At 53.5% G+C, this 276,883-nt stretch overlaps 9 protein-coding genes and 3 long non-coding RNA genes across 40 annotated transcripts in view; 7 read left to right on the forward strand and 5 right to left on the reverse strand.

Annotated features, from left to right (window-relative positions):
- The first annotated feature begins 4,181 nt into the window (after nt 1–4,181).
- CAPN12 (calpain 12) lies at nt 4,182–17,079 on the forward strand. Its single transcript, XM_072778956.1, has 21 exons — nt 4,182–4,698; nt 5,181–5,250; nt 5,385–5,503; nt 5,695–5,828; nt 6,728–6,896; nt 8,062–8,136; nt 8,208–8,293; nt 8,374–8,448; nt 9,057–9,220; nt 9,305–9,534; nt 9,872–9,883; nt 10,359–10,567; nt 10,675–10,717; nt 10,816–10,875; nt 11,299–11,356; nt 11,656–11,744; nt 11,833–11,895; nt 12,586–12,664; nt 15,240–15,356; nt 15,435–15,493; nt 15,585–17,079. The coding sequence occupies exons 1-21, from the start codon at nt 4,462–4,464 to the stop codon at nt 15,609–15,611; spliced, it is 2,175 nt and encodes a 724-aa protein (XP_072635057.1). The 5' UTR covers nt 4,182–4,461; the 3' UTR covers nt 15,612–17,079.
- Nucleotides 16,122–89,153, reverse strand: ACTN4 (actinin alpha 4). Of its 6 annotated transcripts, none has more exons than XM_072778905.1 (22): nt 88,865–89,153; nt 43,454–43,568; nt 43,099–43,218; nt 39,747–39,833; nt 38,680–38,767; nt 37,945–38,023; nt 36,691–36,772; nt 34,811–34,896; nt 31,499–31,591; nt 29,669–29,899; nt 28,928–29,075; nt 25,065–25,215; nt 22,588–22,696; nt 22,235–22,375; nt 21,975–22,157; nt 21,739–21,873; nt 20,595–20,774; nt 19,652–19,798; nt 18,714–18,794; nt 18,346–18,411; nt 17,599–17,757; nt 16,122–17,467 (listed from the first exon to the last, which is right to left on the reverse strand). In XM_072778905.1, the coding sequence occupies exons 1-22, from the start codon at nt 89,024–89,026 to the stop codon at nt 17,309–17,311; spliced, it is 2,802 nt and encodes a 933-aa protein (XP_072635006.1). In that variant the 5' UTR covers nt 89,027–89,153; the 3' UTR covers nt 16,122–17,308. The 6 variants fall into 6 exon arrangements, with proteins under 6 accessions (XP_072635006.1, XP_072634995.1, XP_072635044.1 ...); XM_072778894.1 differs by lacking the exon at nt 34,811–34,896 and adding an exon at nt 35,879–35,964; XM_072778943.1 differs by lacking the exon at nt 18,714–18,794.
- Nucleotides 18,330–37,058, forward strand: LOC140606088 (uncharacterized). Its single transcript, XR_012008511.1, has 2 exons — nt 18,330–25,957; nt 27,020–37,058. It is a non-coding gene; the product is annotated as an uncharacterized lncRNA (long non-coding RNA).
- On the forward strand, nt 56,776–84,340 carry LOC140606063 (uncharacterized). The gene is made up of 5 exons (XR_012008504.1): nt 56,776–56,920; nt 57,157–57,423; nt 68,442–68,474; nt 68,600–68,737; nt 70,550–84,340. It is a non-coding gene; the product is annotated as an uncharacterized lncRNA (long non-coding RNA).
- A 5,546-nt stretch (nt 89,154–94,699) lies between the features above and the next one.
- On the reverse strand, nt 94,700–104,949 carry EIF3K (eukaryotic translation initiation factor 3 subunit K). Its single transcript, XM_072778980.1, has 8 exons — nt 104,717–104,949; nt 103,610–103,708; nt 102,285–102,405; nt 100,737–100,811; nt 98,351–98,417; nt 98,174–98,251; nt 96,175–96,300; nt 94,700–94,765 (listed from the first exon to the last, which is right to left on the reverse strand). Exons 1-8 carry the CDS (start codon nt 104,773–104,775, stop codon nt 94,734–94,736), a joined length of 657 nt encoding a protein of 218 aa, XP_072635081.1. The 5' UTR covers nt 104,776–104,949; the 3' UTR covers nt 94,700–94,733.
- A 1,022-nt stretch (nt 104,950–105,971) lies between these two features.
- On the forward strand, nt 105,972–122,140 carry MAP4K1 (mitogen-activated protein kinase kinase kinase kinase 1). 2 transcript variants are annotated; one of them, XM_072778994.1, is made up of 31 exons: nt 105,977–106,197; nt 106,368–106,425; nt 106,541–106,631; nt 107,334–107,398; nt 108,896–108,951; nt 109,038–109,085; nt 109,257–109,299; nt 109,385–109,457; nt 110,026–110,157; nt 110,586–110,648; nt 110,747–110,828; nt 111,230–111,346; nt 111,583–111,661; nt 112,205–112,263; nt 112,340–112,383; nt 112,464–112,508; nt 113,283–113,325; nt 113,772–113,937; nt 114,032–114,114; nt 114,509–114,593; nt 115,606–115,682; nt 115,762–115,822; nt 116,583–116,691; nt 116,778–116,836; nt 117,048–117,151; nt 117,687–117,861; nt 118,096–118,158; nt 118,966–119,055; nt 119,142–119,212; nt 120,118–120,173; nt 121,952–122,140. In XM_072778994.1, exons 1-31 carry the CDS (start codon nt 106,099–106,101, stop codon nt 122,019–122,021), a joined length of 2,466 nt encoding a protein of 821 aa, XP_072635095.1. In that variant the 5' UTR covers nt 105,977–106,098; the 3' UTR covers nt 122,022–122,140. The 2 variants fall into 2 exon arrangements, with proteins under 2 accessions (XP_072635104.1, XP_072635095.1); XM_072779003.1 differs by lacking the exon at nt 118,096–118,158 and having other exon boundaries at nt 105,972–106,197.
- Nucleotides 122,141–122,235: 95 nt separating this feature from the next.
- Nucleotides 122,236–239,855, reverse strand: RYR1 (ryanodine receptor 1). Its single transcript, XM_072779013.1, has 105 exons — nt 239,741–239,855; nt 233,820–233,939; nt 232,770–232,874; nt 231,615–231,689; nt 231,451–231,529; nt 231,029–231,141; nt 230,615–230,708; nt 229,442–229,535; nt 229,213–229,287; nt 228,280–228,436; nt 227,978–228,142; nt 226,148–226,269; nt 225,483–225,678; nt 222,560–222,695; nt 222,383–222,478; nt 222,181–222,299; nt 221,377–221,510; nt 220,088–220,329; nt 219,334–219,526; nt 218,123–218,339; nt 216,690–216,794; nt 216,371–216,474; nt 215,902–215,985; nt 214,788–215,095; nt 213,967–214,169; nt 212,592–212,766; nt 212,213–212,421; nt 209,278–209,672; nt 208,159–208,291; nt 207,158–207,318; nt 206,551–206,716; nt 204,470–204,556; nt 204,083–204,309; nt 201,993–202,605; nt 199,453–199,716; nt 198,920–199,120; nt 198,437–198,548; nt 196,443–196,589; nt 194,670–194,943; nt 193,794–193,908; nt 193,575–193,707; nt 193,082–193,176; nt 191,684–191,819; nt 191,278–191,464; nt 191,083–191,191; nt 190,573–190,693; nt 190,307–190,476; nt 188,399–188,619; nt 187,901–187,991; nt 186,855–186,995; nt 186,307–186,470; nt 186,112–186,190; nt 185,769–185,858; nt 185,154–185,294; nt 184,706–184,780; nt 184,529–184,604; nt 184,088–184,211; nt 183,381–183,496; nt 181,817–181,884; nt 181,595–181,716; nt 181,075–181,124; nt 180,601–180,661; nt 180,263–180,501; nt 177,048–177,129; nt 176,217–176,347; nt 175,769–176,101; nt 174,661–174,901; nt 172,746–172,833; nt 172,574–172,666; nt 170,369–170,539; nt 168,768–168,827; nt 168,370–168,507; nt 167,563–167,675; nt 167,298–167,394; nt 166,966–167,072; nt 165,197–165,248; nt 164,998–165,066; nt 163,759–163,858; nt 163,397–163,476; nt 163,230–163,306; nt 162,610–162,683; nt 161,954–161,971; nt 160,775–160,855; nt 156,939–157,027; nt 156,710–156,838; nt 156,509–156,613; nt 154,349–154,430; nt 152,940–153,127; nt 139,040–139,381; nt 135,897–136,703; nt 135,154–135,224; nt 134,441–134,594; nt 133,375–133,461; nt 132,090–132,341; nt 130,993–131,123; nt 127,973–128,015; nt 126,479–126,609; nt 126,324–126,384; nt 125,741–125,887; nt 125,385–125,519; nt 123,475–123,631; nt 123,015–123,079; nt 122,819–122,919; nt 122,613–122,664; nt 122,236–122,471 (listed from the first exon to the last, which is right to left on the reverse strand). The coding sequence occupies exons 1-105, from the start codon at nt 239,786–239,788 to the stop codon at nt 122,376–122,378; spliced, it is 15,102 nt and encodes a 5,033-aa protein (XP_072635114.1). The 5' UTR covers nt 239,789–239,855; the 3' UTR covers nt 122,236–122,375.
- A 5,205-nt stretch (nt 239,856–245,060) lies between these two features.
- Nucleotides 245,061–259,185, forward strand: RASGRP4 (RAS guanyl releasing protein 4). Of its 4 annotated transcripts, none has more exons than XM_072779168.1 (17): nt 245,061–245,224; nt 248,192–248,376; nt 248,797–248,902; nt 249,030–249,092; nt 249,592–249,825; nt 249,924–250,077; nt 251,289–251,462; nt 252,858–252,974; nt 253,757–254,032; nt 255,290–255,370; nt 255,450–255,554; nt 255,691–255,809; nt 255,924–256,068; nt 256,871–256,907; nt 257,015–257,149; nt 257,268–257,380; nt 257,827–259,185. In XM_072779168.1, the coding sequence occupies exons 1-17, from the start codon at nt 245,202–245,204 to the stop codon at nt 257,881–257,883; spliced, it is 2,124 nt and encodes a 707-aa protein (XP_072635269.1). In that variant the 5' UTR covers nt 245,061–245,201; the 3' UTR covers nt 257,884–259,185. The 4 variants fall into 4 exon arrangements, with proteins under 4 accessions (XP_072635269.1, XP_072635287.1, XP_072635260.1 ...); XM_072779186.1 differs by having other exon boundaries at nt 249,694–249,825; XM_072779159.1 differs by having other exon boundaries at nt 257,268–259,185.
- Nucleotides 259,156–262,675, reverse strand: FAM98C (family with sequence similarity 98 member C). 6 transcript variants are annotated; one of them, XM_072779309.1, is made up of 8 exons: nt 262,542–262,675; nt 262,278–262,426; nt 261,991–262,197; nt 261,279–261,484; nt 260,322–260,423; nt 260,113–260,229; nt 259,641–259,808; nt 259,156–259,530 (listed from the first exon to the last, which is right to left on the reverse strand). In XM_072779309.1, the coding sequence occupies exons 1-8, from the start codon at nt 262,604–262,606 to the stop codon at nt 259,387–259,389; spliced, it is 1,158 nt and encodes a 385-aa protein (XP_072635410.1). In that variant the 5' UTR covers nt 262,607–262,675; the 3' UTR covers nt 259,156–259,386. The 6 variants fall into 6 exon arrangements, with proteins under 6 accessions (XP_072635410.1, XP_072635430.1, XP_072635421.1 ...); XM_072779329.1 differs by having other exon boundaries at nt 262,063–262,197; nt 262,542–262,674; XM_072779320.1 differs by having other exon boundaries at nt 260,322–260,399; nt 262,542–262,674.
- On the forward strand, nt 261,837–263,672 carry LOC140606245 (uncharacterized). The gene is made up of 2 exons (XR_012008601.1): nt 261,837–262,464; nt 262,935–263,672. It is a non-coding gene; the product is annotated as an uncharacterized lncRNA (long non-coding RNA).
- Nucleotides 263,673–264,598: 926 nt separating this feature from the next.
- The window catches only part of SPRED3 (sprouty related EVH1 domain containing 3), a 13,063-nt gene continuing 778 nt past the window's right edge, over nt 264,599–276,883 (reverse strand). The window contains exons 1-6 of one of the 12 annotated variants that reach the window (XM_072779215.1): nt 274,265–276,883; nt 272,591–272,771; nt 271,311–271,479; nt 271,136–271,212; nt 268,790–268,933; nt 264,599–268,040 (exon numbers count right to left, since the gene is read on the reverse strand). The exon at nt 274,265–276,883 is cut by the window's right edge and continues 759 nt beyond it. In XM_072779215.1, coding sequence (XP_072635316.1) covers nt 267,375–268,040; nt 268,790–268,933; nt 271,136–271,212; nt 271,311–271,479; nt 272,591–272,767 — 1,233 coding nt within the window. In that variant the 5' untranslated portion in view covers nt 272,768–272,771; nt 274,265–276,883 and the 3' untranslated portion in view covers nt 264,599–267,374. Of the gene's footprint in view, nt 268,041–268,789; nt 268,934–271,135; nt 271,213–271,310; nt 272,546–272,590; nt 272,776–272,923; nt 273,564–274,264 lie in introns of those variants that run through there. The other 11 variants (XM_072779205.1, XM_072779242.1, XM_072779231.1 and 8 more) reach the window with 11 other exon arrangements.
- Nucleotides 275,076–276,883, forward strand: part of GGN (gametogenetin) — a 4,199-nt gene continuing 2,391 nt past the window's right edge. For 2 of the 4 annotated variants that reach the window (XM_072779129.1, XM_072779150.1), the window contains exons 1-2: nt 275,354–275,538; nt 276,132–276,883. The exon at nt 276,132–276,883 is cut by the window's right edge. In XM_072779129.1, the coding sequence (XP_072635230.1) occupies nt 276,151–276,883 (733 nt within the window). In that variant the 5' untranslated portion in view covers nt 275,354–275,538; nt 276,132–276,150. The other 2 variants (XM_072779139.1, XM_072779147.1) reach the window with 2 other exon arrangements.

A 276,883-nucleotide genomic window follows, 5' to 3' on the forward strand; every position in this document is an offset into this window, starting at 1 on the left:
AGTCGCTGTGTCATGGGGTAGGCATTTACCGAGGAAAGCCAGTTCGTCTTCTCACGTGTACCAAGTTGCAAGTATCAGCGTGTCTGTTGCTCCACATCCCTGTTGACAATTAGTATTTTCTGGCTTCCCTTTTGTTTGTTTTTTTTTTTTAAAGATTTTGTTTATTTATTTGAGAGAAAGTGCGTGAGAGCACCCACAAGGGGGAAGGCAGGAGAAGAGGGAGAAGTAGACTCTCTGCAGGGAGCCTGACGCGGGGCTCCATCCCAGGACCCTGAGATCAGGACCCGAGCCAAAGGCAGATGGTTGACTGAGCCACCCAGGCGCCCCCATTTTCTGGGTTCTTAACTTTCTTCCTAGTGTAGTGGGTGTGATGGAATTTCAGATGGTCTTAATTAGCAGCATGTTTTCACATGCTTATTGGACACTGATTCTGTGATTGCTTATTCACGTCTTTTGCCCATTTTCTATGGAGTCAATTGCGGTTTGTTTATTGGAGCTCTTTATATATTCTGAATACTAATCTTTTGAGAGACGATATAGTAGAGTCAGTAAGCCAGACCATCAGATTCAAATCCTGATTCTATAACCGTGAGAGCACAGGAAAAGCACCGCGCTCCTCTAGGCCTCAGCTCTCTCATCTGTAAACCTTACCACTGGCCAATCTCAGCTGACATGCTCCCAAATCAACTGCTGGTTATGAACTGGTTAGTCAAAGAGAAATCACCCCTCACCATCCCATTCTGTCCCCTCTAAACATTAGCCACTCTTAAAGTAGCACCTTAGAGCGAATGAATGAATGAATCATAGGTGATTTTTCCTGTATCTACAATTATGTCAGATTTGACTCTCATCATTGAAAGAAAACCACTCTTTGGAGTAAACCCCCTTGGACTGACACTGCTGATTATAGGAGATGCTGCGAAGGCCTCCTCTGGGTTCCAAGAGCAGTGCTAACAGAGGAAGGGCTGCTGGGGGCTGGCACGTGCCACAGCCTACAGCTTCGAGACCACTGGTGGGTCCCTGGCATCAGTCTCCAGCCACTCAGTGAGGATCTGATTCAACTCGGTGGGCTTCTCCATCTGTGTCCAGTGTCCACAATCCTTAATGTGTCCCCTTTTCAGGTAGGGAATCCAGTCTTCCATATGCTTGGACATCTCAGGAACAAGTACCTTGTCCTTCTCCGCGGTTACCATTAGGGCCGGAATCAGGATCTTCCGCCCCACACCCTGACTATGTTTGTGTCCCAATGTTTTATTTTTGTAAAGATTTATTTATTAGGGGACGCCTGGGTGGCTCAGCAGTTGAGCATCTGCCTTTGTTTTTTTTTTGTTTTTGTTTTTTTTGAGCAACTGACTTTGGCTCAGGATGTGATTACACAGTCCCAGGATGGAGTCCCACATCAGGCCCCCGCATGGAGTCTCCTTCTCCCTCTGCCTGTGTCTCTGCCTCTCTTTCTGTGTGTGTGTCTCTCATGAATAAATAAATAAAATCTTAAAAAAAAAGAAAAAAAGAAGATTTATTTATTGGGGCGGGGGGGAGAGAGCGCATGAGCAGGGGGAGGGGCAGAGGGAGCAGCAGAGAAGTAGACTCCCCACGGAGCCTGACCTGATGAGAGGCTCAATCCCACAACCGAGAGGCTCAATCCCACAAGGTGACCTGAGCTGAAATCAAGAAGCTGCTACTCAGGGATCCCTGGGTGGCGCAGCGGTTTGGTGCCTGCCTTTGGCCCAGGGCGCGATCCTGGAGACCCGGGATCGAATCCCACGTCGGGCTCCCGGTACATGGAGCCTGCTTCTCCCTCTGCCTATGTCTCTGCCTCTCTCTCTCTCTCTCTGTGTGACTATCATAAATAAATAAAAATTAAAAAAAAAAAAAAGCTGCTACTCAGCCACAAAAAGTGCCCCTCGTGATAGTGTTTTAAGCAGATTTGTTGTTGTTGTTGTAGTGGCTCAGGTGCAGCCTCGGTGAAGCAGGAACACTGCACACTGTGCGGGTTAGATGAGGGGGCAGGCGTAGACACAGTGTAAACTGGCACCTGATCCCTTACTCCGTGGCTGTGGGGGAGCTCTCACCCCATAGGGATGTCGGGACATTCCGGCTGGTGCATGGGTGCAGGTATCATTCATGCCAACCAAATCGGGAAGGGTTTTTTCGGTTGCTAGTGATAAAAAAAAAAAAAAAATTAAATTGAAATTAAAACTGGGAAGAGAGGAGCAGAACTGATTGGCTCCTTCCATGTAGAAGTCTGGCTTCCGGCGCCCGGATCGAGGGGCGCGGCTCACGGCTTGGCGCCGCTTCCTCAGCGCTGCCCTCCTCCTCGGGCCGGGTCCCCGACCGGGTGGCGGGGGTTCAGGGATGACATCCGACGGCTCAGGGGTCCCAGGGACAGAGAAGCCCCGCCCCGAGTCCCGGGCACGGAGGGGCGTGGCCAGGGCTGCGCTCCTCTGATTGGCTGGAGTGTCCTCCGGAGCGAGGGGGCGGGGCCAGCCCTCGCGGCGCCGCGGGGCTTGAGGCTAAGGACCCGAGGATCCCCAAAACCATGGGGGTGCTGATTCTAGAAAAGGAGGTAGGGGGTGCTGGGCTCACAAAGCAACGGACGCCCACCACACTGGCTTCAATGCGCTTTTCTTAGGTTGGCCCCGGAGGCATATTTGGGATCCTGGATGTGAGGCGGGAGGCGGGGAGGGATAATCGAGGGGGTCCTGTTTGTGGGGTGTGAGCAGAACCTTGCAGCGAGGCAGGCCGGGAGGAGCAGCAGCCCGCGGGGACCTGAAGACGGAGGCGGGGAAGGGCCGGGGTCACAGGTAGTTGTTTCCTGCCCACTGCAGGCTGTCAGGCCGGTGTCATTCCTCGCGTCCTCGTGCAGTGCCTCGGGGACAAATACGGGGGAGGGCTGTGACCCGGCCAGGAGGGACTGCGGGGAGCGCGGTGGCAGATGCGGCTGTGCAAGCGACGGCAGCCGGAGGTGACAAGTGGCTATGGACGGGGCCTCAGACGTCGTCCCAGCCCTGATGTGGACGGGGCACCTCCTGGGTGTCAGGCGCTGCTCTGACCGTGCCCCACCTACCAGCTCCGTCCCTCGGGTCCGCCGTCCTACGACTGCCCCCACTGTAGAGCTGAGGAAACTGAGGCACAGAGAGGCTAAGCGACTTGCACAAGACACACAGTGCTAAGTGGCAGAGGCTGGATTTGAATCCCGGCCTTTTGGCCCCTACCCTGGCAGGTGCTCCAGACCACTGTCACCTGTCGCCTGCCTCACACCGCAGGGGCGGGGGGGGGGGGGTGGCGGGGGGGGGGGTGGCCTTGGCAATTCTACAGGAAGGCATCTTGTTTACAACCCCTTTTTGGTGGCCACACAGCAGGGGGGCCCAGACAAGATCTGTTGGTCCATTTGGAGGGAAGGCCGTGGGAGGACTCAGGGACTCAGGGACGTCTGTCGCAGAGGTGACAAGGTTCGGCCAGTGCAAGAGGCCCCGCTCCTGGGGTGGAAGTCTGCTGGGACCCAACCCGGTGAGTCTCTGGCCTCACAGAACCTACTTCTGTCATTGCTTCCAGGGGCTCTGGCTTCCCCTGGGGGCCCCAACCCTGCAAGGGGGTCGGATCAGGTGTCAAGGTCACTGGAGAGTGTGGCTCCCAGCCCAGGGGGTGTAGGGCGGACCCTACAGTCAGCGCTGTGCTGGTGAGCAGGTCGCTGTCTGTCCAGGAAGAGGGGGCAGGGTCCTGGCGGCTCAGGACGAGGGAGGCAGGGTGGGCCCCCCCCAGCTGCAGTGGGGGGCTGGGGGATGGAGTAGCCACAGGGCAGAGAAAAGGGTGCAGAGGGGCAGACGGGGGGGGGGGTGCACAAGAGAGAAGGTGCGGGAGAGACAGCCACACAGATATATGGAGAGAGGGACAGAGACACGGGGAGGGACGTAGTTACACCGACAAAACCCAAAACACACACAGAAGAAAACCCCAAAACACAGCAGAGGAAGACATGAAGAGACAAGAGAGATGGACAGAGAGAGACAGAGACAGAAGAGAGACACGATGGCAGATAGAGAAACTGTCAGATGGAGAGACAGAGATACAGTGTAAAGGCACCGCCCCCCTGCCACCCCCCCCCCCCCCCGGTCCCCCAGAGAGAGAGGCAGGGACCAGAGGGCAGGAACACACCCCCACACTGACCTCCTTCCAGGGGCAGCCGGTCCTCCCTCAGCTCTGCCCGCCTTCCCTCTTGCTGTGGGCCAAGCCCATTAAGCTGCTGCCCCGGCCACAACTGAAGGCCCCACGCCCTGGGGAGGAAACCGCCATCGAGGCGTCCCTTGCTCCGTGGCTCCCCAAACCATCAATTAGTATTTATAAAGGAAGGCTCCTGGCTGCCTAAAGACCCCCATCAGGGCTCAGATGGAGGGGAAGCCCCACCCCCGTGACTCAGGAGGTTAAAGAGCCTGGGGCCGCCCGGGAGCCCAGAGTGTCCGGATGGCGTGTGGCAGCGGGAGGGTCACCATCCAGCTGGTGGACGAAGAGGCAGGGCCTGGAACCAGAGGCCCGAAGCCCTTTCGGGGCCAGAGATACGAGGCAATCCGAGCAGCCTGCCTGGATGAGGGGATCCTGTTCCGAGACCCCTACTTCCCTGCTGGCCCCGACGCCCTTGGCTACGACGAGCTGGGGCCCGACTCGGAGAAGGCCAAAGGGGTGGAATGGATGAGGCCCCACGTAATGTGTGGTGGGGGGGGTGCTGGGCCCCTGGGTCTGAGGGAGGAGGGGCTGTGGGTGCTGGGCCCCTGGGTGTGAGGGAGGAGGGGCTGGGGGGAAGGGCCCTGGGTCTGAGGGAGGAGGGGCTGGGGGGCTGGGCCCCTGGGTCTGAGGGAGGAGGGGCTGGGGGTGCTGGGCCCCTGGGTGTGAGGGAGGAGGGGCTGGGGGGCTGGGAGGCTGGGCCCCTGGGTCTGAGGGAGGGGGGACTGGGGGTGCTGGGCCCCTGGGTGTGAGGGAGGAGGGCCTGGGGGGCTGGACATGAGCAGGAAGGCTGGGAGTTCCCCGCTGGGTGTGGAGAGGCCCAGGGAGGCCGGGTGCCTCCCGAAGGCTCTGCCAGAGTCTCCTGGGGGGGCAGCGAGGGCCGGGGGCCCAGGCTGGGGACCTCTCGGTGGCCCCTTCCCTCCCTTCCCTGGCTGAGGCCTGGAATCCCCCGTCGCCCCCAGGAGTTTTGCGCGGAGCCCCAGTTCATCTGCGAGGACATGAGCCGAACAGACGTGTGTCAGGGGCGCCTCGGTACGACCACGGAGCCATCTGGCCCCCCGATCCGGCAGGTGGTGGCTGGGACCCTGCGGCTCCCCCCCTGGGTGCCCCCTCGGCCTCTCCCTGCACCTCAATGTCCCTCTTCCCATCCTCGCCTCTCCTCCCAGGTAACTGCTGGTTCCTTGCGGCCGCTGCCTCCCTCACTCTGTACCCCCGACTCCTGAGCCGGGTGGTCCCCCCTGGTCAAGGCTTCCAAGATGGCTATGCAGGTGTCTTCCACTTCCAGGTAAAGCCCAGTTCCTTTGCTCGTGCCTCAGTCTCCCCCCTGGTGACACGGATTTCAGAGTTGACGTTGTCCCCTTGGGGCTGTCATTCTTGGACGGGCACAGCAGGGCGAGGGGGCGGAGGATGGGGTCCGGCGCGGTTGGAGGCTGGTGGCCGAAGCCGGGGCCCGCCCTCACCCCCCTGCCCCCCCAGCTCTGGCAGTTTGGCCGCTGGGTGGACGTGGTGGTGGACGACAGGCTGCCGGTGCGTGAGGGGAAGCTGATGTTCGTGCGCTCGGATCAGCGGAACGAGTTCTGGGCCCCGCTCCTGGAAAAGGCCTACGCCAAGTAAGGACCCGGGCGCACCTCCCCCGCCAGCAGGCCCCAAGCCCCAAGGGAACCCCAGAGACCCCCCAACTTCTGCGATCCTCTAGACACCCTGCCAAGGGTCCTCCCAAACCAAGTCACAGCGCCCAGGATGTCACACCGTCTGATGTCACCATTCCCTGAGGGCCTCCAAATCATAAATACCTCCCTCTATGGACATTTCACGCAGAACATTCCTTAGGGCCCCGCCGACACCCACAATCCCTAAGGAGCCTGAAATCTCATCTATCAGACCCAGGAACCACTACATCTAAGATGTACCCCCTTGGGGGACCTCTAACCTCAGAAGATCTCTCTTGCTCCATTGAGAAACCCAAAACACCTGCCATTTTTTTTTTGAAGATTTTATTTAAAGAGAGAGAAAGAGAACGAGCGGGGGGGGGGGGGAGGTTGTTGGAACAGGGAGAAGCAGACTCTGTGCTGAGCAGGGAGCCAACACGGGGCTCGACCCCAGGACCCCGGGATCATGACCTGAGCCAAAGGCAGCCGCTTAGCCGCCTGAGCCCCCCGGGCGCCCCACGCCTCCCAAATATGGAGTGTAATCCCCGGGACCCTCAATCTCTGCTTTCCTCCATCCTGTGGCTCTGAAATCCCTGACAAGCCCCATAGAAATCACCCCCAAAGCAGACATCTCCCGGAGACTCGGAGTTTCAGACATAGCCCCCTGGGTGCCCCCAATTCTGACACAGCTCCCCTGGGATCCCCCAAATGCCACAGTCCTGGAGGCCCGGGGACCGCAGGCCCGATATCCGAGGGCTTCCCGAGTGTGCCACGGCCCACCTCAGGGGCCCCCGGGTCCCAGGGGGCGTGGGAGCTGCCCGCACACGCCTCACGCGCGCCCCCGACACCCGCTCCCACAGGCTCCACGGCTCCTATGAGGTGATGCGAGGCGGCCACATGAACGAGGCTTTCGTGGACTTCACAGGCGGCGTGGGCGAGGTGCTCTACCTGAGGCAGGACACCCCGGGCCTCTTCTCTGCCCTGCGCCATGCCCTGGCCAAGGAGTCGCTCGTGGGCGCCACCGCCCTGGTGAGACAGCCCCCGCCAGGACCAGAGCCCAGCCAGGGCTGGGGTGGGGGGCCGCGTCCTCCTCTGTGTTCCCCGTTGGCTGGTCTGCCCCCGCCCCCTCAGTCAACCTCGAGCAAGTCAAAAGGCGATGTATGTGCTCTCATAGCTACACAAGCTTCAGGCACAGCTGAATCCAGGTGCTTAGCGCACGCGGAGAATGTGGTTTTCTATTCCTGGTTCCGGCTTAGCTTCACCCTGGGGCAGGCATTCCCCTCATGGGCACCAAAGGGGCCCCCACAGCTGCAGGGCCCTCCCATCACCCCAGTGGGTCAAAAAAAAAAAAAAAAAAAAAAAAGAAAGTAAAGGCAAAGCCTCTTTCTGAGAATTTCAGCAAAAGGCCTAGGATCGATTCCCATGGGCTCAGCCGGAGTCATGCGTTCATCGGCGGTGACCCAGTCACACGCCCCGTCGTTCACGAGTTGATCTAATTCCTGCTCTCGTTCTTTGCTTAATCCCGTGCTCATTTGCGGGCTGTCTGTCCTTTGGGTTTCTTTCTGCCCATGTCTCTGTCCTCCCCGTGTATTTTTTTTTTTTTTTAAGATTTTATTTATTGGGCAGCTCGGGTGGCGCAGCGGTTTAGCGCCGCCTTCAGCCCAGGGCGTGACCCTGGAGACCCGGGATCGAGTCCCACATCGGGCTCCCTGCGTGGAGCCTGCTTCTCCCTCTCTTGTGTCTCTGCCTCTGTGTGTGTGTGATAATAATTAATTAATTATTAATTTAATAATTTATTAAAATAAATTTTATTTATTTATTCATGAGAGACACACAGAGAGAGAGACAGAGAGAGAGGAGAGAGAGGCAGAGGCACAGGCAGAGGGTGGAGCAGGCTCCCTGCGGGCAGCCTGATGCGGGACTCGATCCCAGGACCCCGGGATCACGCCCTGAGCCAAAGGCAGACGCTCAACCTCTGAGCCACCCAGGCCCCCTCCCCACGTATTTTGTCCTGTGTCCGTCTCCCTCTCTGGCCTTCCGTCACCCATCCGATGCCCTCTTGGAGCCCTGTGTCATTCAGCTGGGTGCCCTGGTTGACTCCTGCTTTGGTGGCAGGAGTCTGGGGGGGGACAGAGAGGAGCAGCCCCCCGCTGGTTCCCCACTGTGGCCTCACCGTCCCCTGTCCTCTGCCCAGAGCGATAGGGGCGAGTACCGCACAGAAGACGGGCTGGTGAAGGGACACGCGTACTCAGTCACGGGCACGTACAAGGTGAGTGGCCCCCCATGAGTGGGCTGCTGGGGTGTCCCGGCGCCACCCCCCACTGACAATGCTGCCTCCAGGTGACCCTGGGCTTCACCAAGGTGCGGCTGCTGCGGCTTCGGAACCCATGGGGCCGTGTGGAGTGGACGGGGGCCTGGAGCGACAGGTGGGATGGAGGTGGGGTGGGGGTGGGGGGGCCCGGCGCCACCTGCTCAGCCCTCACACCCCCACCCCACGTCTCCCTAGCTGCCCCCGCTGGGATGCGCTCCCCACCGAGTGGCGAGATGCCCTGCTGGTGAAAAAGGAGGATGGCGAGTTCTGGTGAGCGGCCCAGGGTCCCAGCCCTGCCTCTGCGCTGGTGCCAGGCCACAGGGGCGCGGGGAGGGCCGATGCCTGCCTGCGGGAACGTGGGACAAGTGCATTGCGAGAAGCTGTCCGTAAGGCGGCAGCTTTGGGGTTTGGGGTTGCGGTCTGTTCGGGGGAGTCGAGGAACAATCAGCAGTAATAGGGGAACTGGGAGCCACAGGCATGTTGGGAGGGTCGAGGGGGCATGGGTAACAGGTAATATTTAGGACAACTGTGGGAGGCTTGGTGACATCAGGGACATTTCTTCAGATCTGGTAATATTGGGGGGCTGAAGGATACTTGTTGGCCATTGAGAGTCTGAGGGTCTTGATATTTGGCAGCTGAAGGCAATTTGATGATAGGTGGGGGCAGTGCGTGGATCTTGGCTATTTGTGGGGCATTTCTGGGGACTTGGAGCAATCTGGGGGAGCTGGAGGGCTCAGTGATCGGGGGTCATTTACGGAGACGCGGTACTATGTGGTGGACCGACGGGTGCCTGGCAGTGTCTAAGGACTGGCGGGGTTGTGATCTGGGGTGAGATCTTCGGGAGCGCGGCCCGGTCCTGACCGCCGGCCGCCGCGCAGGATGGAGCTGAAGGACTTCCTCCGCCACTTCAACACCGTGCAGATCTGCTCGCTGAGCCCCGAGGTGCTGGGCCCCAGCCCGGCGGGAGGCGGCTGGCACATCCACACCTTCCAGGGCCGCTGGGTGCGCGGCTTCAACTCTGGCGGGAGCCAGCCTGGCACCGGTGAGGCCTCGGAGGGCGCCCCGAGAGGTGAGCAAGGGGGTGCCCCCCGCAGGCCGGGTAACCCCGTCTTTTTCTTTCCTCTAGAAACCTTCTGGACCAACCCCCAGTTCCGACTGACGCTGCTGGAGCCTGACGAGGAGGATGATGATGAGGAGGGGCCCTGGGGGGGCTGGGGGGCAGCAGGAGCGTGGGGCCCGGCGAGGGGGGGGCGCATCCCCAAGTGCACTGTCCTTCTGTCACTCATCCAGCGCAACCGGCGGCGCCTGAGGGCCCAGGGCCTCACCTACCTCACCGTGGGCTTCCATGTGTTCCAGGTGGTCCCGGCTTAGAGGGGGTGGGGGAGGCCTGGGGGGGTCAGAGACGGGAGATTGCCGGGGAGAGGGTCAGGGAGAGACTGAGGTGGGGAGGGCGCCCGGGGGCGGGGGCCAGTCCCCACGGAGGGGACCAGGGGTCAGAAGAGAGTCATAGGCTTGGAGGATCAGGGAGGGGACACGAAGCAGAGAAGGGCCTTGAGGGCACAGACGGGAGGGGCCGGGAGGGGCGTGGCCGGTCAGAGACAGGGGTGTGGGGGCTTAAGGAGGGGGGTGGGTGGGGGGCTCTGAAGGGTGGCCCGCTGTGGGCTCTGACTCGCCCTGCTCCCCCTTCTTACAGATCCCAGAGGAGGTGGGTGTCGGCGGGGACCCGGGATTGCAGGTCTATCCTGGGGGTTCGGACAGGCTGGGGGGGGGCGGGGGCGGGCAGCCCTGACAGTTGCAGGCGGTGGAAGCCGGGGTTCGGGGGTCAGACGGCTGTGGGCAGGAGGAGCCTGGGGTGACCAGGGGGCTGCGGGCGGCGGGGGGGGGCTGGGGTGACCTGACCGGGTGGCTGCTGGCGGGGGTGGCCCGGGGTGACTGGGGAGGCTGCGGGCTCAGGGGGCCTGGGGTGACGGGGGGCTGCGGGCTCAGGGGGCCTGGGGTGACGGGGGGGCTGCGGGCGGGGGTGACTGGGGGGCTGCGAGCTCAGGGGTCCTGGGGTGACGGGGGGCTGCGGGCTCAGGGGGCCTGGGGTGACCGGGGGGGCTGCGGGCAGGGGTGGCCCGGGGTGACGGGGGGCTGCGGGCGGGGGCGGCCTGGGGTGACCTCAGCCGCCCGGGCCGCAGCTGCTGGGCCTGTGGGACTCCCCGCGCAGCCGCGCGCTCCTGCCGGGCCTGCTGCGCGCCGACCGCTCGCCCTTCTGCGCCCGCCGCGACGTGAGCCGCCGCTGCCGCCTGCGCCCCGGCCACTACCTGGTGGTGCCCAGCGCCGCCCGCGCCGGCGACGAGGCCGACTTCACGCTGCGCGTCTTCTCCGAGCGCCGCCACGCGGCCGTGTGAGCCGGGGCACCCGCCCCCTCCCCTCGGGGTCCCCGGGCCGCCCCCTCCCCGCGGGGATCGGCCCGGCCGCACCCCGACTCCCCGCCTCCCGTGTCCTTGGCAGGGAGATCGACGACGTCATCAGCGCCGACCTGCACGCGCTCCTGGTGCGGGGCGGCCGGGGGGGGGGGGGGGGGGGGCGGGGCGGGCTGGGGGGCCTCTCGCACCCCCCCCGCACTGAGCCCCCGCCCCCCCCCCCCCACAGGTCCCCTACGTCCCCCTGGAGCTGGGCTTGGAGCAGCTGTTCCAGGAGCTGGCAGGAGAGGTGAGGGCTCGGCCGCCCCCTCCCCGGGATCCGAGTCTCATTTTGCTTCAGTTTCTCCCTCTCGGTGCCTAAATCTCCTGACTCCCCTCGCAGTGCTCACAGCTCGTCCCTGCCTCAGGCCCTTTGCCCTGTCTGCACCTCTGCCTGGCGCGCCTGCTCTCCCCTCGCGTCCCTTGTCCTGCCTAAGGCCTCATCTTTCTCATATGCCTCCCCCTGGAAGCCCTCCCGGATTCTCCCCCAGGCTGGTCAGCGGCCTCCCACTGTGGACTCCCGGACTCCCACAGCTGGGTGCTTCCCTGCTGCCGCCCGTCGCCCTGGGGACAGGTCCCCCCCCCCCACCACCAAGCTGTCTCCGCTGTGTCCCCAGCACAGCCCGGAGGCTGCCGGGCCAATGGCCTCACAACTGACTCTCTCCTTGACCAGGAGGAAGCACTCAGTGCCGCTCAGCTCCAGACCTTATTAAGCATTGCCCTGGAGCCTGGTGAGTTGGGGACCGAGGTGGACCCACGGAGCCCCAACTCACCAGGCCCTGGGTGTGTTAACCCACCAGGCCACTGCCACTCATAAGCCCCCCTCTTCCCCTAAGGGAGGCGGGGAGTGTAGCTGCCATGAGGGGGCTCGGAACCCCCTCGCCTGGGTTCAGACCCCTGCTCTGCTGGCCACCAGCTGTCACGTGGCTCTCTGTACCTCCATTCCGACAGTGGGGACAGTGATAATCCCCAGCACTTACAGCGGTGGCCAGCACACAGGAAGCCCCCCGGGGTTTTTTGTTTCCTGTAGCCAGGGCCCGCACACAGACCCCTCGAGACACTCGGACCCCTCGAGAGATCGGGCTCAGGACCTGCGAGCAGTTGCTGCGGTGTTTTGGGGTACATGAGGGGACAGTGCCTGGGTGGGGATGTTGGGGTCTCTGTCCCCCTTCTGGGGATAGATTTTAACCAGACGTCCCATCCCCAGAACGGACAAAGCCTCACCCTGCACCACTTCCAGCAGCTCTGGGGCCATCTCCTGGAGTGGCAGGTAAGGTCGGGGCTTTGCTGGGGCCTTCTCCTCCCGGAGGGTGAGGCACCTTTACTACTAAGGACCTAGGTGCCCTGTGGGCTAGCAGGGCCCCGGGGGCAGGAGAAGGTGGGCCACATCATACCTTGGAGGGACAGCCTGGAGGGATCGGCTGGGATGTCTTTGCCCCATCTACCCTTCTGTGGTCTCTCTCGGGCCCTAAATAGCTCAGGGATGGAAAGCACAGGCTCTGGTCCTCGGGTGAAATCCCGGCCTCCGATTCAGCCCCTTTATGGCTGTGTGGCCTTAGGCAAGTCGTCTCCCCTCTGAGGGGCCTTTGCTTGTCTACCAGTGGGAGGCATTAATCCCCACTACTCTGGATCCCCGTGAGGAAATGGTCTGAGGCCCCCCTATACTCGTGAGCGGTGAGCCACTGTTTGCTGAGCCCTCACCAAGCCCCCTGTGGCTAGGATCCCGACTTGTCCTCACCGCCCTATTCCAGCTGTTTCGATTATTCCCACTTTACAGACTGCAGAACAGGCTCAGAAAGGTGAAGCTGCGCGCCCAGGGAACCAAGCCAGGAAGAAGGGAGCTGGGGTGGGAACCCTGGCTGACTGGCCTCTGAGGCCCCCTCTCAGCCCTCTTTAGGGTGAACGGGGGTGGGTGAGTGGGGGGGGGGTAGGTGGGACTGACCTATACCTCCCGGCCCAGGCCACATTTGATAAGTTTGACGAGGACGCCTCTGGAACCATGAACTCCTATGAGCTGAGGCTGGCGCTGAATGCAGCAGGTACGCTGGGGAGGTGTCATGGGGACCTGCCCCGCCCCACACACCTGCCATACTCTTGCAGGCCTGGCTGTCGGGACTGGATACCCTTGGGAGAGGGAGCCGGGCCTCCTGGAGGGAGGAAGATGGGGAGAGTCTGGGAGCTGGTGTGAGAGGCCCGGGCCCCCAGGGCACTGTGGTAAAATGGCCTGGATTCCCAGGAGCCTGGGTTGGATCCTGCTCCTCGGGACTTACTCCCTGGGGGGCCCGGGCCTTCGAGTCCACCTCCTGGAGCCTCAGTGTAAAATGGCCACTCCTCGGGGTGGCTGGGAGGGGCCTGCAGGATGGGCCGGGGGGGGGGGGGGGGGGGGGGCGTTACTGCAGGAGGAGTGCCCGGGCGAAGGTTTCGGAAAGGCTTCCAGGAGAGGTAAAACAGCCCCATCCCTCTGTGTAGCACAAAGCCCTACCCGAGGGAGGGACGAGGGACAGGGACGAGGGACAGAGCCAAGGAGCAAAGCTTCTCCCGGGCTCTGGGGCAAGTCAAGGAAGTTCCCGAGTGGAGGGCTGGGACCGGAAGGGAACTCCCACATCCCCACCCCCCACCCCGGGGCTCCAAGGCTGAGACAAGGGGAGGCGGGAGGCTGCCCCCTGGCTCTGACCCAGTCTGGGAGGCAGGGAGGCCCCAGGGAGGCGCTGCAGTGTCCAGAGATGTGCACGGAAAGAACCCAAGCCAGGGGGGTTGAGGAGTCAGAGTAGAATGCTGGGAGGTGGGAGGTGGGGCACGCAGACAGAACGGAGTCCCGAGCGCACAGAGCAGAGGCCAGAGAGGGAGGACGGAAGGTTTGCCCCGACTCATCGATGTCACTGGGCACCTGGTGTACATTCTTGGTGTTATTCTAGCCAGACGACTGAGATCGTGCTGGGTTGAGAGGGGTGGGGAGCTTATGTACTGCGGGTGCACACAGAACGTCTGGGTCACATGGTAATACATGCTGCGACAGGAAGAGAAAGCAGGTGTGTACGTGTGGGAGGAGGTGCCTTGAGACACAGTGGTCAGGGAAGGTCGGAGGTGCTGTTTGAGCAGACCTGGAGGAGGGGGCCTAAGCCTTGGGGACACGGGGGCAGGTGCAGTCTAGAGAGAAGGAACAGCCAGCACAAAGGCCCTGAGGTGAGCATGAGCCCTGCCGGACCAGCTTCAAGGGCAAGGAAATGCAGAGGAGGACGGCGGCGGTCAGAGATGAGACGTCAGTGCAGGGAGTCAGTAAAGCCCCATGAGGCCTCATGAATACCTGGGGCCTTAAAAAAATTTTTTAAAAAAATGTATGAGAGGGAGGAGGGTGAGGCAAGTCCAGCTGGTGGGGGAGAGGGGGACTACAGCTGACAGCAAAGGAAAGGTCACGCTTGTGTATGGAGGGAGTACCAGGGAGTGGGCCAGCAGGAAGCAAGTTCCAGAGACCCTGGAAACGGGCAGGATCAGGACAGGGGGATTAGCAAGAAAAGCAACGTGCTGCAACTCAGCCGCGCTCTGCTCTGCGGCACCAGTGTCCCCCAAACACTGCCTCTGCTCCTAGCTGTGCCTTTGAGGCTGGGGACTCTGGGCATTTGGCAGTGGCCAGAAACCCTTCCCTTCCTCCGCCCACGGCTTCCGTGCCAGAGCCACCCATGATGGTGACAGCTCAGAGGGGTCAGGGTGGGGACAGGGTTGGCACAGGGAGCCCCAGGAGGTGTCCCATGCGGCAGGTGGGAAGAGCAGGGGGCCCACGTGAGGAGTAGGAATGTTCTGGGCCAAGGGAGGACCGGGCGTTCTGGGCAGAAGGAACATCACAGGCAAGGGAGGCAAGACAGCACCGAGTCCAACTGCAGGAGGGGAGGAGGGGAGGAGGGGTAGGTGAGGCGTGGTCTGCGAAGGCCACCAGCACCTAGTACCCCAGGGGAGGGCTTTCCTGGGCAGGACCCTGCAGCAGGGGGCATACCAGAGGGACCAGAGGAAGCTGACAGTGTGCACGAAGGCTGACAGGAATTTGAGGGGGCAGCTGAGGGGCCCCCCTAAGGTGGGTGAAGCTGGAGGGACTGCGGGAGGTCACTGTGCCAGTGTGGGGCTGTCCATGGCACCAGTCAGAGATCTGCTCGATGAACAGGGGCACAGAGGGGCTCCAGGGCCAGGGGCAGTCCAGGAAATCAGCCTCAGAACCGTGTTTATCTGCACACGTGGGGGAAGGAGGAGCCATGGTTTTCGGCTTTCAAAAGCCTATGGAGATTTCTAAAGTTTAGACCTTGTCTCCTGTGAAGAAACTGATGCCATGTAGGGCTAACAAAAAGGCTCTCAACTGCACAGAAATCTCCTCCGTGCCCATGTGCAGAAACTGGCCAGAATCTAGAGGCGTAAGAAAGCAGGCACCGTCGTTACGTGCCAGACGCCGTTCTAGGCTCTCCATCTAACAGCGTCCCACAACCTATGGGGTCAGGGCCGACCCAGGAGAGAAAACAGCGCAGTGAAGGGAGCTGCGGGTGGTCGCACAGCTGGGATCAGAGAGGTGGCAGCAGGCCCCTGGGGTGGGGCTCACAGGGACTGCCTCGGCTCAGAGGTGGCCTGCCCTAGGCTTCCACCTGAACAACCAGCTGACCCAGGCCCTCACTAGCCGCTACCGGGACAGTCGTCTGCGGGTGGACTTCGAGCGCTTTGTGTCTTGTGCAGCCCAGCTCACCTGTATCTTCCGTGAGTGCTGCCCCTGCATGGGTGGGGTGGGGTCCCCCATGGGCCACCGTGGGCGCTCAACTGGCCCACTCTGCACAGGCCACTGCAGCCAGCACCTGGATGGAGGTGAGGGGGTCATCTGCCTGACCCGGAGACAGGTGAGCCAGGCTGGGGACTGGGGGCACGCAGGTGGCCAAGCAGGAGCCGTTGGAGACCTCTACCTCAGGCCGGCGGTCTTCTCTCCCGCAGTGGATGGAGGTGGCCACCTTCTCCTAGGATCTCCGCGCAGAGCACCTGTGGCTGGAGGCGGGAGAGCTGCCAGGAGCCCTGCCTTTTCTCCTCTCCCAGCCTGGACTGGGGTTTATTCCACAGGGAGGGGGCCTGAGCAGAACCGACCCCTCTGCCTCTCTGCCTGGCACGTGGGGCTGATGCTCTGATGCTGAGCAGCCGTTCAGAGCACCGCCCTGGGAGCCAGCCAGCCTGGGGGGTTTCTGGCCCCACCACTCAGCAGCAGGGTGAGCTCCCTGCACTTCTCTGTGCTTTGCCCTCCTCACCTATAAACAAGGACGGTCGGTTACAGCGCTTCTCTCGCGCAGGCTACACCAGTTAGCACTCGGAACAGGACCTGGCTTAGCGCGGGCCCCCCAGGAGACCCTCATGTTTACACACTCATGGGGACAGGGATCTCCCACGCCCAGCCCTGCTCAGGGAAGAGGTTCTCCTGCGGCTCTCCTAAGAAGTAGAGAACAGACACAGGAGAGAGATAAAGAGAGAACACTGTAGGAATCCTTCTTAAAAATATTACATGTTTTATTATCCTGTCCCCAGAAGGGTGGTTTATCCAGAAACCGAGAAAAAAAATAATCAATCAGAATAAACTCAAAAAAAGGGGGGGAGGGGAAGGGAGCAAAACCCATCAACTAACAGGCAGCCAGGCCAGCAGCCCACCCTCCACCTCAGGAGGGTCCCCAGAGACCCATGCCCAACGACAGACAACAGAGAGAAATCAGTAAGGGGCTGGCAGGAGGGCAGCAAATCAGCTATGTCTTCATTATGAGCAAGAGGCGGCGAGGATATGTTGCTAGGTGAATATATATTTATATAATAAATCCGTAAGTTAATAAAGTAAATAGTAATTCTCTGAAAGTTTTTAATTCCTTTTTTTATAGATTTTTTTGTGTATTTTTTGTTTTTGTTGTTTTATGGTTTTTTTGTTTGTTTTTTGTTTTTGTTTTTGTTTTGTGGTCCTTAGAAAATCTGCGAGATACACGTGTCTGGACAAAGCAAGGTGGGGGCTCGCAGGGGGTGGGGGTGAGAGGCTGGTCTGCCCAACCCTACTCCTCTGTGGCAGAAAAGGGGGGGTGTTGAGTTGCACCCCCTCACCTCCTGGCAATCGCCAAGTGGGGGAAGAAGGGAAGAAGGGAGGGGCGGGGTCCTCTTTCCTGTCGGGCAGCTGTGTCGCCCTCTGCTGGGCCCACTGTGGGGCCCACGCAGGCCCGGGCAGCTCCTGGACAAGGCACGTAGGGCTTTGGCCTGGATGTGGGAGGCCTTGAAGGGACCTCGTAGGGGGAGAGGGGAGGGCAGGCAAAGGAGGGATGAGGTGGGGAGGGCATTCCTAGGGCCTGAAGGGACCTGTTTTGCTGTGGGAATCCACTGTCCCCTCCACATAGTTAAAAAACAAAACAACACATCATATATATTTACCAGACCAGAAGCGCTGACGCCTTGTGTCTCCCTCACCCCTCTCCAGGGGGAGGGGCCGACTGACAAAGAGAGAGGAGAGAGCCTGCCCCAGCCCCTCCCTGCCCACCCCCCCCCCCCAAAAGACTGACAGAGTGCTTTGCATAGATACAGAGTCAGAGGAACAGGACCTGGGCGGCCCCCACAGCGGGGAGGAGGGCAGAGGGCTCCCCCAGCCCCTCCTGGAGGCTGTGAGGAGGGGGCGTTCGGTCAGGGTTTCTCCAGCGGGGGCCTCACAGGTCACTCTCCCCGTACAGGGCTGTGGAGAAGGACTTGTAGTCGAGGGCGCCGGGCACAGCGTCAGGGCCCTGGTATGGAGCCATGCGAGCGATGCAGTACTCGGCCTGGTCCGGGGGCAGCTCTCTCCGCAGCTCCTCAGCCGTGATGAAGTTCTGGAGGTGGCAGGGTGGGACTCTGGGCCACCCACACCCACACCCATCCTGCCCAGCCCCTCACGACCAGTCCTGGCTGCAAGGGCTCCTCCGCACCAACCCCCGGGGTGCCTCCAAGGTATCCTACTTACCTTGTCCCCTGCCAGAACCTTGAAGGAGGCAATGACCTGGTCAGCTGTGTCTGTGTCGGTGGTCTCCCTTGACATGAAATCAATGAAGGCTTGGAAGGTCACGAGGCCACTGTGGTTGGGGTCAACCACGCTCATGATGCGGTTGAACTCGGCATCACCCTGCGAGGGGGAGTGGAGTGGAGGACAGGTAGCATTTGAGCGGGGCAGGACTGCCAGGCCTGGCCCGGTGGATGCTCTCCCCATGGAACGGAGCCAGGAGAGCAGGGCCCGGCGCCGGAGGACAAACCACCTGTTGTCAGTCTGCCTCCAGGGGTTTTGGCTTCCCCAGGCCAAGGGCCCCACTCGTCCAGACTGGGGATGTGCTCCCTCTGCTCCTCCCCACCCACGTTTTTGGGAAGTGGGGGAGTTGGGGAATGGATCAAACAGGTCTACTGCTTCTCAGCCCTAGGCTCACGATTTAGCTCTGGAGGGTGGGGAAGAGAGAAAGAGAGAAAGAGAAAGAAAAAGGGGAGAGAGCCAGAGGCCTGACCTCCTCTCTCGGGAGACTTCCAGGGAAGGAGGTGGGTGGCTCAGGGAGTCATCGGAGAGACCCCAGCCCAGCAGAAGCAGCACAGGTAGAGGAGGAGGAGGAGGAGGAGGAGGCAAGGCTGCGCTGCTCTGGTGGGGGAGTGTCCCCGAGGAGGCGGTGAGGAGGAGAGGGAGGAGGAGGAGAGGCAGAGCAGCGAGGGGGAGGCAGAGGCTGCATACCAGGCTGTATCCTGTGGAGATAAGCAGAGCCCTGAAGTCATCGGAGTCCATGCTGCCTGTCTGCTTCTGCTCGAGGACGCAGGGACAGCAGAGGAGGCCAGGCCCAGAGTAGGCAAGAGGGGCCGCCCCATGTGCACAGCAGGGAAACAGGACAGTGGCGGGAGCCAGGGAGACAGAGGCGGCCCCGAGAGACCAGGTAAGGGGGCAGGTGTCCAGAGAGACACAGGGCAGGGAGGAGGCAAGAGAGCCGGTGAAATGGCACACACATGGCAAGGGGTGGAATGGCGAGAGGGAGGGAAGACAGAGAGAAGGAGAGAGAAAGAAGAGCAGTTAATGCCACAGTCCTCTGGGGCCCAGGGAACGCGTACCTGCCGGTCATTCTCCACGTCGTAGCCCAGGCTGATGAGGCAGGCCTTGAACTCCTCCGGCCCCAGCGCCCCGCCGTGGTCCTGCCGGGCGTCCGAAGGCAGGAGTGTGCGAGGGGCGGTGTGGAGACCAGGCCGGCACAGAGACGCGGGGAGAGGGGCCAGGGTCACATGCAGGACAGGGGAAGGGGAACACATCGGGGGAAAACACAGAGTTAGAGGTGACGTGGACAAGGTGATGGCTAGGGACAGTGGAGCAGGGGGATGGGCATGGCGGCCTGGAAGGCGGTCGGAGGCCGGCCGGCCGCCTCAGCCAGAGCAGGCATGGGGCTGAGTGGTGCAGAACAGAAGACTGAGGCCCAGGGCTCTTGGGAGGGAACAGGGAACTCTCCTTGCCTCCAGGATTTGGGATGGGAGGAGCTGACACTGTCCTATCTGGGACACCAGGGTCCCTGCCTGACACGGTGGAGCTGAGCGTGCACCCACAGAGGGGAGGTGGATAGCACACTGGGCCCAGCAGGGCGGGTGGGACCACAGCAAACTCAGGAGCTCAGGGCCTTCCTAGTGGGCCTGCCAGACGAGATCCAGCCTTCTGAATCTTTAGAATGTTCTGCGTACACGTGGACTAGACACATAGGTCACAAATCTTGGGTGCCCTGGGACCCCAGGGTCTCATTGGCAGGTTGCTGAGGACACACGGCCTCAGAGGCAGGACTTGGGACCCCCACCCCACTTTCTCCTCCTGAGGAAACGTGCCCAGGCCATGGGTCAAGGTAATGCACTTCTGCACCCGGTTCAGTGGTGGGGAGCCTGCTGGGCCCTGTGAGTGGTGGCTGATACTCAGCACTGTGAGGTGAATGGACAGATGCAAAGACGGAGGGGGCAGGATGGGACACTGACAGTGGGGAGGGAAGACGCCAGGGGCAGAGGGAGCTGCTCACCTTGTCAAAGTGATTGAAGGATGCCCGGAACTCCTGCATCTGCTCCTGGCTGATGCCCTTGGCATCACGGGTAAGGATCTGGTTCTCGACCTCGTTGATCGTGCGGGCGATGGTGGTGAGCAGCTGCTCCCAGCCCACACGGATGTGCTGTGGGCGGAGCAAGGGTGTGAGTGTGGGCTGGGCAGCTGCTGGCACCACCACAGCCATAGCCGACGGGGGCGGCGAGGAGGCTTTGAACTTGGCTCTCCCTGCGCTCCAGGCCCTGACTCTCTCCCAAATGCCAACCCAGCCCCACACTCTCCTGTGCACCTCCTCTGCACACAGGGAACAGGCACGGCACCCTATCCACTGCCTCTGCCAAGCAGCAGGGTCACATCATGTTGTGTATGTCTGGTGCTGGAAGCAGCTGAGGGCCAGGGCCCAACATGTGCAGCATGCATGCGGAAACTACACAAGTAGAGTGGGCAACGTTTAACCAGCTTCCAGGAGAAAAAAACCAGGTTTCTCTGTGGTATCAGTGCACTTGCACGGTGCAAAGTGTCACCGTGAACAAGTTCAGGCTGCCCAAAGGGTGACAACCAGCCCTGACACTTCAACCTGGCCATGGCGAGAGGATGCACACACTGGCTGGCTCTGGGTCCTCGAGTGAGGGTGACACAGCTGAGGCCACAATGGGGCAAATGCTGCCCTCCCAGCTCCTCCCCACCCCCCCAGGAGTGGGTCCTTGACACTGTGTCATCACAGCGATGGAAAAAATGATAGGAAAAGTGTGATTTTTAAAAAATGTGTAAACACTTAATCTAGTTTTTTCAGTCTGAGGCAACAGCAGACACCTTTCCTGCTGGGCAAAACCCGTTTGGGTTAGAGAGGCCCGGCCTGTGCCAGCTGCATAAACCTCCCTTAGTGCTGGCAGGAGGGGAGAAGGGGCGCCTGGCGCGTGTACCTCCATGGTGTAGTTGGTGTGCTTGTTGTCGAAGATGAGGGCCTCCTGGATGAGCTGGTGCTGCTGCTCAAGCAGATCCAGGTTCGGCTTGTAGTCCACGATGCTGCGCTCGTACCGTTTCAGATGGTTCAGCTGGTCCTCCAGGGTCCCGTTCATCTCGATGGAGATGCGCCCAATCTCCTGCACAGAAGGCAGGTGCTACTGCATGCAGGAGGTGGCCGGATGCTCGGCCATGACCAGCCGCGCGGACGAGGCCTGTTGCTAGCATCCCCTCACTCTCAGATTTGCTGACTGTCCCCTCCAGTCCCACTCTCCACTATACAAGCAGCTGTGGGGGAGTTTCTGGACTGAGGCTGCCAGGCCTAACCTCAGTGCACCCTGGACTCCCTGGGAGGCCTGGAAACTGAGGCCCAAAGAGAGCAACTCTTCACAGTGAGAGGCAGGGCCAGGATCGGGACCCAGGCCTGGCCAGCTTCAGCATCTGTGCTCCTGAAGCATGAGTACCCGAAGCGTGGGATCCCACCGTGGCCAGGTGGCACAGCCAGCATGGGGTCCAACACCCTCCCCAGTGCCACCCCCCCATCCAGCTTGGTGCCTGGCAGGTAGTGAGCACTCTCTAAGGCGTGCCCAGAGCTGCCATCAGCCTCCTGACACACCTTCCAGGGCTGGGTGCCAAAGGTCACTGGTGAGCCTGCCAGAAGGGTCTGTACTCGGACCACCCTGGTCCCAGCTACACCGTGCTTGTAATGAGGCTGCCACAGAGCAGGGCCCAAAGCATTTGCTGAGGCAATGAAAGGACTGTTTCCAACCCCTCTGGCAGATGAGAAAGCTCAGGGCAGAAGTTCTATTGTACCTGACCTCCTGGTCAGCGGGCATGGCAAACTCGAGACTCGAACCCTCCCCTACCTGACTCCTCTGCCAAGTTTCCCTCTGGAGGGTGCTGCCATTTCCATCAACAACCACTGACCCTTTCCAATCTTATGAGGCTGTCATCGCTCCCAGAGCAGGGACCCAGGTAGATCTACCAAGGAGTATTGAGGACCTGGCGCAAGGGGTGCGCGGCCTCCTGCTCACAGTGACTCCTTCTTTATTCTCCCCTGAGAGACCCACCTAGATCTTCTAGGCTGGGGCAACGGGCCCTCACCTCCATCTTAGTCTGGATCCAGGGCCCCACGATGTTGGCCTGGCTGGCAAACTGGCGGCGGAGGTGCTCATTGGACTGCTGCTTGCTCTGTTCCTCCAGGAGGGCGTGGTCCCGCTTGGGCACCAGCTGCTGCACCTGGGGGACAGTGGGGGGAGGGAGGAGCAAGCAACAGTGGTCAGAGTGGCAGCTCCTCACTTGGCCAGCCCCGGCCCAGCCCCAGCAACAAGCCCACCCACCTTCTCCCACTTAGAGTTGATGATCTGCGGGGTGACGGTGGTGTAGGGGTTACTGCCCGACAGTTTGATGTGGTTGCTCTCGGCGATCCTCTGGGCCTCCTTGTGGATGGCCAGGATGGCCTCCCGCTCCCTGTCGGCATCTGGCAGTGTCGACTTGAACTGGTCGTGGGCTGAAATCAGGCCCTGGAAGGAGGAGAAGAGGAGTGAAGGGGCAGCCCAGTCTCACAGAGGTCCCAAGAGAAAAGCGGGTGGGAGCAGACCTCAATCTCCTCGATGGTGTGGACAATGAACATGTCCTGGAGGTCCTCCATGGCACTCTCCATCCAGTTGTTGAAGGGGGCTGCCCGCTTGGCATATTCCAAGTGTAGCTGGTCGATGGTCTCCAGCTGCTTCTCCGTTTTCTGGTGTGTGTCGGCAGGGACAAGGACAGAGAAGGGATGGTGGTCAGTGAGCAGGTGGTTGGCCTGCCCTTGGTCCAGGGCACCAAGGGCTCAGAAAGCGTCCCCTCGGGTTGGGTCAGGAGAAGCTCGGGAGTCTGGGCATCATCCACACAACCCCAGCAGCCCTGAGAGCCACAGGGGCAAAGAGCTCCATGGGTGACGTCGTCCCTCACCTCCAGGGCTTCCCTGCGACTGTGGGTCAGGGAGCCGAGAGCATCCCACTGGTCACAGATCTTCTGGCACCGGGTGTTGACATTGTGGGAGTCATAGTAGTCCAGCTCACTGTGGGTGGGCACATGGCGGTGAGACCCGGCAGGCAGCAGGCAACATTCAAGGTCATCCATTCTCCATCACCCCCCCTCAGTGCCTCCCCTCCACCCCAGACAGGAGGAATGTAGAGGGGAGGGGGGACAAAGCGGGGCAGGTGTGGGGGGAGGCTCCTGCTCACTTACTTTAGACTTGCTGTCATGACACATTAACGCAGGGGCCCCCAGAGTGTGGCCCTCAACCACACCTGTATTGGGACTGATTTTGTCACTCAGAAGTCTAGCAGAGCATACTGGTTAAAGAATGGACTCCTGGGACAAGTTCCCTAGGTCTGAATCCAGGCTCTAATTTTGTACTTGTGTGATCCCAGGGGCGTGAACTCCCTATTCCGGAGAGCTCAAGCTCAGTTTTCTCATCTGCGAAATGGGCATGGGGTCACTGTGGAGATGCAGTTACTGAGTGCACGTGAAGTGCTGACAGCAGTCCTTGGTACTCAGCAGGTAAATGTAGCAACACAAATTAAAAGGATTTATTTTAATGAACACTAAAAAACTGAGTAACGAGCCTGCAACGTCATTCTTAGCAATTAATAATACATCTAAGAAAGAAGTGGGTGACATAACAGTTCCTGGCCCCTCTGCCACCAGCATGCCTCCTGCCCCTACTTTCTTCCCATCTGTTCCAAGATTTCTTCCTCCTGGGCTCTAGACTCTGGATATTCTCAGAAGGAGGTTCCCAGGGAGTCGATGTACAGGCAAAATCTTGGGGGCCTGGTGTAAGGGATGGGGAGCAGCAAACGAGTCTGGAAGGAACGGGACGTGGGGGCCAGGGACCACCTGTGATTCCACCAGGCAGGTGGGACGCAAGGACTGGGAGAAGGCACAAGGCTGTGCTCCAGAGAGGGGCCAGGCACCCTGAACTCTGTTCCCGTCTCAACTACGCCCCAGCAGTGTCACCTTGAGCAAGCCTCTCGGCCTCTCCGTGCCTCAGCTCCCCTTCCATAACATGGGGTTGCTGGGCCATTAAAGGAGTGTGTGGAACACAGGGCGCTCTGGGTTTTTGAGCTCTGGTGTTCTTCACCAATGCTCAGCTGGTCTGTTTATTCAGGCTCACTCTGGCCAGCACTTGGCCCTCTGACTCAACCTTGGGGGAACAGACAGCACCCCCAAACAGCCCTTTCCTCCTCCAGGGCTGTTGTCCAGAAAAACTACCTCAGCGGTCGCCTGCTGCCTCACTCTGGAGAGTGGGTGCCACACATCTGTTCTCTGTGCCTGGGAGGTAGGCTGGCCGAGCACTTACCCCAGCCGGCTTCCTGTCTGCCTCCAGGGGCTCACCAGTCCATGGCAGAACATGCCCACACCCCACCTCCCATTGCCCCTATGGACATCTGCATGTGTGACCTCTCCTTCACCCGGGGAGGCCGGGCACAGAGGCTCAACCCTACAAGAGGCTGCGAGACCCCAAGGAAGGCCCTTAACAGTGACCAATAGAGACATTGTCTTCCCACTACCGTGAAGGCCCCGTGGGTGAGCAGTTGAGCACTTCTGCCTCTGGCTGAAAGAACGGGGCAACCCCCAAAGCAACTGGGCGGTGCAGAGGGGGTGAGTCAGGGAAGAAACTGGTCTTGCCTGGCATGGGGGTCCACCAGGCACTGCAGCTGGGCCCCAGCCTCGTAGAAATAAGCAGAACTTTAGGGATGACGGGTGTGTGTGGGGGGGGTGTCTGTGGAAAGGGCAGCTCCAGCCAAGCATCCTATTTTTGAGCAGACAGCTATTTTGGGAGCCTTGCCGCCCCTCCAAGGCCTGTGGATTTTCCATGAAGTAATGGCCTAGGCTTCCCACTCCCTCGGCCCTCCCTGCTGCTGGCCGCTGCGCTGGTAGAATAAGGCCCTATTCACTGGCTCTGGAGGTTCAGTGTACTAATTGTGTGCACAAGTTTATCTGACTGGGGCGGGGAAGGGGGAGCCAAGAACCCGGCTGCCTGGAAGCTCGTACAATAAATGTATTCTGAGCGAGCAAGGGAAGGGGCTGGGCAGAACAATGGGCTTTCTGTGCGGCCCGATTCCCCCAGGGAGGGGCGGGTGGGAGCAGCGGGGGCTAGGAGGGCTCTCCTTGGTGTGGCAGGCAAAAGGTAGAGCCCAGAGACCCCGACAGCTTAGGGCATCAGAGACCTCTCTTCGGCCTGAGAATATAGATTCTGCTATGTTTCTCATTTAGGGGTTAAGACCAAGAGGGCAAAAGACATCATTCCATAAGGCCCCTCCCTGGCCCCTGAAAGGAGATGGGGGTGAGGGGCAGGACATCCCCCACTCAGGCCGTGAAGCAGGCTGCGCCTCGGGATGCTGCCCTCCCACTGGGCAGGGGCACCGCGAGACCACACATACTTGAGCTCCTGAGCAATTGCTGCGATTTGCTCCACGCGGTCCTGGTGGGCGGCCAGGTCACTCTCAAAGGCCTCGTGCTTGCGAATGAGAGCTTTAATATCCGACAGGGTGGCCGTCTCATAGTCCCGCTGCTTCAGCATGGCTTCCTTCCCTGGGGGCAGGCAGAGGGCAGGAGGTGTTTAGACAACAGGGCCGCGGGAGTTCAGAGGGCTGTCCAGCCCCAGAAAACGGGGTACAGACTCCACATCCTGCCTCACGAGGATGGTGCTGTGAAGACTAGAAACCCCCAGAACTGTTTTCCTTGCCTTTTCAAGGGATCTCTAAACCCAACTCTCACCTGGATGGAGCTGGGAGACATTGTGGGGCTGGGGGGCCTGAGACAGATACCCCAATTCAACCTGCGTGTTCTTAACTTGGGGCTCTTTATCAGTAGACTGTAGGAACTAAACTGTGCCACCACTGCTGGAAAGGTAGACACCCATCTGTGGAGGATCAGCATTTGGACAAGCCATTGGGGTTGCAGCCCATGCCCCAGTGGTGTGGGGGCAAGGGGGAGTGTTCTGGTCAGAGCTCTCCATGGGCCCAACCCCTTGTGGCTGCCTCCTGGCACGTGGGGGCCAGGTTCCCTCGGGGTGGGGCCCTATCACAAACCTCTGTGTCCTCTGCCACCCTACGGGCCTTCTACACACAGTGAGGTGGGGCCCATTGTCAGGCCCTTTGAAGGGAGAGAGGAACACTATTATTAGTCCTGGAGCCTGGCTAATTATATACCCCAGGACAGAAGCTCAAGTAGGCCCTGGAAGTATGTGGTGGTATTGAAGAGAACGGGACGAGAAAAGGCCAGTCTGTGAAGGTAGCTGGGAACCCTGGCACCCAAAGGTGCTCTGCTTCAGGTAAGCTCCCTTGGGGGCTACCCCTGGAGTGGCAGCTCAGAGACCTACTGCTCAGCTTGGCATCGGAGCCCATAACCAACAGCTGCCTGCCTGGCCTAGCAACTCCGAGTGGTGGGATGGCACGCAGCCTTTCCCCACCTGTTCCCTCATCTGTAAAATGGGGCCTACACCAGTGCCCAGTCTCAAGTCTCAATAAGGTGGTGTTTGAGAAGGGCAGGCATGGAGCTGGTACCATCCGCATCTGAGCCATGCTGAGGATGGGGCTGGCACTGGTGGGCAGGAGGCGGCAGAGAGTGACTCCACTGGCCCTGCCGCCCCAGCCCTGGGGCAGGAGGCTTAACCACAAAGGCAAGCTTGCAATTCCCTTCACCAAATTGCTTTCTCCCAAGGGTGGGAACCAGAAATAGTAGGTTACTGCTTCTCTGCCTCAGCAGAGTTTTAGTAAGGGAGCTGGCAAGGGGTGCAATGGGGAGAGTCAGGAGGACTGGCCCGTGGCCATGGATGCTGTGGATTTAGGCCAAGGGGCAGCCACAGTAGGGATACAGAGGCTCGTTTTTTATTTTTTAACCCAGACGATCCAAAACCCTCTGCACAGCCTCCACACGGACCCTTGCCCCTGCAGGCTGTGGGGGATGGTAAAGGAGGCACAGAATGATGGTAGCTCAACCCAGGCTCTGGGGCCACCCCTCCAGAGAAAGGAGGCTGCTAGTGTGGGATCCTAGGAGTGTAAAGGAGGCCAAGAGTCAGTCTGTCCTCCTGCATTGCAGAACTAGGTGGTTCAGAAGACAGAAGCTTTAGGTCTTGGGAACGAGAGTGGGCAAGCCTGCCTGGGGGCTCCAGGCTGACGTGAGGGGCAGGGCCAGATGCCAAAGTGCCTGCAGGGAGGCAGGGGTGGGGCAGGGGCGTGTGGAGGCCTCTGAACCAGTTGGGCTCTGGCTATAGACTGAATCAACCTCTCCTAAACGCCTTTTGGGTGAAGTCCAACCCTAGTCATTCCCAGGAGAGGAACTCTGGTGGGCCATCATATCCACACCCCTCAGCCTCAGGACACCATCTTGCCAGGACCTCCTACAGCTCCAGGTGGGGGCTGAAGAGCTGATCACATGGGCCATGAGGCCCGAGAAAGGAAGTGCATGGGGATGGTGCCCAGAGCCCATGGAAGGACAGTGGAGAAGCAGGACATGGATGATGAAAGGAGGAAGACAGCGGAGTCCAGGAATGGAGCACGGATGCTATAAAACCCACTTACACGCCCCAGGACCCTCTGACAAGAGAAAAGCCAGAGTCTGTGGGGTTGTGAGTTCCCCGGGCAGGGGCCTCGCCCCCCCCTGGGAAAGTACTGGGCTCAAGAAGAGCCGAATGAAAAAATAAATGAACAAATGCACCAAAGGGCATGGACAGGCTGCTTGCTGCAAGATGGAAAGTGGCCCCCACCCCTGGCCCCAGTGGACTCTTGAGCCAACTCTTCATTACCTGGTCCACATGTTTTCCCCAGCAGATGGATTAGGGTATCGCTCTGGGGCTGGCAGCTGCTGCCAGAAAACAGTAGCCTGCACAATGTGACGAGGGCATTGGCTGAACTGCAGCCAGGGGTGTGTGGGACATGGGTCCTGGCTCTGCAGATCTTGCAGGCTTGTGTGTTCTTGGGCCGGCAGGGCTGGGGCAGGGTCTGTACGGGGGCATCTAGGTAGATCTCAGCCTCTGGCCTGTGCTGGGGCTGCCTGCCCAACAGCTAGAGGAGCTCTCAGAGGCACAATGAGGACCTCATGGGAGACTGTGGGGTGGGAGGACGTCACACTAAACCACATAAAGAGTGTGACCAGCGAGGCAGAGTGGGGGCAGCAGGACACACCCGGGAAGGAGGCGGCCAGCAGTGGAAGGACAGGCGTCCTGGCTCGTGGCTTTCCCAGGCACTGGCCGAATTCTAAAGGCTTTCAGACCCCTGGGACTTGGAATCTCAGCCACTGTGTGGGTCCTGACCGAGGGCCAGGGACATGATGGAATTCCACATCTAGAGCCAAGGGAACAGGCAGCTGCAGAGCTTCTGAGAAACAGGCACCACTGGCCACCCTTTTGGGAGAAGCCATTCTTCAGGGGGCCTGGGCCTCGGAAGGGGAGAAAGAGCTCCTGGGTGGGTGTTGCGGGTCAGTGTTCACCAGCTGCAGGCCAGGCAGCCAAACCAGGAGGCAGCTCCCTGGCCTTGCCCATAAGGACTGTGCTCAGGCACACGGGCTCTTCTGTGTGAAGTCCATGGTCACAAAGTGTGCAGGCGTGGGGAGGTAGGCAGAAAGTCCCCCTCTCCCCCTTAGCCTGGCAGCGGCACCATCCTCAGGGAAGGCAGAGTGGAGGGACAAGGGTTCCCTTCTCGATGGAGCCGGGACAAGGTTGGCCAGTGTTCCTGGATGACAGCCTCCGACCACCTAGAAGGGGCCCACCTGTAAACACTCTCTGATGCCAGAGCAGACTAGGCAACTCTGCTCTGAAGCGTTCCTTCTCCCTGGGGCTGGGTGAGCCCAAAGCAACATTTCTGACAGCCACATCCCCAAGCAGCAGGAAAGGGGGCCTGACAAAAAGATCCAACGACACAAAAATAAATAAATAAATAAATAAATAAATAAATAAATAAATAAACAAACAAACAAATAAATTAAATTAAATTAAATTAAAAAAAAAAAAAAAAAAAGGGATCCCTGGGTGGCGCAGCGGTTTGGCGCCTGCCTTTGGCCCAGGGCGCGATCCTGGAGACCCGGGATCGAATCCCACGTCGGGCTCCCGGTGCATGGAGCCTGCTTCTCCCTCTGCCTGTGTCTTTGCACCTCTCTCTCTCTCTCTCTCTCTCTGTGACTATCATAAATAAATAAAAAAAAAAAAAAAAAAAAAAAAAAAGATCCAACGACACAGAAGGGGCTGTGTGCACACATGTGTGCGTGTGTGAGAGACAGGAATGCTGAGGGAGCTAGAGGACCGTACCGTCGGTCCAGGCCTCGTGGATGGAGGCCTTCTGCCGGAACTTCTCTGCCAGGTGGTCGAGCCGCTCCAGCCTGCGGATCTCATTCAGCAGCCACTCCTCATAGCCCTTCTCGGCCTGCTCCAGGTGCTGCCAGCCGTTGTTGATGTCCTGTGGGGACACGAGAGATCAGGGCTCACAAAGGGGAGCTGGGGCGCCCTGCAGGGCAACACTTTCCTGAGGGATGCTGATGGCAAGGCAGGCAGCAGAGATGGGCTGGGTTACATCTAGCCTCTGCTTTGCTATATCCACAAGCCTAGACAGGGCCCCTGCACATGCCGGGTACAATTCATTTTTTGCATTAAATGAGTAAGTGACAATGAAGGAATGCCATGGCCGGAGCTATGGGAGCCAGGTGACTGTGCAGTGAATACCATCCCTCTTCTGAAAAGGGGCCTTGAGCACGTGGCCGTCCTGGAATCATGGCCAACTACGGTTCAAATTCAAACAATGACACACAAAATAAGGTGTGGTTTGGGGATGAGTATAAAATTCCAGGAAGTGATGAGGGGAGGAGGAACGTGGTAAAGAGTCAAGCAACCCCCTACCACACCCTTGCACCCCAGAGGCTACGCCTTCCAGTTAAGAAAGCCTACGTTGGCCAAACAGTAAGCCTGGCGGTGGCGTGGAGCTGCCCCTCTGTAGCTGGCTGGGGCATTGGGCCACACTTCCTGGGCCCGGGCCGGCCAGCCCCAGGCACTCACCGACACCATCTTGCCCTCGGAGGGCATGAAGGCGGGCCGGTTGCTGAGGCGCAGCTTGGTCTGCAGTGTGTTGAAGTTGATCTCCAGCTGGCACTTCTCCTGCACCTTGGGCGGCTTATGGACGCGCCGGTAGTCCCGGAAGTCCTCCAGCTTCTGCTGCATCTCCTGGATGGTCTTCTGCGGCACGCGGTCCTCCAGCCACGGGATGGTGCGCCGGATCCACTCCAGGAGCTGTGGGCCCATGAGACGTCTCAGAGTGCTGGAGGGGTCTGGCCCCATTCACAGGCACCAGGGATGTGGATTTTCAAGGGCCTCGCCTTGGGGATCATCCCTGGTCCCCAGCCTGACTTCTCCAGGATTCCCGCTGGGATTCTATGGCTGTGTGCCCCCTCTGAACCAGCGCGCTATTCTCTGGTCACTTCTTATTCATGTGTTTGCTCTTGGGCTTCCTATTCCACAGATCTAAGCAAAGTGGCCTCATTCAAGTGCCCCTCCCACCACACGGGCCCGCTGCTGTCATGCTTGCTGAACTCAGCACTGAAAGAGACATCTCACTGCTTCTTGTTCAGGGGTTATAAGCGCCTCCAGGGCAGGGCCCACAGCATGCTGGGCTCACTTGAAGGTGACCAGCATACACTGCAAGGGCCTAGGATGTAAAAAATTCAACAGTAAAATCGGGGGGATAAAAGTGACACGTATTTTTATGAGCCACTCATACAGTGAGGCCAAGGTACAAACAAGCAAACAAACTAGACATTCCAGAACAATCCTAAGAGAGGAAAATCAGTTCTTGCCCAGTATAGATATGCTTGAAGAAGTGGTTCCCAAATGTCAAGCTCTGACAAAATGAGAAAACCAAGGAGAGGGGTATCTAGGTCTTTACATCTTGATGCATGGTGCCAGCTGCCCTTTCTTAGGAAGCAATGGGAATCCAAGATAGAATCTTAACTTTTCCATGGTGTTAGAATGGTGGTTAACAGATGGTAGCTTTTTCTTTTAATTTTTAAAAAATTTTAAGTAATCTCTGCCCCAAAATAGGACTTGAACTCATAACCCCAAGATCAAGAGTCCGCTGCCCTACCGACAGCCAGCTAGGTGCCCTGCTAGCTTTTTCCCCCAGTCTCAAAGAACAGTCAAACCACTGCCCTCGAGGAGCTTCAGAATCCAGAAGAGAGGTACTCAACAACCTACATTCCCAACTGAGTTTCTAGGTTCAGGCTCTGGAGTGGAGCTGCCTGGGTTTGAACCCAGCTCTTTCCTCTACTGTTAGCTGCGTGCCTGGTCCCTGACCCTCTGGGTCCTAGATCCCCCCTCGGGAAAGGGGTAACACGAGTTCCCTCCTTCTGGGGCTGCTATGGAGACAACAGATCCTATTCTAGAAGTGCTGGCACATGGCCCACTATGACAAACCACAGTCCTGTCACCCTATCAGCTCCGGAGTCTTACTCCATCCTACAGAATTGATCATTGCAGAGTGAGGGCATGGGAAGCTTTTTAAGACCTCCCCCAGTACTTCTGAGGTGGTGGGGTGTTCAGCAAACTCTGTCCTTGAGTACCTCTGCAGGAACCCAAGCTCAGGACTGCAGGAGCCAGGGAACATGGTGACACACCGCCCTGACCCCTTAGCCTTGTGAGACTCGCCTGAGAGGTCACATACTGGTTTGGCCACAGGCCAGTCTGGAACCTTACGCCCTTATCTAGAAAAGTGTCACTGCCGTACCTGCTCAACCCTCTGCAAGTGTCACATGACCTTTGGCCAAGGGTAACAAGAGGCAACCCAATTCTCCTGCTCTGGTGGGGCCACCGGTGTGGAGTGAGTAGCAGACTTACGTCACTGGCCAGCCTCTCATAATCTTCCATGAGGTGTTCATTCTCCTGGTTGACAGCCAGCACCTTGCAGATCCGGTTGGCAGCGGTCTCGGCCTGGGGCAGGGGAAGCACCACAGTCAGGGTTGCCTGGGAGCTAGTGACCCTCCCTCCTGCCAGGCTCATCCCCTGTAAGCTGGCTCATCCATAGCCCACACAGCACTCCCCAAGGAAGGAAGGAGAGAAGCACAGCTCCAGCAAGATGGCACCCTGAGTAGCTGTGTCCTGATGGGTTCTGCCGATGTCCCCAGAGCTTACGGCTAAGGCACACCCCCCGCCCCCCAGATAGTTGGGCCCCTTGGATCCCTTGGCCCAGACCCTGGAGGGGCTGAAGGGGGCCAGGGAGCCCCTCACACTATGACAAAAATGGATTAACAGGCCCACAGAGAGGAAGGCTGAGTAGTGACGCTAGGTGGGGTCCTCAGCTAGGCCAAGCCCTGAAGGAGTCTCCCCCTGGGTGGAAGGTCTACTGCAGAGAGGCCAGCACCAGAGAGCTGTGGCAGAGGAGGTGCTGGTGCCCCCAAGAAGTCTGTGCATAGGCAAAGTACACGTGTCCCCTTCCTAATCCTCCCCTCAGAGGTGGGTGTTGATGGCTCACTGGGGAGAAGTCACAATCCAGGGGGCAGAAGGGAGCCAGGGCTTTGGAGAGCAGGAGCAGTGAAGACTGTGACCAGTCTCTGCTCAGAACTACAGGACTATATGCTGCCTTGTCCTGCTGTGGGGGTGGAAATTCAAGGAGTGGAGAAGAAGGAGAGCGAGGGGGTGCCACACGGGGAGAGAAGAGACTAGGTACCTTTCAGGAAGCACAGAAAGAGTCCAAGAGGAGAAGTTGAAACGGCAACAGAACAGGAACAGAAATAGTGAGGAGGGTCTACAGAGCGGTGGGGAAGGAAAAGAGAGGCTTGGGGATGGCTCCAGACCCGCTGGCTGCGGGCACTGACGCCCAGCCTCTCCCATCAACACGCTGCTTCTGGGATGGACGGGGAGGTGAGTGGGGGCCAGCCGAGATCAGGTGCGTACACATGTGCACACACATGCACACATTGTGCATCATGCTGCAGGACACACATCAATGGCCCCAGGCAGTGCTCCTCAAAGACGAGGTTCAGGAGGGCCTCGGCTGATGAATACCCAGCCCCAGTAAGTGCAGGAAACAGAACTAAGGTCACAGCTTGTGAGGGCATCATGGAGGTCAGTCCCTGAGCCCTGACTTCAGAGAGACAAGGGGCACCCCAGCGCTCAAATCCACCCTGCTGGGCAGACCCATGAAGGTGCGAGCTGCTAATCACCGGTGCTCTGCTTCACCACTGAATTCCTGGCACCCAGCTCAGGGCTGGGGATGTTTTAGGTACTCAGCACTGATGAATGAGTGAACAAAGGAATAAGGAGCAAATGCTTAGTGACCAGAAATAAACTCTCAGGAGAGAATGGGCATGCTTCATGCTAGGTCTGGAGTTCGCCTTGTGCTCATAAAACAAAACAAATGCCAGAGAGCACTCTTCTAAGAGACAGGATTGAGTCTCTGAGGACAAAAAGCAGCAATAATAGAAGCATCGCATGGCTGTCTTGAGAAGTAAACACAGGCTGGGGGAAGCCGCACCCACAGTTGGAGAAGCCCAAGTGCTGCACGTCCCTTGGTGAGCCGCCGGCTCCCAACAGCCTGGCCTTTACTTCCTCTCTCACAAGAGGGGCCCAGCTGCCTCCAAAACCCCCGAATGCTCTGGCCTGAGCTTTCCTGCCAGTATCCGCTCCCACAAATCCCTCAAGGCCTCCCAGCCCCCACCACAGCAGAGTCCAGTGCTCAGCCCAGGAAGGCAGTTTGGTGAAGTGGTAGGCAGTGAGGCTGGCCTGAGCCTGCAGAGTGGTGAGTTCCACGGCAAACGTGCTGTTAGTTGGGTTGGGTGTGAGTCCAGGAATCCCAGCACTGCCCACCCTCGCTCCCCTTGCCTGTGCCCCCCAGCAGAACACTCCAAACATAAGCTCCAACCACACACACCAGATAGATAGTGAGAGGCCACGAAACTCACTCTGTGGCCACGGGGCTAGAGGGATGATGGTAGACAGGGGCAAGCCCCACAGGCTGCTGACCACTAGCTCACTGACGGAGTACTCATGGGGCTGGGTGCTATTCTAAACTAAACCCTTTAGCAACCTGAGGTCATTTCATCCTCAGGACAATCTTAAGACAGGGAATGGGATGATCCCTGTCTTACAGATGGGGAAGGTGAGGGGAAGGGACTCATTCGAGGTCGTATTGCTAAGAGGTACCAGAGCAGACCGCCCACAGAAGGCCCCCACTGGGCCTGGGGCCCTGGAGAAGGTGGTCTGGACAAGATAGGTAGTCTAGTCCCTGTCCTGTGACTGCAGGAATGGCTCCTTACCTCCCTGAACTCTGGCTTCCTCCTTTGTTAAATGAAGGTAACAGCACCCACCCGCCCTGGGGTGTGCACAGAACTTGACTAGAAACTGTACGGGCAGAGTCGTTGGAGGACTGCCTAGCATGTAGTAAGTGCTCAATTAGTGAGAGCTAGTTTCTCCTCCTCCGCCCTGCCCAGTTTTAATTGGTGACACAAGTATCAAGTCACTGGGAGTACACTGCTGCTGCCCAAGACCAGAGACTAGAAGGCAGATGAAGGGGACAAAGGTGCCCAGGCCTCTCTCCCCAGGGGCAGCCAGGCACCTTCTTGTGGAAGAGGACAGCTGCTATTGGGAACAGACACTTCCAACTGCTCTGCCCGTGTCAGCAGCCCTGCTGGAGAATGGAGCCCGACAGGCTGGGTTGGCAGAGGCGGACCAAGAGAGGATTTAACCTGCAAATGCCAAGCCTTTCCCGGGGCATTTGAGAGGGGGAAGGAGCTGTGAAGAGAGCCAGAATGGTCAATGCTCCCCTGTGAAAGAGCACAGCCAGGGCAACAGGAAAGTGGCCAGTGTGGACTACATAAAAGAAGGGTAGGGTGACTAAGGGGTCAGGAGCACGGGTGCAAACTGAGGCTCTGGTGGGACTCAACCACCCTGAGACACTGGGATGCCACCACCCCACAGGGTGGGCTGTGTCCATAGAGAATATCCATGGCGTGTCAGCACCGGATCAGCACTGGCTCAGTGGTAGCGCTGGCTCAGTGGTGTCACTGGGGGCCCACGGTCACGAGAACCCTTCCTATCTGGGCCTGTCCTCTGGCCAGGGCTCCAACCACAAATGGGTGGTGGGGACATAAGGGGGACAGCAAGGGCGAGTCTCCAGCCACAGCAGCGAGGGGTGCTCCCGCCCCAGCTCACCTTTTGAGCCCCCGAGAAAGCGTGGTAGAAGCAGGACACGTAAGTCATGATGGCTTTCTCATCTGGCCTCAGAGTGCCTACAATATCTGCGCAGAGAGAGAGAGAGAGAGAGAAAGAGAGGCAGGAGAGAGTGAAAGCTGCAGGGAGGGCGGCCGGGGCCGGACCCTAGGCTCATGCGGGAGGAATAGCGCTTGCTCTGGACTGGAAGCCAAACCCCGGCTCCGGCGGTGTGGGCATGTTTCGTTAAGGTTTTGTAGAGGGCGAGAGGGAAGTCCAAATAGGAGGATTCCTTTCCTAACCAGAGCTGGCTTTGTGACACGAGCTACTGGCTTTAGAAAGGAAGACTTGTTTAGGGCCAGAGGGGTCAAAGGCTAACCAATCTTTCTGCAAACATCAGTGAGATCATGTCTTATATAACCACCTACCACCCCAGAATAGATTGCCAAGTGGTCTCCTGGGGCCCTTAGAATAAAACTCCTGATCCCGGGCTACTGTGATTCTAACGTCTTGGCCGTTACCATCTCCAACCTCATTTTTCTCCTCTCAGCTATTCCTTGAATTAGCCCAGCTCATTTCTGCCTCAGAACCTTTGCATTTGCTCTACCCTCGGCCTGAGATGCTTTTCCTGCTGATCTTCATCCGGTAGCTCCTGCCCATAAATCCCAAGCACCCTTCAGAAGCTTTCCGGCGTGGCCCCCAGCTGAAATAGCCATCCTGCTCCATGTTCTCCACTGTGCTCATCAGCACATGAAAGGACTTTATCTGTGGACATGCCTGCCCCCTGTCTTGCCCACCAGAATATAAGCTCCGTGACACCAGGGATCCCACCTGACACAGTCACTACCGTGTCCTCGGTGCCTGGAACAGAGTCTGTTACATATCAGGCACTCAATAGATAGCATGAGAAAAGACTAAATGGGCAGTGATGCCTGGAGTCGGGGGGGTGGCTTCCAGTCGGAGAGAGGCCACTGCCGTCTGCAAGAGAAATGAGGTGAGCGTGGGAGGCGAGAGGCAGCAGCGGCATTGGGCAGTGGCGGCGAGGTGGGCCGGCCTGGCCCTGCCCGGTACCTTCTGCGCTCCCGAAAAGGCATGGTAGAAGCTGGACACATAGGTCATTATGGCCTTCTCGTCGGGCCGGGCCGTGTTCACGATGTCTGTAAGTGAACGACAAGGGTTAAACTGCCCAAGTAGGGGCGGGGGGTGGGTGGTCGCTCACTGGGATCCAAAGTCTCCCAAGACCACAGGCATCCCAGGAGAAGGACCCTCAGAATGGGTTCAGTGACCCCTGGTGACTCCAGTGGGCTTGTCCACACCCTCAGCCCCTCTATCCCCCGTGGTCTCTAGAAAGGCCAAGGCTGTGGGAACTGGATTAAAATGAGGCCACTTCCTCTCTCTGAGAATGGCCTCCAGGGGCTGCCGGACAGTCAAACCCAGGGGCCACCAGAGGCCACAGCCATGGGTCCTGGCTGGGGGTGGTGCGCGGCTGGGAAATGGAGCAAAGCCGGAAAAGGAAAAAACAAACACTCCACTTTGATGGGCTCCGGACTTGGTTGTCTGCAGGAGCCAGCCCTCCGGGGCCACCTGGCTTGCCCATTCCAGGGGAGCAGCAGGACTCAGGCAGGGCTCTGTTCAGAGATGCAGCCCCCAGAACTCGTCCTCTTCAAGATTCTCCTTTCCCTCACTCCCCCAGTCCTCCCCCAGCCCTACCCGAGCCTGTCTGGTCTGCTTGGGCTGCTCCCGCTCTGGCTCCCAGGCAGCACCCTGTCCCTGGCTTGACCAGCTTCATTCAGCCTTTCTCACTGGCACTGCCAGCTAACCTCAAGTTACTGCAAGACATGCTCACGGAACAGGGTGGTGACTGAACAAAGGGATGTGCTTACCCTCCGCATCCAACATCTTGGGAATGTCCAGGTATTTCTCGGCCACTTCGAAGGCATTGTTCAGGTTGGTGACAGGGTCGTCCTGGCGGGAGGGAGGTGAAGGAAGGAGGCAGAACTCTGTCAGGGGCAGGGTGTAGAAGCACAGGGCCAAGGCTGGCCCGGAAGGGAAGCATTTTGGGAAGGGGTAGGACTAAAAGCATTCTTTAGGCAGTTCTTAGCTCCCTGTGCTGATGTGGGGGCTAGAGGGGGATACCCAGGTACAGTCAACTCCCACTCAAAGGAACGCCTCTGGAAATCTTTGTGGGGCAAACTGTCGACCTCTTCTCCAGAGAAAATGCAGGTGTGCTCTTTTATTAAACTTTCCAACCCTCCAGACTCCAGATTAAGACTTCTGTCCTGCAACTTGAGAAAATCTGTGCTCCACACCCAAGAGAGCACTGGGGGGCGGCGGGGAGGGAGTAAACTGAGAGCTTCCAAGGTCCAGCCTTCCTGAAGCATCCTTCACGCTGTCTCCCCACTATCCACAGAATTAAAGATCTTCCCTCACGTGCCTTAGTCAATATCCAGCTAGAGCTCAATCGGGTTACTCGGCAGAGCATGAACAGGCCAAGTGCAGGCTTATACCCCTACCCCCAGTGAGTATGTCCCCTCCTCCAGGGGCCCTTGCCTGACCATGCCAGCTCAGATGTGTCATCCTTCCTCCGCAGCACTTGTCTGGTCCTATTCCCTTCCTGCCCCCATTCAGCCTGAGCACATGTACAGGACCTTGTGGGGCTGGTCTGTTCTGGACACATTATCCTGCTTTCTCCACTGGCTGGGAGCTCCTACAGGGCAGGGCTTTGGTCTTACAGGATCACAAGCCTTGTACAGGCAAATCAGAACAGGACCCTACATGGGAAACACCTGCCAGCAGTGACGGTTTGAAATTCCTTACCACTCTTCTCCGTTAGGCAAAGAGAAAATGCTTCCAGAATCTAAAAGGTTAAGGGAGGGGGAGCTAGATGGCACGGCTGGCCAGGCCCTAAAATAACTGTGGGCAGCCGCAATGGCCATAAAGGGAGAAGGAGATAGTCCCCCAGGGGAGCAAGGGAGGTAAGAATCAGAGCCTGAGGTCTGGTGATAGCTGGCACAGGCTCTCCCAGCCCATCTGAGCACAGAATCCAGCTACAGATGCCAGCAATGGATGGGCTAGGGGAAGGCGTCCCAGGGTCAGGGTCAGACTCAATGTATCTCTGGGCCATGCAAGAAGCAAACCTTTCTCAGCTTGTCATATTCGATCAGCTCTGGTCTGTGCCGGTGGATCAGTGCATTGAAGGCAAGACCGTCCTTCCAGCTGGGGATGGAAAGGTAAAGGTTAAAAAGAGGCCCTCTCACCATCACACAAGCACTGATGGCCCAGGAAATTCATAGGAATGGTTAATTCCCATTTATTGAGGTAGAGTGTGTGTGCGTGTGTGTGTGTGTGTGTGCACGTGCGCCAGGCACTGCCCAGAGACAGAATGGTAGAGAAGCCGTGAGCGTGACTGCTGGTGCTGGATGGTCTGGGGTGAAATCTCAGTTCTCACTTACTGTCAGTGCAACCGTGGGCCAGTTTCATAATCTCCTGCTCTCTCAGTTTCCATGTCTGTAAAATGGGGTAGTAACAGCACCTACATGCCACTGGATTGTTGTGAGGATTAAGGAGTAAATACATGTAAACACTTACACCAGCCTCTGATGTGTGACCAGTACTTTATGAGCAAGTGCTTGCCACTGGGACAGCATAACCTGCTGAACACTGTGCTGCAAGATTCCCCTGAATGGACAGTCCACTGTGGAGGGAGATGGCCCACTGTGGGAGACCAGTGCCTGTGCTACGTGACTTCCTGCCTTGGTGGCCCTGACCCATGGGGCAGAACCAGGAAAACAGAGTAGGTGGCAGAATAGATCTCCATCCTAGGGAGCAGCGAGGGAAGGAAATGGGCTGGGATGCTCTGGCTGGGTGCTTACCTGATGTGGAAATTCTGCACGTTGACGTTCTTATATGGCGCCGTCTTCCTCTGGCACCACAGGAGCAGCCCTTCCTTGGCAGAGGTCTCTGAGGAACACACAAGGACAGTGAGCACTGGCTCAAATACTTTCGAAGGATACTTTCAGATCAAGGACAGGAGTCAGACGGAATACGAGCACAGCCAGTAGTAAGAACTCCTCCTGTTCCTAGCACTGGCAGGCCTCTGCTGGTCCTAACCACCAACCTGCACCCAGAACCCTGAGCAGTCACTTGCCCAGGAAGTGGCAGTGACAGGAGAGCACCAGGGCCTGAAACTGTGCCATGTTTCTGACCACAAAGCCTGTGCCTTTATCTGCCAGAACATGGTGCCAAACAAGCCTCTGATGCTGGCTTTGCCCACTCAGGGTCTCCCAGATGTGGCTGCTTCAGAGAAGTGGAGTGGGAGGGGGCCAGGTCGTTTGTTCCCCACGCATGGCTCTGTGCTCGACAGACTGGGAGTGCTGGGGACAGGGTACACTTCTGTCCTGGTCACCACTGTGGCCTGCTGCAGGAGCTCCCTCCACGCACTGGCTAGGAGAACTTTTCTCATGCTGTGGTACACACAAGTGCTCGGAGGGAAGTTAAGCAGCTCATTCCTGGCTGGCCTGGCCCTAGGTTCACAGAGGCAAAGGTCTGAGGGTGGGGGTGTCAAACAGAAACACGAAGGTGCTGATGTGAGGGGAGGACCAGGCCAGGCCTGACTCCATCACTAGTTTGCTCTGTGTCTCAGATTCCACCACTGTAAAATGGGACCAATCATGCCCCTTTGACGAGGACTGTGTGAGGGTCCACTGAGACGGAGACCTCAGGAGCCAAAGGGTTCTGCGTGGGTACCCCTCCCCTGCAGCCGGGGCCAGCATCTCACTAACCACTCTTGTACAGGGCAGGGGCCCTGTGAGGGACTCTGGGGAAACAGGGCAGGGCCTCAAGCAGGAAAACAAAACCCCAACACTGTCATCTAACTCGCCCCAACCTAGAAGCAGGGCAGGGCAAAAAGGCTGTACTCTGCCAATCCGTGGGCTCTCACCTTCCACAGAGATGTCTTGGATGGCGAACCTGAGGATGATGGTCCAGATCATTCCCAGGGTCATCTTTGCATTGCCGTCCACAATCTCTGCAAGCAGGGAAGGGGGCAGACGGTGAGAAGGTTGTTAAAGCCAGAGGGAACTCCTTCTGCCTCTATGTAGATCAGCTCTGATTAGCCTCTGCACATGTGCTGTGGGCCACACAAGCCTCTTCCTACCTGGCCAGCTTGTTCTCTCACCCAGCTCACGACTGCTCCTCCCTGAGGCTTATCCTAGGTGCCAGGCTGGCACCCCCAGCTGTCTGTCAGCCTCTCCCTCATGCTGTTACAGGCACATCTCTCCACTGGCAGGTGCGTGCTGGACTAGTACTACTGTCTGTTGAGAATCTCTCCACGTCCTTTCACCTTTGTCCAGGCCACTGTGGTCTCACCCAGAGCTCGACACGCTGCCTCCTAAGTGCCTTGTGTAACCCACCACCACGCAAGCAGTCAGGGAGATCACGTTAAAAGGTGCGGGGTGGCGGGGAGCGGGGGTGAGGGGGTGGGGAATGCCTGGGTGGCTCAGGTGGTTAAGCATCTGCCTTCAGCTCGGGTCATGATCCCAGAGTCCTGGGATTGAGGACTCCCTGTTCCGTGAGGAGTCTGCTTCTCCCTCTCCCTCTGCCCCTTCCCATTTGTGTTCTCTCACTCACTTTAGAGATAAAAATCTTTAAATATATATATGTATATGTACGTGTGTGTGTGTGTATATATACACACACACACACACACAATAAATGAAAAAAAAAAGCACATCGGATTTGTGTTGCTCACCTGCTTAATGCTCTACCACATCTAAAATGAAGCCTGTGCTCCTGAATCCCACTTACAAACCCTGCCCGGGGTGACCCAGCCCCTTGCTCCCCGGCATACTCGGGCTGTGTCCTTTCGGAAAGCCAGGTCTTTCCTGCTCGAAAGAGCGCACACTTCTTGCCCACCCACGAAGTGCACCCCTGGACTCTCTAATCAGATGGCCTTCCCACCCTCTGAGCCTCTGCCGTCACCTCCCCGAAACAGCTTCTCCAACCATCAATCAGAAGGTGCAAGCCCAGGGCCTCCCCCCAGCAGCCTGCCCTCCCCCTCACACACTGACCATCATTTATAAAACTGTGGGTTTGTGGGTTAACTTGTTCTCTGCCTGCCTTCGTGAGCACTACTGTCTGCTGTACCAGTACCCTACCCTTGTGGAAGATGATGCAGGACCGGGAGAGCGGGGACACAGGCCCAGCTGGGAAGGGACATGCTTTCTTAACAGAAAACCAACTATACTCTCAAACTTCCGGGAGTGAGAGAAAAGGGTCTGTATCACATGTTCTTCAGCTTCAGGGGCTTAGAGAGAAGTTACCTCTGTAACACTCAGGGGCACCATGTGTTTAGGGCTGGGTAGGAGAACTGCATGCAAGTGGCCTCATCCCTCAGTCTGCCAGCCGGACGGGCCATGGTGGTCCCCTGAATGCCTTCTGCCCACCCCATCCCCCTGACATCTCAGCACAGCAGGTGCAGGGAGACAGACCCTGTCCACTAACCCTGGAGAACAGAAACCTCTGGGATGGGCTCAATGTAGAGCCATCACCTATAGGATGAGGCCCAGCCTTCCCCAAGGGCACACTGGAGAAGGAAGGGAGGGGCTCGTGAGCCATAATAAAGATACTCTCCACAGCAAAGCCACCGGCTAATGGCAGAGGGCAGCTTTCCGCTGTAGAGTTTTGGGATTAGGAGACATGCGTAGCCTGTTGGCTGGAGCAGGGGAAGGACACAATGTCTGTGGGGCCCCTTCCCAGGGCTCAGAACCCCAGACCCGGAAACCAGGCAGTCTTCTCAGCCTAGGGCAAGGGCGGCAACCCAGTCAAGAAATCTACACTGTGTACTCCCCACAAGTGCTGGGCACTGCAGAGCAGGAGGACGGACACCAGCTGGAGAAGAGGCCACAGCTCCCTCATCGGGCAAGTCACGCAGGGAGAGACCGTGGGGGCGGGGGGGTTGGAGGAAGGGAACACCTCTTCTCTGGTGACACATGCACCAGCTGCGCCCCTATAAGGAAGCCATGTTTCTGCTCCAGCCTAGACTGCATGGAGGGGCAGGGGGCAGGGCAGGGGCTAGGCTCTCAAGTATTTTGGAGCCCTTGGGGCGCCTCCAGTGGGCTGCCTTCCAGCTTTGTCTCAGGGCCCAGCAGTCACAGGGACTGGGAGTGAACCAATTTGGGCAGGAACAGAGAACATTTTTCGACGGAGTTTTTCTTCAAATGAAAACTGATGAGTGCCACCAGGTCTCTCCTCTAACCCCTACTTGTATTTACAGGCTAGCATTTGAGCAAAATAAATGCAGCTGTGAGAAGCAGAAGGCTGGAGCGGAGCCAGAAGGAAAGATCCATGTTAAGGACAGAAAATCTGAGGGCCCAACTGATTTTTTGGGTTTCGATTTTTTTTTTTTAAACAAACACCAACTACCTCGACATGGCATGTGACACTTGGCACCCCTCCCCAAGAGGTCCCAGGCAAGGGCAGAGCCTTGGAACTCAGCATACACACTCTGGCCTAGAGTCTTCGCCAAACTCTCAGAGCCCTGTCATTAATGGCAATTAGTTTTCTTTGTTTTTCTAAAAGCTGGGACAACATGGATGTCAGGGTGTAGGAAATCCTGCTCTAATGAGCTGAACTGTGAGTGCAAGCTGATGGTGAGCTTCTGGGCTCCATCAGGCCTCACCTCATCTCCAAAAGCGCCTGTGAGCTCAAGACAAGCTGGCTGCTGGAGGGGACAGCATGTTGTTGCTCTAGCGGGAGGGTCTAGAATGAAGGATCGCAGTCCTGGGTGTCCCCACGGGGCACAGTGTCCTGGGTAACTCTCAGGTCATGAAGCCAGGAAAGTCTACTTACTGACCTTTGGACTTGCACCTCCCCACCCTAGAGCCCTGACACTGGGCCTTAAGTGTCCCCCTCTTCTCTGTTCCCTCCTGCCCACAGATAGCAGGCAGGGCCAAAGGGCAAAGGTGTTCTAGGCACACAGAGATGCCAGGTCACATGTCTGTCAGTGTCTCCCCGGCTCAGCACAAGCAGGGTGATGAGGGTGTCCAGGGTTCAAGTCAAAGCCATTCCCCCCACCACCCCGCAGGAGATTATTCTGCAAGTGGAGGGGCAGAGGAGGTTGTGGGCTCAGTGATCACACTGAGGGTAGTCACTGTGGTCTCTGCTGGATATATATTGGTGCTTTGCACACCCCCAAGTGTTCTCTCTACCACCCACACGGCTTCTGTTCAGAACACAGAACTTGAGGCTCAGAGCCTACAGGTCAGGAACTGAGCTGCCTCATCCGAGCTCACCTTCTGCCCCGATGGAGACCAGCTTGACTCCTTTGCTGGCGATGAAGTCCAGGGCTTTGTTCACATTGTTGATTTTGTGCACTCTCATCTTGCCCCGCTCCGGCTTAGGTAACCGCTCTCCTGAGAGCCACACACCGAAAAAAAGGGAGGGAAAGGGAAGCTTTAGTGTCCCCACCACTCTCCAGAACCAGCCACCATGGCACTCTAGTCCACCCCACCACAGCAGTGCCTGGACACGCTGCAGCCCTTTGTGCGTCACCCTCCTCTCTAGCAAGCCCAGGACGGTAGGTCCTGGGATCTGCTACAGGGTACCTGTCCCAGGTGTGGGCTGAGCTGTGGTGGAAAGGAGCCTCACCTGAAATGACCTCCAGGAGAAGCATGAGCTTGAGCCCATCTCGAAAGTCCTCGTCGATGTTCTCTATCTGTGTGCCAGCCTTCCTCAGGTGGGAGTTGCACCAGGCTGTGAATGTCTGGGGAAACGTGACAGAGAGGCTTGGAGGATCAGCACAGCTGTTAGGGCTTCCTAGCAAAAGGGCTAGGCCACAGCCCTGACCCTGGGACAACGTGGGCACTACTATTTCTGATCTTTAAGCGACCCAGGGAAGTTGATCTGAGGAAACTGAGGCTTAGGGTAGTTGATAGACCCACCACATGATCAGCCAGGTAGTGAGTTGCAGAGCGCGGACTAGAGCCCAGTCATGCAAACGTGACTGAGCGCCCCCCCCCCCCCCACCAACACTGAGTATGGAAATGAGATGCCTTGTCCCTATTCTCATGGACCTTACATTCTCTTGGATAGACACACTGAGCCCTTCTTCCCTGAGAGCAAGTGGATGAGACCACAGGGCCCCTCTGGCACTGGCTTCCTTGCCCCTCAGGGGTTTGGGGCAAGCACAGAGATGACATGGGGCAGGAAAGCAGTTGGAAAATAAAAGCTGTCTATAAATTCAAGGTTTCCTCAATCGGTCTCTCTTGGAGCTTTGGCTGGCTTGGCAGCAAACACCTACCCTAAAAGGCCAGGAGCCCAGATCCTTGGAGCCCTCTGCAAGCCTAGTTTGTTTCCTAGCAGGCCAGACATCCTCTGTTCCCTGGAGAACATTCCATATCCCACTCTTCCAAATCTTAAGGGGGCTGGAAGGCAAGTGGGAGGCAGGGACCCACCTCCCACCTGGGTTAGGCAGTTGTCTCTGAGGAAGTTTCCGTAAAACACAGAGAATGCAGATGCTGAGAGATGAAAACATGCTTTTGGGTAGAAAGGGCCACAAACAAGAAGCCCAAGTCCCAAACCCAAACACAGAATATTGAGCATAGGGCCTCCATCACTCAGCCCGCCACTGGCTGGGCATGTCACCAGACATCAGCTCCAGGAAGCACGTCACATCAGTTAAAGATGGACGTGTCCAGACACCTTCTGGGGAAACCGGCCCACTTAGCGTCCCACAGCAGGGTCTGGGAAAAATGCCACACTTCTGTTTCTCATGGAGCCCCTGTGCCCCGCCCTGCCCCCTCAATCTACAGGGGCCAGCATGGATGTGGGCAGAGGGCCAGGAGCACACAAGAGCACACTCCATGCCCAGGCACAGGCAGAGGCCAGGTGGGGGGCAAGGGGCTTCCAAGGAGCCTCTGGCGGGGCACCATGTGTTTTCATAGCTGTCACCACTCCTGCTCATTCAGAGACTCAACACAAGGCCCCTCCCAGACAAAGAAGCCGCCTAATTAACATGCTGTGCCACAGCAAGGATGGGCACAGGGTTGCCTTCCAGACCCAAATCTGAAGGGTAGACTGTGGGTGGGCCAGGGGTCCCCACCCCACCTATCGTCACTCTGCATGGGGGACACAGACGTGTGGGGCTGTCCCCTCAGTTAAGGGTGCCTGGGCCCTGCTTCCACCTTTCCTAAGTTGGCACCTACTGATCCCTCAAAATCAGCTTCAAGTGCAGCTCCCTGGGGACACCCACACGGACTTGCTTGCCTCAACCCGATTCTGACACAGATGTTCTGAACCTCCTCTGGGCAGCTCTCATCACGGCACCTTTCCCTCTGGGCTCTTACAGTTAAGTGTCATCCTCTGCCTCCCCATATGTATGAGCTCTGGACACCAAGCAGGTGCTCACTGAGGAACACAGGAATGCGCCTTCCTACCTCATTTCCCAGCTTCCCCTTCCACAACTCTCGATTCAGACAAACCAGGGCTAGACTGCTGCTTATGCCACCCATGTGGACACATCTGCCTCCTCATCTGCAACACAGCGGTGAGGACAGAACTCAAGTCATAGTCTGTGTGACAATTCGCGATGGTGATGTCTGTAGAGCACATGGCAGGTGCTCAGTCAATAGCAGGTCCCTGGTCATCGTCGCTGGGCCTTTACAGACCTCCTCCTCTCCCGAAATTCTGCCACCTCTTCCAGAGTGCCTTCTCAGTCCCCTGCCTGCGCTGGCCACCACGAAACCCCTGCAGCTCTCAGCAGCATTCTCCAGTTATTCTGTCTTACTGGATGTTGCCTGCATGTGTGCACGCTCTGAGGGGGCAGGAGTCAGGTCTCACATCTCACGTGCCATTACGCCTAAGGCACAGCCGACCGCAGTGGTGGGCAGTGAGCAGGTAGGCAATTCAACCATCCTACAAAGCCACGGGCAGCAGCGGGCCGGGAATGCCAGGCCTCTGCTTATGCATGTATCTGAGAGAGTACATGCTGGTGAGTAGCAAAGTGACCAATCCCATCCTCCCCTAGGGCTCTGGTGCTGTTGGGGCCAAGATCTAGGCCCCTGATCTGCAGGCAGGGACTGCAGATCGGTCTAACGGCAGCCCTCATCAGCTTGGCCTGCCTGGGTTATGCCCACATGCTCTCAAAGGGCAGAGGTCTGGGTTTGAATGCCAGCTCCTTGACCTCCTTATACCTGTTTCCTTCTCTGTAGGATGGTCTTATCAGAACCTACCTCCTGTAACTGCTGTAAGGATTAAGAGATGGACATGCTTTAAAGCATCCGACACAGTGCCTGGCATCAAGTAAATGCTAGATGAATTATCTGCGTGCACAGTGGCTGCTTCCCTCTGCAGAGGCCCTTACCCTCCCAGAGGCCCTCCCAACCATGGTGGGAGTGGAAAGGAAATTGCAGGAGACCCTCTTTCTGTGGAGGCTGTGAACAAATCTTACCTTGTCGGGTTCAGGCTATCCATCCTCACAAGGTCACTGCACTATCTGCCCTCCAAATACATACACCATCCTTTGCTCATATTCTCTGGAGACCACACAAGAGCTCTGGGGCTTGGGACTCACACAGATCCGGATTCAAATCTTGCCTCTGCCAGTGAGGCAACCTGCCAGCAGGATAACCCTGGGCAAGCAATGAGACTCAGATTCTTCACTGATGAAATAGGGACAGTAACCTCTCCTCTTAAATGAAGATTAAACAAAGTAATTCAAGTAAGTCACTTAGGACTGTGCCTGGCACAGATTAAGTAAGCACTCAGTATTATACATATGTCAAGGAAAAGAGGTATTACAGATAAACGGTATCTCTGCACTGGGCACTGCTGTCTCCCTAGCTGGAAGCAGGCACAGTCCTAAGCAGAACACAGAATATTCACTTGCCTGGCCTAGGGGTGAGAAGGAAGGATTCCCTCCTGGATCTGCCACAGATAGAATGAAAACCCCACTGACAGGCCTCCCACCCTTCCACTCCATGCCCTGCTCAGCTCTGTTTTCTCCTTCTGGAAGATGAGGGGCAGGTACTGACACCAGAGGCTCGTGGACAAGGAGAATAGGACCTCATGAGGCCATTCTCAGGGAACAAGTCAACCAGAGACTGCCACTTCTTCACACAGTGACTGGTGAGTAGGAGCTGGAATCTGAACACGATATTAAAGATTCAGTTTTTTCTAGCTGGGTATGAGAATAACTCTCTACTTATACACTTCCCCTCCCTACCCAGTTTAGACTAAGATGTGTGAGGTGGAGAGTGTGGAGGGGTGGTTTCAAAAGAAAGAGGCCGTGTGTGCCCACCACACCACCTTCTGCTATGCAAAATTCTCAGAGCATGCAATACAGAGCCCAAGCACCAACAGGCCCCACCGTTCCACAATGCCCCAGGTCCATGGGGTTGGAACACATCCATTCCCTTGACAAGCATTTGCTGGGTGTCAACCCCAGGCCAGGTCCTAGGTTGACTACCCAGGCGTGAACAACACTGCACACAGCTTGTACACTCATGGACTGCCCAGTCTGAACAGGGAGAGGGTCTCATCAATCAACTACTCAACTACAGAGATAACACCCGCAGGGGAAATGGTAAGAGTTACAACTGGCATAGACACTTCCAACAGAGCTCACTGTGTGCTGGACACCGTGTCACGTATTAGCTTCTCTCATCTTCACAAGTATCTTGTGGGGTAGTTGCCACCACTGCCCCATTTTACAGAAGAAACCAAGGGTCTGAGAGGTGTTGACATCCCACCCACCCCACCCCACCCCCTAGGAATCATGCATCTGGAAAGTTACAGAGCTGGACTTAAATCCCAGAGGCCCCACTCTGAGGTGGCAGGTATGTGCCCTCCTCCCTGCTGCCCTCAGAAAGGGAGCTGAAGACTGTTCAGCATGCTAGCTCCTGATCCAGTGGTTAGGGGCGGACACGGGGAAGTTTCCCTAACAAGGTGATCCCCAGACTCTGATACAACCAAGAAAGAGTTAAGACAAAAATACAGGAGACTTTCCAGATAACAGGAACAGCCTGTGCAAAGGCCCTCCAGCAGGTTGGAGCAGGAAGAAGGGAGCAAGCTGTGCCAGGAGGCTGGCAAGGCCTACCTCCCTGGGCCTTGGGAAGGTCACCCCAGCTGCTGTGTAAGGGGAGAGCTGAAGGGGACGAGGGTCGAAGCTGGACCACCAGGAAGAAGAGAGAATGAAGAGCCTTTGAGAGAACCTTGCGGAAGGAAGGTAGAAGAGCCAGGTTCGAGATATGGACTGCCGTGCCTGAGAAAGGCAAGCTCAAGGTTTCCATTTCACTTCGGGGGGTGAGGCGAGAGGTGTCCAGAGCTACTGGCAGGCACTCTGTGGGAGGAGGAAAAGGCACAAGGCATCTCGCTCTGTTGGGCTTTACTGTTAAGGTCATTTTCAGGGTAAGCACTGACTCTGAGCAATGGCCATGTCCCTGGGCGCTCAGTGCATTCACCTGGCCAATAAATCCCAAATCCTGACTTGGAACCCCTATTAGATACTGGGCATGGGAAGAAGCAAAACAGAATTTACATGTGGGGGGGAGGGGCATGCCAAAGGTAATTATGCAAGAACTGCTAATTACTAGTTCTTACTCTTTATACATAGTAACTCTTTAAAACCACCAACCTCGTCATTATGTAAATTATCATCTCCACTTTATAAATAAAGAAACTGAGGCAGGGAGAGGTGAAGTGACTTGCCCAAGGTCACAGAGCCTGTCAACACAAACACAGGGCAGCCGAGCATCCACAATGTCCGAGTGGGATGTCAGGTCCTGGCAGAGCCAGCAGGATGGGGTCAAGAAGGGTCCCAGCCTCAGCCCAGCCCCCGAGCTGGGGGGGAGCTCACAGAGTGAAGCAGGCAGAGCTGTGCCTCCCGAAGCTCGCCTGCTTCTTAAAGGGTGGCCAGGACCCAGTGCAAGGCAGGCAAAACAACACCAGTGGTGGCTCTGCAGCTTCCCGCCTGTCCTTGCCATTCTGAGAAGGGAGTCTGCACCCAGCCCTTGACCTATCTAGGGAGGAAGGAAGGATGTGGACTTGTCTTTGAGAATACATGTGAAGAAAACCACAGAGAAGAGGCTTTAGAACCTGCCTCTGCACACTGGCAGCCTGTTCAAGATTCTTCTCTGGTTGTTAAAATAGCACAGGGTGTGAGTGGGGGAGAGGAAGGGGTAGAAGGAGAAAGATGGGCTTGTTGGTTCTGCTGGGATCCAGTCACCACTCCCAGTGCTGTGGTGCACCAGGGAAGGCAGGCTTCAGAGGGGCCCCTGGGCTGTTTCTGCTTTGTCACTCTGTGTGTGGGGGGAGGGAGAGGAGGTCTAGCATGCTGGTCATAAAGTCCTTCCTGTGTCACAGGGACCCCTCCCAGTGGCCAGGATGTCGGGGCGGCAGGGGGAATGAATGATGGATATTGTTTGGGAGGTGACCTAAGCAGCCAGGAATGTGGCGGGGTGGGGGCGGGGAGCCTTTAATGAGCCATTCATCGATGACTCCCTCCCCCAACCCAAAGAGTTAAACTCTACTTGGGGGCAGTCACTAAATAAGAAACAAACATTTGAAGACCCAGGGCAACCAAGTGGTATTCCAGCGGGCAGAGTGATGGTGAGTGCAAGAAAGGGTTCTGGCGGGATGCGGCTGACCCAGCTGGAAAAACTTTGCTTCCCTCTTTCTCTCAACGACTTCCTGTTACAAAACAAGGTCTCTGTTACAAAACATGGTGGTAATACTGAAGGGGGTGGTATGGAGGGAAGTATCTGTTGGAAACTGGAATTCCACTAAACCCAGAATAAAGGGAGTCTCCTGCAAAGTCAGTCTGGGCCTACAAACAGGCTCGGCCAAGCGCCTTGGCTGGGGCAAGCACGCTGGCTTTGATGATCAGCCCTGGCAAGGAGGGCTCCTGGACCAGGGTCGGAGGCTGCAGTATTCCTACTCACGCAGCAGATCCTCACATGTGGATTCCATTGACACCACGTTTCACAGAATTTTAGGAAAAACTCTCTGCTGCTTCATGCGGCATCCCCCGCCTTCTGCTGTGTGTGCTGCCCACCCCCTTAGCAGCATATCGCAGGCCAACAGCCTGACCTATAAGGACCAGCTGCATCTTTTCCCCAGGCCCAGGACTGACTGGAAGTGGCCATAGCAAACTCCCCCAGGGTACACGGAGGCAAGACAGGGCTCCCTACGGTGCTGGGAGTTTTCAAACCTCGGCTCTGCAATACCGTGTTGGGTTTGCAGCTCCGCTGGGGCATCAGCTGCCTTGAGGGGGAGGGCGCCGTCCCACCTCCTGAACTCCCACCTTGCCTGGTGTGGCCTCTGATGCTGCCCATGGTTCCTGCTTCCACGGGTCCTCAGGAAGGGTGTCTGGGGCTTGGACACAAGGGAGGGACAGCTATTTATCCCAAGGATAGGCATCCACCCTTCTTATCACCTATCTGCCTGGCTACTGCCAGGCTTCTGACGAGGCCTGGCCCCAGTGGGGCATCTTTTCATTTCCTGAAAGCAGAAACTGCTCTCCTGGCCTCTGGGCTTCATCCACCAACTATAAAGGCCCTTTCAGGGCCCGATGCCTCAGCCTACTGGAATCTGGGTTGCCAGCAGCCCAGCAAAAAGGCAATCACCCTGGCAACAGCTGTATGGATTGTCCAGGGAATCTGTGAGCCTCTGAACAGTTCTGAGACTGTACACATAAGTACTGTTTTGAAGACCCACTGCCTTTAACCACAGCCGAAGGGGACAGAAACCAGGGAGCAGGCTGAGAAAAGAAGATGAACCACTCATGATAACAGGGCTACCATGTAGACAGATGCAGGCCAGCCAGAGGGGGGAAATTAAGGCTGGTGGTTTTGTAGCATGGGGGACACAATGAGCTGCCCACCCAGAACCCAATTCCACAGCTAGCCAAGGGCAAAGCGGGCATGCTGCATGTGCCTGCCCCATGATGACATAACCTAATTTGAAAGCAATTACAGAGAAATATGGAATGCTTCTTAGGTCCTGGCCTGACGTTGCCTTATTCGGAGTTTTCTCAGCCTACATGAAAAAGCTCTGACTTCCCAGTTGAAGGAGAGGTATAAATACCACAGAGCGGAGTAGTGAGCATTCCAGAGGTCCTGCGTGTCTCTCCAGAAACCATCTCTCCCCCACGCCCCCTCCCCAGTAGCCAACGTTCCGCCCCAGCCAATCACCCTGTGAAGCTCTCGGAAACACATGTGCTGCTGCTACTGCAACAGGCTGATTCTGGAGTGCAGTCCCTACCTCATGAGAAGCACTGGTCTAAAACTTTCCTGCAGCTCCTCACAGGGCTGGCTATTGCTCATCAGTCAGGACTTTCCTCAGATAACATCATCTCAAAAAGCCTTCTCCGATCTTGATATCTGCACCCTACAATCACTTAACTCTGTTACGTCGTATTTGCTGTACTTGTTACTTTCAGAAATTATGTCCTCTGTCCGTAACCAGTGTCCCTCCCAAGTGTACCATAATCTCCGTGAGAGCCGAGTCCTGTTGGCTGCAGGGCCCCACCGCATTGCACAGCTGGTGCTCAGTAAACCTTAGAACCAACAGAATGGTTTGGGGGCTTCTCATGTCCAGTCACGGATGACTTCGTGGTTTCTAATCCCATTTTATACTGGTGAGAGTCCCAACTTAGGGATAAAACTGCTTGCTTTCAACAGTTCACAAAAATAAATCCTGGAACTGTACATATTCCAAAAATGAGTCAGGGAAGACATGCTCTTGGCCTGCCACTCCAATGGAAGGGGAACGGGAGTCTTCAGGTGCCTTGTTTGCCCAGGCATTGGGGCCACTGGACTTGCTGAGACCTAGGTTCAAGGGCTGGGCCGGGACACTGTAGCAATGAGCGGACTAGGAGGCAGGCCAAGGAGAGGACAAAGTGGCACGGTGCTCCAGAGCAAGAGCCCTCAAAGCTCAAACATGGGTTCAAACCTTCACTTCGCCACTTGTGTGTGGCCATAGAAAACAAAGTCTCCTCTCTCAGCTCCCACTCCCTCCTTTGTTTTTTTTTTGTTTTGTTTTGTTTTCCACTCCCTCCTTTGTAAAATGAGGATAACAGACAATGATGTGAACGTTTAACAACAGGGCTATACACACATAGTGTGCAGTAAGTGATCAGTTGATGCTCTATTCATCACTGCATCCTTTCTATTCCAAAAGGTGCTACCCACGGCAACAGTGCTGCAGCTGGTGAAGCCAGCTCCCCCAACCCCCGCCCCTAGGATTCACCACGTTGCTGGTTGTACACTAGTGGCTGACACCACATACTTTTCCCCAAACCTCCCTTCCTTTAGCCTGGCTATCTGACTACCAAATGAGTAAAGGTATTCCTTTACTATATGATCAGACCTAGTTCTTCATGCTTCCAGAGACCCTTTAAGCCCAGAGGTTTTTGCCTCTGGCTGTATATTAGAATTACTCTTAAGCTCTTCTGGTGTTTTTTTCTCTCAATTTTTACGATAACAAATACTGTTTGAAGCCACTAAGCTTTGAGGGAATTTGTTAGCCAACAGCAGAGGACTAATGCAACACAGAGGCAAAGTTGCTGGATCCTAGGTGTGCACGTACTTCTTTTTAACGAGGTGCATAGTTTGGAGAACCATTTTTTTTTAAATTGAGTTAGAATTCACATACCATACAACTCACCCTTTTAAAGTATAAAAAATCAGAGTAAAAAAAAATCGGTGAGTTTTAGGTTTTAGGTTATTTATGAGGCTATACAGTTATCACTATCTAATCTCAGAATATTTTCACCAAACTGTGAGCACTCTGTCCCCCCAACGCCCAGCTCCTGGCAACTGCTAGTCTACCTTCTGTCTCCGTGCATTTGCCTTTTATGGACATTTCATATAAATGGAATAACGTGGTATGTGGCCTTTGTGTCTGGCTTCTTTCATTCAGAGTGTTCTAAAGGTTCATCCACGTTATACTGGGTGTCCATGCTCTGTTACTTTTTGTCCAAGTACTATTCTATTGTATGGATGTGTAAGATTTTATTTACCCATTCAGTCATAAGTTGATGGACGTTTGGGTCATTTCTACCTATGCTACTGTGAATAAGGCTGCTACAAACATTCATGTGTAAGTTTGAGTGGATGTGCATTTCCAGCGCCCCTGGGTATACACCTAGGAGTATAACTGCCGGGACATACAGCAACTCTATGTTCAATCATTTAACGAACGACCAGACTGTTTTCCAAAGAGGCTTTACCATTTTACATTCCCATCAGCAATGTATGAGGGTTCTGATTTCTCCACATCCTTGCCAACACTTATTATTGAACGCTTCGATTACAGTCATCCTGGTGGTTGTGAGGTGTCATCTCATTTTGGTTTTGTTTGTTTGTTTTTAAAGATTTTATTTATTCATGAGAGAGAGAGAGAGAGAGATTGGCAGAGACACAGGCAGAGGGAGAAGCAGGTTTGATGCAGGGAGCCCGATGTGGGACTCGATCCCGGGTCTCCAGGATCATGCCCTGGGCCGAAGGCAGACGCTAAACGGCTGAGCCACCCAGGGATCCCCTCACTGTGGTTTTAATTTGCATTTCCCTAATGACTAATGATGTTGAGCATCTTTTCATGTACTTATGGACTATTTGTATTAACCTCTTTGGAAAAGGTTTCTAATCCTTCGCCCATTTTTTCTTCTTTTTTTAGATTTTATTTATTTATTCATGAGAGACACAGAGAAAGAGAGGAAGAGGCAGAGACACAGGCAGAAGGAGAAGCAGGCTCCATGCAGGGCGCCCGATGTGGGACTCGATCCCAGGACTCCAGGATCCTGGGTTGAAGGCAGGTGCTAAACCGCTGAGCCACCCAGGGATCCCCCCTTCACCCATTTTTTAATTGGCTATTTGTCTTTTCATTGTTGTATGTAGGCATTTTTTAAATTTTTTATTTATTTATGATAGTCACACAGAGAGAGAGAGGCAGAGACACAGGCAGAGGGAGAAGCAGGCTCCATGCACCGGGAGCCCGACGTGGGATTCGATCCCGGGTCTCCAGGATCACGCCCTGGGCCAAAGGCAGGCGCCAAACCGCTGCGCCACCCAGGGATCCCATGTAGGCATTCTTTATATATTCTGGACACTACACCCTTATCAGATACATGATTTGCAAGTATTCTCTCCCATTCTGAGGGCTTTTTACTTTCACTTTCTGAGTGTCCTTTGAAGCAAAAAAAAAAAAAGTTTTTAATTTTCACTCAGTCTAAGATAACTATTTTTCTTTGTTATGTGTGTTTTTGGTGTCCTAATAAACCACTGCCAATCCAAGGTCATGAAGACTTATGTCTCCATTTTCTTCTAAGTTTTATAGTTTTAGTTCTTACATTCAGGTGTTTGATCCAGCTGGAATTATTCTGTATATGGTGTGAGGTAGGGGTCCAACTCCATTATCTGCATGTGCATATGCAATTGTCTCAGCACTATTTATTGAAAAGATGACTCTTTTGGGGTGCCTGGTGGCTCAGTCGGTTAAGGGTCTGCCTTCGGCTCAAGTGGTCTTGGGATCAAGCTCCAGATACTTCTCCCTGCTAAGCGGGGAGTCTGCTTCTCCCTCTCTGTCCCTCCTCTGCTTGTGTGTGTGCTCTCTAATAAATAATAAAATCTTAAAAAAAAAAAAAAAAAAAAACTGAAAGAAAACTCTCCCTGTTTAGTATGTCTTTCACCCTTAATGGAGATCAACTGACAATAAATACATGGGACCTAGGAGTTTCATAAAAATGTCTACTTCACCCCAGGTCAAATGAATCAGATTCCCTGGAGATGGGTCTTGAATAATGAAATTCAAGAAGCTTACCAAGTTGAGTCTAACATGTTGCCAGGGTTAAGAACCACCACTTTAATTTAACTCCCTCATTCTGTAAGTGAGGAATCCAAGGCCCAGTGAGAACTAAGGAGCCCCTGGATTTGTCGAACTGAACTGGACCATGGAGCTAAAAGAAACCCCCCAGAAAAGCAGGGGGAGGCAACCCAGGGTAGGGGAGGGGGTCCTCCAGTCTAAACTTGTTTCTGTTCTTAAATGGACCTTTTCCGGAGCTATCCCACACACGGAAAACCAACCAACCAACCAACCAGCCAACCCAAAGCTACTCAGATTACACTCAAAAGAAATGAGTCCTCCCCAAGGGGGAAGACGCTGCCCTCTCCACAGAGCACACAGGGAGATAAGGGTCTCAACTAAAGGTAGTTGGGGCCCATAGGGTTGAGGTAGAGGCAGCACTCAGCTCTCAAAAGAAAGCTTTTCAGCAGGAAGAAGAGATGGGTGAGGCCTACCTGAAATAGCTACCTTTAAAAGAGAAAACTTCCACTCCCAAAAGGCAGTTTTTAAATTAGGGCAGCAGCAGAGACTGGGGACATGCCCTCCGCCTCCTCTCGCCCAACCTGGCATTTTGCTGTGAAACCATCAGGCACAGGGGCGCTTCACCTGAAGAACAGGGAGTCTGAACTACAAAAACCCCATTTACTTTCAATGGCTTACAGCTGAGCTCAGGTTTCGGGGTAGGAAGAGAGATTAAAGATCGTCTGGTTTAAACTTTGATCCTTCAGAAAGATAGCCAAGTGAGCCAATTCTGGCCCTGAGACTGTGCAGCTTGGAATCCTAACAGGTGCCTAAGAAACAAGTCTTTAGATTTATCATTTCAGCGTGGACAATCCACCCATGGACTTGCTTACCTAGGTAACAGGCATTTGGTACTGGGGGAGAAAAAGCAAGAGGGGGCATTGAGCAGACTCCAGTCTCATTCAGGCAAGTGCTACTTCTGCCCTGAGCCACCAAGGCCCAGCCCAGAAACTCCCGACAGAACTGAGAAGTGAAAAGGCAGGTGGCATGTGGAGGCAGGGCAAATACCACCATTTCTCCCTCTGTTCATCCTCTAGCAGACAGCCTGATTCCTGCTGGAACTTACATGATCCACAAACTGGGCTGTGGTAGGGGAAGGGTAATTATGCCAGGCCTACAAGCGATTTCTAACAGTGGGGCAGATTTTGCTTTTGACAACTACAACTCCTCCTTGGTGATTCTTTCCTTTTTCTTGTTTTGGGACATTCTGATTTAATGGTCCACCAATCAGGTCAGAAACCTTTTCCTACTCCAGTGAAAGCTGGGAGGGGTGTCTGGGGACGGGTGACATGACTAGGGCAGAACTTAGTTGGTCTAGAAATCTGTGCTCTTGACGACTAGAGCCTGGGGCAACACTCAAGACATAAATTTGTTTCAGATGTACTCTGTCCCACTGGCTTCCCACTCAGAGCCCGGGAGTAAGATGATCCCTTCGAGAAGAAGGGTGAGTTCAGAGGCCAAGAGAATATAGGGCATTTATCTGCATGATCAATTCCTCTCATCCCTGAGTGGACCAGCACTGGCAGGGGGCCCAAGGAGGTGCTGAGTACTCATCAGCCTGCCCACCCTCTGCTGAGGCTCAGTGCAACTCCTCTTTGGAGCTGGCACCGAGCAGGGGCTCAGTGAATACTGGGTGAGGGAGTGAATGAATCCATCGTCAATCTGGGAGGTGCCTCAGACCCAACATTCCTGGCTTAGAGTTCGGAGTTTGCCAAGAGGTAATTGGTGGTGTTCAGAGTTATCCACTCTAGCCCTTAGCCTCGTGTAAGCAGGCTCTGGGGGTCTTTTTCCTTTGCTATTTTCACTCTGTCTTAGATCCCTTGAACACAAAAGGACAGTATCAACAGTGTCTTGAAAGGATTTAAAAAAAAAAAGAAAAACCAAAATAACGTTCTATAGCCAAAGGGTAATTACAGGATTGGGAGGAACCAGTCGAGAGAGAGAGAGAGAGAGAGAGAGAGAGAGAGAGAGTGAAACCTCTGACTCATAATCGCTCCATTAAAAATGGTGAAACCGTCTGCCCTGGCAGAGTGACAGGGCTAGGCTCCCACTCCGGCTCGCCCCACCTACAGGCCTTCCTGGGGCTGGTACTAAGGCCTGGCCAAACCACAGAGCAGTCATAAGGGGCAACTGTCTCCAGGAGCAGTGTGACGTCAGCGAAGGAGGAGGCCCCTGCTGCTCTCAGGGGTAGATCTGACTCCTGGCCCAGTCAGGACAGAGGAGTGGCTTTGTGCGTGTGTGTTGGGAAGCGCAGAGGTAATGGACCGCCGTCGTGAAGGTGTGGGGTCAAGTCTTCCAGGGAGGACTCAAGTGCTCCAGCTCTCTCTGACCCATTAGTGCTGCTATGGAGCTGAGTTTTCAAAGAGAGCAAGAGGTGTTTTTATGACTGGGTGGGGTATGAGGTTTCCCCTAATCTAACTGTACAAATGACTCACATTTATTGAACACTTAATGCTTACCAGAATTTGTTCTGAGTGCTCTATATTTTACAGATAAGGCTCCAAAAGCTGAAGCAATCTGCCCATGGTCACACAGCTGGAAGGTGTCAGAGCTGGGATCCACACGTCTCCTAATCAACCTCAAGTCTGACCAAGACTGCTTTGTTTGTGGATCTTGCTGTCAGACACCACGTAAGGTGCCTCCTGTAGTTTTTCTCACCTGACCCATTCTAAGGAAGACACAAAACCAAGTGCAGTCCCAGAGGCCCTTGGCCAATTCCATCCACCATAAGCACCGCAGGCCTCGCGCTGGGCTGCAGGGTGAGTCATGGGAGAGGGAGGGCAAGTCAGGTGACCCAACGAGAATCAGAGCTATGCTGAGGTGGCCTGGTTACCTTGACATTCCTGTGATTCTGCCAAGGTAAAAAGTAACCTGAGGAGTTTGCCTTATATGGGCACAATGACAGATTTCAACACAATGTGTTAACTGACCCTGCATCAAATCTGTTCCCGGATTGCACAGGAGAGGCTTGATAAAGCTCTGAAAGTATAGGAAATAACAATTTATGACAGGCTATCACTGGTGACTCATAAAACAAAGGTGCAGCCCAACTGCCATTGTGTGCCCTTTAGAGAAGTGGGGGAAGGTTGGTGGCTCCCAGGCCAAGTGGCTCTATCACTCTCCTTCTCACACGTGGCAGGGGAGGCCTGGCTTAGACCCCTCCCTCTGTTCACAGGGCCTGGTTCAGCGCAGGGCCTGGAGGAAATTGATTTCAGGCTGGAGCAGAACAGCCAGTCCTCTATGGGTTCAGAGAGCCCCAACCACCTGCTCTGTCTCAGAGGAGTTCAAAAAGGAGAAACAGGAGCTGTACTGGGAGGCACAGCCTTTCAGGTCCACAGAGAACAAAATGGCTAGGTGTCAGTTCCCTGACACTGCCTGAGAACCAAAGAAGGTGACTGACTAGGCCTTCCAGGATTCCAGAGTCATTCATTCCAGGCTGGACCCAAAATGCTGGTATCAGACAACCCCCCTCCTGGGCAGCCCCTAGCCCCTACCCCCCCACCCCCCAAGAAGAAGACACTGCTCTGAGCCCCAACCAAACTGCAATCATTCATTCTAATTTTCAAATTATTGGGCATCTATGACACACCACCTACTATTCTGAGCACTGGGATTAAACAAGGCCAACAAGAGTGGAGAAGTGGACAAGGAGTGATTTTCAAACAGCTATCCCAAAAGAGCTCTGCCTTGAGGGGTGCCAGTGATGAGGGCAGGTGCCCCCTACTCAAATTAACCCTCAGCAGCTCTTTTTGTCTATTTTATAAAAATGGCAGATACACAAGACTCAACTTGAAACACAGTTGTGCTGCTGAAAAATACCATGGCGTTAAGTCTCAAATCCTCCATGTGAAATCTATTCCAAGTGGCTGTGGCCCTTCCACGGTAGCCGCTACATCCCACCGGATCGAGTATGAGTGTAAGACAGGGCTCTGTGGAGCTCTGGAAGGGGAAAGGGGGGTTTCTGGTGCCACTGACGTGAATTCCCTTCCCTTCCCTGCTAAAGCCTTTGATCCTCTCTGCTCCGTGGGTGGCAGGCGGCTGGAGAAGGCAGACACCACATGTGCTGCCATTCCAGTCTGAGATGGTGGAAGCCTGCTCCCTTCTGTAAGGTGGAGCAACAAACAAAGGGAAGATAAGAAGGCCTAGATCCCAAAGTTCCCTCAATGTCTGGCCTGGTGCCCACAGATAGAATTTGACGGGGAGGACGAGAGAAAGGCAGCCTGAATCCACAGCAGAGTTGCCGGAGCTGGCAGCCATTCTTCCTGGGGGGAGCAAACCCTTGCCGTGAATTCTAACTTCCACAGCATACTCTCCTCTCGAACAAGAAAACTACAGGCAGGGCAGCCCCGGTGGCTCAGCGGTTTAGCGCCACCTTCGGCCCAGGACCTGGTCCTGGAGATTGAGTCCCACGTCGGGCTCCCTGCGGGCTCCCTGCGTGGAGCCCGTTTCTCCCTCTGCCTGTGTCTTGGCCTCTCTCTCTGTGTCTCTCATGAATAAATAAATACAATCTTTAAAAAAAAGGAAGGAAGGAAGGAAGGAAGGGAGGAAGGAAGGAAGAGAGAGAGAGAGAGAGAGAGAGAGAGAGAGAGAGAGAGAAAGAAAGAAAGAAAGAAAGAAAGAAAGAAAGAAAGAAAGAAAGAAAGAAAGAAAGAAGAAAGAAAAAGAAAACGACAGGCAGAGGGGATGAAAAATCCTCAAGTTTCTTTCACTAAACAACTACTAAGGTAAAACTGGCCTGCAGGTTACTTTCCCATCTCCTGGAAGAGCTGAGATTCAGGACAAGTAAAGAGAATCACAAGCAAGAGTCTGGGGAGACCTACAGAACCTGACAGCTCTACCCCTCAAGGAGTGTGCGGTCGGGCTGGAGAGGGACACTATAGGCTGGGCAGTGTGATCGGAGTACAGTAGAGGTCAGGCGACACCCAATCCAGGCTGTGAAAGAGGAGCAGTGTTCTGATAGGGGATGACCTGGGAAGAAGGTCATTCCATGTGGTGGAAACATCAAGAGCGTAAAAAACAATGGGCAGATGTCCAGGGACCCCTGAGAAGTGGGAGGAGATGGGGCCAGAAGGCAGAGAGGTTGAAGAACTCCAAAATTATTCTTTGGGCCATGAGGGGCAGGTTTCTTTGTGACCTGATTAGATATGAGTCTCAGAAAGATAACGTTCACAGGGCTAACACGCGATGAAGCAGGGGCCTGGAGTGAAGACAGCTGGGAGACTGCTGAGGAGACTTGGGCACACAAGCATTAACTCACGGAGGTCTCACAACAGCCCCTGGACGCAGGCACTATCCTCACAGAGGGGTTAAGGCATTTCACCGGAGCCACACAGTGAATGGCAGCACTGCAGCCGCACCCAGACAGTCTGACTGGAATGTGCACCCTGAAGCAGCCCATGTGTGGACCCGAGCTAGGGCACCAGTAGTAGCAAAGGAAAGGAGGAAGGTGAGCATCTGCAGAGATACTTGAGAGACAGAAATGAGCAAACCTGGATGCCCCTCCAGGCAGGGTGAGAAGTCACAAGATGACTCCCAGGCTTCTGAGCTGGATGTGACCCACGGGCAGGGCAATGGCCAACCCGGGCAGAAAAGCCCCAGAGGGAAGGGCCTGCAGATCGAGCGCGGTCTAGGCTATGCTGAAAGTGAATTATGTGCTGCACAAGCAGCCAGCACTCAGAAACTGAAGTCTAAAACTTGGCAGAAGGGTCACGTTTTCCCTTGGTCACTCATTTAAACATCTCCTGAGCTGCTCCCATGGCCGGGAGTGGTACTGGTGCCCAGCATTCAGGGAGAGGTAAGGCCACATTCCTCCATGAAAGACCTCAGAGCCTAACAGGTGACAGTGATACGTGAGCAAACCATTGCATGGGAGAATAATGTGTATGTTGGGACTTGAGACACGGGAGTCCTGCACAGGGCGGTAAGACCAGAGGCCAGGGAGGATAAATTCCTCCAGGGAGGGGAGCCTGGGTGGCTCAGTAGGTTAAGTGTCTGCCTTCAGCTCAGGTTGGGATCCTCAGGTCCTGAGATCAAGCCCCAAGTCAGGCTTCCTGCTCAGCGGGGAGCCTGCTTCTCCCTCTGCCCCTGCCCCTGCCTGTGCTCTCTCTCTCTCTAATAAATAAATAAAATCTTAAAAATCCTCCAGGGAAAAGGACACACATTTAAGAGGTGGGTAGAGGGAAAGGAGCCAGAGACGAGGATGAGAGGAAGTCAAGAAATAGAGAGACAGTAATGTCAAGGAAGGCAAAGGGGAGGAGTTTCTGGTTTTTTCTTAAGGCAATGTCAGAAGCATCAAGTGTGACAGGGTGTGGTGTGGTTATACTGAAAACATACATCCGTATCAGTTAAACATAAGGCGCATTTATGGGTGATGTCTGGAGTTGTCTTTAAAATACTCTAAAGTGGAGTGTTGGACGGTGCTGAAAACAAGTTTGGCAAAATGATAATTGCTCCTGCTGGGTGATGGGTACATACGGATTCTGTTTGCAAATGTTCCTGTGTGTGTGTGTGTGTGTGTGTGTGTGTGTGTATTGAAAGGATCATGCACTGCATAGATGTTGAGAAAGGAGGGCAGCCACCACCACCTGTATCCCCAGCACTTAACACAGTGCCTGGTGCAGGGGAAGCGCCAAATCCATCCCCTCTTGGGGGTAGAAATTAGCCAGTCTCTAGAGATTGCCAAGAGAGCAGCCGAGGCCCAGAAATGTATATGGGAAGTGAGAAAACAGAATCAGCAAGCAAAGGCTTACACATTTTTAAAATCACCAAGGCCAATATCCAAGCCCACTTCTTTTTCCCAGGACAGAACCATCCAGCACCATTCTATTTTCCTATGAGAGAGACACAGAGTCCACTGCCCCCAGCTTTGGTTTCCCACTAAGTTCCCTGGGCTCCTCTCCTCTCACTATACCCAGCAAAGGCTGCTGGGGCAAATGGGCCCTTTTCAGAGGCATATCAGAGCACACCTCACTATCGTCAAACGAACAATCTCTTTTCTCCTCTCCTGCAGAACAAAGTTGTATTTAGAAGGAAAAACAGTCTCAGGTTTTGTGTCCCAAACAGAGAGAAGGTCCCAGGGGCACAGACTCGGAACAGAGAGTGGCTGCTCCCCCAGCATCGCTCTCGTGGACAGTGAGGGAGGTGTGGAGGGATGAGGCAGACAAAGCCCAAGGCCAGGCCTGACAGCAGACACAGGGCAGACTGTCATTCTGAGTCCCATGGCCTGGAGAGCAACGAGGAGCTATCGAATTCTGCTCAACCACACCATGTAGCCTATCTTTCTCTAGATTTTCCGTGGTTTGGGCTTCTCTGCCAATGCCCCATAAATAACAATGGCCACCAAAGATAGCCCGACTGAGCTTCCTTTCCTGGTCCTGCATGTCTCCAGGCTCAGCTCAGGATGTGGAGATGAGTGGGCTGCCCCAGACCACGGTACAATAACGAGCTGGGTTTCAGGAAGGTGGACAGCCTGCTAAAACATGGGCTACGTTTTGATTTTTCCAGCTATCCCTAGAAACAAGACACTTCGCTCTCTTACCATATGAGTTAATTTGACTTATAGGTAGCAATTTCTGTATAAAAGGATGAAGTTTAAATAAAGAAAAAAAAAAAAAAAAGACAGGTCTTCCTGCATTTAGCCACCTGTGTCATTTTGAAGGCAGGGGCCTTCCTCTTGTCCTAATCACCGTTGTGTCCCGCTGCTGAGACCCGTGCCTGGCACACAACGTGTGGACATCTAACTTGTTAAATATTTGCACAGAATAGGATTCTGTTCTAACTATGATTTCCCTCCTTTCCCCACTCGAAAAGCATCCTATTTGTGCCTCATCACTACAGGCATTGATGTACAACTCTGTGAGGACAGCTGGCTACCCTACTGGGGCTGGAAGTGACCCAAGGGAGGACTTCTTAGGACGTTCCAGAGCGCAGAGCTTAACAGAGAGGCCGCGTTTAGATGGGATTCAACTGGCCTGCAGAGACGGCCTGGTTCTGGAGAGTGACAGTGCCTTCTCAGAGGAGGGCCTGTGGACACTCAATCTCTACTCTTAACATCAAGGAGAGACACACAAGTGATGGATGGAGAAGTGGCAGGTCCATTCTACCTGCTTGATTGGCTATTTCTGCATTCATCCAATAAATATTTATTTACGGAACACTTGTATCTGCCAGACATGTGATGGCATCACGCTAAGGACACAGCCATGGACAGAACGGATTCAGTTTCTGTTCTCAAGGCCTTCACAGTCTCATGGTGAGCAGAGAAAGCAAAGGATGGTTCCAATTAAAAGGAGAAATAGAGATGACAGACATGCCCCTAAGAAAGGTACTGAACCTTAGGCTAGAGGGGTCAGGTAGGATTTCTCTGCAAAGAAGAGTATAAACTCAGATCTAATGAATGAGCAGGAGCTGGGATTGCTAGGGATTTGGCAGCAGGAGGGGATGGAAAGGATTCCACAAATAGGAAAGAGCATGGAGCAGAGGCAGCTGGTGTGCCTGGAGCACAGTGATAGGATGGGAAGGGGTGAGAAGATCCTGCAGGGCCCAGGGGACTTCCAGATTTGATCCCAAGGGCAAGGGTTATCAATCAAGATTTCAAGCAGAATATTCTCTGGCTCCCAAGTAGAGAAAATGGAGGGGAGAGGGCCCAGGGTTGCTGCTCAAACTTCAGCATCGGCACCTGGCCATGCTGGTGCCACAGAAGCTGGGGCACCTGGTTATGCTCCTGCAAAGGGACAATGAGGCTGCTTCAGGAGAGCCAGGCGGACCTCAGGGCTTCCTGAGATGAAAAGCTACAGCTCGGGCCTTTCCGGGCCTGTCTGTAGTAAAGAGCAGAAGGGCTGCCTGTTTACCTTCCACATCCGGCCACAGTTGCCCTGCCTGGGTGGAAGGCTTCCCAGAGGGAAGGACGCATGTGGTGCTCTGTAGGACACATAATACCTCATCTAGCTTCCTCAGAGCCCTGGGGGGGCCCACCTGCCTCCCTCAGAAAAGTCTACAGCCCCCTCACAGGACACTGCTATACAAAGCGCTCATTCTCTCCCGCCTTGGTTTTCTCACCCAGCAATACTGAGTCTGCCCCTGAGCCACAGAGGCTCCATCCACCATGCCAGGTCTGAGATAATCAGAATGAATAATAGATTGGTACCTCTTTCTGGGAATCTCACTTCCGCTTCAATGAAGACCCCTTCAATGCTTAATGCTGACATCTAGCAACTGAACTTTCTAGAACTCAAGTGCAATCTTCAAAGAGGAGCTGGCTTCAAGTTTAGACCTAAGACAGCACTCTTGCCTGCAGTTCCCTAGTTGAACAGTTCCCAACCTCCTACCTCCAAAGGATCCTCCGTATCCAACAGGATGAGACCTCAGAAAGACTCCATCCCAACCCCCAAACCAGGAGACTGAGCAGTTATTAAAAGAGCCACCATGTACTGAACTCTACAATGTGCCAGACAAGTCCCACACCATCCCTCACTGGACTATTACAACCAGGACATAGATATGTTATTGAACCCATTCTATAGATGAGGAAGTTGACGCTTCCTTCCCCAAGGTGCCCTGGGCAGTAAGTACTGGGTGAGGACCAGACTGGAGCCTCTCTGGCTTCACAGCCTATGTTCATGCTACAGCCTCCAAGGCAAGAGAAAGCCTGAGAAGACACCAGGCCCAGCTTCAGCCTCTGTTTGGCACCGCTGTGGACCCTGGGAGCGCCCAATGTCCAGGGCCTGCTTTCACTTTGCTACAAGGCCTCTCAGCTAGGTGATATAGAGTTGGGCCAATCCAGCTGACCTATCATCAGGAAAGTCCATGATAGCAGCTGAAACATCTGCTCAGCACCCCATCAGCCAAGGGGCACATGAACATAAGATGGACTTGAACCCTTCATGGCTGCAGGCCTCACTGTTAGCCACTGTCAGCCATAAGGAACCTGGCTTAAGATGTTCGCAAAAGTCCTTTCTCTTGAGACATAGTTTTAGACTTATTAAAAACCAACAAAGCTGAAAAGGCAACACCCAAGTCAGGTTGGCTATAGTCTCACCATATGCTTTTCAGACCAGGATTAATTCTTTGGCTGGTTTTAGACCTTCAATTTCAAAAATATCTAGTTTGTGCTTGCCTGCAAAGGAATGTAGCTGGGCACCTCCCACCAGCAACACAGAAAACAACTCCTATTGCCATCACCTGGTTTGGCCAGAGAGCTAAGTCAACTCTTCAACATCACACCACCGTTTCAACAGTCCTGCTCTGTCAAATGCTTGTCTCCAATCTAAGGTGCTGAGGTGAAGGTGACATGCTCACAGACTCGCAGAACTCTAGGCTACTGAAGCAGGGCCATCACCAACTCTCTCCTCTCCCATTCCCCAGGACCCAAATCGTAGGTGCTCTGATGCCAACACATGCCTGAAGTCCATGAAGGATCACCAAGAGCACTTGAGTCTTACTCCTAGGCATATGAAGTCACAGAGAAGAGAACCAATCGCTCAGCCCTGACATGGGAGAAATAATCAGAAAGAGAAGAGCACGGTTTGATTCTTGGTTCTGCTGCTTATTGGCTGAGTGCCCGTGGGCAAGTACATAACCTCTGCAAATCTGTTCCCTCATCTGTAAGGTGGAAATAAAAACACAAGGCTGAAACCCTACATTTTTTGCAACATTATCGGTAACTGCCAACATTGGAAGCAACTCAAGTATTCATCAATAAATGAATGAATAAAGAAGATATGGTATATTTACACACATACATGCAGACAATGGAATGTTAGCCATAAAAAAGAGTAAGATCTTGTCATTTGTGATAACATGGATGAACCTAAAAGGGCCGATGCTAAGTGAAATAAGTCAGACTGAGAAAGACAAATATCCATTTATACAGGGAATCTAAAAAACTAAACAAATGAATAAACAGCAGAAACACACAAATGGTGGGAACTGAGGTTGTCAGAGGGGAGGTGTAGGAGGACAGGCAAAATGGTGAAGGGGAGTGGGTGATACAGGCTTCCAGTTAGGGAATGAATAAGTTATGGGGATAAAAGGTATAGCATAAGGAATATACTAAATGGTCCTGTAATAGTGTTGTGTGAGGACAGATGGTAGATAGACTTGTGGTGAGCACAGCATCATAATATACAGACTTGCCAATCACTACTGCTGTACACCTGAAACTAATGTAATATTGTGCATCAACTATACTTCTATTAAAAAACACAAACAGAGATCCCTGGGTGGCTCAGCGGTTTGGAGCCTGCCTTCGGCCCAGGGCTTGATCCTGTAGTCCCAGGAACGAGCCCCACGTTGGGCTCTCTGCCTGCTTCTCCCTCTGCCTGTGTCTCTGCCCCTTCTGTCTCTGTCTCTCATGAATAAATAAAATCTTTTAAAAAAAAGGGGGGGGGGATCTCTGGTGGCTCAGCAGTTTAGCGCCTGCCTTCAGACCAGGGTGTGATCTGGAGTCCTGGGATTCAGTCCCACGTTGGGTTCCACGCATGGAGCCTGCTTCTCTCTCTGCCTGTGTCTCTGCCTCTCTCTCTCTCTGCATCTCTCATGAATAAATAAATAAAATCCTTTTTAAAAAAACAAACAAACCCACAAACAAGGGCACCTGGGTGGCTCAGTTGGTTAAGCACCTGACTCTTGGTTTCAGCTCAGGTCGTGATCTCAGGGTAGTGACTAGGGTCGTGACTGGGGGGGGGGGGGTCCACACTCAGCAGGGAGTCGGCTGTCCCTCTCCTTCCCCATCTGCCCCTCCCTCCCACTGCACCTCTGCTTGTGTGCGTGTGTGCACGTGTGTGTGTGCTCATGTGTGCATGCTCACCTGCATGCACACTCTCTCTCAAGTAAATAAGTAACTAAAATCTTAACAAAACAAAACATGCAGGGGTGTCTGGCTGGCTGGCTCAGTCAGAGGAACATGCGACTCTTGATCTTGGAGTTGTTAGTTCAAGCCCCATTTTGGTGTAGAGATTACTTAAAATCTTTAAAAAAAAAAAAAAAACCCACACAAAAAATACACAAGGCTGATGTGACAATAAAACTAAGGAATAGATGGAAAAGTGCCATATGCTTTATGAGGTGTCATGGGATCTGTCCCAGCATCAAAAAAGGACATGTTTCCATGGTGTTCCACTTGACTGGGAGCCCTATGAGGGCAGGGCTGGTTCTGTTGGGGTTTTTCACAGCTGTATACTCAGAGCCCCCAAACAGTGACTGGCATGAAATATGTATTTATAGAATCAATGCTTTCTGATTGCATTTAGAATCAAACCCAAGATCCTGACCAGATGCACATCCAGGCCGCTGTCAACTTTCTGACCTCCTTTTGTACTCCCTTCCCCACTGGGCCCCAGCCACCCCAGTCCCATTCTCTCTCTTCCCACACTCTGCTCCCAGGCTGACTCCTGCGCACCATCCAAGTCTCCTTTCCCTGTCACCATCCCCTAATGACAGCGAATTCCCCCCTGCACCCTCTTAAAGGGATCTGCTTTTTCTTTATAAACGTGATCACATTTTGGAACACTAAGTATTTGGGATTTTTGTTGCTGCTTTGAAAGCCTATCTTCCCTACTGGGCTGTAAGCCTGATGAGGACAGGAAGGAATAGCTCATTTTACTCTTGCTTCTGGCACATACCGAATAAATGCTCAGCCTACGGTGAATGCGTAGACCACCTCATCTCCTTCATCAACCACAGTGGGATCAATTATCTAAAATGGGTGAGGAGGCTTCACTTTCTCTCTTTTTTTTTTCCCCAATGCATTGCTCTACCTCTCCTTTCTCCATAATTCATTTCCTTCCTCCTCTATTCATCCCAAATCCACCAAAAGGGACAGACAGAGATAAGAAAAACAAACACCCATGTATGGTCCAAATGGCTGGCAGCGGAACCCACTTAGAACTCCTACTTGGTCTCTAACCTCATGAACCTTGGCCTGACGATCTGTGGAGAGCTAGAACGTTATCACCCTCCTTGCTGTGGTAGTGTGAGAACCCCGCTGGACTGATGTGACGGGCCTACAAGGGTGACGAAGTCTCCTCCACCCAGCTGTTTTTCTGGGTGGAAAGTGCTTTCCCTCTCAGAGAGACTTTCCATCCATGGAGAGGCAGTGAGCAATGCAAAGCATTACAACCATTTTTCCTCCAGCTATTTCTAGGCACACAAATAACATGTAAGGACTCAAGGCCAGCTTGAGAAAACAATTGAGCCAGGAAATACTCAAGCCAGTGCGGAGGCAACAGAGCCCAAAAAAGTTAAGTTGAGGGCGATGGCTTTCTGGAGAGTTTCCTGGCTCTTCCCAGACAGAAGGTCCAAATTCAAAGTTCAACAAGGATCCTTTTCTGTGGGACCATTCATACAATTAACAGGAGCCTCGATTGGAGCTTAGAAAAAATTATGTGAATTTTTCAGGAATCCGCGTCAAAAAAATTTTTTCAAGTTAACAAATTTATTGCACACCAAGTACATCCCATTTTTCTGAAATCCATCAACCCTCATCAGTAATTAGTGCTGCATTGTGGTTTTTCTAAGAAAAGATCTTAGAATTGGTCTCTTTCACAAAATCTGGATTGCCAATATCTTCCAGAAGTCAAATTAAAGGGATCGTTCCTAAATGAGTATTTCTGTACACCTGCCACTTGGGTGCAAATTTTGAACTGGCAGCTAATTTTGAACGTTGGCATTGTTCACCAGGTTATTGTGTGTGCAAGAATAGCTGCCTTTGTATGTAAGTGTGGTTAGGGACCTTCTAAAACAAAAACAATAAAAACCTTTCTGCTATTTTTGTTCACAGAAACATGGAGCCAGATCCTAAAACATGTACATGGTGAGAATTTTGAGGAGCCAACTATTTGTTAGCTATGGTAAGGGGGGGGGGGTGTCCCAAAGATGGAACACCACAGATAAGGCAACCCGCTTTCACTGCCATTCATTTCAACCACCTTTTATCAGAGCTGTCAACAAGGAGCAAAAGAAAATGGATTTTCTCCTTCCTGGTAAGAGGATTAAGCAGTAGAAATCCAGTCAAGAGGAAAGAAGGAACTTCTGAAGGAAACTGCAGAGAGGATCAAGAGCATGCAAATGTTCAAGGTCAGAGGTCATAAATGGGTAGCTCTAGGGGCCATAAAGGCCCCATTTTGTTCAGCTTGCTAGTTGTTGTATTTTATTTATTTTATTTTATTTTATTTTATTTTAATTATTTTATTTTATTTTATTTATTTTATTTTATTTTATTTTATTTTATTTTATTTTATTTATTTTTTAAGTTGAATTAATCGCCTCTTAAAACTCCATTCCAAATTTTTGGAACATGAAATCCCAGACACTCATTCCCACCTGGCCACAATCAGATGAAGCTGAACAGTGTCTGCCACAGCCCTACCCAGGCTACTTCACTGGTTTTTGTCACCTGCCTTATGGAATCCAGGACCACAGTCCCTCAGCTCCAGAAGAAAACCAGAAGCACTCACATCCATTCCCCTCACAATGGCCCAAGTGACAGGACTGCCCACCCAGGGTGACAAAACCACCCCCACTCAGCTTCCAGCTTCCTTTGGCCACCATCCCACTGCGCTATGCTCCCACAGACCCAGAGACAACCTGAAATCCCAGGTGGGAATGGAGGGTGTTCTGTGGTCCCCAAACTCCAGAATGGAAACATCAAATTCCCTGGGGGACCTCGAAGCCATTCTTTCCAGGCATTCTGACCAAATGGTGGGGCTGGGAGGCTGACATGGGGCAAAGGTATGGTCAGGAAAATGTTAGAAACAGGATATACTGGCTTTATGGGGCCCAAGAGGAATGACACCCCCCTCGGCTGCCCACACTTTCCAATTGGTGCTAAGAGTGAACAGCTATTTCCACTAAAGATCAGAAAAGTGCTAAAGTTTCCATACATTGAAGATCAAGCCTTGAGATTTTTGGCTGGGCTGCAACTGCCTCTCTCTCCTTCCCTCAACTCTTGCTTCCACCTAATTAGCAAGTGAGCTAGCATTCCAAGGGATGATTTCCAAAGTGTTCCCAAAGAACAAAATCCCAGGACTACAACCATGAGGATGTCAGCCCTGGGACTGCTACGAGCCCATCAAAAAGTGGTGCTAACCTCACCAACTTCCTGAGGCCACAAGGGACTCAGCTTCCTGGTGGTTACCACAAAAAAACATGGCTCCTGATGCCCAAGGCAGATCTAGAATCAAGCAGCAGCTCGAACAAATCCAAGGGCAGCCATCTTCTCAGGCACTGGCTGTGGTTTTTGCCACCACCCCACCATGATCTCCACCAGTTCCCCAGCTGACACACACACACAATGTAAATAAAAACAGCAGTCTTATGGCTTCTAGACTCCTCCACCCATTCACTTAAGACCAGACTGAGGAGGCACTGAAGTTTCTCCCACATACAAAGTCTAGATGCCACTGATGGTGGACAACTGCAACTCTGGCTTCCTTGGCCAGAGAAGCATCCTTTTTGCCCACATCCTTCTCTTTCCAGCAGTGTGTCTCAAGCCAGGACAGTTCTAAGAAAAGCTGGATCCCACAGTGATCCCTCAGCCTTGGGGAACTTATGAACCCACACAGCAGGAACCAAATGCTCAGGACTCACCCGGAGGTCAATTTATGAGAGAGTAGTAAACCAAAAGTCACATTCATAAGTACACGTCACCTTAACATCCAATTCACTTTTGCCATTAATTTCATTGATCATTTTCCCCTCCAGAATGTAAATGCTCTGAGGAGAGGAGGTAGGTTAGTTTTCTTTGCTATCTCTCCACCCTAACATGGTGTCTGGGTAAATATCAGTTGGGGGGCGGGGGAGGGGACGGGAATACTAACAGATCACAGGATATGAACCTCAGGAAACTTACATGGCTCTTATATTTAATCCTCAAACTTCCTTTTAAAGCTGTGAGGATGTTTTCTAAGGAGAGGAAGGTGCAGGGGGCACTCCAAACTGTATCCTGATCCTGCATTAGCATTTCAGAGCTTTCATCAAGAGACCAGACTGTGCAAACATGAAAGGAGACCCCGCATTAGAACCTCCTCCGAGTAAATCATCCATGGTTTATTTGGAATTCTGGGTAACAAGCACCTCAAAAGACATAACTCTCCTTAACCAGGCCTGGATCTTCTTATGACTGCCTTCTGCCGTATAAATAGCAAGCCAGCTTGCATATTTTGCATTAATGTCTTCATGCAGGGCTGGTTTGAGTTTATTTTTGTTGCTTTCATTTTAAGACTGTGTTTATGCCTCTCTGTTAGACTTCCAGCCAGAAGAAAAATGACAAGATGCTAAGCTTGTCCTTTTTTCAGAGATGCTCCAGACGGTTCCTGGAGGCACATGGGAAGATTAACAACTTACAGGTGCCAACTCATGGCATGGGTGGTTTTCCAAAATGTTTTTTGTGGAAAAAACAGACACACGAAACTAGGCCTGTGTCTCAGTTTCCACACTTCACAACGGAGCCTCTCGTTCTTAGAGGAGTGGCAGCGTTCACCTAGTGCTGAACTTAGCACCCTGCCTTGTGGGCCACAAATCCCACTATAGAGAAAAGCACTAAATGCGGAATGGCTCAGAAAAGGCTGTCTCTTAAAAAGGCAGCAGCATTTTGAGGAGCAAAAATAGCAAGAGAGAATTTTTTAAACTTGGAGAAGTTGAACCCAGCTAAGAATATTTCAAAGACCCCCCACTTATGATTTCCCTCCCCGCCCTGCTTTTCAATTGACTTGCCTCTTCTGAGGACAGCTAAACACACACACATTCACAAACTCCTTTTTCAATCCCACCAACCCTCCTCCCCCAAAGCCAGGCTCGCAATGACAGCTCCGAACAATGACATCACCCCAGGTTTGCCTCTTTGGCAGGGTCACCAATATTGTTTGCAGTGGATTTCCTGTAAAGGTTCTTAAGGCAGGAAACTAGTCCTGTGCCTTGAGTCCTCCGCCTGTTTTGAACCATCCTGTCAAGTCGAAACAAAGGCTTTTTGTGTTTTTTCCTTTAAAAAAAAAAAACAAAACTTCCCTGCACTTTTAATGAGCACCTTAATTACAGCTAAAGTATTAGATATATTTACGGATGACCTCATGCCTGCTGATAATTAGCAATTTGAAAGACCTGGCACATCTTTAGCGCTGGTTCCTTCTCCTTCACCCCCTCCCAGAAGCGTTCAGGTTAATTACTAAGCTTGACCTTCCAAAACAAAGTAGGTCTGGCCCAGTCAGCCCCCCTCCACCTGGGCTCCCAGGCGGAGAGGGGCCCTTCCTCCTTCTGAGTGGAGAATGGAAACTGCGTCAGAGAGGGTTGATTCGCCTGGGATAATGATGTAGGAGGGGTGACAGGTTTCTGGGGGGCCCTACTCTAAGTGCCGACAAGTTTTAATTAACGCCCGGGCTAATTCAACCCTGGCACAGTCAAGGGGAAGAAAACTGCTCATCTCGGAGAACGTGTTTCGATTTGTGAGTCCCAGTAGTGACGGAGGAGTGCCCCTCCAAGGGGGCTCTCACCGAGGACTCTTCCTGTCTATGTATGCTTCAGGTTCTCCTGGCCCGTGAATCCCAAAAGGAGGTACGGCTGACTCAGGCTGTTCCTTTCCATACACTTCTCTGTGCGAGAGGGGTGTGTGGGCCAGATTTGGAAAGCGCAAACCGGGTGGCCCTCCAGCAGGGTCCGCCTGCACCCCCACTACTCCCCCAATCGTCAGTTGTCCCTCCATTGTAACATTTTCCAATTTCCAAATTTGCTGCGGCCTGCGCCCTGTTAGGGGAGAGGCTGGGAGGCGGACATTCTCCTCATTCTTTTGCCTTATTAGGTTATGGATTTGATTGCTTTTGGGGGGGATAGGGGCTAAGTTGAGGAATGGCATCAGGAAGTGACCTCGGGAAGGGGGGGCTCCCCCGGAGGAAGGCAGTACAGAGGATGGAAGAGCAAGCAGTGAGAAGCACTGGGGAAGGAACCCTGGAAGAAGCATGGCTCTGTGAAGCGCTCTAGAAGGTCCCATGTTCCAGGTCAATGACTGGAACACCTCTACACCCTGTGATAGCATTTCTGCAAGTTATTTTTGGGGTTATCAGTGAGAAGCTCTTCCTCTTTCTACATCATTACCAGTTGAGGGATAGCAGCATGACCTGAGGCTGTGGGTTGTTTCTAACTTGAGTGGATAAAGATTTTTTTTTTCTTTCTTTAGAGGGAAGAGGACAGGGCAAGAAGGGGATCTAGGGAAAGAGCCCCTGGGCTGATCCCAAACTTAATAATAAGCTGTCTTATTCATGAAAAAGCCTTGCCAGCACTACCTATGGCTCATCCAGACATGAAACTGTTCAGGATTTGCAACTCTGAAATAAGCTACCTCCCTAGGTAATGAGGCCCAGATACTTGACAAAGAATTGGCCTTTGAAGGTGCTGGCTAGGTTTCAGAGTTCAGAGCTCCCTAGGAGAAGACTGAGGAAAGTGGGTACATGTTCTGGGTTTTCACTGAGCTGCACAATTCAGCAGACCTCTTCAATTCCTTTAAAGAGAAGATGCGGGATGCTTGGGTGGCTCAGCTGGTAAAGCATCTGCCTTTGGCTCAGGTCATGATCCCAGGGTTCTGGGATGGAGCCCACATCGGGGCTCCCAGCTCAGTGAGGTGTCTCCTTCCCCCTCTTTCTCTTCCTGCCGTTCCCTACTTGTGCTTGTGCACTCTCTGTCAAATAAATAAATAAAATCTTTAAAAGAGAGAGAGAGAGAGAGAGAGAGAGGACATAAGCAGCTGAGCCCACCTGGATGCAGGCTGGTGAGCCGCTGAAATAATTCTGAGAAGCGTGCCAGGCACTGTGCCAGATGCTTTATATATACACTATTTCACTGAATCCTGGAATCATCTTGTGAGGTAGGATGATGACCCCTTCCAAAGGAGGACACTGAGGCTTAACCTCTATCACTTGCCCAGGGTCACACAGCCAGTGGGTGGAAGGAATGTGTGCAGAAGCTAGGTCTGTCTCCCTCTAAAGGCTGTGCTCTGACCCTCTTCCCACCACACACCTTCCACCACCCCCCAGTTCTGTTGCCAGAACCAAGCCTGGAGATGGCAGTGCAGGAACACCTCCCACAGGAGCTTCAGCACTCTCAACACCCCCTCCAGGCTTGCAGCTGCTTGGACCAAGAGACAGCCTGAATCCCAGTGACATCTGAGCTGCCTTCTCTGGTCTGGTGGGTAGGCTGGGTGCTATCGGTTAACCCACTAGCTGAGCAGGCATCTCTTCTCAGAGCCTGGGATCGTGCAAGAAATTTTGTGACCCTGTATATTCTGCAACTTCTCCCTGAGAAAGCTCTCCCAAAACATGGGTAGAGCAAGCATTCTCCCACTACAACCAATGAACCCCAGGTTCTCTCCACCAAGAAAGCCCACCTCCCTAACATCACAGCCTTTCAGAAGTGGGAGGAGAAAGCATCTCAACGATTATGAGGCAGAGTCTGCCTCAAAGCCATAACAAGCTAGAAAAGGAAACCGGCTAATGCTAAGTCTGCAGCACTTTCTCCCTAACAGCACAAGCAGTGCTCTGGTGCCCAAGCTACAAAGTCTGGCTCGCTCCAGGTAACACTTCCCACCTTCACCACCCCCACCAATCTTTCCACAGCAAACCTACTGGTCCCCTGCCCCCAGCAGTCTAAAAGATGGAAGCCAAAAAAAAAGGGGGGGGCGGAATCTCTGGGTGGCTCAGCGGTTTGGAGCCTGCCTTTGGCCCAGGGGGTGATCCTGGAGTCCCGGGATCGAGTCCCATGTCAGGCTTCCGGCATGGAGCCTACTTTTCCCTCCTCCTGTCCCTCTCTCTCTCTCTCTCTCTCTCCCCCTCTCATGAATAAATAAATAAATCTTTAAAATAAATGAATGAATGAATGAATGAATGAATGAATGATGGAAGCCAGCTTCTGCTGGATGATTGCAGCCGCTACTTTACTTTCATGAGTTGACCTATGTCACAGGTCTCAAGCATCATCTAAAGGGAGAAAAACCCAACCTGAAACCACACAAAGAAAGAGGCATGGGCCAGCTACCCGAACCTTATCTTGCAGTGGGGCCAGAGTGCAACTCAAGTATGTCAATTTTGGAAAAGCATATCAAGGGCACTGTACTATCTGAGTCACACATTTGGCCATGAGCACCTGAATGAATTTTTTTTTTTTTTTAAACACACTGGAGTATTTCCGGGGATGGGAACTCTTAAGTTCCACAAGCCAGCTCTAAGGCATTTATTTAAAGAATAGCACCTGTAAGCTGAGCTTGGCAGGCAAGAATAAACTTTCAAGGAAGAACACTTCCAGGCTACCCTCATTCTAGGGATGGCATGTTAACTGTGGCACACCAAGCCAACCAGGCTGTCAGGAGTCAACCCCATTCATTTGGGCAATCTCAATACAGAACTGCCTCTTCCAGCTTGGAGTGCTCATCTGGACTACGCAGCAGCACACACCCGGAGAGGCTGTAAGGCACAAGGCTTGGAGAGACTCTTAGATCTAAGAACCAAGTCTCTCTGTTCCTTTTCCTAAAGTCTGCGCTTATTCTGAAGGGACCACCACCAAGCTGAAAGCAAATGCCCTCTTAAAGAGTACTCAGGGCAGACTCCCACATGAGGGGTCCAGCCTGCCTACAATAGTTCTGAAAGTGACAGGACCTGCCAATGGCTATGGATTCAGACCCTGGGGTCTGGCTACTCAGAGCTTCCAAGGTATAGTTAAGATATACCAAACATGGTACCTCAAATGTGAAACTCCCCACAAGACAGTGCTCATCAGGGGAAGGAACAGGCAGGACTGCTCAGAAGAGACATCTAAGGAATACTGTTCAATTGCACACAAGACCCCCTAACGCTTCTCCCAGAAACCTGCACACCACTGGGGCAAAGGCCCACCCCTCCTGCACACTCACCTCCTTTATGAAAGTTTCCATGACTGACCCCACCTGCCCTTATTCACCCCTTTCCTCTCCCAGGACACAGCTAGAGTGCTGTAGGCCTTTCGGTGTGCCGCTTAGTGTCCTCCTGACGTCTCATGTGGCTTTGCTTTCTCCCCAATTACACAGTGAGCTCCTTGAGAGCATGGGTTGGGTCTCCGGTTTCTTTCATACCCCCAAAGGCTCGGCGCAGAGCTCTGCTCTGCAGAGGGGCCCAGTGAGGGTTGTTGTCTGGCCCTGGCGGTCATGTTTCTACCTGAGTGCTGGACTCCAGGGCCCATGAAGCCCCAACTCATGTTACACAACATGCTGGTTGGCTATAAAATGCAGACACACTTTGGTCAGCAGCCCCCAATTCTGCTACCCAAGTGACAGCTGCTGAAGTCTCTCAAAAGACCTTCCTCCAAGTCTTTATAGTGCGATGGAAAGAGGCAGCTTCCCCCACACACACCCCACACCCCTCCCCCGCTTCACCCCAAGAAAGCCTTTTCTATCTGCAGGAACAGCCTGGAGCAGGTTCAGCTCAGCATAAATGCATAATAAGCCACCCACCGTGGAAACTTACAGCTGTATCCCAAACGTGGAGTAGGACTCAATATAATCGGCCACGTTTTCCATTTTCCATACACTTTCTTCCCACTCTGAACTGGTTTTATAAAGGGGAGGTTTTATGTTTGTATTTAAGAGGATAAAGATAAACACACACTTATCTCCCCTCCTATACAGCTACTTAAAAGATTTAACAAGTTCACATGGGTATGCTGCCAGGAGAATGGAAACCTCACCATCTTCTTTCCAGCTGAAGCAGCTGGGCTGGCCATGCTACCACAGGACACCTTCATACTCATTCACTCCTTTATATTGTCAACAGGGATGATTTCTGCAGCCGAGTTGCATTAAGGGCAGGGCGAGAGAATTCCAGCCTACATTCACGATGGACACCTTATGATCTGTGAACTTAGCTTCTTGCTGAGTGCTGTGTATACAGTCAGGAGTGTCTATGGATAGCCCAGAGCTGTTGCTGTTCCTCCCTGAGTAAAAGCCACATAACTAGTCTGACAAGGTGTGCCTTCAGATGGGGAACCATGGGCCAAATGAAATCCAATGTCACTGGATTGGCTTCCAGTGGGGTATGGAAGGCTGAACGCCTCAATCAGCCTGCATGTATGTCTCTCTGAATTAGAACCATGCTAGCTATAACTCAACCTGACCAAGAGAAACAAGGGGGAAATATTGAGTAAATGGAAGAGGGATTTACAGAGAAAGGGAGGTCCTAGGAAAAGAGCCAGTTAAAAAAATCAGGCTTCCTGGCTTCCCACTTCAAAGAGGGAACCACATTTTACCAAAGATGCTTTATAAATCAAGCAGCCTCTTGATGGGACTGAAGGGGACTGGAATTTGTTCAGAGGGTAAGAGTTGAGTTCTGTAAGAGAGACACTACAAAGCCACATGAGCCCGCAGTGCTGTAAAACTCCAGATTCAAAAGTTACCAGCGCTTTAATCAAACACAGGTGTCTACTGCAGCAATGAGCAGAGGGATAATTGAAGCTTTTGTTCAGTTTAATGCTCCATCGTCCCAGGGTTCCCACTTTAGAAGTCAGTTCTGGTTTGGCCAGTCCAGAGACTCTGAGAGAAAAGGGTTACAGGGCCAGAGTTCTGGAAGTAGGAGATTCCTGGCCTAATGGGAGTCCAAGAGGCACTGAATCTGCAGATTCTAGGCCTCATCACCGTTTCCAACAAAAAAGCTCTAAGAGATCTGGCTGGGACCATCCTTTCTACATGCCCTGCTCTGGCCACTCTGGCCTTCTTTCTGCTCCTCATGGCCTCCACACTTTCTTCCCCCCTGCTTGAAAGAGCCTCCCTGTAGTGTTCTCTTGGCTCCCTCTTTCCCATCCCTTAGGGAACAGCCAACATGTTCTGTCTTCCAGGATCTTCCTCTTGGAGGTACCTGGGTGGCTCAGGTCATGATCTCAGGGTTCTGGGATTGAGCCCTGCATTGGGCTCTCTCCTCAGCAAGGTAGAGAGCTCTCTCTCTCTGTTCTTCCTCTCCTCTCAAATAAGTAAATAAAACAGAAAGAAAGAGGGACGCCTGGGAGGCTCAATGGCTGGGCATCTGCCTTCAGCTCAGGATGTGATCCTGGAATCCCGCATCGGGCTTCCTGCGTGGAACCTGCTTCTCCCTCAGCCTCTCTCTCTCTCTGTGTCTCTCATGAATAAATGAATAAGATCTTAAAAAAAAAAAAAAAGAAAATCAAAAGAAAGAAAGAAATCTTCCTCTTGATCTAAAGTACCTGCACTGCACCCTACTCCCCTCACCCACCTCCCCCCAAGCCATTCCCAATCACTAGATTAGTGTTTGTAGATATGAGAGCACAGGCTTGAAGGCCAGACCTTCGAGGTTCAAGCCCTGGCACTGTTGTCTAGACAACTGACTTAAACTTTCATGGCTCCATTTTTACACCTGTCCTGTAAAGGTAATACTACCTACCTCACAGGATTACACAAGTGAGTCCAGGTAAAGCACTCAGAATAGAGTTGAGCACAGGGTAACACACTAGCGATTATTAATTAGTATTTAATTCACACTACAACACACAATCCTATCTGAAATTGCCTTGTTTTATTTACATGCTTGCTCTCTGTCTTCCCCACCAGCCTATAAATAGACCAAGAACATACAGAAATGAGATGGAAGATGGTTTGCATTTGGTCATCTGATTTCCTGGGTGACCACTGGCCAATCCCAAAATGGGGAGCAAGCTCCCCAAACTGCCCACATTCTGACATAACTGAACCCACAAAGCCTGAACTGCTACTTAGAAGTCTCATGTTTAAACAATGCTTGGAATGTTTGATAGGAACATGCACTTATTTTTAGGCAAGAAAGTTGTCTCCTAAGCTAACCCTGTGGCCCTGGAGCAGGCCGTATTTGGCAAGAATTGCTTTGTGGTTGTTTATTAAAGAGGCCCAGAACTTTCCCAAGTCTAAGGTAGCTGCAAAGAGAACTGAATGCACTTTGAGTCTTCTGTTTTTAAGATCAAAGCTTGTTGCCTCTGAATCTCTAAGCTGTTTCTGGGCAGCAGGTAAGAGCTGAGTGCCACTCCTTGATGCAGCTTTGGGCCAGGATCCCTTAACCCACCATCCCTAAAATGGATTGCAGCTCTCAATGGATCAAATTCTTTTCTGCGGATCGTCTTTGTGTGAGTTAAAGAAAATTACAAAAAGTTTCCAAAATGGTCAAGAAGGCCCCCCAAACCCGTCTAGGTATTTCCTCCTACTGTACCCAGCAGACACAGCTCTGGATGACTACAGGCCTGACATCTTTGAAAAAGACATCTTGATACAGACCTTTCTGTTTTACAGAAAGCCAAATCCTACCAGGCTTGGCAGCATAGCTCAAATGACTCCCCACATCCACCCCCCCCCCCGAAAAGAAAAGAAAAAAGAAGAGAAGAGAAGAAGAAAGAAAAGAAAAGAAAAGAAAAGAAAAGAAAAGAAAAGAAAAGAAAAGAAAAGAAAAGAAAAGAAAAGAAAAGAAAAGCCTCACAATCCCGGTGATGTTTACTGTCTGGATACCTTCCAGGACTGGTTAGCAGACCCCGCCTGTAAGAAGGGTTGATTCATCAATCAGACTGCCCTTGAACCAGCCTGGAAAACCAGCTGCTTCCAGACATTTTGAATTTTGAAGCTGATTTTATATCATAAGCCAGAACTAGATCATACAGACCAATAAAATTATTTTTTTAAGATTTTACTGATTCATGAGAGAGACACAGAGAGAGGCAGAGACATAGGCAGAGGGAGAAGCAGGCTTCCTGCGGGGTGCCTGATGTGGCACTCGATCCCAGGACCCGGGATCACAACCTGGGTCAAAGGCAGATGCTCAACCACTGAGCCACCCAGGTGCCCACTAACCAATAAAACTAAAAAAATAAAAATAAAATATATATATTTTTTAAACCAAAAGCAAAGACAACCTGACACTTCCAAACACAATCTATGGCGGTGGCAGGAGCCAAATAAGCACTTTGTAAAAAATGTTTAAAATTTTCATCAGACTCAGAGTTTACTGTAAAGATATTCAATTCCTTAAAGGAAAGAGGGGGAAGCAACAGGGAGAAAAAAGTTTATTTACTGTCGGAGCTGGGGTAGGAAGGATGTGGATTTTTTTTTTTTTTTTTAATGTTATCATGGAATGAACCGCACTTGGGATTTGCTGGAAACTTTAGAGTTCTTTTTAATTTGTCAGTGTTTGTGAAAGCAGGCAAAAGATGCAGGCACATTCTGCCCTGCTATTAAGAAGTCACATAGCTGAAATTCCAACTCTAAATGCCTAGAGAAAAAGCACACGTCCCAGCCACAAAGCCAACAGGGGCTTTCATGCTGTAAGCTTTTCCTTCTTTCTCCTGCACAAACACACACCTCCACCCCTCATCCATAAGAGGGACCAGACTGGTCGGTGTGATTCCTGTGATTCCTGCACAACAGAGGCTCCTCGTCCACCTACCCAGCATGGCCACCATGCCCCTGGATATTTTCCTAGGAAATCAGTTGGCATCATATTTCTGCCCAAGAGCCCAACATTCCAACATTAGTGCTGCCTCTGGTGTGGAGGCACTCCCCAAAACAATAAATAGGCGACTCAGTTCCCATGGTGATATCAACTAAATACCTTTTACTCACACCCAGATGTAGACAGATCATAGGGCACTCATATGCTATTATACACACACACACATACACACACACACGGACTAGGACAATGACCCTGACAGAAGGAGGCTTCCAGCACTGCCTTGGCACTTGGTGAAAGAAGGCCTATCATTTCAATAACACAAGCTGAAGACCCACCAAGCCTCCTAGAGTGACAGTCCCTCAAACAACCTCCCAGCAAGGCTGGCTGTTGAATCACCTTCAAGCTTCCACCCGTGACATTTCTTCTACTCGCAAATTGGCCTTCTTGGCCATCGAAATGAAATACGTATTTAAAAAAGAAAAGAAATGCACTCATACTACTTCCTGTTGTGCCTCCAGCCTGGATGGCTGATGATTAAGACATTTTTAAATCAGTCATTATTGTTCAGGAGGTATGACATGAAAACTCTTAATCTTAGGGTTTTTGGAGATTAAAAAACCAGACTGTTCTCACACATGGAGAACAAGGAGCAAAGCCGACTGCCTGCCTTCCGCACTGCCTCCCATCCACCTAGAATGTGGCTTCCACCCACTGTCAACAGCCATCGGGGAGGGGGAGAAGATGAAAAGAAAAACCCACTAGAAAGCCAGTGACAGACATCACTCAGACCCACACCTTTGGGGGGGAAACTTTAAAAAGCATAAAACAAACCACAATGTCTTCTTTATTCCTGCCCGAAGCTGAAGACACAAATGCTATTGTATTGCTGGTGTTCTAGCATCCCTTTCAATCATTTCAACACCGTCAACGATATTTCCCAAGATGACTTCATTGTGCTGGGCGAGTAGTAACTGCCACTTTCAACTACTCTTGCCCTGTGTGGATGGTTCCACTGGAAAACAAAGAATCTGTTCTGCTCTGATATTTGGAAGAAAAACATTTAAATAAGCCTTTCTTAACGGCAGGAGGGCACTGCTTTCCTCTCAGGATCTCAGATTCAAATACCCAAACAGCATAGCACTGTATTCATGGGGGGGCAGCCAAACTTCCAGAGTGTATGTGTACGAAAACTGGAGTCTTAAAAAGAACAAACAAACAAACAAAACCTAACAGTTGAAAGCAAAGATAGGGCATCTGGGTGGCTCAGTCAGTTAAGCATCTATCTACCTTTTACCTTTGGTCCTGGGATTGAACCCTGCATTGGGCTCCCTGCTCAGTGAGCAGTTTGCTTCTCTCTCTCCCTGCTGCTCCCCCTGCTTGTGTGCATGAGAGCTCTCTCTCTCCCTAATACATAAATAAAATCATTTTTTTATTTAAAAAAAAGAAAAAAGAAAGCAAAGATATATCCAGAGTCATCCAATTTTGAGTGATATGTGGGACATAGGGCAAGCAGGATAGGCAGTGTGTTCCTGGGTAAGTCACTCTGCTCTGACTCTCATGGAATCTTTCCAGGGTCAAATGAGATAGTTTTTTCCAAGAGTGGCAGGCACATATGGGAGATTTTAAGGGTTATTCATATCCTACATTAATCCTCAAATCACTGTGAGGTTATTCCTTTGATTCTCTTGTAAACCTTCTAATTACTTCAAAGAGAAAGTCTCTGCTTGGCACTGTGGGTCTTTAGCACTTCACTAATACTTGCCAAATTCTCTTTTTAACAAACGGAGCAGAGCTCAGGCCCAGAGCCTTCAGCAGGAATAACACCTAGCTGGAATTTAACGACATCAGTTTTGTTTTCAGCATGTTTATTTTCCCAGTTTCCTTCTATTTATGGCCAGGGAGGCTGACTTTTTCATTTATCATACTTATATAACTTTTCCTTTTAAAACTGAAGACAAATTAACTTTATAAAAGTAAAAATGGGCATGGAAAAGTCACAAATGGCTGAAGTTTAGGAAACAGGGAGATAAATCACAGAAGCAAGGATTTTGAGGGATGAGGGGGAATGCTGCTCTGGATGGGGAACCACTGTCTTTTCCGGAAATTCAGGATGGGCCTTCACTATTGGGGAGATGGGGCTCATCCCAGGAAGGCAGGAGCCAGCACAGAAATAGGTGGCAAATATCAAATCTCCAATAAACTCAATCCACTGGCTTTCCAATAACTCTTCAATAAATTATGCCCAAGAAAAAGACCAATGGCTTCTCCCAGAGTAACTGCAGCTCCGACTAAAGAGAAGGCAACCAAGTTACACCAACCAGCTTTTCAAAACTTTCCCTGGACATTCCAAGTTAATGCATCGATTGTTTACAAAGGAAGGGGGAGGGGGAAGGGACGTGAAAGAACACCACAACCAAAAAAGGCACAACACCAAGGCGAATGTCTCAGAGATTTTTATAATCCCAGGCAGACTGCTACTTGGATAAAACTTTCCCAGCACTGATGTAAAGACACCCGTGCCCATTGAAAGATTTCACTTTCTGGGGGATGCAAGATCCTTCTCCTCCTACCGACCCCCCCCCCCGCACCCAAATAAGATCTTTTTTTTTTTTTTTTTTTTATGATAGGCACACAGTGAGAGAGAGAGAGGCAGAGACATAGGCAGAGGGAGAAGCAGGCTCCATGCACCGGGAGCCCGACGTGGGATTCGATCCCGGGTCTCCAGGATCGCGCCCTGGGCCAAAGGCAGGTGCTAAACGGCTGCACCACCCAGGGATCCCCAATAAGATCGTTCTTTACAGAGTCCGGAATTTAATATGATTGTTTCTTTTGATTCACTGACCCTTACATACTCCTTGATACCTGGAACACTGACTAAAATGTAACTCATAAACCTTCTTGAAACAAAGCAAGTGCTAGTGTGCCACTTTCAGACACTTTATAACAAATTCTGGCGCCTTGACTGCCAACACTGTAAAACTAAGTTTCCTTGTAACTGTGCTTTGATGTTTTAAACTTTAAACTCATCCTAAAGGAGACTGTCTTGAGCTCTCACACCACCCATGATATAAAGACGTCTTTCAAACCTCCATGGATGACAAAATTTGCATCCGCTCAAGTAGAAACTTCCGTCTGCCTACCTTTCTTTCCCTTTCGTAGGTGTTTCAATTACCACAGTCACTGAATGACCAACCAGCTGTCGCTTGCCTTCCATTTCCATGAAAAAAGAAAAGGGGAGGAGAGGAATTTGAACCTGGTAACAGGAGTGTTTTGTTATTCTGTAAAATAAATCCATAAATAAAGGCAGTGGAAGGGAATCTGGGGGAAGGGACCTGAACCTGACTGATGAGATGAGATGAGATGAGATGAGATGAGATGAGATGAGACCTTGGACATCACTAAGCGAAGGAAACAGGGACAAAGCTGAGCAAGACACTGGTCTAGAATATACTACATGCCAGAGAAGAGAGAAACATGTCGATATTTTGGCTATTCAGAAAACCTGAGCAAGTGATCCTGGGACAAACAGGTGTTCGCTAATTATTTTTGCCCTTCTCCTTTCCTCCCCTCCCCCAAAAAAAACAGAAGCAGCAGGGAATCCTTGTTTTAAGAAGCCTTAAGATCTGGTCAAAGGTTTGTACAATTCCTAGCACACTACAAATCAATACAGCACAAGCTGAAGGTGTCCACCTCAACAGTCTTAGAAATTCCTTCAGCCTTCTCAAATCAATTCTTTTTTTATTCCATTCTCTCTTCTGTCATCTGCTAGACAGCACTGCCAGGTAACTTGTACTATCACTCAGGGTAACTCTGAAAAACAGTGCTGTCTGGCCAAAGTCCACCAGGACTGCAGTCTACATTTAGAGATTTTATCTATTTATTTATTTATTCGAGAGAGATCATGAGCAGGTGGAAGGGCAGAGGCAGAAGGAAGAGCAGGCTGCCCGCTGAGCAGGAAGCCTATGGAGGGGCTCCATCTCAGGACCCCAGGATAATGACCTGAGCTGAAGGCAGCCCCTTCACTAACAGAGCCACCCAGGTGCCCCAAATGAAGTCTACATTTAAATGACAAAAGTCGGGACGCCTGGGTGGCTCAGCGGCTGAGCATCTGCCTTTGGCCCCGGGCGTGATCCTGGAGACCTGGGATCAAGTCCCACACAGGGCTCCCTCCCTGCATACAGCCTGCTTCTCCCTCTGCCTATGTGTGTCTCTCTCTTTCTCTGAATAAATAAAATTCTAAAAAAAAAAAAAAGGGGGGGGGGTTAAATAAATAAATAAATAAATGACAGAAGTCCCCATCCCAGAGTTTAAATAAATAAATAAATGACAGAAGTCCCCATCCCAGAGGCTTAACACTAGAATCCACACTTGTCCCTTCCACACTTGTCCCTGTTGTCCTGAAATCTGATTAAGAAGACTTTTTGAGAGTGCCATCCTGTGTCTTAATTGATCTCCCTGGCAGCAAGGGCATTCGCCAGGATACTATAGCACTGCCCTTCATTTCCTGGGTTGTTTCCTCCAACGTGCTCACCAAACTTTCGCCACAATGAAGCCCAATTGAGGCCAGGCAATCAGCTGCCCTTAAATAAAACCATCTACCACCAGTTCCAACCCAAGAATGAGTCAGCTCCCTGCCGCCAGGTAGCTTAGCTAACTAGCCTCCTTGTTGGTCTTGGAAGCCGGAACCAGGGAGGGTGTTTCAAAACGCAGAGGGCAATTCTGGGTTGCCGCCCGGGACCGCCTAGGATTAGATGAAACAACAGGCACCGCTCCCATTTCATGGTACCAACTCTCAACAGAACAAGTGTGAATGGCTACAAGGGGTGCAGTTACTCCCAGGCCACCCTCCCAGACCTCACCTCTTTGGCAGTCACCAGGAAAGAAAGCCATGTTCTAAGACACGTTTTCAGGGATTGGGGAGGGAATAGTGCTAGTAGCCAAGTAGCTTTCTCTATCCCTCTCCTGAGTATAGCTGTCCCCCTCTCATATTTATAGTCTTACTTCTAGATGATAATTAAGTTTGATGGGGTTTTTAAAAATTACTATTAATTTTTTTTAGGTATATTATTTAATTTTGAAAGCCGCTAAGGACCTGTCAATCTTAGCCAGAACCCAAGAGGAAAGCAATTACAGTAATGGAACAAAATAACAGATGGCTACTTTGAGGCCCCTATTGTCAGGCTTTAAAAAAAAAAAAAAAAAAACCTGGAGAAAAATGAACCATCAGAACTTTCAAATAATTAACTCACCCTTGATAGAGCCCAAGCTAAAGGTCAGGGATCTAACCTTAGGCCCTGCAAACAGTGATGTTTCAAGGAACAAGCAAGCTTAGCGAAGGAGGCGATCGATCCTTCTTGCTATGTTGAGAGGGGATCCATCTGAAGGAGCTAAGAAGAGACAGCTCCTGTCCAGGAGAGCAAGGAATAATACCAAGGCTACCCAGGACCTTCTCAGACGCTGGGAAAAGGAACTGTGGCAGAGAACTGTACTTGCTGGAGCATTTACTCAAAACCCAGGCCAGTCCTTCTCCTATCTCCCAGGAGGACACTCAGGGCCTTCCACGTCAGAACTGTTCTATAACCTACTTAGCAGGTTGGTTACAAGGGTCCCTAGAAGTCAGAGCAAATGGCTTCAGGTCAAAGTGAGAACCATCAGATGCTACATACACCCTGACTCAAACCAACCCTGGCCTAATTCCTGGAACTTGGAATACAACTCCAAGCACTTTACGGGACTGCAGTGATCCTGGAAACAGATTTTCAGGATAAGTGAGTGTGCACAAGATACTCACAGGACTACCACTCACTCTCCGTGTACCAATGGCTCAGCAAGGCAAGAAGGACAACCTGTCATTCACTTAAGCGACACTGTAATGCAGAAAAACTCACCCAAACTGTTTGAGGGGTGGGGGGAGTTCTTCTTAGAAGGAAAAGAACAGTACAAATTTGTGTACATGTTCCTTTCCACCATTCCTTCCCCCATTTCATAAAGGATCCCTATTCCATAATAGGAAAGTGCACAGCGGTGAAGCAATATTTTCCCCCAAAGAACAGCAATGTGTAAATATTTGCTGCGGTAGGTATAAAGCAGGACATGCTAGAATCTGACCCTTATTGAGAACTGAAAGCGGCTTGTATTAGAGAACACTGTGAGCCACCCTTTCCCTCAACCTTGCCTGGTCCTTGAGGAAGGGAAGAGGGAAAAATAATACACAGCAGGCAGGGCCTTGGGGTTCTGGTAAGTCCTCGTTCCCACCCAGGGCCTGAATGGTGCTCTGGCCTCACCCTGTGCGTAAGGGAGACTTAACCACGAAGGAGCACACACCCTAACTCCCAGAAGGGAGTGGAAATGAGCTAGCAAAAGGAGTCACCTGGGGAGGCGTAGAAGACAGGAAGGGAGGGAAAAGGAAGGTTTCCCCCCTCTTCCCACCACCTGACAGAAAAAGCCTCATTCTCCCAAGCACTTGGAGCTGGAGAAGTCAGATCCCAAAAATACTCAACAACAACCCCATGGCCCCCTGTTCCCCTCCCAACTTTCCAAGTGTCTTGGCAACTCTTAACCTTTGCCACCCTGGCAAGGCCTCAGGCAACAAATTCTTGTTGGGACTACAGTCTAGATCTTCTCCCCTCAAAAAGCATTTTCACATCAGATCATCTCAACCTGGCGACCCTGAGATAGGTGGAGATAAGGAGAAGGACACCACCACCAACCTGCCACTCCCCCACTCCTGATGAGGAAATTCAAGCAGAGCTTGGGAATTTACCAAAGGTCCTGCCAGGCCCCACCCCAGGCCGCCCTGGAACAGCTGCCCCTTTCACCCTTCCCCTCCGCACTGGGCACTCTGCACTTGGGCCCCCAGGGTACCAATTCATACCCTTAAGAGGCTTCCAGTCACACTCCTGCTCTCACTCAAACCCCTTGAGTCTGCCCCATGTTCCTGAGAAAGTTCCACCAAATCCGCCCTCCCTAAGTCCCAATACCATACACATCCACTTCTGTAGGCCTCGAAGAAGGGTCTCCTTCCACACCCCCCACCCTCATTTTACAGATGACAGACCTGTACTAAGAGAGGAAGGCAGGGTCTTGCCCCAGGACCACAAAACTGATTAGTGACAAATCTGGGAAGAAAATTCAGATCTCCTGAACGTATTAAAAGCTTCTAACTTCGAGTACCTCCCACTCTCTTCACACACTTTAAACCACCTCCCCAAACACACACATCCACTCAACACGCTCCTTTCTTTAGCTCTTTCTGCACACAAACCCTCTCTTCTATCACTGGAGAGCCCCCCCCACACACACACCTTCTCTGGGCCTCCCACTCCTCTTGGTCTCCTTTTTCACTGCTGTGGTTCCCCTGCTAAGCAGCTTCCACACCCCAACATGCCACCTGAGAACAGACCCTGCTTTCAGGGTCCATTCACCCCCCACCCCACCAAAGACACAATTCTTGGGATCCCTGGGTGGCGCAGCGGTTTGGCGCCTGCCTTTGGCTCAGGGCGTGATCCTGGAGACCCGGGATCGAATCCCACATCGGGCTTCTGGTGCATGGAGCCTGCTTCTCCCTCTGCCTGTGTCTCTGCCTCTCTCTCTCTCTCTCTGTGACTATCATAAATAAATAAAAATTAAAAAAAAAAAAAAAGACACAATTCTTCCCTGACCCTCTCCCTGTCCCCCACCCCCAAACACACTCTGTAGTCCTGCGACTGTACCTCTAGAAGCCCTCCCCCCCAGATTCCTTTCTCAGTCCATCCATCACACACTGCCTTCCCAACGACTTTCATTTTCCTAATCTCCCTCATTACCCGCCATTCCGCCGCTCCCATTCTTTCTCTCCAGGATGCTCACCTTTTCCACACTACCTTTTCCTTAGGCTCCTCCAAACCCTTGGCTGAGCTTTTCAACCGTCCATCAGTTCTTCAGAATCCCCTCTTCAAAACTCTCCAGGTTCCCTCTGCATCCCTCCATCAATTCCTCTTACTCCTCCCGCCTCCCACTCAGAACAGGACACCCCAAATAAATCTCTTCAAACACTTCTTACGACTCCGTAACTTCTTTCATTTGCACCCCTGCCCCCCCTCGCCCCCCACACCCCAGTCTCACACCCACTTCTTTCCTCTGCCCCTCTCCTTTTCCAAGTCTCCCAGGTCCCCCCACTACTCGTCAGACTCCACATCCCTTTCTTAGTACCCCCCTACTCCATCCTCAGACTTCTCCACCCCCTTTAGAACTCCCCCCAACCCCAAGGTTCTTCAGAGCTTTCTGCACTCCAAATAACCCCCTCCACCTCTCAGCCCCTCCTCAGGCTCCCCCAAACATCAATTCCATCCTGGCCCATAAATTCCAGACTCCTCCGTTCGTCTCCGCACCCCCAACCATCCTCTGACCCTTCCATCCCGCCTCAGACCCCAATTCCATTTTAGAGTCTCCAAGCATCTCGGTTTCCCCCAGTTCCCCGCCCAGGCCCTCCAATTCCTCCATCGGGCTGATTTCGTTTTTTGGTTTTGGGGTTTTTTTTTTGTTGTCGTTGTTTTTGACTTCCATATTCCCTACTCGGCCGCCAATTATTTTTTTCAGACTCCCAATTCCTTGCTCAAGTTCTACAGTTTCTTCTCAGGACTACAAACCCCTTCCCGGTCCCGCCAATTCCTTCTCCTGACCCCCGATTCCCATCACGGACCCTCCAATTCCCTCTCGAGACCTCCAACCCCCTTCCAGCGCCCCAACCTCCCTGGGAAGCCCCCCCTTGGGCCCGTCCGGCCCGCGGGCCGCGCACCTTGCGCTGCTGCTTCTCCCAGGCCGGGTCCAGCAGCAGGTCCCGGTCCCAGTCGTCTTCCTGGGCCATGTAGTCGCCCATGCTTCCCCCGCCGCCGGCGCCATTGCCCCCGCTGCTGGGGCCGTACTGGTACGACTGGTTCGCCGCGTGGTAGTCCACCATTCCGCCGCCTCTCGCTCGCCCACCAGCCCGTCCGCTCCCGCCTCAGCTCCCGCCCCTCTGCCCGAGCCTCCGCCGCCGCCGCCGCCGCCGCTTCAGCTGCCTCAGCCCGCCCTCCCCCAGCGCCTGCGCACTGCCTGCCGCGCCTGCGCACTGCGCCGCCGCCGCCGCCCTCTCGCGCGCGCGCGCACCTCCTAACCAGAAATCGCTGAGACCCGCGTCGGGGAGTTCGGCGCCTGCGCAGAGCCCACTTCCCCTGCCGCGCCTTCAGCTCAGGTACGCGCCGCGTCCTCTCTCCCGCGTGAGCGCGCGCGTCCTCTGCGTGTGGGCGGGGCCAGGTCATGAATGATTCATAAGGCGGGGTCTCGCCTTCAAGCCTTAACCTGCTCGGGCCTGGAACGTGTCTTCCCGGTCAGCAACACAAATTCAGCAAGTATTTATTAAACGCCTACTGTGTGCCAGATCATGTTTTATTACCCATTGGCACTAAACAAGATAGGCAAAAATTCCTGCCCGCTTGGAACTACCTTCTGGTGAAGGAAGGTAACAGAGTCGTAGGAAGTACGTATGCCAGGGTGGTAAGTGTTATGGAGAAAAATTAAGCATAAAAAAGAAAAAAAGAAAAATTAAGCATGAGCTGGAATGTCAAACAGTAGTCAGGGTAGGCTTTGAAGAAAAGGAGGACATTTGAATCCAGACCTGGAGGATTCACAAAATGCACATGAGAGTTAGGTAGATTGGAATTGATACTGGCTGACCTGGAAGATAAAAGAATTTGGGGACTTGTCAATCTTCATTCATTCAACAAACACTTATTGAGCATCTGTGGTGTGCCGGAATTGCTCTTGGATGCTGGCAATACAGTGCTGAGCGTGATAAGCAGGATTGGTTCTCAAATGGCTCACATGGTGGGGGGATGACAATAAGTAAACAAATAAATACAGATAAGTGATGTTGCCGTATTTTTTTGAAGATTTTATTTATTTATTCACGAGAGACACAGAGAGAGAGGCAGAGACATAGGCAGAGGGAGAAGCGGACTCGATCCCAGGACCCGAGATTCCTCCCTGAGCCAAAGGCAGACGCTCAGCCTCTGAGCCACCCAGGTGTCCCATGATGTTGCCATATTAACAGGCCTCTCAAATTTAAATATCCAAACCTAAGCTTCTGATCTTCCTAAACCTGATTGCCCCCACAGTCATCCCCATTTCAATTAATGGCACCTCCATCCTTCCAGCTGTGTGGGCAAATAGGTCAATCCTTGCCTCCTCTTTGTCTTCACACCCCACATCCAGTTTAGGAAATTCTGTTAGTTCCATCTTAAAAATATAAATGGGGGCTGCCTGGGTGGCGCAGTTGGTTAAGTGCTGGACTCTTGGTTTCTGCTCAGATCATGATCTCAGAGTCATGAGATCCAACCCCATGTGGAGCCTGCTTAAGCCTAGTATGCTTAAGACTCTCCCTCTTGCTCTGCCTCCTCCCCCACTGTGTGTGCTTTTTCTTTTTCTCCCAAATAAATAAATCTTTTAAAAAGTATATACAGGGATCCCTGGGTGGCGCAGCGGTTTGGCGCCTGCCTTTGGCCCAGGGCATGATCCTGGAGACCCGGGATCGAATCCCACGTCGGGCTCCCGGTGCATGGAGCCTGCTTCTCCCTCTGCCTGTGTCTCTGCCTCTCTCTCTCTCTGTGACTATCATAAAAAAAAAAAAAAAATTTAAAAGTATATACAGACCAGCCATTTTCTCCTGCTGCCACGCCCCACTCTAGCTCTGTCCACCCTTGCCTTGTCTCTGCTTGGATCACCACAGTAGGCTCCTTATCATCTCCCTGCTTCCTTTCCCATTCCTCCACCCCATTCTCTTTCCCACAAGAAGCCCCAGGGAGCCTGTGAACACCTGAGTCAAATCTCTGATCTAAGTCTCTCCCTCCTCTGCTCAGAATCCCTCCTTGGTGGGGCACCTGGACGGCTCAGTGGTTGAGGGTCTGCCTTGAGCTCAGATCGTGATCCCAGGGTCCCAGGATCGAGTCCCACATCAGGCTCCTGCAAGGAGTCTGCTTCTCCCGCTGTCTATGTTTCTGTCAGGGAGCCCGACGTGGGACTTGATCCCCACACCAGGGATCACAATCTGAGCTCAAGGCAGACCCTCAACCACTGAGCCACCCAGGCATCCCCCAGCCTTGCTTTTGAAACAAGACACTCCTGGGTCTTCAGCCAGACCCCCAAGGTCCTTCCCCGTCCTGTCCCCATCTCCTCTCCCAGGTCACAGCCCTCTCTCCCTCTCAGTCTCTGAGGTTCTGCAACACTGCCGACTTCTCTGCTGGTCCTCAAATGCACCAGGCACTTCCCAGCCTCAGGGCCTTTGTACTGTGTGATGCCTTGTTACCACTGCCTGGAATGCTTTCCCCACATACTGGAAGCCCAGGGCTTCAACAGCCTCCTCACCCACAGGTCTGCAGAAATATCACCCCTTCAGTGAGACCTTCCCAGACCACCTTAGTTAAAATAGCATCCTACACCTTCCGTCCTTGGCTTTATTTTTTCCAGCATACTGGCTACCTGATTGGCTTATTTACCATGTTTATCTGTCTCCTCCTCCAAGAGTGTCAGCCCGTGAAAATGGGGATCTTTGGTCACTGCTGTTTCCCTGGTCTCTGAAGCAGTGTCTGGCACAAGATTGAAGCTTAATATATCTTAGGTGAATGAATAGATAGACTTAAGGCCATGATGAGTTTGAATTTTATTGAAAATGCAATGGGGAAAAAAGGGGGTGGGGGGCAGCCCGGGTGGCTCAGCGGTTTAGCGCCTGCCTTTGGCCCAGGGCCTGATCCTGGAGACCCCGAATGAGCCCCGCGTCAGGCTCCCTGCATGGAGCCTACTTCTCCCTCTGCCTGTGTCTCTGCCTGTGTGTGTGTGTGTGTCTGTGTGTGTGTGTGTGTGTCTCATGGATAGATAAATATTTTTAAAAAAAGAAAAGAAAATGCAATGGGAAATTCAGGGAGGACCCTAAGCAGGGCAGGGCTGGGATCCAATGCAACTGTTCCTAGGATCCAGTGGCCACAGGAAGGGAACAGACTGTAGGTAGAGGGAGGGCAAGGAGACCAGCCAGGGAGTGGCCACAGTGGTTCCGATGTATGTGGTCAGGACCAAGATCCTGGAAGAGGAGACAGCCATGGAGGATGGGCAGTGGAAGGATTTGGAAAAGTGGAGCTGACCGGACTTACTGTCATGGATTGGATGGGGGGAGAGGGTGGCCAGGAGAATGAAGAATCCAGACTCAAGATGGCTCCCAAGGTTTGGACCTGGGCGACAGGAAGGTGAAATTGACTGGTCAGGAAAGGTAGGAAGGTTAAGGGTTTGAGTTAGAGTAGAGCAGGAATTGGCCCACAGTATGAACAAAGGAGATTGTGTCAGAGTCAACTACTGGGGATGGAGATGAGAAGACATGGCTCCTCCAGGTATAGGAACTCATGGATTTCTCCCCACCTCTCTCAAAGGCACTGGAAGAGATCCACTGGCATGCAAAGGAAGGGGACAAGGCCTGGGCAGAGCTCAATTTCCCAGGGGATGCCAGGACCTGGCCAAAGATCCAGGAATGTTAGCTGTGACCTGGAGAACAAACCCAGGACTTCTGTGCTGGGCCTAGTTGGCAGAGAGCGCCACTAGGGCTATGGGTCATTGACTCCACCCTGACTGCTCCCAGTGGACACTGAAATACCTCCCAGACAAAGGGCTGAGATAAGTGGATGGCTTGTCAGGGAGGTTTAAATTAAAAGCTCCCTTCATTTCTGACATGTTATTAAGTAAATTCTATGCCCAATGTGGGGCTTGAATTCATGACCCCAAGATGAAGAGTCGCATGTTCTACTGGCTGAGCCAGCCAGGTGCCCCTGTTGTATTCCACTGTTAATTCTAGTTAGTGAACAAAAAAGGGCTGTGTCCTCTTAGGGTGGGACATGAACAGACACTGGGGTGCTAAGAGACTATGGAAGCAACTAAATACACCCAAGTCCACGTGAACAAGACAAGCACCAAGCGTATTCTCTTACTAAACGGCAAACTGTTCTCAACTCTTTGGATGCATGAACTCACAGCAACTACTGAAGTGGGTACTCTCCCTGGCTGTAAAATTGAGGCACAAGGTTAACTAATTTGCCAACAGGTTGGTAGGCTGAGGTTTGAACTGTCTTACACCAGAGCCAAGTCTCTTAGCTGCTCAAAGGATCCACCTAGAGCAAAAGCAGGCTAAGTGGGAAAAGATGTGGTGCTGAGCAGCCACGATTAGTTGTGCAGGTTGTATTCTACACAAAGGCACCTGCTGTGTAGGTGAGTGGGAGTTGTACTCACATGGGGTGGCAGGCAGGTGCCTTTTCCTTAATTTACACAATCAAACAGCGTCCCAGTATTGTCCTACGCCCCTCTCCCCTCCTTTAGAGCTGGCTCCCAAGTTGTGAGCTAGAGACACCTTTTGCCCCCAGGGCTTGGGTACATCTTGCTTCCTGGCTCCTGCTCAGGTCTAGAACTCAGGGCAAAGGGTATCCTGCCCTGCCCTGCCTGTCAGTGTCCTCAAAAGAATGATGGGTGTGAATGCAAACACATGAGGGAGGGCCAAGGGGGTACAGCTCAGACACTGTCACTGCCCTCTTCGTAGGCAAAGTTCATGTGTAAAGGCTTACAGAAATGTAACACTCCCTCATTTTACATTGAGGGCTGGACATCTCTGATGGTTTGTCTTTTCTTCTATTTTTCCCCAAAGGCAGTCACTGTGGTCTCTACCCCTTCTTCCTGCAGACAGCAGGATCAGAGGTGAAGACACTTGACCAAAGTCACCCTGCCAGACTCTGGAATACCTACATGTAAGACAGAGAAGCAACCCAGCTGCAGATTAAGGAACATCAGCTAGGCCTCCTGGCCACTGTAGGCTGCAACTTGGGGATGGGGAAGGGACAGGGGAATGGCCTGGCTGAAAGTCCTGATTTTTCGGTAAAGTCTCCCCAAGCAGAATGGTGAGGACTCGTTTGTAACTTGAGCTAGGCTCTAATGAGGGGCCTAGCTGGAAGGAGGTCATGGAATCCCCCACAACTGACAAGGGTGTGTCATCCCCCTTTCACAGGTGAAGAAACTGAGACGGAGGCAGTCACCAAGCCAAGGACACACAGCTTGGTGGGCTGAGCAGTAGCCAGGGTAAGAGGCAGGCTGAATCCCACCACCCCTCCCATTCACTCCTCCGCCCACTGTGGGGCCACTAGCACCCCCATCTGAGGCCAAGGGGCAAAGGTTGTGCCTCCCCTTACCAGGAACCCACTCCTGTCCACCTAGGTGTTCCAGAGGACAGAAGAGATAGGGCCGCACCCAGGGGCAGGGCTGGACTCCTACATCCTAGTCACATCCTCCTCCTTGCTGATTCACACAGCCAGCTCCCTACTGGTGACCCGGTGGGTCAGGAAGGTGGGGGTGGAAGGTCGGTTGCTGGAAAGGGGCAGGAAAGGGGCAGGAAGTAGGAGGGAAGAAAGGAGCCAAAAGCCAAGCCCTACTGTGTGTGTGTGTGTGTGTGTGTGTGTGTGTGTAACGCAGAATGGAGGTGGCTCCCGCACAGAGTGGGCTGAGGCCTTCTCCCGGGCTCCCTCTAGTGGGCGAAGGGCAGAGGCAAAAAGCTAAGGAATGGGAGACAAAAAAATAAATCAACAAATCTTTATTAAACACCTGCCAGGTTACTGGGAGGAGGCCATAATGCTGGACACACCTGTTGAGAAGAGAAGAGGGGAGCAGGTCAACGTGGGAAGACTGGGAGACCAGCCTCCAACCACCAACCATGGCACTCAGAATTCTTCAAGGGTGGCATATCACAAACCCCCTTCTGGACCCTGGTCACCTTCACAAAGGCAGTTTGGTTTCTTTTTCTTTCTTTCTTTCTTTTTTTTTTTTTAAGATTTTATTTATTCATGAGAGACACACAGAAAGAGAGGCAGAGGTATAACATAGAGGGAAAAGCTGGCTCCCTGCAGGGAGCTAAATGCAGTACTAATCTCGGATCCCGGGATCACACCCTGAGCTGAAGGCAGATGCTCAACCACTGAGCCACCCAAGCGTCCCTGGTTTCTTTTTAAAGTAATCTCTGTGCCTAACACGGGGCCTGAACTCCCGACCCTGAGAATAAGAGTCACGCTCTCCTGAGCAGCCAGGTGCCCCACTTGGGGCAGTAGTTTATAAAAAAAGCTCGACTCTGGGGGCACCTGGGTGGCTCTGTGGTTGAGAATCCACCTTCGACTCAGGTCGTGATCCCAGGGTCCTGGGACTGAGTCCCACACTGGGCTCCCCAGAAGGAGCCTGATGCTCCCTCTGCCTATGTCTCACATGAATAAATGAAATCTTAAAAAAAAAAATTCTTTTAAATAAAAAGTAAGAATTTCGACTCTGGAGCAAGGAGTCCTGCGTCCGAATCACAGCTCTGCCTCCTCCCAGGTGGGTGGCCTCAGGTAAGTTCATTAACACCAGCTCCTCCATCTGCAAGAAGCATCTACCCCACATAGTCCCAGGATTAAGTGACATGCTCATAACAATGCCTGGCACAATTCTTTGCTCTTCTCACCACCATCACAGTAACATTTACTACGTGCCATTTGCAAGACACTCTAAACACTGGATTTCCATCTTCTCCTGTAGAGCCTTTTGCCACAGTGACTTCTCACCCAAAACCTCAACAAAGGTCCACAGGCCCCATGCACAGAGATGATTGCCCACTGAGTCCTGATCCCCAGATCAGTACCAAATTAGCTGGTTTGGACCAGGAAGCCACGCTGTACCAAGACATTCTAAGACCCCAGAATCACTCAAGAGATGGAGAGGAGACCCCGGTTGTATGGGAGCAGCCTACCCCCCGGCTCTGGGTTCTCACTCACTTTACGACAGAGGTCCTGGGACCAGTAAGGGTATGGAGACACCCTGCAAGGCCTGTCCAAGCCCTGTGGGGTCCTGGGGAAGGACACCCATCATTCCACTGTCATTCAGCCTCTGCAGGCAGCCCTGTGAGAGAAGTCAATGGACTCTGGCAGATGCAGATTTCCTGGCCCTGAACCAGACTGTATCTACGAAAGTTCCTGTCAACAGGCACCTCCTTAGTCCCACAGCCAGAAGCTTGGGGCCACCACTCACTGTCAAAGTCGATCTTCTCCACGATGTTCTTGGGCTTGATGCTCTCCTCTTGGCTACAGATGAAGATCTGGCCTGACTCATCTGCGCTCCAGCCGTACTTGCTCATCCACACTTTTAGCTGGCTGTCTGTGGGTGACACAGGCCGTGCAGGGGCTCAGTCACCCCAATCCCCCAGCACCAGGCAGCCGAAGACCAGGGTGCCTTCCCCACCCAACTGCTTCAGGGGCCACCAGGAGCTCCAGCTGCCAGGCTTGCATTTCTGCAATTCATTCTCCAAACAGCAGCCAGAGGGAGCCTGCCAGCTTTCCCAGTTATGTAGCAGGGCTTTTGTCGCCACGTCTTTGAATTTTCTGTCCCTTTGCTCTCCCAGCACAAGTCTTGTTTCCAGCAGCTCCCTTCTCTGCTTTGCCACACAACGTTGAGATGGTTTTAAAATTATGCCATCACTAACATAAGCCCAAAGCATCAGTTGAGAATTTATTTGCAGGCCGTTTTGCTCTTAAAAAACATGCCAGTAAGAAGGTACAGCCAAAAAATATCCTACTACTTGAAGTCACTCTTTTGTGTGACCCTGAGCAATTTGATAAATTCATCTCCCTCTCTTCTGATTCAAGTCTAAGGGTTGTTTCACTCCTTTTCAACTTAATTTCACTTTTCAGGATATAAAACATCTACCTGATGTAAAGCACTTAACACAGCCTGATACAAAGTGTCCAATAAAAGTTAGCTTCTGCTAAAAAATTGTGCCTGGTGACACAAACTACTGGATCAAAAGCAAACCTATCCAAATAAGGTACTTAGACAAATCTCACCCCCTACCCACAGCTCTCTCTCCCTGTGCTCATCCCCAACCTCCCAGGGAGTAACCATTCTCCTTAGTTTTATTATTCTTCCTGTGTATCTTTTCCAAAAATGAATAAATACACAAACATGCTTCTCTTTCTTTTCTTCTTTCTTTCTGGAAGGATCTTTTATTTTTTTACTTATTATATTTATTATTATTAAAGATTTATTTATTCATTTATTTATGATAGACATAGAGAGAGGCAGAGACACAGGAGGAGAGAGAAGCAGGCTCCATGCTGGGAGCCCGACATGGGACTCGATCCCTCGATCCCGGGGCTCCAGAATCTCGCCCTGGGCCAAAGGCAGGCGCTAAACCGCTGAGCCACCCAAGGATCCCCACTTATTATATTTAAAGTAGGCTCCATGCCCAGCATGGAGCTCAACACAGGGCCTGAACTCACAACTCTGAGATCAAAACCTAAGTTGAGATCAAGAGTTGGACGATTAACTCCGCTGGGCCACCTAGGTGCCCCTGGAAGAATCTTTTAAAAACACAAATCTGATCATTTCCCTCCCTGCTCAGAACCTCCCTGCGGCTCCAGCTCACTCAGGACAAAGGACTAAGTCCTCAGGAGGCCCCATGGTATCTGAAGATCTCCCTCCTACCACCACTACTCCACCCTCAGCTCTGCCCCTCCCTCATTGTGCTCCCACCAGGTACCCTGGAGGCTCTTTAAACAAGATAGACACTCCCCTGCCTCAGCATTCTCTGGTTTGCTCAGCTCTCAGGCTGCCTGCCTGACTCCTCCAAAACATCTATTCACCTCAGCCCCTTGAGCTGTCTTGCATGACTTGACACTAGACTTATACATCTCATTTTGTTATGTTTTGCTACTTCTGTGAGAACAAATCTGAGCCATTGTTCCATTCACCGCTGTATCCCTAAGGCCTAGAACAGTCTGGTACACAGAAGGCATTCAAATAACTTATGTAGAATAAAATAAATGAATGCCATGGCATCTCCCCCCAAGGAAGGGTACTTTTTTTTTTTAAGGATATGTTTTATACTAGTTTCTTACTCCCTCAATAACAAGCTGGGCTGGATCTTCAATGACTTGTTGAGGCAGGGATGAGTCCATCTGAGGAGCTGACCGAGGCCCACGGCCCCTGACCAGCCTCCTCGATTGGCACCAGAGACCCAGAGAGGCCTTACCTGTTAGATCCCCGAGCATCTCAGCCAGCAGCCAGCGATCAATGTGCTGATAAGTGATGCCCACAACGTGGCAGATAACTGCAGAGATAAGGAACGAAGATGGTGGTCATCCCTGGGACCTTGCTGCCACTCCCTACCCCTTCCCCCTGGGGAGCCCAGGCTCCGAGAGGGACTTACATTTTCGGACAGAGTCTTCGAAGCCGGTTATACCTTCCAGGAGGTCCATGTTTTCATCCAGGGCTTGCTGGAGGGCAATGATAATGTTAGTAACATCAAGATTATTACAGTTAACAAAATTAGCAATAGAAGCTGACACGTGGGCATTCACCCCACGTGCCAGCTTTTTTTCTCTATGCAACCCTATGATGTAAGGTACTATTTTTGTCCACTTTTAGAGACGAAAAAAGTAAGGCTCAGAGCAGCAAAGTGACTTGCCCCAAACCTCAGAGCTGGTGTTTGAAATCAGGCAGGCAGAAACCACACACCCAAAGAGGGAACAGAGACAGATTAGCTAACTGCACTCACCTACCTCCTCCTGCTCCTATCTCACTCAGAGAAAAGGCCAAGTGTCCCACCTTGGCCTACAAGGCCTCACAGGATCTGCCCGTCACCTCACTCTCCTCAGCCCTTTGCTCCAGCCATGGGGGACTCCTCGCTGCTCCTCATCAGACACACCATGCACACGCCCACTTTAAGGTCACCCTCCCAGCAAGAGCTCCCTCCAACAATACTGCAGGAAATGAAGAACCTACAAGGACAATGAAGGGGAGCAGCCAGTGAGACAGAAGGATATATAGGAGAGTAATTGTCATGAGGGCCAGATGATAAAAGGATTTGAGAGAACAGTGTGGCACCCCCATCAGAGGAGGCCAACAGGGCAGACAGTATGGGTATCATGGTGCATGCGTGCTCATGTTTACGCTGGAGACTGGGGGAAAGAAGGCTGACCACAAAAGCCTGAATGAAGTGAGTGCAGTGGGTTCAAGTGAGCAAGGAGAAGAGAGACAGCACAGGCAACCCCTCCTGCGAGCACGAGTAACCAACAGTCCCCCTCCACCCAACCCCTGAGGGGTTTCCTGGGATGGGATACTTTCTGCTCAACGGGGAACAGAGAAAGAGAGCAAGAGACAAAGGTGAACGTGGAGGTTCAGGGAGAGTTCTCTTTTTGTAGGGTAGAACTAACTATACAGCAGGAGTGGTCTGATGACAGAAACAATCAGGGAAGGCCAAATTTGCTGCCCTGTGAGAGTAGGGAGAGGTGCTGGTGTTATGCTGCTGAGTGGGCGAGAGGCAAGGGGAACTGTGCACCAGTTGAGGGGTGGCCTGAGATGAGGAGTGCCAATTCACCCTCCCAAACAGAAAAGTGTTCAGTCAGCTACCGGTCAATGTCCAGGCCAAGAGCAGTAATGCGTGGGAGTTCTGCTTTGGCTGCTTCTCTTTTCCCACAAAACAAGGCAGAGGAGCTCAAATTGAGATTGAGAAGGGAGGGAGGAGAGGGGATGAAGAGTGTGAAGAGATGGGAGCGAGCTAGACACTAGGCCAGGAGATGAGGAGCACAGTGGATCTGACAGGCCTTCCTCCAGCCTCTCTCTCTCTCATGGTCTCAGGTACAGATTTATGCTGGAGGAGGAAGCCCAACAGAGGACCAGGGCCGCTGGTCAGGCCCAAGAACACCAGGCTGGAGACCTCACAGGGGTGAGCCGGAAAGTTAGGAGGAAGTGGTCAGAGGGTGGATTATGTTTGACATTCGTGGGCAGAGAAGGGAGCAATCACTGCTGAAGACAGGAACTGGGTAGTGGCTCCCCATGTTCCCTGGGCATCAGAAACACTGGGGGTAACTGCTTAATATCCCAACACCTAGACCACATTCAGACCAATTATATCAGACTCTGAGGCTCGGAATCAACTATCAACTATCAATTTGTTTAACTCCTCAGGGATCCAATGCACTGAGAGTTGCTCTAGGGCATGACCGGGAGAGGGCCAAGGTCACAAGGAGGACAGACGCTAAGGTCGGGGAGGTGGAAGGATCACTGGTGTGGCTTTGCAAGCATCTAAAAATGACAAGAGGAGTGGCAAGTGGCAGTGAGTTGGAACTGTTATTCATGAAAGGAAGAGCGGTCGTCAGGGGGCTCAAACCAACAAGGTGGAGCAGGAAGTGCCAATATCAAGCTTCAGGACTGCAGGGTTTCAGTGGGAGAGAGATGGGTCTGGGAACGACAGGAGAGAAGGACCCTTGGCATCCCACTGGGAAAAAGTACAGAAGTGGAGGGTGGGACTCCAGTTTGAGCAAGAAAGGGAGGGAGCATCCAGAGGATGGAGGACTTCAACAGGAAGGACAGACAGGGTTCATGCATGTGTGCCCTTGGAACAGGGGCACAAAGGACAACATGGGAATCCTGGCTCAGTGCGAGGATGACAAGTCCATGTGGTCATACTTGTAAAGACTGAGCATGGGACTGCTCACAGTTATGCAGGCAGATGACAAATGTGCGTTCTTGTGCAGCTCAGCAGCCTGCCCCACTCAGCCCAGCCACCCACCCTGCCCCTGGAGCCAAATTACCCAGAAGGCCTGGAAGTGGCAGGTCTCCAGCAGGTCTCCGAGGTATAAAATCTGCCGGATTGGCCGTTCTTCTTGCTAAGGGGAAAGTGTTAAGGGAAAACAGCCCTGAACCTTAGGAGGCTGCCGCTGGGCCCCACGCCACCTCCTGCCGCCCACCTTCAGTTCATCGCAACACGGCTGCTAAAGGCAATAGACAATCCAGCGATGGAGACATTAAACCAACGACTGGCCCATCCACACACTGGATCAAGGCAACTCTCAGAGAACCAACGTGGAGACTCGACAAGACACGCTGGGATACGAAAAAGCAAGATGCAGACCAACATGCATAAGAGCCCACCATCTGGGTGGGGATGGACACACATGTGTATGTGAACACACACTACTTGTGTGACTCTAGGGTTATCTGTGGAAACGTACCCAAGAACTGCAAGCATCTGTTGCCTCCTGGAAGGGGAATAGGGTGGCTATGAGACAGGGGAGGGATGAAGCCTTGTCATTTTTCCACTGTATACTTCTCCACACTTCTAACAGTGTACTGCATGCTTTTTGTTTGGTTTTGTTTTGTTTTTGAAAAGCCACCAGAAAAGACCCCTGGGGAAGGTAGACAATCTCTCAGAAGGTAGGTACTCCTACGGACCCACTTTGGCAGAGCAGGTTCAAAGAGGAAGCCATCATTTCTCAACTCAGATATCAATGGGCAGGTTAAGTGTGATGGCGTTGGGACTGCGAGTGCTAGAAGACAGGGCCTGGCATGGAGGGAGACTCTGCCAAGCTTGTCAGGTAATCACAGGACAGTGGGAGGATCACCTGGCCAAGTGGTGGACAAGTTACCAAACAGCAGACCAGAGCAAAGTGGGGCGAGGTGGCGGGAGGGAGCCAGTTTATTTTCACTCAACCTTTATTCACTGAAGGCCAGCACTGAGCCAGACACAGAAGATACACACAATGAAGCTCAGCTAACGATCCAGCTCTTCCTGCCCACTGCCTCTTGCCTGGTGGCCTTCACTCAGCTACAACCATCACAGGAATCCTCTCAAAGCATAAATCTACCCATCTTACTGCGCGGTTTCAAAGCCTTCTATGGCTTCCCAGTGCCCTTCAAATTGCATTTTGAAATCTGTGCTGAGGCTACACCAAACTTCCTCTACTGCCTCTGAAAGAGCACTGACCTCTTCTTTTTTCTCCAGGCCTCCTTACATATTTATTCCCTCTGCCCAGATCACCCTTCCTTAACTGACATTCCCTCCTTTCAGAGGTTCCCTCCTCCAAGAAGCCTTTCCTAACAGGTGCCTCCCCTGGCTTCCCTAAACCCCAACCCCTGACTACTGCAGGCTGTCACTGACAGAGGACTCATCTCTGCTACTGGACTGTGAGCCCTGTGAGGGCAGGGGCCAGGTCTGTTGCAGCCACCAAAATGTCCCACCCAGTACTGCACCAAATCCAGGAGTTTGTGGCTGAACCCACAGACCACTTCCCGGGGAGTTCATCTACCTTGCCCCCACCCCGTCCTACACACCCGGCCGGACGGATAAGCTGGAAGGATACATGTGCCTGATCGATCATGCACTTGCACAGTGTGAAGTCGGTGTGGGGCAGATTGGTGAGGGCCTTTAGCAGGATCTGGGCGGTGACCGTAGTTTGAAAGAAGGCTGGGTTGAACTGGTACCTGAGAAGGGGAACAAGAGACAGAGCAAGAGGCCCAGACCTCTTCAGGTCCCTGGGCCTCACCAGATACCCAGTGCTGTGTGGCTCAGAGCTCAGGAATTGGCACGTGCCTGGGCTCCAACCCCGAACACAGCACTCTGGCTCTGTGACCTTAACCTCCCTGACCCACTTTCCTGCTTGTGGATGGGAACAGTTAATCCTCTCAACCATTCTGTAAGGCAGATGCTGTTAAGTGGTCACAAACAAACCAATACCTACGTATAGTCTAAAGCAGTGGTTGAGGTTCTGGAGCCAGACTGCTTGGGTTCAAACTTCCCTGACAAGTGACCTTGAACTAGTTCTTTTAAATTCTCTGTGTATCAGTCCCCTCCTAGAAGGGACAACAACAACCGTATCTACTTCACAAAGACAGTACGACATCTGAGTTAATACATACAAAGCTTACAGCGCAGTAGCTACCACAGATGAGTGCTCATTAAGCAGCAGTTACACCAGTAACAATCTTAACAACCTCACAAATACAAAGTGTTCTTATCTCTCCTTTACAGACACCAAAACTGAGACAATGTATAAAAATTACCTAACTGCTGTGAGGAAAGGATGCAAATGCCCATCAGCAGGAGAAAGGGTAATTAAAACACAGTGAAGCACTATACTAAAATGATGACAAATTGCAGCTGCAGGAAAAAATGGATCCATCTCACAACCCTGGTGCTAAGCAGAAGATGCCAGATGCAGAAAAGCTCACATCACATACTATTTATGTCATATCCAACACAGGCAAACCTAAGCCAAGTTAATCAGGATGAATGCTTGTGTGGTCAACTCACATGAAGCCAGATCATGAGAGCATAAAAGTGGTTACCAGGGCAGGGGTGAGGTGGCTGGCAGAAAGCACACAAGGCAAAGAGCCTGGGAACCTGACAACACTCAATTTTGTAATAAGTGTGATGTCCACATAGGTTTGCACTTATACTTATTTAGCCATATTTTTGTGTTTTGTACCAACCTATTCGTGCAACCTGCAATTAATTTTTTAAAAAACTACCTCTCCTTCTGCCCCAACTGTCTTGGCTTCCTTGTCTTACACACCAAGAGAAGTCACATCCTGAAGACTACCCCCCAACTCTGGCCTCATCCAATGTTGAGAGTGGCATGCTGCGGGCTACGCTGTCACGCAGGTGGGGATGAAGGCAGAGACTCACAGCTTCAGGACAGCCAGGTTGGCTTCCAGATCGTAGGCATTCTCCTTGGCCTGTGTTTCCACATACCGCTCCAGGGTGGCCAGATTCTCAGGATTGTACCTACAGAAGAATCAAGATGGGTGAGCAGAGAAGAAACAGGAGCTGAGGCCAGTCACTCTGGGTAGAGAGGAGAAGGCCACTGTAACCTGCAACTGTATCAAAGTCTTTTTTTTTTAAAGATTTATTTATTCATTCATTCATTCATTCATTCAGAGAGAGAGAGAGAGAGGCAGAGACACAGGCAGAGGGAGAAGCGGGCTCCATGCAGGAAGCCCGATGCGGGACTCGATCCGGGGTCTCCGGGATCACGCCCTGGGCTACAGGCGGCGCTAAACCGCTGCGCCACCGGGGCTGCCCCTGTATCAAAGTCTTGAATCAGCTCCATAACCTCTAATAACACTTATCCACATTACACACCTAAGCTGAGCTCTGACCTCCATCAGAGCCCTGGGTCTTTCCCAGATGTCCTCCCGATCCCTCCACCAATCAGTAATCACAACCTGTACACCAGGCCTCCTGGACATCTCTGCCACTCATCCCCTTCCCCCCTCCTCAGGCCCCTATCCTGGTTTATCCCCATCCTCTCCTGCTCGGCTTCCCCAACCCCAGCCCCGATGATTGCTGACTATCACTGCCTATTGCCCGGTTAGTATGGACTCTGAACTGGGAACCCCCATGAAAGCATGGCCCGGGGCTGTCTTGGTCACCTCTGGTTCCCCAGCACTGCCCAGCGCTGATGGAATAGATTTCAGTGCCGTGTGCTGAAGCAATGGCATGAGAGGTAAGAAAAAAGGAGATGAAAAGGCATGACACACGCAGTGAGAGGCTGAGGAGCAGAGTGCGGAGAAGCAGAGGGAGACCTTAAAGCAATGAAAAAGCCGAGGACTGCGAGGTAGGCAGGGCCGTCTCCTGCCCGTAGGCCCCTGTGGGGCCGTTTCCTCACACTCCTCCAGAAGCGGGAAAGCCTCCCCCGGGCCAAGTTAGGACCCGACCACCCCTTGCGGTCTCTACAAAATCCCGCCCACCACGCCGCGCGGCCGCAAGCGCTCCCTCCGGCCGGGCTCAGACCTGTCGATACCCTTGAGCAACTTGCCCACGTTCGCTCTCATCTGCTCAAACATCGCCATGACGAACGTCGCCTCCCACACCCGGGCGGGAGCAGGAGACCCAGCCGGTACGGCGTCCTCGAGGACCGGAAGAGGAAGAGGTGGCGGAAACGGAAACTACGTTGTTGTCTCCTCCGCGGCGCCTGCGGCGGCCGCCACGTGACTTTCTTCCCGGCGGGCGCATTTGGCGCGTGCGCACAAGCGCCCCCCGAGCTGGACCGACAGCGTGAGAAAAGGCTTAATGTAGCCCAGTGCGCAGGCGCCGTCTCCGGGCGAGGAGGCGGGGCGAGGCTTTTCCCGGGCCCCGCGCGCCGAGCTCTAGCCCCCGGGACGTGAGCGCGAGCTCGCCCGCGGGGACACGGCTCCCTAACGTCCTGCACGCGGCGTGTTGCGCGCGGTCGTGAACTCACAAAAATGTGCCGATATGCGCGCCGTATCTCTTCGTTTGGGCCCTGGCCAGATTCCCCAGGGAGGTGCTCTCTGAGGTCCCCTTTGCCCCAGGCCTCGGCCTCTTGGGCAAGATCCTGAGCTCTGGAGCCCTGAACCTCTCCCCGACCTCCGCCCCAGCCCCAGAGGTGGGCACCCCGAAAGCTGTGGTGCCCTGCCGTGCAGGGGCTGAGGTGAAGGGCTCCTGGACCCTGCCGCAGGGCGCTCAGGCCCCTTTAGGTTCCAGTCTTGCAGAAGGGGAGAGACCCCTGTGTGTGCTCTCATGAGTTACATGTGTACCATTCTGCACACTTTAGGCGTGAATGCACAAGCATGTGTCACATCCGTGGGGGTATGTGCTCTGGGTACAACCGCATGTATGCACACGGCTTTCCAGGCATGTGTCCGGCTACTGGTCTGTGCACAGTGGGTACACAGGTGGGTGTGTACATGTACCCCGGAGAACGGGCACGTACACTGCATGGCCACTCCTGTGCAGGCCTTCCATCTCCGGATGGTGGCCAAACCCTCAAGCACTCAGCAGAGTTTCAACTGTGGTTTTTAGCCACCGCCCAGAACGCGGGAGGGGGTGCCAGAGCAACCCCCCCAGATCATAAGATAGTTTGCATCTGGTTTACATTCAGCCCCGGGTCCTGGAGGTGGGGGGGGGGGTCCCCTGGGTCCCAAGGCAAGCTACCCCTCACAGGCTCTCAGGGCCCAGGGGATAGGGGGTGGAGCCGGCTGCACAGCCCTGTGCTGGGGCAGGAAGCGAGAGTGGGGAGGGGGGAGGCCACAGCCAGCGGAGGCAAGGCTAGGCGGGTGCAGGGCGCAGGACGTGTGGGGAGGGAGGGAGGTGCCACACTCGAGCCCTGAGGCCCTGCTGGCCCCTGGGCGCAGGCCCAGCTCCAGCGCCCAGGGATGGACCTCGTGGACCCCGACATTTTTAATCGAGACCCCCGGGACCACTATGACCTCCTGCAGCGGCTGGGTGGCGGCACCTATGGAGAAGTCTTCAAGGTGAGGACACCCCTCCTTCTCCATCACCCTCAAACCAGCGAGCCATTGGGATGGGGCCCAAGAAAGGAAGGGGATGATAGAGGATCCCAGTCCCTGGCTTTGGCTCAGGGATGCTGAGGAGGAACTCAGGCGAATGGAGCCTGCCTGACTGCCAACTTCCCCTTTACAAGGCTCGAGACAAGGTGACGGGGGACCTGGTGGCAGTGAAGATGGTGAAGATGGAGCCTGGTGAGGACACAGGAGCTCCTTCCCCTCACCCCTATGCCTCCTCTCCGGACACTGGGATCGCCTCCCCCACACTCCCTTCCCACAGTGGCCTTTTCTTTCCTGTTCCTCCTCACAGACGATGATGTTTCCACACTTCAGAAGGAAATCCTCATCTTGAAAACTTGCCGGCATGCCAACATCGTGGCCTACCACGGGAGTTATCTCTGGTGATGAGCCCCAAACCTGCCAAGGGACCCTGCCCAGCCCCTGGTCCAGAACCCCCATTCCTGACCTCCAGTCCTGGAGCCCCATTTTAAACTGGGGCCCCCTGCCCAACTCGATCCCCAGTCTGAAGTCCCAGCTTTCTGACCAGAGTATTCTCTGATGTGATCTGCAATCCAGGACTCCCATTTCTGGGCAGTCCCTTCGTAGTAACCAAACCTGAAAGCAAGTCCCCTAAAACTAATCTTTCCTCATCCTGCCCTTCAGGTCCCCCATTCTACTCTCTGCTCTTTTAATTCTCTAAATCTCTGGACCCCTAAATTAATATCCCAGGTGTCCCAGTAATGACCTCTGTCCCCCAGACCTGGAACCCTGGGCCCCTTTGCACCCCCTCTACCTGCCCAACCTGGGAGATGTCTCCTCTGTCTTCTGGGTTAGTGCAGGATAGCAGAGTTCAGAGTCCCCCTGATCAAGAGTCCTAAGACCCGGGTTCGAGTTTGGTTGACCCTGAACATACATTTCCTCTCTGAGCCTCACTTCCCCACCTGTAAAATGGACATGGTGATCTCGCTCTGATGGACAAGGGGAGGAGGATGACAGCTGTTACATTCAAGTCCTTGTTGAACTGGGACAAGACAGATGGTGAGCCGGGGCTGTCCCCCAAGTGATGATTTCTTACTGCTGTTATCACTACTCTTGAATTGTAGGCTTCAGAAGTTCTGGATATGCATGGAGTTCTGTGGGGCTGGTTCTCTCCAAGACATCTACCAAGGTGAGAGGAAGGCAAGGGGATCCGGATACCTCCCCGCCTCCCATCCACCCCCACTGTCTCTCTGGGGTTGTGTCTTCTTGGAACCGTCTTTCCTGCAACAAGCTTCTCTCTGGGCCCAGGCCTGGCCTGGTTGCTGCTGGGAACACTGTGGTGATGGAGTGGGCCCTGGGCCAGGACTTGATGATCCGGCCCCAATCCCTCTGCACACAGTGATCCCCTCCCAACTCCCTGTGTCTGCATTTTCTCACCAATGTGTCTGTTCAGGTATTTGAATATCTCTATACTTTTGGCCCATAAGCCGGGTCCCCATTTTCGTTGACCGAGTGAATGAGTGCCTGCCTCTCTCTCTCTCTCTCTCTCTCTACCTACTTTTTTTTTTTTTTGAAAAATGTGAGGGTGGGGATGAAGGGGGGCCTCTGATCACCTCTCAGTTTCTGATGGCCACCTCTGCCTTTGACCATCTCTCTGTGTCCTTGAACTCAAGACCTCAGAGGTGAAACCAGGAAGACATTCATTATAAATGAACATGGGGAGAAACTGAGGCCCTCGGAGGAAGTGGCTCACACAGCCAGGCTGCCCGACCTGGTCTCTGACCACTTCTGTGTGTGTGTGTGTGTGTGTGTGTGTGTGGTCTCTCCATCGTTCCCCCTCCATCTCTGCGTCTCTGTCTTTCTCAGTTTGTCTTTCTTTGTGCCTTTGGGTCTCAGTTTGAATCTGTTCCCGTTTCTCTCTCTCATTATCTGTGTGTGTGTGTGTGTGTGTGTGTCGGTGTCTGTGACCCCCAACTTTTCCTCATTTGGCCAAGTCCCATTGCCCCCTGCCCAGAACAGTCCTGTGGCTTCCATTTCCCTCCAAAGACAAGCCCGAGCTCCCCAGTGCGGACCCCACTTGCACCCCAGCTGACAGACTTCACCTCCTTCCACTTTCTCCCCCACCCCCACTCCTCTCCACCCACTTCGCTGCTTTCCAAACCCACCAGGCCGTCTCCACCTCTGGGCCTTTGCACTGGCTCTTCTGTTCCCCTCCAGGCCAGACTCATTACATCTTCTTGCTGCTGCCTTCTCCGAGTAGAGTAGACTTCACCGACCACCCTATAAAATGTCATACCCCTTCCCACACATATTTCCTGTTGTTGTTTCTTGCTGTTTTAGTTCTTACTATTTATTAGCATCTTATGCCCTCTGCTTTAGTTGTCTTGTTTACCGTCTGTTGCCCCGACTGGAATGTTCTCTCCATGCGGGCAGAGACCGCTGTCTCTTGTCCACGGCTACCTCCCCAGTGCCCACAGCAGTGCCTGGCACCCAGTAGACACTGTGAATATCTGTTGAGTGAATCTGTCTCCCTCTGGTACCCTGCCTTGGTCGCTGACTGTCCCTCCATCTCCCCCTTGCACTTGTCCCATCTGTTCCCTGTCCCCGTGTGGCACCTTCTCAGCCTGTGTGTGGGGGAGCCAGGTTGCCTGTTTCCCACCCAACACTACTGCTGTGATCTTTGCAGTGACAGGCCCCCTGTCAGAGCTCCAGATTAGCTATGTCTGCCGGGAAGTGCTCCAGGTGAGGCGAGACCCGGTGGGCCTGGGGCGGGGTCCTGCTCCAGCCCCTGGGGACTCACAGCACCCCATGTCCACCCTCTCCCCTAGGGACTTGCCTATCTGCACTCACAGAAGAAGATACATCGGGACATCAAGGTGGTCTGGGGCAGCAAAGTGGCTTTGTTGGGGGGGGGGCAGGAGGTGGAAGTAGTGTTTGCAGGATTCAGGGTGGTGTTGAGCTGTGGGGTTGGGAAGGGCCAGGGTGTGGAGGCAGCGTCAGGCTGGGGGTGTCTCTGACAAGCTTCTGATTTCCCCCTCTTTCTCCAGGGAGCCAACATCCTCATCAATGATGCTGGGGAGGTCAGACTGGGTAAGTGTGATGGGGGGTGGGAGGGGACTGGCTGGGGGCCAAGGGGGTGGGGGCCCCAGGTCACTATATCTCTCTCTGCCTCTAGCCGACTTTGGTATCTCGGCCCAGATTGGGGCAACGCTGGCTCGACGCCTCTCTTTCATCGGGACGCCCTACTGGTGAGGGATGCCCGGTGGGCAGCTAGGGGTGCATGGGGGCAGTGGCCGTCCCCACCTGGGTCACCAGGACTCTCCTTCCCAGCTCCTTTCCCTGTGTCTGCCTCTCTGTTGAATATTCTGCTCACTTTTTGGCTCTCTCTCAAGTATTACATTTACCGAGGTCTCTTTGTGTTGGTTTTTATTCTGATTTTCTGTCTCTTGACCTCTGTGTGTCTTTTTTAAAAATTTTATTTATTTATTCATGAGAAATACAGAGGGGGGGGCAGAGACACCGGCGGAGGGAGAAGCAGGCTACCTGTGGGGAGCCCAATCCGGGACTCGATCCCCAAACCGGGGATCACACCCTGAGCCAAAGGCAGCTGCTCAACCACGGAGCCACCCAGGCGTCCCCGTGTGTCTGTCCTTATTGCTGTCTCTCTCTTCACCTTGATGTTTCTCTCAGCATCTGGTTCGCTCTCTGTCCCCTCCTCCTCTCTCTCTCTCCCTCCTGCCCCCACCTGCACGCCAAGGAGTCGCCCCCTTCCCCTCCTTGTGTCACCTCTGGCTCGCTGAGGGTCTCTGTCCCCAGGATGGCTCCAGAAGTGGCGGCTGTGGCCTTGAAGGGGGGATACAACGAGCTGTGTGACATCTGGTCCCTGGGCATCACGGCCATTGAACTAGCGGAGCTACAACCACCGCTCTTTGACGTGCACCCTCTCAGGTAGGCGGGCCTGACGAGCCCCCCCCGCTGGGCCCAGAGACCTGCCCAGCCCTGACCCAGAGCACCCCCTGCCCCCACCTGCTTCCCTCACTTCGAGGCCCCCTCCAGGAGACACCCCGTCCTCACAGCGAAATCTGAGACCCTCCCTGCAAAGAACCTCTCAACCCAGAAAGCCTTTTCTTCAGGCCCCCCCAGTGGGAACCCCCAAGGCAGGATTCCTGATCTGGAGCCTCCCGTGGAGGTTGCTGCAGCTCTGTTGTGTGCTCCCCAGAAGTGGCATCCCAGGGCCTTGTAAAACCTAAACCTCATTCTTGTTCTGTCCCTTGCTTGGCTCTCTGCTGACCTCAGTGCTATTGGGGACCCCTCAAGCCGTGAGGTCTGACCCCTGTTGGGAGTCTGAACACCATGTTCTCTCCTTACTCTTCTAGAGTTCTCTTCCTCATGACGAAGAGTGGCTACCAGCCTCCCAGGCTAAAAGAAAAAGGCAAATGGTAGGACAGGGCAAGGGAGGGCAGAGCCAGGATGGAGGGTCTGTCTGCTGGGAGAGTTTCTGGTCTCCTCACCTAGGATTTGGCTTCTTCCTCCCAAGGTCGGCTGCCTTCCACAACTTTGTCAAAGTCACCCTCACTAAGAACCCCAAGAAACGACCCTGTGCCACCAAGATGCTCAGTGTAAACCTCCCCTCCTTTCCCTGAAAGGCCCTTCCCAAACTCCCCGCCCTCTGCCCAGAATTCCCCAGGAACTCCCCAAGACTCTCCAAATTGTACCCCAGACCTTTGGCCAAGATACCCCGAGCTGTTAAAACTCAAAAATTTCCCAGGGTCTCCAGACCCATTCCTGGGTATGCTCTGAAATCCTGGGGAAGCCCCGTCTCCTCTAAGACACCTCAAAGTTCTCCATTTGCCCTTGCTGGGAACCCCAGATTCTTCTAATCCGTTCCAACCCCTTAAAATCCCCTAGTTTCCATTCCCCAGAGTTCCCTGCCTCTCCGTCAGTGGGCATCTTCCCCACCAGGTCCTTGAGCCCCTGTCCCAGCCTCTCCCCAACACCAGCCCCCTCCTCTCCTCTCTAGCATCAGCTGGTATCCCAGCCCAGGCTACATAGAGGCCTGATCCTAGATCTTCTTGACAAACTGAGGAATCCAGGGAAGGGGGCCTCTGTGGTCGAGATTGAAGATGAGGAGCCTGAGGTGAGGGTGCCCTGGCCGAGAAGGCGGGGGAACCTCCCAGCCCCTGCTCAAGCTGTAACCGCCCGCCCCCCCCCCCCCCCGCCACCGCCTGGAGTGCTTTCCTGCTGCTTCTCTTAAAAGGAAAAAGGGGAGGGGTGTAGGGGGGCTTGGCACAGGGCTACGGGCTCCCAGCTGGGCCCACAGGGTGGTAGGGGTGCCAGGGGGCCGTGGCCTGATGCCGCTGCTGCTCTGCCCAGGTGCCCCCTGCCGTCCCCCGGCGAATTCGGTCCACCCACCGATCCAGCTCTCTAGGGATCCCAGATGCCGATTGCTGTCGTGAGTAGAGATTCCTTAAGCTTGGAGATCCTTGACCATAAACTAGATCCAAGAGACGCACTCCACCCCCAGTGATTCTCCCAGAGACGCTCAGCACCATCTGATCTCACGATAGAGCCCCGAGACCCGCGTCACTTCCACACAGACCCTCAGAGACCCTTGTCACTCACTATCTGACCCTGCAAGAGACTCCAGAAAACCTCATCCTCACCTGAACTTCAAAATGGCTATAGAGAACCCCCCCCACTTCTCTGACCTGCAAACAGACCCCGTGAGACTTCCCATAACACCAGGACCCCCAAAGAGATCTCAGAAATCTCTGTCACACCCCCAGGATGGAACCATGAAGACAAACACTATGTAACTTTGAGCCCCCACCTCCCTGATCCCAAACCCTGACCCCCAGATGAGACCCCTGCAAACCAAGATCCTTCCCCCTGGGGGACAGCCTCGGTCCTAAGATCCTGACCCCGGGCCCCCCAAAGGCTCCTCTTTTCCCAGACCCATTGCCTCTGCTCACTGCGTCACCCTCCTCCCTTCCAGGGCGGCACATGGAGTTCCGGAAGCTCAGAGCAATGGAGTCCAGACCCATAACCCACACGGTGAGGTGCCTCCCTCTGCTGGCCCCAGATGCCCTCCCCTCCCCTTGGGCACTGCTGACCCTTTGCTATCCTGCAGGCCCACTTACAGCCCCCCGGAGACTTCCGGAGCAGCAGTCCCAGGTCAGGGACCCTCGGTGTGGCGGGGAGGGGTCTGGGTTTTGTGGGGGGAACCACCGATGGTCATGGGTGTCACTCTTCAGGAGGCACCTGTCGGAATCTGACGATGACTACGACGACGTGGACATGTAAGAGAGGCGTGGCCCCCAGCCCCGCTGGCCCTCATCCCCCCCCCCACCTTCCTACAACCACCGTCCCCTTCCATCCCGACCCCAACCTCAGCTCCTGTTTTCCCCTTGCCGCTCATCCCGGACCCCTGACTAGACCCTACAGCCTCCCCCTGCCCCCTCAACAGTCTTTCACCCCTCCCTGGCCCAGCCACTATTATCCCCCCAAACCAACACCCCAGTTCCATCCCATCTGACCTCCGAACCCCCCACTACATCTCAGGCCCCCCACCACTCCCAGATGTTGCTCGGACCCCCAGACTTCCACTGCACCCCTAACCAGCAAAGCCCAGCCTTCATCCGCATCTTTCCCCCTGAGAACTTCCCCCATGCCAGACCCTCCACCGGAGACCCCACCTTGGCCCCAGCAGTCAGCCCCACCCCCAGGCCTGCATCAGCCTCACGCCCACCTGTTGGGTCTACACATCCAGCTGCAGTAGGCTCACAGGCCCTGCCCAGCACCAAGTGAGAACCTGCCCCGCCCCGGGGGAGCCCATGTGACCCGCATCACTAGGTGGCCACGACAGTTCAGGCCCGGCGTATTGTCCACACTTGATATCCAGCGCAGCTGTTGCCAGTATCATGAGTGCTCTAATCCTCAGCTCCAGCCCAGACCCAGTCACCCCCGATCCTCTTGACCTCAGACCTCCAGTCCCAAACCATCCCATCTGCCTCCCCGGCCTTGTTACCCACCCCCCCACCCCCGCCCCTGCTCACCTCATCTTTGTGTTCCAGCCCCACCCCTGCAGAGGATACACCTCCTCCACTGCCTCCCAAGGTAAGGCCCTGGGCCCTACTGGAGCTGGGGGCTGGAGGCCAGGAGGCCAGGGTCCTTAGATGCTGGAATACTGGACACTTTAACCCTGGAATCTGGGACACCAGGTCCCTTGAAGTCTGGGAGACCGGATGATGAGCATGTGGGGATCTGGGAGCAGCCTCCTTGAACCTAGGGGAGGGATTCAAAGTCTTAGCCAGGTGGGCCTTGGTCTTGGGGACCCCAGCTCTAAGATATCTGGCATTAATCCTTTAATTGCTGGACTATGATGATGGCATGGGGTGGGCAGAGGGAGGTCAGGGTTGATGCCTGGAGTGGTAATAGGGCACTGTGGGGAGGGTCAGAAACATGACCAATGTCAGGCCTGGTGGAGGCAGGGCTGGGACTGCTGGGCGCCCTCTCTGAGATATTCTAACGTACTTTCCTCTGCTCCTCCTCCATCTCCTTAGCCCAAGTTCCGTTCTCCATCAGACGAGGGGCCCACTGGGGGCACTGGGGATGAGGGACAGCTGAGCCCGGGGGTGCTGGTCCGGTGTGCCAGTGGGCCTCCCCCACGAACCCCCCACCTCGGGCTTCCCCCCGCCACCCGAAGCCCCCACCTAACTGCCCATTCAGGTAATGGGGCGGGCTGGGACAGGAGGCAGGCAGGAATGTGGGTGGGCAGGGGAGGGGGGCCTTTGAAGGCTGACTTTCCCTCACCCTGTCTCAGAACCCTCACTCTGGAACCCACCCCCTCGGCAGCCTGATCAGCCCCCACTGTTACCCCCCAAGAAAGTAAAGATGAAGAGAAAGGTGAGCCCGGCTGTGCTGAGGATTCACACCCCCGGAGGGGGGGTGGTGGCTGGGATGCCTGGGGCTGGGATGGGCTGTGGGGAGGGGCAGAGTGATAGTGATGAGAGGTGACACTTGGTGAGCAGTGCCTTTGCACCAGACACTGCCCTCATGTCTTTATGGGGTGTAAGCCTTCATGGGGGGTAATATCACAGAGATAGACATTATTCCCATGTCACAGATGGGGAGACAGAGGCAGAGAGGGATCCATAGCTTGCCAAGGTGATAAACCTTTGAGGAAGTGGAGGGCAGGGTTTGAGGGCTGGTAGTCTTGGGACAGAGTCTTGACCCTGCACCTTCCCATCCCCTCCTTCCTTTCCTTGGATCTGCTGCTCTGCCCCCGGGGCCTGCCCAGGGATGTGCCCTGCTCGTGAAGTTGTTCAATGGCTGCCCGCTCCGGATCCACAGCACGGCTGCCTGGACGCACCCCTCCACCAAGGGTGGGTATTCAGAGGGTCTCCGAGAGCAACAGGGTGGGTGGGCAGGGCCTTAGTGGAGGCACAGAGGCAGAAACAGGGGAGGGTCTTCATAAGAGGGGGATGGGCAGAGCTGAGGCAGGACCTGAGCCCAGGGTTGGGGTTTGGGGATCACATACAGGTAGGATGGAGATGAATTTGAGGGTGGAAACTAGGAAAATAAGAGTCTAGGAGCCATGGGTGTCAGATATAACAGAAAGGTCAGAGTTTGAGATCTAAGGTGGGGGTAGTTGCAACCCTCTAACCTCAGTTAGAGGTTAATGGTAGAGAGGCTGGGGTCAGCATTTGGGGTCAGGAGTTTGGGGGTGGGAATGCAGAAAGGGAAGAGTTCGAGGGTGAAAGATGTGGAGACAAGGTCAGTGAGGGGTAAATGTTAAAGAAATGGCATCAGGGGCGCCTGGCTGGCTCAGTCGGTGGAGCATGCGACCCTTGATCTCAGGGTTATAAATTCGAGCCCCATTGTTGGGTGTAGAGACTACTTGAAAATAAAATCTTAAAAAAATTACTAAAATTTATTTAAAAAAAAAAACAGCATTAGAATGTACAGGGGATGCATTGGACAGAAAAAAACACATTTCAAAGGGCCCAAGTTTGAGGATCCCTGTTGAGACAAGATTAGCATTTGGAGGCCAGAACTGGGAAGACATATGGACAGAACAGAACGTAGAGGGCTATTTAGGGAAGCAGGACTGATGTTTGGGTCAAAGGTCGTGGGGTGGGGGCGTCAGGATTTGTAGGATTTGTGGGTGCAAGCCCAAGAAGTAGGTGAGAATGAGACCAGCTCAGGGAACTGGGTCAGGGTTTGAGTTCACATTTGGGGAAACAGGAGCTGGGGATGTCAGGTGTGGGAGTAAGAGAGAATTGAGGGTCAGGGATGGGGAACAGACTACCAGTGTTTGGGGTCAGTCATGTGGGGGTCTGGGAGGCCTCCTCCAAGATGACATAGGTCCTAGTGTCCTTGTGTCTGTCTCCACAGACCAGCACCTGCTCCTGGGGGCAGAGGAAGGCATTTTCATCTTGAACCGGAATGATCAAGAGGCCACGCTGGAAATGGTGAGGCCAGAGCCTGGTGGGGGGCTGGCATTGGGGGTTCCCAGGGTCTTATGGGAGCCATCTCCTCCATTCTCTGCAGCTCTTCCCTAGCCGGACCACCTGGGTGTATTCCATCAACAATGTCCTCATGTCTCTCTCAGGTCTGGCTGTGGATTGGGTGGGAGGAGTGGGGTCAGAAGCTAAAGGGTTGAGAGTCCGGGGGTTGGGAGATACATGGGCACAGCTGGGGGAGAAAAAGTAGGCTCCCCCTTTACAGAGCCCACAGTTAAAATCTCAGTCCTCTTTTTGAGGTGGAACTCTATCTGTGTTTCCCTATCTGTAAATGTGATTCACAATAGTCCCACCTCAAGTCAGTTTTGAGGTAAGATCCACAGTAAGTCTTGACATTTCCTCGATGTATAGATGCCAATGAGAACTTATTCCACACGTTACTGAAATGGGGTTATAAATTAAAATTTTGTGTTTCTGTTTTAGAAACATTTGGTGTAAAAGAACTTCTAATGTATAGGAGAAACACCAAGCAAATGGGCTTCTTGAGTTAGTTATCATGTCTGTGACGACAAATCTTAGGAGAATTTCTAGATAGGTTTCTCCTTAAACTTAATAACGTGCATAACTTCATCTGACTGGTTAAATGTCCATAGGTTCTCACGTGGCTGAGCAAGCACGGGAAGATAGGGAACACCTTTATCTTACTCATTAGTCACCAGAGCCAAGCACAGTGCCTGGCCTACAGCGGGCATTTAAAATACGCTGAGCGAGAAATGAACAAATAAAAGTGCTGAGACTTGAAGCCTTGGGAGTTTCAAAGGGATGGGGCCAAGTGAAGGGCCAGGGAAAGGTGGGAGTGTCTGGTGTCCTATAACTGCCTGCTTCCCCCTACACACACACACACTGCAGGAAAGACCCCCCACCTGTATTCTCATAGCATCCTGGGCCTGCTGGAACGGAAGGAGACCAGAGCAGGAAGCCCCATCGCTCACATTAGCCCCCACCGGCTACTGGCAAGGTACCAGCCCCCAGGGGCACCGCAGACCCCTGTAATTCCCCCTTCCTGCCGTCCCTCTGCATTTATGCACCTACTTTCTTCTGCAGGAAGAACATGGTCTCCACCAAGATCCAGGACACCAAAGGGTGCCGAGCTTGCTGCGTGGGTGAGAGAGAATCCCTACTGGGTGGACCTGAAGCGGGGGAGGGTGTGCTGGTCCGGGGGCAGGCTCGGGCTGCAGTGACTGGAGAGGATGGTGGGGTGAAGGCAGGCTGTCCAGAGTCTGGGGAAAGATGTGTGCCCTTTGGGGGGGGTGAGGAGCGGGTCAGGGAAGGGGAGAGAGGACTGACCCTAACCCATCCCTCCCCACCCCACAGCGGAGGGTGCGAGCTCGGGGGGCCCGTTCCTGTGCGGGGCATTGGAGACGTCCGTGGTCCTGCTTCAGTGGTACCAGCCCATGAACAAGTTCCTGCTGGTCCGGGTAGGGGGTCTGTAGAGGCTGGGGATTCTGAGGTTCAGTGGCCAGGGGCTTGCACTCCTTACTACGCTTCTGCTGAGAGCTTCGGGAAGCCCGGCTTCCACCCAGGCCCCGCCCACCTGCGGCAGGTGCCCGGAGGCTCCCCCTCCTGAGGGCCTCTGGAGCCTTAAACTCCTCCTCTCACCCAGCCTAATTATTTTGCGGGCCCTACGTCCCACCCCCATCCCACCCCCGGGTCTCCAAGGAGACCCCACTCAGACCCTTTGAGTCTAAGGAGACTTTGTTGCCTTTAAAGGGGGCACGACCCCAACAGAAGCCAAGCCAACTCTCATTGCTAAGGAGGCGTCACCGCACTCCTCTGGGCTCTCACCCCCTGAAGTTTCTAGACCGCATCCCTCCAAACCGAGGGCCCGGGGGAAATACTCGCGAAGACCCCCGCGGGCTCTCCGCGTTCAAGCCCCGCCCCTCGGGCCCGCCCACCCAGGCCCCTCCCCTCGGGCCCGCCCCCTGAGCCCGCCCCTCTCCGTGCGGCCTGCAGCAGGTGCTGTTCCCGCTGCCGACGCCCCTTCCGGTGTTCGCGCTGCTGACCGGGCCAGGCTCCGAGCTGCCCGCCGTCTGCATCGGCGTGAGCCCCGGGCAGCCGGCGAAGTCCGTGCTCTTCCACACCGTGCGCTTCGGCGCGCTCTCCTGCTGGCTGGGCGAGATGAGCACAGGTGAGGGGGCGGGGCTGGCGGCGGGGCGGGCTCTAGCCTGCGGTGGATTGCGAAAGGGGTTGAACCCGGGGCGGGGGCAGAGGTGGAATTCATACACCTGCTGAGGTTGTCCGCGCGTCGGGCCGCGGTGATAGGCGGCTTTGGCCCGCGGGCTGGGGAGTGGAGAGGGCGCCTAGCGGGGGAAGGCAGGATCGGCGGGACTGGCTTTCGAACCTCCCTCCTCTTGTCAAATAGAGCACAGGGGACCGGTACAGGTGACCCAGGTGGAGGAAGACAAGGTGATGGTGTTGATGGACGGTAAGGACCCCCCTTTCCTCCACTGTTCTTGGATATCTGCCTCGCAGACCCTGTGCTGCTCAGGAATGCTGAACCCCTCCAGGCCTTGCCCGGGTCCTGCTTTGCTTCTCAATGAATTTATTCTCTATCCTTCTGACCCTCACTCTTTTTTTTTTTCTTTTAAGATTTTATTTATTTATTCATGATAGACATAGGGGGAGAAAGAGGCAGAGACACAGGCAGAGGGAGAAGCAGGCTTCATGCAGGGAGCCTGACGTGGGACTTGATCCCGGGACTCCAGGATCGCGCCCTGGGCCAAAGGCAGGCGCTAAACCGCTGAGCCACCCAGGGATCCCCTCTGACCCTCACTCTTAAAGCCCTCTCTCGGGGCGCCCGAGGGGCTCAGTCGTTAAGTGTCTGCCTTCGGCTCAGGTCATGATCCTGGGGTTCTGGGATCAAGCCCCACATCAGGCTCCCTGCTCAGCGGGGAGTCTACTTCTCTCTCTCCCTCCCTGCCGCTCTGCCTGCATGTGCGCTCTATTTCTCTCAAATAAATAAATAAATAAAATCTTTTTAAAAAAACAACAAAAGTTGGGCAGCCCGGGTAGCTCAGCGGTTTAGCGCCACCTTCGGCCCAGGGCATGATCCTGGGGACCCAGGATGGAGTCCCACGTCTGGCTCCCTGCATGGAGCCTGCTCCTCCCTCTGCCTGTGTCTCTGCCTCTCTCTCTCTCTCTGCGTGCGTCAAAAATAAATAAAAAATCTTTTAAAAAATAAAAAAAAATAAAAAACAAAACTCTCTCTCTCTCCCTCTCTCTCCTCTTCTAGGATCTTTGAAGCTGGTGACCCCAGAGGGAGCCCCAGTCCCAGGGCTTCGAACTCCGGAGATCCCCATGACTGAAGCGGTGGAAGCCGTGGGTATGTGCAGGGCTGGGAGGCACCCCCCCGGCCCAGAGGGGAGGCTTAGTGATACCCAAGGGTAATGGGCACTGCTTTCCTCCCAGCTATGGTCGGGGGTCGGCTCCAGGCCTTTTGGAAGCACGGAGTACAGGTGTGGGCTCCAGGCTCAGACCAGGTAAGCTTCTCCATCTGACCACCCCCAACCCTGCCCCTCCCCTGTGGGTCTTCTGGTTCCGTAGATGGAGCAGAAGTATTGAGTCAGGGTGTGGAGCCCTGACAAGAAGCTTCCTCTAGTCTCAGTTCAGACAGGTCCTCTTCTTTTTAATTTTTTTTTTTGTATTTTTTTAAAGATTTTATTTATTTGAGAGAGAGAGTGAGTGCATGATCCAGGGGGAGGGGCAGAGAGAGAGAGGGAGACACAGACTCCCCGCGGAGCAGGGAGGCCTACATAGGGCTCAATCCCAGGACCCCAGGATTATGACCTGACCAAAGGAAGACATTTAACCCACTGAGCCAACCATGCATCCTTGGCCAGGTCCTTGTCTATACCCCAGGGTCTCTTGGGTCCAGAGGTCATTACAGGCCACTGTGTGATCTTGTGCAAGAGATTTTGCTTCTCTCTGAGCCTCAGTCTCCAACTATCAAAGGGGGGGAGTCACTAAAGAGCTACGTGGGTGGTTAAGAGCATGCACAGACTGCCTGGGTTGGAATCCGGCTGATTGACCTTAAGCAAATGACTTAACTTTCCCATGCCTTACTTTCCTCATCTGGAAAATGGAGTGAAAAATGCTCCTTAGCTCATAGAACACTATGTTTCAGACAGATGCTGCCCCTATATGTTTGTATTTTATTTAATCTCCACAATCACCTATCAGGAAGGTCCTGTGATTTCACAGGTTAGTAATCTGAGGCACAGAGAAGTAACTTGCTTGGGGTCACACAGCTGGTGAATGGTGTTAGCAAGAATGATTATTTCTGGACCTAGGACTAGAAGTTCAGAGACCCCCCCTCTACACCCCATTCTCTTTAAGGGAGAGGGGAAGAGTCTTCTAGATACTGACACACACACCTTTTCCCCAGCTGTTGCAGGAGCTGAGAGACCCTACCCTCACCTTCCGTCTGCTTGGCTCCCCCAGGTATGGACTTGGGGAAAGGAACACAGAGCCTGGGAGGGGGGCTTCTGATGTGGAGAGGTGTCTTGCGATGTCTCCAGCCACCTGTATCTTTGGCCTGGACATTCTCTCTCCTGGTCTCCCTGCTTCTATCTCTGCCCCTTATAGTCTATTCTCCACAGTGCAGCCCAGGGGGCATTTTTGTTTCTTAATTTTTATTTTCACTTTTTATTTTGGCATAACTTTTGACTCACAGAGAAGGTGCAAAAATAAATGTAAAAATTCTTAAATCTTTGTATCCCCTTCATTCATCCAGATTCCCCAGATATTAACATTTTGACTGTTTTGGGGGTATTTTGTGTGTTTTGTTTTTGCCATGTTTGATTTGTCTTCCTCTTTCATATGTATATGATTTTTTTCTGACCATTTGGGTGTGAAACAAAGACCTACTCCTGCAGACCACAACACAGCTGTCAAAATTAAGAAAATGGCACTAAGACTTCTCACTGCCTTCTAATCCACATGCCCAAGTCTCACCAGTTGGCCCAATGATACTCTTTATAACCAAATAACAGTACTTTTTTGGGGGGTCCAGGAGTCAATCCAGGATGATGGGATGCATGTAGGAGTCAGGTTTCTTTCATCTTCAGCCTGGAACAATTTTTCAGGCTTTCTTTGGTTTTCAGGACCTTGATACTTTTGAGGAGTACAGGAAAGTTGTTTTCCAGAATATTCCTCAGTTGGGTTTGAGGTTTGAGGTTAAGCATTCGGGGTAGGAATACTCCCAGAAGTGATGGCTTGTCTTTCTCATGCGTCCTATTAACACATGTCTGTTTGTCCCATTATGGGTGATGTTCTCTTTGAGCATTGGGTAGGGTGCAGGTTTTACAGCAGAAAAACCTGCTGTAAAGCTACTCTTTGTATTAATAAGTATCTTTTGGGGTGATTTGTTGTGAATGTGTAAATATACTCTTTCTCATCAGACTTTCACCCACTGGTTTTAGCATCTATTAATGATTTCTGCCTGAATATATTATGAGGAGAGTTACTAAATGGTGAATTTCTATTTCTGCACTTATTAGTTGGCATGCTCCTGTGGAGGAGCTTGTCCCTTCTCCGCCGTGTGTGTGTGTGTGTGTGTGTGTGTGTGTAATTTCAGCACAGCCTCATGGATTTCCATTTTATTCTGGGGGTTAAAATCTATTCCTACCATTCTTTACTTTGAGATGCAAGAACTCCCACATTTAACCAGTGAGAACCCCTTCAGGGATCTCTCATGACCTCTTGACATGCCAGAGAGGTCTTTTAAAATCTCAGTCCCATTATGTCACTCACCCTCCCAACCCCCATTTAAAACTACTGTGGCCTCAAGATAAATACCCAGTCCTGGCCACAGTGCACAAGACTTTGACTTCTGCAACCAAGTCCCAAACTCTCTCCCATCTCAAGGCCTTTCCCTAGGCTGTTCTTTGCCCAGAACACCCTTCTCTGACCTTTCACCAAGTTCCCTCCTGAGCCTCTTGGAGGCTCCACCGTCTATTCTTTGGGCCACCTCGGCTGACCCTTCAGGATAGGTTTCCACGCAGTACGCCCCGTGCTGTTTTGCACTCCTGTAATTCACTAATTCATATTGGTCTCCCATTCTAGATTGAGCTCCTCAAGGGCAGAGACCCTGTCTGCTCATTACCGTGATAGCCCAGCACTGTGCTGGCACAGCCTCTGTTAACTCCTTTGTGAATGAATGAATGAATGAATGAATGAACAGATGAATGCATAAACTGACTTCTCTCCTCCTTTCCCAGGCCTGTGGTGGTGGAGACACGCCCAGCAGATGATCCTACTGCCCCCAGCAACCTCTACATCCAGGAATGAGCCCAGGATGGGAAGGGGTGGCGGTGTCAGGAACTGGTCCCGCAGCCCCATCCCCAACAGACATACACATTAGTGGTCATGACATGAACTTGTCTTCCAATAAACATGACTCCAGCCTCTGCTGTCATCTTGTTCTTCTGGACAGGGAAAGGGGAGGGCAGAGTTCCCGGATGCCCACCCACACCCCAAATATCAAGAATCCAACACAATGATGTCAGGGGTATAGCACGGACTTTTATTTCTCCAGTACATGGTCACCTGTCCCCCAGCTGCCTTTGGGGGCGGGTTTGGGGGCTAAGGGACTTGGAAGAGTAAGGCACTTGAGGTGGGGGTGAAGGGCCAGCTGGGGGTGTCTCAGCTAAGCTGGTCCTCGTACTGCTTGCGGAAACAGTCGCCAGCTGGGAAGAAGTCCCAACATCTCTCTTGGTACATCTTCCAGACATAAGACTCCTAGGGTTGGGGCGTGGGGAAGAATGGTCACATCCTCCAACGCTCAGGCTGACACGAGCTTTTTACTGCCACCTGCTGCTTGACCTTAAATTTAAACTCTTCAGGACCCTGCCCACTGTCCTCCCATTAAGACCCCGTTACCTGGCCCGTGTGTTCCGTCTCGTCCTTATTTATCAGATACATCAGGAAAAACCTGGGGATGGGAGAGCGGCGGAGATAGGTCAGGACTACCCTACTCCTTCTGATTGGCCGGTTGGGAATCCACCCACCTGGAGACCACACCTAACTGGCCAAGGCTCAGTGACCCACGCCCCCACCCCCTGATTGGCCAGCGGGCCCATGCTCACATGTAATTGGCCAGGTTGTGCTCCTCTAGCGTGTGCGTCTCGAACCCGTGCGGTGTCGTATCGAAGTAATCGCTGCCGATGCCGCAGATGAAGCACTTGGTCTGTGGGTGACGGGGGACATCAGAATCCAGGCCCATTCACACCCTACCCCCCACTATCCCGAATTCCCTCGGGGTCGCCCCCAGACTTGATCTACCTCCATATCTTCCTTCACTTGCTCTTGTTGGTCTCGGAGCTCGCCAAAAGCGTCAATGATCAGACCTGTGGTGGCAGGTGCAAGTCAGCGCCCACCCTCTGACCCAACTCAGACTCCTCCCTCTTCCGGCTACCTCCCTCTGAGCCTTGCCTCCCGTCCCCCATCTCCCCCATCTCACCTTGCTTCCCAGAGATAATAACACTTAGCCTTTACTGAGCACTTGCTATGAGCAAAACACCTAGGAAGTGACTTCTCACCATAACCCTGCGAGGTTTTAGGATCGTTAATTTCTTCATTTGCAGATGGAGAAACTGAGACCCAGAGAGGTCACTTGCCTCAAGTCTCACAGTAGGAAGAGGCAGAGCCAGGATATGAGTCCAGGCAGTCTGCACTCTTAAAAGGAGCTAGTGTGCCTCTGGGCACTGGGCCCCCCACTGTCACAGCCGTGACCAGCACTGACCCTGAATGATGGCCAGCAGGATGACGATGACGAAGAAGAAGAAGGTGATGTCGAAGACCACCCGGTACAGCTCATATTCATCGCCCGCTGGGTCCTCAATCTCATCCCCGATGCCGCCACCAGCTCGGACACCCACGTACATGTGGAACAGGTAACACTGTGGGGGAGGGTGAGAAGCATACTGGTCATGCGTTCTGTGACTTGACATTCACCAAGCAGGGGACAGGGGACATAGCAATGGACTGAGACGGCTCTGCACCCCACCCTCTCAGGGTTCACGAACATGGCATCAGATAGTGACAGTCCAGAAATGATCAAAGCTGTGATAGGGAGAACACAGGCTGAGGGACAGAGCCAGGGTGGGGGAAGCGCAGGAAGCTCTGAAGCTTTGAAGGCCTGCCTCAGTCAGGGGGACCAGGCAAGATTTCCCTAGAAGAGGGGACACGTGGGAGCTGGAACTTGAAGGAGGTGTTAGGTGGGAGAAAGTGTTCCAGGCAGAGGAAACCACATGTGTTCTGTCACCACTGGGGAGCGAAGAAGACATTTTGCTCCCCGGAGGAACTGAAAGAGCTTCAGCGAGGCTAGAAATGAGAGCTCCTTGAGCAAGAGCAGGGAGAAAAATGAGGCCCGCCAATGGTCAGGGAGGGCTTTCTGTAGGAGGCAGCACTGGAGTTGAAAGGTGACGTGTCAATGAAAGAGAGGCGTGGACCTGGGGCCTGTGGTGGCGGAGGGAGAGAATGTCAGATGCAAAGGGCCTGGGTGGGAGGAAACACATGGTCTTAGGGGAACTGAAAGAAGACGGGCAGCCAGAGAGCAGAAAGCAAGAGAGCCTGTGGTTAGACTCAGGCAAAGCTGGCTGTTCCCTGGCCTTGTAAGCCACAGTGAGGGATTCGATTTTATCACACAGCACTGGAGAGGTACGAGAAGGTTCTGAGCAGGGAGGGGGGCAAGGTCTTCCTGGCCTTTGGGAAAAACTTTATGCTTATTCTCTCTGCATCCCCAGGAAGTGAGAGGACCCCTCGTCTTGGTTAAGAGCCAAGGCTGGTGACTGGTGGGAACAGGGCTATATGCAAGACTAGGTCTGGCGGGGCCTCAGATGTCACGCTGAGGAGCTGAACTGGGTCCTGAGAACATGGCACCAGGGTACCGGACATCTCGTGAGATCACCCGGAGATAAATTCTTCTCCACTGTGACCTATGCCTCCAGTTGAGCCAGCTCCATCTGGGTTAGGACCACCACAGTTGGAGTAAAAGAGAAAGTGTAAACAAGCATGGCATGCTGATACTTTGGGTGAAATTTATATGTATATATATATATATATATATTTTTTTTTTTAAGTAATCTCTATCCTTGATGTGGGACTTTGGACTTACAACCCTGAGATCAAGAGTCGCATACTTGCTCTACCTACGGAGCCCACGGGGCACCCCTGGGTGAAACTTTTATAGCTAACGATGAGAGCAGCTACACCTATGCAATCTTAATTCATGCCAGTACCATTCTATGACTTTTAAGGGAGCTCCATTGAGTCCTAAAACCAGCTGTAGGCTGTAGGCACTGTTATTACACAGCCATTTTGCAGGGCAGGACACCAGAGCACCGGGAGGTTGAGAGGACCACCCAAGGTCTCATGGCATGTGAGTGACAGGTGCGCCATGCCTGAGCACCTTCCCATAATAGTTTCATACCAGCTTTAAAGGCTCAAGTAGCATTCCAGCGGCGGCTGACGCTTACTGAGCACCGGTTAGGAGCCTGGCGCTCTTCAACAAAGTCCCTCACGAGTCTCAGCTCGCGGAACCCTCGCGATAAGTCTACGGGGTGGGTACCACCATTAACCCCCTTTACAGATGGGAGCACTGAGGGTCGGATGGTCAGTGACCGGCCCGAGAGTGCCAGGGGAGGGGCTCACCGTCATCATGTCATCACACTTCATGTCGGGCTCGTCCTCGTCCTCGCTCTTGTTGTAGAACTTGCGGAAGAAGTTGAAGGCCACCACGGTGTACAGGTAGACCACCACCGCCAGGAGGCCCACGGTCATCACCAGCTGGGGGGCGCGCATAGCCGTCAGCTCCGTGCTGGGCCTCCCCGGCCCTCACTGTCAGTGTGGCCCTCCCTCCAGGGTCTCACGACCCACACCCACCCTGGCTCAGCCCGCCCAGCCTCGCCCCTCCTCGAGGGACCTGCCCAACCCTCCCCCCCCACCCGGCTCAGACCGCCGGCTCCTCCCTGCCAGGCTCACAGCCCACAGTCAGGTCCTCTCCACACCTGCTTCCCATTATGCGTGACAGAGGAGAGGATGGTGCGCAGCGTCTTGACACCCATGGCAATGTCCAGGAGGTGGGCAGCAAAGAAGAAGTTGTTGTAGTGTCCCAGGAGGGACATCACCATGTACCAGCCCAGATATAGGAAAGACTGTGGGCACACAGGGTCAGGAGTCAGGAAGCACATGGGGGACTCATGGGGAGCACTCAGGGTTCAGGGAGGGTTCATGAGGGTCAAGGAGCATTGGGGGGGTTAGGGAGCACTCTGGGAACACGGATCCAGCGCTCTGGGGTCGGGGTGCCATCTCAGAGTATTTAGAGGATCGGGAGCACTCTGCAGTAATGGAGCACTCTGGGGGCAAAGCCATCCTGGGGGTAGCTGGGGAACCCTCTGCTGAAGGACACGGTCTGAGAATTTAAGAGCACCTGAGGGACAGGGGGCCTTGGGGGGCAGCAGGTCTCATAGGACCAGGGGTGCACAGGGGCTCAGGAGTCAGTCCCTGGTCAGACACACCTGGGAGTGGAGCCCCCAGCCCCCCAAAGGCCCTTCTCCTGCAGGTCATCCCCCACCGATGGCCCCTCCTCACATTGTCTGTGAAGATGACCCCGAACTTCCAGATCTGGTACTTGACGTCAATGGACATGAGCCTGTGTGGGGTGGGAGGAAGGGGATGCCTGAGGCTCAGGCCCTGGCCACCTTCCCTGGCCACCCCGGGGCTGTGCAGGGCAGTCCCTGACTCACCAGGTGAGCAGCCCGGGGGGTGGTTCAGGCTTACGCTCGTTGTGGGCCGTGATCTCCAGCGTGGCCAGATCCATGCCCAGCAGCTCCGCGATCCGCTCCCGCCCGTAGATGTCGCCGTGCTTGTCCAGGACCTGCACAGGGGAGCATGTGGCCGTGGGGATGCAGCTGGAGTGGGGGAGGGCCCCAGCCTCCGTGTGTGTGTGGGGTGGTTTCTGGAGACACTCTCAACTTGGTGTGAGAAATTAGGGGTGCATTTTTTCCTGGAGAGAAGGGCCAGTTTTCTTCAGATCCTCAGGGGGAGGGTCCAAACGTGATAAAGATTCAGTTGATTCATTGGCCACATTAATAGGGATAATTTATTATTATTAGATTGGTAGTCGAGGAACCCTCTATAATCGGGCCGCTGTCATCTGTGAACTTTTCCCACTCACCTCCCTCATTCACTCTGCTTCCGCCATACAGACCCGCAGACCTCCTCACAGTTCCTCAAATATACCAGACATTTCTGCCTCAGGGGGTTTGCACTGGCTGTTGCCCCTGCCTAGGACACTTCCCCCAGATTTCTTTCTTTTTAAAAAAATATTTTTATTTATTTATTCATGAGAGGCACAGAGAGAGGGGAAGAGACACAGGCAGAGGGAGAAGCAGGCTCCATGCAGGGAGCCCGATGGGGGACTGGATCCCAGGACCCCGGGTTCACCACCTGAGCCGAAGACAGACGCTCAACCACTGAGCCACCCAGGCTTCCCTTCCCCCAGATTTCTACCTGATTCACCCCTTCACCTCATTAACTAGTGTGTCCTTTCCTGCCTCCTCCTGGCCAACACACACACTCATGCACACGCACACGCACACGCTCCCCTCTTCACTGCTTTTTCTTCTTGTAGCACATTATCATCACCTAACCCCCTATGAATGTGCTCATCATCTGTCTTGCCAGCTCCGGTGTCGTGCTTGCCGCTGGATTCCAGCTCCCTAAAGTGATTCCTGGCACACAGCAGGTGTTTGATAAATGCTTGTTGAGCGAATGATCTGGTTTTCCTACGTGCTAGATACTGCCCATGCAGTGGGCCATATAATCTTTGCAACAGCTTCGTGGGGTCAGCCCTCTTACAACCTTACTTTGAATCTGAGGGAAACTGAGGCACAGAAAGCCTGACACAGGGAGAGGTAAAAGCAGGCCATTCAGCTCGAGAGTCTGTGCGCTCCGAACGGCCCACTTCACCTCCCCCTCTTCCCTCTTCACTGGTACTCACTGGTACTCGCTCTGCGCCAGGCTCTATGCTACGCCCGTTGCACGTATCACATCAAGTAAGTGTGACTACTGCGCCCATTTCCAGATGGGCAAACTGAGGTGCTGCCCAGGGAGCCACAGCCCCTTGCCCAAGGTCGCACACAACACGAGCCCTTGTGGGGCTGGGATGGCCAGGTGGCACAGCAGGGGACCCAGCCCGGGAGGCCCTTCCACCCTCCCACCCACGTTGTCACCCTCACCTTCCGCTTGACAAACTTGTCCCAGTAGTTGCTGGGGAAAGACCTGCGGGGGGCGGGGAGAGAGAGAGAGAGAGAGAGAGACCGAGATGTTAGGGCAGGAAGGGCAGGAGTCGCCAGCCAGGCCAGGGTGTCGCAGTTCCCATGGCTTTCTCATGGGGGACCCCGCACAGTACGGTTGTATCTCACTTGGATTCGGGCTTTAAAGAACGCTTGCTATTACTCAGCCATTAGAAACGACAAATACCTGCCATTTGCTTCGACGTGGATGTAACTGGAGGGTATTATGCTGAATGAAATACGTCAATCGGAGAAGGACAAACATTACATGGTCTCATTCATTTGGGGAATATAAAAAATAGTGAAAGGGAATAAAAGGGAAAGGAGAAAAAATAAGTGGGAAACATCAGAAAGGGAGACAGAACATGAGAGACTCCTAACTCTGGGAAACGAACTAGGGGTGGTAGAAAGGGAGGTGGGCGGGGGTTGGGGGTGAGTGGGTGACGGGCACTGAGGGGGACACGTGATGGGATGAGCACTGGGTGTTATTCTATATGTGGGCAAATTGAACACCAATAAAAAATAAAAATAAATAAATAAATAAATAAACAAATAAAAAAATAAGGGGGGAAAAAAAAAACCTCTTGCAAGGTCAAGTTTGCCCCAGGTCAACCATTGCCCCCACCGCCATCTTTGGAGGAGCCCGCCATTTTGGGGAGCCCCCCACGTTGGAGGGCAGCCTGCTGTGTTTGGGGGAGGATGCCATATTGGGGGAGGCCGCCATGTTGGGGGCAGCCTGCCGTGTGGAGTGTGTGTGTACACCATGTTTGGGGGAGGCCGCCGTGTTTGGGCAGCCTGTCGTGTTTGGGGGAGGATGCCGTGTTTGGAGGCAGTCTGCCCTGTTTGGGGAGGCCGCCATGTTGGGGGCAGCCTGCAGTGTTTGGGGAGGCCGCCATGTTGGGAGAGGCCGCGGGTGTGCCTTCAGGGCCAGGATGTGCGGAAGACCCCACACGGCCCTCCCGTGGGGCAGCTGTTGCGTGGGAAGGGCAGGGAGGGCTCCCAGCCAGCAGCCTGTCTTGCTCCGGAGCACTGCTGTGCTTTCTCACACCATTTTGTGGAAGCTTACTGGATGATTCTGGCCCACAAGTGGAGGCCCTCAAATCCTGCAGGGTGGCCAGTGGGTTTTGTGGGGTTTGGAGTGGAGAGTTATCAAGGATCCACGGGTTCAGGCGTGTTTGATGTGTTTGGATTCGCGGCTCCTCACTGTCCCCTGGTTTGTCCAGCGGGAGCCGCTTCCACGGGCAGGGGGTCCTTTCAGCAGGTCCTCGCGCTGTCCTCTCTGACACAGGGTGACCTCGGCGATGGCACCTCCCTGCCCCAGCCCTGAAATCTTCTCCAAGGAGCTTGGCTCCTTTTTGTGGGAAATGGTATTTAGAAGTCACGGTCTTGGGCAAACACAACCTTAAACGGATGTTTCTGGAGCACCCTGGCAGCTCAGCTGGTTAAGCCACCAGCTCTTGGTTTCCCCTCAGGTCATGTTTCCGGTCCCGGGATGGAGCCCTGTGTCTGGAGTCTGCTCCTCCCTCCCCCCTCAAATAAATAAACACAATGTTAAAAATTTTTTTAAAAATAAACATGTTTCTCCTTGACTCTGTTAAGCACGTGTACTTGAATGTGTAGAAGTTAGATGTGCCTCAGACGGTGACAGAGCACAGGATGTCCTTGGTGTGGCCTCTGTCCCTCCTCACATCACTTCTCCTGGGCAGGACCGCATCATAAAATAACTTCCAATGCTCATTTAGGACTCACTGTGGCCCAGAAACTACATGAGCTCATTTCATTGTTACAAGAGCCTTGGTGCTCGGGTCGCCTGGGTGGCTCAGGGGTTGAGCATCTCTGCCTTGGGCTCCCGGCTTGATCCCAGTCTAGGGATTGAGTCCCGCATCAGGGAGCCTGCTTCTCCCTCTGCCTATGTTTCTGCCTCTCTCTGTGTCTCTCATGAATAATAAAAAAAAAAAGATCCTTGGTGCTATTACTGTCACAGATTAGGAAACTGAGGCACAGAGAGGCTGTGACTTGACCAAGAATTCCCAGGCTTTGAACTTGATCTGGTGTTCTTATTCCAGAAATGAGGAGGCCCCACTGTATGAACACATGAAATGGGACTTGATGGGGGGGGCGGGGACAGAATGGGCTGGGAGAGCAGTTTGAGAGTCCAGAATCCCACCCCATTGCTCTCACACACCCTCGTTCCCTCTCTGGGGTCAATTTATTTTATTTATTTTTTTTAAATTTTTATTTATTATTTATGATTGTCACAGAGAGAGAGAGAGGCAGAGACATAGGCAGAGGGAGAAGCAGGCTCCATGCACCGGGAGCCCGACGTGGGATTCGATCCCGGGTCTCCAGGATCACGCCCTGGGCCAAAGGCAGGTGCCAAACCGCTGCGCCACCCAGGGATCCTCTGGGGTCAATTTAAAAACCCAATGATTTCCTATTGCTTACTCATGGCAGCTGGGTAGGAATCACATGTAGGGGTGGGGTTTATTATTATTTTTTAAAGATTTTATCCATTTATCAATGAGAGACAGAGAGAGAGAGAGAGAGGCAGAGACACAGGCAGAGGGAGAAGCAGGCTCCATGCAGGGAGCCTGATGTGGGACTCGATCCTAGGACTCCAGGATCACACTCCCGACCAAAGGCAGGCGCTAAACCACTGAGCCACCCAGGGATCCCCAGGGGTGGAGTTTAAATGCAGGTTCCTGGGCCCCACCCCAGACTCACTGAACCAGAATCTCCAGGGTCTGGGCCCCAGGGATCCCCGTGTGTCACCAGCACCCCCACAGGTACTTTAACACACTAGAAGTTTGTCTGCATTATGGAGAGGAAGACTGAGGCTTGGGGACATTGAGTCAGGGCCTCCAGTGATAGGGAACCTCAGTCTTCTGATGCCTAGGCCTGGCCTGGAGTAGAACCCCAGTTCTGTGCCCCCACCCGCCCTGAGGTGGGGGGCCAGTCCTTACGGTGTGTTGAGCACCAGTCGGTCCCATTGCCCCTTCACGTCATCATCCTCAGGCTGTTCCGTGATGTAGAGGCCGTCAAACTCCAGCTTTCGGGCCAGCTCCTTTTCCCGTTTAAAGATCACCAGGGGCACCTGGATTGTGCAGGGAGGTACAGAGGTGGGCGTCAGGCACCTGAGGAGACCAAAGCCTCAGCGGGAACCATGAGATCTTGCCAGAGCCAGTGTGAGACCCCAGGTCAGAGGAGCTTCCCCAAAGCAATCAGGGTGGCAATGGGGAAAGGTAGGCCGATGGATCAGGGCTGGGGTGGGAGAAAGTCAGGAGAGCCCAGAAGTGGTGTCTGATGCACTCTGGGGCTTCCCAAGGGAGGGGGATGAATAAAACAGAGCCAGGTAAAAGGATCTGAAAGTAAGGCAAAGCATTCCGGGCAGAGGGAACAGCAGATGCAAAAGTCCTAAGTCAAAAGAACTCTATTCATCCCATAGCAAAGTATCAAGATTTGCTGAAATTTAGGAACACCTCGGTGGCTCAGACAGTTAAGTGTCTGCTTTTGGCTCAGGTCCTGACCTCAGGGTTCTGGGATTGAGCCCCATATCGGGATCCCTGCTCAGTGGGGAGCCTGCTTCTCCCTCTCCCTCTGCTCCTCCCCCTGCTTGTGGTGTCTCTCTATTAAATGAGTAAAATCTTTAAAAAAAATATTTGCTGAAATAGACCCCATGGACCCCAAACTGAAGCTCTCGGGGGCATCACAAACCTCAGGCATCGTTGTGTCAGAATCCACTTCCCCCCTGTTAGCACCCATGTTATGTCTGAGACCCCACAGACACCCACGGGCCTCCATTCACCAACTGATCAGCGTACAGAAAGTAATATTTGCAATGACAGATTTGGCCTCTTGATCCACAAATTACCATAGTCACAAGACCTGGCTCCTCCACTGTGACCCCCATTCGTTCCCAGTTTGAACGCTGTCCTTGCTGAAGACCCCAGTCCTGTACCCAGATCCCTGGCCCTGACTCTGGCTCCAGGTCCCCTGTCCCAACCACCAGAGGAGACCCCACCCACCCAGCCCCTGCCCCAGAACCATGGTCATGACCCACCTTGAGGCAGTTGTAGCCGATGATGCAAAGAAAGGCCACCAGGGTATGGAGGAGACTCAAGCAACGCAGGGCGGGCTCCATGTAGCCCGTGCTCTCCTCCAGGAAGTAGTAGACCATGTTCTCATCCTCGTCGCCCTCTGCTTCCTCGCCGGCCCCCGAGCCCCAGCCTGAGCCGCCACCAGACCCTGCACCTGACAGGTCCCCAGCTGCTGAGCCCTCCATGTCGTCCTCCCCTGGTGGAGAGTCTGAGACCTGCAGGGGGGCAGAGGTGGGTCAGGATGGGGACCCTGGCGTCCTGGCCCCTGGTCTGTCTCACCCGGAACCCACGATCAAAATTAATAGCCTCCACACCTGAGGTTGGTCTGGGGGCCCCTGTCAGATACAATCTCAATGAGACTGTCAATCAAGATGAAGGGTGGGCCTGGAACCCTAGCTAGCCAATCAGGCTCTGACCTGGGAATTTGACTATTGAACTGATGGAATTACTAAGTTCCAGCTGATTCAACTGGACACTGGAGCCTTAAAGAGACTGACCACCACTATTAACGTGAATCCTAAAATTCGTCACAGCTAACACTTCCACAGCACTTTCCATATGCCAAGTACTGTCCTAAGTGCTTTACACATGCTGCTCCTCTTTTAATTCCTACAGCTCTCCGGGGTAGACACTGTCATTGTCCCATTTTGCAGATGAGGAAATTGAGGCATGGTGAGGTTAAGTCCCTTGTCTAATATCATACAGCCAGTGGGTGTTAGAGCCAGGATTCGACCCCACAGAAGCCCCTGAACTGCTTCTCTGTCCTGGTATCTAGATCTCTGGCAAGACCGCACGGGGCGCTGTGTCTTTCAGGAGGCCTGGTTCTTAGCCCTTTCCTTCCATTCCATGAGCTGCCCGTTTTCCTCCTCCCTACAAATGTTAGCTTATGCGAAAGCAAATATGCTTAATTGACTCAGTGTGTGTTGCGGGGGGGGGGTGCGGGGGGGGGCAAAGGCCTGCACCCAGGGACACAGGGCTGGCGAGTGGCAGAGCTGGGCATGGAAGCCTGAACTGGTTCCCTGCTGTAACTCCTGCACCCAGGCAGGCATCCGCCCAGATGCACCCAGATACCCACACAGACTCCTTTGGGGGCCCCAAGATCCAGGTGTCCAGCCAGTATCCTCCCTAGGAACCCCTAATCCAACGCCCTGTCCAACTGTGAGGGCCCGGAGAACCTGGTAGGGGGTGAGCTGCCCCTCCCCCAGCCCGGATAAGCGCCGGATCCTCCTGGCCCCTGGTGACCAGCACCTTATAAAACAGCAGGATGAAGTTGATGGCAAATGCCAAGAAGAGGGCAAGGAATCGCAGGGTGTAGAAGTTCCGAGAGAGGTAGTTCTAAGATGAGGAGAGAAAGAGAAAGAACTCACAGTCCACCTTCTTCCCTGGGGAATTCACCCCATCGTCCACCCGACAGTCCACAATCTGGTCCCACAACCTCGTGGTTATTGAGTGCTTACTGTATACCAAGATCTACGAACTTGTGTGGCTCTCACCGCATCCCTATGAAGCGGGCACGGTCCATATGCTCATTTTACAGATGAGAACACCACGGCTCAGGGAGGTGAGAGGCCTTGCTCAAGGCCACACAGCCAAGAAGTGGGAGACCAGAGGTTTGAGGCCAGCCACTCAACCTCCAGAGTCCACGCTCCCGACCACCCTGCTATGCTGCTTCCTGTGTGAGGCTGCCCCGTCCGCGGTACCCCAGGCAGAGGACACCTACTTCCATCTCTCGCTCCCTCTCTCTCTCTCCAGCGCTCTCCCTGCCCCTCGTTCTTCCCACGCGTCCTCGCTGGACCACCTTCCTCCCAACATGTTTCCTTCAGCCCCTCATGTCAGGCTGGGCCTGGACAGGAGGCAGGACAGGTGGAGCCCTGAACCCTAAACTCCCTCCCTTCTTCCTGGCTTGGATGAGGAGAGGAGTTCTCCCCTCAAGCTCGAACAGGAGGGGCTGGGACTGGTGTGGTGGCTCTGACCCAAAGGCTGAGAGAGCCAAGAGACAGGCCTCGGCTGGGTTTAGCACTGGAGAGTGGATGGGGGTGGGAAGCCTGGGCAGGTGGCCCCAAGTGAGCAAAGGTATGGAGGCTGGAATAAGGGTCTTGAGCAGGAGAGGCTGAGGAGCCAAGCGGGGGACCACCCAAAATGCTGCCCTGTGACCAGGTCCTGACTCCGTCTGGGGACATCTCTGCCCTCAGGCCTGAGAGATTAGCCTGGCATGGGTGAGCTCACACGGAGGGTGCAGAGAAGAGGTGGTGTGAGTGCCCCGAGGGGTCTCCCTGGGACAGGAAGTGTCAGCAAGCCCTTGCTTGGTCCTCACCAAGAACTTCACCCTCTGCACTTCCAGTTCTCCCCAGAATTCCAAGCCTGCGCCTCCAGCCTCCTCCTTCTTTGGAGGGGGTGGAGGAGGTGCTGTCTTCTTGGGGGGCTCTGGTGGGGGCTCGGGGACTTCTTCCTTCTCCCCATTCTCAGCACTGCAGGGCAAGACATGGAAAATGAGGAGGTGCCCGGGGCAATCCCTTCAATCACTCAGAGCTATGTGCCGGGGGCCTACCCCATCCTTGGCCCAGGTCTAGATGGTGTCGGGAACATGGTGAGGAGTCACTGCCTTCATGGGGCTCAGTCCAATGGTCACCAGGCAGCACAGCCCAGAGAGGTCCGGGCTGGGATGGGGGAAGCTCAGGGGTGTGTGAGGGCCCAGAAACACCTCTTCGACTTGGTGGCTGGTGTGTGTGTGTGTGTGTGTGTGTGTGTGAAGGTAAGCTTCCTGGAGAAGGAGACAGTGAGCCAAAACAGGAAAGAGGAAGACTGAGATGAACATGGGAGAAAGCATTCTGGGCAGAGGAACAGCCCCCAGGAGGGCTTGGGGGTAAGAGAGGAGCCTTCATTTCTCCTCTCCCTTTGACAGAGCCCATCCTCTGGGCCCCGTCCCCGTCTGGGTGACGCTGAGGGCACAGGTGACCTCAAGAGGCTCCCAGTCCAGGAGGGAGGCAATGAGAGGGGCCGGGCCCCTTGGACTCCAAGGCTACTCACTCAGCTTTCTCGGGCTCGGGCTCCGGCTCGGGCTCCGGCTCCGGGGGCAGCTCCTCTTCCTCTCCATCCACCTGGCAGCAGGGCAAGCATCAGGGGGGAGCCCCCACTCCCAGCGCCTCTCAGAGCTGATCTGCCTGTCTCTCTCTCGGGGTCCCTTCCTGGTCATTTCCCCCTGCGTTTTCCTCTCCTCCCATCAGAAGAGGGATTATAAGACTCGTTTCACAGAGGGGAAACTGAGGCTCGGAAAGGTGGAGCGCCTTGCCAAAGCCCTGTGCAGGGGCAGGCGGATTCCAATGCAGTTCTTGTTCCCCGGGGCTTCCCGTCGCCTTGACACCCCGGGGCACCCCCAGGGGCACGGAGGGCCCAAGGAGGTGGGCTACTGATTCCCCACAACATGTGCCTCTGTGAGGGGGGCTCCCCCAGCTCCCTGACTCCATCCCGGGCTGTTCTCGGTGCTGGCCCCGTTTCCCCGTCTAGTTTGGTTTCGGGGTCTCTCCTCTCTCTTTACCTCTCTCTCCCAGCAATACTCCCTGTTTCACCGCCGCTGGCGGGGCTCCATCTCGGGGTGCACTGCTCCGCGGCTCCCCACCGCCGGTCCCTGTCTGTGTCTCTGGGTTGTCTCTGCGGGCCTATGTCTCAGGCTCTCCGTCTGGGCCTCCCTCCCCGTCGGAGCTCCCGTCCTCCCTCCTACGCCCCCGGTCTCCGAGCCCCCGTCCCCCCGCCCCGCCCCGGGGGCCGCTCACCCCCAGCTTCCTCTTGATGATGGGGGAGCCCTCGGGCGTGGGCGGCTCCGCCGGCGTCGTGTCGCCCATGTCCCCGAGGCCGCCCGCCCCCTCGGGCCGGAACGGGCCGCCCTCGGCCACCGCCACCGCCCCGTCGGGGCCTCCGGGGCCGGCCTCGTGCGCCGCCGCCTCCTCGTCGCCCGCGCCCTCGGCCTCGCCGTCCGCGCCCTCGCCCGCGCCCTCGCCGTCCGCGTCGCCGCCGGGCCCCGCCGGCTGCTCGCCGTGCACCTCGTCGCCCGTGGGGTCGGGCATGCCGGCCAGGAGCTCGGTCACCGTCACCTTCTTGGCGCCCTCCACCAGGCCGCCGCCGAAGAGCGAGCCCCAGAGCAGGCGCAGCGCGCCCGCCGCCGCCCCCGCGCCCGCGCCCGCCGCGCGCGCCACCGCCGCCCAGAGCAGCGCCGCCACCGCCGCGGCCGCCTCGCGCGCCGTCAGCCGCCGCAGCCGCCGCACGCGCCGCCGCAGGCTCCGGTAGCTGAGGCCGCGCAGGGCCCGGGCCGCCGCGGCCGCCGCGCGCGCCGTCACGCCCGCCGCCGCCGGCCCCGCCGCGCCCTCGGGCCCCGCCGCGCCCTCCTCGGCGCCCTCGACGCCCGCCTCGGCCGCGCCGTCGTCGTCGTCCGCCTCGGGCTCGCCCTCGGGCTCGGAGATCTGCGCGGCGATCTGCATCTCGAAGATGGTGTCCTCGCAGAAGCTCACGAACAGCTCCATCTTCTCGGACTCGCCGCCCTCGTTCACCACGTCGAAGATGAACTGGCGCTTGGACTCCTTCACCTGCGCGCGGCGCGGGGGGGCACCGGGGTGAGCGTGGGCCGCGGGCCCCGCACCGAGCGTGCACAAGCATTCCTGGGCGCCGGGCTCTGATCCCCATTTCGCAGCTGGGGAAACCGGGGCCTTCGCAAGGCACGTCCCCGGGGGGCCGAGGCCCAGGGGTGGCAGACGGGGGGGGGGGGGGGGAGATTCGAATTCCCCGCAAGCTGGCTCCGGAATCGATGCTGTTCGCTCCTTCGAGAGATGGAGCGTGGAGGGCAAAGGCCCTGCAGCCAGCCCGCCCGTCTGGGTTCCAACCCCGATGCTGCCACGGAGTCGCTGGGTGATTCAGACGTAACCCTCGGGGCCTCCGTTTCCCCCTCCACAACTGGGGGATAATAGTGGGACCTCAGTTATAGGGTTGGTGTGCGGATTCAATGGGTTCATAGATGCCCAGGGATTAGAACAGCGCCTGGTGCCTAATAAATGCCACACAGTGCGCGCTGTTCCGTGGCTGCAGAGCGGGGGAGGTGCACTCCGCATGCGTGGACTTGACCAGAAGGAGAAAGTGGGAATGGGAGGGGGCAAGCAGGCAGCGGCGGGTGTCTGGAGGAAGGACACTAAGAAAGAGCGTGCATGTGGGGAGCACGTGAGAGGTGGGGACCGGGAGGAGGTGGGTGGAGCTCCCACGGCAGGAGCCAGAGGGTGAAGGGCGGGTGGTGAGCCGGGGCTTCCTGTAGATGAAGGGACGTGGGAGACATCCTGAGTGCCAGGATGGTGATGGTGGGGAGTATGCAATCGGGCCCCAGGGGGCACAGGGGAATGTGCAAAGTCTGGAGGGATCCTGGGAGTATGTGAGGGGGCTGACGTGCAAGAGCCTTGTGAGAGGGCACCAGGGACTAAGGGAGGAATTGGGTGGCAATACAGAAGGATCTGGGAAATATGTGGCCGTGTGGGGCTTAAGTGTACACGGTGGACATGGGCACACAGGGCAGCTATGCAGGGGGCCTGGGGCCCAAACCAGAGAGTAGTGTTAGTGTGGGAGGGGCCTACGATTCCTAGCATCAGTGCATGTGAGGCAAGCATGAGTGTGCAAGGGGGACTCAGGAGCCAGTGCAGTAAGACCCAGAATATGAGGACAGGGTTCAGTGTGGTACATAAGCCCGAGTGTGCTTGAACCAGGTGTCACCGAGGAGACATGAGCAGCCCAGTTGTTGAAGAGGTGATGGGAGTGAAAGCCTCATGGGCTACAAGTGTGAGATGGGAAGCAGTGTGCAAGAGCATGTGGAGGAATGTGCAGGTGAGGAACAAATGGGAAGTGTGGGTGTAAGGGGCATGCAGTGTGTGTGAGCAGGAGGGCCACCAGGGCAACAGAGTCAGGGCTAGAGGCTGAGTGTGTGAGGGGCACCTGAGAGTCCCAGAGAATAGGGAATAGGAGCTATGAGCAAGCCAAGTGTGAGGTGGGCTGGGGGCCTGCCACGGCTACATGAGCATACTCTTGGGGCAAGCGAGTGTGTAAGAGGCATTCAGACATTAGTGGGCGGGCATGAGATGGGCTGAGTTAGCACATATCAGGCTGAGGAGTAGGCCTGGCCGCCAACGACACTCAGGTGCTCTTGTGGGTGAGCAGGAGGGTGGTCCAAGTGTGCACAGGTGATCATGGGCATGCCAGAGAGGGCATGTGGGGGAGGAGTGAATCAGTGAGGGGTGGACAACCATGTGGTGTGCCAGGACTGTATCTTCAGGGTGAGTGTACAAGGGATGTACACCCACGAGTGAACCCCAAAGAAGTGGATGTCATGTGCCAGGACCTTAGAGAGCATTTGCAGGCCCATGTGCTGACTGGTGAGGGGCAGGCCAGCATAGCAAGGCACCCCGGAGCCCCCAAGGTGAGTGTACAGAAGAGAGGGCATGGGTAGGCCACAGCCAAGAGAGGGCACACCAGGAGCTGCTGGGCGGATGAGCAAGGGGTGTATAACCAAGTATAACCAATGTGTTCCAGTATGTGACGGTGTGGGTGTGGTTGCAACAGAACTGTAAGGACATGCTAGAGCTCCCAGAGTGGGTGTGCAAGTGGCAGGCATGGTGTTCAAGCAGCCAGTGAGGGCACAGCGATGCTGCTGCATGAGCGAAGGGTAAATCTGCAAGAGGTGGGGAGACCCGGGGACGTGCAAGGGCACAGTAGGGCCCATAACATGTGTGCAAGGGGCGGGCCTGGGCTTGCATGGGCGGAGCGAGGGCCCCCCCAGGGCCCGCACAGCGGGTGCACAAAGCGGGCACCCACGACGCGGGGCCCAGGCGTGCGAGGAGCGTGCGCCGAAGCGGGGGAGGCGAGCATGCACGTGCGCAGGCCCGCCCACCTGGGGCATCTCCCACTGGGTGCGGTTGGTCTCCGAGATCTCGAAGTAGATCCGCTCGATGCGGCGCGAGGCGCCCATGATCTCGATGCGGCCCAGGTAGGGCCGGAAGTACTCCAGGATGCTCTCGGCCAGCTCCAGGAAGTTGCGCAGGCGCGGGTCGTGCGGCACGTGCTCCGACAGGTTGGTCAGCAGCACCGCCACGTTGAAGCCGATGTCGCGGGCGGGCTCCTGGAAGCGGTTGGCGAACTCCTCGCAGTTGATCATCTCGTTCTCATCGGCCTCGGAGCAGGAAAGCAGGAACTGGATCTCTGGGCCTGTGAACTGCTTCTGGCTGTCCATAGCCTGGGGCGGGCGGGGTGAGCGGGAGAGGTCACGGGGGTTCTTCTCGAAACAGTTGTGGACTTTTTTTTTTTTTTTAAGATTTTATTTATTTACTCATAGAGACACAGAGAGAGAATGAGAGGCAGAGACACAAGCAGAGAGAGAAGCAGGCTCCATGCACCAGGAGCCCGATGTGGGACTCGATCCAGGGTCTCCAGGATCACGCCCTGGGCTGCAGGCGGCGCTAAACCGCTGCGCCACCGGGGCTGCCCCAGTTGTGGACTTTTCATAACGACAGAAAATTCCAGAATCATAAGCAGCACCCAAGGCCGACACCCGGAAGGTTGGCACAGATGGGGCTGTCCCACTAATTAAAATACCAGGAGGCTAAAATAAAATAAAATAAAATAAAATAAAATAAAATAAAATAAAATAGATACCAGGAGGCTGTATTTCCACAAAGCTGAGCCACCGTCTCCTGTAAGACACATTCCTTTTTCAGAGATGGCAAGATGTGAACTGAGGAGACTCAGCACTTGTGTAGTAATTGGTAAAGAAATGCTGCCCCCGGGACGCCTGAGTGTGTGGTCTGAGAGATGACCTTAGTGATCACTTGAATATCCAAAGGGCAGCACAGAGCCCAGGAGTCAAGCTATAGGACTGTTCCTGGCAAGAGAGATTCAGTTTCCTGGGAGAGGTTTCATGTGAAGGATCCCCAAAAGGGGGGCTTCACAGTGGTTGGCTTTGGCTCAGGTCGCCATCCTGGGTCCTGGGATCGAGTCCCGCATCGGGCTCCCTGCATGGAGCCTGCTTCTCCCTCTGCCTATGTCTCTGCCTCTCTCTCTGTATGTCATAAATAATAAGTAAATAAATAAATAAATAAGTAAATAAATAAATAAATAAATAAATAAATAAATAAAATGTAAAAAGAAATGCTGCCCCTAGGCTCTCCGTGTGCCATGCAGGCCTGCTGTCTACCCTCCCTGCTTGATGGCACCCATGGGCTGCCCCACAGGCTCTCTGGGACCCTGAGAGTGTAGGCAGGGTCTATCCAGTTGGGGTCAGGGAACAGGAAGAGAATGGAGCTGTGGCATCTCTTTCCCTCACTTCCTCCCTGAGCTGGTCCTGTGTCTCCCTCAAAGTCAGTCCTGCAGCCCTGCCCGCACAGCTGCTTCTATCTCCAAGTTAGGTAACTCCTCTCTTCTGCAGGCCAGGCCCTTGAGGCTAGGGCCCTGACTGATACACACGTCACTTCCCACCCCAAACCTTCCCCGAAGCCCTTTTGTGCTACCCCCACCCTCTTCCAGCAAGTACATAATTGACACTTGACACCAGGGAGAGCTCTGAATTTCAACTGGAAATAGCCATATGCTCATCACCCCAGATTTAAATGCTCATGCTGATACATTTTTTTTAATGCTATATATTTAAGAGCTAAAACATTGCAGGTATGATTGGAGCCTTCTGTGTATTTTTGGTCCGTTCCCCTCCTGGCCACCCCCACCCTCTCCCAAAGTAACCACGATCCTGGAGTTGATAATATCCTTCCAAACCTGTGTCAGTACTTCTACTACCTATATCCTGGCATTTTTGTCACAAAAATACATAGTATCCTGTGCATTTTTTTAAAGAATTGCTATCATAATCATATAATTTGAAACTTGCTTTTTTCACTTGATTGTAGGTTTTCAATATCTATCCATGTTGATATATATATCAAATGAATTTATTTTAACTGCTGTATAGTATTTTTTATAGATCTAACACTATATATCTTTCTGATACTGGACATTTAGGTTGTTTCCAGTTTTTGGTTTTGTGGGGGGGTTTTTTGTTGTTGTTGTTGTTGTTGTTGTTTTTTACAGACAACACTTTCATTGAACAGTCTTGTATTGCTCTCCCATGTACTTTTTACAAGAAGTTCCCTTGAGCAGTTTTTCAAATGTTTTGACTGCACTCACAGTAAGAATGCATTTTATGGTGTGACTCAAAAGAAGGGGGCTCATGAGACAATTCTGACTTTCACTATGCAACACATTCTGCAGTGTTCTAGTCTATTTTATTTTTAAGGATGCTGGTCATGACTTAATTAATTTTGTGGCCCACAGATGAATGGCAGCATGCAGTTTGTGAAATGCTGCTCTGAGGTATGAACAGAAGCGAAATCTTCTGGCTCGAAAAAGTGCTTTGTAGCCAAGAACTTTGCAAAATGCTTTCTAAATGAGTAACATGCTTTGCAAATCATGAAGGGCTCTAGAAACCACAGAATGTGGAGACATAATCACACAGGAACTCTTCACCATCTACCCTCAGTGCACCGACCTGCCTCCTCCCCTTATGATGCAGTGTGACACTGCCCCTTCTTAAAAGACCCTCTCCCTAGGGGGAAGCCTGGGACTCCATCCCCTCCATTCAGTCTTGGACTCTGCTCTTGTGATTTGTGGCTCTCTTTTTGTCATCGTCCATATGCCCACTCCCCCTTGTTCTCTGCCTGCTATCAGTTCCCTATGCTGGAGTCCTCCTTTATTCCAGAATTTTAATGGTTGGGTGCACCAGGCCTGGAATCTGCACCCCTTTCTTGAGACATACACTCTCCATGGAGATATCATTGAGGCCAAAGGCTCTATGGACATTATCCCACACCAATGATTGTCCAGTTTACACCTCACCCTAACTTCTCCCCAAAATAAAGACACTTAACAGCTGAAGCCCCTACCCAACTTTTTTTTTTTTTTTTTTTTTTTTTTTTTTTTTTTTTGTGGATCTATACCCCAAACTGGAAATGGTTCAAACTGAACTTTTGATTTCAAAACCTCTCCTCCCACTGTCTTACCCATCTCAGGAATAGCATTGCTACCCACCCAGCTGCTTAAGCTAAAACCTTTGAGTCATCCTTGATTCCTCTTTTTTAATCTCACCGCCCACACCTGATTCATCAGCAAATCTGTCAGCTCTGCTTTCACAGATCAAGAACCCACACACATCTGCCCCCTCTCTGGCCCCACCCTGATTTTGTCCCATGCTGTTTCCCACTGGACTTTCATAGCAACCTCTTCCCTGTTGTCCCTGGTCCCCCTTGGCCCGCCCCCCCAGTCTGTTCCCCCACACAGGGCCAGGGGGACCCTATAAACATCTAAGGACATAACCCCTCCCTGCTCAGAATCGTCCCTTGGCTCCATCTCATTCAGGTTAAAAATTTGAGTGTTCCCCACAGTCAACCTGGCACTGCATGCCTGCTGCCTCCCTCCCGTCTTGCACTTTACCTCTCCCATTGTCCCCATCAACAGCCCTCACCAGTCATGCTGGCCCTCTTGCCGTCCCTCTGGTTCCCACCTTTCAGCATTTAGACTTGCTGTCCCTTTGTCTGGGATGCCACACCCTCCCCCACCTCCACGTGGCACATTTCAGCTCTCAGCTTCAATGTCCTTTTCTCAAAGGCCTTCACCAACCACCCAGTTTACTGGGCTTATTCTACCCATGCTCTCTCGCATGCCACCCTGCTTATTTCCTTCAGACTGCAAATTCCTTTCAGAACTGAAATTATTTTGTTCAGTTCTTTTATTTTTTAAAGAGCGGGAGGGGGAGGAGCAGAGAGAGAATCTTAAGCAGGTTCTATGCCCAGAGCTGCGGGGCTGGACCTTACAACCCTGATCATGGGCCAAGCTGAAATCAAGAGTTGGATGCTTAACCCACTGAGCGGAGCCAGGAGGCCCTCTTTAGTTATTTTCACCCCCCACTGGGCTGTCTGCTCTGATGGTGGGGACTCTGTTTTACTTGCTGTTACACATGGTAGATGCTCAGGACACATTTATCAAGTGAATTAAGCATCTTGAAATCAGAGAAGAGTCTGTCCCTTTATTATAATTTTTGAAAATTAAAAAGTCCTTTTAAAAATCCTGAACTTGAGGCACTTGGGTGGCTCAGTGGTGGAGCATCTGCCTTCAGCTCAGGGCCTGATCCCAGGTCTGGAGACTGAGTCCTGCATCGGGCTCCCTGTGGGGAACCTTCTTCTCCCTCTCCCTATGTCTCTGTCTCTCTGTGTCTCTCATGAATAAATAAATAAAATCTTTAAAAAAATTTAAATCCTGAATTTGCCTTTTAAACCATAAAGATGGGTTGCTTGGGTGGCTCAGCAGTTGAGTGTCTGCCTTTGGCTCAGGGAGTGATCCTCGAGTCCCAGGATCGAGTCCCACATTGGACTCTCTTCATGGAGCCTGCTTCTCCCTCTTCCTGTGTCTCTGCCTCTCTCTCTCTCTCTCTCTCTCTCTCTGTGTCTCTCATGAATAAATAAATTAAGTCTTTTTAAAAAATTAATAAACCATAAAGAAACCAAAAAGCATGTTGTGAAACACATATTTGTAAAGCATTTGGGAATCCTATGAAGCTTTGTGTTTACAAAACCATGCAATGCTTGGTAAATGGTCAAACACTTAGAAATGAGAATTTTTTTTAAAAAAGAGAGAGGGAGGGATAGCTCAGCGGTGGCTGAGCGGTGTAGCGCCGCCTTTGGTCCAGGGCGTGATCCTGGAGACCCAGGATCGAGTCCCACGTCGGGCTCCCTGCTTGGAGCCTGCTTCTCCCTCTGCCTGTGTCTCTGCCTCTTCTCTCTCTCTCCATTTCTCATGAATAAATAAAGTCTTATAAAAAGATTTAAAAATAAAAATAAAAAAGAGAGAGGGAGAGAATATTGTCATTTTGTGATCTCTAGTACACTAATGTGTCTGGGTATTGAACATGGGTAGCTGCTGACCAAACCAAAGGCGAAATAACAGGAAAAGATTTGCCTCCTGTTGAATGTATGCATCTCCACAGAGGATGTGCCGACAAAACAAACCAACCTGCATCTGATGGGCTTCTAAGTCTCAGTTTACAGGAAACAGAGGGGAAGAAGGAGCACGTTAAGTGACACTACAAGTTTATCTAGGCCAGATAGAAACTGTGGGAAACTCTACAAACAGGACAGGCACTTTCCAATGAGAGCCAAGGGCCACTTGCAGCTGCTAAGTCCTTGAATGGAGGCTGGAGCAAATTGAGATTTGCATCCTGGATTTCAAAGACTTAGCATGAAAAAAAGAATGTAAGATGTTGAATAGGTTTTTTAATTAATTTATTTTTTAAAAAAGATTTTATTTATTTATTTATTCATGAGAGACACACACAGAGAGGCAGAGACACAGGCAGAGGGAGAAGCAGGCTCCTGCAGGGAGCCCGATGTGGGACTCAATCCCAGGACCCCGGGATCACGACCTGAGCCGAAGACAGATGCTCAACTACTGAGCCACCCAGGTGCCCCTGCATTTCTAGTTTTTTAAAAGTAAACTCTATCCCCAAGGTGGGGCTGAAACTCAGAATCCTGAGATCAAGGGCTGTAGGTTCTACCAACTGAGCCCTCCAGGCACCCTGCTCACATTGTATTTCTATCAGAGAGTGCTTCTCTATTGCAGCCAAAAACCTGGGTCTCCAGCAGATCAACTACAAAGTAAAGGAAAAGTGCTAGAGGGGAAGCAGTTGATACAAGGAGGTTTGAAGAGATATCAGCCAATTGCAATGGGTGGACCCTGTTTGGATCTTGGTTCGGAAAACATTTTTTATTTTTTAAGATTTATTTATTTTTAAAAAGATATTTATTCATTTATTTACTTGAGAGAGAGTGAGAGCCAGAGGAGGAGCAGAGAGAGAGGAACAAGCATATTCCATGGAGTATGGAGTGTGGAGACTCACATTGGGCTCCATCCCAGGACCCTGAGATCATGACCTGAGTCGAAATCAAGAGTTGACTGCTTAACAGACTGAGCCACCCAGGTGCCCCTATTTACTGGAGAGTAGGGTCGGGGGGAACAGGGAGGAAGAGGGAGAGGGAGAGAGAAACTTAAGCAGGCTCCATTCCCATGGCAGAGTCTGGCTCAGGGCTCGATCTCACTACCCTGAGACCATGACCTGAGCTGAAACCAAGAGTAGACTCTCAACCAACTGAGCCACCCAGATGCCCTGAGAAAATATTTTTTAAATTATAAGCGAAATATCTGAGATTTGTAAATGTGAACATTGACTAAATATTTGGTGATTTAAAGAACTTGTGGATACTTTCAGTTTTGTTTTTATTCCCTTTTTGGTTAGGAGTGATAATGACATTGTGATTTGTTATTACAAAAGGAAAAGTAATTTTCCTTATAAAAGAAAAGCCTTTTGAAGATCATCTATTAGACAATTCCATTTATACAAAGTGTCCAGAATAGGCAAATCTATAGAGGCAGAAAGTAGATTAGCAGTTGCCAGGGCCCTGGATGGGGGAAATGGGAAGTGACTGCTGAAGGGCACAGGGTTTCTTTTTTGGGGTGATTAAAATGTTCTAAAATTAGATTGTAGTTATAGTTGCACAATTCTGTGGATATGCCTAAAAAACCCTGCCATTGAATTATACATTTTAGATGGATGACCTTTCAAGATACATACAAAAATATTTGCAGTCTGAAAAAAAGAGGGGAGATCCTCAGATCCTCTGACCAAGAATAAGTGAATAGCCTGAAATGTGTCTTCAGCCACCAAAGAGGGCTTCTAAACTGTAGTAGATATTTTAGGATCTGCAAAGCACTTTTTAATGAAGATATGCTTTGCAAAGTGTAAACTCTGTCTACCATGACGGACTTGGGGAAACCATAAAACAATGCTATATATATATATATATATATAGATAGATAGATAGATAGATAGAGAGAGAGAGAGAGATCCCTATATATGTGTATGGCATATGTATATATAGGTGATATATATATATATATATATATCATTGTTTAAAATATATATATAGCATTGTTTTTATGGTTTATATGCTATATATATATCACCCCCACCCAGGTGCCCCAAACAATGCTATATTTTCAAAATGCAGATCTATCTATGGACAGAAATGCTGAAATAAACATCTGGAGGGACATCTGGGTGGCTCAGTGGTTGAACATCCGCCTTCAGCTCAGATCATGATCCCAGGGTCCTGGGATCAAGTCTCACATCGGGCTCCCTGAGGGACCCTGCTTCTCCCTCTGCCTGTGTCTCTGCCTCTCTCTCATGAATAAATAACATCTTTGTTTTTTAAAAGATGTTATTTATTTATTTATTTATTTATTTATTTATTTATTTATTTAGGGGAGAGAGAGAGAGAGAGAGAGAGGCAGAGACACAGGAGGAGGGAGAAGCAGGCTCCATGCCGGGAGCCCAATGCAGGACTCAATCCCAGGACTCCAGGATCGTGCCCCGGGCCAAAGGCAGGCGCTAAACCGCTGAGCCACCCAGGGATCCCCTAAATAACATATTTTTAAAAAAGAAAAGAAATAAACATCTGGATAGATGTACACCAAAGTGGATGACAGTGGCAGTCTTTGGAAAGGTGGGATGAGAACAGGATTGGGAGTGGGCCAAAAGTGACCTCAACCATAGTGATAAGTTCTGAGTTTCTTTACAAGAAGAATGTACTCTTGTATTACCTATTTCATTAAAAATAAATTAAATATTTTAAATGACTTTCTACATGAAAATCAAAGTATTCCACATAGTCAAAAATATATTATAACACCATAAACAAAGTCAAAAGACAAAAAATGAACTAGGAAACCTAGGTGCAACTCCTATCACTAACAAAGTTATAATCATCCGAATACATAAAGAGCTCTTAAAAGTCAAGAAGAAAAATACCAACAGCCCAATAGAAAAAGAAGCCAAGGACATGGTCAGTTCACTGAACAGGTAATATGAAAGAAATAACATAAAAGATGCTTCACTGCGCCCATACCAGGAGGAATGTGAATTTAAGCTGCACAGCAATATTGTTTTTCACCTATCAGATTGGCAAAGGTCCAAATATTTGACAGTGCGGTCTGGTGGCAAGGCTGTGGGGAAACAGGTACTCTCACATGCTGCTAATGAGGGAAAAACAGAGGGCAGAATTTTTCCAAACGACAAATGCATTTGCTCTTTAACCCAGAAATCCCGCTTTTGGAAGTGTCTTCTTAGATAAAACTGCACATAAAGAATGATATATGTGTAAGGGTATTTGTTGTAGCCAGCATTGCTAGTGGTCCAAATGGAGCCTTCCTCAGCACACTTACTCCCACCTGCTGGAAATCTGCAGCACAAAGTTACAATATCTGTGCTAAAAACTGTACCTCTGTACAATGCACAACTTGCACAACTATCCATGAGTTGTAAAACCAAAAGACTAGGAATGAAGCAAGTGTCTGTCAGAAAGGAATCATCAAAGAAATCATAATATATACTGAAAATGGAAAGCTGGGCACCTGCACAAAAAGAATGAGGTCACTCCCTGATCTCCAGAATATATTATTATTTTTTAAAAGATTTTATTTATTTATTCATGAGAGACACAGAGAGACAGAGACATAGGCAGAAGGAGAAGCAGGCTCCCTATGATGAGCCCAATGTGGGACTCGATCCCAAGACCCCGGGATCATGACCTGAGCCAAAGGCAGATACTCAACCACTGAGCCACCCAGTTGTCCCTCTCCAGAATATATTAAGTGATATAGACCAGTGTATGTAGTTCACTGCCTGTTATGCAAGAGAGGAGGAAAATAAAATCTGGAGGAAAAAAAAAAAACCCAAAACGATGCAAGGATACGAAGGAAATTAATGCTACTCACAGCAGTGGGGAGGGAGGGGGAGTGGGCTGAGAAAGCAGTGGGAGTGAGACTCTGCACTTCGTACCTTGTTACATTTTGCTTTTTAAATCATGTGGTTGTATTATTTATTACAAAATAAAACAGCACTTTTCAAGTTACAGATTGTAACTTTGTGAAACAGAGATATTGAGCTACAAACCGTTGTGCATGTGACATCAAATCTTGTTATGTGTGAAGCTCTGAACAGTCGGGAGGGATCTCTACCCATTTCATTTTTTCAATTCATCTTATAACTCAGCATTTACCAACCTCACCCTATCTCTCCACCCCCGAGCCCTTCACGCCACTCACTTTTCTATTCTCTGTTTCTACCAGTTCGACTTTTTTTTTTTTTTTGAAGATTCCACATGTAAGTGATGGTGTGCGGTATTTGTCTTTCTGTTTCTGGCTTATTTCACTTAGCATAATGCCCTCCCGGTTCATCCGTGTTGTTGCAAGAGACAAGATTTCCGTCTTTTCAAAGGCAGAATGATATTCTATTATATATCACATTCATAGGTTATTTCCATACCCCGGCTACGGTCAATAATGCTGTAATGATATGGGAGCACAGACAGCTCTTTGAGATAATGGTTTTGTTTCCTCTGGATATATACCTAGAAGTGGCACCACTGGATCCTATGTCAGTTCTATTTTTAATTTCTTGAGGATCCTTCCATACTGTTCTCCTTAGTGGCTGCACCAATTTACATTCTCACCAGGGTGCACAAGGGTTCCTTTCTCTCTAGATCTTTGCCCACACTTGTTATCTCTTGTCTATCTCTGTGAGGACAGGTGTGCAGTAGTATCTCATTGTGGGTGTGATTTGCATCTCCCTGATGATGAATGATGTCGAGGCACCCTTTATTTATTTTTTTTTAAAGATTTTATTTATTTATTTATTCATGAGAGATACACAGAGAGAGGCAGAGACACAGGCAGAGGGAGAAGCAGGCTCCCTGCAGGGAGCCTGATGTGGGACTCGATCCCAGGACTCCAGGATCACGATCTGAGCTGAAGGCATCCACTGAGCCACCCAGGTGCCCCTATTTATTTTTTAAGAAGGCTCCATGCCCAGTGTGGAGCCCAATGTGGGGCTCGAACTCACAACCCTAAGATTGAGACCTGATCTGATACCAACAGACACTTAAACGACTGTGCCACCCGGGCGCCCCTCAAGCACCTCTTCATGTACCTGTTGGCCATTTGTACATCTCCTGAAAAATATCTATTCAGGTCCTCTGTTCATTTAAAAGTTAGATTATGGGCACGTGGGTGGCTCAATGGTTGAGTGTCTCCCTTTGGCTCAGGTTGTGATCCTGGGTCCTGGGATTGAGTCCCACATCAGCCTCCCCTTGGGAAGCCTGCTTCTCCCTCTGCCTATGTCTCTGTGTGTCTGTCATGAATAAATAAATAAAATCTTAAAAAAATAAAAGTTAGGTTATTGGGTTTTTTTTTGCTATTGTGTATTCCTTGCATGTTCTAGATATTAGCCCCTTATCATAGCTGTGGTTTGCAAATATTTTCTCCCATTCCATAAATTGCCTTTTAATTTTGTTGATAGTTTCCCTTTCTGGGAAGAATCATTGAAAAATTATGAATTATGTGTCTTTTAGTTCCTGTGTGTTGCTTTTCGGCTCCCCAGCTGACTGAGATTCTCTCCCTAAACCTGCCAATCTCGAGAGTAGGGCTGGGACTTTCAGCCAGGGTCTGGGACCCAGGTAATGTTCACCGACAATTTATTGGACTAGGTCAATGGTTGAATCTGGAGTCAGGCTGTCCAAGTTCTTTTTTTTTTTTTTTAAGAGTTTATTTATTCATTCATGAGAGAGAGAGAGAGAGAGAGAGAGAGAGAGAGAGGCAGAGACACAGGCAGAGGAGAAGCAGGCTCCATGGAGGGAGCCCGATGTAGGACTGATCCTGGGACTCCAGGATTACGCCTTGGTCTGAAGGCAGACACCAAACCCCTGAGCCACCCAGGGATCCCCTACTGTCCAAGTTCTAATCCCAGCTTTGTCACTTATTAGCTGTGTGACCCTGAGCATGTCACTTCACCTCCCCGTGCCTCAGTTTCCACTTCTATAAATGAGAATAAAAAATAGTTCTTACCACTTAGGGTTGCTGTTAAGGACTACATGACCTAATTTATTTGCACATGGGACCTGGCACAGTGTGAGAACATGATCAAGATCAGCTCTTCTTCTGGCAGGTGGAGGGCTAAGGAGCAGCAACAATGAAGAGACCAGGAGAGGCTGGCAGGGAAGGTGGGGGGGTCCCATGAGGGCATGACACAGACACCCAGGGAAGCAGACATTGCAGAGGGGAGGAAATGACAGACAGTGGCAAATGATATTAAGACAACAGAGGAGAGGGTTCAGGGGTGAAGAGGTCACTGACCTCCTTGGTCAGGGTAGTTTCAGGAGAGTGACAGAGACTCCAAACCAGCAAGCTCTGAGTCAGGGACAGGGTGGGAGGTGAGAAAGGAGTGAGCAGAGGTACTCAGCCCTCAGAAGGCATGGCTGAGAAGAGGGAGAGACACAGGGAGGGGAGGCTCTTGGGACACCTGGAAGGTTGGGGACACCTTATTTTTAACTCAGGAGACCCTGAACTTATTTAAATGACTTCTTAAATGGGCAGCAGCAGTTGCAACTCCTAGATTAAAATAAGAAGGCTTAAAAAAATAAGGCATGAGTCTATATTCATACATAAAAATAAATGGATGGACAAATATAGCAAAATGGTACCTAATAAAGGTAAAGGGTATGGTGAAGTTGGGAAACCACCACCTGTTGGGGCACCCGGGTGGCTCAGTCAGTTAAGCATTGCACTCTTGTTTTTGGCTCAGGTCATGATCTCAGGGTCATGGGATGGAGCCCCATGTTGGGCTCTGTGCTGGGCATGGAGTCTGTTTAGGATTCTCTCTCTCCCCCCTACCCTTCTCCCCTCCTTTTCTCTCTAAAAAAGAAAAAAAAGTTTAAAAAATTAGAAAAGAGGGATGCCTGGGTGGCTCAGTGGTTGAGCATCTGCTTTTGGCTCAGGGCATGATCCTGGAGTCCCAGGATCAAGTTCCATGTCAGGCTCCCTGCATGGAGCCTGCTTCTCCCTCTGCCTCTCTCTCTCTGTCTCTCATGAATAAATAAATAAAATCCCTAAAAAATGTTAAAAAGAGGGGTACCTGGGTGGCTCAGTCAGTTGAGTATCTGCCTTCAGCTCGGGTCATGATGCCAGGGTCCTGGGATTGAGCCTCGTGCCAGGCTCCCTGCTCAGCAGGGAGTCTAGTTCTCCCTCTGCGCGCCGCCCCCCCCGCCCCCGGCTCCTGTGCTCTCTGTCTCTCTCAAATAAATAAATAAATAAATAAATAAATAAATAAATAAATAAATAAATAAATAAAATCTTTTAAAAAGTTAGAAAAGAATAAAAAAGGAAAAAAATAAGAATCCCACCATCTGTCAACTACCACAGTATTCATTGTTTCAGGAAGAATCACCAATGGACGCCACCCAGGTACCAGGGACATGGCAATGCCCTAGAGGGGGAGCAGGATATTTACATTGTCTCAAAGCACATCCTACAGGATATTAAAGGGAATGATGCCACCTCTGCAGCGGAGACCCTGCAAAACACCACCTGAACCAAGCGAGCCAAGCTAAAGCCAACAGCGATGGAAGACCCAACACGGCATGCCACCTGATAGGACGCACTGAGGACACATCACTTCCGTGATACTCCTGCCAAAGACGTACAACCTGAATGGAGCCATGGGGAAAACTCAGGCAAACCCACAGTCTGAAACCGCCTCGAGAAAACTGGTCTCTATTCTTCAAAAATGTCAAAGTCATGAAAGAGGAGGACAGATCGAGGAAAGGCTCGGGATTGAAGGAGGCTAAAGAGACATGGTGTCTAAAGGTGGTCCCTGACCCTGGATCGGGTCCCTTAGCAGAGAAAACAATGTCTTCACTGAGTGGAAACTCAATTAAGATCTGGAGAGAGCAGAGTCATACTGATGCTAAGCTCTTGACTTGCATAGTTGTTCTGAGGTTACGGGAGGGAATGAACTTGTTCTCGGGAGAAACACACTGAAGAAGAAAGGGAGAATCATGGTAGAGCAAATGTGGGAAAAAGTGCACATCTGGGCCATCTGGGTGAAAAGGTGATCAGAGAGTCTATGTATTGCTCTCGCAGCTTCTATATAGGCCATGAGTTATTTTAAAAAAGAAAAACCAGTTAACAAAATGGTAAGGGGGGGGGATCCGGCAGGAATGATAGTAGGGAGCATGTCTTGAGTGCTCCTGTGTCCCAGGCACTGTCCACACACTGTCCGCCTCACAGCAGTCCTGGGAGACAGTTAATGTTACTATCCTAGTCCCACTTCTTAGAGGGGTAAACTGAGGCACAGAGCAGATGAGTGACTCACCCTGGGTGCTGTAGGGACTGAGGGCAGAGCTGGGCTGGGAGGATTGACAGAGGCAGATGAGGGGGCTCCTGCATAAAGCCGGTTCCTGCACTTCCCTCCTAAAAGCCTCATTATTTGACCTATAGTGGTCATCAGTAGCTGCCTCCCCCGTTAGACTATAAGCCCCATGAAGTCAGGGCTGTGTCTGTCTCGGTCATTGCCATGTCCCTGGTACCAGCAGAGGGCTCAGCAGAGAGGAGAAATCCAGCAAATGTTTATCAGCTGAATAACTGTTATCTGTAACGATGATAATACTATGACTATGAATAATGATAATAGAAATAAAGGTTCTCACCTGTGTTAATGCATTTCACCTTCAAGACAACCCCAAAGATGGTGTTATCCCCATTTTACGTGTAAAGAAGCTGAGACTCACAGAGAAGTCTTGCCCAAGGCAGGCAGCCAGGCAGGGCAGGACTGCCACCTGCACCCCACCTTGCCTTCCAGCACTCACCTTCTGGAAGTCCTTCTTGGAGATGAGGCCACGGGGATCAGTGACGTAGTCCTGGAAGGCCTCAGAGCCCACGATGTCCTTGAGTTTTAGGAACATGTCGAAGAACTTGAGGATCATCTCCACGTTGGACGAGGATTCCACGAGCATGTCCACCATCTGCCGGGCAATCATGCCATTCACCACGTTCCCTGTGGGCAGGGGCCTGGTCAGTGTGGCCTGGCAAAGCCTCCTTTCTGGAGCCCCACCTCGTTTGCCTCCTTCTCCGGCTCGGGAGCCCCCAGGATCCACTGTGCTGGTGGAAGCTTCCCTGGCCAGCTCCCACGCCTCCCATCCAAGGACACGGCTCGTTTCCTGACCTGCATCAGCATCAGGTGTGAACCTGGCTGGTCCACCTGGTCCACCTCCCTGAGAGCTGGGGGTGGGGGGGCATCAATAAAGATAACACTGCCAGAAGCTACCAGCAGGTCCCAGAGGCTGTGCCCAGGGCTGTGCCCTCACTCTAGCAGGGGAGGGGTGTTACTGTCCGTGTGTGCAGATGAAGAGGCTGTGACTCAGAGAAGGTCACACGCTCAGGGTTACTGAGCCAGCAAGAGGGTGAGGAGGTTGAAGCCAGAGATGCATGACCTCAGATCTCACACACCCAAGCCTTCCGCTAGTCCTCTGAAGCCAAGCAGGTCCAGAGGTGAGCCAGGTAGGGCCAAAGTAAAGACAGCAGGGAGAAGTGGAGACTGTGGTAAAGTGGGATCCCACCCCAGTCTACAGCAAACTGGCTCCAGCTTCTTTTTGTACCCTTCAATTTTATATATTTATATAGATTTTATTTTATTTTTAAAAATATTTCTTTATATATTTTGGGGGAGAGGGGCAGTGGGAGAAGGGAAGAGAGAGAGAGAGAGACTCTCCAGGACTCTCCCCGCTGAGCGTGGAGCCCCACACTGGGTTCTATCCTACAACCCTGAGATCATGACCTGAGCTGAAATCAAGAGCTGGATGCTTAACCGACTGACCCACTCAGGTGCCCCAAATTGTCTTATTAATTGGCAATAACTTATGGCTGTTTTAAATCACTTAAATCACTAAGCTTTGAGGACACTCATTAGGCAGCAAAAACTGACCCACTGAACAAATAAATACATCAATAACTATTAGGTATATAAACCTTAAAAAGCATCGGGGCCACCCACCTTATTAGGATTTCTCTTGGGATTCAATAAACTAAGGTACATACAGGCAGGGCCTGGCATATAGTAAGTGCTCAATACATTTTTGCTGAGCTTGTTACTGTGACCCCTTCACCAACCCGTTTGACTCTGACACGATGTCAGATGAAGTTGAAGGTTAGGGTCTCCTGGGTCTGAGGGCCATTCCCTGCTTGTCTTTACCCTGCCTCCCACCTGCTGGGTGTTTACCTTCTAGTAGTGACAGCAGCATCACCACCATGTCCTTCTGTAGATCCAGCAGCTCCTTCAGCAGCTCGATCTGGCTGGAGTCCTAGAGACCCCACACCCCGGTTATGTGATGACTGGTCTCTGTAGAGATGCCTCCCCCACCTCCAGCTGTTTCCACCCCTCCCGACCCACCCTGCAGGACCTGAGACCCCTTCTTACTCTCCTCTTACCTCCGAGGGGACCCGAGTCCAGACATGTTCCTCGGAAGCAGGGGAAGGGGCAGAGAGACAAGATTGTGGGGGTGGGGTTGGCACTTTGGGGAAGCGGGCTCAACAAGTGATATGTGGGAGCAAGAGCTGGCAGAGGAGGGGGCTGGGAAAGCAGAAGCGTGGGTGGTGGGTGCTTGACACATGTTTGTTGAATGAATGTGCAATGGAAAAAGCTGGATGCTGGGTTCAGAAGAAAGACTGAAGGACTTGGCCAGGTGGCTTTCAGTAAACAACCTGGGGAGAAGGTGGGGGCTCACTGCCTCCCCTGTCACAGTGCTTCATGTAGGGCCTACAGAAGCTTCCTACATGGTCAGAGACCTGCCTCACGTTCCCTATTTGTATTAGGTTGATCTACGTAAAACTTGTCAACATGCAAGCATTTTTGACCACCGAGTGGTCATTTCATCTGGTTCTACCTAATATAATGGAGAAGGGGGAAGGATACCAGACAAAGGGCATGTAAAGCTCCTCTACCCCAGTGATGCTCCTTCTGGGGGTGCTGATTCTAATTCTTACACAGCTCCAAACTCGGCATTCTGACCCTAAGATCCCAATATACCAGAATCTCAAGATCCTAATCTGGGTGGGTGCCTGTGGTGTGTGTCTGCAGGTGATGCCTGAGCCAGCACCCTGCTTCGCGTGACAATCACACATGCAGGGCTAACCCCACTTTCCTGGTTTGGGGGTGGAGGGGGTAGATGACCAGATCTGGCCAATCAGAGCTCTTTCCCCTGGCCACGGTGATTGGCTCAGGGGTGAGCATGTGACCCCAACAGTCCACTCTGAGAATCGCAGGTCCGAAGTCTCATAAAAGAGGGGTTCTCTGCCCTCCGGATTTGTTAGTGGGGTGCACAGACCCGTGGGGCACCATTTTTCCAGCCAGCATGAGAGCCTGCTTGAGAATGAAGCCAGAGAGAAGACAGGCGTTTGTGCTGACATCATTCTAGGGCCTGGATCTCTGCTGTGAACTGATAAATTCTTCCCCTCCCGCCCCCACCTCAAGCCACCACTTTGCATTGGATTTCGCCCACGCACCCCAGCCCTAGTCCTTGGCCAATGAATTAACACTGCAGGATTGGAAACTCTACACTAAAATACCAATATTCTCTAGACTTTTAAGGTCACACCACCGACACAACTTCGAATGCACTGACACTGCGGAGTGGCATTCCAAGTTGCACTCCAGAGGACACCGGACCGGATTCCTGCCAGCCCCGGTGGCAGCTCTGAGTAGCTAGAAAGAGGCTCCCTCCTTCCTCCAGACGCTTCCTGCTGGGCAATTAGAGTTCAGTATGCAGGGTAGCGCCATCTGCTGGGGAGCTGCGGCACCTATGACGTTCAGGATGTGGACGGTGCAGCCTTGGATGTGTAGACCAGACAGAAGCAGAGCAAACGGACAAGGCGAGACACCGACCAGGCTGCACAGGGGCCGGGGGTTGGGGAAAGGGGAGCACAGGATTCTAGAAATGGGAGGACTCGACAGGGACCTTACATCATGGATGCCCGAGATGGGCGTCATCTGCCGCGGGCCGAATCAAGAAACAGAACACTCCTTCAGCCCCAGCCCCTGGTCTAGAAAGCGGCCCGCTTTCTACCCCCGGGGCGTCGGATTCCGAGAGCGCCTCTTCCCGGAGAAAAGAACACCGACCAATCATAGAGGGGCTCCGGCCGGAGGGGGCGGGGCCTACACATCGGACCAATGGAAGTGTGGACGGGAAGCCAGCCGATTGGTGGTGGCAGAGGAGGAGGCGGGGCCATGCAGAGAGCCAATCCAGAGGGAAGGATGGATTTGGCCACCGCGAGGGAACTGGTCTGGAACATGCCGCGAGGACTTGGGTGCGAAAGTGAGTCGGGAACCGGCCACTTGGGGGATGCCCCGAAACAGCTGGAGGGAGAGCGGAGGGGCCCGCACCTGAGCGAGCTTCATCATCATGTGGGCAAACACGTGCAGGAATCCCACCACGGCGTCCCAGAGGCGGCTGTGCGCCAGGCTCTGCTGGTTCCCGGTGCAGGGGCCCTGAGGGGGGGGGGTGGACAGAGGGCTTCGGTGAGATCCAGGTGGGCTGCGGGGTGTGGGGGGGCCGCCTTGCCCGCCCCAGCCGGCGGACCGTACCTGGATGTACTCAGTGAGGCTGTTGAACACCTGCTTAGCGACCGACATGGCCTTGGAAAAGTTCCTCTTGCCCTGCTCCTCAATGACATCCTTGCCGGAGTAGTACCAGTAGAAGTCGCTGATGGACTCCTGGGGTGCGGGGTGGGGCAACAGGGGGTGAAGGGGTGCTGGGGCCGACCAGGGCCCCACAGTCCCCCACCAGGTCACACCTGACGGCTCACATCCTCACCTGCAGCCGCAGGAGGTAGTCTACCGTGCAGATGATGATGTTAATAGTGGTCGTGTTCCCTGTTTGTGTCCGTAGGTAGTTTTGGAAATCTGGGGAGATGAAAAGTCATTCGTTCATTGAGAGTCTACAGTGGTGTTAGGGGAGGTGGACAGCGGGTCATTTACTCATTTATGCGATGAGTGTTTATTGAGTGCCTGTTGTATGCCAAAGGCATATCATCATCATCGTTATTTATTTAGTCTTTATCCAGTACCTACTGTGTGTCAGAGGAAGGTGAGGATCATTTATTCATTTATATAGTAACAATTTATTGAGGGCCTAATACATGCTGGATATGGTGGAGGGCCAGTCATTTATTCATTCTCTTCCCCCCAAAATCTGTCTCTTGAGTACCTACAGTATAGCACGGGAAAATGGAGATTCAGTCTTCCATTTGTTTTCAAAACTTTTTTTTTTTTTTTTTGTTTTCAAAACTTTTTATTGAATGTCTATTATGTGCTGGGGAAGACTGAAGATTGGTTATTCATTCATTCATTTATCCAACAAATACTTATTGAGCACCTGCCCAAAACCAGAAGAAATAAGCATCTGTCATTTCTTTTGTTCATTTGTTCAATATTTATTTACTGAGCATATACTATATGCTAATGTGAGATGAAGATTGGACACTTACTCTTTGGTACTACAAGTTTATTGAGCATTCACCATGTGGCAGGCACTGTTCTAGGCCCCGGGAATACAGCAGGAAAAGAAAATAAAGTCCCTGCGCTAGGGAGGTTTATATTCTTGAGTAGTAACTTCTCAATCTTTTCTAACAGCAAATTACAGCAAGGAATCCATTTTACATTGAGACCTAGTGCCCCTGTTTAACCTGAAATTATATCCACATATACCTGAAACAAGTTTCACATATGTACCGTATATTCTGGTACTTTCTGTCCTGTGCTAGTCTAGTTAGCTACAAAAGAATTCTGATTTCAACCCACTACAGTTGTAGTCTTCATCTTCTCAACCTCGGCTGAAGATTAAAATCGCCTGGAGACTTTTAAAAAATCCCCAGGCTCAAGCCTCACCCCACACCAATTAAATTAGAATCTCTGAGCTTGAACACTGGGCTTCAGAGTATTTAAAAAATATGCTCCGTGGACATATCAGTGGAATTAAGATGTGAGCCTCTGCAATTCACTGATTCATGAGCCATTGGTGAATTGGTTCCCACTAGTTTAAAAATGTTCTATGGCAAAAAGCCGATAACTGTTACAGCTGAGTGATGGGTACATGGAGACTTATTAGACCATCCTTTCTATTTTGGTGTGTGGCTGAGAAGTTTATAATAATAATAATTTTTAAAACCCCACTGTTTGGTAGGGGTGGTGGTGAAGAATACTGGGCAGAATGATTAGGGTTGTGAGGTGGGACACCCAGGGGGCTGGAGTTGCCCAGAGGAGGAGATGCCTGACTCAGCTGAGGTAGCCAGGGAAAGCTCCCTGGAGGAGGGGACCTCTGAACTGAGACAGGAAAGGTAAGTAGGGTTGGGCTGTATGGATTCCCAGCTGTGTGACCTTGGTCAAGTTGTTAAATCTTTGTGTGGCACAGACTGTGCCTCAGTTCCCCCATATGTAATTTGGTGGTCACAAGAGACCCTACTTTTTTTTTTTTTAATTTTTATTTATTTATGATAGTCACACAGAGAGAAAGAGAGGCAGAGACACAGGCAGAGGGAGAAGCAGGCTCCATGCACCAGGAGCCCGATGTGGGATTCGATCCCGGGTCTCCAGGATCGCGCCCTGGGCCAAAGGCAGGCGCCAAACCGCTGCGCCACCCAGGGATCCCCAAGAGACCCTACTTTATGGAGCTCTTGGGAGTTCTTAATGCCTTGGCATGCATAAGAATTTAGGACAGCTATCTGGTATGTAGTGTTCAATAAACGTTAGCTGTTCTTAAAGGGTCTTTAAGAGTGGGTTGAGCTGCACTTTGGAGCAGTGATTCTCAAAGTGTGGGCCCCAGACCAGCAGCGGCAGCATCTCCTGGAAACCTTTCAAAAATACAAATTCCTGGACTCTACCCCAGAACTACTAAATCAGAATCCTAGGGATGGGGCCAGAAGTCTGTATTTTAACAAGGCCTCCAGGTGATTCTGTGGCACGCTTAAGTTTGAGAACCACCCTTTGGCAAATGACTGAATCATCAAATTATCAAGGCAACAAAAACAGGCTTCTGCTAAGTCCTTTTAACGTTTATGGCAATGTCATGTTGCACATGACGGGCTTTACCCGTCCTAGAAAGGTTCCCCCCTACCAAAGTTTTACTGTCCATCTAATTTCTATGTCACAATCACTGCATCAGGCTGAATGCCCATTTTGCCTGGTTGTACATTACAGATGAAGATTACACTCAAATTTTATAAGCAAATGTACACAATTCTTCTCAACTCTCATTTCTAACTCCTTTGTGTTAATTCAGATTGGCCCACATGCCTAAATGGGTACATATACAGCCCCCCTCTCCTGTAAAGAGAGAGAACTGAGAACTGTCAGCTGAGAACATGGACATAGACAAGTACAAGAAACAAACCTTTTGTCTACTTTGAATGGTACCAAATACTCAAGACATGCAAGGCATCTGAGATTTGAAAGCTATTTCAAATATTTCTTTGATTGGGCTAGTAAATGAACCCACGCATTTATGCAGAGGACTGGATTGCAAATTTGGTAGGGGAGAGGAATTAAACCCGTTAGAACATTCTCGTTTCCAAGAAATCAGAGATCCAGGGAATAAAACTCATTCAAAACCCCAAAGACTGATTCTACCTCAGTTAAAAATTAAAGAGAGAAAATCCTAGTCCCATGGCACAAAGGTATTTCATAAACCTTGAAGGAAAACCAGCTGTGGACATAAGAGCTTTTGAGAGTGCAAAGCAATGGATCACACTTTATCCGTTGTGGAACAGAGGAGGGTGAAGATGAAAGGAATTTACAAATGAGTTCACCTAATGAACACCAGCCAAACGAGGTGCAAGCTGTGTGGAAGTTAGATTTACAATTACTTCCATTCTAGTGCTAAAGGTTAGTTTCTGGGCAGTCTGTGGTTTCACAATCATCTGCTATGTGTCATAACCTCAACCTTGAGACTGTGCATATTTGTTATAGGAAACAGCCTTGGGTAGAATGTTTGTTGTGCATTATTTAATGTTGTGAGCTATGTGTGCAACACGGGTGGTTATATTTTCTCATCAGTGATGTGTTTCCTTAGCTTTCTGTGTCATCCTTGGCACATCCTCTGCCTGCACCAGAAGGAAAGTTGGGGAAACTCTTGTTTAGTTTGGGAAAGGATCTCTAAGGCCTTCCTCTTGGCAAAGTATTTTATAAGCAAAATTAAGAAGTGATTCTGATAAATTCATTTTAAAATGCCATGCGGTTTTTGCCCCCTTTGCAGAACCAAAGTATGGAAATCTACCACATTTACTTAACTTTTTGGTCTGCTGCTACAAAACGCCTGTGGTGGAAAAAAAGGCATGTGGCTAATTGCTCATCTGCTCAAACTGATTGGGGGCAGGGGGTGGGGGGCAAACTGGTTTTGGGCGGATTGCTTTTGGGGGATTTGGCCTGGCCAGAAGAGGGGCAAGTGAAGCAAAGTGGCTAGATTGCAGAAATTAGAAAAGCATTTAGGAAGGGGGGTGGACAGGGCTTGATAAAGGCTGAAAAGGAAGGATGAAGGACAGTCGGGCCAAGCGTGGGTGGTGAGGCCACTACTGATAAGGGGTGCAGGGCTTGGTGATGAACTCAGGCAACCCGGGCCTCCTCTCCCCCCTCCCCCCGCCACTCCTTCTTCCTCACCATTATTGTGCCCCTCACACAGCAGTTGCAGGAATCGAAACAGGTCTTGGGTGAATTCATCATCTGCCATGACCTTCTCTCCTGGTGGGGAAGAGGGGGACAGCGCCCAGAAGGGGTCAGACGCGCCAGGACAGAGCACACGCATGCACAGGGCCCTTGCACACTGCACACGCATGCACAAAGCGCAGGGAGGAGCAGCCGCCACTTCAAAGACGCTGTGAGGGCCCCGTGCATCCACGACACCAGGGAGGCCCGGCTTCAGAGTCATCGGGAGATGAAGACCCGAGGGCCCTGGGTCATGAAGGTGGGGCCTCAAGCGTCTTTCTAAACATCAGGGTCCCACTGACGTCACCACTTGTGAGCTGTCAGGGCATGTCTGCCAACCCCGCAGAGGTTCAGGCTGCTGGGGTCTCCCTTAGCCCCCATCCAGGGCCTGGGGGGTGGGTGGGAGTGGGGGTTAATGGATTAAGGGGATCGGAGTCACTTTCACGCAAAGGCTCGGAGCGGGAGGGGATTGGGCAGGGAGTGGGGTCGCAGCCAGCCAATTGGCTCAGATGCCTTGAAAGCAGCCAATCCGGGGGATGCGAGGGGAAGGCGTGCAAACTTGGGCCAATCCGAATGGGCATCTGAAAGCAGCCAATCACCGCGGGCTCTAGGGGCGGGCAGAGAGAGAGCGGGCCGCTGGACAGGGACGGGCCAATCAGAGCAGGCGCGGGGGAGGCACGCACACCAATCGGAGTGGGCGCTGGGGGCAGCCAATCCGGTTGGCGGATGGGAACCGCAGCCTTGACCAATCTGGGGTCGCGGGCGCAGAGAGCAGACGGGGGGGGGGGGGGGGGGCGAGGGGCGTGGGGACGACCCCACCCCGGGACTGCGAATCTGGGTCTGGAAGTCTGAGAACAGGTAGCCGGAAAGGGATCTCTGCCATCTCCTCTAGCTTCTTCTTTACACAGTGAGAAACAGGCTTATTTATAGAAGGTAAGAGACTTGCGCATAGTCTCCCATGTTGTTGGTGGCTAACCTGGGACCCGAATCTCGGGCTCCGGCTCAAGACCTTGCGCGGGCCTGGCGCCCTGGATGTCCCAGATCCTCAGCCCCCAGGTGGAGGGGGTGCTTGGGGGGGTTAGAAGGGAGGGGGGCGCGGTAGCACAGCAAGGGGGAATGGGCTGGGGGAATTACCGTTCTGGCGGTTGATGACTGGGGCAGCCAACAGGATGGGAGGAGGAAGCAGGAGAAGAGGGAAAAAGAGAGACAGGAAGGAGACAGAGAGACAGACACGGAAAAACAGTGACACAGTCAGGGACGAAGACATCAACACGGAGAGAACAATCACAGAGAATCAGAGCGATGAGGAGACGGACGGAACCGAGGAAGAGTAGGAAATGGGGATCAAAGCGGAGGGAGAGAAAGAAGAAGGAAGAGAAAGATGGGCAGGTAGAGGTGGAGAGGCAGGAGGCGGGGTCGGGGCAGAAAAGTTAGACACGTCACAACACGGCAAAGAGGAGACTCAATTAACCCGGATTAGGGACATTAATGAGAACAGCAACCAGGGTGGGAGACGCGGGGCATGTGGAGGGCGGGGTCCGTGTGGTGATGGGGGGCGCAGGGTGGGGTTGGAGAACACAGGACGGAGGGACAGCTGGGGGTGGGGACCCTGAAGAGGGAGGCTCTGGAGGAATGTGCAGGCAGGATTGGGGACCACCACACAGGGGGGACCTTGGGGATGGCCGCGGGAGGGGGTGTCTGGGAGGAAGGGAGCTCTGGGCAGTGTGGGCGAGGGGGCGATCCGGAAGGAAGAGGACGTCCCAGGAGAGAAGCCCAAGAGAGGGCCTCACCAGTTCCATCCTCGTTCACCATGCCCAGCCCCTCTGCCTTGTTCTGTCTCTCGAAGGCGTTGAGATCCAGGACGCTGGGAGAAAGAAAGGAAAGATAGGGAAGATGGGCTAAGGCCTCTGGCCGGCTCTTCCAGAACCTTCAGGACCCCCTCCCCTCCCCCGGATCAGGTGGAGCGCCACAGTAAACCATGCATGAGCTGAAATCAAGAGGAAGTGGAAACAGAATTGGGAGAAGCCACGTGGTGGCAGCTGTCAAGTGACATGGGGCTGGGATGAAATATGCACAAGCTGGAATCAGGAGGAAACAGAAACCCTCAATCAGCAAAAGGCAGAGGGGGAGAGAAAGTCTGTTGACAGAAGAGAAGAAAGGCGGACGGTAGTGGTCACATGAGCGGGGTCATCAGAGCCCCAGTTCCCTGCTGCCTGAGAGCCCCTTGAATTCTCTACCACCTTCTGGTTCCAGCTGCCCATTTTTAAAGCCTCTTATTATTGTTATAATCACCTCCTCGGTATCTGAGCTCTTGAGCTCGTTTGAGGAGGTCTCTGTTCCTGGAAGTCGTACGGGGGCGAGGCCACAGCCACACCAAGTGGCTTAACTGTGACATGTCCACTAGACCCACCTGCACGTTTGCATCAGCGCCTGGATACTCTGGAAGAAGCCCACTTCCTTCTTGTCCTTCAGATAATCCAGCATTTTCTACAGACGGGGCGGGAGGGGAGGGGGAACTGGGAGTCACATGGGAGCCTCCCACCCCTCTTAGCCCAACTCCCAAGTCCCATCTGTCACCTGTTGCACATCTGCATTGCCTCCATTGAGGATGGAGATGCCCAGCTTCAGGGTGGAGGACACCATGGCACCCGTCTCTCCTGGAGGGGGTGGGGGGCAAAAGATGGCCCGCTCAGTTTGGGGGCTGTGTTTTCCACCCACCAGAAGACCGCGGCCCCAGGGTGTGGGGAGAAGGGAGTGACGTAGCACCAGGGGGAAGGAAGAGTGAGAAATTGCAAGGCAAGTGGAACGTGCGAGGGCTAGCGTGAGAAGCACAGGTGTGCAGGGTGGGAGCATGCGCCACGAGGTCCACAGGAGATGGTGGCCTAGGGGCAGTGGGGACAGGGCGCGTGTGCTCGGGAGGAGTGCCTGTGTGAAGGCACCTTTGCAGGCACTGATCATCTGGAGCACCATCTCCGCGGCTCCTCGGTTGTGCAGTCGTGACTGCTGGTACAGGAGCCTCTGCTTCTCCATCTCTTTCTCCTGCAGCAGAGCCAGGCCCGCAGGGCCCAGTGAGTCCCGGCTCACCAGCCCGGCCTTGTCCCCTCACAGCCTCATCCCTCACCCCTCCTCACCCCTCCCGTCCTTTCCCCTCCCCAACCACGCCCACTGGCTCATTCCTTTAATTGTGAGCTCCCTCTATTCCCTGGCACTGAAGTCCATGGTTTGTCTCTTGTGCTCAGTGCAGGGCCAGGCATGGAGCAATCTTAACCTGGGCCCATGGACCTCCAAGGGGTCAGAAGATAAAATCTAGGAGGTCAGAGGTCTGTGAACTTAGGTAGGAGGGGGAATAACATGTATATGTTTATCGCCCTCTGACTGCAACATAGCATTTCCTTCCATCGTGGACGAGGACATAAATCATAGCAATATTAGCAGAACCCGTGGTGGGTCATCAGTTAGAACCACAGATGTTTCCATACCACATTATTTTTGCAGCCATCTTAAAATATTGCTTATGTTCATCATTATTACTCATCAATTACTGTAGCTACTGGATCCACTGTGAGATTGTATCATTTGATGGATGGATAAAGAAGGGCAGGTATTGCTGTTAACCAGGAATGGATGGGTTAACTATGGCTTACCAGCTCTTTCTCACTGCCTGGCCTTTGCATACGCTGTCCCCCACCCCCCCAACCTGGAACACCTTTCTCCTTTTCTTCATCCAGCACACTCCCTCTATCCTCCTGCTCAGACATCCCCTCCTCCGAGAAATCCCCCTGACACCCTTCCCTCCACCCTTTCCTCCACCCTTCCCTGACACCCTCCCCAGGGAGGGAGGGACCTTGCTTGGGCTTCCAGAGCCCCCTGAACTCCCCCCTCATGTCCCCCTGAGCTGCTCTGTGTTCCCCAGCCCTGACCCCTCTGCCCATGCCTCCCCCATCCTGCCCTGCCCACTTTGTCTGGGCTCTCCTTATCACCATCGTGATTACTCTGCTGTTGTCTGGCTGGTGTATCTGTCTCCCCAATGGACTGACAGCCACTGCTGTGTCCCCAGCATCACCCAGCACAGGACTGGGCCCAGAGCACTACTCTGTGGACACACAATGAATAAATAGGGCAAGATGGAAGCCAGGGTCCCTAATCCCATTCCTCAGGGACCTCCTGACCCCACCTACCTCAAAGGAAACCTCAACTTCCTCCTCTTGGGCTTCACCATTTTCCCCTCCTTCCTCCAGGTGGCAGCTCTGGGGATGGGACATCAGTTAGGGATGAGGTCAGTGCACAGAGGAGATACCCCAGTCCACCCCCAGCCCTTGCAGTGGCCAGGCATTGCTGGGAAGAAGGGAACCTGCCCTGGATGGGGCAGGGTCTCACCTTTGCCATGATATCGGCATACGCCATATACAGGTAATCCTCGACCAGTTTGCTAAAGAAATAAGGGGGGAGATAGTCAGGGCCCAGTGGAAAGGACCCCCAACCTATAACCGCTTCCGGTATTCCTTTGGAGAGCCACCCCTCCCCACACTCAGGCTGTGTGGTTCAGGTGGGGTAGACTGTCCACTGCCAGAGTGGGCGGGTGATGGAGGCTCAGCCAATCACTACTTTCAATCTGCTTGGCCACAGCAATAGGTACGAGATGGTCATGGGCTTCATGCTGGTCCCCTGGAATTCATTCTGGAAGTTTTGCTGGAGCTGTTGGTAGAGGTGCTTCCTTTCCACGGGGGTTGCTAAAATAGTGTGATGGACGCCTGGAGCTTCCAGGGCCATCTTGTCACGTGTTGGCTCATTTGACACCTTTGATCAACCACTTTCTTGGGTGTCCTTAGTAGCAATAATGATAATGATAATAATAACGGAAGGAGTGGCCAATGCCTACTGTTGAATCTAGATTAGTCACTATTCTAAGTGCTTTATATGTCTTAACAAATTAAGGATTTATAATCCTTAATAGGATCACATAGGTAGATTAGATAGTTAGCCTCATTTTACAGATAAGTAAACTGAAGCACAGAGATCTTCTTGGCCAAGCCACACAGCTTGTACTGTGATTGGAACCTGCATAATCTGGGACGCCTGGGTGGCTCAGCAGTTGAGTGTCTGCCTTTGGCTCAGGGCATGATTCCAGGATCGAGTCCCACATCAGGCTCCATGCAGGAGGCCTACTTCTCCCCTGCCTGTGTCTCTGCCCCTCTCTCTCTCTGTGTCTCTCATGAATAAATAAATAAATCTTAAAAAAAAAAAAAAAAGAAACCTGCATAATCTAACACCAGAGTCCTTGATTTCCAAAGGATAGAAAACAGGACACTCTGCATCCCAGTCTCTCTTGTAGCTCATGGTGGCCTGATGTCAGGATTCTAGCCAATGAGCTCTGTGCAGAGGCCTGGCAAGGAGAGTTGCCCCTTCTTGGATAAAAACGATCTTGATCTTGATTAGAGAGGGGGGTGAAAAAAGTCTTTCTCCTTCTTTCTGCCCGGCCTGTGGTCCTGTCTGGAAGATCCACAGTCCATCTTAGGACCACAAGACAAAAGCTCAGAATGTCAGGGCAGAAAGCCCAAGTGAGCCCAGGGCCCCGTCCGTCACTGTTCCCTGGACTTTCTATCTCCTGACTTCACATGTGTGAGGATCATAAGTCCCTAGGCTTCCATATCCTCATCCACAAAAAGGAGTTGATATTAGTATCTATCGCGTAGTGTGAAGAAGATTAAGTGAAAGAACAGATATGTCCAGTGCCTAGCACGGTGCCGGACACAGAATAAGCACTTGATAAATGTTGCCTGTTATCCTTCCCAGCAGTATCCTTCTTCTTTCTATTCATTCCCAAGCCTGTCATTAGCCTACATGAAACCTTTGATTACATTCAGAAAAGCCTCCTCCTTTCTTCCATCTATTGGAAATTTGTTATAACATGTTGATTTTTTTCTCATGGTTTACTGATTTGTTCAAGCAAGACCCTTTCATCCAGAATAGCTTCAATCAATATTGCCTATGATGCGAACCCTACAAAAGAGCGAGCCTTGCCGAGTGCTCAGCCTGCAAAATTGTCCCTGGTGGCCTTGCCTGTTTGGGGAAAGTGACACTGAAGGATCAGCTGTGGGGCCGGGAGGATGCAGATTCCTTCCCCAGGACATAGGAAGTGTCCTTACCTCTTTTCAGTTAGAGCCGTGCGGCTGAAGTGCAGGACCAGCTGATGCAGGGGGTCTGGCTTCTTCTCCTCCACTTCTTCCTCCTCCTCTTCCTGCTCCCCAGCTTTCTGGGGGAGGTGTGGGGCTTTGGAAAGGGATTTCTAGAGTCCCCTCGCCCATAGCCCTGATGGGCTAGATTTTTTTTCATCAGCCCTCACATGTTGCACCTCCCCTTACCCCTCAATGTGAAAGGTGACCCCTGGAAGTGTGCAACCAGCAGCCAAGGCAGCTCGCCCAACCCCCTACCCCTATCCAGCCCCGCCCCCTACACTCGCAGACAGGCCCCAGCTCACTGAAAGGTCATCTATCATGCGGTCTTCAAAACTGTGGTCTTCAGTCAGGATCCACGCGGCCTTATAGCTCTCCAGGAACATGTTACACGCCCGGTGCCTGCAGGGGAGCGGTGCGTGGCGTCACCGAGACCTTTCCCGCTCCAGGCCTCCCCGTGCTCCCACACCTCTACCTTCCCCAGCCATCCCCCAGACCCTCCTCCCGCCTCCTCAGCCGCCCCTTCCCCACCGGCCCTCAAGCCTCCCTGTTGGGGGTGGGGGGGCTCACGTGGGCAGGTTGTACAGGGGGGTCATGCGGAAGCAGGCCACGACCGCCCTCCGGCGCTGCTTGGACAAGAGCTTGTGCCACACGGCTTTCTTGGATTTGTAAGGGTGCTCGATCTGGGGGAGGGGGCAATCTGTCATGTCCCCAAACCCTGCCCCTGACCTGATTCCCACTCCCAGTCCCGGGGCGAAACTGTCGGTCTACATCCAGGCTCTGCGCCAACAGAGTCAACGTTCTGACCTGGGCTTTCCTTCCAGACCAAATTGTCTCTCTCCTAGGCCGCGTCCACGGGTCCAGGGTCATAATCCAGGCCCGCCCCCCCCATCCCAAGACCCACCCAAGGCCCTGGCCAGAGTCAAGGTGTCTTCACCAGGCCCCACCCTAGACCCCTCAATTCTGTCCCTGGCCCGACCCCTAGGTCCAAGATTTAAGCACCAAGTCCTGCCCCAGATCCAAGTTTCCATTCCAAGCCTCCAGTTCTTCCAGGCTCCACCACCCCAGGCCACCGAAGGTTCACTCTCAGACCCCGCCCACAGCGTCAAGGCCCGCCCCTGCCCCGCCCAGAGGCCTGCGGTTCAGCCTCAGGCCCCGCCCACAGCCTCAAGGCCCGCCCCTGCCCCGCCCAGAGGCCTACGGTTCAGCCTCAGGCCCCGCCCTCAGCCTCAAACCCCGCCCCTGCCCCGCCCAGAGGCCTACGGTTCAGCCTCAGGCCCCGCCCTCAGCCTCAAGCCCCGCCCCTGCCCCGCCCCTTGCCCGCCCCGAGACCCAAGCTTCGCCGGCTCCCGGTAAGACCCCAGCAGCCCCAGCCACCTGCTCCAGGTGGTAGAGCACCGCGGACACTTCCTGGACTCTGCGCACGATTTTCTCGGGGTCGTCGGCGTCCTCCTCGCGGCCCGGGAGGCCCCGGTACAAGGCCATCTGCCAGCGCAAAGAAGGGGAGCCTTCGACCTGAGGGAGGAAGGACAGGTGGCGGACGTGAGGGCCCCTCTCCGACCGGTTCCCCGCTCCCAGCCGGGCTCGTCTGAGGCCCCTCTGCCGCGGGTGGGCTTCTGTGGCTGCCCCCCGCCCCCCTTTCGGTGCTGCGACGATTCAGTGGGTGAAGACAAGTTAAGGTCCCTCAGAATGCCTGGTACACAGTAAGTGCCCTTGGCTGGCATTGTCGCTCTGGTCCTAACATGCCCAATCCGTTTGCCGGTTAAGGAAGTTACCTTTCCCTGAAGGTGAAGGTTGTTTTGCAGATATTCCCGGACCTCTTCGTCTGTGTCTTTCTGGGGAGACATGGCCAGGCTGGGTCACTGTGATGTCCCAGCGTCCTCCTTAACCCTCACCCCTTTCCCTTCCAGGCTATCACCCCAGCAGCTGGCGGGGGGCTACATGGGGTGGATTCTGGGAGAAACGGAAAGGGTCCAAAGGCCAGGAATGATCAGAAGGGAGTTCTGGAGGCCACAGTCACACCCTGAAGGGACAGTGAGGATTAGAGGGGCCTTGGGGTGTGAGAAGAGGTAGGGGATGATGAGAGAATGTTCTCGAAGGTCAAGTAAGGCCACCGATGGGTGATTGGGGGTCAGAGGAGAGTCAAAGCAGGGCTGGGGGATGGGCAGGGAGTTTTTGAAGATCAGAGGAGGTGAGGGGGTTATAAGGGAGAGGCCAGATCAGCAGGTCATGAGGGATTGGGCAGCTCAAGTCACTGGTGGGATTTCCATGGAGGCCAAAGGAGGGGTCAGTAGGGGAGATTTCTTAGAAGAGTCCCAGGAGACTGGGACCCTCAAAAACCAAGCTGAGGGGTGAGAGGGGGCCTGGAGGGCTCTTTGGGTTCTTGGTAAGACTCAACAGGTCCTGGGAGGAGCTTGGGGTTTTGAGGGAAAGTGTCTTTAGGGTTCCAGGAAAGGGAGTGTTTGTGATACCAGGGGGAACCAGTGATCGTCAAGGTCCCAGAAGGGTTAATCGGTTGTCAGGGAGTTTAGCAGGTCCTGGGGGGGAGGGATTCTTAGGATCCCTCTATGGGGATCCATGGCTGACAAGGATGGGGATTTTTATCCCTTAAAAGGTAAGCGGGATCCTGGGAGGCCTCCTTGGAGTCTCAGGGGGCTTAAGAGGGTTGGGGATGGTGGGATCAGTTGGTCTTAGGAATCTTGATGCATCAGAGGCTTGGGTGTTGTTCTGGGAAAGGGACCATTAGGATCCTGGGGGGCTACATAGGATCACAGAGCACTCACTGAGAGTCTTTGGGGCCTCTGTTGGGTCTTAACAGAGTCAGGAGGGTGGGGCCGGCAGGGCCCTGGGGGAAAGAGGTGGTGAGTTAGAGGGCTCAGGGGACCTCCAGGGTTCAGGGGAGAGCCAGTGGATCATGGGGGACTTGATGGGTCCCAAGGATTTTGAGGAGGTCCTGGTGGAGGACTCAGAGGAGTCTTGGGAGGGACATGGTGTCTTGGCGCGGCCCTCAGGGTCCTAATAAGTTAGGCATGGTCCTGAGGGAGAGGGGCGGTGTTCAGTAGGGTCCTCGAAGGCTCAGTATGGTCCGCTGGTCCCAGGGATCTTAATGGTATTCCTGGGTTTCAGTTGGGTTCCAGTTAGAGTCCTTAGGTCTCAGGGTTCTGGGAGTATCCTGAGGCGAGTCCTCAGAATCCTGGGGTGGGGAGTGCTCAGGACATCCTAGGGACCCCTTGAGTCCTCAGGGTCCTGGAGAACCTCAGGGTCCTGGAGAATTCATTAGGCTCCTAAGAGAGGGCTGCCAGTGGGGTTCTGGGGGTTAGGGAGGGCCTCAGGGGCTGGTGGGTGCTGGTTCCCACAATGGGGGCTGTGCAGGCACCAGGGCATAGCGGTTCTTGGCCTGCGTGATGAGTTCCTGGTCCGTGGGTGCACACATGTTCAGGCCAATGGGCAGCATCTTCTTGAGCGTGGCCACAATCAGGGATGTCTGCACAGAGTACCGGTCCCCTCGGCGCTTCTTCTTCCTGCGTTCCTGGTCCGACCCACCTGACTGTGGGGACAGGGGGCTCAGCACCAGCCCAACTCCCAACCCAGCCCCAGGACCCAGCCCCAACCTCCGCTGTTGTCCACACTCCAGCCCAACACCTGGGTGCCAGGCATCCCTTCCCCATCTCAGAGCCTGCATCAGTTTCCAACCTGGACCTTGCTGATCTGACCTCAGGCCCCCGGCCCTCACCCTAGATCCTCCCAGACCCCAGCCTCTATCTCAAATTCCCAACCTCTATCCCAAACCCTCCCAGATTTCCCCAAATTCCAGGCTTTTCTCTGGTAGTCTTCTCCCTGGAACCCCTAATGACTTTAGTCCAACACCTCCCTTCCCCTAACTATGCACAACCCTATACTTTGTATCCCAAGAGTGAGTTCCCAAGAATGAAATAAAGATGCAGAGCCATAAAGAGTCTCAAGACACAAAAGAAGTCGGAAGAAAAAGAGAGACACCGAGAGACTGAGACAGATGAGGAGACAGGAAGACAGAGAATGGAAGAGAGATCCAGAAAGATCTGGAAGCAGAAACACGGGGCACAGAGCCCCACAGCCGTGTTCTGGAGCCTTGGGTGCAGGCCCGTGGCCAAGGCCACCCCAGTCATGCCAAAGAGAAGCCCCAGTGACAAGCTTTGGCCAGAGCCACATCCACTCCGGCTCAGGGCGTGGAGCACGGCCCACGTATGTGCCAGACACCGCCGAGGCCACACATGCAGCATCCCACTGGGTCCTCGCGGAGCCTCAGGGCCTGGGGCCGCCGCCCAGCTGCCGTCCAAGGTTCAAAAAATAAGACGCCTGACTAAGATCGCGCAGCCAACTGCCAAGAGTCAGGATCCGAACCCAAGTCTATCTGGTTCCAGAGCCCAGGCCTTAAACCCAACCATGCACGTGCTTTCCCACCCCATTCCTGTTTCCTGTGACCTCAGACCACAATGCTTTGATGCTTTGAGGAAAGCTCAGGGGTGGTTTTTTTTGTTTTTGTTTTTTTTTTTAAACAAAAGTTAAAAAAAAAAGTTAAATTGCCATAAGCTGAGTGTTGGGAAGGGCATGGATGGTTGGGGGCAGGGATCAGGGAGAGAAATAGGCTGGGGGTTGGGAGCCAAGGATGGGGGTTGGGGAACAGGGGCGGGGTGTTCTGGAGGGGACGCAGAAGCTGGGCTGAGGGGGAGGACAGGGTATTAAGCCAAGAGGCATGCGGAGGTCCCAGACGTGGGGCTGACCTGTACATCTCCCGCCTGCTTCATCAGGTTGCAGACAGAGACAAGAAGGGTTACCCTCGTCCCTCAGAGAACCCCAGGCCCGACTCCAAGTGGGTCCTACCCCAGCTCCCTTGCCCCAGCCCGACACACGTCTCCTAGCTGGGCACTCCAGACCCCGATTCAGGACAGGGAGGGGTGGGGGAGTTGTTCTTTAGGACCCTGAAGAGGGCAGTTCTGAGAAGCATAAGGGGAGAGGAGCTGTGGGGTATGGGATAATGGGGATACAAGGAAAGATATGGGTAGAGGAGGACATCGGGGTGGAAGAGGGAAATGGAGGAGGGGAAAGGAGGGAAAAGAGGGAAATGAGGAGGAGATCTCAGGGAGGAGGGAGATGGGGAGGAGGGAGAGGAGGAGGAGATGGGGAAGAGGGAGAGGAAGGAGATGGGAAAGAGGGAGATGAAGGAGATGGGGAGGAGGGAGAGGAAGGAGATGGGGAAGAGGGAGAGGTAGGAGATGGGGAAGAGGGAGAGGAGGGAGATGGGGAAAAGGGAGAGAAGGGAGATGGGGAAGAGGGAGAGGAAGGAGATGGGGAGGGACCTGGAAAGAGGGTGATGGGGACAAGAAGGTATATGGGGAGGACGGAGGAGATGGGGGCAGAAGGGGGAAATGGAAGGAAAAGGAGGAGGAGGGAGATGGGGAGGCAGGAGGAGGGAGAGGGGGCACTATGACAGCTGCAGGGAATGTGACTGGGACAGGGCAGGCTGGTTGGTGAAGGGGTCAGGTAGGAAGTCCTGGAGGGTGCTCCCCCTCCCCGCCAAGTCCTCTCAGAGCAAAGCACCCACCTTGGCCATTTTGCTCTTGTTGTCGGCAGTCAGAAATGACATGTTGTTGATCTCGTTCTGGACCACGAAGTTCTGCTCCTCTCGCTTAAAGTTCTGGTGGGGGAGGCAGTGTCGGGATCAGACCGGGTGGCGAGGGTCACAGCAAGGAGGGGCGGAGTGGACAGGAACTCACGTGGGACTTGGACCAGTAGATGAAGATCTCGCCCACCATCCTGAACAGCTCCTCGGCGCTGGGATTGGGCTCCGTCAGCCAGTGCGCCCTGGGTGGGCACGGAGGGGGCCGGTGAGCCATGGGGGCAGGGACCCGCACAGGGAGCTCCCAGGGGAGGGGACCACCCAGTTGGGGGGTGGGGGGTTCTGGGACAATCTGGCCATTCAGGTGATCTGAAAATCTTAACCATTCCTTTAAAATAAGGGATCCTTTTTTCTATCTCTACCCTTTTCCTTGAAGGGTAACAAAGTGTCAACTTGGCGAACAAGCACAAAATGCACACACTTGTGCAACCGCCACCCAAGTCAAGAAATAGAACACTTTGGGGATCCCTGGGTGGTTCAGTGGTTTGACGCCTGCCTTCAGCCCAGGGTGTGATCCTGGAGACCCAGGATCGAGTGCCGCATCGGGCTCCCTGCCTGGAGCCTACTTCTCTCTGCCTGTGTCTCTACCTCTCTCTCTCTCTCTCTCTCTCTCTCTCTGTGTGTGTCTCTCATGAATAAATATATACAATCTTAAAAAAAAAAAAAGCTTAAAAAAAAAAGAAATAGAACACTTCTAGAACCCAGAGGTATCTTCGCCGCCCCTCCCAGCCACTCTTCTTTCCCTCCTCTCAGGTGACCTTTATCCTGCACGTGTGTTATTTTTGTCTGTTCTCGAATGTTACAGAAATAGATGGTGGAATATGTATTCCATTTTTAATTTTCCGGGCTTTTTTCAAGATTCACCCATGTTGCTGTGTGTTGCCAGGGTTGGCTCATTTTCGTCGCCATGTAGTATTCCACTGTGTGAAGGCACCCCAGTTTACTTGACCCCAACTCTTTGACCCAGGGCTCCGACTCCTGGGAACCTGTCCTATGGCAATACCCGCTCATGAGTGCAGGATGGGTGGGCCCGGGTGGGTGGGCGGCAGGAGGAGGGAGAGGGGGCACTATGACAGTTGCAGGGAATGTGACTGGGACAGGGCAGGCTGGTTGGGTGAAGGGGTCAGTTCGGTTGGGTGGAGGATGGGTGGGCCCGGATGTCCGCAGCACTCGTACCACGGCTTCCCATGTCTGCTCCGACAGACATAGCTAACCAATCCGAGCCCCCTTTCTTCCACAGCCCTGATTGACGCAACCTTAAAACCTTTCAACCGGGCAGCCCGGGTGGCTCAGTGGTTTAGCACCGCCTTCAGCCCAGGGCCTGATCCTGGAGACCCGGGATCGAGTCCCACATCCGGCTCCCTGAGTGGAGCCTGATCCTCCCTCTGCCTGTGTCTCTGCCTCTGTGTGTGTGTGTCTCTCATGAATAAATTTTAAGAAATATTTTTTAAAATTAAATAAAAAAAAAATCTTTCAACCAGGATGGAACCTGGAGTTGAAATTTATTCACGATCCCTGGATTAGGCTGCCCCTAGGAGTTAATAATTCTCTAAATGGTGCTTCTGATTTAAGGGGGCTGTTAACAGTTGGCTGATAGCTGCTCCGGCTTTTATTAAAGACCCGTTTCTGAGGAGAAGCAGGCTGGCCAGACCTCTCGGTGATGGAAGAAGGCCTGACCTTTGGGCTTCACCGCGAAGATCAGACCGCCCCATCCACCCGAGCCTGGAGACAGTGCTGGAGGGGAAAGCGGGGCTCCTTAGAGCCAACACGGTAGCCTCACACTGGCTTCGACTCAGGAGGCATAAAGGAGCAGAGGGGGGCAGACACCAGCGGGCTGGGTTTTGTGGGGCCAGAAGCAGTGGTCAGTAGGGGATGTGGTCAGAAGGCTGGGTGAGATCAGGTGAGAAGTTGAAAAAGTTAATAGTAACTCAAACGGTGGGGGGGCCAGGTGGTGTTCAGGGAATCGGGAGGTCAGGCTGACTGCGGATGGGGACGCCTGGGGACATGCTGACCTGTTGTTGTCCACGTAGCGGATGAGCAGTGGGTAGAGGGCATACAGGTCCCGGCAGAGCACCGAGAACTCGTCCCGCACCAGGAGCTCGCCCTCCTCCGCTTCGGCCTTGGCCTCCAGACGCAGCTGCTCTTCCTCGGCCACCACCTTCCCCGCCCGCTTGCGCAGCCGCCCGATGGTGGGGATGAAGTGTGAGTGCAGGAGCTCAGGCCGGGCCCGGCTCACAATGGGCTGGGCGAACACTGCAGGGGCACAACGGGTGGCCGGGGACTTGCTGCTAGCTGGCCTCTGACCTGTGACCCTTGATCCCACTCCTGACCTCCGCTCCCAGCCCATGATGCCTGACCTGGACCTGTGACCCAGCAGTGATCACTGACCCCAGCCTGACCCTGCCTTCTGACCTCAGCTTCTACCTCTGATCCCATTCCTAATCTCAGGCCCTGACCTCTGATCCAGCCCCTGAGCCTTGGGCCCAACCATATCCCTTGAGCTGAACCTGTGATGCCGGCCTCAGAGCCGCCCCTGACCTCTGACCCCAACAACTGAATCATAACCTAATACCTACCCTAGCCCATGACCTCTCACCCTAGTCTTTAACCTCTGACCTAGCCCATACCTAGACCCCTACCTCATTCTGTGACCCCTGGTTTCTTACTCCAGCCTCTGACCTCTGGCCCTGGCCCCCAATCTCTATCTTGAGCCAACGCCTGACACAGAACTTCTGAGCCAGGAATCCCAGTCCTTTAAAGACTCATTTCTTGACCTCTGACCTACAGCCCCCTCCATAGCAGGGACCCTGATGCTTGACCTGGTTCTCTGACCCTTTGTGTAAGGAACCTGTGTCTGACACAGCTCCTCACCCTCTCCAAGGCTCCAGATATTCACAATCCAGCCTGGAGGACCCCTAGGGCCCATCCATCCACCTATGAGCCTGAGATTCTGACCCCTTGTGATGACCCCTGGCCTTCTGACCCTGAGAAAATCTAGACTCTCCCCAACTCCCACAAAACCATGGACCCTGGAATCTCCTTCTTGGACCATCAGATCAAGGGCCCGAGCCCCAGGACCCTAGTGCCCAGCCCTCAGGGGCCTGGTGCCCCCAGACCCACCTGCGAGGCGCTTCATCCATGAGGCCTCGTCAATGCCCAGGTTGTTGACGATGATTCGCAGGATGTTACCCAGCAGGGAGTTGAGGTGGTCGGAGGTGACAGCTGTGCAGGGTGGGGGGGCCCCAGCGGGCAGGGCAGGCGGAGGGGCCTCGGGCCCGCGCTCCCACCAGCGGGGCAGGTAGCTGCACAGCATGGGCAGCGTGATCTCGATGACGTGTGGCATCTCTGTATAGCGGGCCCCCGACTCAGCCAGCCCCCCGATGTCTGCCATGAGCCGCTCCAGCACCGGGATGTCAGGACACATCTCCTCCACGCTGTTGGGGAGCCCCAGGACTGGGGTGCGGGGAGGAGTCAGGCACCCCGACCCATCACCCCCAGACCTCAGTGTCCACAACCCCACCCCAGGGCCCCCCACAAGCTCTGGAGTCCCCCGCCGCGCACAACTTACTGGCCCGCTCCCGGGGAGACTTGGTAGTGTACACCGAGCAGGCGTTGTACTCGTTCAGCTGGGGCTCCAGGAAGGCCACGGGCATGGCCGCTGCCAGGCGGGCCAGGCACTCCCCCAGGGCCGGGCGCAGCCTGGAAGAGGGGGCGACTTAGCTCCCATCACCGCCCCCGCCTGCTGCCTGGTCCTGGGTCCCAGCCTCTGTCCCCACGGAAGTGCCTCTCCCCAGAACTCTTGGGAGCAGAGCTGCAGTCGCAGAGGGCACAGGCGTGGCCTTGTTCCTGGGTTGTTGTTGTTGTTGTTGTTTCTCCATGAAAGGCACACACAGAGAGAGAGAGGCAGGGACGCAGGCAGAGGGAGAGGCAGGCTCCACGCAGGGAGCCCGATGCGGGACTCGATCCCGGGATCACGCCTGAGCCGAAGGCCAACGCTCAGCCGCTGAGCCACCCCGGGCGGCCCGTCCCTGGGCTTAAGTGCCCTCTTGCTCCAACCGGTGATCGCAGCCCAGGAGAGCCCTTCCCGGTGCCCCGAGCTTGCTGTGGCTCCCACGTGCCACCCCCATTCCTGTGTGCCCCCTGCCAGGGCAAGCTCGGCCCCCAGGGAGGCGCAACCTGGCATCCCGCGGGCCTGGTGCCCATCCGGCCTCCGAGCCCGAGGCCTCCACTTCCTTCGCTGGCCTTCCCCTGAGCGCCCTCACGTGGCCGCCTCCGTGAACTGCAGCTGCCGCCAAGCAGGTCTGTGGACTTCGAACTCCCCCCATCGTCTCTTGCTCCCCCCTGTCCCTGAGCCCCCACGGCACACACCCCAGCCCCAGATATGGCTCTTTCTCCTTACTTTTCCACGTAAGGGTTTTTGGTGGTTCCCAGGGAGTAGATACTGCACAGCGTTCGGTAGCAAGAGACCTGGACGTCGTCCACTGAGGGAGAGAGGAAGAGTGAGGGTGGGGGATGCAGCCGCTATCCCAGTTCTCCCCGCCCTCCTCCCCCCTCTCCGGATATTGGGTAAGAAGAGCAGGGCTCTAAGCCGGCCTGTTGTTTACCACTTTGTCATTTGAGCAAGTACTAACACTTTCTTGGCCTCAGTTTCCCTGTCTGTAAAATGGGCATAATTATAGTATCTTCCTCGTGGGGTGGTTTTGAGGATCAAAAGAGTTAATGCTGGCGGCCCGGGTGGCTCAGCGGTTAGTGCCACCTTCAGCCCAGGGTCTGGTCCTGGAGACCCGGCATAGAGTCCCACGTCAGGCTCCCTGCATGGAGCCTGCTTCTTCTTCTCCCTGTGTCTCTGCCTCTCTCTGTCCCTCATGAATAAATAAATAAAATATTTTTTATAAAAGAGTTAATGAAAAAAAATAATAAAATAAAAATTTAAAAAAAGAGTTAATGGTTGGAAACCAACTGGAACATGGCACACAGCAGGCACTCAACAAAAGCTAGTTGTTCCTTCCTGAGAGAGGAGTCATGGATCTCTTTAATGACATGATGGGCACTCTTTCCGGAAAAATGCAAGCAAACATCCAATCCTGACTATAATTTTAGGTCATCCACTGTCGTCCACCACCCGCCCCGCTGCGGGAAGACTAGGTTACGAACCTCAACAACTTCACAAATGTCATGAGGCAAAAAGAGGGCAAGGGGCAGGTTCTAGATTGAAGAGACTATATGGACATAACTGCCTCCGCAATGAGAGAAACTTGACTGGATTCTAATTTAAAAAAAAAAAAAAAAGAAGAAAAGAAAAGGCATTTTGAGGGTAATGGGGGAAATTTAAGTAGTCAGGCTACGTGGTGATAATGATATTGCAATTAAATGAGAAAAGGTGCTCATTCCAGAAGATGCAGACTCAGTACTTAGGGATGAGGTGTTACCGTGTGTGCAACTCACGTTCAAAAGTTTGAGAAAATGGTTTATAAACACTTTCACCCAGAAAGTGAAAGGCTAAGCATATGGGGCAAATTATTAACAATTCTCTTTCTTTGACTTTCCTGGATACATTAAAATTTTCTAAAGAGGGGCACCGGGGGTGGCTCAGTGATTGAGCGTCTGCCTTTGGCTCAGGTCATGATCCCAGGGTCCTGGATCCAGTCCTGCATTGAGCTCCCCACGGGGAGCCTGCTTCTCCCTCTGCCTGTGTCTCTGCCTCTCTCTGTGTGTCTCTTATGAACAAATAAATAAAATCTTTTTTTAAGTTTTTTTTTTAATTTTTATTTATTTATGATAGTCACAGAGAGAAAGAGAGAGAGGCAGAGATATAGGCAGAGGGAGAAGCAGGCTCCATGCACCAGGAGCCCGACGTGGGATTCGATCCGGGGTCTCCAGGATCACGCCCTGGGCCAAAGGCAGGCACTAAACCGCTGCGCCACCCAGGGATCCCTTTTTTTAAGTTTTTAAAAAAGATTTTATTATTTATCCACGAGACACACACATGGGGGGGAGGGGAGCAGAGACACAGGCAGAGGGAGAAGCAGGCTTCATACAGAAGCTAGACATGGGACTCGATCCTGAGTCTCCAGGATCAGGCCCTGGGCCCAAGGCGGCGCTAAACCGCTGAGCCACCTGGGCTGCCCAAAATAAAATCTTTTTTTTTTTTAGGTTTTTTTTTTTAAGAAATAAAATAAAATGTTCTAAATAGGGGCACCTGGGTGGTTCAGTGATTGAGCGTCTGCCTTTGGCTCAGGTCATGATCCCAGGGTCCTGGGATGGAGCCCCAGGTTGGGCTCCCTGCTCAGTGAGGAGTCTGATTCTCCCTCTCACTCTTCCTCTGTTTTCTCTCTTTCTCTCTCTCTCTATCTCAAATAACTAAAATCTTTAAGAAAAATAAATAAAAATTTCTAAATAAAATGTAGGAGTGGGGGAAGTACCCGACCCAAGCACAACTTTTCTTACTTTTATCAAGAGGTTCTACTTTCAAATAAACTGTGAGCTGACACATGGCCCCACTCTCTGCCAGTTCCCACTGCCCATGGGGCCTCCAGCCCATCCTGGACACTTTCCAGGGTATTCCCTGGGTCCCTCGCAACCACCAAGTCTCGAACTGACCTCAGCATCTCCCCCAAACTGGTTACTTCTTCCACCCCCTGTCCCCTGGCAGCCCCACTGTCCGCAGGGCCCGGGCCAGGGCCGTGGGCTCCACTCTGCCTGCCTCCCCTCCACAGCCCACCCCTTCGGCCTCCTGAGCATCTCTCCCACCTCCTCCTGTCCTTCCCCCCTGCTCCACCATAGTCCAGCCCACGTCTCATAAGCCTCTTTGTTCTGAGTACCCGACACTGCCCCGGGTGTAACACCTTGTCTGTGTCTCATTAGCAAAGGCATGTTGCACCCTGTGTGCCATGTGTCCCAAGACCCCAGGGTCTGGGTCTCGCACCATACGTGCCGTTTGGTAGCATAAACAGGGTACACGCTGCTAACGGACTCCCAGTACCTGCTCTTAACGTTTTTCTGCTCTTTTCTTCTTCCTACTAACAGACCTCAGATATTTAGCTGGACACACGACCTCCCAGAATAAAGGCCACTTTCCCAGCCTCCCTTGCAGTGACACGTGGCCACGTGCTAAATTGAGCCAATGAGACGGAGGTAAGCAGGAGTGATGCAGAAGGCTTCTGGGTCGTTCCTTCAGAAGAACTGCAATGCCCTCCTCTTTGCTTCTTCTCTTCTCCTTCAGGCTAGACTGAGGATGCAATGGCGTGCCATCCTGGACCCCACAGATAGAGGCAGTCTTTCCGAGATGGCAGGGTAGCAAGGTGGGGGGCACCTGGGCTTCTGACATCATTATTATAATGAGCCACTTATAACTAGACATAACATGAGAAAGAAATATATGTTCTTCTTGCTTAAGCTGCAGTGGTTTAGGGACTTTTCGTTAGAGCAGCAGCTGAACTCCTATCCTCATGAACTCATTCGGTTACTTCCAGCTCACTGAGTGCACACTTGGCTTCGAGCCCTGAATCCACACTCGCAAACACCTGGGGTTAGGCACGCGAGGACGGCTGGCATTGGCCCAATTGGCCCCCCGACCCGCCCCCCCCCCGCCGCCTCAGGGCCAGGGGTCCTTACGGATGACATCATCTCCGAACTGGTGCTGGGCGATGTGCTGGAAGAGCGTGGTGAGGACGGGCAGCAGGGCCACGGTGGTGTAGGTGAGGTTCTGGCCCACACCCTTCACCTGCGTGCGCGCCTGGGACACCTTGCCGAGGCGCAGGTTCTCCACCATCTTCTCGATGTCCTCCGATGCGCTCTCGAAGAAGGAGCGGAGGCCGGCCTTCACGATCTCGGGGCCTGACTTCATCACCGTCCTAGGAGGGAAGCCGGGGTGCACCCGTTCTAGAATCTGAGGTTCTAGATTTCAGAAAAGCGAGGGGAACAGGGGTGGGAGTGGGCGCCGTGCCCCGTACCTGGCATCCAGGGAGCGGGCCAGGATGTGAAGACAGTTGACCACAGCTGGAGCATCTGTCCCTGGGAAAGGAGGACAGGCCAGGGTAAAGGAAGGGCTGGAGGGCAGTGCCTTCCTCTACATCTATCTCGTCCCGAACCCCACCTCCACCTGGACCCCCATAGGCCCCTGTCCTTCCCCAAACCCACTGTGCCTCCCCCATCCCAGCCCTGACCCCTTGGGCCATCAGTGCCCAGCCTAGGGGCTCTGTGAGGTCAGGGCCCGCTGCTGTCCCAGTCCCAGCCCTGTACCCAGGATGACCCAGCCCATGCCCAGGTGCACCCAGGTGCGCCCAGGTGTGGAAGAAGAACACAGTGAGGGTTGTGCCAATCGAGGCAGGAACCAGGAACCAGGAATGCTTTAGGGTGAGCTTGGTGGGTGATTGCAGGGAAAGAGGAAAGACAGGGAGAAGAGCTCGGGGAACAGAGCTACTTACCAAAGAGAGACACTCGGTGGCGGACAAGAGCGGCAAGCTTGCAGAAGAGGCTGAAGAAAGAGGGACAGGAGGACAGAGGAAAGAGTGAGGACACCAAGAGACCAGGACAGCAGTGGTGCAATTAGAGGGACAGAGGGACAGGAAGCAGAGCCGGGAGGGTGTCAAGTGGTTGGGAAGAAAACCAAAGAGAGGAAGGGTGAGGAGGGGCCGGGGAGATGAGCAGGTTTGAGAGTCAGGGGCAGAAACCAGAACCGGGGAGGCTGGGGGCTGGGGAGACTGGTCTGTCTTTCTGACCAGGCAGCCAATCCATCCATGAAAGTCCCATGTCCTGGGAAAACCCTTGGGCCCGGGCACAACAGGACAATTGGTCAACCTCAGCCTTCAGTTCCCTCTGCAGGTGGAGTGGTCGGTGCCCAACACCCAGGACAGAGCCCCTAAGGTCCAGAGTTGGGCAGCAAGGGTCCAGGATCACAATCCTGTGAGGTCAGGAGGCTGGGTCAGAGGTCAAAGCAGAGCCCACCTGGTGATCATTTCCTTCTCCTTGTTGGAGGCATGGCCGCCACTGCCCAGTACTTTGGCCGGTGTGGACAGGAAATAGAGGCAGTGGTTGGTGAAGTACTGGTTGATCAAAGGGAGCAGGATCTGGGGGATGGGGAGAGGAAGAGATGAGGGGGACTGGGTGAAGGGTGGGGGAGGCCACCCGGTCCCCAGCCCCCTCCAGCTTTCTGAGCCCACCTCTCACCTTAGCAAAGAATTTAATCTCCTGTTCGTGTGGAGACTTTTCCACTCGTCCACTGCTGACCACAGCCTCTGGTGGGGGAGGGAAAACAGGGGTCATGGTGGGTTCAAGGCTGGGGAACTCAGGGTGTTCCATTGGAGAGAGGGGACACCAGGGTAAAGGTAGGAAAAGATGAGAGATTAACTCTTGGTATAAAGTCCCCTCTGTTGGCTTTGAGGTGAACCTCTCTCCCCGATATCTATCATCTAATCCCCTAACTCCTTGATCAAACCCTTCCTGAGGCTGAAAATGGGGAGGAGGATAAACTCAGATAGGGTAAGGCCATGGGACATCCCCTTCCTCACAAGCCCTTTTCTTCCTGAACTTTGATACTTGACACTGAATCAATTTGGAATGAATAAACGAATGAATAAAACAAGAAGTCACTGCAGACAGATTAGAATTGCTTTTAGAGCGGAAATCAATTTCAGAAAATAATACCAGTGACAGTAATAATTACTACTACTAAAATACAACTAAAATAATAATGCTGGCTCCCATTGTCAAACATTTGCAACATCCCTGGCAAATGTGAGAAATGTGCTTGCACAATCTCTTCCCAACTTGGAGGTCTGTATAGTGGGTCCCTCTTCTTCATTTTACAGATGAGAGAACTGAGGTGAAATAACTCAGCCTGGGTCACCCAACAAGAAAGGGACAGAACTGTGGCCAGTTATGATGGACAGATGGAGAAACTGAGGCACAGAGCGGCGAGGTGCTCAGCACAGTCAGCACGTGGGACCCAAGGCGAGATGTGTGAGTGAGTCCTGCTGTGCCACTCATGAGGGGCTCCATGGGTGGCTCTCAGGGACATGCTGGGATCTCTGGGGGAAGCTGGGAGGGATAGGAGGGCGAGCTGTGATTCTTAGTAGGATGTAAGAGACATGTGCGGGGAATACCAACAGCCTCAAAAGAGTTCCAGAATCTGCCCAGTCCTCACCCTCTTGGCCCCTACGTCCAGATGCCATCTCCAGTGCAGCCAAGGGGAGTCTGTGAACACCTGAGGCAGGTCAGGGCCCTCTCTGGCTCAGAACCCTCCTGTGTGTCATTCCCCTCAGGGCACTCCCCACGCCTGCAGAGCTCTATGTGATCTGCCTCCAACACCTGGAGGCCTGGGATCGAGAGTCTCTCTCGCATTAAGTTCCCCGCAGGGAGCCTGCTTCTCCCACTGCTTATGTCTCTGCCTCTATGATTCTCATGAATAAATAAAATCTTTTTAAAAAATTTTAACCAGTTCCACTTTCATCCCACTCCTATTTTCCTTAGCTGACTCTAGTGTATTCTTGTTCTCAAAACACTAACTGTCTTCTAAAAACCTAAGTTATCCGATGTTAATTGTCTGAATGCACCACAGGAATGTCAATGCAGGAGGACAGGGACTTTGGTCTCACCCGCTGCTATGTTCTCAACACCTTTGGACCAGTGTCTGGCACAATAATGAGATACGGGGAGGGAAGGACAAATGCATGAACTGGGGCCTGAGGTGAAACCGCGGGTACGGCCGGCTGACGGAGGGACTCCTCCGTACCCAGGTGGGCGATAAACTCCTGGGAAATGTCCATCCAGCGCAGCAACTGCTGCAGGAAGCCAAAGGCGAATCGCTTCTCAATGGAAGACGTGTCCAGCTCCATGTCCTTAAGGCCTCTGCGTGGACAGGCAGAGGGGGTCAGCCCGGAGGGACGGCCACCCTGTTTCCCAATCCTCTCCAGCTCCCCTTTTGCTCCCCTAGGCCCAGCCTCCACAGGCTTCGGCCCCACCCCAAGACCCCCTCAAGTTCCTGGATGTTCCTTGACTCCGCCCCCACTCCAGACACCCCTCCTAGCTCCTCCCCACCCCGGCCCCTTCCTCCTTTGGCCCCGCTTCTTGAGCCCTCCCCTATCTGGCCCCAAGCTCCACCCCTCGTGGCCTTCTCCCCTCCCCAGGCCCCGCCCATTTAGCCCCTCCCCCCTGGCCGCGCCCCTCTCCTCAGGCCCCACCCCTCTGGGCTTCTCTCTGGCCCCTCCCTCACCCTCCAGGCCCCGCCCCCTTAGTGTCCTTCCCACCCCGCCCCCTCAGGCCCCACCCCTCTGGGCTTCCTCTCCTCTCTGGCCCCTCCCTCACCCTCCAGGCCCCGCCCTCGCAGCCTCCTCCCTTCTCGGGCCCAGCTTCGCCCCAGCCCAGCTTCTCCGGGCTTCTGCCTCCCTGGTTCCTCCCACATTCCCCGCCCCTCCCCGGCCAGACTCGCAGCCCACGTGCCTGGTGACAGCGTAGCCGTTCATCTGCAGGAACTTTAGCAGCTCCTGGGCCTTCTCTCGATCTCGTGCCTTCTCCTTGGCTGTGAGTGTGTCGTAGGGGACCAGCAGGGGGTGGGTCCCACCACCTGGAGCAGCAAAGGCCAGAAATCAGAGGACTGGGGAGACCCAGGCCACGCTCATGTTGCTGGCTCCTGCAGCTGCTGGCATGCGTAATTATAGTAACAAAAACAGATAAGAATAACAAAAACATGGCTTTCGGATGATCTTCATAGTCTCAGCAAAACCCTAGGGTAGTCGATGGTGTTGTTATTGGGGGGGGGCGGAGTGAAAGCAATTGTTCAAAGTGACACAACTCTAATCTAGACCCCTATGACTCTGGAGCCTATGCCTAGAGGACTTCGGTGAAGAGGGGTCTGTGCGGGGATGCGATGGGCGCCCTCACCCTTGGCCTCGAGCTCCTGCTTCTTCTTCCGCCCCCACGTGTTGTGGTAATTTTCTGCCAGTTGTTCCGCCATGGCCTGGGAGTGGGTGAGAGAGTCAGGGGATGTCCTCCCCAACCCCAACAAACACCTCCATGCCTAGGAGGCATACCTCCTAGATGAAGGGTCAGGGGTCTCACCTGCAGCTCCCGGGACAGGGTAACTCCGCTGAGGTCGGGCGGCTGGGGGTTGTAGCCTTCTCGCGGATCGTAGGTCTGGGAGGACGAGGGAGGGACCGGAGGGCTTGATGGGCTGGCAGGAAGCCCGGGCCCCAACACAGGCCACCCCCTCCACCTGGCCCTGGGCCCCCGCTCTGCGCCCTCTCCCTAAGGCCTTGTCTCTAAGCCGTGCCCTCCTCTGCCCTTTGCGGTTCTGCAGACCCAGTCGCCCCGCCTTCCCAGGTCGCTCAGCCTGGTCCAGCACCCCGCTCCCGGCCCCCCCATTCCGCTGACTCCACCTTCTTCCCTGTGCGCGGCTCCTCTCTCAAACCCCACCTTTGGTCTGGCCACACCCCCTCATGGCCACGCCCCCTCCCCTAGCGGCTCACCACCCTGTGACCCCGTCCTCTGCCCAGGCCCCTCCCCTGACCTGGGCACTTTGGGATATCTTCCGCGTTTTCTTCTTCTCCGTCTTCTCCTCCTCACCCTCCCTGGCCTTCTCTATCGTCCATTCCCAGGCAATCATGGCCTTCAAAGATTCCTTGATGGGCCAGCGGTAAATCTCTTTGTCCTGGGGTGGACAGGAAGCCGGGGAGTTGGTGGGATGGGATGAGATGGGAGGGAGGCGGAGGTAGGAGCCTTACTGCCTGGCCTCCAGGGTCCTAAGAAGGGGAAAGCCTCGACCACAGGGCTAGGAGGAAGTGTCCAGCTTGGATTCGAACCCAGGTCTCTTAACTTGCTTTGTAACAGAGCCTCCCAAACAAACTCATCCCAATATCCCACTTTACACATGAGACTCAGAGAAGTTAAGTTGTAGGCCCAAGGAATAAAACCCCGTATCTGTGACTCTAAGAAGGAACCTAGGGAGTTCGGGGTGTAGGGGAGGCAACTATGTTTTGAGAGAAGGCGAAGTCCATGGATGAGGAGCCCTAACCTGCAGTTCCAGCTAGATCCAAGCTGATGAAGCGGCCTCCCTCCTCCTTGAATGCCCAAATTTGGAGGTTACATATTGGAACCCTAGCACTGGGCCCCAAGACTTGCTCACCTTCTCTGAAAAAGTCTTATAGGGCCTCAGCATGGGATGGGTTTTCAGTTCCTCATCTATGTTCTCCCCATATGACCAGTTGTTCTGGATCTGGAGGTGGAGAGGGGACCGGTAAGGGTAGTGCCACTATGGAGCTGAGAGCAGGGGGCAGCATGAGGGGTAGACAGCAGCCTGGAGCACACACAAGGGAAACCCTGGAGGGACTGAGGGTTCCAGGGGAGACTTTAGGTCCCAGGAACAGTTGGGGGTCTCAGGGAAATCCAGGGCCACAGGGAAAAGCTGGGCTCTTGAGAAAGGCCAGCAGGAATGAGGGTCGCTGGGGAGGGGGGACCCTGGCACCAACCTTGTCGAAGGCCCACTTCTCATGTGTGTACTCAGCAAACTTGTTAATGAAGGAATCCAGCTTCTCTGGGATGATCACACTATTAGGGGGATAGGGTGGGCAGATGTTGGGGCTGGCCCCTCCTTCCATGTCTGAAACCTTCTTCTCCTTCTCCTAGCCCCCATCCCCCACCCCACTCCTGCCCCCAGGCCTCACTTGAGGGTTTCCACAGGCCGAGGATCGAAGTTGCCTTCAGCGTCCACCGTGGCCTTTTTCTCAGCTTTGGATGAGTATGAGGCGTCCACGTAGTCAGGGGGCAGGGCCCCTGCGATGGCGCACAGACAAGGCATAGCCATGCGGTACAGCTCTGCATCATACTTCTGGGGACGCCAGGGGTGGGGGTCACTGCAGGCCTGGCTGCACCTTCAAATCTTGGAGCCCTGGGACTTCAAACTCACCCCTCCTCCCTTGGTCCCCAGACATCAATTATCGTCTCTCTCCTTGAAACCCAAACCTCAGCCCACCTGGACCCTCAAACTACCCTCTATCACCCCTCCCTAAACCCCCAAACTAGAGGCCCATCCCCTCTTGCACTACAACCAAACCAGAGACCAAACTCATAGATTCTACTGGTTCTAAAGCTGTACAACTGGCTCCCTCTCTGAACCCCCAAATTTGGGAATTTCATTGTGCATTCCCCAAATTTGGGCCCCAAACCCTCCAATCAGGTTCCTTTCAGCCCCTCGTCCACCACGTGCCCAGACCTTATGGGCCAGCGAGTCAAAGATGCCCCAGAAGAGTTTACGAGTGAGGTGCAGCTCTTCCTCTGAGGTGACTCCGAAGTTAGCCCAGCCCGTGGGGAGGCAGTAGTACTTCCAGCAGCGCTCATAGTGATTGGTGAGGAGCTGGGTGGGAGAAGGAGGGGGACACATAAATGAGAGGCACATAGTAGGTGGCGGGCAAAAGAAAAGCCAAGAAGGCCAGGGGTGTCAGGGCTTTTATATTACGAAGGCGATGCAGATTTTGCAAATGATGCTAATGAAAGAAAATGGTATGCTTATTGGAAAGTGGTCTGGGCCCATTTACTATGCAAATTTAGCATTCCAATTTAGAGTCAGGATGGGTATTCAACTGGAGCTGGATTTGTCTGGTGTCGCTTTACACAAGTAAGTGTGCTAATATTAATCCACGAGTAGGACTGTGTGCAAAGTGCGAATGGCCATATGGACGGAGTAGTCTGCGCTCCCATGAATGACCATGGCACACAAATATAAGCAGAACCCCATGCAAATATATGGTAATTGGGAAGCGGGCCTCCATATCCACTACACAAATTTGAAACAGGGGCTGATTTAGATGTATTATGTAAAACAGTCGATATCTGAGTTGGAGGTATCTCCTTATGCAAACCAGCAGGCAAATAAAAAAAAATTATAGGAGACGCTGTGCAAATATGCAGAATAGCTGTGGTGCTATTTATTGAAATAAATGCACTCATTTGCAAAGAGTAAGGCTGGTGGTCTGGGCAGACGAGTAAGCATGCTAATTAGGAAAAGCAGTGTACTCCATGCAAATATGTGCTAATTCAGGTGAGGCCTGGCTCTGTTAGGCAAATCAGGCGCTAATGAGGGAGCGTCAGAGGCACCAATGCCGCCCAGCGACCGCCCTGGAAATCCCAGTGTGCCCTTGAGAAGGCCAGAGAGGTTTCCATGGGGACGCCGCCCTCGGGTTTGCAGGCTAACTGGGCGGGGCGGTACCGACGAGCCCGGGGGCCCGGGGGCGCCGCGCGCCGGAGGGGGCTCGCCCTCACCTTGAGCGGCATCTTGGCGAACTCGTTCAGGATGGGCACGTCGAACACCAGCCGCCGCAGCAGGTGCTGCAGCATGGACGGGCGGATGTACCTGCGGAGGCAAGCACCGCGCCGCGCGGTCTCAGCCGGAGGCCGGCCGCCCCCCGCCCCCCGCCCCCCGCCCCTCGCCCCCCGCCCCGGCGCCCCCGCCCCGGCGCCCCCGCCCGCGCCGCACTGCAGAGCCCCCCCGCCCCGGCGCCCCAGCCCGCGCCGCACCTGCAGAGCCCCCCGCCCCGGCGCCCCAGCCAGCGCCGCACTGCAGAGCCCCCCCGCCCCGGCGCCCCCGACCCCCCGCACCTGCAGAGCCCCCCCCGCCCGCGCCACACCTGCAGAGCCCCCCGCCCCCCCGCACCTGCGGAGACCCCGCCCCGGCGCCCCCGCCCGCGCCGCACCTGCAGAGCCCCCCGCCCCCCCGCCCCTGCAGGGCCCCCCGCCCCGGCGCCCCCGCCCGCGCCGCACCTGCAGAGCGCCATGAGACAGTCCTCGATGACGTCGCGCTGCGCCTTGGTGAGCGAGCGGCCGCGGGACAGGCGGTACACCGTGTGAAGCATGGAGTCCACCATGATGGCGCGGTGCTCGGTCCCCGCGAAGAGCGGCGCGCACTTGGTGATGAGCGGCAGCACCGCCAGGCACAGGTAGCGGTTCAGCGCCAGCGCCATCTCCGTGGTGCTGAACGTGGCCTGGGGCGCAGAGCGGGGGCATCAGGCCCGCTTCGCGCTCCCGGGGTGGCCGTGGTCGCACCTCCCGCCAACACTGTCCCCCGCCCCGTCTCTATCACCGCTGTGAACCGTGCAAAATCTCAAGCATACAGAAGTCGAGGAACCAAAGAACGAGCCCTCGTTATCCAGAGTAGAGTCTTCTGTAGATACCCTTGTGCTGCTTATTTCCTCTCCAAGCTCCCCTTTTTTCCTGTAATATTTTTACGCAACCCCAGCCCTAGACGGCTTCACCCATGGAAATTTGAATATGTATCTCCATCCGGACTAATGCTTCTGTTCAACATCCCGGGCCGCCACTTTCACACCCAACAGAATTAACAAGTGCGTAAAATTCATGATCAGCTTTCCCAGTTGTCTCAAAAATTGCTGTATATTTAGCTGGGATTGTTTGGATCAGGGCGCCGGGAAGGCCCCCAAACCATATGTATCTGGCTGCTGGATCTCAGGTCCTTTCATCTGTAATGGTCTCCTTTCCTATTCTTTTAAATGCTATTTATTTGCTGGAAAAACTGGATCAGGGGATCCCTGGGTGGCTCAGTGGTTTGGCGCCTGCCTTTGGCCCCGGGCGCGATCCTGGAGCCCCGGGATCGAGTCCCGCGTCGGGCTCCCGGCATGGAGCCTGCCTCTCCCTCTCCCTCTGCCTGTGTCTCTGCCTCCCTCTCTCTCTCTCTGTCTTTCATAAATAAATAAAATCTTTAAAAAAAAAAACTGGATCAACTTATCCAGTGGAGTTGCCTACATTTTGATTTTGGTCCTGGTGGTGTCCTTGAACTTGTTCTTCTGCCTTCAGTCTGTCTTTCTTTCTTTCTTTCTCTCTCTCTCTTCTTAAGATTTTTTAAATTTTTACATAATCTCTACACCCAGCGCTGGGTTCGAACTCACAATCCCAAGATCAAAAGTCGCACTCCCCACCAACTGGGCCAGCCAGGCGCCCCTGCCCTCAGTATTTCTGATAAACTGGTATTTACAGAATCAAGTTGCCATGTTCAAGTAGCAAGTACTAGCAAGTACTAGCAAGTTCAAGTGTGCAAGTAGCCAACAGTTATTTCTCTCATCTCGAGAAGAGTCTTTTCCCGGACAAGGTCACCTGTCCAGCGTATCCATCATTCCTCTGCCTCCTCTGTCACCAACTTGTGTAAAGACTTGTTGACACTCGCCGTCTCCAATACCTCACCTGCCAGACCCTCGTAAACCCCCTCCAGTATGGCTCTTCCCCCACCACTTCACTGAAAGTGCTTAGCAAGTCACCAGTGGCCTCCATGTGGCCACACCAGCGGTCAGTTCTGTCCTCATCTTACGTGACTTTGTCCCCTACTGCAATCTAACTGTGTAGCTATTATATGTCTATATAAGTATTATTGTTGCTGTTGTGCGCAGGTCTGTCTCCTTGGTGCCGAGCCATCATTGAGAATGATTATTTCTTAAATAAGAATGAGGAGATGTTGGAGATTTCCACCCACCCTCTCCCAGAACTCAGAGTTTATCTTGGTTTTGTTTTCTATCTTGACAGGGGTGAGGGGGGTGGGGAGGGAGGATTATGATATGTACACAAGCCCAGAACAAACAGAAGCCCGGCTGCTATGCCCACGCCCCATCCCGCATCCTCTCTGGAGGCAGGGACGGTGGCTAGGCGGGGCGGGCTGCTCACCGTGTCCAGCGAAGCGGCCGCCCGCATGTCAGGCAGGAACCCCACGTCCAGCACATGCAGCAAGAAGTCTTGGTTCTCAATGCCATACACTCGGTCCAGGAAGAGCACCATGGATGCCTTGTGGTCCGGCACGAAAGATGCTGACATCTTTGGCTGTACCAGAGCCCCATCTGTGGGCCAGGAGGGCAGGGGGTCAGGGATGCCCTTCGGACCCATCCGCTCCCTCCTCAGCCTCCCTGCCTTGCTGAGTCCGGCCCCCTCCGCACCTTTGCCCAGGGTGGGGATCTGCAGTGGGAGGCTGATGATGCCCACAAGGTCATCCAGGGGCACGAGGGAGCGCAGGATGGCGCGGATCCGCAGTGCCTCTCCCTTGCCAGCTTGGATTAGCTGGAAGAAGGAAGTGTGGGCCACATCATCAGGCACCTTGAGCCCCATTTGCTCGATACCCCATCCATCCTTTCCTGACCTACTGGCAGGTAGACCAGGACTCCTCGCAGGGCAAACTCTAGAATCCCCAGCCCTGACTCCTCGGCCTGTGCTTCTCCACTGCAGCCCTGGCCACCCCGGCCCACCTTGCTTGGTCTCCCCCACTGGTCCGGGAGCTCCGTGAGAGCTGGGCCTGGGGCTGTCTTGGTCACCAGTGTGTCTGTCCTCAGAACTGCCTCTCCTAAGACCACCCGCAGAGTGAGAGCTATCAGTGCTGTCCAGTGCCTGACTGAGGAGGCTCAAGGGTGGCCCTGTGTGCCCCTCCCCATCCCTGGACTTCTGGGTCTCACATGCATCTCTGGTGCACAGCGTCCTAGCAGGTCAATCAAGGCGGCATAGAAGGACATGATGGCGTGTCCCAGGTGCACCCGGTTCTCCTCCGGGGGCTCCTCACCGAAGCTGCAGAGGAAAGTGGGCGGTGTGGGGGAGGCAGCCAGGGGCACCGGGATGGGGGGCCGGTTCTGCCGAGGTGGTGGGAGACTCACTGCTCACGCCGCCGGTCCCTGCGGACGCCTGGGCCATCGCGCGCCGGGTCCTCAGAGATGCGAATGGCCTCTTCGATGGCAGCCAGCAGCCCGGAGCCGCCCTCACCCCGCAGGGCGGGCCCGAAGCACTCGGGCTTGCGGATGAGCAGCCGCACCACCACGTTGGCGTTCTCCTCCACGCTCTCACCTGGCGGCTCCGGCGGTCAGGAGGCCTCGTGAGCCGCGGCCCAGGGACCCCGCCCCTCAAGGGTTAAGGCCAGGCCCCCACTGGCTTCTGCGTGCTGCCCCAGCCCACCAGGAGGAATCCCGGGCTAGGCCAGTGGCCCAAGGTGTGGCCCACACCCCGAGGGAGGCTTTGGTCAGTGGCCCCAGCCCCCTGTCCTGCCACCACCAGCTCCTGACTCACCGTTGACAAAGACAGCAAAGCGCAAGAAGTCCAGGTAGCGCTCGCCGCCACACGGGTTCCAGCCGATGTCTGGGTACCCTTTGGCCAGGAGCATGGGGCAGCTCTGAAGGCCACAACCCGCCAGGTAGGACACCACCTGGGGGCGGAGGGGGCTCAGCCAGAGGCAGACCCGCACCACCTCCTCCCCAAGGCTCATGTCCCTGCCCATCCCTGGAGCTCTGCAACCTGATTCATTTCTGGATCTCTCAGCAAACAATAATCGTCATCCTCCACCCTCCTCTCCCACCTGGACCATGCCAGGGGCTTCCTTCCTGGGCTCCCTGCTCCTTCGGTCTATTCCTCCTACACAGAAGCATCCTTCCCTGCTTGGAACCTTCCTGCGGCACCATCTCACTTAGGGTAAGACCCAGAGCCCTCACAGTGGTCCACTAAGACCCTCTGCACAATCTTCCCTGCCACCTGCTGACCTTACTTCCCACCGCTAACTTCTCACTCCCTCTGCTCCAACCATACTGGTCTCTTTGCTGTTCCTCAAACTCATGAGGTTCACTTCTGTCTCAGGGCCTTTGCATTGGCTGTTCCCCTGCCTGGAATGCTCTTCCCCCTGATGTCCATATGGTCCCTCTCTTCCTTCAGAGCTTTCCCCGAATGTCACTTTCTCAGTGAGGCATTCTCTGATCACACTTATCTAAACTTGGACACCCTCCTGGCACATGATATTTCTCTCCCCTGTTCACTTTTTTCATCTTTAACACTTGTCACTAGCTAATACACTATGTATTTTACTTATTCATCTTGTTTATTGTCCATCTTCCCAACCATGTCAGCTTCATGTGGACAAGGATTTTCTGATTGTCTCAGTCACTGTCACACCCCTACTGTCTTGGACAAGTTCCTGGCGCATAGTAGGTGCTCGGTAAATATTTGTTGAATGAGTAATACTATAGTAGCAGATAATGCTTGCTGTATTATAAATGCTTTCATGGATTAAGTCATTTCATCTTGAGAATAACCCTATTCTATTATTATCTTCATTCTGCAGGTGAGGAGACAGGCCTGGAGAATTTAAGTCACTTGTCCAAGGCTACACAACAAGAGAGCACCATCTCACTTAGGTTCAGCCTAAGTTGCTGAACTCCAGAGCCCATGCCCTTTGACACTAGTACAGAAGCAGAGGAGGGAGGGGGGCACAGAGGGTCAAGAAATGTGCCAAGGACATGCAGCTGCAGGAGGGTGAGGTATGGATTATTTGCACTCGGCCCCATGTGACTGGCTCCTGTTCTTTTCCCTGCAAATTATTCCCCTTCTGATTTAATCCTGGACCATCCCATAGAGTGGGTCCCAAAGCAGCAGGGGCCCCAAGGGGCCAGGTAGGGGCCAGGCCTCCTCCTTCCCCACCTTCTCCAGGTCCTGCTCTTGCAATGCCAAGGCCAGCTCGTTGTTGTCAATGACGGAGGCAGCTGCCACATCCAGAGGCGTGGAGCCCTGCATGCCTGTGAGGGCGAGAGGCAGTGAGAATGCTCTTCAGAGGTATATAGTTGACAGTCTCACTGCTGCTCATCTCACCTCCTCTCGGAAGCCCTCCTTGACCACCCCCTTTTACAGCCTAGGTCAAGTGCCTCCTCTGGTCTGTGCTTCCCCATCCCAGGCCTGACCACTCTGGGCTGTCACTGTCTATCTGCCATGCTGCACCGTGAGTTCTGTGAGGGCCAGGGCCAGGGCTGTCTGGGTATCCCCAGGACTGCTCATCACAGGGCTACAGCCAGGGTGGGTTGAGAATAAGTGTTTGTTGAATGTTGAATGACTGAATGAGTAGAGATGGATGCCTGGATGGACCGCCAAGAGTGGGTCGTGAGGGACAGGCCGCCACCCCGGGCTCAGGGGTTCTCACCCAGGCCAATGCCACTGTTCTCCAGCAGGTAGCTCAGGTGGTCAAACATGGAGCGCTGGTTCTGCCGGCTGATACGACAGAAGTAGCAGAGGAAGCGGCAGCAGCTTGTCACCATTTTGGGGAAGCGGATCTCCTAGGGAGGCAGAGTGGGCCTGTGGTCAACGCCTGCCCCTCCATGGCCCCCTGCCCTGAGCTCCCTAGCCCACACAGACCCCTTACCTTGGATTCGCCACCCCCGAGGACATTCACCATGACCTCCATGACTGTCTCATGCATGCCCAGTGCCCGCATCAGGTTCGGGTGCTGGTAGAAGACTTTGTTGTTCATGATGTTCCTGTGAAGAGGTAAAGAACGTGAGGTCACCAGGGGCCCGGTGGAGCCCCAGTCCAGGGACAGCCCCAGGCCCTTGGGAGAGTTGTCACCACCACTGTAATAACAGTCAACATTTACTGAGTTCTTCCTTCATGCCTGGCACCACGCCCCTTAACAGATCTGAATTCATTCAATCTTTATCTCCACTCTAGAAGCCAAGAACTATAGTTATCCCTATTTTACAGAAAAAAGAAACTGAGGCATGGATCCCCTAGGGTGGAGATCCTTACCATGCTGCATGTGGTATCCCCAAGTGTCTAGAAAGGGCCTGGCACAAACTAGGTGCTCAATAAATGCTTGCTGAGTGAATGAATGAGACACTCTTGACACTTAGTGAGTGTTTAGTACTATCATTACCATTACCAATATCATTACGATGTGCAAAAGCCCTTGGAAGCCTTGCCATGACTGTATGAGGTAGGCATGGCTCTTCCTGTTTAGAGATGAACACTGAAGCTCAAAGAGGGTAACTATTGTGCCAAGAGGTGAGTAAGAGCTGTTATCCCAGGGTCTGGATGGAGAGGTGAGAGGAGGGGTCATTAGCCAGGGAGATGGGCTAGCTATTAGGAGAAGTATATATCACCACAAGGATGAAGCAGAAGTGGAGGAAGGAGACATTATTGCATCCAGGGGACATGAGCCCAGGGGACAAGCTGGAGCTTGTGGGGGCTCCCCTCCTTCCCGGGGGGATGTGCAAAGTCAGGGGAGGGGGAAGGGCCTCACCCAATGCTCTGGATCATGAGGTTTTCCTCCTGGGGACCCATTTGCACAATAAGCAGCGATCGGATCTGGCCCAGGCACTCAAGCAAGCTCATGGTGTCCTCCATGGATGACGGTGAGATGGTGTATGCCCGGGGCAGGGCACGCAGCAGCTCCCCGAGCCCATCGTACTGCCGGTGGAGGAGGCTGAACATGGCCCGAACGAGCTCAGGGCTCTGCACGAAGTCCTCTTGAGCCCACCGCACCACTGTGTGGGACACCAGCTCCTGCAATGACTCTGGGAAGGGGACATGAGTGTCAGAACACTCCCAGGTTGAGGCCTGGAGCCAAAACAATGCAGAAAGGGCCCCTCTTCCCAGAGGGCTTCTCAGTTACTAACTGCCCTGACCCTCTACCTGCCAGGAGTAGGCAGATTCTGGAAGATTTCGTTTTATTGCCTTAAGAGCTCCCCTGTTCTCTTCACCCTAACACCCAAACAGTGAGGGCTCCCTAAAGGTTTCAAGAGGAAAAAAGAACTTGTATCACTTCAAAATACCAGAGTACATTATAAACACCTTTGAAATATATAATGTACCTTTGAAAGCACAAGTCACAATTCCACTTGTTCTATAAAAACACTGTTGATTTTTCATCAAGAGAGACAACAGACACCGAGAATACCTGGTGGACTTTGGCATCATTTGAAAATGATGTCAAAATTAACTGTTTTATTTTCCCTGTCCATCTCCCTGGGACTCATCTCTCCTACATCCAGCATCCATTTCTCTCTGTGTCTCTCTTTCTCTCCCAACACTTTTCATTCCCAGGATTTTGGGAGAAAAGAGATGTCTCATGTTCTCAGGTTAGGAGAAACCTCCATGCACTGGCACTAAATGATGGTGTCAATTCATGACCTTCTAGCGCTATGCAATCTGGCCCTGTCACTTCAGACCTCATCTCCTGCCCCCCTCCCCTTGCTCACTCTGCTCCAGCTACACTGGCTTCTAAATACCCCATGCATGTTCCTGCCTCAGGGCCTTTGCATTGGCTATTCCCTTTGTAACAATCATCTTCCCCAGATCTTTGCACACCTCACTCCCCTACTCTGACCCCTCCATCTTTATCCCTCTCTCTCCTATTACTCAGCTTGATTTTTTTCCTTAGCCACCCATGGCCACCTGACATTATGGTATATGTATATGTGCATCTGTTATAATATTCTAAACTCTTGGAGGGTAGGGATTTTTACTCCTTCTCCCCACAGCATTCTCCAGCCCTGCCAACAGTTCCTGGCTCAGAGCTGGCCCAATAGCAATTTCTTGAATGTTGTAGAATAAACTCTGTACCAACTTCAGGGACCTGTCTTTGTTGGTTGGAGATAAAATATATTTTGCATAATGGCCCATTGGACCAACATTTATCATAACTGTTTTTCTAATCCCTCATCATAGTAATCATTTCACCAAAAAAAGAAGAGAAAAACAAAGAAAAGCCATGAGGACACAGAAGCTGTGGTGGTGGTACAGGAGCTGCCACCATCCCAAGGTGGGATGTATATCTCTGTGCTGGCAGGCCATACAGCATGCTGGTCCAACACACATACTGTAGAGCCACCACATTTGGGCCACACTTCCAACATGCCTCTTCTCTCACCCCACCCCCTATTCCTCCTCTCTCATCAATCTACCCCTCCCTTGCTTACTCCTCATGGTCTGGCCTATTTTGGACCTACTGGCTCCTCAAGCACATGGCTGCCTGCCCCATCCCTGTCCCCTCCCTAAAGACCCCAGTCCTCACGGGGTTTGCTCTCTTCAGCAGGGGATTCCTCTTCAGGTTTCTCCTCCTTCTTCTTCACCAGCCGGACTTTCTCCAACAGGCTCATCAGGCGGCTGCCCAGGGTGGCCTCTTCCTCTGGTTCCTCCTCCTCCCCCTCCAGCTGAATTCCTGGAGTTGGTCAAGAAGGAAGAGGGTGTCATTCATCTGTGTGCTTCTTCATCTATTCAGTCATTCACTTCTTTTTTAAAAAACTATTTTATTTACTTATTTGAGAGAGAGAACACAAGAGAGTGAGCAATTGAGCACGAGCAAGGATGGGAGGAAGGGGCAGAGGGAGAGAGAGAAGCAGGCAGTCCCAATGTGGGACTTGATTCCAGGACCCTGGGATAATGACCTGAGCCAAAGGCAGACACTTAACCAACTAAGCAACCCAGGTGCTCTAGTCATTCACTTCTTTACTCATTCATTGGTTCATTCATTCCTCATTCTTGTGTACATTCTTGTTTTTTTTCATTTATTTCTCCATATATTCACATATTTATTCATTTATTCATTCTTTGAAGCATGTTAAATGTCTTTTAAACTATTATAGGGACACCTGGGTGGCTCAGTGGTTGAGTGTCTGCCTTTAGCTCAGGGTGTGATCCTGGTGTCTGGGATCAAGTCCCACATTGGGCTCCTTGCAGGGAGCCTACTTCTCCCTCTGCCTATGTCTCTGCCTCGCTCTCTCTCCGTCTCTCATGAATAAATAAATAAAATATTTTTAAAAATAAGCTATTGTAAGTAGGTTCAAAGAACAAAGGAAGCCATGTAGAAAGTATTAAAGATAAGTATGATGCCAATGTCTCCTCAAATAGAGAATATTAATAATGAGGTAGACCACATAAAAGATAACCAGATAGAAATTCTGGGGCTGAAAAGTACAATAACTGAAATTTAAAACTCACTAGAGAGGTAACAGCATATTTGAGCTGGTGGGAGAAAGAATCAGTGAACTTGAGGGTTGGACAATAGAGGTTATCGGTTTGAAGAGTAAAAAAAGAATGAAGAAAAAAAAGAATGAAGAAAAGCTAACAGAGCCTCAGAGCCTGTGGGATATCATCAAGTATATCAATATATGCATAATGGGAGTCCCATAAAGAGTGATGAGAAATGGCAGAAAAATATTTAGAGAAATAATAGCCCAAAAGTCCCAAATTTGATGCAAAATATTAATCTACACATCAAGAAATTTAATAAACTTCAAGTAGGATAAAATCAGAGTGCCACACCTAGATACATTATACCCAACTGTTTCAAAGCAAAGGCAAACAGAAAACTTGAAAGGCAGCCAGAGAAAAACCACTCGTCACATATAAAAGAATCTCAGTAAGATTATTAGCTGCCTAGGGCACCTGGGTGGCTCAGTGATTGAGCATCTGCCTTTGGCTTAGGTCCTGATCCTGGGGTCCTGGGATGGAGTCCCTTATCAGGCTCCCCGCAGGGAGCCTGCTTTTCCCTCTGCTTATGTCTCTGCCTCTCTCTGTGTCTCTCATGAACAAATAAATAAAATCTTAAAAAAAGATTACTAGCTGCCTTATTATCAGAAACAATGGAGATTATCCATTGGATAATCCAAACAATGGAGGATTATCCATCCTCCAGCCACCCAACCATCTCTCCATCCAATTTTCAATTATCCATCTACCCATCCATCTAACCATCATCCTTCTCTTTATCCATCCATGCACCCAGCCATCTACTCATCCATTTCTTTATTCATTCATCTCTCTATCTACCAATTTACACTCACCATTCACTTGCCTATAGACATCCATCCATGTATAATATACTCAAATGCCAGTACAAATATCCCTCCACTCATTCTTTATCTGTTCACTAATATGTTTGCTCATTCATTCAACCAAAAATTACATTGCACCAATACTGTAAATATTTAAGATCAGGAAATCTTAGGGAAACTTCAGGAGAGGTCTCAAGAGAAAATTCGGGAGATGGGTTCTCTGATCTCTTACCACAATGTGCCAGCAAGTCTTGATGAAATTCGAGCAAATCCTGTCGAACCTCTTCAGGGAGAGGACAATCTTCCTCATCTTCACCATCTTTGAAGTGCAATAGCATGTTTATCTAGAGGAAGGTCAAAAGTTATTAGAATGAGGGTCAGAGACCCAAGGCAGAAACTCTGAGGTCAAGGATCAAAGATTCAATTGTAAAAAAAAAATAAAAATAAAGATTCAATTGTGAGACCCTGTCTAAGGTCATGAGTTGATGCAGACCGTCTGAAGACTAGAGTTTTGAATGGAGTCAGTGTCAGTCTGAGGTGACTAAGAGGACAAATTGGTTCGGAGACAAGTAGAAGAGTAAGAGATAATTATTTCAATAGGGTCAGATGTCAAGCATGAGTTTAGAGATTTAACACCATCAGTGATCAGTGTAGGGGGAGAGGTTAAAGTTGGGATTTAGACAGTAATGCTAGCTGGGGTCAGGGGTCAGAGTACCTGCTCCTGGGGTGGGGAGCGGAACTCGCGAGTACGTCGGGCAGTCTCAGCAGCAGACATGGTGAAGGCTTTCATGAGGAGGCCATAGCGGTCCCGCTGGTTGGCCTGGAGCTTGTCCACATAGCGCTCCGCAAAGGCTGCTAGGGATTCCACACGGTGCTGCAACTCTTGGTCACAGAAATACTCCAGCAGGTGGCACATCTATGGGAGGACAACCATGCAGTAGGAATGATGGTGCTGAGACCATCCTTGAAACTTTTCTTGCTTCCTCCCTCCTCTTCATGGCCCTGCCCTATCTGCCACCATCATTTCCTGCCTGGATCCTTATGCCAGCCTTCTCAATGGTCTCATCCCTCCAATCTACCTGCTACATGGCAACCAGAGAGATCACTTGAAGCCAGCAGCACTCCAATCATCTGTGGCACTTCCACAGCTCCCCACTTCCTTGGAACAAAGTCCAGACTCATGCTGCACCAGATCCTGTCTCTCAGCCCAGATAGATGGTGGCTGGAGAACAGGAAGAATGAGCCCACCTGTAACTTCACAGATTCTGGCAACTTCATCTGGAGCAGCCCTTCCTCTAAGTCTTCTTCTTTTTCCCCTTCTGCTGTCTCCTCTTCCTCTTTTTCCTCATCTTCTTTCTCCTGTGCTTCTTCCTCCTCATCCTCCTCCTTCTCCTCCTCATCCTCCTCCTCTTCCTCCTCCTCTTCCTCTTCCTCTTCTTCCTCAGTGAATACTTCAGGCTCAATCATCTTCAAGATCTGTTTCACATCCTCATCAGCAAAGATGCCCATCACCTATAGGACAAAACCTGGGTACTTCACTGTGGCCCTTGAGACCTCCAAATCAAGTCCCAGCCTCACTCCCCAGACCTGCTTCTCCTGCACATGTCAGATTCACTCCTGCATGGGCTAGATATGATTCCTCCTACACAAAGAAATGGCACCCCCTTGCCCTGCCACCCATTTTCCTTAACATCCCCTCAGGTCCATACCTGTGTCCCACCTAACCTGGCCCAGACCATGTAGCCAAACATTAGCATCTTTCCCTTGACTAGTAAATGTCCTTTCTCCTAAGCTTGAGCATATGTGACTCTGGAGCAGGACACCCCTTACTCTGATAGATGCCCTCATAGCTCCCAGTATATGCTAGCACTCAATAAACATAATGAAGATGCTGACAGATGGAGGGAAAGGAGATAGATGAAAGGGAAAAACAATGAGGAAAGAGAGATGGATAAGTGGAGGGAGCACTGGGTGGCTGAATCAATAGATGGAATAGTAGAGGTTTGAAGGGGAGAGAAATTGATGGGCAGATGGTAGATAGAGAGGTGAAGGTAAAGGCTGAGGGAGAGATGGGTAGATAGATGACAGGATATATAATGTATGAATAGGTGGGTAGGTTGATGGATGATTTGATAGGTGCATGAGTATGTAAATGAATGAATGGGTAAATAGATAAATAGGCAAAGAAGTAGGGGGTAGGGTGGGATGGTTGGATGATGGACGGGTGGGTAGGTTTGTGCATGAAAATTTGGATGGATGGCTATGTGGGTGAGTCATTAGATGAGTATGTGAATAAAGGGTACATGCAGTAAAGGATGAAGAATGAGTGGATGGTGGGTGGATGAATGGGTGTAGATGGTTGGATAGATTTGTGGGTAGGTGGATGAATGTATATATATATGAACTGAGACATGCATTGGTGGACAGATAGGTAGGCGGAAGATGAAGGAACAGATGAATCTGTAGATGGGTGGGTGGATGGATGTGTGGATGAATGAATGCACAGGTGCAAGGAGGATGATAACTGGATGTATGAAAGGAGAGATAGCTTAATAAATAAATGAATAGGTGGATAAATGAATAGATGGAACAGAGGATGTACTCGAGTATGAGTAAATGGAAGGATGAATGGACAACTAGATTGAAAATTGGATAGATGGAGGGGGAAACCTGGGTGGCTCAGTGGCTGAGCATTTGCCTTTGGCTCAGGTCGAAATCCCGGGGTCCTGGGGTCAAGGCCCGCTCCCCTTAGGGAGCCTGCTTCTCCCTCTGCCTGTGTCTCTGCCTCTCTCTGTGTCTCTCGTGAATAAATCTTTTTTTTTTTTAATTTTTATTTATTTATGATAGTCACAGAGAGAGAGGCGCAGAGACACAGGCAGAGGGAGAAGCAGGCTCCATGCACCGGGAGCCCGACGTGGGATTCGATCCCGGGTCTCCAGGATCACGCCCTGGGCCAAAGGCAGGCGCCAAACCGCTGCGCCACCCAGGGGTCCCTCTCGTGAATAAATAAATAAAATATGGGACGCCTGGGTGACTCAGCGGTTGAGCGCCTGCCTTCAGCCAGGTTCCCTGCATGGAACCTGCCTCTCTCTCTGCCTATGTCTCTGCCTCTCTATCTCTCTCTCTGTTTCTCATGAATAAATAAATAAAATATTTATATAAATAAATAAAATCTAAAGAAAAGAAAATTGGATACATGGATGGATGGATAGATACATGGGCAGAGAATGGAAATATAAGTAAATGGGTGGACTTGTGGATGGGAAGATGGGGGTATCTGAATGAATAGATGGGTGGATGGGGGATCCCTGGGTGGCGCAGCGGTTTGGCGCCTGCCTTTGGCCCAGGGCGCGATCCTGGAGACCCGGGATCGAATCCCACGTCGGGCTCCCGGTGCATGGAGCCTGCTTCTCCCTCTGCCTATGTCTCTGCCTCTCTCTCTCTCTCTCTCTCTGTGACTATCATAAATAAATAAAAAAAAATTTAGATGGGTGGATGGGAAGGTGGGTGGAGGATGGATGGATTGATAAACGAATGATGGTTGGTTGTCTAGATGAATGTAAAGGAGGGAGAAAAGATTAACAAACAGATTAATAGAAGACAGATGAATGGATGGGAGGAAAAGTGAATGAAGGATGAGTAGACGATAGAAGGATAAACTGAAAGGTAGAGGATGGAGAGACAGATGGGTGGTTAGATACACAAATGAGAGGGGGACAGACAGATGGATAGAGGATTTGGAATGCGGAAGAAGAAAGGGACAGAGGGAAGCAGGAGGAAACCATTACCAGCAGGGTGGACACAAGCTTGAGCACGGGCACAAACTGGAACTCCACAGAGCCCCCGACGGGGTCGCGTGCGTGCTGCCCCCCATCTCGCACGGCCTCCCCCAGCATCCTCAGTGCTTTATCCCGCAGGGCCTCCAGAGGGATGCTGGGGCTGAGGCGGGCCGGAGCTTCCGTCACCCCAGCAGCCGGCAGGGCAGCCACGAAACAGGGCGGCGAGAAGTGGTGTGGGGGCCGCAGGGAGGTGGTGACGCCAACGCCAGGCAGGCCGTGGCGGCGGGGGCCGTTTTCCGCGCTTTTCCCGGGTGGGAAGAGAGTGATGGCGCGGGTCTCCTGCGTGAGGGGCACGATGTACTCGGAGAGCATGGAGCGGCGGCTGCGGCAGGCACTTTCGAGGTGGATGCTGATGAGGAGGTCGTAGTAGCCCGCCCGCAGCGGGCCCGGCAGGTGCGCGTCCTCCAGCGCGTGCAGCAGCTGCGCCTGGTCCACGTGGCTGCACAGAGCATGCGCCACGCGGTTGTTGCCCAGCGCGCACACCGCGCGGTAGAGGCAGAGGGTGTGAGAGTGGAACCGCTGCAGGTCCAGGCGCTCCGACAGCTCCAGGATGTCCATGCACCTGCGGCGGAGGGGGGCCACGGACAGGCACAGAGCCCACAGAGGAGGAGGGAGACGGGCACAGACCACAGACAGGCAAAGAAATGCTAAGGTGAGCGTCGGCCGCCCCAGCAGGGAATCCCAGTGTGCTGCTGGGCAAGGTTCTGTGAGGTCTGCGCAGCTGGGTCTAGGAATCTTTTAATAGTTCTGGAAGTCCCTAAGTGGTCTGGGAGCTACTTGGGATGTATCTGGGATCCTTGGGATGGTCTGATACTCTGGGGTATCTGAGAGCCTGTGGAGGAGATCTGGTGACCGGAAGATATGTCTGGGATCCCCAGATTGGGATTGAACCTCCCTCTGGCAGGCTTGAGTAACCTGGCTATGTTTGAATAGGACTAAAATGTAATCCCACCAGTGTAGGACATTTCTGCCTTTTGTTTTTTTTTGTTTGTTTGTTTTTGTTTTTGTTTTTTTTGCTATATCCCCATCACCTAAACAGGACTTAGCATAGTAAGTGCTCAATAAATACTAGACAGATGATAGATAGATAGATAGATAGATAGATAGATAGATAGATAGAATGAGTGAGTGCATCTGGGATTCCCCAGGGATGGTCTGAGTCCTCTCGGACACGTCTGAGCCCCTGAGTTATATGTGGGCATCGCTAGAATGTCCGTTCACAAGGGTTTGGTGTTTCCCGCCTAGAATGCTGCTGGTTGGGACGCTTGGGTGACTTAGCGGTTGCGCGTCTGCCTTTTGATCAGGGCATGATCCTGGGATCCAGGATTGAGTCCCACATGAGGCTCCTTGCAGGGAGACTGCTTCTCTCTCTGCCTGTGTCTCTGCCTCTCTGGATCTCATGAATAAATAAATTAGAATCTTAAAAAAAATAGAATGCTGCTGGTCACACAGGAAGAGCCCAGAGCTATCTGTTAAACGAATGAATAAAGGACAGATGAAGCATATCAGAGCCTCCTGGTTTGTCTGGGATTGGAGTCTGTTCAGGGTACCTAAGAGCATTCATGCCATACACATGAACCCATCTGTACCCTGATTGTGTCTGGGTCCCCTGGACGGGGTTTGAGATCCCCAAGGGATACATTCAGTCTCCCGGGGTGTGCCCAAGACACCCTGGGGTGCATTCAGGCCTCTCTGAGTAATGTCCGTGTCCTTCTGAGGTGTAGTTGAGGCTCCTAGAGTCTGTGTGGCTTCTCGTGGATCTGGGCTCCTTGAGATGGGCTTGGAGCCCTGTGGGTTAGGTCTGGGGTCCCTGGAGGTCCCAAAGACAGACCCAAGGCCTTCTGGGTGGGTCTGGAGTCCCCTGGATTCTTATCTGGGGATGCCCGAGCTGAGTCAGGGTTCCCTGAGGTAGGTCTGGGGCCCACTGGGGTGCTGTCTGGAGCCTTGGGGTACTGATGGAGGGGGGCACTGAATGGGTTCCAGACCCCAGAAGACTTGCAACACCCATCCCACCCCCATGAGCCCGGGCTGGCCCTGACCGGTTCTCCTCAGGGATGTGCAAAGCCATCATGGTCAGTGGCTCCTGGCACTGCACGGCCCAGCCGAGCCGCTCGCCCGCACGTCGTGTCTCCACCTGCAGGAAGTGGTTGGGCATACGGCTCCAGGAGACGGGCATCAGCATCTGCACCTCCAGCCGAGGCGGGCACTGTGGGGCCGGGTTCTTGCGCTCACTCAGAAACATGGCAGCTGACAGCGGCATGATGTTCTGGGGGCACGGAGGTGTGCACGGGTCAGGATTCCCAGCCCTCTCTGTCCTGCCACTCTGCTTCCAGGGAGACCTCCCGGATTGCCCCACTTTTCAGCCACTCTGCCAGCCTGACCCCCCACGCCTACTGCCTCAGCCTGCCCCATCACTGTACTCCTACCTTCTGCTTCCCCAACTCAAACTGGATGACATTCTGGTGGGTGGGCAGGACGAAGACAGCAGGAAACAGCTTGGTGTTGGGCTCCACCTGGCAAGGGAGAAGAGGCCAGGGTGAGGAAGAGGGTGAACTGGAGGTGATGATGACTCTGGCTCCTGAACTCTGGGGTCGATTGCCCCAGCCTGATCCTCCTGGTGTCTACAGATCCAAAGTCAGGCACCGAGGTTGCTCGTGGGCTGCACCACCTCTGATCCAGATACACCAACCTCCTCCAGCTCCCTCGGTGGCAACGTATCTTCCAGGTCATTGTGCAAATCATGCCTTCCACCTGGAATGCCACTTGTGTTCAAGTGGCAATACCACTCATTCTTCAAAACTCAGGAAGGTCTTCTGACTGCACTGTCCCTCCAGCCCCTCTGATCTCCGCAGTGGACCCACCCAGCCTCTATCACCACAAACACCATCATCTGTGAAGCCATCTTGCCAAACCTGAACCTAACTGCACCTCTGGCTGCCAGTTGATAGGAAATACAGGGGACAGAGGAAAACGTTAAAACAACACCATGGGGGATGCGTCAACCAGACGCAGGCTGAGAAGACACACGAATTCCCCAGGATTAAGTTTTGGATTCGCATTGGGCAGGTCTAGGGGGAAGCCTGAGATTCCTCATTTCTAACAACCCCCCAGGTGACGCAGATCCTGCTGGTCCAGGACTTTGAGAAGCAAACTTTTCAGGACAGGCAGCCTGGTTTCAGCAAACACATTTCAGAGAAGAGAGAGAAGGGAAATCTACGTAGGAGAGACTCAAGGGGCATAGCGACCAACTAAAATACATGACCTTAATGGATTCCAATTCAAATGAACAAATGGGAAAAAGACATTTTTTGAAACAACCAGAGAAGTGAACATGGACTAAATATTTGATTAATTAATTAGGAATTATTGGGTTTTTTTAAAAAGATATAAATGGTATAGTTGGTTATGTTTTTATTTTGTGTTTATTTATTATCATTTTTTAAAGATTTTACTTATTCATGAGAGACACAAAGAGGCAGAGACATAGGCAGAGGAAGAAGCAGGCTCCCTGTGGGGGGGCCTGATGCAGGACTCGATCCCAGGACCCTGGGATCATGATCTGAGCCCAAGGCAGACACTCAACCACTGAGCCACCCAGGCACCCCTGGTTATGCTTTTTAAAATAATCCCTATTTTTGTAGAGATACAAATTGAAAAGAAATGAAAACATATGATATTTGGGGTCTCCTTCAAAATCATCCAGTGGCCGTGGAGGGTAAATATGAAGCAGGATCAGCTGTAATAGTAGAAGCTAGAGCGTGGGGACATAGAGGTCCAAGACACTATTTTTGCATATTTTTAAATTCTCCATTTAAAATAAAGTTTTATAAATTCCAAGTTAGACGCATTAATGGATGGATAAGTGGATAAATACGTGATAAAGCCAGTGTGAGTGGTAGGTTCTTGTGATGAAGCCAGTGGGTATATGGGCATTCACTGTACGATTTCTTTAATTTTGTTTTGTGTTGGGACACCTGGGTGGCTCAGTGGTTGAGCAGCTGCCTTTGGCTTGGGCATGATCCCGAGGTCCTGGGATCAAGTCCTGCATTGGGCTCCCCATAGGGAGCCTGCTTCTCCCTCTGCCTATGTCTCTGCCTATCTCTGTATCTCTCATGAATAAATAAATAAAATATTCTTTATAAAAGATTTATTTTTGTAGTATGTTTGACACCTTTCATAATAAAATATCAAGAAAGAAAAGCCCACCCTAGGTTTCATCGTAGGGTGTTCCCTGATTGGTGAAAAGTTGGCAGTAGGTGTCACCTGGACCAAGAGGGACTGTGGACCCTTCTCCAAGGTCAAGACAGTGCTCTGTCTCCTCTTTTCTGGGTGTCAGTTCAGTGGACAGTTAACTAAGTGGTCTCCCAGGGACTTCCCTGAGGACAGGCTAGGAGCTGTTTTTGTCCTGTCTCTCTGGGGTCTGTCCTCAGTGGGGGGTTGGGAAGGGTCTTCCCAGCATCCTGGGACATGAGGACACTATTGCTAAGTTGCTGAGGGCTGGACTCACCTGGAAAAAGGTGTTGCTCTCCTTGCCATTGGCAGTAAAGGTCATCAGACCAGTGGCCAAGTCCACCAGGCAGCCAATGACAAGGTCTGTGTGGCTGATCCGGCCCTGCTGTCCGGAGCTCACGAAGTCCCCGCCCCACACCATGTAGCAGTTGCTGCACTTGAGGCTGGAGGAAACAGGGGCGGTCAGTGCATGGCGCCTTAGCCAAGGTGCTCTGGACCCTGGATGCTCCCTTCCCCAAACTCCCAGAATACCGTGACTTCAGAGCTCCATCCCCAAGCCCCCCATCACCTGCACACCCAAGTGCCAACACCCCAAGCTCCTCAGAGCAAGAGTTCTTAGAAGTTGGCTGGGGATTCTGGGAGGAAGAGAGGGAAGGGGAGCAGGAAGAGAGAACAGAGACAGGAGGTAACGTAGAAAGGGCAGAGTGAGAGGAAGAAGGAAGACAAAATGGAAAAGACCAAAGAGGAGGAAACCAAAGAGGAGGAAAAACCCAAAGAAGGGAAGTAAATAGGGAGAGGAGAGAAGTAGAGGGGGAGAGAAGCTGTTGAGCCGGGGGCCCAGCGCTGACCTCTCACCTCCCGTGGTTCCCACCCTTCCCTGGCACCTGCTGTGGACGTTGCCTTGTTCGTCTCCCATGGTCACCGTCACTGCCCGGACCTTGCTGAGGTCGAAGTTCATGTCGTGCTGATGGTAGTCAGGGGTGACCCAGCCCACCCACACGCAGCTGGGCTCCTGGCCAGCGAAGATCCTCACAGAGTAATAGTACTGGAGAGGCAGAGGGGGACCAATGGTCAGCCCAGAAGGTGGGGGACACAGGGCTTCCTTGGGACTCTTAAGTTGGTCTCTCTAGATTCACAGAGTCCCCTTGAAGTTCAACAAAAAATTACTGGATTTGAGACATACACACCCCAGGTCTATGTGTCTCTATTTCTGTGTCTACTATATATTCAGACTCGGGAATGCTCCGGGACTATTTGTGATACCCCCAAATTTGGATCCCTCTCCAAATTATAAAGTTATCAACAAATAATAACTAACAAATAATTCACAAATTAATTTATAATCACCATCAAGAGGGTACAATTTGTATCCCCATTTTACAGACGGGAAAACCGTAAGACTTCCATAAAGGAGAAGGCATAGAACAGTGAAGTGACTTACCCACTTAGCATCCAGGTGGCCCATAATCCTAACCATGAGGCTCTCTGTCTCAGAAAACATTCCAGATTTGGGAAACCCCAAACTCTACTGCGATAATTGTAAATGTTGGTTCCCAAGAATATACCAGAAAGCTATTAAATTTGGGGGTACTGAGTTTATATGGGTAAACCCAAATATGAAGGTCCCAAGTCTACACTGGTATACCCTCCGTATTCTAGGATCCCTAGGAGTTTTATCAGTGTGCCTTATACTTCATTGTGTTCCTGCAATTTTCAGGTCCCCTAGCTCTATGAACTTAGGGTTTCAAAGGACTAAATCAGTATGTGCTCTGTTTTGTGGTCTTCAGTGTATATTGGGGTGTCCCCAGGTAAGGGCAATTACGAGGGACTGCAGCATGAAATTTGGAAATCTGAGGGGTCTCGGTTGAGGGTCCCAGGTTCACACCGTGGTGGTGTTGAGGATGATCTCAGGGTCATCACGGTTGTCTGCGGGCACCACCTCTCGAGGGAGGCGGGGCAGAGTGGGAGTGGCAGGTGGCTGCGTCATCATGGCCGCCTTCTTGGCCTTGAATAAGAACCTGGTGATGGGGAGGAGAGGCTACTGTGAGAACCAGCTGTCAAGCCCAGCCCCCCAGCCCTGTCCACCACAACATTCATGATTCCCACATCCATCCTAAATACATCTCATTTCTAATACCCAAGCCCTTGCCTCTAGAGGGATAAAATTCCCAACTGCATCAGCATAATCCCTCCTAGGGATGCTGTGCTCTGTGCTTGCAGATGCCCAAATTTAAAGGTGCTTCTGGGAACATGGAGGCTCCTTTGGGGGCACATGGTCCCCCCACAGCTGCATTTCTCATATGGGTGCTAAAGGCATTTAGGAGAGGATAATCCTTCATCATGCGGTGCTGCCTTATACACTGAAAGCCTTTAGAATCTCTGGACTCCCTCAGTAGCAGCAGCACCTCCCCAACAAACTGTGATAACCCAAATCATTCATCATTTCCAAACATCCGCCAAGAGCCACAGAACTCTTGGTGCTGAGAATATTCAGAATATTCAGAATATTCAGAATATCCCGCTGAAAAACACTGCCCTAGTAGGGGGTAAGCATTTTTAGTTTCAAGTCAGGTTTAATGCCTTTTTGAGGGTCTCCTTTGAAATTAGCTTTTGGGGGGCACATTTGAGACACAGAAATGATCCCAATTTAGAAGATGAGTGGTGTTCACTGGGATGCCTTGGGGTACAGTCAACTCTCTCAAGACACTTTAATGTCTGTCCACTTTAGTGTCTATAGACAACAAAGTCCATTGGGTGAATGCTTTGGGGCCTACTAGGTACCCCAAGGAGAGTAGAGTCCCCCATAGATATAGTGGTGTACCCCAGTTTTACATTCTCAGGGAAATGAGAGCATCCCGGGAGATAATGGGATTCACTTGAGGCATAATAGGCTCCCTTAGCATTCTGACTCCGCTAAACGTATATGGGGGCCCTGTGGGACACAATCAGGTTTTTTACATTATTGGGGTTCCCTAAACCCACCCTGGCCCCATCCTTGACTCACCCTCTCTTCTTGTTCTTCTCTGTGGTAGCATCCTTCTCGTTCTCCACCCTGACAGGCTGGGCCTCCACCCCAGCCTGGGCATTGCCCCCGGGTGCCCCCTCCTTGGCATTTCCTTCTTTGCCCCCCTCAGCCTCGCCCCAGCGCCCCGCTGAACGCCGCAGGTTTTCATAGTCGGGGTCGGGTTCTGCTGCCCTGGCCTCATCCTCAGCTGGGGGCTGCAGGCCAGGAGGAGCCAGGGGGGTGGCTCCTGCAGTGCACCGGAAGTGCTGGTGGAACTGGACTGGAAGGCTGAGCCGGAGAAAGAGCATCTCCACGAGACTGTTCTGGGAGCCCCAGGTACGGTGGCTCAGGCGCAGGCAAGGCGGGGTATCCACGGTGCCGTCCACGCGGGCCACCTAAGGGGGAGCAGGAAAGCTGAGCCAGGCAGGCAGGCCAGGCTATTGGTCCTAAACCCAGTACCCACGGAGCCACCATGTGATTGAACACATCACAGATTAGCTGTGCCTGTTCTTGAACTTTTTATGAATACAAAATCACAGGATGGGCTCTTTTCTCTCTGGCTCCTTTAACTCCGCATTATGTCTGTGAGATTCACCCACGTAGTTGTGCGCAAGTCAGTCTATTCATTCTCACCACTGTCTAGTATTCTGTTCTTTGGGTTGAGAACACATCTGGCAGTAGCAGGAATTAGGAGGTTCGCCTCTGTTTCACCAGCCTCTCCAGCCCCTGGCACCTCTCTGGTCTTTCTGCCTCTGTTGTCACCCCCTATAATCCACTCTCAATGGGGACCTTTCCAAAACTCAGATCTAAATCAGACATTCCCCTGCTTAAAACCCATCCAGTCTCACCTAGTCTTGAAATGCCTCTCCACAAATTATTGTTTAATTACAAAGAGAAAACTAATAATTTACAGTAGGGAAAATTGGTAGACTTCATCTTAGCGAGTCAAAATTAACATAGTTGGTAATAAGACACAGCAACATTATGTGCCTTCTGATATCCTGCATCAAGCAGGACACAACCTCCTGGTATTCCTGCCAAATACATGTGACCTGTACCTAATCCTGAGGAGACACCCGACAAACCAAAATGAGAGAGATTCTGCAAAATAACTGGTCTGTACTCTTCAAAAAGGGTAATGGCATGAAAGACAAAGACAGACTCGGAACATTCTACATTAAAGAATAAAGAAAAAAATAAAGGGATCCTTGGGTGGCGCAGCGGTTTGGTGCCTGCTTTTGGCCCAGGGCGCGATCCTGGAGACCCAGGATCGAGTCCCACGTCGGGCTCCCGGTGCATGGAGCCTGCTTCTCCCTCTGCCTGTGTCTCTGCCTCTCTCTCTCTCTCTCTCTGTGTGACTATCATAAATAAATAAAAAAAATAAAAGAAAAAATAAAAAAAGGAAAAAATAAAGAATAAAGAGACATGGGGCGCCTTGGTAGCTCAGTTGGTTAAGCATCTGACTCTTGGTTTCTGCTCAGGTTGTGATCTCAGAGTCGTGAGATAGAGCTCCATGCTCAGTGTGGAGTCTGCTTGTCTCTCTCCTTCCCCCTCTGTGCCTGCCCAATTTGCTCATGCTTATCTCTCTCTTTCTCAAATAAATAAATAAATAAAATCTTAGAAGAAGAAGAAGAAGGAGAAGGAGAAGGAGAAGGAGAAGGAGAAGGAGAAGAAGAAGAAGAAGGAAGAGACACAACAACTAAATGCAACATGTAATCCTGGATTGGATCCTGGACCAGAAAAATAAAATTCACATGATCACCACAACTAATAAAATTTGAATATAGATTATGAATTAGGTAATAGTATGTATTAGTGTTAAATTTCCAGATTTTCATTAAAAGTATAGCCTGTTCTGAGGAAATGCACATTGAAATGTTTAGGGATAAAGAAGCATGATGGGGGCACCTGGCTGGCTCAATCGGTAGAGTATGTGATTGTTGATCTCAGGGTCATGAGTTTGAACCCCGTGTTAGATACAGAGTTTACATAGATTAAAAAACAGGCATGATGTCTCCAACTTAGCCAAATGATTCATAAGAGAGAGAGAGGAAGAAGGATTATGTGAGGAGATGTGAACAATGCCATGGATGGGAACACAGGCTGAGGAGGAAATAGTCACATGCCCAAGGCCAAAGGGCAGATAAGAGGCCAACCCAGGTCTAGCTGCTTCTGAAGAACCCGCTGAAGCTCAAGCATGTAGGATTCAGGTTCTTTCCAGGTTGAGAAAAGGACTATAACTTTGGTCTTTTTTATGGTCAGCATCTGATGCTAAGTTTAGCCCTGGTAAAGAAAAGACACTAGAGGGCAGCCCAGGTGGCTCAGCGGTTTAGCGCTGCCTTCGGCCCAGGGCATAATCCTGGAGTCTGGGGATGGAGTCCCACGTTGGGCTCCCTGCCTGGAGTCTGCTCCTCCCTCTGCCTGTGTCTCTGCCTCTCTCTCCTCTCTCTCTCTCTCTGTCTCTCAAGAATAAATAAATAAAATATTTTTTTAAAAAAAGAAAAGACATTAGAGCCTAAGAGTTAGAATACTGAAATTAATGAAGAGCTGCTAAAAACAAACTAAAAAAAATATGTGTATGCGGATAGCAATTAGTAAGGATGGTGCCAAAATGTACCAAGAGCTTTATACGTCTTTAAACCTTGCTGTAAGATGAGCTAGTGCTAAGGACTGGAAATTTCCACTGGGGTCTCGTAACCCAGCTCCTCTTTTTTCCCTTCCCCACTTAATAAGCAAGGCAACCTGGAGGTCAGACAGGTTGTGGTTTACTGACATTACACCCTACAAGGCAGCCCTGGGAACTACTGTCCTGATATGCCCTTCTACACTGTTCACGGGCTAACACGGAAGGAAAGGAGAAATTTGGGGAAGAGAACTGCGGGAAGAATGAGGTTTGGAAGCAGATCAGTAGGTACTGAGTGGGGTCAGTCCTCACCTCATAGTGGGGGTGCTCAAGGGGCACAGCCTCAAATTGCGGAAGGCTTTTGCTGAACCAGGTGGTGACTGGGCGCTGCATGTTGATGGCGAAAGGCTCAAAACCTTCCTGGAGGCCACAGATGGCAAAGAACCGCAGGGAGCTCACGTCCTGGCCCAGGTTCAGATGACCCACCTGGCCGGGTCCCAAGCTGCAGACAGGCAGGAAGCCTGGTGGGAGGGGATGGATGGGCAGAGGTGAAGACAGGTAGGCAGGGCAGGGGCTGGAGGGGAGGAGGTACCGTGGAAGGAAGGGATGGAAAAGCACAAGGCTAGGGATGTAGTGTAAGGTCAGGTGAGATGAAAGAAAACCAGAAATGGGCCATGAGGCCAGTCCTCACCATCCCCAACCTCGATTTCCCGGAAGGCCGTCTCAGAGCCTGAATCGGACATGAGGACCTCGCCATTGAGGGTGAAGATAATGGTGTTCTCTGTGAGGTCGATCATGCAGCCCACGACATCACCTGACTGCCACGGACGCCCAAATGGTTCACTGCCCAAGTGCCAGCGCTGGCCCTGTGAAGAGGCGAGGGGAAGATGTGACATGGCAGAGACACATAGAGAGACAGAGATATACAGAAGCAAGGAGAGACATGTAAAGATACATATACAAGGCATCGGGTTCAGGGCGTGGGGGTCAGAAGAGGGGTCACTCCCACAAGGTCCCCCATCTTTTTCCACATCTGTATACATGATCCTTGGAATATAAGGGATAGGCTCTCATGCTTCCCAATGATCTCTGTATCCCATCTCTTCTGCCTGAGTTCTGTACTGTTCCCATGGCTGGGGCTGGGGTTATACAGACCACCAAAATGGTAGTGGGGAGTTGGGGGCGGGACGGGAGGGCTGGAAAGGAAAAATGAACCTGCCAGTGCTCCCTCTACAGATTCATATATACCCATATGCCCCCAGAATAGATAAACGGGTAATGAGATGGATGGATGGGAAGCAGGGTATATGGCTGGATGGAAAAATGGAATGGATGGAAATTGAGTCTACATGGGTTGATACAGGGAAGGAAGAAAGGATAGACAGAATGATGGATGGATAAGAGGGCAGGTGGATGAACGGACAGGTGGGTGGGTGGGTAAATGAATTGATGGATTCATGCATTAAATGATTCAATAAATAAATGAAATTACAAATAAGTGAAAGGCTGAACTAACAAATAAATGAACAAACAGATGGAAATGTGGATGGTTAAGTGATTATCTGGCAGATGAGTAGATGGATGGATGGATAGTTGGATCTGTGGGTAGATGAATGGATGAACAGAAGGATGGCTGGATAGAGAGATGGATGATGGATAGATATATGCATGGACAAGGGTGTCTAGGTGGCTCCGTTGATTAAGCATCTGACTTTGGCTCAGGTCATGATCTCAGGGTCCTGGGACGGGGCCCTATATTGGGCTTCCTGCTTAGCAGGGAGTCTGCTTGTCCCTCTCCCTCTGCCCCTCGCCCTGTTTGTGCTCTCTCTCTCTTTTTCTCTCTCTCTCTCAAATAACTAAATACATCTTTATTTAAAAAAAAAAAAAGATATACGCATGGGCAGGGAGAGAGGGAGGGAGGGTGGGATGGGTGGATAGATGGATGGATGATGGATGAATGAGTAGTAGGGCAGACTCCGGGATGAGTGACAGTGGGGCACAGACAGTGTGCAAGCTGTGTGAGGGACCCCAGGGCCTCGCAGAATGGAGCCCAGGGAGGTACCCACGCGGTGCCCATTGAAGACATAGGCCAGCTCATCAGCTCCCAGCTCCACGTCGGGCCGCAGCTCGGGCCTCGCCCAGCCCACTCGCATCTCCCCGGTGGTGACTGCTTCAAACTCAAAGTACCAGCGGCCGCTCTGCACCGTGTAGGACTTCTCCGCCCGGAAGATGCGCACCCGGTCCCAGCGAGACTGGCTCTCCACCTGACCTACAAATGGGGGCCAGGCAGGGTCAGGGGCTGGATGGGGAGTACTGAGAGGTTGGGATCTGGGGCGGGGGGGTGCTGGGGGAAGAGGGATGATTTCATGGTGTCACAGGAGATGAGCTGAGGAATCTCAGACTAGTCAGCGAGGTGGGGAGGACCTACGAAGAGAGACTCCCCTCCCTGCCCACTCCCGACCACCCACCATCTCCTTAGCAGGCAGAGCCTCAGAGAAGAGATGCTAACAGAGACAGAAAAGCAGCTCAGTCACCGTTATGGTCTAGGGTTAAGGGTCAAGATTAGGGTCGATGTTTAAATTCAAGGGTTGAGAGCAGGACCTGGGAGAGAGTGGCAGAGTCAGGCTCAGGTAGAGGACGGAAATCGGGGTTGGGGTCAGCGGCAGAGAAACTGAAGGCTGGGGACCAGGGGGAGGGTGGCCAATGGAGGCTGGGCTTGGGAGTTAGATACAGGTCAGGGGTCAGGTTACGGGTAGGGGTAGAGGCCCCCTGAGTGCTTGGTCGGTGGGTGGCTCCGTGTTGTCTGTCGCTATAATCCAGAGGTTAGGGGTTAGGGGTCACAGCTGGGGGTCTGGAAGCCGAGCCGGGGATCAGGGCTAGTGCTCACTGGGCTCCTGGTCAGGCGGCTCAATGTTGTAGCCGTAGCCCAGCAGCGTGCGCACGGCCTGGCAGAGGCTGTCCCGGTTGCTGCGCTTGGTGGCCTCGTCCAGCAGGCGGTAGGGCACAAGGCGAGGGTTTCGGCGTGCTGGGATGTCCTGCACGGCGCTGTAGCTCCAGCCCTGGGCCACGCGGTCTCGTGCCCACACGTTGTGCCCGTTCTCTGCCAGCCGGTCCACCAGCGTCATCTGCGCCGGCGTCAGCCGCACGTGGCTCAGGTCTAGCGGCGCCGGCTTGTACCCATTGCTCATCATGTACCTGTGGGCGTGGCAGAGCTTGGTGAGGGGAGACCCTCGCCCCCACTGCTGGGCTCTGCACAATGGGATCTCTGACTTCTGATCCTTGCTCCCAGGGTCCTGTGACCCTCAGCTCCGAGTTTTGGAATTTCTGACCTTTGACCTCTGACATCGGGGTTCCATGACTCCCCTGAAGAAGCTTTGAGATACTTGGCCTCTTAAAGCAGAATCCTGTGACCCCAGCAAGGCCTTTTGCTTCACTGACCTCTGGCCTCTCTGACCCCTGCATTGTGATTTCGGTAGACTCATATTCAACCCTGGAACTCTGACCTCTCACTTCTAGCTTTGAGGTTTCTTACCTCTGACCTCAGGACCCTATTCCTTCAACCTCTTGGCTTTGGAGTCCTTGAGCTCTGAACCCTGGCCCCTATCCCCAGGACCTCTGATCGCTCACCTATAATTTTAGGGTCCCTTACTTAGGACTTCCAACAACCTATCATCTCTTTCCATTGACCCTCTGCCTCTGACTTGGAGATATTACCTCTGTTCCCTCATTTTCCCTGATCCCATGGCTGACCCTGGCCTTGGGTTTCGACTCATACCCATCATCCCTCTGGAACTCCCACCTTTGCAATCTTGACACCTCCCCAGGACACTCCCCACTGACTTCAGAGCCCTGACACCCTGGTCCTATGACCTTCACCCTGTGGCCCGTTTATCTCTGACCTCAGCCTCCCTACAAGACTCCCTCAACTGCCCAGCCCTCACCATTTCATCCCCAGCCACCTACTCTACTCCCCAGAGGGGACTGGGGCCACCCACACTCACGTCTTGGGGAGTTTGGTCTTCTTCAGGTTGTCCTCTGCCTTCTCATCCGCCATGCCCACGTGGCAACCCAGCGCCAGCAGAGTCCTGGGGTGGGGGGGACAGGGTCACCCCACATGGCCTCCCAGCCACTGGCCTCCTCTCCCTGAGCCCGGCCTCCCTCCTACCCTGGCCCCTGTTGGCCCTCCATGTCTCTTGCTCTAGCTTTCTGGGGGTCTGTCCCCATCTCTCTGTCTTGGTCTCTGTCTCTCTGACTCCTGTCTCTCCCTGCTTCTTTGTCTCTATATCTCTTTGACTGTGTCCATCTTTCCCTGATTCCACGTCTTTCTCTCTCTTACTGACCAGCCCTCTTTATGCCTCTGTCTCTCTCTCTCGTCCTCTGTCAGTCTCTGCCTCACGATCCCTGCCTCTCCTTGCCCTCCTCCTCACCAGCAGTCAGACCCTGGCCCCTGTTCCCCGGTACCCTCCTCACTTGAGCGTCTCCCCCGACATCTGCAGGTTGTAATTCCTCTCGGGCTCCGGTAGGCTGTGGAAGTCCACAAGACATGGGTGCAGCCTCTTATTGTCATCCCGAACCTGGAGAAACCCAGTGTCAACCCCTCAGGGTCCCCGTCCTTCCCCCCAACACTCCTAGGCTATGACCCCTGACCTCCTGCCCTTAGTTCTGCCACAGGAAACCCAAGGACACCCTGGTGCCCTAAAGTCCCTTCCCCCAACCACTGGCCCCTCCCTGCTCATTCCACCAACAGCAGGTCTAGCCGAACGCCTTCACGCTGCAGGCAGCCCCTCACCGGGCCGTAGGTCCAGCCCTGCTCAATGCGAGTCAGCGCCCAGAGTTCATGGATGTTCTCTGCCAGCTTCTCCCGGATGCGCTCCAGATGGGGAGGCAGGACAATCTGAGGGTAAGGAACGTTCGTGAGGTCCCTGCATTCCTTCCAGCCTGTGACCCTTCTTTCAAAGAACATGTATGAGCCCTAGACAGTTCCCCCAGACCTTTTCTCCTATTCTGAGCCCTGCTCCTCATCACCTCACCCTGACTGCAGAGTTGACACCCTGCTGAGTAAGGTTTTAGAATCATAGAATTAAGGAATTATCTGGGAGTGGGACTATATTTCCCTGTGGACTGGTTGCTCCAGGAGGCCAGGGCCTAAGGCTGCCTCACTTTCCCAGCCTTGCCCATCCCAGTCCAGAGCCAGGCCTGGAGGGGATGCTCGGGAAGTGGTTGCTGAATGAATGGATGAGTCTTTCCTTCTTTGTACAGTGAGGATCCAAACAATACTTACCTCATAAGGATTCAGTGATATAACCTAGATAAACTCCTAAATCTTACATAGTTTATGTCAATGCCTGGCACACAGTAGGTGCCTAATAAATATTTACATCGTTAGGGTTCTTCAGAGAAGAGATAATGATAGTTTGGATCAGGGCAGGCCATGGGGAAGAGAGGAGGCAGGGGGGCATGTCCAATAGGCCAGGTAGACAGCCCATGAGGCTGACAAGCTGGGAACAGTGGGAGGGAGACATCCAGAAGGAAGCCCAGGCTCTGGCTTGGCTACAAGGGGATGGTAATTCACTGTGCAATAATATCACTAATGCTCCCGATAATAAGAACTGTACTGAGTACTTACTACTTACTTGGGACTGGGCTGAGCACTCCACAGATATTAATTCATCTAACCTTTGGGACCGCACTCCCAGGTAGGCTCTATCCAGGTGTATTATCCCTTTCCTCACAAATGACCAAATTGAGGCCCAGAAGAGTGAGGCCACATGCCTACTATAACACACTCAAAATCAGACTTTCAAGATCAGGCTCCTGAACATGATTTCTATGGTCTCTGATAGGGACATGTCTGAGTGGGATGGTGGGGAGCTCAGGTTGGGACAGGAGGCATGGGAAGGCCCAGATGGAAGAGATGCCAAGAAACTAGTGGAAAAGATCTCCAGCTTTGGAATCAGCGACTGTGGCTAGCACAGGTTGGTTACTTCTCTGGGCTTCACTTTCCTCAACTGTAATTTGGGACAATAATCGTCTTCTCTTTAGGGGGCTATACTGAGGGCTCTTGGAAACTGGGATTCTGCCTTAAGAGTTCTTTGCTTCCACTCTGCCTCAGTTTCCCCATCTGTTAAACAACAAGGTTCCCAACTTCCAGCTCAGTTCCCAGTCTCCCTGGCTCCTAAGGGGGTCTGCCTCACCAGGAAACCCTTGTAGAGCAGGCACTACCTGGACAGTGTCCACAGGGCAGGGCACAAAGTCGGTGTGCGAGAGGCAGCGGCTGGGGCCCACCAGGTGGGGCCCCCGAGGCCCCTCCCGCCGATACTCCTTGATGGGCTCCAGATGAAGTCGTTCTCGAGGGAGCACAGCCTCATGACATGGGGCATAGCCAGGTGGAGGGAGGAACTTGAATTCACCATGGCGGCCACCAAGGAGGAACCGCACCCTAAGTGGGAGAGTGGGGTCACTGGTGGGACACATTACAGGGAGAATCTACGTTCTGTGGGGGTAAGGGAGCTACCCTGGAATCAATGGAAAGTTCTGGGAAAAATCACTGGGCAGTCATAGAGTCATGGAAGTCATTTAGGGTCATAAAGGAAAGTATAATGTCAAAGAGAATGTCTGAGGTCAATGAGAATCACTGGAGAATCAAAAAAAGAAAGTGTGGGGTCATTGAGCAGTTAATGCAAGGTCATGGGAAGGTCCACTGGAAGAGACCCTGGCTCAACAGAGTATTTGGGGGATATCAGAAGGTTTCTGGGAGACCAAGAAGGTCATTTGGAAATGACTGAGAATCCAATGTAACTATGAAATAACCCTAATCACCACTGAATGGCCACTGAGGAGCCCTTCATAGAGCTTGGGATCATTAGGAAAAGACTGAGCTATTGAGAGGTCTTTGAAATAATTGGGTTCAATGAGGGATTGTGGTCATGGGGGGATTATAGAGCAATTGGAAGATTACTGGGAGTTGCTGGAGTCATGAGAGCTGTTAAGAGCTTGAAGTCACTGGGAGAGTCCAAAATTATCTGGGGGTCATTGGGAGGGTCTAGGGTTACTGGAAGACAGCTGTCACTTCTGGAGTCATTTGGCAGTCACTGGAATGGCGTAGAGTCATTGAAGAGTCATTTGGGAATTAAATGGGAGAGTCTGGGGCTCTGAGGTCATTGTGCAACTTGGGGGACACTTGAAGGTCACTGAAAGGATATGGGGTTGGGAAGAAGCTGAGGTCACTAGAAGGGTCCGGGTCATTGGGAGGACACTAAAGTGTCTGAGACCACATAGAGATCACTGGGACCTTCACATATGGATCTGACCAGTCAGTCTTGAGGGCAGGCTATAGATCCTGGCCTTACAGGAAGTCATGTTGTGACTAGGGAAGCTGTCTTGGAACAGTTGCAGGTCTGGGGCCTGGCAATGGGGCAAGGGCAAGTCCTCACTTGACACCAGCTGAGAAGCTGACAACAGGGAAGAAGAGCCCATCCAGGTTGAAGGCCTCAAAGACACCCTGCACAGGACAGCCATTGATGCGGAAGGAGATGGACGGTACACTGAGGTCCAGGCAGCAGCTGACCACGTCCTCAGGGGCCAGGAGGTGCTGTCCTGGGGAAGTCACCAGGCGTGCCACGTGTCCTGCATTGGGGTCATTAGGGAGGGGTCAGAAGTCAGAGGTCTCAAGACCTCATTGGTCAGAGACCAATGGTCTCAAGAGACAAGAGGCAGATATTAGAAGATCCTATGGGATCTAGATCCTAGCAACCCTAAGGTCAAATGTTCCTATGGAGGACCCTGAAGCTCTGAGATTAGTGAGAAGGTCAAATTTCCCCCAAGGCTAGGATCTTGAGAGCTGTGGGGTCAGAGATTAAAGTTATTCTGGAGTTAGAGTTCTCTCTGAACCTTTGGGGTAAGAAGTCAAAGATCAGAAGTCATAAAAATCTGGGAAGTTTTCTAGGATATCTAGGGCCAGAAATCGTACATCTCCTGGGGTCAGAGTTCAGGAGCCTATGAGGAAATGAGTTAAGGCCAAGATTCTGGAAGCTTTAGGGTTCGAATCTTGGGAAATTAGGAGTAAAGTGTCAAAAGTTGGCCTATTCTGGGGATCAAGATCCCAACAACCCCAAGATACGTGGTGAGAGTCTTGAAAACTTTGGGGACAATAGTCAAGGATGAAAGCCCCCGGAAGGGTCCAGGTACCTGTCCAGAGATGCAGCCCATCAAAGCCGTAGGAATAGAGGTCGTCGCCGACCCCATTGCCGCCCCAGCCCTCGCCGCCCCCTGGGTAGGGGCTGTAGCCCTCAGTGAGGGCCCAGCCCACCCGCAGGTGGGTGGCCTGAGCTGTCAGGAATGGAGCCACCTCGTCCACCATCACCTCAAAGTACCATTTGCCGTATTGCGTGGAGCCCTCTGCTCGGCCCACAAAGATGTTGGGGCGGATGCTGCAGGAGAGACAGGACAGGAGAGCAAGTGAGGGAGAGGTGGGAACAGAGCCAGGTTGTCACAGGGGTGAAGGTGGGAAAGAGAGAAAGAGGAGGAGAGATATACACAGGAAAAACAGAAGGCAGAGACATGGAGACAGAGAGAAAGCAGAGACAAAGACAGAAAGAGACAAAAAAAAGAGAGAGAGAGATGAGGGGTGGCTGGCTGGCTCAGTCAGTAGAGCTTGTGACTCTTAATCTCAGGGTTTTGAGTTTAAGCCCCACATGAGATGTAGAGATTACTTAGAAATAAAATCTTTTTTTTTTTTAAGATTTTGTTTATTTATTTATTTGAGAGAGAGCATGAGCAGAAGGAGAGGCCCAGGGAGAGGGAGAAACAAACTCCCTGCTCAGTAGGGAGCCTGATGCGGGGCTCAATCCCATGACCCGAAGATCATGACCTGAGCTGAAGGCAGATGTTTAACCGACTGAGCCACCCAGACGCCCCTAGAAATAAAATCTTAAAAAAAAAAAAGAACAGAGGAGCGTCTGAGTAGCTCAATTTGTTGAGTGTCTGACTCTTCATTTCGGTTCAAGTCATGATCTCAGGGTTGTGAGATTGAGCCTCGTGTTGGATTCTGCACTGGGCATGGAGCCTGCTTAAGATTCTCTCTCTCTCTCTCCATCTCTCCCTGCCACTCTCTGTCTCTAAAAAAACCCAGAAACAAAACAAAAAAACAGAAACAAGACAGATGAATGAGAGATAGAAAAAAGAAATGGAGAAGAAATAGAGACAGACACAGACAGAAACAGAGACAGACAAAAAGAGATAGAGGAACAGACAGAGGCAGAAATGGAGCAGGAGAGAAGACAAGAGGAGTGGGAGCCAGGGGTGAGCTGGGGCAAGAGTGGACATCTGTGAGGACCAAGTGTTGAGTCCTAGGGTGGCAGACATTGGAAGGGACATCCACCTGAATGTGGAGTCTCTGAGTCTGGGAAAGGGTTGAGAGGTTCTGAGATCTGTGGTCAGGGTAAGGCTGGGCTGGGGTCAGAGTTTAGGGGTCAGACCTGGTGACATAGTTGATGAGGTTTGTTTGCAGCAGAAGCTCACGGCCAGGGAGCAAGTTCTCAGTAATGAGATCTTGGTTGGAGCGCACGGCCACACCATTGCACACACACAGGGAACACAGCACGTCCAGCACCTGGAAGTCAAGGTCAGAGGTCAGGTTGCGAGAGCACCAGGGCAGGGAGTTTATGGCTGGCCTACCGTGGGAAACCAGAAGTTAAGGATAACTTGCCAGGATGGGAGATGGAGATTTTTGACTGTGAGGAGGTGGTGAAAGTGGGAGGTCAAGGCTCACGGAGGAAGGTCAAGGGTCAAAAGGAAAGGTCAGGCTAGAGGTCACAGGAGCTGAGATAAGGCACCAGCAGTGTAAGAAAGGAGAGACTGGAGGAGGAGGCGAGGGGTCAGAGGGAGGAGAGAAAGGGTTGGTTAGGGAGAGCATGGGGGTCAAGAGAAGATTTTGGGTCAGCAGGGGGACAAGTGGTTAACATACATGTGTGAGGTGGTCAGAAATCATGCACTGGGGACGGGTAGGACCCTGTGGCAAACTGGAGAGTATAGACACAGCCCACCTCAATGCTACAAAATTAGAAATTTAAAAAAATATTTCAGAGATCTAATGAAGCACAGCTGTGGCCCAGAATCCATTAAGAACTGTCTTAAACTTACATCTCGTGTTGAGATGGAAGCGTGTGGAGAGGAGTCCAGGTAAGAGATAAGATTGGGGAGCAAAGTGGAGCATTCCAGGGCATGTGGAAAAGTCAGGATTCAGAGTTTAGGGGATGAGAGGTCGGGGTGGGGGGGCCAACCTTGTGGTTCCTCCCGTGCTTGTCCAGGAGGGAGATGATGGACTTGATGTGGTTCTCTTGGATGATGTTCAGCACCTCAGGACTCTCAATCAGGACACAGTACAGCACCTCCAGGATCCCTGTGCAGATGGCAGAGTGACAGGTGAGGGGAATGTGGCCCCCCCCGCCCCAGTCCCCATCCCCTCCCCTTGGGTTCTCCTACCAGACGAGGCCTCCAGCCTATCCAGCTTGCTGACCAGCCAGTCCAGGTTGGTGGAGAAGAGGGCACAATTGCTACGATTGCCACGGATCAGGGAGGCTGAGGGTGGAAAGAGGGGGTTAGACCCAATGGGACTGAGATTCTGGGGGCCCTAGGGGAAGTCAGGATGGGGCGCCTTACCCAGGAGTTCATAGAGCAGGTTCACAATCTCTTTCCAGGACTCGGCTGCCTCCTCCCCTGCAAATTCCGCAAAGTGGGCAGCAGTTGTGTAGACATTTAGGCGGTCAATACAGTTCAGGACCAGGGAGAGCATCCCCTGGGGAAAACAGGGTGATTCACCACAGGAGTCCCAGGCCCTCTCTTCCTTGCCTTTCTTGGATTTGCTAATTCATTTCTTAAAAAAAAAAATTTAGGGATCCCTGGGTGGCGCAGCGGTTTAGCGCCTGCCTTTGGACCAGGGCGCGATCCTGGAGACCCGGGATCGAATCCCACGTCAGGCTCCCTGCATGGAGCCTGCTTCTCCCTCTGCCTGTGTCTCTGCCTCTCTCTCTCTCTCTCTCTCTCTCTCTCTCTCTCTCTGTGACTATCATAAATAAATAAAAAATTTTAAAAAAAATTTTAAGGGACGCCTGGGTGGCTCGGTGGTTGAGCATCTGCCTTTGGCTCCGGTCATGATCCCAGGGTCCAAGATCGAGTCCCCCATGGGGCTCACCACAGGAAGCCTGCTTCTCCCTCTGCCTATGTCTCTGCCTCTCTCTGTGTGTCTCTCGTGAATAAATACAATCTTTAAAAAAAGAGTCAAGAACATTGTTTCATGTGGCTGTAGCTCATTTCCCTTGCTGAGTAGTATCCACACCCGTTGTCACCGTTGTGTGGGCGTGCCACATTTGTGGATTCATTCTGGGGCTGCTGGACATTCGGACTGCTTCTAGCTCTTGGCCATCATATATAGCGCTGCTGTGACAATTGCTGTATCTATACGGTGGGGACCATACCACTAGTAAGAGGCAGAACATCGTGGTGGAGAGCACAACCAGGTGAGAGTCACACAGAGTGGCTCTGCCACCAACTAGTTGTGCCCTTAGGAGACCTAACCCTCCTGTAGCTCCCAAAGTGAAAGTCCTCACTATAGTCTGACCCTTGTCACCTCTCTGCCCTCATCTCCTCCCACTCTGCGCCTGGCTTACCCTGCTCTAGGTGAGCACAGCTATGGCCTGGCCTCCTTATGGTTCTGGAACCCACCAAGCCTACTCCCTGTGCACCTGCTCTCCCCTCTATCTCCTCTCTGTCCCTCCCCCAGGGGGCATGTGGCTGCCCCCCCCCTCTTTGTATATTGTTTATTGGAGTTCGATTTGCCAACATATAGCATAACACCCAATGCTCATCCTGTCAAGTGCCCCCCTCAGTGCCCGTCACCCAGTCACCCCATCCCCCCACCCACCTTCCCTTCCAGTACCCCTTGTTGGTTTCCCAGAGTTAGAGGAGTCTCTCATGTTCTGTCTCTCACTCTGATATTTCCCACTCATTTTCTCTCCTTTCCCCTTTAATCCCTTTCACTATTTTTTATATTCCCCGAATAATGAGACCATATAATGTTTGTCCTCTGATTGACTTACTTCACTCAGCAAAATACCCTCCAGTTCTACCCATGTTGAAGCAAATGGTAGGTATTTGTCGTTTCTAATGGCTGAGTAACAGTTAGGCTACCTCTCTTCATTCAGGACCTCTCCCTGACCACCCTATTTTGAATTGCAACAACCCAAGCACTCCCTGCCATTGCTCCACTTTAGTTTTGTATTCAGTATTTATCATCATCTTATATACCATATAATTTTCTTATTTTGTTAATCATCTATCCTGCCCACATGTCAATTCCATAAAGACAGATTTTTGTTTGTTGTGTTGACAGCTGTAACCTCTGGCATATTTGTTGGGTAGATGGTTGTTATTTCATTTCTCTGAGCTTCAGTGACCTGAAATAAGGTAATTACAACCCCCATGGTTGCATCAGAGGGATGCCGTGTATATAGCACTCTTAGCACACTATAAAGGCTAAATTTAAGGTAATAATAACCACTAACACTTATACAGCATCTGCTATGTGCTGGCACTGGGCTGGCATATGCTAATTCTACTCCATAAGTAAGCTTTGTTATTGTTCTATTATCATTTCTGAATCAGATGGGGGGTCCCTGGAGAGGAGGAGGGCCAGGCTGTTAGGTTTTTTTTTTTTTTTTTTTTTTTTTTTAAGATTTTGTTTATTCATGAGACACATAGAGAGGCCAAGGAAGAGGCAGCCTCCCTGCGGGGACCCTGATGCAGAACTCGATCCCAGGACCCCGGGATCACGCCCTGAGCTGAAGGCAGATAGATGCTCACCACTGAGGCGTCCCAGGCCGTTAGCCTTTAAACGAACATACCCCCCCCCCCCCCATCACCTTGTGGAGACCTCAGATCTCCAGACCTTTGTCCAGTCCGCTCCTCACGTCCGGCTCAGTCCCCTTACTCAGTCCCGGTGCTAAGCGGAGGCCCCTCCACATCTCAAACGCACTGACCCCCAGCCCTTGACTCCAACTGAGGGCCGTCCCTGCACTGCACCCTTGATGCTCAGTCGCCTCCGGCCCTGCCCCCATCCCCGTGCCCCCCTCTGCTTCGGTCCTCCCAACTGCAGGCCAAGCCCCCACAGACACGGCCTCGTGAGTCCCGCAGCCTCCCCTGACTTGTTCCCAGGCCTGACAGCCTCCACAGCCTTAGCCTCCGCACCGGCCTTCTCTCGGGCCCCGCCTCCTTCCCGGCGTGAAGGAACGAGGCACGCCGCACCCCCTTGGAGCTGGAGGCGTCGGGCGCTCACAGGCACCGCCCCTGCTCTGCCAAGTGCTCCGCCCCTCCGTCAAGGCTCCGCCCCCAACCCAAACGCCCCGCCTCCGCGAGGCCCCGCCCCCTCTTCTGTGCCCCGCAGCCCGCGGCCCCGCCCGCTCTCCGGCCACTGCGGACCTCCCCGGGTCCCTCAGGCTCCGCCTCGCCCCGCGCCGCGGCCCCGCCCCGCCCCGCCCGGCCCCGCCCCGCGCCCCAGGCCCCGCCCCTTCCCTCGCCGCGGCCTCACCTCCTCCTGGAAGAGGCTCTGGCGGTTGCGCAGGCTGCGCAGCTTGCTCTGCTTCTCCTCGTGCTGCAGCTCCTCGGAGGGCGGCTCGAAGTAGCCGATGAGGTCCTGCAGGCTCAGGATGACGCCCTCGATGGGCAGCGCCGTGCCGGCTGGCGGCCCCGAGCCCCGCGGCTTCCCGCTGAAGCTGTCCAGGCCCCTGAGGGAGGCGCACGCGTCAGCAGTGAGCCCCAGAGCTGACTCCCGTGGGGGGCTCGCGAGTCTCTGCCCCCGGGCCCCCGAAAGGACTCGGGAAGACTGAGATCGGAGAGACACGGACATTGGCCCGACGTCGCACAGCGGCCAAGGACAGAGCTAGGACTGGGACTCACGCCTGTGTAAGCACAGGAGGGTGTGGAAGCAGGTGTCCGGCTGGGGAGGTCCAGGATCAAGGGTCTGGGTGTCAGGGGTGAAGGGGGATGTGAGGTCAAAATCATGGTCATCAAGGTCAGATTAGGGGTCAAGTGTTTAGAGCTCAGAGGTTTAGAGGTTAGGGATCCTGTGTATGTTAGACACGGTGTGGAAGTTAGAGGTGATTAAGGGGGTCAGTTGTGTGACCACCAGGAGCTTGGGGGTCAAGGTGTGGCCTGGCACCGGGGGGGGGGGTGCAGAGTGGGCAGGTGGCTCACTTGATGAACTGGTTGTACAGGCCAGCAGTGCTGTAAATCATGCGGGCAGCCTGGGACTCCTCCTGCTGGCAGCGGGTCAGCGACAATGCGTCATCCATGTGGCCTTCCTGGTGCAGCATGGCCTGGAAGTGGGAGGACAGAGAGGGCAGGGATGGGCCGGGCCACCAAGGGCGACACCCCCAGACGTCCATCCAAACTCCAGCCCCAAAGCTGCCCCCTGTCCTCCACTGAGTCTCTCTGCCAGACACCCCCTTCTATCCCTCTTCACCTGACTCCATTCTCTTTCCCCAATCTCTGTGTCCACTCTCTGTCCCCCTTTTTGTCTCTGTCTCCCGCCCTAGCTCTCTCACATCTCTCCCCATGCCTGTCTCTTCTCCCTTTCCCTCTCTATCTCCATCTCTCTCTGCCTGTGCCTCTCTTCATCTCTGACGCTGTCTTATTTATCTCCAGGCCAGACCCTCTCCACCTGGTACCCACTACTGACTTAACATCCCCCCACTGGAGAGCTCTAATGGCACCCCTAACTTAACATGTCTCAGACTGAGTGCCTGACCACCTTTCTGTAAGATGAGACCATCAGGGCTTCCAGCTTTCGCCTGGGCTGACCCTCCCAGGGCCTCATCCAGTCCTGTGGCTGTAAATACCACCCACTGTTCACAACTCCCACATCTTCCCTCGGGCCAGGCCCGTCCCTACATCCTCGGATCCGGTATCCAACCCCAAGCCTCATTTTTTGCAAAACAGGTGTCTCCTTACTCTTCCAACTCATTCACTCTATATTGAGGGGCCCTGTTCTAGTCCCTGGATCCCTGTCATCCTGAGCTGACACTTCACTGTCCCTGACTCAGTTAATGGCATTTCCCAGGTGGGAAATGCCAGGACAAAAATCATGGCATCATCTTCAACCCCTGACCCTCTCACCTCGAAATCCAGTCTATCAGGAGGTTCTGTTGGCTTCACTCTCAAAATACAGCCAGAATCGGCCACCTTCCCCACTCCACAGTCCCGACCCTGGTCCTGTCCACTGTTTTTTCCCCACCCGATCAGGGCAGCAGTCACCTCCCTGGGCTCTCTACTCCAGCTCTGCTCCCCACCCCCACCCCATCTCTCCCCACAAGCAGCTAAGGAACCCCGTGATCCTGAGTCAGGTCACCTCCCTGGCCTGCTCAAAACTCTCTTAGGGCTCTATCTCACTAAAGGAAAAGCTGGGACCCTCCCCATGGCCCACAGGGCCCCACATGATCTGCTCACATCTCCTCTCTGTCCTTATCTTCTAAGACTCATCCCTCAATCACTGTGCTCCAGCCAAACTGGGTCTCCTTTCTGGTCTTGCAACATTAGCCAATCTATTCCAACCTCAGGGCCTTTGCACATGCTGTGCCCTCTGTCCAGAGTGGCTATGTACTGCATTAAAGGCAGTTCATTGACCACATCTCAGAATTGGGAGGGCAGGAGACAGATCTGTATAGCTCGCCTACTTTCCCACACACACATCTAGAATAACTGGGGTACTCAATAATTTGCCAAATGTTATTCTTGGTCAGGTTGCCACTGTCTCTGTCTCTCTGTCTTTTCCGTCTCTCCTTCTCTGCCTTTGTCTTTCTCTGTTCTTCTGTTTCCATGTCTTCTTGTCTCTGCCTTTCTCTCTCTCTCTGTTTCTCTCTCCCTCTCTGCCTCTCTCTCCCCCTACCTATCCCTCTTTCTTTTTTCCGGTTTCTCTCAATCTCAGTTTCTCTCTCAGTCCTGCCCTCAAACTCCTGAAGGCTCAAGCACGACCACCTCCCAGTCCCCTGCTGGCACTCCCACCCCTTCCCCTTGCCAGACACCCACCTTCTTCTTGAGCACACCAAGCCGCAGAGCCTTGGGGTCCGGGGCAGCATAGGTGAGCCACAGGCCCGAGGCCACATGCTGCACGAAGCACAGTGACTCCCCATACTTGATCTCAGGGGGACCCATGCCGTCCACATCCCGCTTGGGGGCCATATCCAGCTTCTCCTGCAGAGGCAGGGGATAGAGGTCAGCCTCCTCGGCCTGTGCATTTAATTGGGGAGCTCCCCTGAGAACCTGCAGAGTGGGGGACTGGGGCCGGATTTGGGGTTCCAAGTGAGGGAGGGCACCCTGACCCCACTGACCTTGGAGATGCGGAAGCAGAAGGAGGTGGCCTTGGTGTGGGCCTTGCTGGCATCAACCACCACCAGGCCCTGGTCCTCGGTGAGCGCCAGGTACCTCCCAGTGGTGACATGCCTGATACGAAGCGGCTGGCCCCAGCGCAGGTGGCTCCCACTCCAGCTGCAGAGGGCGAGGGCGTGGAGGGTCAGAGGACCGCCCACCAGTCCTCCCCTGGACACCACAGGCTTGGTCCAAACCTCATCAAGCCCCTGCCTCTTTTGTTTTTTTAATTAAAAAAAAATTTTTAGGGGATCCCTGGGTGGCGCAGCGGTTTGGCGTCTGCCTTTGGCCCAGGGCGCGATCCTGGAGACCCGGGATCGAATCCCACATCGGGCTCCCGGTGCATGGAGCCTGCTTCTCCCTCTCCCTCTGCCTGTGTCTCTGCCTCTCTCTCTCTCTCTGTGACTATCATAAATAAATAAAAAATTAAAAAAATAAAAATAAAAATAAAAATAAAATAAAAAAAATTTTTTAGAGATTTTATTTATTTATTCATAAGCGAAGCAGAGAGAGAGGCAGAGACACAGGCAGAGGGAGAAGCAGGCTCCCCGCGGGGAAACAGATGCAAGATTTGATCCCAGGACCCCGGGATCACAACCCAGGCCGAAGGCAGATGCTTAACTACTGAGCCACCCAGGTGCCCTGAGCCCCCAGCCTTCTTCCAGGGTGGGGCTGCTCCCCACATTTTTACTGGGGACCCTCAATCTCTCCCTCAGGAATGCCCACCCTCCCCTAAGACCTTCTCCTCTGGGATTCTAGGACCCTGAAGACCCTCCTCAGGGTCCTGGGCTCCCCAGATTTTCCCTCACAACTCTTTAGTATCTTTCTCAGATCTTCTTTCAGCACTGTCTCTCCCCTCCCAGGCCCCCCAGGAGCTCTTAGCCCCAAACCCCCACCTGATTCTCAGTGGCTCCAATCTCCAGAGGGAACGGGCATGGGTGCACACAGATCCCCCCTCATAGTGGACAAGTCTACGGGCAGGAGAGAAAATGAAGTCAGAGGTTCAGTCACCAGCCTCCCAGAATGGGATCCCCAGCCCCACCCATGAGATGCTATCCCCCCCTGCCTATTTCTACCCTCCCCACTCCTGCCTGACATCCAGGGCCCCTGGTCCCCATCCCAGACCTGCGCTGGTCCTCACTGTCAGCGGGGGAGATGGTTAGACACTCGTCCATGTGTCCATGAAAGAGGCGGAGGACGTGGCCCCCGGTCACGTAGCCTGGAGAGGAACAAGGGAAAGTGGTCACTGTGAGGCTGGTGCCCTGGGGAGGCCTGGGAGCCAAAGTGGAGGCCAGGGGTCCTGCTTCTCTCCTGTGGGAGGCCAGGGCCGGGTCTGGGGGTCTGCAGTTGGAGATCTGAGTTTCAGGATCCGAAGTGGCAGTCTGAGATTTGGGCTAAGTTTGAGTTTGATATAAGCTTTAGGGTCTGAGATAGGGAATCTAAGTTTGGGGGTCTGAGTGTACAGGGCTGAGGTTGGGGGAGTTTGTGGGTTTGAGTTTGGATTTTGAGGTTGGGTCAGAGGTTTGAGTCTAATGTTCCCAGATATTGGCCTCTGAGTTCCAGGGGTCTGGGGTTGGAAGTCTGGGGCTAGGGTCTGAACTTTGAGTGTTGATTTTGGAGGTCTGAGGGTGGTATCTGAGGTTTGGGGTCTGAAGTCAGAGAGATCCGAGCTTCAGAGTTAGAAGCTGCTGGGTTTGAGATTAAGGCCTGAGTTCCAGGATCTGTGGTTTGAGTCTCAGTTTGAGTGTGAGCTATGGGTGTGAGAACTGGGGTCAAAGTTTAGGGGTCATGCTATGGGATCCTAGCATGAGGGCCTGAATTTGGAAAACTTTAGATATTTGAGGTTAAAGCTTGGAGGTCTGAGATCTGTTGGCTGAGGTTTGGGGTCTGAATTAGGGATCTTGGTTTGGGTATCTGAGTTTGAATTTGGGGGTCTGGGTGTGGGAATCTGAAGTCTCCATCTGTGCTTGTCATCTGAGGCCTCAGGATCTCAGGGATCAGCTCCAGATGTGATATGTTCAGCTTTGGATTTAAGGGTCTGACCTCCAGGACTTGAGTTTGGCGTAAGCGCTTTGGGGTCTGGATTTGGGTGTCCAATACCGAGTTTGGAGTTAGGGGTCTGAGCTCCAGGGTTCTGGATATGGGGTATGTTGGATATCTAAGTATGAGGGTCATAATTTGGAGAGCTAGGTTTGGGGTCTGAGGCTCCAATGCTCAGTATGGACATGTTTGAGGGGCAATGCGGGAGGTCTGTTTTGAGGGGTCTCAGCTTAGGGGCAGGAGGCCTGGGCCCCTCACCCTCTTCGCAGCCGGAGCAGATGGGGTTCATGTTCCATAGCGTCTGCATGAAGGAGGCGTCAACCTGGAGCTCCCCACTGGCCGTGGACAGGTGCTGGGGGCAGCCAGGATGTGGCAGTCAGAGGCGACAGTGGGGTGAGCAATAGATCCAGAGTCAGAGGCCAGGACCACAGGTGGAAGCCGTGAAAGCGGCAGACAGGAGACAGAAAATCAGAGATCACAGGTCAGGAAAGCAAGATCAAACTGGGAAATGGGGCACCGAGGACCAGAAACGGATGTCAGAGGTCAGGGGACCAGGACTCGGGATTGGGACGTTGGGGCCAGAGAGTGGGGACCGGGGATGAGGAGGTGGGCGGTCCCGTGTGCCCCCAGCCCTGGGGCAGCAGGTGCTGTGCTGGGGGTGGGATTGCTCACCAGGTAGCGCTCTGAGGAGACACTAACGAGGATGAGGTCATCCCCGACGCGGACCTTCTCTCCTTCGGACCTCTGCTTGGAGGCCGGGTGCGCCGTCCACCAGCAGGCCTCTCCTGCGGGGCGGGGAGTGCCGTCAGCATGAGGGCTACCACGATGCCCTTCCCCAAGGATCCCCAGCCCGCGAGCCTCCCCAGGCCTCTGTCCCAAATTCTCCCATTACCCCCACCTGCTCCTGGCCTCGTGGCCTCCATTCTTGCCCTCAGCCCCTCGGCCTGGGGTTCCCCACGCTGACCCCCTTGTCCCCTGTGCCCCTGTCCCCAGAGCGTTGCTGTGGCTGCCGCGCCCCCCCACGCCTGCACCTCCTGCACCCCGACCCCTGCCTGCGGTCTCCCCATCGCCGCCCTCCCGCTCCAGCCCCGCACCTGTGGCATCCTCCTGCAGTCCCACGTCGAAGGCCAGCTTGTCAGTCATGGAGCGGGAGGTAGTAAGGCAGCTCAAGTACTAGGGGTGGGGAGGGCAGTCAGCCTCCTCCTGGCAGGCCCTGCGTCCCCTGCCCCCGCCCCCCCGCCCCCGTGCTGGCACTCACCATGCCGCTGTGTGTGTGCCGGAGCAGGATGGCATGGCCGTACAGGAGTGTCCTGTGGCCCCCGCCCTGGGACGACTGCGGGGGGAGAGGGGGCACAGAATGAGGACAGGACCCCCGAAGGCATCTGGCCTATCCCAGATGGCAGGATGCTCCCCTATAAAATCCCATGCTCAGGCCTGGACACAAAGAAGCCTTAGCTCGGACCCTTAACAGATTCTTTGCCTCAGTTTCCCCATTCACGAAGTAGGGGCTGTGTCTTGGAGAAGCCCGTGGATAGGGTGTTTTCTATTCCCCAAAGCCCACTCTGTCCTCCCTGCCTCCTTAATCTGGTTAACCAAGTCCCAAAGTCACTCAGGGAGGCTGAACCCTTGTTCCAGTTGCCTGGGGACTCTCGGGGAAGCCCCAGGACCTCATAAACCGGGGACCTTGGCTGCTTTTGCTGTAACCTGTCATAACACAGCTGAGCGGCAGCCGGTACACACCAGTGTAGTCCTACCAATTGTTGAATATTTGAACATCCCCGTAGGGACCTGCCCTGTGCTGCCACACACACGCACCCCCAAGCACAAGGAGACTCGGCCTCTCCTGGGAGGGAACAGGGGTGACACCCGGTCTTTTGATGGCATCATGCCTCCTGTGTTGGCTGTCACATGCCCATGCTCTGAGGGGGCCATGTGATGGGGCCCATGATCACATGGCGGACCCACCCCGGGAGCGGAGGGGACCCACACTTGGGGCAGGGGGAGGTGAGGGGGGAGTCCCATGCAGAGAAGAGCTGGGATCGGGGTTGGAGGAAAGGATGGGCGAGAGGAGAAAGGAGCGGGTGGGGAACAGGGGCTCAGAAGCCTCCACCCCTTTCCTTCCTTCCTGCCTGCCTGGCCTGTCTGGGCTCCACAGCCCCTGACAACTGGAGTGGGGAGACCCCCAGCCCCAGTGTGCAGGATGTGGGCCCAAGAGGCGGGCCCTGGGGTCAGGAGAGGTGGAAGGACAGGTGACACCCAAGGCCAGACCTACCCACTTATCCAAATTGAGGGCCTGTGAGGGGCGGGGCAGAGAGAGGAAGAAGAGCAGATGGTGAAGAAGCCCAGACGCCCCCCTCCCCGCGCCACCCTGCCCCCCAGCCGCCACCTGGCCCGCCCGGACTGGGGGCCTCACCTCCACGCCAGCCTCCACCGTGTTGGCCAGCATCTCCTGCAGGGCTCGGACGGACAGGGACTGCTCCAGGACGAAGCAACAGATGGCCAGATCGGGGGGCACATTCTGGGGGTGGGCAGATATGAGTGGGGGGCCGGAGGGCTCCTGAGTGCTGGTCTGCATACCCAACCCCTTGGAGACTCAGACCTGACCCCAGCACGCCAAGAAGCCCCTGCCCTCTGCTACCCTTCCAGACCCCCCAAATCCACACCAACATCACAGAAAATATGCCTCTTCCCTCAAACACCTAACCCCACCCGAAGCTCACAGAAGCTTCCACACCACCTCCCGCCTGAGTACCCCACACCCCACCTAATCTCAAAGGGAGCGGCGGCCCTCTCTCAGACACGGGGCACCTGCTCACACACCGCCAGACTCCGCCGTCCTTCCCCTGCAATCCCCAAGGAAGCCCCGCCCCTGCCGTCACCATCAGATTGTCCCCATTCCTGCCTCCTCCCTCAGACACCGTGAACACTCCTCCAAATCACAGGAGGGGCCAACCTTGTGCCTGCCTCCTGGGTCTCCTACCCAGCCACCTCAGACTCCTGAGCACCCTCCCTCTTGGACCCAAGGCTCTCGGACCCCCTCAGAGCCTCAGCCTCCTCCGCCATCTGACTCCACAGCCCCTCTGTTTCCCAGCCCCCCTACCCATCCCCCCCACGGTCACCTCCACCCTCTTCCACTCTCTGACCCTGAGTCCACCTCACCCTCAGACCTGGGCTCCCTGCACTCTCAGCTTCTAACTCCCTCCCCAGTCAGCACCCCCCCCCAAACAACATCCCTTCAACACTCCAGGCCCTTTAATTTTGGATCCCACCCCCTGCCCCCTTTAGACACCTGCCTCCTGAGAGTCCCGAGCCCCTGCCCCTCCCTCCGCAGACCTCCACCCCTACCTGCCCCAGACCTCTGGCCCCCTTTCCCTCCTAGCCCTTTCTCTCCCCTCGGAACCCCCTCTTCAGACCCAGACCTTCTCCTCTTTGGACCCTGCCCACCCCCGGCTCCCACGCAGACCTGGGCATTGCTGGTGGGCTCCAGGAAGCAGAGGCGGTTGCCGAAGCCCTCGGCGGCCAGACAGAGCTTGAGCTGCTCCTTGAGAACCGTGGCGCTGCACTGCAGGACCACTTCATCATCCTGCGAGCAGACTGTGGGGTCAGGGCTCCCGCAGACACTGCGGACCACCACGCCACCCTTCTCCTCGCCAAAGAGACGGCGCCTGATAAAACCCACCTCACAGTTTGTCACACGGGGGCCCACACTGAGGGCTCCACATGCTTCTAACGTCCCATGAGCTAGGAGCCAGCGTCATCCCCATGTTAAAATGGGGAAACTGAGGCACAAGGAGGGGGCACAGATTGTCCAAGACTGCACAGCTGATAAGGGGAGGAGCTGGGATTTGAACCCCCGTCCTGCTGGCTCCAGTGGGGTCCGCAAGGTGAGCCACTGGAGGTGGAAACTATAAGCACTCCAAGTTCAATGGCTTTTAAGCTCAGCCTTCTTTAGTTGCTCTTTTGTGTATTGTTTCAGTAACAGCTATCCATTAAGCAATGCTTTCTCTCTCTTTCTCTTTTTAAAAATTTATTTATTTATTTAAATTTACTCATGAGAGACACAGAGAGAAGTAGAGACACAGGCAGAGGGAGAAGCAGGCTCCATGCAGGAGCCCCATGTGGGACTCGATCCTGAGACTCCGGGATCACACCCTGAGCCGAAGGCAGACACTCAACCACTGAGCCACCTAGGCGTCCCTTTTTTTTTTTTTTTTTTTTAATTTTATTTAAGTTGGCTCCATGCCTAGCATGGAGCCCAATGCAGGGCTTGAATTCATGACCCTGAGATCAAGACCTGAGCGGAGATCAAGAGTCAGATGCTTAATTGACTGAGCCACTCAGGTGCTGTGAGGAGTGCTTTTTATTTATTATTTTTTAAGATTTTATTTTATTTGAGAAAGAGAGAAAGAGCACAAGCTGGGGAGGGGCAGAGGGAGAAGCTGAGCAGGGAGCCCGATACGGGGCTTGATTCCAGGACCCCGGGATCATGACCTGAGCAGAAGGCAGATGCCTAACCGGCTGAGCCACCCAGGTGCCCCCAAGGAGTGCTCGCTAATGACACGTGACTGCAATGCCAGAGCCCAGACTGCATCCTGGGTGGAAGGGGACATGCCGCAAGGCACTCCCGGTGACCGCTGGTGAGAGCCAAGCAGGACGGTGACAGATAATGCCATCAGAGCCACACTACAGTTCCTGACATTGGTAACTATACTGCAGTTTTGTAAGAAACCCTTGTTTCTTTGGAAACAGCTACCGTAGTATTTTAGGTCTTGAGTATCTTGGCCACAACTCATCCTCAAGTAGTTTAGGAGGAAAATGTGACCAGAGAGAGGAATGGGGGAGAGAAAAGGATAAATGTTTGGCAGATGTGCCAAATCTTCACACGTGGGGAAAATGACTTAAGGCCACGTGGGAGTTCTTCAAAGTAACCTTGCAAAAAAAAAAAAAAAAAAACAAAGTAACCTTGCAATTTCGCTCTAGGCTGGAAACGATGTCAAGATGAGACGCTAAAGTTTTAGGTAAAAAAATCTTTTCTATGTGCTGAGTCCCATTTCAAGAACTTAACACGTATGAACTCGTTACTGAATCCTCTGAGATGAGTTCTGTGATGTGAACCCCTGGAAACTGAGACCCAGAGAGGTCAAGTAACTTGCCTGGGGTCACACAGCTGTCATACGACCTAGCTGGGATTTGATCTCTATGCCACACTCTTAGGACACTAGACCATATGTTAGTCAAGTAGCCCATGTCTACAGTTCTAACTAATATAAAAGTTCATAGGGGAATGCCCAACATTTTGACATCAGTCAAAAATGATAGAGACCCCAGCTCTTCACCGCTGAGTCAGGCAGTGGTTATTTCCTTTCACGGCTGAGAAAACAGGCTCAGGGAAGTTCAGCGTCCCGCCTGAGGTCACACAGCCTCCAGCCCTTCTATCTGTCGCATTCCAGCCCCCAGAGCACACAGGCGGCCTCAATCTGCTGCTCAGCCAGGGAGGAAGGAGAGGTTTGATCTGTGGGGCAGGAGGCCCCCACAACTGCTCTGCCCTGAAACCTCCAACCTCGACACCCTGGCGCACCCTGGGCACTTGTGTGTTCCTAGGCATGGACAGTTTGCATGTGTCACTTAGTGTCTGCTAGGCCTTGCGCTCAGGGCTTTACATTCATTCAGACAATTATTGAATCAGCGATCGCCAGGCCCTGATCTACACACTGGAGGCAGAGCAGCAAATAAAGCAGACAAAGCCCCTGTCCTCATGGAGCTGACATCCTCGTGGGGGACACGCAACAAACAAGCGAACAGATTCACAATTTTCATGTCAGCAATCCGTGCTATGAAAAAAATAACCCAAGCTGATATAAGAGAGTGGCTTTGGAGGCAGGGGTGACATCAGTGAGGGGGTGAAGCGGCAACCTCTCCAAGGAGGTGACATTTAAGCCTCATCCGAATAACAAGAAGGGAATCAGGCCTGTTCTGCAGGACGAATGTTCTAGAAGTCAGGGCAGCCTGTGCAGAGGCCTGTGGCCGGAGGGAGCCACGGGTGCGGAGGAAGAACAAGGGTCACAGGAGGCTATGGCAGCAGGAGCGAGAAAGCGGGAGGAAGTGAGCCCAGAGAGCTTTTGCATGGATCCCTTGCATCCTTAGGGTATCTATATTTGCGCCCATTTTCCAGATTCGGAAACTGAGGCTCAGAGAGAAAAATTAAAATCACTAGGAAGCAAGCAAATGACAAACCAGGATATAAACCAGAGACCTGGAGGCCTAATCACTACACCAAGATTCTCTAACTTCCTCCTGCCACACAATGAGCGGAGGTGGCCTGGTTACACATGCAGCTGCCTTGCTGCCTTAGTTTCCGACCCAACACCAAGAGCATGATTCAGTGGCTCTGGAGTGAGGTGAGCAGGGAATCCGGACCATGACCCGCCCCCAGGAGGCACTGACATGGGCCATGCTTTGAGAAACCCCAGCCCAGGTAGGGCTAGAGGTCACCACCCATCAAATGGAAATGAAGTCATTTTGGGGGGCCAAGGCCACCATGCTTAAAAAGTGAAATAAGGGGCAGCCTGGGGGCTCAGCGGTTTAGCGCCACCTTCGGCCCAGGGCCTGATCCTGGAGACCCGTGGTCGAGTCCCACGTCGGGCTCCCTGCATGAAGCCTGCTTCTTCCTCTGCCTGTGTCTCTGCCTCTGTGTGTGTGTGTGTGTCATGAATAAATAAATAAAATCTTTTTTTAAAAAAGTGAAATAAGGGATCCCTGGGTGGCTCAGCGGTTTAGTGCCTGCCTTTGGCCCAGGGCGTGGTCCTGGAGTCCCGAGATCGAGTCCCGCGTCGGGCTCCTGGCATGGAGCCTGCTTCTCCCTCCTCCTGTGTCTCTGCCTCTCTCTCTCTCTCTCTCTATGTCTATCATAATTAAATAATAAAATAAATAAATCTTAAAAAAAACAGTGAAATACAGTAGAGCAGGAGCAGAACATAGAAACATGCCCCTCCTGTTCTAAGGTTTATCTACTTTTTATGAAACTTGTTTCTGGTAAAAAATAGCTGTGTGCAAAATGCACCCAACTTGTCTGTAATAGCACAGATTAGAAGTGACCCAAATCCCCCAGCAGGTGAACTGATAAATTATGTGGCACATCCACACAGTGCAGTACTGCTCAGCAACAAACAGAAACTTTTGACACACGCTACATGGATAAATGTCAAAAACATGCTGAGTGAAAGAAGGAAGGCAAATGAGCATATATTGTACATGAAACCCCCGAAAGCGCCTGATAGAATGCACAGTGACATAAAGCAGATGGACAGGGCAAGTATTGCAAAGAGCAAGAAGGAACTTTCTGGGGTAAAGGAAATGTTCTAGGTCTTTATGATGGTGGTTACATGGGTGTGTAAAGTTTGTCGAAACTCATTGAACTATGATACCTAAAATGGGTGCAATTTATGGGACGTCAGTTATACCTCAATAAAGTTGGGTTTTAAAAATAACGTGTGTGGGACGCCTGGGTAGGCTCAGCGGTTGGGCATCTGCCTTTGGCCCAGGGCGTGATCCTGGGGTCCCAGGATCAAGTCCCACATTGGGCTTCCTGCATGGAGCCTGTTTCTCTCTCAGCCTGTGTCTCTGCCTCTCTCTCTCTTTGTGTCTCTCACGAATAAATAAATAAAATCTTTTTTAAAAAAATAAATAATAAAAATAACATGTGTATTTGCACGGACTGGATTGCAAGATAAAATCTCTTTCTTATTGGTGGGATGAGGTCCCAAAAGTGTGAGAAAAACACTACACAATCTCAATAAAGTTTAGGAAAACAGATCTATTCTGGGGCCAAGAGATGCCAGGACCAGAGCTCTAGAAGCCAGCGCAGGTTAACCTGGCAAGTCTGAGCTCAGTTCTCTTGTGAAAGCAAGAGGGCTGGGTCCCAGGGGCATCCAGAGATGGCACTTCCTGGCCTTGACCTTGGGCAAGTGACTCTACCACTCAGGCCTTGGTTTCCCTCAAATCTCCCAGGGAGATAAAGATAGGGCCCTACCTCAGAAGATAGGGCAGGCGAGGATATAATTAGATGTCTCAGGAGACTGAGGCCCTGGGCATGGGGCCTGATGTAGAGTGGCTGCTCAAGGGCTGATGGCCATGGCCATGGTCTTATTAGGGCCAGGGAGGAGGGGAGAGCCCAACCCATGGTGTCTGCTAAGGGGCTGGAGCCGGGGCAAGAGTCTAGGGTGAAGCTAGGCCTCCTCCTGTGGCCGAATGACCAGCTGTCTCTATCTTTCACTACCAGCCTCAGCTGTTCGTTCCTCCCTCCCAGGAAACCGGACCCAGCTCACCAGGGTCCTATTCTGGGGCCCGGAATGCTGTGTCAGCATTTCCCAGGGCCTGGGAGGAGGAGGGGAGGGGCTAGCACAGGGTCAGCAGACCTGGCCCCGAGAGAGAACATCCCCTCCCATACTCATCCCCTCCCATACTGGCAGCCCCACATGCAGCTCAGCCCCTGGGAGGGAAAAGTGGGAAGGACTCTGAGATGGGCAGCCCCTCCCCCGCATCCTCTCCCTGTCCCCTGCCCAGGCCCCAGAAAAGCCGGCTATTCTGGGAGGGACACCTGTTGTTCCAATTCCCATCCCTGCCCCCCAGCAGGGGATCAGAGAGGCCAGGAGAGACCGAGCTAGGGAGGCAGAACAAAATGCAGAAGGCCTAAAGCCAAAGAACAAAGACAGAGACAGAGACAGGGAGACAGAGATGGAAAGACAGCAACACAGAGACAACCAGAGAGATGGATAGGGAGAGACACTACCCAGAGACCATTAGCAGCCATATTTGGCCCTCCTACCCACAAGGGAGGAGGGAAGAAAGAAGACCCAGAACCCTAGAGTCCCCCCCCTCCCCAGACCCTCAAGGGCTGGGAGTTCAAAGAAGTTAGGTCCTCCAGGCCACCCCAGCCCCTTCCCAAGAATTTAAATTAGGTCAGAGTCTGGAACAAGAAGAGAATCAGGCCTAGGTTGGGGGGCGGGGGGTGAGGGGGAACAGCTAAATTAAGCTCAGGAATTAGAACCACCTTCCCCAAGTGCCGGCTTCCAGGGTGGTGGGAGGGGGTGCTCCCTCAACAGTCCCTCTTTTCTGGGACAAACAGCTAAAGTCAGAAGAGAGGGTGGCCGAAGATCCCCCTCCCCATTCTGCAGTCCCAAATTCTTCTGATTCTCTATGATGAGAAAGGTGAGCGAGCAGGAGAGACAAAAAAGGACAAAGAGTGACAGCCACCCAAAGGGACAGAGGAATAGACTCCGAGACTCCGAGACCACCAGCAATCAGGACAGAGACATCCCGAGACAAAGAGACACTCAGAGGGCCCCGAGAGATAGCCCCAGAGACCCCTAACACAGAGATACGCACCGTCCGCAGAAACTGGACCTCATCCTCGCCCTCTCCTCCGTCACCCATGATGTCGAGGCCCGAGGGGCGCGGGCTGAGGTCAGGGAATAGGAGGAGGGGGCCGCAGGCGGGGCGGGTGGGCTGGGGGTGGGCTGGGGTCGGAGACCTCTGGGGCACCCGCGGGGTCGATGGAACTGCGAGGAGGAGGAGGACTCGCGTGCTGGACAGAGCTGGGAGGAGGGCCCCGCCCCCCGGCTCCCATTGGGCCAGGCCTCCAAGGCCACGCCCCCTCCCGGAGCCCCGCCCGCAGGCCCCAACCCCGGGCCGGAGGTAGGCGTGGGTGGCCTGGAGGTTGTAGGCGGAGCTTCTGGAAGGTAGCTGCCCCCTCTCCACCTCCCTGGTAGGGAAGATGCCCTCATTCTCCCATTTCACAGGGAGTAAACTGAGGCTCTGAGGCCGGAAGCCTCCGCTTCATGTAGAACAGCACAGCTGGGGTGCACGCCAAGGCCTCCCGACTTTAAAAACCACCATAGTTAGTGATTAAAAGCAAGGGCTGTGCAAGCCAGGTAGTCTGGATCTGAATCCTAGTCTTGGCGTGGCAAGTGTCCTTGGACAAGTCACTTCTCCGCTCCGTGCCTCAGTTTCCCCAACTGGGAAGGAGACTATTAATAATACTTACCTCACAGGACATTTGCAAGGATTAAATGAGATAATTTATTTATAGAACTTAAAATTTTTATATTTAAAGATTTCTTTAAAAAATAAAATAAAGAGTTCTTTAAATTTATCTGAGAGAGAGAAAGAGCACGAGCAGGGCAGAGGGGTAGAGGGAGAAGCAGACTCCCCGCTGAGCAGGGAGCCCAATGGGAGACTCAATCCCAGGACCCTGGGATCATGACCTGAGCCAAGGGCACAGGCTTACCTGACTGAGCCATCCTATTTACAGCCCTTAGTACCAATGCATAGTAAATATTATGTAAGTGTTGCTTACATCATCATCATCATCACCATTTTAAAGTCTTCTAAGGCAGAAATAATAGCCATAGCAGATGTCTTTTGTGTGTCTGTTGTATTTGAGGCCCCAAAGATATTTTTACCGCATCTCATTTACTTGTTCCAACAATGCTGCTATTATTCACATTATTTAGAAGAGGACATAAAAATGCATGGTTCTTACCACATGTAATTCTTAGGACTGGAATGAATGATGTAGTTCTCACAACAACCTTGTGAAGTCAGGAGCCTTATGGTGCCCATTTTCCAGATAAGGAAAGCAGAGGACCATGAGCTGGGATGACTTGCCCGGGGCCACACAGAGGCTGAGCAAAAGATCTGAACCCAGAGTTATGTTCTTACTCATTGCACTTTATTGTCTTGATATTTGCATAAAATCTAGTTATAACAAAAACTCAATTCCTCAGGCCCAGGCCCAGCTTCTCCCCAACCCCCAGAGTTCTAACCCTCCTTCTCCCCTGGGGCTCCCCTGAGCCGATGAGAGCCACTAGCTGGACTGTCCCTTTATGCAGCACCCCACTGCAGAGGGCTGCACCTCTTGCTCTGGCCTGAGGCCTGGAGGCGGCACTGGCTCCTCTGGCTCCCCACCCGCCCTGGGAAGCTTGGGCGGAAGCCCTCTGCAGTTCCCTAAAACAGGCAGCTGTTGGGCCTGGAGGTTCCGTGCAGGATATCACACATACCTGGGCCTCCTGCCAGTCGTGCATCTTCGTGCCTCTGGGCCTCAGTGTCTTCATCTGTCAGTTGGGCTCATTTGGAATAGTCCTCAACACGGGAGGGGTAGTCATGGGAAAGATCCCATAAGGAAACTTTTTAGAGCCTATGATATGATAACTTATTGACACATGTAACTTCTTGATAATCCTAAAATTATCAATAGCATGTAATGTTATCTATTAAGTTATACAAAACAGCATCTTGCAGGGGTGCCTGGATGGCTCTGTCGGGTAAGCATACGCCCTCAGCTCAGGTCATGGTCTCAGGGTCCTGGGATCGAGCCCTGCATCCGGCTCCCCACTCTGCTGGGAGTCTATTTGTCCCTCTTCCTTTTGCCCCTCCTCCCCACTCATGCTCTCTCTCAATTAAGTAAAATCTTATAAACAAAACAAAACAATATCTCACAGTTCAATAAAATTATACATAAAATGTTAAATGTATAATAGGTTGGTATGTGTCACATAGTTAAATATTGATATATTGATACAACTGTCATAACACAACACATGAGGTTGTACCATATTCTTGAATTATATCATGCGTAATTATATACTTCTATATTTAGGCTAATATAACCACACAATCCAATGTAATTATGTTTATATACATTCTATAGCACACACTTGTATATTAAATATTAAATTTCTCCTTAGAATTTTATATATAATATAAAATTATTCTGTGTCATTGTGCATTATATCATAAGATATTAATAGTGTTTGGGTTTTTTTGGTCAGTCATCATGATGTGTTTTGAGACTTACCCGTGTTGCTCTATGGACACCTGTTCTGTAGCTATGGGGGCTTTGCAGGACTGCCTGGCATCTATCCTCTTGGGGTGACACCTGGGCTGCCCCTGGCTCATGTGATCGTTATATGTCTCTTCACGGGACTGAGAACGAATGTTCCAGTACGCACACCCAGGAGCTAACTGCTGGGTGGTAGCTCCAAGCACACACTGAATTTGACTAAGTAGTGCCAAGTGGCCCTTGGGAATGGCCCCACAGTAGCAGAGTTCCCAGGGCCCCACATCTCCAACTTTCACTTGACATTTTCCAACTTCCAATCTTTGCCAGACCGATGGGATGACTCACTGTTTTAATTTGCACTTCCTTGATCAGTTACCAAGAATTTCTAGCATCCTCTCAGGTGCCTATCAGTGTCTTGGGGTTTCCTGGTCATTTGCTCACACTCTCTTGGCCCATTTTTCTATCAGAGTTGGTGTCTTTTTTTTTTTTTTTTTTTTTTGCTGGTTTGCAGCTGTGCCTTTCACCTTCTAAAGATTATTCTCTCGTTGATTTTAGATATTGTAAATACCTGTTCTTGCTCTGTCATCTCATCTGATATTCGTCCCCCGGTGTCCTCGTTAAAAGAAATCCTTATTCTGATATTAGCAAGTGCATCCTTTTTCTTCCTTATGAGTTTCTGTGGTTTGCTTCAGAAGTCTTTTCCTTTGTGGTTGATGGTGTTATTGGTGGTATTAACCATCCTTGCTGGCCTTGAGGGTGGCACTTTGTACCAGGGCCTTTTCTGACCTCCCTCCCTGAGGCTTCTCTGGGTCTCCAGGGGTTGGGGCTTGAGGGTACATGGAGACATAACCAAGCTTGGTTCAGCCAGCAATGTTACATCATCTCGTATGATGCAGGTGCTGGGGAGATGGGCTGACAGACAGCCACATCATGGACAGCACCATTTGAAACTTGATGGGGTGAGGGAGGGGGTAAATAAGGAGGCAGGGAGAGGAAGAGAAAGAGTGAGAAGGCCTGAGACTATTCGGGGTATGCCACGTAATGGAAAAGTTAAACAAAAAGAGCTCGGTTCTTGTCTATTTAGACATGAAATGTTCTGGCATGTAAAAAAAAAAAAAATCCATGGTGACTTCTTTTGGTGAAAAAAAAAGAGAGTGAAAACATACTTCTAAGAGCATTCTGGTTGAATTGACTAACGCACCAGGTTTGGCAGAAGCATATTAATTACTATGACCCATTTATTCTACTCCTGGGTATCCACCTACAGGATTGCACACTTGAATGTTCAGCAAAAGACAAGGTGCTAGAATGTTCATAGCAGTCTTACTCACAATAGCCCCACGCTGGAAGCAACTCACCTGTCCATTACAGGAAAATTGCTCAGTAAATCACAATGCAGGAACAAAAAAAGTAATAACTACAACCAAGTATAAAACATGAAAGAATTAAAAAAAAAAACATGGTTATTAAGTGGAAGAAGTCAGACACAATCAGTTATTCTATTTATAAATAACTCAAACCCCGGGCAAAACTACCCTGCTAGAAATCAGGCTAGTGGTAACTTTTGGGAGGTAGGGCTGGGATGGGGCTTGTGCAGGGGGTTTAGGCAAGATGGAACGTTCTGTTTCTCGATTTTGTCACTGCCACATAGATACGCTCCGTTTTTCACAAGCATCAGCCTAAACACTTAGGATTTGTGCTTTTTTTGTATTTCAATTTAAAAAGGTCAAGCATGACACATTTAAGTAAAAGGAAAAAAACGCACATACTCAAAAGAAAAGTCTGTGTTTCTATGAGCATGAATTTATATACCTAAACAAATGCACAGCCAACAGATCAGATGAAACCCAACAATATTCGATATTGGTCACCACTGCCTAAGAGGGACAGTGGGCCGGGGAAGCGGCCCCCAGAGGGTTTACCTCCTTCTGTAATGTTTTTCATAATAAGAGAACAGTCTTTAAGATTGATGAAATGATGTGATGATGAAACGAGTTAATATTTTAAAAGCCCTTAGAACGCTGTGTGGTATGCAGTAGGCACTACATAAGGCTTTGTTACAACAGAACACAATACAGTGAAAATGTTTCCTGGGATACACATGGCATCATTAAAAAGAAACCAGGAGTAAAAGAAACAGAAGATGGGGGATCCCTGGGTGGCGCAGCGGTTTGGCGCCTGCCTTTGGCCCAGGGCGCGATCCTGGAGACCCGGGATCGAATCCCACATCGGGCTCCCGGTGCATGGAGCCTGCTTCTCCCTCTGCCTGTGTCTCTGCCTCTCTCTCTCTCTCTCTGTGACTATCATAAATAAATAAAAATTAAAAAAAAAAAAAAAAAAAAAGAAACAGAAGATGGGACAACGCCTGGGTGGCTCAGTGGTTGAGCGTCTGCCTTTGGCTCAGGTCGTGATCCCGGGGGTCTGCTTCTCCCTCTGCCTATGTCTCTGCCTCTCTCTCTGTGTCTCTCATGAATAAATAAATAAATCTCAAAAAAAGAAAAAGAAAAAGAAGGAGAAATGTACAAAGTCTTAGGTCTTGGGCCTTCCCATTCGAGCCTTTGTGTGTTATATACATGAATACATCCCTACAGAAATACAGACTTTCTGAGTATGTGTTTTTACCTAAATGTGTCACAACAGGGAGACTTAAAAAACAAAACAACCAGCTCTGTTGAAGAACAGCAGTGCAGAACAGAGAATCACGGGTCTAGAGACAGAAAGATGGGGGAGATAGAGAGAAAGCCCGCTGGGCGCCTGGGGGTGGGGGCCGGCAGCACCGGAAACCTCAGCCCGAAGGGATCCCCATGTGGGGGAGGGGGGACCTTTGGTCTCTCCCCAGCCTCTTCCTTCCCCCTGGCCTGGGGCTGGGTGGGGAGGGGCAGTTCCTCTTTCCTTCCCAAGCACCGAGGAGGCCCCAGCTCCCAAGGGGCTAAGAAGCTGGAGCATTGGGAAGGGGGAGGAACAGAGCCAGACTCCTGCAAGACCCCCTCCCCCGCACCAGGAAGCATGAACAGGAAAGACAGCAAGAGGTGAGAGGACCCTCCCCAAGGAGAGCGGGAGCGCCCTCAGCCGCTGGGCCCCCGCTGCCTGGGAAGGCTGGGGAGGACGAGGGAAGCCGGGGGCGCCCCGGGGCCGGGGGCAGCCGCACGAGCAGGGGCACCAGGTGACCCATATACTTCGGGGACTGAGGAGCTGCTGGGGCTGCTTGTTGGAGCATCTGCCTTTGCAGTTCGAGCAGCTCGTATCCCCTCTGCCCCGCCCCGCTCGTCCTCGCCCCCTAGATGGGGTGTCTCCGTCCTCCCCGGGGCCTTCCCCGTTCCCCATCAGCGCTGCTCCCTTGCTGCTGCCCCCTGCTCCCGGGCTGGAAACTCCAGGCTCCTGCAGGGCCCTGCCCCGGGGGAGGGGAGTGTGACGCAGGGCCAGGCGGCTCCCCTGCTCCTTAAACCCCTCCTGGCTGCTCCCGGCACTACAGAGAGCAAGCGGACAGTCACAGGTGAGGGCCTGGCGGCCTCTGGCCCGGGCTTCCTAGCGCCTGGACAAGCTGCTTTGCTGTGCTCCCGGGGCGGCGGTGGCTGGGTCCCTAGCCTGGGTAGCTCCTCCAGCCGCCTCCCTCTGGCGTGTCTCTGATGGGCAAAGGGGTCCCCTCCCCATGATATCCAGCAGTTTGGTGGTAGAGATTTGGCTGTCTCTTTTTCTGGCTGTGTGACCTTAGGTAAGCCACTTGATTGCTCTGTGCCCCAGTTTCTTCCTCTGTTTCTTTTTTTCTTTTTTCTTTTCTTTTCTTTATTTATTCATGAGAGACACACACAGAGAGAGGCAGAGACGCAGGCAGAAGGAGAAGCAGGCTTCACGCAGGGAGCCCCATGTGGGACCCAATCCCAGAACCCCAGGATCATGCCCTGGATGTGAAGGCAGATGCCCAACGGCTGAGCCATCCAGGCGCCCCATCTTCCTCTGTTAATAGAATAATCCTAGTCCCTCCTCAGAGAGGCTCAGAAGTCTTCAGCGAGCCGGTCTAGTGGGCACACATCAGAACCACCTAGAGGGCTTGTAACAGATTGTCGGGCGCCTGGCTGGCTCAGTCGGTGGAGCATGTGACTCTTGATACCAAGGTGGTGAGTTCGAGCCCCACATTGGGGATAGAGAGTACTTAAAGGTAAAAAAATCTTTAAAACACATACACAGATTGCTGGGCCTACCTCCAAGGCTTCTGATTCTGGAGGTCTCTTCGTGAGACCCGAGAATTTGTATTTCTATCAGGCTTCCAGGTGGTGCCGGTGGCATGGGTTGGACCACGCTTTGAGAACCACTGATGGAGACGGGGGCTCAAGCCTCTGCCCGGAACACATTCAGTACTCAGTAAATTTCTTTTTTTTTAAGATTTTATTTATTTATTCATGAGAGACCCAGAAAGAGAGAGAAGCAGAGGGAGAAGCAGGCTCCATGCAAGGAGCTCAATGTGGGATTCGATCCCAGGACTCCAGTTTCACACCCTGGGCCAAAGGCAGACCCTAAACCGCTGAGCCACCCAGGGATCCCAATACTCAGTAAATTTCAGCTCAAGAACATTCAGGACTGATTTCCTGAACCCTTAGGATGCACCAAGGCCGTGTTAGTGCCCTTGTGATGAGGGTCTCCCCATTTCTGCTTTCGCTCCGTACCCCAGGCCCAGCTTCTAGTCCACCTCATCACTTTCTCTGGATGTCAAGTTCAACTTTCCCATCTCCCGCCACTTAACAGCCTGAGCAAACTAAGTCCCTTTAAAAAATATATGTTATTTATCTGAGAGGGAGAGAGAGAGAGAGAGAGCACACAAGTAGGGGAAGGGGCAGAGGGAGAAGCAGACTCCCCATTTAGCAGGGAGCCCAGCACAGGGCTCGATCCCAGGACCCTGAGATCATGACCTGAGCCCAAGGCAGATGCTTACATGACTGAGCCACCCAGGCGCCCCAAACCAAGTCCCGTATTTGGCACTTTTGAGAAGCAAGGCATTGAATGTTCATGATAAATTCCTGGAGAAGGTCCAAGGATGACTCCCATTTTTCATATGAGGAAACTGAAGCCCAGCGGCATTAAGTGACCAGCACAGAGTCACACAGCCAACATAACCCTCTCTAACCCCGCGTGGTCTAACCCTCGCGGAAGCCAAGGCCATTCAGCCTGGATTCTTCTCCCTCCTTCCTCCACCATGTCTGTCTCTGTTTCCACCTTTCCCCAACTGGAACACGAGCCTCAGAGAGGCACAAGACAGAGCAGATGGTTATTTTTAAACTTTCCTTGAAGCTGCCTCACCCCGGGGACCCTGCCCAGCTCTGAAACGCCCTGGTGAGGCCACTTTGCACCCATGTCTTCTCTCCAAACCGAGGGACCCAGGCTGGTGGCTAAGACTCGGATCCTGACAAAGTCCTGGCTTGGGGGAGGGGGCTGTCACCCTAGTAGGGGGTCTAGCTCAGGGAGGAGAGACAGATGGGATCTCAGGGGTCTGCTGCTTTCATGAGGGCTGGGGGACCAGCACTGGAGAGCAAAAAGGGAATTCTGAGGAGTCTCCCTGAAGGCAGGCCCTGGGAAGGACAGGAATGACGGGGGTGGAGGTAGGAGGGGTGGAGGGGTGGTCTTCTCCCATAATCCCCTGGGAGGCCAAGAGTCATCCCAGGGTCCTGCCAACAGGAAGTCTCTCCATAGTGCCCTGGGAGTATACAGTCAAGGGGAATATGGGGTTGATGCCCGGAGGAAGGAGTTCTTATGATTCCCTTAGTAATTCTGGGGGTCTTCTCCATGATTTCCTGGGGGTTCAGGGTGGTGGTGAGAGTCTTTTCCCCTGATTCCCTGAAGTGGGCAGGAGTAACCCTTTGAGTTTACCTGTAGAAAGCTCCCATGACCTGGAATACTCCAGGGGTTTTCTCCCATGATGCTTGGGGTTTGGGGAGTTAAAGAGAATTCTGGGGGTCTGCTCGAAGGAAGGGGTTCCCATGACTCCCTGGGGGGTGTGCCCACAGGAAGTCCCACCAGGAATGCCCAGGAAAGACAGCAGGGCGGGGCCGGCCCCGACAGGCCCGGCGCCACAAGACGTGCCCCAGCCCCCGGGAAATCAGCAAGGTCATGGCTTCCATGGCTCTGGGCATGCTGAACGAGGGCGGCTGCAGCGAAGATGAGCTGCTGGAGAAATGCATCCAGTCCTTCGGTGAGTGTCCCCTTCCCTGGCCAGCCTCCCCAGTCCTAAGGCGGTAAAGCAGCCAACCTCTGTCTAGGTCTCAGGGTTTTTTTGGGGGGGTGGGGGGAGGCGCATAAAATGGTAGCAAGGGTGTGTGGAATGAATCTCGATCACTATTCCGGATGCAGTGAAACATGTATTTCTTTTTCCCGAGATGAGGGGAGGAGGTGGGGTGCTATTTCCATCTACAACATGACTTGCCAGGTGCTGTGCTGGTCTCTGCCCAGTACAGACAAGGAAACCGAGACACCCTAAGGAGGCCAAGTTGCTTGCCCTAGTTCACGCAGGTAGAGCTGGAGCTTGAGCCAGCCAATCCAACTGGCTCTGGAGACTGTGCGGTCCCTTGCCGAGGAGCCATTCTGACACAGAGTCCCCTTCTCCCGCCTCCAGACTCAGCTGGCAGCCTGCGCCGTGGGGACCACATTCTCAACATGGTACTGGCCATGCACAGCTGGGTGCTGCCTTCTGCCCACCTCGCTGCCCGTCTGCTGACCTTATATCCTTCCAGGGCCACGAGCAGTGGGTGGAGGGTAGGGGACAGAGACGCCAGAGTCTGGGAGTTGGGAACAGGGTGAACAGGCAGGTCTGGGATGCCGGATATCAGAGCCTTGACCAGAACTCAAGTACCAGGAGGCCACAGGGGACACACAGGAGCTGAGGCGGCTGCAGATCTGTCACCTGGTCAGGTAGGGTGGGGCCGAGACCCCCAGCCTGTTGCCTCTCACAAAAAACACCTCCCAGAGATTCCCCAGACTGATTCCCCACAGACCCACCAAGCCCTGCTCCCCTAGATACCACTTCTGAGACAGCTCTGGTTTGGCTCCCAGGACCCTCCCAGTTCTGCTCCCTAGAACCCTTACCATGACCAGAGACCCATGACCAGATCCTAGAGACCGTCTCCTAGCTGATGCCCAGAGACCTCCAGCTCCGATTCCCCAAACCCTCACATACCCTAGCCTAACTTTTAAGGCCCCCTCATCTTATTCCCCAAGAGTCTCACCCTCAGAGGCCCCCAGCTTACTTCCTGAGACCCCCCCCCCCACTATCCTGCTTCCTAGCAATTCCACCTCCAAGAGATCCTCTCGTCTATGTCCCATTGATTCCCCAGCCTGTGGTAAGAGGCCCCCCGGTCCTACCCCTAGAGACAGCCCCAGGCTAGTGCCTCTCCAAACCCTGACCTTCCAGAGACCCCAAGTCCACACCTAGAGAGTCCTCAGCCCAAGACACCTGTTTTAGAGAGCTTCTGCACGCCCAGCCTCAGCCCACCATCTCTAAAACCACACTCAGATACTGGCTGACCCAACACCCTGAGACGGTACACCAAGAGCCTCAGTTAGAAGAGGTTATAGGTCGCTTCTGGGCCACTGTGGAGGAGAAGGGCAACTCTGCCCAGAGGAGCCTGGGAGACTCCTCCAACCTGTGAGTCAATCCCCCTGCACCCCATTCTGCTGTCTCCCTCCTCATCCCACATCCTCCACCCTGTACCCCTAAAATACTCTGCCCCTCTTTGCTCCCAGCCTGAGCCCAGGTGGCCCGGGCCCCCCGCTCCCCCTGAGCAGCCCAGGCCTAGGCAAAAAGCGCAAAGTGTCCTTGCTTTTCGACCACCTGGAGACGGGGGAGCTGGCTCAGCATCTCACCTATCTGGAGTTCCGGTCCTTCCAGGCGATCACGGTGAGGACTCCCTTCCCCCAGCTGGGGAGGGCTTGGAGTGGGCTGGAGCCTGGCAAGACTCAGAGGACCCCTACATGGGCATTGGGCCGGGATCTCAAGCTCTCAAACATGAATGCTAGAAGGTTCAGGAAAATGAGTTGAGCTGACTAATAGAACCCCGGGTTCAAATCCATCAGCCCTTCCTTATCTGTGTAACTTTGAATTAGTTTCTCAACCTGAGACTCAGATTTCTCATTTATAAAATGGAGGTCATAGTACTTCATTAGATGGCAAGGAGAATTAAATTAATATGTCCACTTAAAAATGCTTTTGGGGGCACGCCTGGGTGGCTCAGTCAGTTGAGCATCTGACTGACTCTTGATCTCAGATCTTGACATCAGGGACATGAGCTCAAGCCCCACAGTGGGCATGGAGCCTACTTTAAAAAAAAAAATGCTTGTCATAGTGTGTGGCACATAGTAAGTGCTCAAAATATCTTATCAATTACTCATTTATTCGAGAAGCATTTAAGTTCACTGTGGCTCAGTCCCATTATCTGTACAAAGGGGAATTTAACACTTCCTGCCTCATCGGATCAGTGTCTGGTCCAAAGTAAATGCAACCTGTCAGAACGATCTGAAATTGCCATATTTACCTACCCACATGATAATTTCATATGCTTCAACTTATATATAAGTATTAGCTATTGCCATCACCACTGCAAGGGAAGGCAGTGATCCGGTTCCTTAATGTGGAAATCTGACTGTTCACAAATACACGCACACAGGCTGCTGTACATGTAGGTGTGGGATGTTGACCCCTTGAGCAGAACAAACAGAAATTACTTTCATGTCCTCTTTGCCATCCTTCCTTTTGCTGACTGTGTACCTGTCAGGACAGTTAGGAGCAGTAGACTGGGTTCACACTGGTGTGACCCTGGGCAAATTATCCTCTCAGCGCCTCCGCGGCCTCCTCTTTAAAATGCAAGTCATATAGTATGGTATTCACCTCGTAGAGCTGACGTGAGGATTAAATTAGGTAATAGGACAGAGGGCTCAGAACAGTGCCTGACTTTATTTAAATATTTCTCTTCAGAGGGAGAGGGCCACGGTGACGTCAAGGACATGTGACAGCCAGACTAGGGCCTCAGAGGTCGCAACTGCTGGGGGGATGGGCGTGTGAGGGCAAGGCCTGCGCGCCGCTGCCCACCCTGACGCCCACCTCACCCCCAGCCCCAGGACCTGCGGGGCTACGTTTTGCAGGGCTCCGTGCGGGGCTGCCCGGCCCTGGAGGGATCCGTAGGGCTCAGCAACAGCGTGTCCCGCTGGGTGCAGGTCATGGTGCTGAGCCGTCCCGGGCCCGCACAGCGCGCGCAAGTGCTGGACAAGTTCATCCAGGTGGCACAGGTGAGGCCGGTCCCGAGCGGCGGAGGGAACTGCGGACGCGCAGTCCACCTGCCTGGCCCCGCCCCCGCGTCACGCGCACCCCGACTCCGCCCCCGCCCCCCCCCCCCCCCCCCGGTCCCAGTCCCCAGGTTCTTTTTTTTTTTTTAAGATTTTATTTATTTATTCATGAGAGACAGACAGAAAGAGAGAGAGAGAGAGAGAGAGGCAGACACAAGCAGAGAGAGAAGCAGGCTCCATGCAGGGAGCCCGATGTGGGACTCGATCCTGGGTCTCCAGGATCATGCTCTGAGCCGGAGCCAGATGCTCAACCACTGAGCCACCAGGTGTCCCTAGTTCTCAGGTTCTAATCCCAGACTGGGACCGCACTTCTTCCTTGGCCTTGGTGTCACCACGTCGGACCCGCCTGGCCCCCCAGTTGGTCCCAGACGTACTGCTGACGACGTTGCCCCTTTGTCGGTCTCCCAAACCCTATGTTCGAATATTCTGTCCACAGGGCAGTGAAAGCGTCTCTGGCAAGCCCCCAAGTTTGCGTGCCCCCCCTGTCAGGCTCTAGGCCCCAGCTGTCCCTTCGACACAGACTGCCCCCCTCCCCATCACCCATCACGTCGGGTCTCTCCCTGGCCCAGCCCCACCGTGTCACAACCCTTTCTTCCCCTTCCCTAAATAGATACCTTGCCTCCTTTCTGGAGAAAAGGGAAGCCTCGGTCCCCCACCGTGGCCACGCCCCCTTGCGTACTTCCTCGCAGGCCACGCCCTTCCTCTCGCGTCTTCCATCCTCTGGCTTCTCCAGTGTGGCCCTACGGACCCAGGGTTCTAGCGTCCGCCCGGGTCTCTAGGTCTGGGGGTCTCCCACTCTTCTCTGGCTTACCCCCTCCCCACAGCGACCTCTGCCCTGCAGACTCGGAAAAGGAGAGGATGGGGCGGTTGCCCCTGATGCCCAGCTGACCCTCCACGTGTCTCTCCCGGGCTTCTGACCCTTTCATTTCACTCTGGCCCCGTCCACCTCTGCCGGGCTCCTAACTCCCGCCCAGAGCCCCGGCCACCTGTCTCCCTTCACCTGTCTCTCAGAGCAGTCTGACCCCCAGGTGCCTGTCACCTGACATCTGTCTAAATCCTCCACACCTGTCCCCAAACCTAACTCCTCACACTTCCCTGACTCCCTCTCCCTTTTTTCTGACCTCCCATCAATCACTTGCCTGACGCCCCCATGTAATGCCCATATACCTGCTTGTGGCTCACTCCTTCCTGACACACCCTCCTGCCTGACCCCTCTCACCTGATGCCCACCCAGGCCCATACCCACACATACCTGACACCTCAATTCAACTGGGATGCAGTCATGTGAACCCCCATTTTGCCCATCCTCCATGTATACCCACCACTCTCCCTTCTTAGAGTCTCTACCAGCTACAGAATTTCAACACACTGATGGCGGTCACCGGGGGCCTGTGTCACAGTGCAATCTCCAGACTCAAGGACTCCCATGCCCACCTGAGCCCTGACAGCACCAAGGTGAGCCCCCACTATTCTCCCCAAAGTTCCAGCGGTCAATGACCCTGAATCCCCACACTTTTCCCCAATGCCTCCCATCCCTACCCAGGGGCCCTGGAGCCACCTGGAGACCTTGCTCTTCCAAATGGGACAGAACCCCAGACTATCCTTCTGGGCCCTTCTTCAACCATGCATGCATCATGCTGACCCTTCTCTACTCTGTGTTTCCAGTCCTGAGCAGGACTGGAAGGAGACAGATGAGAGAGATGGTAGCCGAGAACCTGCAGTCCAGGTAGGGACTGAAATGATGCCCCTAAGGCACCAAATTCAGGCCATCCATGGGAGGAGCACAGCTCGGCATACCCTGGGAAGTGTACGGGGAGAGTGAGTTACTCATGAGTCCAGTGTGTGAAGTCAGGATCTGGCAGGAAATTGGCTGGAGATGCCCAGGGCAAGATCCTGTTGAGACTTGCAAGCTGAACTAAGGTGTCTGGGCTTTACCCAGAGGGCAGTGGGGAGCTAGGAAAGGTTAGGTAATGATGACAGCACGCATGATCAGATTTCAGTTTTGGAAACATCACTCTAGCCTGGAGAGTGGGGGATATGGAGCTTTTCTGAGATGGGGACCCAAAAAGAAGAGCAGTTTAGGGGGATGCTGAGGCCATTGTGGGACATGGAGGGGCTTAGGTAGATGTCCAAAATGCCATCGGGCCCCTGGGAGTCCGGAACCCACAAAGGAGGCTAAGGGAGCAGAAATGGCCCCCCTCGAAACACTCCCTCCCATAATATGCTCTCCCCGACAGGCCCTGCTAGAGCTGTCTGAGCTTCTTGCTGCCCACAACAACTACGCCCGTTACCGCCGCACCTGGGCCGACTGCACGGGCTTCCGGCTGCCTGTCCTCGGTGTGCATCTCAAAGATCTGGTGTCCCTGCACGAGGCACAGCCTGATAGGTTGCCTGATGGCCGCCTGCACCTACCCAAACTCAACAACCTCTACCTGCGGCTGCAGGAGCTAGCCGCCCTCCAGAGGCAGCACCCCCCCTGCAGTGCTAGCGAGGACCTGCTGCATCTGCTCACGGTGAGCTGCCCCGCCCTGCCCAGGCTGGATGCTTGGGAGGCTGAACCTGGAGGGTGTAGAGATTTAGGGTCCTGGGTGCATGAGGGTCTCTACCCTTGTCATGCCCATTCTACAGATTGGGAAACTGAGGCCCACAAAGTGCCATCATTTGTCTACTGTCCCACGGCAGTAAAACCTAGATTTGAGGGACGCCTGGGTGGCTCAGCGGTTGAGTGTCTGCCTTTGGCCCAGGGCGTGATCCTGGAGTCCCAGGATCGAGTCCCACATCGGGCTCCCTGCATGGAACCTGCTTCTCCCTCTGCCTATGTCTCTGCCTCTCTCTGTCTCTCACAAATAAATAAAATCATAAAAAAAAACCAAAAACAAAAATCCTAGATTTGAACCCAAGCAGGTCGGCCTCAGAACCTGTGTGTTAAACATATGTTAACCACCACACTACATCCTTAGACTGAGAATGTGGGATTCTGGCTATATTCTATTTATATAATATAAATAATAATATGTATCTCTTCCCACCCTGCCCAAAGAGCTATAAATTGAGACAGACTGGGATTCTGAAGGCCATGTAGTCTAAGACTGATATTTGGACCCCAAGACAGGACCAGCTACGTAATTCACAGTGCCCCATGCAAAATGAAAATGTGGGGTTCCTTTTTTAAAATTCTTAAGACTTTCAAGATGGTGACAGCAGGGCATTAAATGAAGTGGGGCCCTTCAAATATGGGGCCTGCCTGTAAAGCTGGCCTTGCCCTAAGATGACTGGTGCCCAAGGCTCTATGCTTTGCTGATTCGAGAAGGCCATCAAGCCCAAATATTTATCAAGCACCTTCTATGAGCCAGACACTACTTTAGGCACTTAGGCTCACAGCAGTGAGCACGTCAGGAAAAAAACTGCTGTTCTTGTGGGGCTGATTTCCCAGTAGGGGAGACAGCCAATAAAATAAAGTAAATGAGTAAATCATATGGTCTTTCAGGGGTAAGTGCTAATAGTGAAAACTAAAGTAGAAACCGGCATAGAAAGTAACAGGTTTAGTTTTAAATAGAACCCAAAAAAGCCTCAGTGAAGAGATGGCATTTCTGGATTGGGGGATGGGGCTGTTGGGAGACTGAATGGTGGCTGGGTGGGAGAGAAGACCCTGGGAGTCTCCAGAGAAGAGGGGCTCTGGGAAGAGGATGAGACTGGAGATCCAAGCAGGGCATAGGCTGTAGGTAGGAGGATGGAGATGAAGATCTGTAACGCCCTCCCCCACCCCCCAGCTTTCCCTGGATCTCTTCTACACGGAGGATGAGATCTATGAACTTTCTTACGCTCGAGAACCCCGCTGTCCCAAGAGTCTGGTGAGAACTGGCCCCTGACCTCTGACTACCAGCCCAAGCCCATGCCCTGACTAATTGTACCCCTCTGTCCCTGCCCCAGCCACCCTCCCCCTTCAAGGCACCCCTGGTGGTGGAGTGGGCCCCTGGCGTGACACCCAAACCCGACAGGGTCACCCTGGGTCGGCATGTGGAGCAGCTGGTGGAGGTAAGGAGGGGACTGTGGCCTGGCCACTGGGGTCCAGGAAGGAAAGTATCTGTACAGTCCTGACCCAGAAGAGGAGATCTGAGATCATGAGGATCATGGTTTGGCCTTACTGTCTCCTTCCCATACTCTTCTGAAGTCTGTGTTCAAGAATTATGACCCTGAAGGCCGAGGAACTATCTCTCAGGAGGACTTTGAGCGACTCTCAGGCAACTTCCCCTTTGCCTGCCATGGGCTTCACCCACCCCCCCGCCAGGGGTAAGTACTCCTGACTGCCGGGTCCCCCAAACATGAGGATACTGGGGCTAGCAGGACTCCTCTGAGTCTGGGAGAAAGGGGCCAGTCATGCTGAGGTGCAATCTCTGCCCCCAGGAATGGCTCCTACAGCCGAGAAGAGCTGACGGGGTACCTGCTCCGGGCCAGCGCCATCTGCTCCAAGCTGGGCCTGGCCTTCCTGCATAGCTTCCATGAGGTCACCTTCCGCAAGCCCACCTTCTGTGACAGCTGCAGTGGCTTTGTGAGCACCTGGCCCCTCTATCAGCCTTAGGCCCCACCTAAGGGCCTGGAGAGTCCCGAGTCCTGACTCCTCACAGCCTGGGTTCAGAGGGCCAGCCCAGCCTTGTAGGGCTCACAGTCCCCAATCCTAGATGATCACCAAATTCCAGAAAATCCCCAGTCTCAAATAATCCCCATATCCCATATAAACCCTAAATGCTGGATATGCCCAAGGTCTAGAATAATGCCCAAATTTCAGATGATCTCCGTCCTGGATCACTGCCAAACTATGGATATCTAAAATCCTAGATCATCTACAAACCTGGGTATATTATCTCCAAACAGAATCAATTTCCAAGTCTTTTGACTCCAGATAACTCAAACCCTGGATAATTTTCAAATTCAAGGACTCCTCAAACTCTAGATAATGGACAGATCTCTCAATCTCCAAACCAAGACTAATTCACAAACCTTGGATTACTTCCCAAACCCACTTTCTCACTCACTGCATATTTACAGAGTACCTCCTGTGTGCCAGGTTGTTCTAGACTTGAGGGCTGGGGAGGGGGACGCACAGCAAAAACACAACAGACGCAATCCTTGCCCACAGAATTTATATTTTATTAATTCCAGGATTTCACCTAGATGACTCCCCAAACTTGTAATAACCCCAAATTCGTTTAATCCCCAGATTCCCACTTAAGCCTCTAGCTGTGAGAATTTCCCAAGCCAGATGGTTTCCACACTTCCAGAGACCAATCCCACCCCCGTCCACAGCCCTCTCTCCCCTAGCCTACATAACCAATTCTGCTTTCTCTTCCCAGCTCTGGGGCGTCACCAAGCAAGGCTACCGCTGTCGGGGTGAGTGAGGCCTTGGTGGTAGGGAGGGAATCCAGCACCTACAAGCTGGATAAGTGGAGGGGGGCCCAGGCTGGGCCTCTGGCCACTAACTGCTGACCTTCCCCCAGACTGTGGGCTGTGTTGCCATAAACACTGCAGGGACCGCGTGAAGGTTGAGTGTAAGAAGAGGCCAGGGGTCAAGGGTGATGTGAGCCCCCCAGGAGCCCCTGTCCCACCTACCCCAGTTGCCCATGCTAGCTGTGGTAAGACCCAGGGTGTGGCAGTCCTGGGAAGGGGGTCTGATACATGGGGATTAAATCCGAGGTCATGAGGCCCTTCCCGTCACACCCACATCCCTCTCGTCTGTCACCCCCAAAACAGGTCCAGAGGACAATCTCTCCTACACATTATCCCTGGAACCTGAGACAGGGTGCCACCTTTGCCATGCTTGGACCCAGACCGAACCCCCAAACCCTTCCTGGGAACCAGAGACGGTGAGGAGGAACTGCCCCCTGCCCCCACCATCAACTGGATACGGGGAGACCAGGCCATTTGCTTGGGGGAACCCAAGCCAATGCGGGGAAGCATAGGAAAGTAAAAAGGGGCAAGAGCTCTCAGTTGCTTTGGGCAGTTAGAAAAATAAAACTTTCGATACGCTGGGGTGGGAGGACAGGGTAGCCACGAGTGGAACAGAAAAAGGATTTTAAGGAGGAAAAAGGAAAAAGAGAATAGCAAGGATAAGGCCACATACCTCAGGAGCTATCATTAGTGTCAGTGGAGTAAATTTTACTATTCAAAGGTAGAGCCCTTCCGATTGAACACCCACCAGAGTTTTCATTCATCTACTACACAAAGTCTGGGTGAGGCTCTGCCCCTGTCAGCAGCCAGGCTCCTAGACACCACACTCTCCCCAGGTGACCCGGTGTCTTCCTCCTTCCAGGTCCCCCTCCCAAAGACGGGCTCGCCGCCTGCCCAATCCTCCAAACTGAATTCCTAGGACTGCACCCGCCTTGGGTCTGTTCTCTCTCACCTCCTCAGAGTCAGTCTCAAGTCGTGATTCCACCGCCAGCAGGACCCCTGAAGGCACGGCCTTGTCCCATCCACACCACCTTCGGTGAAGAGTTCATCATCTCTTACCCGGAAAGTTATTTGTTTTCTTTTGCATCAGAGTGGCTACGACCTGTACTCCATCTTCCTGCACTTTGTATCTATGCGATTTCACACTGGATTATGTCTAGACTTAAGTATCAGCTCTCCAACTCCTTACATCTCCATTTTATAGATGAGGAAGCCGAGGGCCAGGGAGGTTTAGCTGCTCTCCAAGGTGGAAGAGCGCCTAAGTGTTGGAGGCAGGACTCAAATCCAGGTCTTCTGTCTGCCTCTAAAACAGACGCTCCTTACCAATACGCTACACTGACATCAGCATGGGTCAGGATGGGGAGGGGATAGGCTGGGCAGTTATATTCCTAACTCTAGGGTTCCAGAGGCAGGAGAGAAGGCTAGAGTAGAGGTGGAAGAGGGAGCCTGTGAACACCTGAGTCCCTCCCCTGCTCGGAGTAATCCATGCCTCCTTCTCGATCAGGGGAAAAGCCAGAGTCCTCACTATGGCCTACCTCCCACAATCTGTTTCCGTCCCCTCTCTGACCTCACCTACCACCCCTTACTCATCCTGCTTAAGCTACACTGGCCTCTATGGTCCCTGAACATGCCAAAAATATTCCTACCTCAGGGCCTTTGCACCGGCAGTTCCCTCTGCCTGGAATGCTCTTCCACAGGCCCACATGGCTCCATCTTTGGGACTTAGGTCTAATGTCGCTTTCTGAGTGAGGCCCCTCTGACCATATTCAAAGTTGCAATCCAGCCCCAGTCCTGCTCCTGGCTTCCTTCTTTGTTTTTCCCCATAGCCCTCTACCCATCTAACAAACTGTACTTTTTACCTATTTATCTTGTTGAATGTCTGCTCCTCTTCACACTGGAAATTGTCAACTCCAGAAGAACAGGAGTTTTTATAATCTATGTTTTTCACTGCCGTATCCCTAGCGCCCAGAACAGGGATGGCACTTGGTGCGTACCTGAGAACTGTTTGTCCGATGCCTGCACGTCTCCTTCCCCATGTCCCCAGGAAGGGAAAGATGTGTTGCTAAAGAGCAGAGGACTGTAAGGGTCAGAGCAACAGGGGCCTGTTGAGACCCAGGGGACAAAGCTGTCCCTGCCTGTCCTCAAACCTGAGCACCCCTGACCTGGCCCCCACAGAGATAGGTCCTACAGCTGTCATAAATTAAATTTATTTTCCAGAGAACATGGTCTTTGTTGTTGAGTGATAGACTGGGCGGGGGGGTGGTGGTGATGGTAGGCATTTGGGACCTTAGGAACAGGAAACAGGGGACATGGGGCCTGGGAGCCAGATGCCAAAAGAAACTCAAAGCGATTCCCCAAGGATTACCAATGGCATCAGCATGTCACAGGGGACCCCTCCCCCCACCCAACCACCAGTCCCTCTTTACTTCTTCTTCTTCTTGCGACCCCAGCTCTGGCGGCCTGCCTTCCGCCCACCACCATCCTCTCTTCTGCTCTGCCAGGTGGGCATGGGAGCCTCCAGCTCATTTGGACGGCCCCCCCGGTCAGGCACGTTGCCCATAAGCACCTGGGAGTTGATCAGACTTGAGTGTCAGGGGAAAAAATGAACAAGGGGGCCAGAGCACCAAGTCTGAAGGCCAAGGCTGTGGAGGCCCTTCCCCACTCCCAGGTGCCCACCTTGTTGATGGCACAGCAGGTCCCTCGGCGGACAGCCTTGCTGGTGGCTGGGATAAGACGAGACAGGTCCTCTCGGGCAGCCAGGATATGTGCGATGGAGACATTTGATTCTGGGGTCAGAGCCTCTCGAATTGGGATCAGCACTGCCTTCATGGCTTCTCCTTGGGCCTAGGGAGAGAGGCATGGAGAAGGTGCCCAAGAGCCCTCCTCAGGTGGGATCTGTCACCCTGGAAGCATCTCACTCTCCAGAAAGAGCCTCACCTCCCACAGGTCTAAATAAGAAGTACAGCTCTGAAGACACTCCCAGCTCAGAGCTGAGAATTCTAGAATGCCCTGGAATTCTAGAGCCCACACCTTACACGATCCTAAAAACCTGCTCTCAGGTAATATTCCTGGCCCTCACTCTTCCTCCTTGTAGTGGGAGCCCCTACAGCTGGGCCTCCCTGGTCCTGCCAGGGTCTTTTGCCCACACCTCTGCCCTATCACTCCAGTGGAAAGAAGATGTCGTGAGGTCCAGGCGCTTCAGGAGCAGGCAGCGGCGAGAGCAGTACTGATCTCCCAGCCTTTGGCACAGAGACTCCAATGCCTCCTAGGAAAAAGGTCTCAGTCACACTCAGGGTCTCCCCTCGCTCCCATCTCCGGGCGAGCATGCTCTTCAAGTACAGTGGTACACAGTCTTACCCATCTGGGGGCGTCCAGTGGGGAGCTGAGGAGGGGCTGCAGGAACCCTGGGGGCAGGGAAGGCAGCAGCTCAGAGATCTGATGGGAGAAGGTAGTCTGAGGCTGACGGGGCAGAAACCAGATAGACTCCGTGGATTCCTGTTCCCCCTGGCCCCAAGGACCTAGGCCTCGGAATCAAGAATGGTGGCCACGACTCTTAAAAAACATCCCTGGTGGGGATCCCTGGGTGGCGCAGCGGTTTGGTGCCTGCCTTTGGCCCAGGGCGCGATCCTGGAGACCCGGGATTGAATCCCACATCGGGCTCCCAGTGCATGGAGCCTGCTTCTCCCTCTGCCTGTGTCTCTGCCTCTCTCTCTCTCTCTCTCTGTGACTATCATAAATAAAAAAATAAATAAATAAAATTAAAAAAAAAAAAAAAAAAAAAAACATCCCTGGGGGCAGCCTGGGTGGCTCAGCGATTTGGCGCAGCCTTTCAGCCCAGGGTGTGATCCTGGAAACCTGGGATCGAGTCCTGCGTCAGGCTCCCTGCATGGAGCCTGCTTCTCCTTCTGTCTGTGTCTCTGCCTCTCTCTCTCTCTCTGTGTGTCTCTCATGAATAAATAAATAAAATCTTAAAAAAATAAAAAGAAAGAAAAACATCCCCGTGGCTGGAGCACTCCTGCCAGAACCACTTCTTTTTTTTTTTTTTTTAAGATTTTATTTATTTAGTCATGAGAGACACACAGAGACAGAGAGACAAACAGGCAGACAGACACAGACAGAGGGAGAAGCAGGCCCCATGCAGGGAGCCTGACGCGGGACTCCATCCCGGGTCTCCAGGATCAGGCCCTAGGCTGAAGGCTGCGCTAAACCGCTGGGCCACCGGGGCTGCCCCCAGAACCACTTTTGGAGAAAGAACTCTCCCCCTACAAGGAAAGTGGGGTGGCCCGGCGCGGAAGGGGCTCCAGCGCTCTCTACCTTGTCATGCAACTCCCACAGCAGCCGGCTGGCGGCGGTCCCAGGCGTCGGTCTGGGCAGCCCCAGAGCTTGGAGGGTAAGGACCAGTTCCTGGACCATGCCAGCTCCCTCCTCGCTCTCTTCCCCACAGGGCTGTGCGGGGCTGGGGTCCAGCCGGGGGTAGAGACGGAGGAGGCGGGCAGCCTGGAGTTCAGAGCAGAGAAAGCCTAAAAGGGAAAGGGAGCGGTGCAATCAAGGAGGGCCACCACCTCACCCGCCAGGGCCAAAAAGCTCCATCTGCTTTAAAACCTCCAGGCCCAGGGGCTCCTGGGTGGCTCAGTGGTCGAGCATCTGCCTTTGGCTCAGGTCCTGATCCTTGGGTGCTGGGACCCAGTCCCATATCAGACTCCCAGCGGGGAGCCTGCTTCTCCTCTCCCTAAATCTCTGTCTCTCTTTGTGTGTCTTTCATGAATAAATAAATAAAATCTTTAAACAAAACAAAACACTCCAGGCTTCAAACACTCCGCCCTTCTAGTTCCGCCCCAACCCCGGCTCTACCTCCAAGACGAGCCCCACCCACTTTGAGACCCAGTGTCCCGCCGGGACTTCGAAGCCCGCTCACAGGGGAACCACCTGGCTGGCTACGTCAAATGCGACCCGCTGGAACTTCAAGACGCTCCCCGCAAAATCCTAACCCCCACCGGCCCGGCCCACGCCCCCGGGGGGCGCGAACCCCGGCTCCACTTGGCGGCGCCGGGCCCGCCCCTCCGGAGGCCGGGCCGCCCCTTCCGCATCCCCGGCTCACGCAGCAGGCGCAGGCTCGCGCCGGGCTCCCGCAGCGCGGCCACGCCGTCTCCGCCGCAGAGCGCGCGGTCCGGGCAGCGCAGCTCCCGCAGCAGGCCGGCCAACTGTCGCAGGAATCCCTCCTCGGCGCCGGGGCCTGCGGGCGGCGGGAGACGTCAGGGCGCGGCGGCGGCCCCCGCGGCCCCATCCCCGCCGGGCCGGGCGCTGCCCACGTACCGTCGCCGGCCCTCAGCGCCTCCGCGCTCTCCCCTCGCTCCCGCTCCAGGGCGCCCAGCGTCGCCAGCTCCGCCGCCAGCCGCGCGCACAGCGCCCTGAAGTCCGGACACGAGGTGCCCCGCGACGTCGCCCCCGAGAAGCCCTCATACCTGTGGCGGGGCCGAGGCAGCGGGCGGGGATTGGGAAGGTGAAGAGGGATTGCCGAGGGCAAACCTGTCCCTTCCTGCCCCCCGCCCGCGCCCCCGCCCGCGCCCCCAGCCGCACCCCAAGGCCTGCAGGTCCCGGGCCACGGCGGCCCCCTCCCGCGCTTCCGCCTCCGCCCCCTCCATGGAAGCGTCCTGTCCGCCGGGCGCGCGCCCCCTGCCGGCCGGCGAGAGGCCCCGCCCCGGCGGCGGCGTGCGCAGTCGGCCCCGCGGCGCTCCGACCAATCAGCGCCCGAGGGCCCTCGGCGTTCTGATTGGCGCAGGAGGCGGCGGAGCCCGCCCCCAGGTCCGCGGGCGCGGGGAGCTCGGGCGCCGCGGTTCGGGTGACCGGGTCCAGAAGGTGGAAAAGCCGCAGCCCCGTGAATCCAGCGCGTGCCTTCAGGATCCCAGCTGTCGCGACAGGCCAGCGGGTGGCGCTGTTGCTGCGACTTAGAAACCGATTTCTTCTTCTCAGGCTCCCTCTGCTCTTGAAGCACCCTAGACCGAGTGTCGTTCTCCCAACTCCGCTCCGAACGCAGAAACTTGTTTCCTCCTTTCCAGCTTGGGGTTGGCAGGACGTCAGGGACTCAGGAAGGCCGGCTCACCCCCTCCCACCCACCCACCCCCAACACAGCTACGCCCTCCGCCTCCATCCGTCACGGTGCACCAGTCGGGCTTTCACCCCTCTTTCTCCGGAGGCCTTGGAGAGGGAGCAGGGGCAACATGCTGTCGTGATTAAGAGATTGCACCCTGGGGGGTAGGACTCCACTCCACTCCCCATCTCTGTGTCCCCGCCAAATAGCTTCCTATCTGGATGACGGGGATAAAACTTCACTTTTAAGGATTGTGAGGATGAGAGTCATACATGTGTGTGTTCCGTAGGCATACAGGGGTACTCAATAACTAACATATATTGAGCATTTTGTGTGTGCTACTAGCTTAAGTATCTTAGATCCGTTTTAGGGAGGAGAACCGAAATTCAGACACGATAAATCAGAGTGAATGTGGGGTGGTGCCCGGACTCAAATTCAGATCTGATTTGCAAAATCCATGCTTTTAATTGCTTAACCTGTTACTACTGTTAGTGTTGCTGCTGTTTTTGTTGCAGTTTGTTAAAACTATAATCCTCCATGGTGCTGCCTACCCCAAGGCTGGGGTACTCAGGACCATTATTTGTTGACCTTAATAAAATGTTAAAAATTGCTCGTCAAAACCTTGTTATCATGGCCTTGATTCTTTTTTTTTTTTTTGCAAAGTCTTTATTTAATTATGTGGATTCTATCTTCAAAATAGATCCATTGTCTTGCCCACTTCTCTCTGCCTCCACTGTTCTCACCCTGATCTCATGTGCCCTTGTCTCCTCCTGGACCATCACAGCAGCCTCCTCCCTGCTCCCTACTCACCCGTCCCCATGTCTCTTCCCCACAGGCAACCAGAGGGAATGGGTAAACCGCCTGAGTCAGGTCACAGCCCTCCCACGCATGGTGCTGTCCCGTATCTCCACCTCACTCAGGATGACCACTAAAATCCATGCAATGGTTTGCAAGGACCCACAGATCTGCCCTGTCACCTCTCTGCCCTCAGTATCCTCCTCCTGGCTTCCTCTTCTCCAGACATTCACACCCTTGAGGTCCCTCAGAATTACCTAGACATGCTTCTCCCTCAGGGCCTTGCCTGGACAGTTCCCCTTTACCTAGAATGTTCCTCCCGCAGACATCCATGGACCCCCTCGCCTCATTTAAGGCTTTACTCGAATGCCAGCTGCTCAATGAGGCCTCCTGGAGACCCTAGCTAAAAATGACTATCCCACATCTCCACTCAGCTTTTCCCTATAGTACATATCCTTTCTAACGTGTCCTTTATTATCTCCTTCCCTATAAAGTTCATAAGCTGTTCGTGGGAAAGGATTTTTGTCTGCTCTGTTCACTGCTTTATCCTGGGTGCTGAGAAACGGGGCTGGCATATAATGGGTGTTCAGTAAGTGTACTTGAGTGACTGAATGTATAAAACTCAGCTGGAGGGTCTGCTTGGGACTAAAGGATCTGAAGGAGAAAGGACGAATTGGGTAGCAGACTGTTCTGCTGATTCAGAAAGGTGAGGGGATGGGGAGCACCAATGTGAATAAAGGACACAGGCTGAGACTTTGTCACAGACATTTCTTGGAGCGAATATCTCATGCCCCCTCCCCAATGACAAGGCTGGGTCTTTGGCCCCCATCCTCCCCCGCCACGGCAGCCTGCACTGACGATAACAATATTGAGGTCACAGACTGGCTTGGAATCAAGATCAGGAAGATAAATATCGGGGTGCCTCCCCCAAGTCTGGGGGCCAAGCATCCAATCTGAGGGGCAAGCAGCTGGGAAATTGGGCCTGGGGGCTCCAGGGTCTGAGGTCTTCCTGGCTCCCAGGGTCAGCCCTCCATGCACCCCTGATTTGGGGGTGATGAAGAGTAATCATGGATCAGAGGTGGGTATCAGCAGGGAGCAGGACTGGGGGACCTGGGAGAGGCGGTGCTGGGAGGTGGGGGCCGGGGAACCTTCCCCAGCTCCCACCGCTTCATCCGCAGATCCCACAGCACCTTACAGCACTCTGGTCCCCGTCCCACCCCTCCCCAAAACGAGGTAGGTTAAGAATGGAGCTTCCCCCCGCCCACCACGGAAGGGAGGAGACCGAGGCACAGAGAGGGGGATGGGGACCCAGGCTGCCCCAGCCCCCTGGTCCCTCCGCCCTCAGCTCTGGTGGGTCTGACAGTGACGAGAGCTGGGCAGAGTGGGGATGGGAGGGACATCCCCCTTTTCTCTCACCCATCCCAGGGTCTGGTTGGGAGAGCGGAATCTCACAGGTTCCGGATGTAATAAATAGTTAATAATTTAAAGGAAGTGACAGAAGGATCTAGCCCTCTGACCCCCTTGACCTATCCCTTGAACCCCTACAAGGCCATCCAAGTCTGGGTAATGAAGAAAGGTAAGTGCACATTTCCAGATGCTTGGGACCACGTGCAGGTCCCAAGCCCATACAGCATTGAGATTGTCTTTCTCCAAGACATTGATCCTCCACTTCAGGCCATCAGATCTGAGGTACCCTGAAAGTCCCCTTCCATTCAGGGAAAAGAGACTGTGGCATCACAGAGGGCCATGAAACCGGCTTTCAAACCCCCAACTCTGAGATGGAAGGGAAGGGGTTAACAGGGCCGAACATAAAAAGCTTGGACTAGGAGGCTGGGGCTTAAGGGCTTGGGGCAGAGTGCAAGAGGGGCGTGTGTGTGTGTGTGTGTGTGTAGAGCCACAGCTAGCCTAAAAAGTGACTCCGTGCACAGTGCAGCCAGCAGAGTGCGGTGTGAATTCCAGCCACACCCCCACCTTGACTGTGTGTCTTTGCTTAGTAAACAGCCTGCACAATCATCTAGGACAGTGCCAGGTCCTAGAAATGGGAATGGGGGAGATCTGGGGTAGTCCTGGAATCCAGAAACATGAGCTCAAAATGATGTTTGTTTGTTTTTGTACCCGAGTAAAAAACCCGAGTAATTTTGTGAGATGCTGGGGGCTTGGGCTGGGGCTTGAATTCAGAGGTCTGGGACCTTGGGGTTTCAGGGGCTTATGGCCAGTAGGATTCAAGGGCAGCAAGTCTCCGGGAATATCAGCCTTAAGAGATTTAAGTCCAAAGAATCTGGGATCTGAAGGTGCTATGGTCCTGGAGCACCTCAGTTCCATCTTGTATGGAGCGGCCAAGGTCTTGAGTCAGGGACAATCCCAATGTTGTATAGGCTTAAGCCCTGAATTTGAGGGGCCGATGGCACCTTGGGGTCTTGGAACTGGTACTCCCAAAGTACTTCCGGGTCATTCAGGAGCTGGGGGCCGTGGGGTGAGAGGTCTGGGTTGCCATGAACATCCCATCACCTGGGAGCTGGGCTTCCAGCTTTTATAGGGGATTGGGGATCTATGGGTACAAAGCAGCCAAAGATTCCAGGCCATTCTGGGGCTTGAAATCCCAAGTCTAAGGGGTTTTGAAAGAGGGTTATCTGAGGACTTGAGACCAGTGTCTTGGGCCCTAATATATTGGTGGCCTTCGGTACTACATCTGGGAGTACTAGGCACCTCAGAGTCCTATATGTGAGATCCAAAGTTCTGGGAACACTGGTCTGGGGTGGGTGGGTCTACACTCCTTGGCTCCCAGAGCATCTTGGGAGTGTGACATCTAGAGTTTGGTTGGGGCATAGATGGAGGCTCTGAGATGGGTCTCCCAAGTCATTTTGGTCAGAGGACATCTGTTTGGGCATACCTAAGGACTCAGGGCATCTCAAGAGGGTTTGGTGCCTCAGGGTCCTGGGGGCTACAAGAATACCGCAGATATGGGTGCCCCAAGTTTTAGGTGAGCATTCAGGGACCATTTGGGGTGAATCTGGGTTCTATGGTCTCAAGATCTAATTGTATGCAGGAATAATTGTATGCAGGCAGGGTCAGGTATTGGCAACTCCTGACTAACTCCGGAACTGTAGTCTGAGGGTTCATGGTGTCAGGCATGACCGGGTCTGGGTTGGTTATTTGAACAGGGAGTCGGGGGGCCCGGCCCTGTGACTCTCAGGGATACATGTGCTCCCCGGCCTGCCTGAGGTGAAGAGTCTGGGGATGCCTGGAGTCTCCTTAGTCTAGATCAGGGAGGGGGTGGTGGCAGGATGGGGATGCCAGAACTCAGGATGCCTGGAACCTCTTGGACAGACATCCCAATGAAGCTGGGTCTGGGTTCTCTCAGTCCTAGATTTGGGGTCCAGGTTCCAGGTCTGGGGTCTCTCAATCCAAACTCAAGCTCCAAGTTCCGGGTGTGCCTAGGTTTGGGTTTGGGGGTCCGAGCGGAGTCCAGGGTCCTGGGCCCTCAATTTGGGGTCCTCGGTGCAGCTACCGGACCCACCAGGCAGTCCTCACCGCGCCGCCTCCTCGTGGCGCCCCCCGCAGCCTGCGCAGCCGCACCGCGCCGCGACCCAGTGGCAGGCGCGCAGGGGCGCATAGCAGCAGAGGCAGGGCACCGCCAGGGAGAGCGCGGCCAGCGCGGCCCAGCGCGCGGCGGGGCGCGGGTGGCCCGGCTCGCAGGCGCACGGGTCCGAGAAGTCGCCCTCGGCGTCCGACAGGCAGTGGTAGAGCAAGCTCTCGGCGCACCACAGGCAGCTGAGCCGGCGCACCAGCAGGCGACCCGGGTCCGGGGCCTCGGCGCAGCGGCCCCCGCGCCCGTCGGCCCGGCGGCGGAAGAGCGCCCGGCAGTGCACGCAGCGCGCCGCCTCCTCCGCCTCGGGGGAGGCCTTGGCGGGCGCAGGGGCAGGCCCGGGGCCCGGGGGTGGGCGAGCGGGGGGCGCTGGGGGCGCAGCCTCGGCGAGAGGGGCGGGTAGCGCGGCGGGGGGCCCCAGCGCTGCGCCCCTCAACGCGCCGGTCTTGGCGAAGCGCACGACGCAGGTGGACAGGGCGAGGGGCGCGGGCGGCCCGGCGCGCCGGTAATCCTCATAGCCACGGCCGCCCCAGCCCGGGCCCCCTGCCCCGGCCAGGGGCTCTGAGGGCTCCGGAATCCCCGTGAACGGTAGGAGCGGAGGGTAGCTCTGTGGGACGAAGGGACAGGAGAACAGGTTAGCAGGGTCCGTGAACCCCCACACTCCACCGCAATGCATCCCAGTCTCGGAAGGCTCGAGACCCAGCCTTCAGGCCCCGTGCGTCCTAGGACGCTGTGCTGGGATCCTGAGTGCCTGCGTCTGGCACTCGGGCTTCTAAGCCCCCGGCCCACTCCTCTCCAATCCAAGAATAGACCGAAGAATCCAGGCACCAAGCCCTCTCCTTAAGGACCCGGTGATCCAGGCTCTCAGTCCTGTCCGCTCTCAAGACGCAAGAAGTCCCAGCATCCAGTACCCTCTACCCCCAAATCTGGGAGCTCTGCACCCCTTCAGGACGCAGGAGTCCAGTCCCCAAGGAGCCTTAACTCCTTTAGAGCCCATGCCCCTCCTAATGAATTAAGCAGTCTAAGGAACCTTCCACGAGCATGAAAAACTCCCTAATATGAAGCATTGTCCAAGTCGTCCCCCAAACCCCTCTGCATTCGGAACTCAGAACTTTCCACAATCTCCCTGAGCGCTGGAGACGCGGGAAGCCCTCACCAACCCTCCGAGGAACTGGAGTCCCCAAGCACCGTCCTGACCACCACGGCCTTGAATTCCAGCCAGCCTCTAGGATCTGTTTGTGGTTTCTGGCCCTTCTGGGGTCTCAGCTCTCCCCTGCTTCGGGGCCCCGGCACCCTGCCCCCACTTCACCCGGAGGCCCCCCAGCCCCGACGCCCGTGGGAGGTGGGAGGTCGCACCTGCGCGGAGGAGCGGCGGCGCTGGGGGGACGTAGCCGGCCCGAAGCCAGAAGCGGACTCCACGGTGATGATAGTGGCCGCCGCGGTGGTGGGAGGCGTCTCCTGGCGGCTGTGACTGGAGGAGGACTCGCTGTCCACGTGGGACTGGGGGAGAGTGGCGGCCTCAGAGCCGGACCCGGGCACAGCCGATGCCCTCACATAGACCCCCTCCCGTGGCGAGCGAGGGCTCTGCGGCCAGACAGGCCTCGGGGCAAGCCCCGGCTCTGCCACTGACTGCTTGTGTGACCTCCGGCAAGTGACCTCATCTCTTTGAGCCTCAGTTTCCTTCTCTGTAAAATGGGGATCATAATAATGTCTATTCATAAGGATGTGGTTAGGACCCACTGTCAAGGGCGTAACACAATGCCTGAAGTACAGGAAGAGTTGGAAATGGTTCTTTTTTTTTATTATTGGACCCCCTCTTCTTCTCTGCTCAGCTGGCTAACCTACAGAACATCAAACTAGCTTTCTCCCTTCTCAGAAGCCCTCTCGGGGGAGGGGGGGTGAGCACCGAACTTTGGCCCAGGTCCTGGGAATGAGTCTTGCATTGGGCTCTGCCCAGAGAGCCTGCTTCTCCCTCTGCCTATGTCTCTGCCTCTCTCTCTGTGTCTCCTATAAATTAATAAATAAAATATTTAAAAAAAAGAAGAAGAAGAAGCCCTCTCCCTTGGCCAGACAGCCACGGTCCTGACTCATTCCCACCACCACACCTTCACTGGGGCAATTCCACCCACCAGGAAGAGGTTCCTTCCCATCCAAACCAACAGTCCTTTACACACTGAAACATCACTTCTCAGACACTTGGTTTCTTTTCTGTAACTTCGGGGGTCATTCTGATTTCATCCATTTGCTATCTTCAGTAAACATTCATTGAGCACCAACGACATGCCAGGCTCACAAAGGCCATTGTGAGGATGTAAGATGGAGCATGGAAAGTACGGCATCCTTCTTGAGGAAGCATGAAATGTGTGGGACCTGTCTCCACGGATCTCTGTAGCCCCACCCACATCTCCCATTACCCTGCGATTCCCGCTTTTCTGCCCGGGAACCAGTTTCATTCTTCTAAGTCTCAGCAACTCCCACTGTTCCCAGCAAATGCCAAATCGCATCTGACATTATGTGCATTTATTCATTCAATAAATTTATTCAACACATATTTACTGAACACTCACTGTATACCAGGCACTGTTTTAGGCATTGGAGATGCATCAAGAAAGCAATAAAAAGATCCTTGCCCTCCTGGAGCTGGCATTCTAGCACAGGAGACAGGCAATAAACTAACAGATAAGAAAACTGTCTATATAGAAAGGAAATTAGGAAACTATCTTAGAAGATGAATAATTAGAACAGGATAGGGAGCATCGGGAGATCACAGTTTTGAACAGCTTACTCAGCAAGGGCCTCGCTGAAAGGGTGATATGTGTATAAAACCCAGAAGGGGGTGAGCCACGTGGAAATCTGAGGAAGAGTATTCCAAAACAGAAGGAAGCCCAGTGCAAAAGCCCTGAGATAGAACTGCCTGCCGTGTTTGAATAACAATGAGGAGGCTAGTGAGGCTGGAGCAGAGTGAGCAAAAAGGAGAACAGGGGGCCAAATGGTAGGGGACCTTATATGCTTTGTCCTTTACCCTGAGTGAGATGGACCCCTGGACGGACTGAGTGGAGGGATGGTCATGATCTGACTTAGATGTCAATAGGGTCCCTCTGGCTACGTGTAGGGAACTTCCAGACAGTAGGGAGTAGGAGGAGGGGGGCAGTTGACAATAACTGAGATGCTCCAGTTGGGAGATGGGGTTGGACAGTACCAGGTTTGGAAGGGGATTCTAATCATTTTGAAAATGAAGCCAACATTTGATGATGGATTGGATGAGGAGCATAAAAAAGGAAAAACATCAAGGATGACTTCAAGGTTGCGACCCTGAGGAACTAGAAGGATGGGCTGGTCATTAATTTGTTCACTCTAAAAGGTATAGCTTATCTTTTATTTTATTTTTAAATTTTCTGCCTTCCCACACTAGAATAGAAGCTCCATGAGGAGAGGGACTTTGTTTGGTTCACTGATGTATCCCCAATGCCCAAAACACTACTTATTTTAAGGTGCTCAATAAATACTCTGGGATGAATGTGTGACCCACCACATAACAGGAAAACTAGGATAACTGGCATTAAGTTGACACCAATAGTTTGGGCCCAAATCTGTGTCCCCAGCATGTGGCGTGGTGCCTGATACACAAGAGATGCTCAAGAATGTTTGGAGAATGGAAACAGACCCCGGCCCTCCCAGCAGAGCTGTATCCTGGAGACTCACCGTCAGAGGGCAGGGAGTCTCTGCGGTGTCCTGGGAAGGGGAGGAGGAAGAGGAGGAGGAAGAGGGCGTAAGCGAGCCTGGGGCAGGGAGAGAGGCAGACAGTGAGTCCCCTGGGCCCCTGCCCCCCTCCCACCCCTCCACCCCATCCTCCAGTGCCCGCCATCCAGCCACTTACCTCGCCCCAGCGCAGCCAGTGCGGCCAGCAGGCTCTTCTGGAACTCATCAGCCTCTGCAGGGCTCTGGAACGTCAGTCCAAACTTGCAGTCACCCAGGCTCCAGTGATGAAAAATAGGGTTCACTTTGTTGTAAACCAAGCCTGGCCTCAGGGTACACTCCAAGGTGGTCTGAGAGGGCAGGAGGGGGACCAGGTCAGACACCCCCTACCAGCCATGCTGGTGACTTCCTGTCAACCCTCAGCGTATCTGCATACCTCAGTATCCCACAAACTTCATTTGTCAATCCTAGGTGTACCCCTGAACCCTGGTCAACACCCAACACCACTCCCCAATTTTTTTGAGCACACCTCTGATACCCTCAATATTTCCCCCAAGCCCCTTGATCCCTATATTTTCCATATCCCCTTCTGATAACCCAGTGTCCCTCCTTTTGGCTCGATATTCCCCGAACTATCCTGAACAGCACAAAATATTACACCTAATCTCCTTCTGATGCCCCAATAACATCCCAAAATGCTACCCCCAAATTCTTATCAAACTCCCATAGATTTTCCCCTCGGATGCTGGTGAACACCCTAGATGTTTCCTTATATCCTCGCCCAATATCACCATGTATCTTCACACCATTTCAAACCCCCCTACATTGTTCCTTCTGACCCCTGCTCTGAGATGCAACCCGACCCCCAAGCCTTTTCAAACAATCCAAGTCTTTCTACTACATCCCTAGCTGAAGCCTCAACGTTGTCCTTCTACATCATTCCAGGCAGCCCCGAATATTCCTGCTGAACCCACATTCAGGATTATAAACTCTGTCTGACACATCCAGACGGTCCCCCACCAAATGCCTCCATATATACTTAGAGCAGACAGGGGCTGGTGGTGTAGGGCCTCCTGGTAAGGATCTCTGAGCAAGATGGAGCCACAGAAGGGTTCTGAGCAGAGGGAGGGACATGATCTGAGTCAGGTGTTAGCAGGGCCCCTGTGGAACAGACTGAGGTTGGGGGGGGGACAGAGCAGGAGCATGGCAAAACCTGTGAGGAGGCTGCTGTGACAGTCGTCCATCAGGCCACGACAGTGAACAGGAGCTGCTTGATACCCCAGATATTCTCAAAGCTCCCAGTTGTTCTCCGTAACACAGATAGACACTTCCAAACTACATCCCACACCCCGATGGACTGTGGGCTGGGAGATGACCTGACCTCATCATCTCTGCACTCCCAGCCCCATCCCCTTACTTCCCCACGCCCCCACCCTACCCCCACGCCCCAGGGTGGCTCACTTTCTGGTCCCGAAGGCGCTCCCCGTGGATGACGTAGTGCCCCTGGCGGGCCCCCCCCTCGGGCCTGGCCCCTCGGACCCGACAAACGCTCACCTGGCTGAGGCCCCCGCCCCCCACAGGCAGCCAGCCCCCACTGGAGTCATCTCGGGCCATCACCACGGCTCGGACCTGAACCATGTACCTGGAGCGGGTGGGGAGACAGGCACAACACAGTCAGTGGGCTCCGGCCCTGCTCTCCTGTCCAGTGTGCCCTCAACCCTCATCTCCCCTCTTCATCCCTCACATCTGGCTCCGCTGCGGCCTCGGCACCGGTTTTCACTTTCTCTTACATACCTGCCTGCTCCCTCATGCCCACCTTCTTCCAGCATGGCTTCTTTCTTCCTCATGCCACCTCTTTTCTCCCGTGCCTACCTTCTCCACATCTACCTCTCCTCTCCATACCCACCTTCGTCTCTTTCCCCATCATTCCCATCCTGACCCCCACAGCCTCGGTTTTCCACTTCCCTTCCCCCTCCGGCTCTTCCCCTACCAACCCAGTCTCCTTCCCTTCCCTCAGCACATTCCCACAGCCCCACCCATCGTTCCCCCTCACAGCTGGGTGCCTGCGCATATGTATTTTCTTAGAGCCCATCAACTCAGCTCCAGATCCCCCCTACACTGCCTCCACACTCTGCCGCCCAGGCCACTGGCTGGGTGAGAAACCCAGGCTCTCTTCCCCCCACCCCTTCCCGGATTTATGAATGAGACCGGATGCAAAGCTCACTGAGTCACCCAGCAACGGGAGATGGGCAGGGAGCAGGGAGAGAACCAGAAATGGCCAGAGAGAGGCCGAAAGGGAGATGGAGGCAGAAGAAGCCAGAAACGGGCGACCGAGACACAACCAGAGCGCATTTCATTCACAAAAATCAAGCCTGCTCCCTCAGGTCCCAGCCGAGGGAAGGCAAGGGGGAGAGATTGAGGGGAGGTGGAGAATTGATCCCTCCTCCTCCCCCTCCCCGCCCCAGCATCCTTCAGAACCATCTTACCCCGCCCCCCAGCTCAGGGGACGTAGCCCTCCGCCCAGTAACCGGGATCAGCGTCCAGCCCCTCACTACCACCTAGCGCAGGGACCCTGGCGTCTCAACCTTAGGGACCCAGGCAACGAGCTCTAGCCCCTTCCCCCCACCTGCAGGCTGCCGGTTTTCCCCGGCCCATCGGGAGGGGAAGGGGCGGTCGCAGCGCCCCCAGCCCCCTTTTCTCAATGGGATGGGATTTTGTGAATGAGCAGTCACGTGATGCTGCTTCCTTTGTCCGCCCGCCTCCCCCGACAACAGGTGAAGCAGAGAAAGAGGGCAGGGGTCCCCCAGGGCCTAGCTGGGATGGGACGCCGGGATTTCTGGATGCCCTATGCTCCCCGCACATCTGTTTCCCTGGGGGAGTGGTCCCCAGAGTTCCTCAGTGGTGGGGGTCCAGTTCGGAATTTTATGAATGGGGCGTCCTCGGAGAAGTGCAGGCCCCCAAATGGAGACTGGTACCCCAAATGGCTGCCGCGCAGTTTGGGGGCCCCCAACCCCTTGTCCTTCCAGCCGCGGTCTGGGGGGCGCCCCGGTGGGCAGGAGGCGCAGCGCGGTCCTGGCCGCCCCCTCACCAGGACCGGCAGTCTGTCAGCCCCCGCCCCCTCGCCCCCCTTGGCACCTGCCTGGGAGGCTCCGGCCGGGCTCCGAGCGGCGGCGACTTGGCCTCCTCCTCCTCCTCCTCCTCCTGTTCGCTCCGGCTCCCTCGCTGGCTCCGGCGGCGCTAGAGACGGGCACCGGGAGCCGGGGCGACGGGGGAGGGAGGGGGAACCTGGAAGATGGGTGAGGGGGAGGGGGCGGCTTGGGGGAGGGGTAAGCGCGAGGCGGGCGTACTTGCCCGCTGGGTCCTAGAGCCCGTCACGGCTCCAGAAAACAGCCCCCCAGCCCCCATTTTCTCAGGATCCAGAAAGGATCCCCCACTTTCCCACCCATCCGCGTCATTGATCCCTGAGGATGCGGGTAAGGGTTCGGGACATGGCCTGGTGTCAGGGTTCTAAAGAGGTGAGGGTCTTCGCTTTGGGTCCTAAATGGGAGGAGCTGAGTACCTGGTAGGGTTCGAAAAGGGGTGGGGCGAGAAGGGAGCCTTCGCAAGGGGGCGGGGTCGGAGGGCCCGGGGAAGGAGAGTCGGCGAGGACGCCGAGGGCGCGGACTGGCGCTTGCGTCATGGAAGGGGCGGATCCACGGCGGATGGGCCTTCTAGGCAGGCCCGAGGAAGGAGAGGGTCTCGGGAAGAGATGTTGTGGGGTCTTAAAAGGGTGGAGTTTAGAAGTAAATTGTTTTATGGGCGGGGCACATGAGAGGGCCGGAGGGAGGAGCTACGCGGCAGCGTTCGTAACGGGCGGAGCTTCGGGGGAGGGGCTAAGGACGAGGGGCGGAGCATCTCGTAAAGGGGCGGGGCTAAGGGTAACATTCTGAAGGGGTGGGGCCTGGGCCTGCACGGCCTTGGGGGCGGGGAAGAGGACGTCGGAATATTTCAAAGGAAGATCCAGGTTCGTAAGGGGCCCGCCTCTCGTAGGCTCACGGGAGGGCGGGGCCTCGAGCCCGGGGGCGGGGCCTAGGTCTCGGGTCCGCCCCCGCTGTCTCGCCCACTTGCCACCACCCGCTTCACCCCCGTTCTTTTCGGTTATTTTCTGCTACGGCCGTTCCCCGCCCTGCCCTGGGCCCAGGGGGCCGCGGTCTGAACTTTGGTCTGCTGGAGGAGTCGGTGAGTGGGAACCCCTGGGCGAAGGCGGGGCCAGGGCGGAGTTGGAGAAAGGGGTGGGGCCTGAGTGTTGAAGCCGGCCGGTAGACCAGGAGCCGGACAAGTTTAGGAGTGAGGCCCGAAGATCTGCCGCTGCCTGGGAAGAGGGCGAGACTCAAATGATCGACACAGAGAGAGGGACCGTTGGGTTGGAGGTGAGGACTGAAGGGTTAGCCAGACAAGAATACCGCGGAGGCGGGGCTAGATCTGGGGCGGGCGATGAGGCCCGGTACCGACAATCGCGGGCGGGACCGGACAGCAGGGGCGGGGCCTGGGCCTCCCGAGCCAGGTTGGAAGATCCCGAAAGAGGTTTGAACCCCTTGCGGGCCTCATAGGTTACTGAGCACAATCATCATGAGTGATGTGGCCCGAGTGACAGGAAAGCGGGCAAGCCTTGCGTCTTGGGGCCTCAAGACCGGGGTTATGGTCCAAGTGTAGGGACAAGCCGGGGAGGGGTGAGGGGACAGGGACCAACTTAGTACACTGAGGATGGATGTAGCCTAAGTGTCTGAACAGCAGCTGAATGGGGCCATGAGGGAGGAGGCATGACAGTCGCTGAATGGGGCCGTGGGGAAGAACGCTTGAGCCTCAAGAGTCAGGGAACAGGAATGCGGATAGCGACTAGTGCCTCGGTGGATCTTGGAACACAGGGGCGGGGCGGGGTGGACCGGTAGGACCAAATACCGCCAGCCTCGTGGAGTCCCCATAGTTTAGGCAGGTTGACTGGCCCAAGTTTTTCTGACCACAGTCCCCGACCTCCGTCAGAAATGGGGAACGTGCAGTCGGAGCCGTCCGCGGGCGGGGGCTCCCGAAAAGAGCAGGCCTCGGACCGCTCCTCTGACTCCCGCCGGACGTCCCTGGTGGAGCCCGAGGTGACCCCCTCCTCCCCGGCCATGCGCCTGGCTCGCGGGCTGGGCGTCTGGTTCCCTGGCAGCTCCGCGCACCCGGGAATCCTGGTACCCCCGGAGCCCCAGGCCTTAGAACTGCCCTCGCCAGCGACGCCCCTTTCAGAGGCGGCGGCTGCGGCCGCGATCCCCACACAACCCCCGCCCCCCGTGGGGCCCCTGCTGCCCGCGCCGTCTAAGTGGCGAAAACCCATGGGCACTCCGGTGCCTCGGGTCCGCGGTCTGCTGGAGGCGAGCCATCGCGGCCAGGGCGATCCTCCGAGCCTCCGTCCGCTGCCGCCGCCGCCCCGGCAACTACCTGGAGAGGACCCCAACTCCGTCCCGAGGGCCCCTTCCCCTACTCCGCCACGCTTGGAGCCGCGGAAGCCGCCACCACCGCCACCTTCCGACCGGCAGCACCCGGACCACAGAATCACTCCTGCTCTGGCCACAGGCGCCACACCCCCCGCAGAAAGCCAGGTCGGGTACTGCGGCCAGGGCCAGACGGCCGGCGGAGCCCGCAGGGGGGCCCTTCCCCAAGCGGGCGAGGGCGAGACGGCCCGGCCTGCGGTGTCCGAGTCCGGCCTGAGCCTGCTGTGCAAAGTCACCTTCAAGT

Source organism: Canis lupus, chromosome 1, assembly GCF_048164855.1.
Source record: "Canis lupus baileyi chromosome 1, mCanLup2.hap1, whole genome shotgun sequence".
Classification (NCBI taxonomy): Eukaryota; Metazoa; Chordata; class Mammalia; order Carnivora; family Canidae; genus Canis; species Canis lupus.

Bases quoted from the DNA above. Each gene is read 5' to 3' on its own strand.
- CAPN12 (XM_072778956.1), top strand. From the start codon at position 4,462: ATGGCGTGTGGCAGCGGGAGGGTCACCATCCAGCTGGTGGACGAAGAG. The intron at 5,829-6,727 runs GTAAGGACCCGG...CCGCTCCCACAG, and splicing joins CTGGAAAAGGCCTACGCCAA to GCTCCACGGCTCCTATGAGG. The intron at 8,137-8,207 runs GTGAGTGGCCCC...TGCTGCCTCCAG, and splicing joins CAGTCACGGGCACGTACAAG to GTGACCCTGGGCTTCACCAA.
- ACTN4 (XM_072778905.1), bottom strand. From the start codon at position 89,026: ATGGTGGACTACCACGCGGCGAACCAGTCGTACCAGTACGGCCCCAGC. The intron at 36,773-37,944 runs GTTTGCTTCTTG...CCCTCCCGCCAG, and splicing joins AATATGACAAGCTGAGAAAG to GACGACCCTGTCACCAACCT. The intron at 18,795-19,651 runs GTGAGCAGCTCC...GACGCCCGGCAG, and splicing joins CCTTCAATCACTTTGACAAG to GACCACGGCGGGGCGCTGGG.
- EIF3K (XM_072778980.1), bottom strand. From the start codon at position 104,775: ATGGCGATGTTTGAGCAGATGAGAGCGAACGTGGGCAAGTTGCTCAAG. The intron at 100,812-102,284 runs GTATCCTTCCAG...CTTTCCCCTTAG, and splicing joins GCATGATCGATCAGGCACAT to CAAGAAGAACGGCCAATCCG. The intron at 98,252-98,350 runs GTAAGTCCCTCT...TTATCTCTGCAG, and splicing joins CGAAGACTCTGTCCGAAAAT to TTATCTGCCACGTTGTGGGC.
- MAP4K1 (XM_072778994.1), top strand. From the start codon at position 106,099: ATGGACCTCGTGGACCCCGACATTTTTAATCGAGACCCCCGGGACCAC. The intron at 106,426-106,540 runs GTGAGGACACAG...TCCTCCTCACAG, and splicing joins GATGGTGAAGATGGAGCCTG to ACGATGATGTTTCCACACTT. The intron at 113,326-113,771 runs GTAAGGCCCTGG...CCATCTCCTTAG, and splicing joins CTCCTCCACTGCCTCCCAAG to CCCAAGTTCCGTTCTCCATC.
- RYR1 (XM_072779013.1), bottom strand. From the start codon at position 239,788: ATGGGTGACGGAGGAGAGGGCGAGGATGAGGTCCAGTTTCTGCGGACG. The intron at 191,820-193,081 runs GTGGGGAAGGAG...CTCCGCCCCCAG, and splicing joins AAGAGCAGGACCTGGAGAAG to GTGGTGTCCTACCTGGCGGG. The intron at 153,128-154,348 runs GTAAACACCCAG...CCCTGCCCACAG, and splicing joins GCTGCTGTCACTACTAGAAG to GGAACGTGGTGAATGGCATG.
- RASGRP4 (XM_072779159.1), top strand. From the start codon at position 245,202: ATGAACAGGAAAGACAGCAAGAG. The intron at 251,463-252,857 runs GTGAGGCCGGTC...CTCCCTTCTTAG, and splicing joins AGTTCATCCAGGTGGCACAG to AGTCTCTACCAGCTACAGAA. The intron at 254,033-255,289 runs GTGAGCTGCCCC...CCCACCCCCCAG, and splicing joins ACCTGCTGCATCTGCTCACG to CTTTCCCTGGATCTCTTCTA.
- FAM98C (XM_072779309.1), bottom strand. From the start codon at position 262,606: ATGGAGGGGGCGGAGGCGGAAGCGCGGGAGGGGGCCGCCGTGGCCCGG. The intron at 262,427-262,541 runs GTGCGGCTGGGG...GCCCCGCCACAG, and splicing joins CGGGACCTGCAGGCCTTGGG to GTATGAGGGCTTCTCGGGGG. The intron at 262,198-262,277 runs GTACGTGGGCAG...CGCCGCCCGCAG, and splicing joins GGCGCTGAGGGCCGGCGACG to GCCCCGGCGCCGAGGAGGGA.